Below are 288,358 nucleotides of genomic sequence, written 5' to 3' on the forward strand. Positions count from 1 at the left end.
CGGGTCCACTATTCCTCTGTGTCAGCTGCCACAACCTTGGTTTCAGGCAGATGGCATCAATCTGCCCGCTTTGTTTTTCTTCCTGCTTTAAGTCATGTTTACTCAACTGTCTATTTCTGACACAGCCTCTAGGTGGTGGCATTTCTGTATTAGTTTCCAGGACCAAATGGCTCCTCAACCCAGTCCCCGAGGACTCCCTGGGGATATTTAGAATCTTTGTTTCCCTTGGAGAGCAAGGCTGGGTGTGGCTGCACTGTTAGGAGGGACCTGGTCTTCAGGAAAAAATGGCTGCTCGGGGTTGGAGGAATCAGACTGTCCCAGAGCTGGTTTCCTGATCATCTCTCCCTATTTTGCTCCCCAGCTTCCACAAAACCACCTTCCCCTGCATCTCAGCCACAGTGAGTGCTTATAACTGAAAGATTCTATGCACTGGGTTTAGTGAGTAAAAGCAAGGAAATTATAAAGACAGAGCAACAACGTCACTGCGTGTCTCTCCCCCTGGCACTTGTGGGGCCGGTGCAGAACTTCAGGCTGCCTTTCTGGATGCCGCCTCCCACCGCCAGCAGTGGACCTCCTTCCACAGTGAGTGCTACAGGTGTCCCCAAAGGACATGGATTTGGTGCAGCACAGTCTCCCTCTGACACTCTATTCCTGGCTGCGCACTTTTCTCTCCATCCAACCTCTGACCTTTCCATCCCTGGATTGCCTCACCAGCTGTGTTTAATTCGCCAATTCTGGGTGGATGTTACTCGATCCAGCTGTTTCTTCTATCTGCTCCACGAGAAGGCACAGCACCCGTCCACCTATTTGGCTGCCACCTTGTCTCCCCCAGACAAACTTTTTAGGAGCCTGCAGCCAGGGAGGCTGGAGCCTTGGTGTTTGTGGGTTCACAGCCAAGGCAGCTCTTCCCTGGCAGGCCTGGCTGCAGGATCCCAGCTGGTGTCCGAGGTCTCCCCAGGTGGAGGTGAGGCTGGGCTCCCAGTAAGAGCCGCTCTCCCCTTCAAGATGGCCTGACTTCTGTGGCAGAGCGTCTGCCCTGGGAGAGATTTCAGCAGTAGCAGAGGCTGCCCAGCGAGGGGATCTGGGTCCGCCAGCCCCCAGAAGTTCTGCGAATATAACTGTCACACACACACACACACACACACACACTTGCCCCAACGTCCACGCACTTTCCTTTCGCTCCCTCACTGACTCACACTCTCTCCTCACTGCCATCCTGTCGTCTGCCATCTTGGATCTGTCTCAGTAGTTCCTCTTTATAACTCTTGAGAAGTATGGGGTAATTGAATTCATTCTTTAAAATTTATTTTGCTCAATATATTGATCAACATATAGCATACTGTCCATAGTTTGAGAATCCCATGCTAATTAGTTTTTATTGTAATCAAGAGAGAGATTACATAATATAAAGCATAGCAACATGTTAGTTGGAAATAATTTTACCTTAAAATTATTTTTCATAATACTTAGTACTATAATTAACATGATTTTTTTCAATCACATTAAATTCTGAATAGAATAAAAAAATAGAAAATAACAAAGAAAAAGAAATAACAATCCTTTAAATATATATTTTTAAAAAATAAGTCAAAATTATCCATGTATCTACAGTGATGTCGTAGGGAAAAATTACTAAGAACAGGAAATACAGATATATTTTCACTTTTCTTAACACATTTAGTATATAGCATATGGATGAGAGAAAAAAAAACCTGTCCTTATTCTCAAAAAAAGTAATTTTCTGTCAATCGCCTAAGCAGAAAAGATGCAAATATTCATACTTAAATGCATATTCATATGTTTTAAAATGCTAAATTGATCCTGTTAAAATGATTTTCTGTATTTGTAAAGAGACTTTTAAATTTCTAATTCACAGATATGATTTTCAACAGTAAAAATAGTCAACCCTGATGTAATATATAACCCAAACCTTTTCTTTTTCTTAAAACATGACATTTTTAAAGATCATAAAGAGGAATCACTAAAACCTGGAAAGTGCTATTTTATTCTCTTTATTTTTATTGCATTGAGTAGATATTTTGTAAATATAACAACTAGAATAAACTAATACTTTTGAATTATTCTAAAGAGTACCTAGGTAGGAAAAATTAAACAGCTGATGGCACTTTAATGTTATTTTCTGTAATATAGTTATAAAAATAAAGAATTATATCAAGAGCATAAATATACTCCCTTAAACAGAGCATTTGTTTAATAACACCAGCAATGTTTATTCAAGTATGAGGCAAAAGGTATTTTCAACATCAGGATGTGCAGTATATGTACCCTCTCCACAAGAATGCTATAGTGCATAGGAATTGGGCAGGAAGAGAAAAACTGGGTGGAGACATATTACTATTTTGAAGTAATGTGGAAAATGCTATACATGTATTTTAATAAAAATTAGAGGAGAGTGATAAATGGATTTTTCCTGGGAATGGATGAAATGTCATAAAGAAAATTGACATTTTAGAAAACATTTGGATTTTAAGTATATCTTCTGACTCATGGAGTTTTTCCACAATGAAGAACTATAAACACTAGAAAGACTTTTGCAAATATACTAAGGCTGTAATGACTTTAGAAACAAAATCTTAGAGATAAAATAAATTCATTTAACTAAGCCTTACTTTTACCTTTGCTTATTTTTCTTCCTCTTCCTATAATGCATTTTCCCATTCACAGCTTGGGGTATAAATGTCTTGACAAAAAAAACAGCAGCCTAAAAATTGTAACCAGCTCACTAGACAAGGATGGGAAAATGCTTATATCAAAGCTACTGAGTCATCCAGGATTCAAGATATTAAATCCTTGAGAATAAGAGATCTCAGATAAATGCATTAGAAATTATAAATGTAATTGGTTTTCAAAGCTTGTGCTGAGAACTAAGCTATCAGGTATCAAATTAGAGACAGAAACAATAAAGAAAGCAACTGCTAAGGTGCTAAAAAACTAAGCTAAAATGTTGTTGGTCTCACAATCAAGGAAGTCAAGACATTGAGATAAGGGCATGCCAAAGAGTAGGGTCCTAGTAAAAACACAAGCTTTCCAATGCTACCTCTAAAATTCCATGTCCAAGGAATTAGGGCAAACCAGAAATTATATGACTCTTCCAAACTTTGAAATCCAGTCTTGATCATATCACACTGATTTGCCTGACAGAGAAAAATTAAAGACAAACAATGATACAACCCAAACTCTAAAATTTTTATATGCCAGACTCAACATTTAATCCCTTCAGTCATGATGGGATCTTATTACCAAAATTCAATAGGAGAAAAGATGCAAGAAGAACAGATCTAGATTTATTCATATATTATAATTATACTAGAGGCCCGGTGCACAAAAATTTGTGCACTCGGGGGGGAAGGGGGAGTCCCTCAGCCTGGCCTGTGCCCTCTCATAGTCTGGGACCCCTCGGGAGATAACGACCTGCTGGCTTAGGCCTGCCCCGGGGTGGCAGAGGGCAGGCCCAATCCCTAGGTGCAGCCCCTGGTCACGCTCAGGGTAGGGCCGATTGGGAGTTGGGGCACTGCCCCCTGTCACACTCAAGGCAGGGTTGATGGGGAGGTTGCGGTGCCACCTACTGTCACCCACAGAGCAGGGCCAATCAGGGGGTTGGGGCACTGCCCCCTGTCATGCACAGAGCAGGGCCCATCAGGGGGGTTGGGGCTCCGTACCCTGTCATGCACAGAGCAGGGTCCATCAGGGGGGTTGGGGCTCCGTACCCTGTCATGCACAGAGCAAGGCTCATCAGGGGGTTGGGGAGCTCCCCCCTGTCATGCACAGAGCAGGGCCCATTAGGAGGTTGGGGAGCTCCCCCCTGTCACGCACAGAGCAGGGCCGATCAGGGGGTTGAGGAGCTCCCCCCTGTTACTCACAGAGTAGGGCCGATAGGGGAGTTAGGGCACTGCCCCCTGTCACACACAGAGCAGGGCCGATCAGGGGGTTGGGACGCCGCCCCCTGTCACACACAGAGCCGCAGGGCGATCAGGGGGTTTGGGCACTGCCCCCTGTCATGCTGATCCGGTGCCAGGAGGCCTCCCGGCTCCGCTGATCCCGGTGCTGGGAGGCATATTACCCTTTTACTATATAGGATAGAGGCCTGGGGGCCGGCTGGTTTTCCCTGAAGGGTGTCCTGGATCAGGGTGGGGGTCCCCACTGGGATGCCTGGCCAGTCTGGGTGAGGGGCTGAGGGCTGCCTTCAGGCTGGCGATTGACCGAATCTCCCAACCGCTCCTTTTTTTCTTTTTTTATTCTGGGCCAGCTTTAGCTCTGGCTCTAGCTCTGAGGCCTCCGCTGCTGGTTTGTTTGCGTTCTATAATCGAAACAATGTATAACTTCAGCTCTGAGATCCCGGCTGGCTATATTTGTTACAAAGTTTCAAACTGTCTGCTGAGAGTGGAGTCTGCAGTCCCTGCAGCAAGCAAGCCTCATGTTCGCTTCCAGCTGCCTGGCTGCCGGCCGCCATCTTGGCTGACAGTTAATTTGCATAAGGATACGCTGATTAGCCAATGGGAAGGGTAGCGGTCGTACGCCAATTACCATGTTTCTCTTTTATTAGTGTAGATGACACAAATTTTTAAATAATTTTTTGATGGAGTCTTTAGGGTTTTCTATGTACAGTATCATATCATTTGTGAATAATGACAGTGTTATGTCTTCTTATCCAATTTGTATACCTTTTATTTCTTCTTCTTGTCTGATTGCTATGGCTAGCACTTCCAGTACTATGTCAAACAGGAGTGGTGAATGTGGGCATCCTTGTCCCATTCCTGTTCTTAAGTGAAATGGTTTTAGTTTTTGCCCATTGAGTATGATGTTGGCTATAGGTTTGTCATATAAGGCTTTTATTATGTGGAGGTATGATCCTTCTATTCCCATTTTGCTGAGGGTTTTATCAAGAAAGGGTGTTTGATTTTGTCAAATGCTTTTTCTGCATCAATTGATATGAACAATGTCAAAATCTTGAAAGTGATTTTCAAAAGAGGTATTCTAAATACCAATAAGCACATGGAAAGATATTGATACAATTAAGCACAAGGGGAATAAATATTAAAATAACAGTGAAATTCTAGCACACCTCAATCAGAAATTCTAGCACAAAGAATGAAAATTAACAATAGTAAAAATGAACACTAGGAGTATGATGGAATAGGAACTGTCATACTAAACTGTATAGGACTAGTCGTTTATGATAGCAAGGTCTCATAAAGATTGTCAGGAACAAAATCTTATAAGGCCTTTGCTCTTGCTTGCAAGAGACCCATAGAAAATTGTCTCTCAACAATGATGGAGTTGGAAAAAAAATCTATTCTAATGTGTGTGTTTTTTTTTCTTTTCATATAATTATCTCTGTAATTTATGAAAGTCCACTCTTCCTCCGGACCTGAGAACAGGTTTGCTGTGAATGCTTGTTCTTCCTTTCCATAAAGGACAAAAATACTGATCTCACAAGGCATATTAAGATAAAATGTGATTATTTTGGTGAAAGATTTAGAACAGCACAAGGAGCATAATGGCACTTGGTAAATGGTAGTTTTCCTTCATGCTATTTTCCCACTCAAATACCTGGAACAGCTGATAATAATAAGAAACTGGAGAAATAAACAACATTAAAATTATTTGATAAACAATACTTTATCAGCCACTACCATTATTCTTATAAAGAAACATTGCGTTTTCAGTCTTTGTATGATGAGGTAAATTTATAAAATTTAATGTGGTTATTAAATCTTAAAAGGGCATTATCATATTTAGTTAGCTTCAAATCTTAAATTATAATTCAATAAAGAACATTTCCCTTTAGCAAGGTAGTTTAAATTATTTAACATTTCCAGAGCTAAAGGCTAAAACTAGTGCGCAAATATGGGATATATTTTCTTTTTCTCTAAGCTCAGGTATGATATATGCATGGTGACATGTAGCATTTTTTTTCTTTTATGTGTGCTGTATAAATTTTCAAAGTTCACACAGTGCACCTTGCATAAACAAAAGAGGAAAATGAAGAAGATCCTGTATGGAAAGCTCTATGATATGTTCTTATCATTGGTAAATTTATGGATTAAAAAAACATTAAAGTTTGAATTGTTTAAGATGTTTACTGCTCTAGAGAGTTTTGGGGATTCATTGTAATATTTCAGTGTACAATTTGTATATGTTCTATAACTCAAATTTAATTCAAGATGAAGAAAAACTTTATTTCTCCGAGTCACATTTTACCAACAGAATATTTGTAAGCAATCATGCTTATTCTGTCATTTTTCCCCCTGAAAATCTAAACCATAAACAGCCAACAGCATTAGGCTTGTTCGTGTACCTCCAAAGCCACAGTGTAGTATAAATTTTTCACATTACCAAAAGCAAGGAATATGAATTATTCATCTGATTTAGAACCCTTCATCTTAGTATTTAAAACAACCCTTAACAAATTCCCTGCAGATTCAACATACATAAATTCTCAAGGGTGTCCTGGTTCATTTCTTGAAATTCTTCACTTGGTCTTCTATCAAGAGGGTAAATTGGTTACTAGCTGAATACCCAGAGCTAAAGCAGACATTTCACTGCTGGTGTGCATTGCTTCTGCTAATGGCATGTTACAGAGTTTAACCTTGCCTGGCCAGTTCCCTTTACTTGGGTGACTTTTCCTTTCTAAACTATTTTTAAATAATAATTAGAAAATTAAATCTTCAAAATTCACAACAGAAAGAAATCACTCCAGCTAATTATTATTTGATCTAATTTTTCTCCCATTCTCTACCCTCTTTTATGTGTCTTTTCTATACATCCCCATAACATATGTTGTAAGTATCAGGAATATAAACCAGGGAATAGTTTTCACTCAGTTTCTGGAAGCATATTTTAACTAAGCCCTCTCCATATTGTAATTTCTTTTGCTAGGGTGCTGGCTAGGGAGATACTCTGTGCAGATCCCCTTTTAAGAGAATGCATAATGCCTGACTTGGGTGTTGCAATCAGCACTCAAGCTCCATTTTCAGCCACTCCAAGGTCTAATTTAGCTTTGGAAAGTCATTGCCCCACCTGAAGTCCTTTTCTGAGCAATTGGAGGTTATAAATACCTGGACTTCTCAGTTCAGCATGGAAACCTACTTGTTCCAGAGGATCTTAGACCTTTGTCCAAGATTTCAAAAAGCCTAGATTACAATTAACCATTCCTACCTGTTTTCTTTTCTTACACAGTTGTTGATACATAATAAATAATTGGTATCCAAACTCCATTCCAACTTCTGTTTCTAGAAAACTCTAAGAGTTTGATGCTAGAAGTAGCCTAGGAAAATAAATTATAAGAGAATCCAGTTTGAAATGATAACTCCCATCACTGGCAAGAAGTAGAAAACAGCCCCAGGCTGTCCAACTTCACAAACACTTAATGATGGTGAATTGGCAGGGTGTACTGGTAGAAGGGAGTACAATAGATGGTGCTAGCTATATATCAAATGTTTGAGATATAGAGAAGAAATAGTTATATGAAAAATAGTATCAAATAACATTGCTAAGTGCTATTTATGACCTTCAGGAAGATAATAAACAAGTGGGATAGCAGTCATTTAAAAGCCAGGTGTGAACGGTAGAGGTAATCCTCAATTCCTTACAAAGAAGTTACCACCTAGGAACAATGCTGAGACCAAGTTCAGAACATAGAACTAAGTGGCAAAACATCACTTACGGTTAAATGCCGACAAATGCAGCTCTTTTTGACAAGATCAGTGTTCTAGTTGAAAAAGTCTGGTTCCCCAACAGATGAGATGGTGACATCTGCAAGGTTTTCCTGAAGATACTAATTTCGAACATTTCTTTGAACCTTCTGATTCTGCTCACATCCCTGCCTCTGTTAACAGTTAGCATGTCTCTCTGTACAACGCTGAAGACAATGTAGGAACCTCTACCCTGCAATGAAAAAGCCTCCACTCAGGATTTGCTCCCATCTCTCTGCCTAGCCATTGGGCCTAAAATTAAAGTTAAGTTATAGAAGAGCTTAGCTGGGAACATGCAAATCCCCATAAGGGAGGAAAGGAACTATTCCCCAAAGAAATTGAAAGTTGTAAGATCTAACTTCTTTATAACAGTAATATCTGAGTGAATGTGCAGGAGAATGAAATTTGAGGGTCCTTGATCAATTGTATATATACCGTATACATAAAATTGGATAAGAAAACATTTTGTTTTATTTCAGAGTATACTCCAAATATATAAGATGTAGCACACTAACAATTTTCCAGGAGATGGTGAGAATTGCTGCTAGGGCGTCCTCCACTGAGCAAAGTTGAAACACAAGAAATACATGACAGATACTTCAGATACATAAGCACACTGACATGGGCCTAATATGTATTAATAGAAGACCTATCAAGGGAATATGTTCTATGGGAAATCTTGGAAGGACTATAATTTACCAGAGATATAAAAATATCCTACTGGGAGAGGTACTGGCCTAAATAAAATGTACATTCAAGATATAATGTTGACTAATCAGAATAAGCGAGTGGTACCTAATACACTATGTGTCTAGGAAAGCAAACTGTGAAGATCCAGCAGCCTGCTATGTCCATACAAGATTTAGATTTACAGTGGTCAGTGGCATGTCAGGACCCACTTGAGAGTAAAACACAATTCGGCTTTTTTTTTTTTTTTTACTTTTTATGACATAAAGGTACCTATTCAGGTTCTGTAGCTAAGGGATTCCACTTTTTGAAGCTTCTGTAGGTGATACACGAGGTGATATCAAAGGTTATGAGTAAGAATCATTGCAAGAAAAGGCTTTGTGGCAGCAGGGCCATAAATTTGAATAGGCATTCTGATGTTGGAATTATGAGTGAGGAAAAGTAAGTAATAAAGTTGATAAAAATGTCTTTGATAAATAACTTGCTTTTGGGTCCTTGTAGAAAGACAACACCTAAATACCAAACTCAAACTGACCACTCGATTAAGAACTGCCCATCATGAGCTGAATCCTACTAGACAAAACAAAGTCATGGGTAGGCTGGACTAACCACAATTTTAATGCATCCAAGATATTGCAACAGAATCCTTGAAAACCTAAAAAGAGAGAAAACAAAGTCTGATAAAAACAGAACACATATCAAAGGACTGTGGCACAACTAGAAGTAATGTCATATATACATAAAGAAAATACCAAGGAAGAAGAAAAAGGAAAAAAGGAACAGAAAAAAATATTTGAAATAATGACTAAGAATTTCCTCAAATTAAAGTCAGACACCAAAGCATGGGTCCAACAAGCTCAGAGAACACCAAGAGGGATACAGGCTCCCCAAAGCAACATTTAGCATATCATTTTCAAACTACAGAAAATCAAAGATTAAAAAAAAAGTACCTTGAGAGAACCCAGAGGAAAAGAAACACTTTACTTTTAGATTAACAAAGGTAAGGATTACATTTAACTTCTCCTCAGAAACCAAGAAAATAAGATGAGAGTAGAGTAAAATATTTAGTGTTGAGAGAAAACAAACAAACAAAAACTCCACCAAACTAGAATTCAACAGTGAAGGAGAAATAATGACAATATCAAGGGGAAAATGAGAAAATCAGGTGCTAATGGACTTGCCTTTCAAGAAAGGCTAAAAGAAGTGCTTTAGAGAGAAGGAAAACAATATAGGTCAGAAACTGAGATCTACATAAAGAAAAGAAGAGCATCAAAGAAGAAATAAGTGAAAGTAAAATAAAACTTATTGTTCTTATTCTTAATTGATCTAAAAATTAAAAGTTTATTTAGAAACTAATAACAATGTGTTCAATTGTGTATGTGTATGTATGTTATATTGAATGTATGAAATGAATTATAGCAATGATACAAAGAACAGGATGAAGAAATTAAGATTATTGTGTTATTATATGGAACTCACTACCCATGAAGCAGGATAATATTATTTGAAAGTAGGTTTGAATTAAATAAAAATGTATACTGCAAGTTATAAGGAAACCATGAAAAAATTAAAAAAAGAAATATAGCCAATATGCTAAGAAAGGAGAGAAGATAGAATCATATACTCAATTAAGATCACAAAAAGGCACAAAAAACTTAGAGACAAGAATAGGAGAAAAAACACACAATGAAAACAAATAGAAACAGCAGCAAATATGGTAGATATTAATCCAACTTTATCAATAATCGTTCAAGATGTGAATGTTCTAAATGCACCAATTCAAGACAGATTGTCAGAGGGGGGCTAAAAAACAAGACCCAATTACATATTACCTACAAAAAAAACCCACTTTAAATATTAAGATTCATTTAGATTAAAAGTAAGTTGATGGATGAAAATATACCACACTGACACAAATCAGAAGAAAGCAGAAGGAGTTATATTATTTTCAGACATAAAAGACCTCAAAGTAAGGAAAGTTATCAGTGATAAAGAAAAGCATTGCATAATGATAAAATGGTAAACTCTCAAGAATACAAAATGATGCTTAATATATATGTACCTAATAACAGAGTATCAAATTTATATGAGAGAAAAACTCATAGAAGTACGAGGAGAAATGGATGAAACTATTATCATTGATGGAGATTTCAACACCTCTCTCTCGGACATGAACAGATCCAGAGACAGAAAATCAGTAAGGACATTTTCTAACTCAACCACACCATCAATTAACTGGATATTGTTAACCTCTATAGATTACTTTATCTGCTAACATTGTTCTCACAATCACATGGAACATTCACCAAGATACGCCACATTGTAGACCAAAAGACACACCTTAGAAATTTCAAAGACTAGAAATCACACAATATCTTCTCTTAGACCACAATAGAAATAAAAAAACAGAGATAATTGGAAAATACCATAATATGGGGGTATTAAATAACACTCTTTTGAATAATGTCAAAAATTAAATTTCAAGGGAATTTTTTAAAAGTTTTGAACTGAGTGAACATGAAAATACAACTTACCAAAATTTGTGGGATGCCATGAGAACACTTTTAAGAAGGAAATTTAAAAATCAATACTATACCTTTCCACCATAGGAAACTAAAAAAGAAGAACAAATTAAATTCAAATTAACCAGAAGAAGAGAAATAATAAAAATCAGAACAGAAATCAATGAAATTGAAAATAGAGACTCAATAGAGAAAATCAATAAAATAAAAATATGGTTATCTGAAAAGAACAATAAAGTTAATAAGCCTCTACCCAATCTAAAAAAAATGAAAGAGCAGACCCAAATTGAAAAGCTCCAAAATAAAAGAGGGGACACCACTACAGATCCCATAAAAAAATTAAAAAATAATAAAGAAATACAATAAATATCACTATGCCCACAAATTTGATAACATAGAGAAAATGGACCAATTCCTTGAAAGACACAATCTAACAAAACTTACACAAAAAATAGCCAATCTGAGTAGTTCCATGTCTGTTAAAGTAATTCAATTGATAATTAATAACTTTTCAAAACAGAGAGCACCCGCTCCGAAGGAGTTCACTGGTAAAGTCTACCTAACATTTAAGGAGTAAATTATACCAATATTCTACCATCTCTTTCAGAGGATAGATGCAGAGGAAATACCTTCTAACTCATGCTCTGAGGTCAGCATTACCCTGATACTAAAACTAGACAAAGACATTATAACAAAAGAAAACTACAGGTACTATCTTCCATGAACATTAATACAAAAATCTTCAACAAAATATTACCAAATTGAATTCAAAGTGTATTAAAAGAACGAGACACCACAACCAAGTAATATTTATCTCAGGTATGCAAGACTAGTTCAACATTTGTAAGTCAATTAGTGTAATCCATTACATCAACAGACTAAAAAAGAAAAATCACCTGATCATACCAGTATATGCAGAAAATGCATTTAACAGAAGCCAATGCCCATTCATGATAGACTCTCAGTAAACTAGGAACTGAGTGGAACTTCCTCAACTTGATAAAGACAATATTTTAAAAAGCCCTATGGCTGCCTTGGCCTGGCCTGTGTGGCTCAGTTGATTGGAGCATTGTCCTGTGCACTGAATGGTCTTGGGTTCGATTCCAGATCAGGACATATATGGAAGGCAACAAATCAATCTCTCTCTCTCTTCTATTCCCTCTCTCTTACTCCCTCTGTCTCTCTCTTTTCCTTCCTCTCTCTCTCTAACCAATGAAAAACATATCTTCAGGTGAGGATTACAAATAAACAAATAAAAATTAAAACAGAAAAAACTATGGCTAAGATCATACTTAATGATGAAACACTCAAAGCTTTCCCTCTGAGATTAGCTATAAGGCAAGGATGTCCCCATTCAATATTCCTTTTCAATATTACAATAAAAGTCTTTGCTAATTTAAAATGTAAGCAAAATAAAATATATTCAGATTAGGAATGAAGAAATAAAACAGTTTATGTTTTCAGATGACAAGTTTGTCTATGTATCCTTCATAAATGTCAATAAAAAGTTCCCAATAAAATGCTAGCAAACCAAGATTAGCCACATATATGTAGGGGCATAACCAAGTGGATTTTATTTGAACTATTCAAGGTATAAAATCAACCGATGTGATACACTGTATTGATCAAGTCAATACAAAACCACGTGGTCATTAATATAAATGCAGAAAAGTTATTTGACAAAACTCAATTCCCTTTAATAAAAATGTTTAATGGGTAGGACTAGAAGATAATTTCTTAACCAGAAAAGTAAAATTTGAAAACCTATAGCTAACATCCTACTTAAAGGTGAAAGACTGAAAGTCATCCTTCTAACATCAGGATTAAGACAAGTTTGTGCACTCATGCAACTCCTATTCAACATTGTATTGGAGATTTTAGCCAGGGCAATTAGGAAGGAAAAATAAATTAAAGGCATCTAGATTATAAAAGAAGAAACAAAACTGTCTCCATTTGCAAATATCATGGTTTTGCATATATAAAATTCTAAGGAATCTACTAAAAATCAACCAACAAACTATTTGAGCTACTAAACAAGTTCAGTAGGTTTGTGGAATATAATATCAAATTATAAAAAACAGTTCTGCCCTAACCGGTTTGGCTCAGCGGATAGAGCGTCGGACTGTGGACTCAAGGGTCCTGGGTTTGATTCCGGTCAAGGGCATGTACCTTGGTTGTGGGCACATCCCCAGTGGGGAGTGTGCAGGAGGCAGCTGATCAATGTTTCTCTCTCATCGATGTTTCTAACACTCTATCCCTCTCCCTTCCTCTCTGTAAAAAAATCAAGAAAATATATTTTAAAAAAACAAAAGGAAAAAAGAAAAAGTTCTATTGCTATATATAAGCAATGAAAACCCCCAAAGCTAAATAGAGTTAACATTTTTATTTATCATAGTATCATAAAGAATACAATACTACCACATTAAAATTAGATAGATAAAAGTAAATTTAATATTAGAAGGACAAGGATTTTATAAAGCTATACATTTTTATAAAATATTTAAGACCCCCCAAAATGGAACTTCATCCTATATTAATGGATTTGAGATTTAATATTATTATGAAATTAATAACTCACAAACTGATCCACAGAGTCAATATGGTCTATGTCAAAACCTCACCTGCTCTTATATTTTTTCACATATATGGAAAAGCTAATCCTAAAATTCATATGGACATGCAAGGAACCCAAGGGCCTAAGTAATCTTAAAAAGAAAAAAGAAGTGAGAGTACACACATTTACCGGTTTTATGCTAAATGAAATAAGCCAATCAGAGAAAGATAAATATCAAATGATCTCACTCATTTGTGGAATATAATGAACAACATAAACTGATGAACAAAAACAGATCCAGAGACAGAGAAGCATCAATCAGACCGTCAAACCTCAGAGGGAAGGTAGGGGAGGGTGGGGGTAAGGGGGAGAGATCAACCAAAAGACTTGAATGCATGCATATAAGCCTAACCAATGGACACAGACAATAGTGGGGTGAGGGCATGAGTGGGGGGTTGGGGGTAATGAGAGGATAAGGACACATATGTAATACCTTAATCAATAAAAAAATTTAAAAAAAAAACAATATAATACTACAGTAATTAAGACTATGTAGTACTGTAATGAGGATAGACATATAGCTCAATGGGAATAGAATTAAGAGTCTAGAAATAAATCTATATGTCTGTTATTAAATGATTTTTTGCAAGAGTTCAAAAAAATTTAATGTGGTAAAATAACCTTTTCAACAAATAGTGTTGGCACAACTGGATATTTCTATGCAAAGGAATGAAGTTGAAACTTTCCTCATACCCTACATAAACATTAACTCAAAATGTGTAAGAGGTCTAAATGTAAGAGCTAAAACTATAAAACTTTTGATGTAAGAAAAGAATAAGTCTTCATGACTTTGGATTTAGCACTTTAAGACATGACAAATAAAGCAATAACAACAAACAAAATAAATAAATTACACTTCATTCAAAATTAAAACAATTTGTGCTTCCAAGGATACTAACAATAAAGTGAAAAGAATGAGAAATATATTTGCAAATCCTATATCTCATGAATATTGTATTCAAAATAAAAAAGTCATATAACTCAACCGTTAAAAGAAATCTAACATAATATTTTTAAAATATGAGAGAGCTTGGAATAAAAATTTCTTCAAGGAAGGTATACAAATAACTAATAAGCAAACTAAAAGATCTTCAGCATTATTAGTCAGTAGGTAAATGCAATCAAAGTGATAGTACTTGGAAATGTGGTAAAAATGATTGTGCAATTGATATTCTTTGCCTGTAAAGGAAATGATGTATGGTACATTGATAAACCTTGAAAACAACATGCTAAGTGAAATAAAACAGACATAAAAGACATATGTTGTGTGATTATGTTTATATGAAATGTCTAGAATGTACAAATCTATATGATACTGAAAGTTTAATAGTAGTTGTTAGTGCAAGGGAGATGGGGACAGTGAGGGGTGATATCTGTAGGATGCAGGCTTTCTTTTTGTGGTGATAAAAATATTCTGGAATTAGCGGTGGTGGTGGAGCAGTGGTTTATATACTATTAACCACTAAATTATGCACTTTATTTGTATAAATTTTGTGATATGTTAATTATATCTTATTTTTAAAACATAGTCAAACAACAAGAAAACATGCAAATCAGTAATTAATGGACAAGATATCTGAATACATACTTTACCACAGAAGACTTATACATCATAAATTTGCACATTAGGAATTCATCAATATTATTTAGTAATTAAATAAATGCAAATTATAGCCATGAGTTACTACAACCCACATATATTAGAACTGCATTTTTAAAAATAAAAAATGAAAAAAGAAATACAAAAGCTGGTGAAGATGAGGGAGAAACTGAACTCTCACATTTCTGGAGAAAATGGCAGAGCAACTCTATAAAAGAGTTTTAGATAGTTTCTCATAAAGTTAAATCTACATTTACCTGAACTAAAAAGGAAAATAGAGACAGACTCATAGAGAGCTGGCTGACAGTGTTGTGTGTGTGTGGCGAGGGGTCCGGAGGAGAGGGAGGTTAAGGGGGGGTTGAGTGGGGGAATTCTGCAAAAAAGAGAGAAATGAAAACTCATGGGAACTGACAACAGTGTGGTTATTGCTGTGGGAAAGGGCAGGAGGGATGAGGTGGAAGAAACTATATGGGAAAGAAATGGTGTTGGAAGGACACTTGACTTGGGGCGGTGAACACACAATGCAGTGTACAGAGGATGTGTTGTTGAATTGTGCATCTGAAGCCCATATAATTTTATTAACCAGTGTCACCCAAATAAATTCAATAGAAAGGGGAAAAAATTAATGTGATCAATAGTACTTCTAAATACTCACCCTACAGAAATCAACTGTCATTTTCACAATAAAAACCTTTACACAGCCCTGGCTGGTTTGGCTCAGTGATTAAGAGATTTGGCCTGCGGACTGAAGGGTGCAGATTCGATTCTGTCCAAGGGCACATGCCTAGGTTGTGGGCTCAATCCCAAGCAGGGGGTGTGCAGGAGGCAGCCGATCAATGGTTCTCTCTCATCATTGTTGTTTCTATCTCTCTCTCCCTCTCCCTTCCTCTCTGAAATCAATAAAAATATATTTTGAAAAAACCACCTTTACACAAATATTTATAGCAGTATTATCCATATTTGCAAAATACTAAATGTTTTTTGATGAATGAATGAAGAAACTGTGTTATATCTATACATTGAAACACAACTCATCAAATAAAAGGTTTTAACAGAAGGTAACAATTTGGGTAAATTCCAAATTTATTTTGCTCATTGAAAGAAGCCAGACTCAAAATATTCAATCTATTGAATTCCAATTATATCACCCTCAGGAAAAGGCAAAACCATAAGGATGAAAAACAGATCAGCTATTGCCAGATGTCAGGTGACGTACTAGCATTTGTTAAAAAGAGAAATTATAAAGCATTTTTTGTGTAATTATTTCATAATTGTTTGTGATGATGGTTACACCAACCTATGTGTTGATTCTTGTAGAAAAGTACATAAAAAAGTGAATTTATGTATGTAAACCTTTAATAAATACCAGAAATTATAGATTTTTAACAAAAGGCTATGGGGCAATGTTAACAAACACTATTTTTAACCGTTTTCAAAGTAAATCTAATATATAAAACTTTCTTTGATTTTTATAGTTTCTCATTTTCTCCACTTGCTTCTATTTCACAATAGTCCAGTATATAACAATGTCTACACAGTAAGCATCTTATATTTATAAAAGCAAACTATGATTTATATACCAGAAATACCAATTCAGTTCTCAATTGACATTCAGAGTCAAATGAGAATTTTAATTATTTTAAGCATTTAGTTTTATAAATTCCTTAGCTAACTACACTACTGACTCCACAAAAGATCTTAGTTCAAGATTTTGGCCAAAGTGTTCCCTTATTTATATTCAACTATAATTTAAAGTTTTGAATTTTCTCATAACTACATATTCATGCCAAATGCCTGCTACTGCTAGAGAATCCCCTACGGAAAACCCGTTTCCAGATTTTATAGATATATCTATTTACACTTACAATCAAATTGTGGTACATATCTTAAAAGTTGGTTTCTGTATCTGTTTTGGATTTAATATTCATCCAGGACGTTTTTTACACACATGTTCATTGCTGTCTGAACTACTATATCATAAGACAGCACTGTGATGTCCAAGTGAATATTCGATCATTTCATGCCTTCTAAAAATAAACTACAAGCAGAAGCCATGTCTAGCTGCTTTACATAAATATATTATCCTGAGGCAAATATATATACTTTCGTGATATTGCATTAAGTCTCTACTTATATTTTCTAGGACTAATAATGAAGAATAAAGAAGTAAGGTAATTTCTCTGTGGACTATTGGAATATGTTTCATTGTTGGTATTGCACATGGAGAAAGACCTTTGCACTAGAAAATTGTCCCAAGCTCATTTTAAACCAACCTGACGCTTGTTCTCATTAATTCATTACATATGAATTATATATGCTTTGCTTAAAAACACATATCTGCCTCTATTACTTGGATATTTTGAATAAATGTTATCCTTGGTTCATATAAAAGAATTTTAACTAGTGTCCCTTACACAATATTTCTTGTTTTCTTGAATAATTTTCAAGAAAACAGACACAAAAGTTTTAATCTCGTGATATATGATTTGGTTTTGGTAAATTTGTATTTGGAGTTTATTCTCACATATTTTATATGGCTATAATTAGTGTTTTATAGATCATACTATATGTAAAAAGTATTAGAATGTTTCTAGAATTTGAAATTTGAAGGCATAGAACCAAATAAATTTAGTCTACCATCAAAATAAATAGAAAATATATTAAATGTATATTTTATTATATGCATAATATATATTTTCCACTTTAAAATCTTCAATAGAAGAATATGATTTCCCACTTTGCATACCAGATTATATAATTGCTATAGTGAAAAAAAGATGCAACTAAAATATAAATGTGTTCAGCATAAAATGAATAAAGTATGACACAACAAAGAATGTGATTGAAAATATTCTATTCATTAACTTTGTAAATTAAGTGCAAGATGCAAAGAAAAACAGCATCTATAACAGAGATCAGAGAATAAAATGAAAGAATATATTTTTTAAAACAAACAAAAAAGAATAAAGAAAACTCTATATTTTTTGCCAATCATTTATATATTTATTTTTCAGCAAGTGCTTTATATGGCCATGCACTATTGGAGAAGCTTGACAGAACTTATTCTACATAAGAAGAGGTCAAGGACCATAAGGGTAGTGGCCAGAATGACTGCTCGACCAGTCGCTATGAGGTGGGGGCTGGCAAGGGGAACCAGGTGGCTGGTGGTGGCAGTGGGGTAGTACCTGGGGCTGGCGAGGAGAACCGGTTGGCCTGTGGTGGCAGAAGGGTGGGACCGGGAACTGGCGAGCCGGCGGAAGATCGGCCTGATTGCAGGCTAGGCCTAGGGACCTTACCCGTACACGATTTCATGCACTGGGCCTCTAGTTGAGTAATAAAAAAAAATTAAAAATTTAGTCTGGCTTTATAGATTATGTTTTAACAATTTAATGCTGTAAATAATTTACTCAATGATCTGGAAAACAATTTTAATTCATGGAGTTCTCAAAGAAAAGAATGGAGGAAAGAAATGGTTGTGGGTGAAAATAATAGATACAAAAGACAGATTAAAAATAAATTTACAAATGGCATTTTCTTATGCATAGGCTAGAATAATTGGAACAAAAGCAATGTTAAATGATGTAAAAATAAAACATTTTCTTAAGTCACAGAAAGACATATACACTGAGTGACCAGATTATTATTACCACCCCATCAGTACTTCATTGACACTTCCAAAAATACTGCATAAGCAAATACTCTCAAGGTTTTATTATTATTATTATTTGCATAACTAATTCACTTCATTGTACCAATGGGGTGGTCCTAATAATCTGGCCGGTCCTAATAATCTGGCCACTCAGTATATATTTGAAACACATCTTAGAACTAATGACAAGGATTACTTTTCATCTTTTCATATTTTCATTAAAAAGTAAAAAACCCATATATGTATATACAACATCAGTGGCAATAATAGCAGATGCCATCCGAAGATGAAAAGTTTCAGCACATTATTGAGACATTGCGTCGGATGGAAGAGTGATAATCAGTAACATGAATATGACAAAATATTAGTGAAAACAGGAAATAATATAAGTGTGTGAGTCAGTTACAGGGAATTGGGTAAAATTCTGAATGGTAAGACATCTGACATATGAATATTCTTTCCTCAGAATCTCAGATTTTCTAACAGCCAAGCTTTTATCTCTAAAAACATGGGTGTTTTTGTTTGGCCCAAACAGTGTTACTTTTTGGATACTTCATTTTGGTCCACTACATCTCTTGTTATTCAGTCATCTTCATTGATATGTGAATTTGTTTATGCAGTTATATATTGTATATGGAAGAAAAGCCAAACTGTGTTCCCTGCACCTTTGAATACAAAGACATTATGTCAGAAAAATATTAAAGCATAACATTATTTTGTATATGAATTCAAAAGAAATGCTATGTGTATAAGTCTATAAAGAGGTAATACAACAAGATAACATGACAAAAGTATTTTTTTCTATTTTATTTCCATGTAAATTACCTAACTTCAGATGTCATATTGTTATCAGAAGGATACATTTAGAGGTAAAGTCTATCATAATTAAAATAACCAAAGAGATCTGATCTATCTTTTGTCCACAAATTAATTTACTTTCTCTCTATAAAAATTATATCATTTGTGATCATTTAAATATATATATATTTTTGCTTTGAAATAATGTAAATGTAACAGATGCCCTAGTTATGACACTAGGTACTCAGTAATACACCTAAATATTTTGAAGTAATTTATTAACCTGGCATTTGATTCTGGAGTTTGATTCTGAAATTAATGACTTCAAACATTTGCCTGTTTTAACACATATATATTGTTAGCATTCAGCACCTGTCATGGTTTAAAAGAAAATTAATGCAAATTAGAATTAGATGATAATGAGGAGAGAAATAGGTTGTTTGCCTATTTCGCTACATATTTTTCTCTTTGAAATGCTTTTTCTTCAAAGCTTAAATAACTAAGGTTCATTTTAATTTGAATTTATCTCAAATATTGAGTATATATATATTTATACAATAAATATATCATGAGATGTATTCATCTATCTGTAAAGTGTTAATAGAAATATGCTAAGAATGTGCCAATGGAGTGCTAACAAGGAACTCAGGCATAAGGAGGATTCAGGTATCCAAGGAAAAAGTGATAATGAGGATCTTGTTAAAGAGGCTTCATTAAATAGGTGTTGGAATTCATAAAATATTTTTCTTCATTTTTTAATAAGATAGGACAATATATGAATATATTTTTTAATGGAAGAGGAATATATTTATTTGAGGCAGGCACGATGATAACTCTTCCAAGATGTCTATATCCTAAACCCTGGAACTTGTGAATATGTTATCTTACATAGCAAAAAGGCTTTTTTGGTTTTTTGGTTTATTTTGTTTTGTTTTGTTTTTTGCAAGTGTGATTACATTAATCACCTTGGGATAGGAAGATTATCCTGGATTATCTGGGTTGGCCCAATGTTATTACAAGGATCCTTAAAAGTGTCAGAGGAAGAGATGTGAGCACAGAAGCAGAATCGGAGAAATTTGAAGATGCTACCTTTCTGGCTTTAAAATGGAAGGAGACAGAAGCCAAGAACTGCAGGGAGCCTCTACAATCTGGAAGTGGATTTTCTTCTAGAGCTTCCAGAGGAACACAGTCATGTCACAATCTTGCTTTTAGTCCCATGAACCCATTTTGTACTTCCTACCTCACGAATAGAGTAATAACATTTCTTTATTTAAAGCAACTAAGTTTGTGGCAATTTGTTACAAGAGAAAATTTAATACAGTACTATGAGATTTTGCAAAAATGTGCCAATTCCCAGTTATTATCTCTAATCTACAAACTGAATAAACATAAATGACATTTGTCTTTTTTTTTTACATACAATAAGTAAGTGTAAAGAGACACACCATGGATCCATTAATCCAAGTTATTACTTGTTTTTTCTCCCTTGAGAAACTTCCATGAATTCTCTTAACTAATATTAAAACTAGGTCCCTACTTCTGATAGCCACTTATATCAAATTTTCTAAAATGACTAAATCAGAATTTATAGTTTTCATACATCATATTAATGGATGAACTAGAATATTTTACACCTTTTTATATAAACTTTATATCTAGTTTTGCTTACTGTAACTTCTCTTTGTGCAATGCAATGAATGAAAGTTCCATATTTAGTTTTTCTACAGGTGGAAGAATATAACATGAGATGTAAAAGATTGTTCCTAATCTTCTGATTGCAAGATACCATTTCATTCACATTGACCATACACTAAGTATTCTACCAGAACCCAAAGTATTAAATGTCAAATAGATTTTTACCCCAGAAATACGAGTAAGAACAGTTAGTCCGGAATCCATACTATCAGAATTCTTTATAAACTCCACTTAACCCTAGGTAAATCTCATTAAAGTCTCCAGTGGACCAGGAAGACTAATCAACAATACAAATTATGCTTCTGAGAAGTTTTTATTTTCTTTGTAAATAGAAAATTATTATTTTAGTTCAACTTAGATAATATGGATAGGTTTTTAACTCTGTTCATTTCCCCAACTTTAGTTCCAGTTATGCTACTAAATTCCTGCCATGTGCCTAAGCCAATGTCTCATTTTAACACTATGTAATTCCGAGATGGGAGCGCCTCATAACTCTGAACATTGCCCAATGCTCAGAAACTTGAGTCTCGTTCTTGAAATCTAGCCTGGGGACAAGGCCTCTGCTAACTGCTGAGAGGCAGCAACGGCTTGCCCAGGCTTTGTCACTGTTCTGTCATGGCTCCAACTCATCCCCTTTTTATTGCATTTTCCCTATGCCGTGTATTTTCCTAGATAAACCACATTTAGCATGTTTTATAACCTCCAGATACTATACTTGGTTAGACTTTCTTAGTATTAATAAAATCCAATCAAATGAAATGATCAGTTTGTACGTGTACAGTGTGACAGCTAGCCCAGATTAATTTGTCCCAACAGTCTGTCTCAGACCCAATCTCCTTGCCCTGTATCCTGACTCTCTTGGTCTGCCCTTCCATGTCTTATCATGTCATAAAATATAATATGTATTTTTAAAACTCTGCTTCCATTAATATACATTATTATGCTAAGCTCACTGTTGATTTTCTCCTTAAAATTATTTTCTAACTTGTATTTTAAAAATAAAATAAAAGGATAAATCTTAGTAAAGTTGAAGTAAAATTCAATACCAAAAGAAAATTTTTCACATTTGACTTCAAGGAACTTACTAAAAATAAAACTTGTCCACAAATTATTTTTAAAAAGTTAATGTTTGCCTGGCCAGTGTGACTCAGTGGTTGAGCGCTGACCTATGAACCAGGAGGTCACCATTCCATTCCTGGTCAGGGCACATGCCTGGGTTGCAAGCTTGGTCCCAAGTAGGGGGTGCGCAGGAGGCAGCTGATCAATGGTTCTTTTTTATCATTGATGTTTCTATCCCTTTCTCCCTCTCCCTTCCTCTCTGTAATCAATAAAAATATATATATTTTTAAATATATTTTATTGATTTTTTACAGAGAGAAAGGGAGAGAGATAGATAGTTAGAAACATCGATGGGAGAGAAACATTGATCAGCTGCCTCCTGCACATCTCCCACTGGGGATGTGCCCACAACCCAGGTACATGCCCTTGACTGGAATCAAACCTGGGACCTTTCAGTCCGCAGGCCAACGCTCTATCCACTGAGCCAAACCGATTTTGGGCTAAAAATATATTTTAAAAAGTAATACCTATCATGTGCCTGACAAATAAAGAGATAATAGAAAATACTGTTATTCCTTTTTTTTTTTTAGTGTTTTTTATTTTATTTTATTTTTTAATTAAATCTTTATTGTTCAGATTACATTTGTTCCTCTCCCCCCCCCCATAACTCCCCTCCTTCCAGTTCCCGCCCCACCCTCCGCCCTCACTCCCCACCCACTGTCCTCATCCATAGGTGCATGATTTTTGTCCAGTCACTTCCCGCATCTCCCATTCCCCTTTCCCCCCCAAGAATAGTCAGTCCATTCCCTTTCTATGTCCCTGATTCATTATAATCACCAGTTCATTCTGTACATTAGATTATTTATTCACTTGATTCTTAGATTCACTTGTTGATAGATGCATGTTTGTTGTTCACAATTTGTATCTTTACCTTTTTCTTCTTCCTCTTCTTAAAGGATACCTTTCAGTATTTCGTATAATACTGGTTTGGTGGTGATGAACTCCTTTAGCTTTTCCTTATCTGTGAAGCTCTTTATCTGACCTTCAATTCTGAATGCTAGCTTTGCTAGATAAAGTAATCTTGGTTGTAGGTTCTTGGTATTCATCACTTTGAATATTTCTTGCCACTCCCTTCTGGCCTGCAAAGTTTCTGTTGAGAAATCAGCTGACAGTCGTATGGGTATTCCCTTGTAGGTAATTGAGTCTCTTTCTCTTGCTGCTTTTAAGATTCTCTCTTTATCTTTTGCTCTTGGCATTTTAATGATGATGTGTCTTGGTGTGGTCCTCTTTGGATTCCTTTTGTTTGGGGTTCTCTGCGCTTCTTGGACCTGTAAGTCCATTTCTTTCACCAGGTGGGGGAAGTTTTCTGCCATTATTTCTTCAAATAGGTTTTTAATATCTTGCTGTCTCTCATCTGCTGGCACCCCAATAATTCTGATATTAGTGCGCTTGAAGCTGTCCCAGAGGCTCCTTACACTATCTTCACACTTTCGGATTCTTTTTTCATTTTGCTTTTCCAGTTGGGTGTTTTTTGCTTCTTCACATTTCAATTCTTTGGCTTGATTCTTGTGCTCCTCTGGTCTGCTATTGGGTATAATATTCTTTATTTCAGTCCGTGTATGCTTAATTTCTAGTTTCTTTATCGTAGCATCGAGGGTCTCATTAGTTTTCGTGAGGCTCTGCTCAAGTTTATTGCAAGCCCTCAAAATTGCGATTTTTAGCTCCATATCCTCCATTTCTGTCATGGTTTTTTGTGCATCTTTTATGCTTTCTTGGTGCACCCCCTTGTGGTTTTTGTGCCCAGTCTTGTTCTAGTTAAGCCTTAATTGTTGTAGTTAATACTAGAGGGATTTGACCACCAGGCCGACTGGCTGTGAGAATCAGCTGTGTGGAAAACTTCTGTCCTCTGGGGAGGTGCTAATCTAGCCTTTGCCTGAGGCGATCTGGCAAATGGCTCTGTGCAGGGCTTGGGCGGGGCGGGGCGGGGCGGGATCAACAGGGCGGGCAGAGGGAGCAGTTATGGCTGCTCTCAGTCCTTCCCCAGGGGCTCTGCCTCTCTGTCCCAGCAACCGCTGCAAACCTCGGAGGGACCGTAGCCAGACAGTCCCACTTCTTCCCGTTTGAGTCTGGGTCCCTAGAGACTCGCCCGGATCTGGAGCTCGGAGTCTGAGACTCCCTCCTGATTGAAAACGACAACCGCGCCCTCAGCCACCACCTTGCTTTGTGCGCGCACCTCCGCACCTTTAAATTTTCCACACTGCGCCTCCTCTGAGCCTCGGAATGCTGTTCTCTTTCCTTCTAGTTGAAGAGTCTCTCCTCAGCCAGCCTTCCTGTGGTTCTGGGTGATGTCCGTTCCTTCTTTTAGTTGTATTTTTGAAGTGGTTGTTTGCAGCAGCAGTTTCCGGTGTTCACCTATGCCGCCATCTTCGATTCTCTCCAATACTGTTATTCCTAATAGATATTTCAAAGATGTGTATGCAGGTATATACATACATATTCACATTTGCATAAATGTGTGTACCAACTTTGTAAGTGCCACCTAAAACTCCATATTATAGATATATAATCAACAAATAAGTGATTAAAATAAAAATTCTAAATAAAATCTAGTTAAGTACCCAGAGTTATAATAATGGATCATTTCGGTATTCTGGTATTTTTTAAATTTTCATAAAATGCTAAGTGATTCTCAGAAGTACCATTTTCGCTAGGATCCCCTATTGATATTATAAACTATATTAAGAATGGTACAAGTGGTATTACATTGACTTCTTTAATGTGGCTTGCTAAATCTATTAGTTAAGTGCATATACTGGCAGGGGAAAAAATGTAGGTTGAGCAAAACCTGACAAGTCAAATGTCCTGATCTGAGTTTCTAACCTCTAAAAGTTTCTGTTTCAGAACTTCCTGTATGTGATCTGCAAGACTTGTTTAATGTTTAATGTTTAAAAACTATTAATATTTTTATTTAATACTAGAGGCCCGGTGCATGAAAATGCATGCACTGAGGGGCGGGGGGCGGTGGTTCCTCAGCCCGGCCTGCATCCTCTCGCAATCTGGGACCCCTTGAGTAGGGTCCCTAGGCCTGGCCTGAGATCAGGAACTATCAGGGCTTTTCTTCCCCCGGCTGCAAGCAGCTTGCCCTGCCCCTGCTGATGCCACTGCTTGCCATCTGTGCAGCACTGCCCTCCCCTCCTCTGCTACTGGTAGCCTCCCTCTGCAGGCGACAGGCGTGGGGTGGGATCACTTGACTGACCTGGGCCTCCCTCTGTGGGGCCATTGATGGTGGGGCCCCCACCAGCCTCCCTCTTTTTTTTTTTTAAGTAAGAGTAATGTTTACTGAGCGATACAGAACTGAGTACTATGAAAGGTTTACCAGGATGGAAATGCACCGCACCCCTGCCCCTGCCACCCCAATACCCAGAGGCTACAGTACTTAGAAGTTACATGCAACAGCCATAACTGCTAAATATCTGTTTGTAACAAACAAACCATAGCATATTTATACAGTAGGTTCTCAGGTTACATTGGAGATCCATTCCTAGGGCACAACCTAACGTGATTTTCACCATAAGTCAGAACCCACCTACATAAGCACCTACATCACTCACATGGAGCACATACACAGCAGTAATGAAGTGAAACAGTAAAACAAAATTAAAAGAAAGATAACAATTCCTGACCTTTACTTGTGGTAAATAAATGATAAAAAACATAAAGCACATATGTACATATGTCAAAATGATGAAACTTTTTTTTTTTATAAATAAATGGGAGATGGTGACATAACCACAAAACGATGTACGTCGAGTCCGACGTAACCCGAGGACAGGCTGCACTATATCACATTGAGTGATTATAGAAATTCATTGATATATATTACTTGTATAAAATCGGGGTTTTTTGTAAAAAATAATTTTTTAAAAAAGTATTTAAAAAAATGTGCAGTTGAAAGCCCTTCCAGGACAGCCAGTCTGTAAACATTCAGTATGTTTGGATGGGCACCTGTGCCACATGCCCACAGCAACTCCAGCAGGGCGGCGAGGGTGTGCCCCGGCTGCTACTCCAGGCAGGACTGAGCTGGACCATGGTGGGTGGCTACAGCAGGGCCTGGCACTGTGCCCTTCTCCAGCCTTGCATCAGGATCAGAGTCAGGGTCAGGGCTGGGGGCAGGGAGATTGCAGTTTCACTCTGAATTCCATACTCAGACTAATTTTGGTTGCAACTCATGTCTTTCCCTGGCTGCTCAGAAATCCTTAGGGTGGGTGCCCTGGCGGAGAGGCCAGAGAAGTGCCCATAGCTGCCTGGTTGGGCATCTTACTGGCCTAGAGCCTCTGTCCTGCCTCCTGCAAGCCTGGCCCCAGGCAGAACAGCTGCCCCCCCGCCCTACCCCAGGACTACTTTGGTCTCAGCACTTAGTCCTGGGTTTCATCAGCCTGGATTTCTTCCCCTGGTGTGGCTGATCTGAGTTTCACAAAAACGCCTGGCCGATGCTGGCTGTGCTGAGCCTCACTGAAGAGTTTTTCATGCAGCAAGGAAGATCCCTCTTGGACCCTCCTCCTCCTCCCTCTTCTAATTTCCTTCTCTTCCTCTTCCCCCTCCCAGCCCATGGTCACTCTTCTCCAGCTGCTCCAGCAGTGGGTTGCCTTCTGAGTCGGGGGTCTTAACGCTGTTGGTCCTGATGATGCAGGTGGAGTGATGCCAGTTGAGCATTAGGATGTGCTGCTGCCACTCCTGCTTCAGCTCCTCCATCTGGGATTTCAGCTCTGCATTCATGAGCTCCAGCCACTCAGATTCCCACTGCAGAAACTCCCTCTGCTCCTTCTTCTTGTTTTGTCATGGGGCGGCCTCCACTTTCTTCTTTTCCTGGCACCTTTTTCTTCTCTCCTCTTCCTCATCTAGCTCACTTTTCACAGGTCAAGGCCTCTTGCCCACTTTCACCTCCAGGAAGTGCAAAGGGGTGATCATGGCCCCAGCGTTATGTATGCCAGTGTATTTCAGCTCTTCTGCAGTCAGGCCAACCTGGGGAGTCTGGTCAGGGGGCCAAGCCCTAGCAGAGATCCCGCAGTCATAGAAGGGTCCAGGATCTGTCCAGGCATCATAACAGGAGGAGTGGCAGTCCAGCTTTCAGAAGCATCCGGTAGAGGTGGTGACCCCAGGGCCTGGTCCAGGGTGCAGAAGCCATGCCCACTCAGGAGCCAGCGTGGTGCCAGCCACCACCAGCGCCACCCTGTCGCAGCCACCAAGCTTCCCTCCACAGGCTGTGGCAGGCAGCCTGGGTCTCCTTCTTTGAGGCGGTTGATCCTGGGGCTCTGCCTGCCTGCCTCACCACCCCTAACCACTCACCTGCTTACCTGATCGCCCCTAACCACTTCCCTGCCTGCCTGATTGCCCCTAACCACTCTGCCTGCCTGCATGATTGCCCCTAATTGCTTGCTGGGAGGCAGAACAAGCCCAGGAGAGAGGCCATGGTGGTTCTGGTCTCTGGTCATTCTGGTCGTTCCACCATTTCGGTTACTGGGCTTTTATTATATAGGACTAGAAATTAAGGTAGCATTGTTGAATGGTCTATTGCCTATACTGAACTCCTGGATTTAAACTCTTCTTTTCATTGGACCCTTCTTGGGTGCTTTCTGTTTTATCACCCTCTATTCATTCATCAATCCACTTAGAAATGGCTTACACTCTACCACTTTCTTTTTAAATTTAAATTCTTTACTGTTTAAAGTATTACATGAGTCTCCTTTTTCCCCCATTGACTTCTCCCAGGCTGCTCCCCAGCACATGTCCTCACCCAGCTACTGTCTGTGTCCATTGGTTATGCTCATATGCATGCCTACAAGTCCTTTGGTTGATCTCTTCCCTGCCCTGCACTGCCTCCCCTCTCCCCCCGTGCCTTCCCTCATAGGTTGGACAGTCTGTTCCATGCTTCAATGTCTCTGGTTCTATTTTTGTTCATTAGATTATGTTGTTCATCATATTCCACAAATGAGTGAGAGCATGTGATATTTATACCTCCCTGAACATGTCGAATCTTCTCACTCTATCACTTTCTTAAAAAGCCTCATTCATATAAATGCTTTAGTTCTTTGCCATGTATCTAAAATCAAGGACATTTTCAGGTCTCATTTAATTTATTTTGTAGTAAGGCATTTAAAATGAGATCAACTTCATTAACAAATGTTTAAGTATACAAAGCAGTGTTCTTAAATATAGGCAAAAACTAAGAATTCTAGAATTTATTCATTTTGCATAACTGAAACTTTATATCTATTGAATAACAATTCTCCATTACCCCTTCCTCCAATTCATTCCAAAACCTAGCATTAAATACATGTTCAAGAAACAATAAAAAAACACCATGTTATATGCCTTAAATATATTAAAAAATTTATTCTTCAATTATACTTTAATAAAGCTGGGAAAATTAAAAAATAAAATTAACACATAAAACAAATTCTATTGACCAAAGTCTTTATATTTCCTCATACACTCCACTCCTCATTCATAAAAATAAAAATATAAGATAAATTAATCGCAGGTTTGATATAAAGGTTTATATAATTGACATTCAAATGAAAAAAATTTACATATACATTTTTTTCCGTGTATTAGTAATTAATATAGGAAAGGAGTAGAAAAAAGTAACATGGCAGTTAGATCAAAGTTTGAAAATATGAGTGATATCTAAAAGGATAATAATATAATGTGATTATTGTTAATAATTTCTTGCAATTTAGTATCACCAAGTTCTGGATTCCCACCTGTTCCAGAGAATATACAGATCTTCTCAGGGTATAGCAATATCTAGATTGGAAAGTAAAAGTAATAAGAAGAATATGCTGAATTACTATTTTTCTTACTTCCTAATAGCATTTAAAATTACATGTGCATTGAGCTGACTACTGTTATGTTTTATAATTCTATATAAAATACTTTTATTATTTTTATTTCATTTCCATGTAAAAGAACAAAGAAATTTCTCATCAATTAATTTGAGGTCTAATTGAAATTATAAAGAAGTAAGGGTTGCCCTAACTGGTTTGGCTCAGTGATTAGAGCATCGGCCTGCGGACTGAAAGGTCCCAGGTTCAATTCCTGTCAAGGGCATGTACCTTGGTTGTGGGCACATCTCCAATAGGGGGTGTGCAGGAGGCAGCTGGTCGATGTTTCTCTCTCATTGATGTTTCTAACTCTCTATCCCTCTCCCTTCCTCTCTGTAAAATATCAATAAAATATATTTTTAAAAAAAGAAGTAAGGGTAAATTATATTAATTGCATAGTTGTACAAGATCAGCCTGTCATTTGCCTATTTCTCAATATCACTCAGAGATGCACCACTTATGAATATTTAACAAAAAATACTACTTTAATTGGTACTATTGTAGATAAAAATAAATAACAGAATTTTACTTGCAAATATTTCTCTAAATCACTTTTGAGAATCATCTTCTTTTTAAAAGCAAATCCATAAAAGCTTTTATATGTGCATAAAGTTTAAAATCAATAAACAACATTAATTAGAATCTGAAACTTAATGCACATTTTCCAAGTATTTTTTCATTGATAACTAATTACATAATATGACTATAGAGTTGTATTCTAAAATTGATTATCAAATTCTTATTGTAAGCCATCCTTTTCAATTATACTAAAGAATTCACTGTGCATGCTAGAATTCTAAGCACCAGGGAAACAATGGAGAAGACTTGAAATATTTCTATATTTAGCATATCAATATCAATATCAATGACATATGTTAAGGCTTTTGTTTTGCAGTAAAGTAATACTGAAGTTATATAAACTAATTTTGGTTATGTCTAAAGTATGTATCATTTGTGCTGACATTCCATTTTATAAATGTATATTTTATATTGTTCTATTTTCTTAGAAGAAAGAAGCAAAGAAATAAATTATTTGTTGTGTTTCAAGACATACAATTGAACATATATAATAGGATTGAAATTGAAAGTTGGAATTTTTTGTTTGGTAGGTTGAGTCTCAGGTGAATTAAAAGTTTAACCATGAAATAATTCATTGTTCTAGAAATTTATTGTTCTAGAAATGTAATAGAATAAAATAATTTGAAACAAGTTTTTTTTTAATTTCTCTTATTCTTAAAGAAGGTTTTTCTATCCTCTAGAAAATGCTATCAAGGGCTAGTGTTTAATTAACAATTTTTATTAATTAAATTTAGCATTCTAAGTTGCTTTTATGAATAAGGCTATTAAGCAATAATATAAATGCAAAAAATATATATTACCGCATTTGTAGTATGCTTTACAGCAATTTTCTAAGGGCACTTTGTTGACTTCTGTGGGAGCAAGACCCATTTAGTGGGTCCATAAGACCAAAACTACTCTCATACTAATACACTAATTACTTTTGTTACATGTGTTGATATTTCCAGTGATGATACAAAATAGTGGTGGGTATGACTGGTGATAACTGGTTCCATATAATAACAATGACACAAAACTGCACTAGTAGTCATTGAATTTTTAAACTCCACACCGTGAGGAATGTGAGCCTGGGTCAGGTTTGGTAACTTAGCAGAATTTATTTTTAAATAATTTAATTGATTCTTCCTGCATTTTAAGAAAAACAGCTCAGTATATTTTTAAGTCATGATAAAATTCAAGGTTTCAAGTGAAATGAGAATTTTGAAAAAGCTTTATCTGAAATCATTAGTTTTATAGCTTCTTAATACCTAAAGATATCTCTGATAAAGTTTAATATGAAACTTATTTTTATGATCTATAATGGAAAGTGTCAAAACTAAAAATATCTGGAAAGTGAGTAGTTTCCAAATGAGCAATATATAACGTTACAAATTCGTGCCTGGGTAAAATATCCATTCAGTGGGTAAGACAAACAAATGGATTTGAATGTAAAAAAGTTCAATAAGTTCACATGATTTCAGATGTCACATTGAAATGATATTTAAGAAAATTCTGCTTGTTGAGTTTTGGTACAGTATCAAAGAATATCCACAATTGTATGAAAAGGCCAGCCTTTTTTCAGCTCTTCCTGTTTGAGAATGGGTTCTCATTGCATACAACTACCAAAACATTATATCTCGGCAGTATGATTGAAGAAGTAGATATTAAAAAGAGTGGCTTTCCTCCATTAATCCAGATATAATAAATACAACACACACAAACAAACCTAATTGAAGTCTTCAATGACTTTTAAAAGTATAAAGGTATTGTGAAGTCAAAACTTGAGGTCTATTGATCTATATAAATATCAAGAGAATAGGCTCTTGTGCATGGAGGAAACTTCTACACTTTCATAAGAAAGAAAATAATGATTTGTATAAGAAATGCATATTCATAGTTTCACTTATGGTTAATAATAATTTATCATAATTCAAAAAATATTTGGAGTACATTTTTCATTTTAAGAAATATCTTAACTAATTCTTATTTTCCTCTTTTTCTTTTTAATAAGTACAGGGGTAAGCCCTGGCTGGTTAGTACAGTTGGTTTGGACATAACCCTAATAAGCTAAAGTTGCAGGTTGATCTCTAGCCAGGGCACATACAATAGCAGCATTATTTAACAATAGCTAAGATCTGGAAACAGCCCTAAGTGCCCAACAGTAGATGAGTGAATAAAATAGTTGTGGTACATTTACACAATAGAATACTATGCAGAAGTAAAAAACAAGGATCTCTTACCCTTTGAGATAACTTGGAGGGACCTGGAGAGTATTATGCTAAGCAAAATAAGCCAGTCAGAGAAAGACAAGTCTCACATGAGCTCACTCATAAGTGGAATCTAATGAACAAAATAAAGTGACCAACAAAATAGATACAGTGGCATGGAACAGACTGATGAATCTCAGAGGGAAGGTGGGGTGGGGGAGGTACAGGAACGATTAACCAAAGAACTTATATGTATATATGCATAACCCATAGACACAGACAATGGTGTGGTGAAGGCCTGTGGGTGGGGCAAAAGTGGAATGGAGGAAGATAAAGGGGGGAAAAGGAAATGTCTATAGCACTTTCTGAGCTCATTTAAGCTGAAGTTTGGTCTTCATTTTGGTTCAAATGAAACTAAAGCCTCTTGACTGTAATTGGATCCCTTGCCAACATACATATAAGATATACTAGTGTCCAAACTATGTCTAGATCAAACCATAAGAAGTATATTTTGCATTTATTAAAATATCTGGAGGCAGGTAGACCAGGATTTTCTTCAGTTACTCAAAGACAGAGTCTTGCTCTAGTCTTCTCCATTTAACTTTGATTCTAAGACTTGTGGCCTTATTTTGCATTATGGGTACTTTAGCTCCAGGTATTATCATGATAATTAGCTAGTTTATTAATAATAAGAAGAGAGCAAAGGGAAGGCCAGACATTATAAGTATGGTCATCTGGATGGCTTCCCCAGGAAGCTACAACATCATGCTCCTCAGGGAACCACTAGTCCATCCCCTGCAGATCACTGAGGTAAAGGATCAAAGGGAGAGGTGGGCTCATGCTCACTGAAGTTGGGGTGATATAGAGAAGGTGCTTGCCTGCTAGTTTAGTCTAAGGAACAGTGGATTGGCTAGCGTGGTCCCTATCAGAAACACTCCAAATTTTGTAAAGTTAAACTCTCTAGACAAAGAGTTACCTCCTCCTTGTTCATGCTCTTCTTCCCACTTGTTCTTGCTTGCTCCCTGACCCACCCTCGCCCGAGCTCTCTCCTGTTCTCTCTCCATAGCCATGTGGCCTTAATCAGTAGCATGGCCCACAGCTGTGCAGACAACCGAGGCAATGGACTTCAGCTGGGAACACAAGCTAAGCTATCCAGATACTAGACTGGATTGTACTTTATATGGAACAGAAATTCGGGGCAGTGGCCTTAATTCAGGCCCTGCTGAAGATGAGATTGGGGGTTTTCCATAGCAGAACAGACAGAGATGGGACCTTAAACAAGAACCCCCCTAATTTTACATCATCAATAAAGTTTTCCATAAAACCTTATCCTCCCATGGGTGCCTCAGGAAATTATTTTCCTTGTAGCACCCTAAGAACTCCACTTCCACTGATAGCACGGGTATCATAGCAAACAGCTCTATATCCTTCTCTAAATCAATCATTTGTAAAAATTGGCTTAAATGAATTATGATTAATTCCCAAGCATATTCACATCTAGGGTTCTGTAAATGAATAAGAAAAGGAAATAACAGAGAGTATTCAACTAATATAGTATCTGTTATGCAATTATATTATGCATGTCTATAAACTCACTTTTAATTCTGTTATTTAAATTTTATTAGAGTCAGAAAAAAATGAGAGTTTCTGGATCAATAACCTATTGACTTGTTAAAGTATATAAAATTTTTTCTAGTTATTAGTCAAAGATTTTTCATGCTTTGTGCAAAAGAATTTGTTTTCTCCAAAGGCAACAAAACAAACAAAAGTGGGTACTATGAAAAAAAAAAAACTAGGCTCCTGGAAGTTGAAAAACATCTTATAGAAAAGCTTCGACATTTACCAACTTAATTATCTTGCATTATTTATAACAATGTTTTCCATCTAGTATCGATTGCTAACTGTTTTAAATAAATTAATTTTATAATGCATTTATTTTTCAAATATTTATTCATAAAGGTAGTTAGGAAGCCTAAGGCAAATGTAGACTTCCTAAAATACAGTTATCAAAAGATACAGTCCTGTAAAATCTGCTGGGTCTTGACTCTACTTAAATAGAGAGCAGTTATGACTAGTGGCTGGCTCACTTCTCCAAATGCTTAAATACTCTCAAAATTATTTGGAATTTTTGCCATGGTATTTCAGAAAGTCCATCTGATGTCATGAGACTTTTAATCCATTATACCTTGCACATATACTTCACTGTTTAATAAACACTACAGGAAATGAAATCTTACTTCCCTGACATATTCCTCTTTATTCTAAGTAATTGTGAACTTATTATATCAAATACATAATAATAAAAGGGTAATATGCTAATTAGACTGGATGTCTTCCGGACGTCATTCCAGATGTCCTTCCTGACAAAGCTTGAGCAGGAGGGAAGCCAGCCCGGGTCCTGGGCGCCGGAGGGAAGCCGGTCCTGGCAGCCGGGGGAAGGAAGGTCTACGTTTGCATGAATTTTCATGCATCGGACCTCTAGTTGAGATATAAATAGCTTAATGATCCCTTTGACTATATTCTACTTTGCACCTTGCTTGGTATTAATAGAACCATGTGTATAGGCAGAAGTAGAATTTCCCTGAAAGTTGACACAATGCAGCTGGAAGATGTTATTTTCTAAATTCTAGTAGACAGATGCAAAAGATAGTGCATTAAGATAGTGCAATATTTTAAATTCTTGATGTTTTATTTTTCCAAAGAGAGCCCCAACATGCATACAACTACAAAATAAAGACATCACAGAACATCTGCTTCCTTGGTTCTTGTTAAAACTGGAACTCAGATGTAAAATATCAATATCCTAAATATTAGTATAATTTCTAAATATACTACAACATATTGTGAAGACACGAAATCTCTTGCTTGTTTTCTGATTTTGCATATCAAGTAAGTTTATCACTGTTTTTTTGGATGGATGTACTCTGTGTGTTCTTATCCAGTCTTTATCCTAATGCTGACTGTTTTTAATTCACCCTGTGATTCATGCCATATTGAAGTAAATGCTTCCTGGTAGCAGATACAACTCAGTGAATGCTAGCATTTCTCAATCCTCAACCAGATCATCTCTGGCCTTCACGCAGATAATGATCACATATTCTAGAGTGAGAAAGTGAGCTCTAGGTCTTTCTCTGCCATTCATTAGCTGTGTGATTTTAAGATAAATCACAACCTTACTGGTCTCAATTGTTTAATGAGAAAATTGGCTTTATATCTTCTCATCTGTTATTTCTTTCACATTATAAACTCTTGGTAGTATAAACTACATTTTCCTCTGGAATCCTTATATGAATCGTACCTTGATCCCGGAATGACCTCATCTACACTTCTCTGGGTCAACTACAGACCCCCTCTTCCTGTCTTCTTCTTAACCTTGTTTCTTTGCAAAGTCTTTTTAAAAATATTTTTATTAATTTTTAGAGAGAGAGAAAGGGAGAGGAAGAGAGAGAAACATGGGTTTGAGAGTGAAATGTTTATCAGATGCTTCCTGCCTGACCCCTACTGGGGATCAAGCCTGCAATCCAGGCATGTGCCTTGTCCACGAATCAAATCGGCAACATTTCGGTATATAGGATGACACCCCACCAACTGAGCCACAGTGGCCAGGGCTGCAAACTACTTTTAATGGATAGTTCAATGCTCCATATATGAGCCCTCCAATACAAAAGTAATAAAAGGTACTAAATCATTATCAAAACCATGGAGAATCAGGCTGAGTTTTAACTGCAAAATTTGTTGTGAGAAAAGACATTTCTATTACTTCCATTTCTTCAGTGATTCTATTAGCTTGTAAGTATGTATGTGATTTGGGGTGGGAGGTAGGGATTAAAGTATAAATCTCTATCTATGCAATTCAAATTACATTATCATTGTAGAAAAGCAGTTACACTCAACAATACAGTTTTAAATATATAGACTCCTCATATTTGAAAAGCACTTTAGAGCACTTCAGTATTCTTAAATGGTTTGTTTCTCTCACAACTGAATATTTTAAATTAAAAATATATGTCACATAACCCTTCAATAATGTAGGGTATTTGAATTCTGCTTATAGAGTTTTCTATTTGAGGTAAGCCCCTGTGTGGAAAAACAGATACTGTTAAAGTTAGTTCCTTATCATTCATCTTCTTTTATGCAATTTCACATTCTAATATCAGACCTTTATTTCACTTGGTGGCTTTCCTACAGTGCATATTAAATCAATGAATGATTACATGCATGGGTGGTATAAATGATGTACTCTACCTAATTCAAAATTTAATAACCAAAAGTAGTCTCCATGTGACTTTAAAAAAAACAGTTTTAGATATAACATGGCATTGTTTAGTAACCATTGGGGAATACATGGGTTCCTGAAGCATTGTAAAGATAACTACCTTTGCTAAATCCTAGTAATGCTTCTGTTTTTATATTCTTAAATCAAAGTATTTAAAAAAAAATACTTTGCAAAGAGACAAGTGTAGGAAGTACAATTATCATTTGGAGTAAGAACTTAATTGATAAAATAAATTGGAGAATTGAGACATTAAGTAAATAATTAAGTTGCAAAGTTTTATTTGGTATAAATTGTCTTGACTGCTTTTTATTTTTTGTCAATTCACAATATAATTGTTCAATTGTTTTTCCCTATAAATATCAGCTGTATAAAAATGCAGTTATATATTCGGCAGATGAATTTTTGGATTTGACAATTTACTAAATATATTCACCCCCCACCCACATTCATGAAGGTAATACTAATTGTTATCACAATAGTACCAATAACAACAAAACAACAACATATAATGCATACTGTGTGTCAGATATTCTCCTAGTACTTTCTTTTCCATTATTTTTTTCTTTTTAAAAAAAGTTAGACATTCATTAGAATTATAAATGTGAGGAAATTTTTCTCCTTAAGATGTTTTTATTGATTCTTTGGAAAGAGATGACAGGAGATGGAGAGAAAGAGAAATATCAATCAGTTGCCTCCTGCACACACCCCTACAGGGGATTAAACCTGCAATCTGGGCATGTGCCCTGACTGGGAATCAAACTGGCAAACTTTTGGTGCACAGGATGATGCTCAACCCGCTGTGAAACATTGGCCAGGACTCTCCTGTACCTTTAAATTTATTTATTTAGTCTACCTAAAAGCCCAAATGAGGTAGAAATATTATCTGCAGTATATTATGGAGAAATGGAGGTACAATAATGGTTACACTACCTGTGCATGTTCACATTGCCAATAAGGGTGCAGCAGGGTTTCATTGTTCAAAAGATACATGTAGTAAGAGAGAAAGCACAAGTCAAAAAATAAGGCAAAAAGTATGGATCTATGGCATCTGTTTGTAAAACTAAATATATTGAAACATACATGCAGCCTGTACAGTGTGGGGAAAAAAGTCATTGCAGGAAGAGGTGGAATGTCTTGAATATACATTCAAGAAAGTGGGAATTTGCTCTAAAATGAACTCTCTTTAGATGGAATGGGGCAAAGTGAGATTCCTCTGGGTTCCATATCAGAGGAGTATCAAGCCAGGCTTCAGCCACCACCTTAGGTCACAAAGAGCGAAGTGTCTGCAGAGTGCTTCTATGAAGGTATTTCCATGGGGCCTCTGTCCCATGACCTGCATGGGGCAATGATGAGGTCCAGATCTGAGGGTACCACCTGGAGAAGGACCATGGATGTCTCTATGGTAAATACAGTATGTGGTGACAGAAGACAAAACGTGGAAAAGTGTCACAAATATTCAGTGGGAGTTTCACGCCAACATTTGATAACATTATATTTTTGTTATGTCAACTGATTCTAGGTAAGGTGTCATAAATTGCATAATGAAAAAGAAAGCTATATTTCTTGATATAGGAGGTTCATTTTATGTATATGAAAAGATGCTGAAATGGTGATAGCATTTTGGATTTAATATGACTTGCTAAGGCAGTTGTTGCCAATTGTATGGATCATCTGGAAAATAACTACATAATATTTTAAACAAATTATCAAGGGGAATTTTGAAATGGATGCCCTTAAAAAAGTTGTGCACAAACTCAGTCTGTGTCCAATATTTTCACAAATACTACAACTATACTAGGTATTAATGTAATGTCTCACTTACACACCTATTTTTCAATACTCTCTTTTATGATGCTGGGCTAGAACACTGCAAAAATGTGTGCTACTTTGTAGTCAGGATCTGTATAAGGAGTATGTAGAAGAGGATTTAATGGCTAAAGGCAAAGATTTTGTTCCTTTTTATTGGCTTTCCTTTCATTGCAAATTTCCATTAGCATCTTTCATAAGTACTTATTTTTCAACCTAGCAATGAGTTCCAGAATGAGCAGTTTAATACTTTGTCATTTATTTTGGTAATAGCTAAAAGGGTACCATCATGCCTCCAGAAGTAAGAGCACCAGAAAACTAGTATATCAACTCAGAGTTCTAATTCTCACCTGAGCTTTAAGGGCCCTACTTACTAGTAAACAGCACTCTTCTCAGCAGTCTCAGTTTCTCCACTGGGCCTCGCCTCTATTGTTCTATATTTTATATTCCAAACCTTTTTCTTTGATTCTCCAAGTTCTGTGGGTGGCAGTAGATTCCTGGAATTTCTGTTTCTGTGAAACCTTAGTGACACCAATTTTCTTCAGTTCTTCAAATCATAATTAACAACTGAAACAGGAATTTAAGGGGTAAAATAGGATGGGTTTAGGAAATTTTAGAAATTTTGGAAGTTAAGAGGACCATGGAAAAAGCACAGGGCTGCAGAGCAGCAGAAGGTATATTCCCATAGAATAGGGAAGCTGAAAAGCTGCAACAGGTACATTTCCATAGAATGATGGAGCTGGGAACAGCAAAAGTTCTACATATATTTACAAAATAAAGGGAAGGAAGCCCTTCATCCAGAAGGAGAGGAAGAAAGCCCAAAGGGAATAGGAAAACAATAAGGGAGGAGGGGGGGAGAACCTTACATGTCCCATGTGAGGTTCAACCTTTGAGCCCAGGAGTTAGATAGTAACCAATCTAAGGGAATAGTGACCAATCAGAGGGGATATCAAGGCACCAAGATCTGCAGCCTTTATAAGCCATAGGGAAAAGGAACTCAGTGGGACCCTTTCCTTCTCCCCACGTGGGAGTCTGTACTTGATGTTTTATAAATCTTCACCTTTGCTATACTACCCTCTGTCTATGGATTCATTCTTCAACTCTGGTGGTCAAAGAATCCGGTGCCAGTCCAAAAATTTTGTATCACAATTAAGTTAAAATTTCTCTTTGGCTTCTGTATCTTGATCTGATATAAAAATTAGCATAAGCTATGAAAATTTAATGATTGGATATGAAGATGGGTCGTGTTTTTGGGCTTTCTTTCAAAGCTGATCTCCTTGGACACGGAAAACAGACCATGGATGGTCCATGGCAAGCAATGATAAGGCAGTCAGCTTTCAAGAGTGCCCTCAATGATCCACACCTTCAGGCCTTTGTATGGTCACTTTCCATGTTGAATCGGGAATGGACCTATAGCCAATTGGATATGTTAGAAGACACTAATATTTGTGAAGCTAGGTGAGTAAAGGCATTAAAATTTCTGTGTATGAATTGTGAAATGCTCTTTCTGCAGGCAAGGGGAGCTAGCTTTCATGCCTTGAGGATACTCAAGCAGCCCTGCAGAGAGGCCTGTGTGGAGAGAAATGGATACATTTGCCAAACATTAGCTTGAACCTGCCAGGCATATGTGTGAGGCTACTTCCAGTCTCAGTCAGACCTTCAGGGGAGTGAAGCCATAGCCATCATATGACGCTATGACACCATGTGTGACCTGCTCAGCGAAGTTCCTCTCAAACTCAGGCACCATAAACTTGTGAGATAATAAATGTTTACTGTATCTTTTAAGCCACTACATTTTAGTGCTATTTGTCATGCTCAATAAGATAAGTAAGTAGTTTCACAATTAATGAAGACATCATCTGTAGTTGCCTGTGATGGAGTCTTCATAGAAGCAAAAGCCACATGAGACAAAGTAATGAAGAGCCTTCATTTGGGGAAAAATGAAGAGTCAAGGACTCTCCTTTGAGAGTGTTTCTTCTGAGGGCATCTGTTACAAAAAGAATTGAGCAAGCTCAGCTTTGTTTTTAACTCTCCCTAAGTTGTTATTTAAATCAAGAGAGCACTGCAGTCAGCCTCAAAATAAGCTCCCTTTTTAATCTTATGGCATCTGGGTCAATATTTCTTAAAACAACATTGAAAGTTTAATTGTTTAGATTGCAGAATCACGGCTTCTGTTGAGTTGATACAATCTTCAAGGCTCTCCTGTCAAAGCCAAGGCAGGGATTGTGAAGAAGTGGAAACCTATGGCTTTATTTTGAGAGATATGGGGCATCCACATTAAGCTTAGAATTTTGAATCTCTGAGACTTTCTGATGCTGCCAGTAGAAGCATCCTACCCTACAATGTGAGGAAACCAGATTTTCCCTATTTTACAAGCATCCAATACCCTTAACTGGAGTTGACTGGAGAGATACCTATTCTCCTCAATGCCTGTGCTAATTATTACTTGTTACCACTAAACACTAAACCTGGAATCATTACCATATATCAGCATGTGCAGTGGGACAAGTACAAATTGCTTATAGTTCTACCCGCCTCCGAAAAAGAAGGACAAAATTTAGTTTTTACATCTATAGAAACTGGGATAACCTAACGAGGGGATAAATTACACAAGTTTTGGAACAAGTAAGAGAAAATATAACGTTTGAATTAGGCCAAATTTGTAGACTCTGTATTTAATGTGTTAACTCATATAACTGCAAGTAGTTCTAACAGTTGACTTAATTGCCTGACAAAATTTGGGGTTTAATAGTGGCATATAGTTAATTAGGTTGAAGTGCTACAACTTATCTGCCATAATATAGAGAAAGGAATAAAAAAGCTCAGGGAGATAGAAATATTCAAGTGGTTTTAATATGTTATACCTACAACCAGACTATTTCAAAACTATAGTCTTTGAGACTCTCAGAGAGAACAGTCACTTCACTAATACATGAAGATATACAGTAATGAGGGAGAAAAAAAGCATGCTTAAAAAGCTTTGTAGTCACTGCTCTTGCAGTAAGAGATACCACAGTAGAGATCAGTTCCTAACTTTGATGAGGAAAATAAGACATTTTTTGAGGGGAGGGGGGAGACCAGCAGCCTAACTCTGAACCTAGTTATTTAGTATCACTAACGCACATTCCTGATAGCCTATAGTCTAGTCAATGCCCCTTCCTTAAGTTTCTAGTCTTGCAAGACCTGTTTACATAAATACTCACATTTTACAGAGGCCATAAACCATGAACAATACACAACCCCCAGAGTGGGTTATCAGCACTGGCACCAGGCCAGGTGTTATAGTAAAATGTAGAAATGTTTTAAAAAGTTTTAAAAATGTTGAAAAGTTTTTAAAATGTTTGAGTTAACTTTCCCGAAACCTAACATGTGATATTAAAGATACATTCCCCACTGCCCTGAAGCGTGTGTACCCCAAAGATAAGGATTTGAACATCAGTTACTAACTCAGAGTGACTTACTAAGATAACCATTTGTGCGAGTGATGTATTCTCCCTAAATAACCACATGTAGCCCCTCGCCCTGCTTGAGATTAACATGTGTGCACTGACGTAACTCACTGATAGCCACCTGAACTGCTGCGGGTACAAAACAGGCTTTAAAAATGGATCCTGACCAGCCAACAGTGCTCGCCTGTTGAGACAGCCACAAAGGCGCAACCTTTTGTCAGTCCGGCAAGCAACACTGCTCCACGCTCCTCTCTCTGCCAGACAACAGAAGAACAGCTAGTATCACCTGATCAAAACGCAACCGAGCTCTTGGATGAGGAACCCTGGCCCCCTGCATCCAGACCGGACCAGCCCAGCTGCTGGACCCCAGAGGACAGCACCACCAGGATCCTATCAAGCCTGTACCTGCAGCATCAGGAACTTTTGTGAGTAATAAAGTGCTGTGTAATTTGCAACTGCATATGTTTCATGCGGTGTAATTCCTCCAGCAGTTAATTGAATCATTTTGTGTACACTTAAAACTGAAATTAAAGCTTCCTAGGCTTGCCCTTGGTCCTGCTTGCATAGAGTAGCCTCTTTGCTAGCAACTACTTGAATGTCCCAACACCTGCATGGTTAAAGTTTATCTCAAGGGACACCTTGGATAACACCCCAGATCCTTTCCAGGGATCTACTTGGGACAACAGGCCTTTACATGTAGTCTCATGGCCCCTATCCCAACACACAGGGCTTTTTGCAAAGCCTGCAAAAGGTCCGGATGTCTGATCCATATATGGGGGACAAAAAAACCAAAGAGTATAAAGAGAAAGCTTCCTCCATATTGGTTTGCTCAGGATTTGGAGAACTGACCCCCTGAGTCACTGTACTAGTACATGTGAAACATCTGGAAATAAATAGGTTTTTCTCGTGTCTCCTGGTACTCCTGTGTATTTTTCAGTCGCCTGGTAAATTGTGTTACAATTTCAGTAGAGGATAATGGGTGTCTATTCTAGAGTAATAGAGGGAAAACAAAAGTAATTAATATCTAAAGACAGCAGGGACACCAATAATTAATAAGAAACAGAAACAAATTAGTATTTGAATGTTTTTGTCTACAGAAATGTCAGGAAATGCGTAAATGGTCTCAGTATTGTCAACAACTAAATAGTTGGACAGCCTAGTAAATGGTTACCTGATGTATATAGCAGAAAAGTACCAAGTCTAGTCACTGGAAACATGTCTGGGGTATTTATAATGGAGAGTAAAGTTCTATCAACTGAGCCAGTTCATAGATTAAGAGCCCCTTTAGAAAAGTAGAAACTGTGGACCCTTGAGGAACAATCCTTCAGCTAGGGCAGAAGCATAGTGTTAATGCTTTCACCAAGACATCAGTGACCTGATACTAGAATGACTGTGAATTGGGCAAAAGAAAATGCTGAGATCCTTCAGACATTTTAGACAAAGGCTCTTAATTGAGTCTAATTTCTTGAGACCTAAAATGTCACTGTGTTCTGATACCCAAAATTGGGTATAGTGATGGTCAGATGATTAATGGGGTTTTGAATGGGTCAGTAATCCAATATGTTCACAGGCCCCCATTATATATATATATATATATATGCAAATTGACCGAATGGCAGAACAACTGGTCGCTATGATGTGCACTGACCACCTGACAACCAGGGGGAAGACACTCAACACAGGAGCTGCCTTTTGGTGGTCAGTGTGCTCCCACAGGGGGAGCGCTGCTCAGCCACAAGCTAGGCTGATGGCTGGCAAGCACAGAGACCCACTTCCACGTCAGTGCTAAGGATGTCCAACTGTGGCTTAAGCCCGTGCCCTGCTGGGAACAGAGTGGGCCTAAGCTGTCAGTTGGACATCCCTTGAGGGCTCCCAGGTTGTGAAAGGGTGCAGGACTGGCTGAGGAACCCTCTTCACCCCGAATGCACAAATGTCATGCACCAGGCCTCTAGTATTTATATAATTTAAATTCTTAACAACTGTTAACAACTGGCAGTGTTCTCCCATGAGCACTCTGATCCATGGAATAAGTCTCATTATGGTAGAGAGGATCATGTAGAGGCCTCTGAAATGTGACCTCCTCCCTAGGATAATAAATCATATCTTTCCAAATTACAATCTTGGGATTGTAAAGAATAGTGCCACAAACAAAAATGTGAAAGATTCAAGGGGAAGGTGTGGGGAAATATTATCATAACCTCATCAACTAACCTGATTGGCTTGTGCAGAGGCAGATAGGTATTGGTAAATTATTATGATTTATTGCATACTTATCCAAATGTGGCTCCATTTGCAGTTGCTGCTCCAAATAGAATATATTGCTGGAGTAAAATATCGTAACATCTGGGATCTGGTATGTAGCTATTAACATAGAAAATGTTTTCTTTTTTTTTTTAAATACAAAAGCTACAATAAATTATTTTCTTTACTTGAAAGGGTCAAAAATATATTTTTATAATCTTTTATCTCTTCTACTTTGCTCAACTATAATATAGACCAGTGATGGCAAACCTATGACACTCGTGTCAGAGATGACACGCGAACTCATTTTTTTGGTTGATTTTTCTTTGTTAAATAGCATTTAAATATATAACATAAATATCAAAAATATAAGTCTTTGTTTTACTATGGTTGCAAATATCAAAAAATTTCTATATGTGACACGGCACCAGAGTTAAGTTAGGGTTTTTCACAATGCTGACACGCCAAGCTCAAAAGGTTCACCATCACTAATATAAACCATTAAATTCTTGACTGTCTTATTTCTAAAAATAACACACTTTTTCAACACATTGAGGATAAATTGATTGAACCTATGACAAAAAAGTAGCAAATATTTTATATTTTTAAGTTACAGTTGATCGTATTAGCTTATGGATGTATGTGTGTATCTTTTTTATTTAGTGTTTTGGGTTTCTTCAGGTAAATATTCAGAAATGGAATTACTGATTCCTTCCTTGTCTCTTGCTATAGCTTATGTTTTAAGGTCCATTTTGTCTGTTATAAGTATTACAGCCCAAAGTTTTTTGTTTTGTTTTGTTTCTATTTTCGAGAAATATATTTTCCCAGCCTTTTACTTTTAGTCTCTGGGTGCCTTTCAATCTAAAGTGAGACTCTTGTACACAGTATATGTAAGGGTCTTATTTTATTATCCATTCAGCTACTGTCTTTTGATTAGAACATTTAATCCATTTGCCTTAAAAGTAATTGTTGATATATATGTATTTCTTGCCAATTAATTATTCATATATTTGATCTTTAATTCTTCTTCTTCTTCTTAAAGAAGACCCTTTAATAATTCTTATAATACTGACTTGGTGGTGATAAATTCTTTTAGCTTTTTCTTGTCTGGGAAGCTCCTTATCTGTCCTTTGATTCTAAATGATGTTTTGCTGGGTAGAGTCATCTTGGTTGTAAGTCCTTGCTTTTCATCACTTTGAATATTTCTTGCCAATCCCTCTAGACTGCAAAATATTCTCTGTTGAGAATTCAGCTGACAATCTTATGGGAGTTCCCTTGTAGGTAACTAGGTGCTTCTCTCTTGCTGCCTTCAAAATTCTTCCTTTGTCTTTAACGTTTTTCATTTTAATTATGATATATATTGGAGTGGGCCTCCTTAAGTTCATCTTGTTTGTGACTCTGTTTCCTTGACTTGTATGTCTATTTGCTTCACCAGGTTAGGGAAGTTTTCTGTCATTAATTATGTTTTCAATTTCTTGCTCTTGCTCTTTTTCTTCTGTCACCCCATGATGCAAATGTTTGTATGCTTGAAGTTGTCCCAGAGGCTCCTTACATTATCCTCATATTTTTAGATTCATTTTTTATTTTGCTCTCCTGATTGGGTGTTTTTTTCTTCCTTATATTCCAAATTGCTGATTCAATCCTCTGTTTCATCTACTCTACAATAGATTCCCTGTAATTTTTTTTGCTCTTCAGTTAGTGTATTATTCATTTCTGACTAGTTCTTTTTTTGTTTTCTGTCTTCATTTTTATGTTTCCTATCTGTTCGTTAAAGTTAAAACTAAGTTCCTTTACTCCTATTCTAAGTTCATTGAGCAGCTTTATACCAGTGTTTTGCACTCTGCACTTACTAGATTGCTTGTTTTCATTTTATTAGTTCTTTTTCTGAAGTTTTGCTATGTTCTTTTATTTGAGACATGTTTCTTTGTCCTCATTTTGGCTGCCTTCCTGTGTTTACACTATGTATTAGGCAGAGCTTCTATGTCTCCCCATCTTGGTAGAGTGGTTTAATGTAGTAGGTATCCTGTAGGGTCCATAGTGCAGCCTCTCTAGTCACCAGTGCTGGATGCTCCAGGTGCACCCCTGTGTGGGCTGTGTGCACCCTTCTGTTGCAGTTGAGCCTGATTGCTACTGGCAAGTCAATGGGAGGGATTTCCCCACCTCCCCACCACCACCACCACCGTCCCCCTCCCCCACAAGCTTATCTGTTGCAAGGACTGGTCGTGACCACTGTGGAGGATCTGCTGTGCAGGGGCTGACCCCAGGGAGAAGAACTAATTTCACTGCATCACAGGTACCAGCCAAGTTCACCCCTTCAGTGTATTGCTCATGCAAGTGGCTGTATGGTGTTTCAGCATGATTTGAAGCTGCCCACCAAGTATGTTGGCTCTGTTGCCTCCAAAGAAGTGCAGATCAAAGTTAGATGCTACCTGTGCCCTGCCCAGGGTCACATGACATGAGCTACAAAGTAATCTGCAGATGGCTGCTACTTGTGCTCGGTTTGGAGGTGGTCAGAAGAGGCCATACTGTGAACCAAATGCTGCTGCCATTAGTGCTGGGCCTGGGGCCACTTAACAAGAGGTATGGCATTCATAGAGGCCAGATGCTGCTTGAGAGGTTTTAGGAAAGCTGGCAGTGTGAACCAAGACTGACTATTGTATGCAAAAGTCACTGGAAAGGCTTGGGTTGACCCAAAAGTTGAGTGGGGCATGATCCCGGGGAATCACCAGGAAAGTGATTAGAACAGTGTTAGGTTGTTGGAGATTATATATATATATATATATATATATATATATATATATATAGTACCCACATGGAGGTTTTGCGAGAGAAAACACCACAAAAAAACAATGGACTCTGCCAGCACTTCTGTCTGGATGAAAGCTGTCTCCCCAGTTTGTACTCTAATTCCAGACAATTCAGTTCCTCCCATAGGTCCCTGGATCCTTCTGAGCTGCTGCTCCAGGGCTGGAGCTCAGAGCCAATGTGTCCAAGGAAGTCTGTGCATAGGAACTTTAACAGGAATGCTTGGGACTTCCACAGCCTCCATTCACCCAGTAACAATCTCCACTGGTTTTATAGCCAGAAGTTACAGGGACTTTTCTTCCTGGCAATGGAACCGTGGGATGGGGGATCCGGCATTGGACTGGAACTCTTGACTTCTCAAGAAGGACCTCTGCAGTTAAGATAATACTGTTGATTTTTATCTACCAAAGGTGTGGGTGGGCCCAGCCTGCTCAGCATCTCCACCCCTCCTACCAGTCTCAATGGGACTTCTTTATATCCATAACTAGAGGCTCAGTACAGGGATTCGTGCATGGGGGGAGGGTTGGGGTGGGAGGTCCCTCAGCCTGGCCTGTGCTCTCTCACAATCCAGGACCCCTTGGGGGATGTAGCAGTGTGCAAAAGCAGCAGGTGGCCGGGGAGGAGCCCAAGCTGGGCAAGGCACCTCCCAGCTAGGCGCTTACTGCTCTCACTGCTAGTCTGCTGCTCTCTTGCCACTCTCACCACTCTCTTGATGCTCTCTCGCTGCTCTCTCTCTGTTCTCTTACCACTCTCTCACTGCTCTTGCCTCTGCTTAGCGCTGTGGAGGCAGCAGAGGCTCCTGCCACCACTGCTGCGCTCACCAGCCATGAGCCCGGCTTCTGGCTGAGCAGCGCTTCCCTTGTGGGGGCACACTGATCACCAAGGGGAAGCTCCTGCTTTGAGCTTCTGCCCCCTGGTAGTCAGTGCACACCATAGCGAGCAGTTGAACTCCCTGTCAGACTCCCAGTCGAGGGGACAATTTACAAATTAGGCTTTTATTATATAGGATTATAAGACTTCTGTTTAGATTTCAGGCAGTTCTGAGTGATGGTTGCCTGTAGTTTAGTGTAATTTTGATGTGGTTGTTTTGAGGAGGTTCTGAGTGCTGTATTTACCTATGCTGCAATCTTCACCAGAAGCCTAGCAAACATTTAAAATACTTTAGTAAAATAGAAGTTGATACACAGATACCAAAAATTCAGATACCCATCACCTTAGTAAAATTTATGAACCTCTAATGTTATCAGAATTATGTCAAGATATCAACTACATTGTAAAATATAAAGTTAATATGACGTGGTGCCTCACACAACCTACCACAATGAGAGAGAGAGAGAGAGAGAGAGAGAGAGAGAGAGAGAGAGAGAGATTCATGATATTTATGAAATAGGAAGTTATGGTATGAAATTCAGTTTGGAGAAATAAAAGTTCAGATCATGTAGAACCATGGTAAGTCTTAGTAAAAATTTGGGAATTTATTTCATATAAACTAGGAATTCATAGGAGTGTGGATTTATAAATGAGCAGGACCAGAGGAATTTTTTTTAATCTAGTGAATAGTTTGAATAATTTCTAATTTAAATCAACCTCAAATTTAAATAAAATATGCAACTCATATAATTGTGTTTAAGCACTGGTTTTAAATGTTTTCATTTGTGATATCTGAAAAAAGTAAAGATATATTTAAACTAGTGACTATAAGTTTAACATGACATTAGAATTTATATATATATTTCTAAGAAACTTATGCTATTATGAAAATTTTCACTCATTTTGCTCTAGGTTTATCTCACCTCATGAAGGTATATTGCTTTAATAAGAAAATAAAACAATTTTACTGAATGTACCTATCATGTGCCCTTATGAAAACACATTTATTCATGAACCCATGGAATATTACAACTAAGTAAATTACATTTTTCATAGTATTTTACTGCCTTAGCTAGAATCAATGTTCAATTCAGTGTAGCAGTCAAATAAAATCATTTTCATGCATTTAAGTCAATATTTAATTACAAATAAATTCTTTATATAATTATTTAACTATTTATGTAACAGTATATTGCCTAGAATCTAATACTGAACTGAAAGTCCTGTATTTAAACATTTATCTTGTAATCAAATAAAACAACAGCAACAAAAACAACAAAAATCTACCACCACAAATATATTGGCTGTCATTTTTCAAATAAAAATTCCTCTTGATTGAATGATATTTAGCATGAGATTGGGGAAAATTAGATTTCATAGCTGAAAGCAAGATACAAATGCCTTTTTAAAAATTGAAAGAAAACCTTTTTTTTTCCTTGACTAAAATAAAGAAAATAGAAGGTATCTTGGTGGTACACTCTTGAGTTAGAAATGAATAACCCTCTTTGGCAGGTGATTGTCAAACATCTTATTTGACACTCTAAAACAGTGGTTCTCAACCTGTGGGTCGCGACCACTTTGGGGGTTGAACAACCCTTTCACAGGGGTCGCCTAAGACCATTGGAAAACACATATATAATTACATATTGTTTTTGTGATTAATCACTATGCTTTAATTATGTTCAATTTGTAACAATGAAAACACGTCCTGCATATCAAATATTTACATTACAATTCATAAAAGTAGCAAAATTAGTTATGAAGTAGCAACGAAAATAATTTTATGGTTGGGGGTCACCACAACATGAGGAACTGTATTAAAAGGTCGCGGCATTAGGAAGATTGAGAACCACTGCTCTAAACTAATTACAAACATTGATAAAATGATTTTAATGCAAATAAGACATTTAATATTTAACACTTATTTATTGATGTAAAATGAGGGAAAGAGATAATTTTCTAAGCAACACAGTATCTCTTTTATCAGTAACACCTGTTGTTTTATAAGTTTTAATTCCAAGGCCTATCCAATATTCTCTTCTAAATTCTCCTCTCTGGAGAGTAGACCACTGGATTCTGTAGTTGAACATGTAGGCTATTCATTTTTAAATGGACAGGTGGATGCTAGGATCACAGTTTCAATTTATTTAATATAAAGATATTGGCTTTTATTTTTTTCAAACTCAGTGACAAAATGATGAGGTTATGGTCACTGGAAATGGATGAAAGGTGTTCCTCACCTGGATAAAATGAATATTGAGTTTCCTTCTATAGCCTCTTATAGTTTTAAAACATAAGCCATATTCTAAAATTTAAAATTAGCATAAATACTTTATAATTAAATAATAAATATATCATTAGGAAAGGTTATTAAGATAATTAAATATGTTTTCACTCCATTCAGGAAACAAACTTGCCTGTTTGCTTTTTTAATTTATGGTGAATATTTACAACACTATTAGATTCACAGGGTATGCTTAATAAATGTGCATTATTGTTATTATTATAAAATATGTGATGTATGTACATCAACATAAAAATTGAGTTCCATTCTTTAATAGTTGAAAGCCTATCAGAATATACAAATAAGTGTAAAATTAGGATTAAATGACAAATGGCATATGAAAGATTCAAACAAGGCCAAGGAGATTTCGAGTAATGGGAGGTAATGTTTACAATTCATGCAGACTTTAGTATTTTCAACGATGGTTCTAAATGTACATACTTATAAATACTATAAATTTATGAATACTTATATAATATTTTTTCATTCTTAAAATCTGAAGTGAAGTATATTTATTTAATACATCACAAATTCAGGTTTAGAGACTTAAATTAGTTGATAAAATTCATGCCTTATGTAGAGCAAAAGGGAATCAAAGCTAAATACTTTTTCTCCGTAGTGGATGCACCTAATCAGAATGCAAATAAATTAGACCTTACTCTTTCTTAGAAATATCTTATAAATGTTCTTAGACCTTGACCAATTTAATGTCTCTGTGTTACACACTGAAGAAAGTTGTTCTTAGAAGATAACAAAATTCCTCAGAGTTTTTTACTTACTCTAACAGTTTTCATATTATTTCACGTTAGATACAATGCCAGTCTTAGGATAGGAGACAGTCACATATAAGATATAGTCTGTGGATCCTTAAATGACACTCTTCCTTGTCCCCTTCACATATATCTTTCCATAACACTTGGCTTTATGCTGTATTTTGTTGGTTCCAGGAAGAGAAAACATCATTCAATTTAAGTTTTATATGGACACAATGTAACATGGTGACACATTATAACATATGATTTCATTCTGTGGCTGATCTCTTGCTTTGACTGGTTCTAATAGCATGCTTCTGAAGTCTATTCTTAAAAAAAATATATAATAAATGTTGAGCATCCTAGTAGATTTAATTAAGAGGTATTGTTACCAGACCTTGAATGCAAGGTTCTTGTGTCTCAAAGTCATAAAATGAGCACTGAACTCAGTAAAAGATTAAGCGGATAGAGTTTATTTCAAAGAGTGTGTGCACAAGAGAGTTGAATAGAAAATAGAAATGAAATTGAGTTCCCCAACTGGAGCTTATATAGGGGCCTTGGAGTGGGTGTGAGGCTTGAGAATGAGGATGAGCTCAGTTGTCCCACGATTTCTTCTGTTGGCCATTGACCCTGAGGTGGTCACAAGAAATTCTCCATGGTCAGTGGCCCACTCAAAAGGCCTGTAAAATAATGCATGCACAAAGATTCTACTACCATTTATTTGACAAGACAATTTGCAGAACATGATGTTAAGAGAATACGTCATCATTGTACCTTCTTCCGTTTAAGGTTGTGGTAGTGTTAATTTCAACTACAAAATTGCACTGAAGGCAAGGAGTCATAGTCAAGCCTCTGAGATGGAGTTCTTTAGGTCAAGATGGAGTCCAGATGTTACCCCTACAATATCTCAGTATCATTTAAATAGAATCAGAAATCAAAATGGAGCCCTAACCGGTTTGACTCAGTGGATAGAGCATTAGCGTGCGGACTCAAGGGTCCCAGGTTCGATTCCGGTCAAGGGCATGTACCTTGGTTGTGGGCACATCCCCAATGGGGAGTGTGCGGGAGGCAGCTGATCGATGTTTCTAACTCTCTATCCCTCTCCCTTCTTCTCTGTAAAAAATCAATAAAAAATATATTTAAAAAATAAAAAAGAAATAAAATAAAATAAAATAAAATAAAAAAGAAATCAGAAAGAGAAACCAAGATGGCGGCATAGGTTAACGCCGGAGTTTGCTGCCTCGAACAACCACTTCAAAAATACAACTAAAAGACGGAACGGACATCATCCAGAACCACAGGAAGACTGGCTGAATGGAAGTTCTACAACTAGCAGGAACCGAGAATCAGAGGAGGCGCAGTGCTGAAGGAAAATACTAAGGTGCGGAGTGCGTGCAGCGCGGGCTGGTGGCTGAGGGCGTGGTTGTCTGTTTCAATCCGGAGGGAGCCTCAGACTCAGAGCTCCAGATCTGGGCGAGTCTCTAGGGACCCAGACTCAAACGGGAGAAGCAGGACTGTCTGGCTATGGTCCCTCCGAGGTTTGCAGCTGTTGCTGGGACAGAGAGGCAGAGCCCCTGGAGACGGACTGAGAGCAGCCATAACTGCTCCCTCCTCAGCCCTGTTGATCCCATGGGACCCGCCCCACCCAAGCCCTGCACAGAGGCATTTGCCGGATAGTCTCAGGCAAAGGCTAGATTAGCACCTCCCTAGAGGACACAAGTACTTCCACTGCAGACGCAGCTGATTATCACAGCCAGTCGGCCTGGAGGTCAAATCCCTCTAGTATTAACTATAACAATCAAGGCTTAACTACAACAAGACTTGCGCACAAAGACCACTAGGGGGTGTACCAAGAAAGTGTAAAAAATGGGGAGACAAAGAAACAGGGCAAAACTATCAAGGGAGGATATTGAGTTCAGAATCACACTTTTGAGGTCTCTCAAGAGGCTTCTAGAGTCTGTCGATAAACTTGATGAGATGTATGAGAAATCTAATGAGACCCTCGATGGTGTGATAAAGGACCATCTAGAAAGTAAGCATGCACTGACTGAAATAAAGAATATTATACAGACTCCTAACAGAAAACCAGAGGAACGCAAGAATCAAGTCAAAGATTTGAAATGCGAAGAAGCGAGAAACACCCAACCAGAAAAGCAAAATGAAAAAAGAACCCAAAAATACGAAGATAGTGTAAGGAGCCTCTGGTACAGCTTCAAACGTACCAACATCAGAATTATAGGGGTACCAGAAGATGAGAGAGAGCAAGATATTGAAAACCTATTTGAAGAAATAATGACAGAAAACTTCCCCCACCTGGTGAAAGAAATAGACTTCCAAGTCTAGGAAGCGCAGAGAACCCCAAACAAAAGGAATCCAAAGAGGACCACACCAAGACACATCATAATTAAAATGCCAAGAGCAAAAGACAAAGAGAGAATCTTAAAAGCAGCAAGAGAAAGAAACTCAGTTACCTACAAGGGAATACCCATACGACTGTCAGCTGATTTCTCAACAGAAACTTTGCAGGCCAGAAAGAGCAAAGTAGGTGGGATCTCAATACCAGATATCAAGCTGTATTACAAAGCCACTGTTCTCAAAACTGCCTGGTACTGGCACAAGAACAGACATATAGATCAATGGATAGAATAGAGACCCCAGAAATCGGCCCGAACCAATATGCTCAATTACTATTTGACAAAGGAGGCAAGAACATACAATGGAGCCAAGGTAGTCTCTTCAATAAATGGTGTTGGGAAAATTGGACAGATATATGCAAGAAAATGAAACTAGACCACCAACTTACACCATACACAAAAATAAACTCAAAATGGATAAAGGACTTAAATGTAGGACAGGAAACCATAAAAATTCTAGAAGAATCCAAGGGCAACAAAATCTCAGACATATGCCGAAGCAATTTCTTCACTGATACAGCTCCTAGAGCAGTTGAAACTAAAGAGAAAATGAACAAATGGGACTACATCAAAATAAAAAGCTTCTGCACAACAAAAGAAACCATCAACAAAACAACGAGAAAACCCACTGCGTGGGAAAACATATTTGCCAACGTCATATCTGATAAGGGCCTAATCTCCAACATTTATAGGGAACTCATACAACTTAACAAAAAGAAGATAAACAATCCAATCAAAAAATGGGCAAAGGATCTAAATAGACACCTTTCAAAAGAGGACATTCAGAAAGCCAAGAGACATATGAAAACATGCTCAAATTCACTAATCATCCGAGAAATGCAAATCAAAACAACAATGAGGTGCCATCTCACACCTGTCAGAATGGCTATCATCAACAAATCAACAAACGACAAGTGCTGGAGAGGATGTGGAGAAAATGGAACACTTGTGCACTACTGGTGGGAATGCAGACTGGTGCAGCCACTATGGAAGACAGTATGGAGTTTCCTCAAAAAACTGGAAATGGAACTCCCATTTGACCCTGTGATCCCACTTCTAGGAATATATCCCAAGAAACCAGAAACACCAATAAGAAAGGATATATGCACCCATATGTTCATAGCAGCACAATTCACCTTAGCTAAGATCTGGAAACAGCCTAAATGCCCATCAGTAGATGAATGGATTAGAAAACTGTGGTACATCTACACGATGGAATACTATGCTGCTGTAAGAAAGAAGGAACTCTTTCAATTTGCAACGGCATGGATGGAGCTGGAGAGCATTATGCTAAGTGAAATAAGCCAGTCAATGAAGGAAAAATACCACATGATCTCACTCATTCATGGATAATAGAGACCATTATAAACTTTTGAACAATAATAGTTACAGAGGCAGTGCTGCCTCACACAGATTGTCAAACTGCAGCGGGAAGGCCAGGAAGGGTTGGGGGGCAGGAGGGAGGAGGGTAAGAGATCAACTGAAAGATTTGTATGCATGCATATGAGCATAACCAATGAACATAAGACACTGGGGGGTAGAGGAAGCCGGGGTATTGTCAAGGGTGGGGGAAAAAAAAGGACACATATGTAATACCCTTTGTAATGCTTTAAGCAATAAAAAAATTTAAAAAAAAAGAAATCAAAATGGAGAAAAATATTACAAGCAAAAAGACAAACATACATTAATGGAATAATAAAAACTTAAATAAAATAAAAAGCAAAATAGAATAAATAAAATACTCTTTGTGAAAGGAGTTAAAGCAGAAGTAGGTAGGTAGAATAAGGGCTGAAAGAAGAAGGAATTGTAGAGCTAGCTGAAACAAAAAAAAAAATGTGTTTTTCAGAAAACAGGATGGCAGAAAAACAGGCTGGGTAGCAGAAAAACAGGGTGTTTTGAAATGAGGATTTTTTTCTTGCAGGTGAAAGAAAACAATGTTGCAAAAAGGCCAGGAACCAATAAGAGAGCAGCACAGATAGACGAAGAAGGGGCTTTAGCAGATATAAGGGGAAGAGTAGAATGCTTTGGGGCAACCCATTTGAATCTCCCTCCCGAGAGGGGAGCTGGTGTTTGTTTGCAATAAACTCCTGCCGTGTTTGAACTCCTCTGGTCCAGGGCTTCATTCTTTGGTTCCATGAGACAAGATCCCGGGGAAAAACTCCTTCTCACTGGTTCTGGTATCATTTGGACACAGAAAGGGTAAACATTTTCACTTGGTAGACGGAATTAACTTTGTGAAAGAAAAACTGAAAAATCATCCCTGCGAAGGTATACAAGAACATAGAGATAAATATGATGCTAGATGATAGATATGAGGAACGGAATAAATATTAAGCTTCAGTATTTTAAGTGGTTTAACTCTAACTAGGGTTTTAGCTTCTGATTAGGATGCATACAAATTTAGGTTTAAAACATAGTTATTTAAAAAAAACGAAACTCAATTAAGTAAATTCAAGAAAATAATGAACCTTTATAGGAGAGAATAGACCCATTTTTTTTTTCCTTAAGTGGTAGTAGCAGGAGGTTTCTATATCTATAATAGGGTAATATGCAAATTGGTCAGGACACCATCATGTAATGACCCATCAGCAGGAGGGCGGGGCAGTGAGCTACAAGCAGCAGAGAGCTATGAGTGGCAGTGGGCAGAACGGCCAGCTGAGGCAAGCGGCAGCGAGCTACTTGCTCACGGATTCCTATGCAAGGCCACTAGTCTGATATAGATGGTGTAAGAGAAAGTGGAATACCTTGTAACATGCTGTTTACAACTCCACATTGTCTAGTGTGAGGGATTCAATAAAAAAATATTCCACCACAGTTTCACCTGCCAACATTTCTCTTCATTCATCACATGTGATGAATGTTTATGGATAATGTTGTAGGTTATGACAACAACATTGGAGTAATATAGGAGAATATTCTCATGTTTCAAATACGCATGTGGGATTATTTATGAATTGTGTCATAATGTCTGTAATTTAATTTAAGATTGGTAAAATAGTGCCTGAGTATGCATGGTTAATAGGGGAGGAGTGTTAGAAGGCATTTGGAAAGTATGTTATATGATTTTTTTAAGAGAAAACAAATCTATGTGTGTATACATTTTTTACCGGTGAAAAATGCCTTCTTTAAAACCACTATCATGTATAAAAGTAGTGTACTTCTAAACACAGTATTGTTGAACTTATTTGGGAAACAAAATAATTCTGTTAACAAAAAGAATACCATGCTTACCTGAAAGAGTTGTTCTAATTTTATTTTTCTTAATGCTAATAAATTGCTGAATTTTAATCAATAAGTTTTAAAGAATTCTATTTATTCCACTTGTTTTGAGGAATAAGGATGATGGGAAAAGATGATTATTTATAAGATTCTGTAAATATTTATATACTAGAGGCCCGGTGCATGAAGTTCATGCACGGAGGGGGGTGTCCCTCAATTGGGGCCTGCACCCTGTTCAATCTGGGACCTCTCCGTGGATGTCTGACTGCCGGTTTAGGCCCAATCATGGGATCAGGCCTAAAACGGCAGTCGGACTCCCCTCTTGCAATCCAGGACTGCTGGATCCTAACCACTCACCTGCCTGCCTGCCTGATCGACCCCAAACTGCTCCCCTGCCAGCCTGTTGGACACCTAACTGCTCCTCTGCCAAGTTCCCTCCCCTGCTGGCCTGATCACCCCCAACTGCCCTCCCCTGCTGCGACCCGCCTCCTCCACCAGGACCCACCTCCTCTGCTCGAGGTGGCAGAGATGCCTGGACTGGCCTCCTCTGTGCAACACGAAGCCTTGGGACCCCCAGGCCTCACCATGCGGAGCAGCAGTCAGGCTCTACCTCTGCTGTGCATGCGGCCATCTTGTGGTGGCCATCTTGTGATGACGTCGTACGAGGGCATCGCGTGAGGGCATGATGTCACCTAGGCTTTTATTACAAAGGAATCCTTGAGTAACAGCAAAAACTAAATGAATTATTTTATCTGATTCAATATGCTCTTGTCTTTCTAAAGTGAGAAATATGTCTATTACAAGAGCCTTTGCCATTTTTTAGGAGTCTGCTTTGAGACAGGAAGAATATTAGGCCATCCTAAAATCATAACTAGCTAGGAATGTCTTAGCTTTTCACCAACTTTTAGATAAAGCTGTTTGTGTTTTTTCTTTTCTTTTGTTGTTGTTTGAACTGCTATAACAAAATATAAACTGGGTGGTTTATTTAAAAAATAGAAATTTAGCCCTAACCGGTTTGGCTCAGTGAATAGGGCGTCAGCCTGTGGACTGAAAGGTCCCAGGTTTGATTCTGGTCAAGGACATGTACCCTGGTTGTGGGCGCATTCCCGGTGTGAGGTGTGCAGGAGGCAGTTGATCGATGTTTCTAACTCTCTATCCCACTCCCTTCCTTTCTGTAAAGAAATCAATAAAATATATTTTAAAAAATAGAAATTTATTTTTTACATTTGTGGAAGCTGGAAGTCCAAGATCATGGTGCCAACATGGTCAGTTTCTGGTGGGAAACTGTTTCTTAGCTCTTTTGGTTTGCAAACTAAGAAATTCTCTTTGTATGTGCACATGGTTGAAGGCAGAGAGAAGAAACAATGTTATGACCCTTATAAGATAATTAATCCCATCATGAATTTATCTAATCCTAATAACCTCCCAAAGGTCCCACTTCCCAATACCACCACATGGGAAGCAGGGTTTCAACACATGAATTTTCGGGAGACATAAACATTCAGTTCATAACAGTTGGTCAGAAAAAATTAGACAGTGAAAAATTTTGTTGACAAATAACATGTCTCTTTAATATATTTTGAATAATTTTATGAGTATTTTAATAAAACTCCATAGATAAATGTGATGTGTATCTCCAATTGAAAACGACTGCCTTTAAAAACATATTAGATTCAAATTCAACAGGTAAGGTTAAAGTCAGGTTGATATTTAAAAAAATAACTGAAATTATTATTAATAACACTATACAGTTGTTGCATAATGTCATTAAGAAAAGCACCACTAAGACTTTGTAAACATAAAAATAATCATGTCATAGAGACTGAGGGCATTAACTTTTTCTAGGAATTTCCCAAACAGTATATATATTGGCTTTATATTAACAACACTAGAGGCCTGGTGTATGAAATTTGTGCATGGGGGGGTGGGGTCCCTCAGCCTAGCCTGCACCTCCTCGCAATCTGGGACCCCTCGGGGGATGTCCATGGGGATCGGGCCTAAACTGGCAGTGGGACATCCGTCTCCCAATCTGGCACCACTGGCTCCTAACCGCTCACCTGCCTGCCTGCCTGATCACCCCTAACCACTCACCTGCCTGCCTGATCACCCCTACCCACCTCTGCCTGCCTGATCCCCCCTAACCCCTCTGCCTGCCTGCCTGATTACCCCTAACCACTTGCCTGCCTGCCTGATCGCCCCTAACTGCCTCTGCCTGCCTGCTTGATCACCCCTAACTACTCACCTGCCTGCCTGATCACCCCTAACTGCTCACCTACCTGCCTGATCACCCCTAACTGTCTCTGCCTGCCTGCCTGATTGCCCCTAACCACTCACCTGCCTGCCTAATTGCCCCTAACTGCTCACTTGCCTGCCTGATTGCCCCTAACTGCCTCTGCCTCGGCCCCCACTGCAGTGTCTTAGTCCGGAAGGACATCTGGAATGTTGCCTGGAAGGTGGTTTGGCTGTCCAGTCTAATTAGCATATTACACTTTTATTATTATAGATTGTACACCTGTATATTTGACCTAGGGAAGACAAGTATCCCCTGAGAATTGACAACTGTCCCGTAAAATTTATCAATAGTAACATATTAAATAAGCCTAGTTATTTCTAGTACCTCTCTTTTCATAATGTAAGTGAACAAATATTTGTGATTTTTTTTCCAGATGCCTTCTGAGAAATCTCAAGGAGAAATTTAGATATAAAAGATGTCCTGAAATTTTTACTTTAATTTCTTATAAATTTACAGTTCAGTTTTAGAAAAACAAAATAAAATTTTAAAAGTTGATATTTGTACTTGATTAAATAGGACCATGGCTTACTTAGAAACAATACTTGGTTATATATTTAATCAAATCAACAATAATAAAATATTTCAAATGTAAACAGTGGAAGTAGCATATTGTAAAGAACCTTAGCTCTTTCACAAATGAGAAGACTTTGTTCTCAAATAGAATACAAATATATGTTAATACTGTATATAACGTTTATAGTCAGGGGTAACATTTTATTAAGCAGAGAAAATAACATAAAAATCAACATAAAGCATGAGAATTTTTCCTGGTAAAACACATAATTTATTCTATCTACATAGATAACACATATGTAAAAATGAATTATAATCTTTTAATCAGTGCAGATCAATACCGTAGAAACTAATTTAACATAGAGAAACAAACTCTATTTTTGCATAATGTAATATTTGATAGCAAAGGAATCATAGGCAATTAGTAAAAATCTTATGAATAAACGCACCAATATTTAGCCAGTTTTGGTTATGGCAAATAAAATTCTCTTTTTGCAAGCCTTCTAAAACTTTGTACACCCAATTAGGTCTTGTTTTCCACTTTTTTCATTCTCATTCTGGGTAAGCCAGACATTTTACTCAACTGTAAAACTATATTTACCTTTTCTTTTAACAGAAACACATCTTTTATACCTTTTATACAAAATTATTTCTCTATCCCAGTGTTACACCTGGCAAAGCCTCATTCACATTTATTGATTCAATATGCTCTTGTCTTTCCAAAGTGAGAAATATGTCTTTCTAACCAAAGTAACTCTATTTCACAAAGAAATCTAGAAGGTAGACAATTTTCAACTATTATACACCAGCATTCTTAAGTAGATTAGCAGAGCTCATGGATACATGCCTGAGAATTTTCTACAGCCATATGTAGATATTACTGAAGAGCCACCTGAGTAAGAGGAAGCTCTCCCCTTCTTGGCTCTTGTCACTCTTTAGAAAGAATTCAGAGCAGTGAAAGAAAGCAGTGTTGAAGCAAATTTAGCAAATTTATTAAGAATACACAGCTCCGCCGAAACCGGTTTGGCTCAGTGGATAGAGCGTCGGCCTGCGGACTGAAAGGTCCCAGGTTCGATTCCGGTCAGGGGCATGTACCTGGGTTGCAGACACATCCCCAGTGGGAGATGTGCAGGAGGCAGCTGATCGATGTTTCTCTCTCATCGATGTTTCTAACTCTCTATCCCTCTCCCTTCCTCTCTGTGAGAAATCAATAAAATATATAAAAAAAAAAGAATACACAGCTCCTAGGGCAATGGAAACCAAGGAGAAAATAAACAAATGGGACTACATCAAATAAAAAGCTTCTGTACAGCAAAAGAAACCATCATAAAAACAAGAAAGCCCACTGCATGGGAGAACATATTTGCCAATGTTATCACCAATAAAGGTTTAATCTCCAACATTTACAGGGAACTCATACAACTTAACACAAGGAAGATAAACAACCCAATCAAAAATAAGGCAATGGATCTAAATAGATACTTTTGGAAAGAGGACATAAGGAAGGCCAAGAGACATATGAAAACATGTTCAAAGTCACTAATCATCCCAGAGATGCAAATCAAATCAACAATGTGGTACCATCTCACACCTGTCAGAATGGCTATCATCAACAAATCAACAAATGATAAGTGCTGGAGAGGATGTGGAGAAAAAGGAACCCTCCTTCACTGCTGGTGGGAATGAAGACTGGTGCAACCACTGTGGAGAACAGTATGGAGTTTCCTCAAAAAACTAAAAATGGAATTCCCATTTGACCCAGTGATCCCACGTCTAGGAATATATCCCAAGAAACCAGAAACACCAATCAGAAAGGATATATGCACCCCTATGTTCATAGCAGCACAATTTACCATAGCTAAGATCTGGAAACAGCCTAAGTGCCCATCAGCAGATGAGTGGATCACAAAACTTTGGTACATCTACACAATGGAATACTATGCTGTGGTAAAAAGAAGGAACTCTTACCATTTGCAACAGCATGGATGGAACTGGAGAACATTATGCTAAGCGAAATAAGCCAGTCAGGGAAAGATAAATATCATATGATCTCAGTCATTTGTGGAAGATAATGAACAACATAAACTGATGAACAAAAATAGATCCAGAGACAGAGAAGCATTGATCACAGTGTCCAACCTCAGAGAGAAGGTAGGGGAGGGCGGGGGTAAGGGGGAGAGATCAATCAAAGGACATGTATACATGCATATAAGCCTAACCAATGGACACAGACACCAGGGGGGTGAAGGCATAAGTGGGAGGCCGGGGGGGTGGGGAGCAATGGAAGGATCAGGACACATATGTAATACCTTAATCAATAAAGAAAAAAATAACTGAAATAAATAGTAATGTAAAAATTGGGGGGGAAAAGAATATACTTGACATAATGCACAGGCAGGAAACTCAGCTAGTCTGGTGCCCTGCCTGGTGGAGGTTTAAACTTTTCCCCCTATATGTTTTGAGGTTCCCTTTCCAGGTAAACTAGATTTCAAGGTTTCCCTTTTACATTGTTGTGGCTTTTCCCAGAATTTATGGGAACATCTGATGACTTTATCTTGTCAAGTTCCAAAACTGCTAATTTCTTATTCAGTGGGTGTGATAAAACTCCCTTTTTCCCCTCTTCCCTCCTCCTTCCCTAGCAGCTATTGTTCCTGCCTAACATATATATCTTATAAATTCTCAAAGTGGCAAAAATGAATATGTTTATTTATAGACTCAAATAAATAGCCTCTCTTTACCATAAAAATAAATAGCAAATCATATAAAATTGCACTCAGAAAGTAATGTTTCAGTTTTCTAAGCTACTTAGAAATTATCTTTATATTAATGGGCTCCATTAACCCAATTTAATATTAGCCCGTGATTTTAAGATACTTATAACTCTTGGAAATTATCTTTAAGTTTATATACTAGAAAATATAACCATTGTTGGGTTAGTGTTTGTCAGAATAATTCAATTTGGTTAAATGCAAATATAATTTCCCTGATAATTTTAAGCATTAAATATAATAAGCAGTTGCTGATCAGTAAAAACGTAACCAAATAGAATACAAATATATGTTAGTACTATATATAACATTGATAATCAGGGATAACATTTTATTAAACCAAAACTATAAGCTAATCTCAGTAGCCAAAATTTTATCTAAATTATGTGAATTTGAACTCTTAAAATGTTTGTGAATTGTTTCTACATTAATACTTTTCTAGTATACTGAAAGTATTTGAAATTTAGTTTATAATTTTCTGGGAACTTCAGTAATAGTAAATACACTGTTAATCCTTGAACACTACAGGAGTTAGGGGCACCAATCCTTCATTCAGGCAAAAATCTGAATATAACTTAGTCCCCCAAAACTTAAGTTGTCCCTCAGTATCCAAATGACATTGGTTTCAGGACCACCTTCAGATACTATAGGATACTCCTATATAAAATGGCGTAGATCAAAGAATATAGTTAGTTCTTCACACCTCTTTCTTTCTGCAGATTCCCAAACGAGAGTCAAAAACAGTACAGGTATTTATTAAAATAAATTTGTATATAAATGGACTTGTGCAATTCAAATAGGTGCTGCTCAAGGCTCAACTGTATCTAAGCACATATTTATCCAAGTAAACTTGTCTAATTAGAGCTTATTTAATTTAAGATGTTTTATAATCTAATTTTATAAATTCTATAATCTAATCTATAACTGTTTCCAATAGGTAGGAAAATATTACACACTATAGTTAATAAAGATCTTTTTGAGATACAAAAAGAGACAGCAAAAAATAGAAAGCATATCAATTAATTTACAAAAGATTATCTGGTGGCAGAACTTCTACCCAAATTCCAAATGTAAAATAATTTATTGGATTTTAACAAAACAAAAACAAAATTAGCGAGTGGAAAATTTGAAACCAGATGAAAGGATTTAAAGGCAGTTAGGGTCAGGTCCATGGGAAACAAATGCATACCTGAGGGGCAGAAACAGCTCCAACCCTCCAGATTGTTTATCTTACAAGCAAGAGGACTGGTGGGGGAGGGGGAGACATGAGGTAAGCTTTGAAACTTTAAACTGTGAGAAATGCTCGCCTGTCTGAATTCATGTAACAGAAGTATGGCGAAAACCAAACTTTTAATCAGTCTTGAGAACCAGTGTCCATTCGGTTATACAGACACACCTGGGGCAGTGAACACAGCCCATTTATTCAGTCCCCCCTCCGGTTCCTCATTGGCGAGTACTATGGGGTCACCTGTTTCCTCATATGCCGCCTAGGTCTTGCTGTCTCCCATTGGGCCATTCAAAAAAATTGGGCTGAGGCCCTTTCTATGGCCTGCAACTCCTCCTGTCTAGCTGAGGCAGGTGCAACTTCCGTCCACAGTTCCTTGCTCTTACATCCTTTTCTCTCCTCCCTACATTCTGTTTGCCCTGGGAAAATTCAGCAGCCATTTCCATCAAAAGCCAACCATGCTGGCAATGGATCGCAGGGCCCATTTCCTACAGAAACTGAGCAGGGAAGGGTCCCATTAGAAAGTAACATGTACAAGGGGGGGCGGGGGGAGGACACATATGTAATACCCTTTGTAATACTTTAAGCAAAATAAAAATAAATAAATAAATAAATGAGAATTGCCTTAATATAAAAAAAAAAAAAAAGAAAAGAAAGAAAGAAAGTAACATGTACAAACAAAGAAGCTGCCAGCATTTATAAACCCTTAGACAAGGGGACTCACTGGGGTGGGTTTTTTCCATCTTAGAAATCCCTCCCCAGGGTTTTTTTTCCATTTGGGGGCCCCCTTTCCAGTGGGGAGTTTGAATATACTTGCGAATATTCCATGCTTTTACTTAAAATCTTTTTGTCCACAGGTTTTATTCTTCAAACTTCATAGGACAAGAACCCACAATAGAGTTCCAGCTTGCCATTTGGGGTATCACAGAGACTTGGCAAAATCCTATTTTGCTTTGGATTCACCTTTAGAAACCAAAAAAAAGACACCCCTGGTTTTATACCACCCAGGAAGTGAACTTCCTTGTGACACAATTTACCAGATTCTAATAAGTGAATCCATTGGGCATCCCAATGGAAGACCTCTAAAACTGTTAAAGGACAATTTTCGACAGTCCTATCTATATGGGAATCATGGTGCAAAAGGAACAAGCCAAAAACTAACAATAATGCAGATCTCTCAGCTCACATTTTGAAGAAAGGACTCAAGTATTGTTGCTCACAATTCTTGTTGTGTAATGCTTTCCGGCCTGCCTTCATTTTCAGGGTTGATATATAATTAAACTTTTGTGAGCATAGCACTTCCCAATGGGATGGGTTGTTCAGGAGCTGCTAAAGTTCTTACATGAATTTACAAGCAATGATTTCTAGCTGCAGGACTCAATGTGGTAGTATGTGTGCACAGGCTAAAGCTGGTAGGGTGTGCAAGCAAGTGTAAGGGTGCAGTTTGTGTATGCAGGTACGAGCACTCAGTGGAGTGTTTTCACAGAGTCATGCAACACTTCCTGGGTATGAAAAGGAAGCCTTGAATGGGTAATAGTAGTGGGGGTGAGGCATATACAGGTGTACCTCAGAGATATTGCAACTTCTGGTCCAGACCACCTTCATAAAGCAAGTATCTCAATAAAGCCAGTTCTATTTTTGCTGGTGGAGTTGTAACCGAGTGAAATGCTTGCTCTCACTGATGGCTTTAGGCTAATAACTACTGCTATTGCCATGTTAATTAACTAGAGGAATCTTGCTGGAGGGTTTGAGTTTTCGCAGAGCAGCCCCTGGTCACAAGGCCACCTTTCTTAAGGAGGTGAGGAAATAGGCTCTATCTAAGATTTTACAGGAGTCTCCAGACCGGACTCAGAGCAGTGGCAGTCAAAATCGATTGAGATCTTGAAGGCATTTAGAAATTTTACACTCTTCCTCGGATCGGTTTTTGTTGTCTAGCTGTCTAGCTGCCCAAGATTCACATCCAACTCTTGCTCCGCCCCCCCTTCCCTTGACAATAAAAGATGCCTGAATTTTAGTTTCTCTTAAGATAAATTGGAGAATTAGTTCTCCCATTTTCTGGGTTGGCACCTTTCCTATCAATAAACCTCTCCACATTCCAAACTCTGATGTATTGAAGATTTGCCTTTCTTTTTGAAGCATCCGGCACACAAACCTTGCACCTGTAATAGTGAGTCTTGCCTTCATTTGTAAAAGACACACCGGTGAAGTACAATAAAGCAAAGCACAATAAAACGGAATATACCTGTATACTCTTAATATTTCAGGTTCTCCAGGGAGCCCCTGGCAGCTTCTTAATAGCATCAGGTTCACCATTGATCCAAAATTTAAAATCTTGCTTTCTTTGCACTGGGGAGAAAAAATATTGACTTATATGGCATTGTGTTTTCCTTTCCCATGAAGTATGTATCAGTCTAACTTCACTTTTGTTTACCTTTTTCCAATTGAGTAGCACAACTACTCTCTATCCAGACACATTTATACAGAAATAATGTCTTTTGTACATGGACACATTTATCCTTTCCTTAAGCAGAAAAATAAAGAGATATAGAGACCAGGAGCTTGATGATATCAAAGAAAGAAACAAAGTTCCAGCCTTCAGAGAAGAAACATATTTTTAATCTTGCACTTCTACATTCTGTGAATATATATATATTAGAGGCCTGGTGCACAAAATTCATGCATGGGCGGGGGGGGGGGGTGTCCCCTCAGCCAGCCTGCACACTCTCCAATCCGGGACCCCTTGGGGGATGCCCAACTGCTGGTTTAGACTCGGGCCGAAACCAGCAGTCAGACATCCCTCTCACAATCAGGGACCTCTGGCCCCTAAATGGCCCCCCTGCCAACCTGATCACCCCTAACCACATCTGCCTGCCAGCCTGGTCACCCCAACTGCTCCCCCCCCCCCCCCCCCCGCTGCCAGCCTGGTCGACCCCAACTGCCCCCCTGCTGGCCTAGTTGCCTCAGGCAGCTTTGCTGCTCAGTCATTGGGTCATCCTCACTAACCCCCTGTCGGCCTGTTCACCCCATGCAGCCTGCTGTTCAGTCATTTGGTGGTCCCTCACTAACCCCCCTGCCGGCCTTGTCACCACACAGCCTGCTGTTTGGTTGTCTGTCCAGTTGTTTCGGTCGTGACAGCCCCTGGCTTTTTATATATTAGGATATATATATATATATATAATGTTTAGAGGCCCAATGCACAAAATTCATGCAAGAGTAGGCCTTCCTTCCCCCAGCTGCTGGCATTAGCTTCCCTCCCGCCACCGGCAGGCACCTGGGACCTGGGCTTCCCTCGCAGCTCCGGCTTTGTCTGGAAGGTCATCCAGAAGGACGTCCAATCTAATTAGCATATTATACTATATATATATATATCCAGTTCCTAATATAGCAGAAAGATGTTAACCTTTTAACAAAAAGACCTTCAGGCAACATGTTCATATTTCCTTCCATTAAAACTAATAGTTTTAGTGGAAACTAATAGTTTTTGCCAACAGTGAGAATGACACCAGATGTTAGACCATTGGGATCAGACTAGACCTTGGTTCGGCAACTTTGGTACTTGAGTTCTGGCTAAGAATTTAGAGCCAAGAATCAAATTATAAGAGAATGTTTATTTAGAAAATCACAAAGGTGAAAGAAGTGAGTGGCAGAAGAAATGGGCTCAGGAAACAAGTTACAGAGGCAAGAGAAGGGCCCTTGGAGCTTGGGAGTGAGGAAGGTAAAGGTGTGCCTGTGGGGAAGGGAAAGGAGGGGCAGGCCTGGGCATACTCCCAAGAGGGATAGTGTGCTGGGTCCTCTATCCTAAAAGCTATTAAGGGTGGAGATCTTAGGGGAGTTTCCAACAGAATATTTCAGTGGCATATTCATCAGCTTTCCAGGTTTGTCCTTTCAGGATCATGCTCTCCACTGGTTTGTCATTATTCACTGCAGCTGGTCCTGAAGTCAGCTTTGGTGTGGCTGGTCTTATTTTGCTACTTTTCTGGGCCAAGATATGAAATACAACTAAGGCCTAGATGTTATCTTTAGGGAGGAAAGGTCTGGGGGGTCTAAACTGCATGACCAATATGAAAGGTCAGGGAAACTTGCCTTGGGGTGAAGTCCTTGTTTTCCGAGTTTGGGCCATTGCTGCGCACCTGGGCTTTTCAACTTGGTGACCATTTGTACCTGGGCCATTGTCCTTGTTCTGCTCATGTCTGTCTAACTGCCTACCACAGTAGTGTTGAGCCAGGATTAACATACGTACATAATAATAAAATTTAGAGTTTGGAGAGGGTTTTCCATCTGGATATCTGAATAATTACCTAAAGATTAAAGAGCTAAAAGGGCTATTTTTTATAATTTAGGGTCTCTTATAGACTTTTGTAACAGGAACCCAAGTTTGGCTGCCTGCTGTCATGAAAACCAAACTTGTGAGACAAATGCTGGTGGAAAAGAAAAGATACCTGAGAAAATGGGGAGCTCTTATCACAAAGCCCATCTTAACATCTCAGTGTAGGCCTAGGTTTTTATAAAAAGAAAGACGAAAAGAAGAGCAAAGAAATCAAGGGGAGGGAGTTGAAAAGTTTTCTATGTGCCGACCAGTACAGTCCATTCCATAAGGATTTCAAAACCGGTCAAGTGATGGTTTGGTCTTCATCATCCTGATCTTTGTCATCCTGGTTCTTCAGTCTATAGTTGAAAGTCAGCAAATCTCCCGAAACTGGTCTGACTGAAGGTTGGAGTCTGTATCTTCTGAAGTTAGTTCCTAGGATTCTTATACAAACATGCTGTTTAGCTATAAGCTACATATTAGTAAGATTCAGTATTTACAGAAACAATGTCAAAAGAATAGCAGGATGGGTTACAATTCTCCACTCTTAAACTGTTGAGTGGCCACAGAAAACATTCAGTTAGTCACTCAATCAGGATCTGTCAAGCTACCATTTATTGTCAAAACACTGTTGGAGAAAGAAAGAATCCTGCCAATAAAAAGAATCCTTCATTCCAATTGTTGACATAAGAAACGTCCAAACCTGTAGAGAGTTTTTTATGATTTTATTTGAGTCAAGAAAGGATATACCTAGGAGCAAGATCTCAACAGATTGATAAATATGCTTCAAAAGTGACAGTTTTCAGCTTCTTCTATGGATTTAACATTGAGGAGGGACCCTAAGGAAGATTACAGGAGAGTGGGAGAAATCAGGGGATTGGATTATAGGAGAGTTAATGAGATTATGTGCTCTCGTGAGGGCTGTCACTTTATGGAGAGCAGGGCCTGAAAAGACTTCAAAGAGGCAGGGACCTTGATGCACAGAAACAATGGGTTGGATTTGCTTCAGGCAGTGGTTCTCAACCTTCTGGCCCTTTAAATTCAGTTCCTCATGTTGTGACCCAACCATAAAATTATTTTCCTTGCTACTTCATAACTGCAATGTTGCTACTGTTATGAATCATAATGTAAATATCTGATATGCAGGATGGTCATAGGCGACCCCTGTGAAAGGGTCGTTTGACCACCAAAGGAGTCTTGACCCACAGGTTGAGAACCGCTGGCTTAAGGCAAAGATAATCACTTTACTAAAGAAGTTATATATCTGGAGTGTGACTACCCACCACAATCTGAAAGACTAACTGAAAGACCAAAGTTTAGGAGAAAACACATATGTAAAATAGTAATATAAATGGAGCCACTTGAAAATGGAGTCGGGGTTGCCATCACAAAGGAACTGCCTTGCTGGTCTTACTCTTCAAACTTCTGGAATGTTAAAACTGGTCGAAATAACCTTTGAACTGGGATCAAGGCAGCATTGTTTCTCAAACAGCTGTTTAATATGACTACTGGGCTGATAACGAAGGATGTTCTTTAGAATTAAGATCACTATGTTAGCTTATCTGCACCTATAGAATTTCCTTCCTTAGTTTCTTAATACTGTACCCACAAACATGCCTTCGTTCTACTGAGGTAGTTACTTCCCTCTCCCTTCTTATTAATACTCCATTGGCTTCAACTCCTAATGGGAACACTATTTGGACTTCTACCTGAAGCAGTGCTTCCTCAATAACTATTCTCTTTAAGCATAAACAAACACTTGTTGTTCCTCACTTTGGCCTTTTATTTTTAGGTTAATTCATAAATCACACCACACTCATATGTGAAAATGGTGAGCTCGGACTTTCACTGTGGGTTCTTGTCCTATGAAGTTTGAAGAATAAAATTCGAGGGCTACAAGATTTTAAGCAAAAATCTGGAAGTTTATTGCAAGCATATACAACTGTCCCTGGAGAGGGGCCCCCAAAGGGGAAAAACCTCTCTCTCTAAAATGGGAAAAACCTAGTCTAGTCCTCTGAGCCTCTTTGTGTATGGGTTTATAAATGCTAGTAGCTTCTTTGTTTATCCTACTTTCTAATTGGACCCTTCCTTATTTTATGTACCATTTTCCTAATTGGCCACTTTCCCTGCATAGTATCTGTTTCAAAGTTCCAAAGCTTACCTGGTGTTCCCCTCTTCATCTTCCTCTTATCTTGCAACATTTTTTTTTTTTACTTTAAATTCTTTATTGTTGAAGGTATTACATATGTCTCCGTATTTCCCCCATTGACCTCTTCTGGGCCGCTCCCACCCCCCAGGACAGGCCCTCACATCTCCTACTATCTGTGTCCATTGGTTATGCTTATATGCATGCATATAAGTTCTTTGGTTGATCTCATACCCACCCCCTCATCCTCCCCTGCTTCCCTCTGATGTTTGATGGTCTGTTGTAACATTCTTATAAACAATCTGGCAGCTTGGAGTGTCTCTGCCTGTCACATATGAATTCCTCTCCCATGTTCCCCCTCCCCCCGCCACTTTCCTAAAACTGCCTCTCCTGTCTCTAAAATCCTTTCAACACAATATAGATATTGCCTCATACAAAATTACTTTAGATGCTTTTCACCCTCAATATACCTATTTAACAAGTTTAAACAAAGCAACATATCATTAATCTATTTACCTCTTAATCAGGTAACCCCTGGTTTTTATTTTTTCATTTTCATGAAGAAGTTAAAAATACCACTCCTTGGAAGGAGTCACGTTTAGGGCAGCAAGGATGAAGACAGCCCAGCTTGCTGTGGGACAGCACTCACTGAGCGAGCCCTGGCTAGTACCTCACAGAGACCAGTGATGCTCCTGAGTGACCACGCCATCTTGGGAAACAGAGCTGCTTGAGACTAGGATCCTGGCCTCAGCACCACCCAGTCTGATCTCAGACGCATAACAGGACCCTGCAGGCACTGGGGACAGAGACCTGTGACCACAGCTACAAACCTGCGGACACCAAAAGTTCAGAAATCCCTGCAGCAGATCCATGAGTAACAGAGCCCATTCCCCCTTCCCGTAGGCTCGCAGGCAGCGCCAGAGTAACTAACTGATAGACCCACCCCTTGCCAGGGCCTCAGCGATGCAGGAACATTGGCCTGGAAGTGCGCGAGCACCTTCAAACTGATCCTACGCGCACTGCGGGCTTCGGAGCCCTGGGCTGGGAGCAATCGCGCAAACAGGAATTTGTCCGCCTAGCACAGGCCCAGGGACCCCGTTTCTCGGGGCAGGAGGCAGCACCAAGCATCAGTGACTTGACTGTGTTTCTTATCACCTGCGCCTGAGATCCTGATTCCCTGTGCATTCATACTAAGAGCCAGTGACTCCAATTCCTGGTGCAAGGGCACACAGGGACCCTGATCCTCAAGGCGAGGTCGCGCGAAGCAACAGAGACTCTGATACTGTACTCTTGGGGAACTCTGACTCCTGGTGCAAGCTAGGGGGCTCTGGTTTTCAACATGCTCCAGGGGGGCCTCTATTTCAGCACGGTGCAGGCAGGGTCCCTAATTCTAAGGGCACGTACAAGGCCACATTGAGCGCTGGCAACACTGACACAGAGCGAGCCTGGTTCCCACCAACCAACAACAACCACACATCTTAGTGTCAGAGCTCTTCAGTGACACTAGGGTGGTGGGAACCTCCCACTGCACAAGGCCCAGGCCCACGCAACTCGACCTTTGAACCATCAGGAGATAATCAGAATGAAGAGATGACACAACACCCAGAGGAAAGACAATGAGGAATCACCAAGAAAGGAAATTAATGAAGTTGAAGCGTGCAACATGACAGAAAAAGAATTCAGAATAATGGTTGTACAATTCATTCACCGGATGGATGAGAAAATCAACAACCTATGCAAGAATCAGGAAGAAATGAAAAGTGATATAGCTACAATCAAAAACACCATGGAAAGTTTCAACAGCAGACTAGAAGAAGCAGAGGACCGAATTAGTGAGTTAGAAGATAAGGCAGAGAAACAAGCTCAATCTGAACAGCAATTGGAGAAAAAAATTAAAAAACAGGAGGAGAGCCTAAGGGAGCTTGGAGACAACATGAAACGAAGTAACATACGCATAATAGGGCTGCAAGAAGGACAAGAAGAGCAGCAAGGATTAGAAAATCTATTTGAAGAAATAATGACAGAAAACTTTCCAGATATGGGGAAGAAAAAAGTTACAGAAGTACAGAGAGTCCCAGCCAAGATGAACCCCAAAAGACCCACACCAAGACACGTCATAATAACGATGGCAAATGTACAAGACAAAGAGAGAATCTTAAAGGCTGCAAGAGAGAAACAGAGAGTTACCTACCAAGGATCCCCCATCAGATTATCAAACGATTTCTCAACAGAAACACATCAGGCCAGAAAAGAATGGACAGAAATTTACAAAGTGATGCAAAGCAAAGGACTGAATCCAAGAATACTCTATCCAGCAAGGCTATCATTCAAAATTGAAGGGGAAATAAGAAGCTTCACAGACAAAAAAAGGCTAAGGGAGTTCATCACCACCAAGCCAGCAATGCAAGAAATGCTAAAGGGACTGGTGTAAAAAGAAGAAATAAAAAGCCCAGAAAGAAAACAGCCACAAAAAAATAGAAATGGCTACAAACAAGTACCTTTCAATAATAACTTTAAATGTAAATGGACTAAATGGTCCAATCAAAAGACATCGAGTGGCTGAATGGATAAAAAAACATGACCCATACATTTGCTGTCTACAAGAGACCCACCTCATTAGAAGGGACTCACACAGACTGAAAGTGAAGGGATGGAAAAATATCTTTCAGGCAAATGGAAATGAAAAAAAAGCTGGGGTAGCAATACTTATATCCGACAAAATAGACCTCAAAGTGAAGGCCATAACAAGAGATAAGGAAGGCCACTTCATAATACTAAAGGGATCAATACAACAAGAGGATATAACCCTGATAAACATATATGCACCCAATGCAGGAGTACCCACATACATAAGAAAACTCCTAGAAGATATCAGGGGAGAGATCAACAACAATACAATCATAGTAGGGGACTTTAATACACCACTGACATCACTGGATAAATCCGCTAGACAAAAACTCAGCAAAGAAACAGCAATCCTAAATGACTCACTAGATCAGATGGACTTAATTAACATCTTCAGAACACTTCACCCCAAAGCCACAGAATATACGTTCTTCTCAAGTGCTCATGGGACATATTCAAAAATAGACCACATATTGGGTCACAAACAAAGTCTCCACAAATTCAAGAAGATTGAAATCATACCAAGCATCTTCTCAGACCACAAGGGCATAATATTAGAAATAAACTACAATAAAAACAACCCAAAATACTCAAACACTTGGAAGCTGAATAGCATGTTATTAAATATTGATTGGGTTACCAATGACATCAAAGAAGAAGTTAAAAACATACTGGAAACTAATGACAATGAAAACACAACAATCCAAAACCTATGGGACACAATGAAAGCAGTCCTGAGAGGGAAGTTTATAGCTCTACAGGCCTATCTCAAAAAACAAGAAAAAATGGTAGTTAATCATCTAACTCTTCAACTCAAAGAATTAGAAAGAGAGCAACAAGAAAACCCCAGAGTGAGCAGAAGGAAGGAGATAATAAAGATTAGAGCAGAAATAAATGACATAGAGACCAAAAAAACAATAGAGAAAATCAATGAAACCAAGAGCTGGTTCTTTTTTTTTTTTTTTTTTAAATCTTTATTGTTCAGATTATTACATTTGTTCCTCTTTTTTCCCCCCATAACTCCTCTCCTTCCAGCTCCCACCCCACCCTCCACCCTCACTCCCCACCCACTGAGTTCATCCATAGGTGCATGATTTATGTCCAGTCACTTCCCGCATCTCCCACAACCCTTTCCCCTAAGAATAGTCAGTCCATTCCCTTTCTATGTCCCTGATTCATTATAATCACCAGTTCATTCTGTACATCAGGTTATTTATTCACTTGATTCTTAGATTCATTTGTTGATAGATGCATATTTGTTGTTCCTAATTTGTATCTTTACCTTTTTCTTCTTCTTCCTCTTCTTAAAGGATACTTTTCAGCATTTCATATAATACTGGTTTGGCGGTGATGAACTCCTTTAGTTTTTCCCTATCTGTGAAGCTCTTTATCTGACCTTCAATTCTGAATGATAGCTTTGCTGGATAAAGTAATCTTGGTTGTAGGTTCTTGGTATTCAGCACTTTGAAAATTTCTTGCCATTCCCTTCTGGCCTGCAAAGTTTCTGTTGAGAAATCAGCTGACAGTCGTATGGGTATTCCCTTGTAGGTAATTGAGCCTCTTTCTCTTGCTGCTTTTAAGATTTTCTCTTTGTCTTTTGCTCTTGGCATTTTAATGATGATGTGTCTTGGTGTGGTCCTCTTTGGATTCCTTTTGTTTGGGGTTCTCTGCGCTTCTTGGACCTGTAAGTCCATTTCTTTCTCCAGGTGGGGGAAGTTTTCTGCCATTATTTCTTGAAATAGGTTTTCAATATCTTGCTCTCTCTCATCTTCTGGCACTCCAATAATTCTGATATTAGTGCGCTTGAAGCTGTCCCAGAGGCTCCTTACACTATCTTCACACTTTCGGATTCTTTTTTCATTTTGCTTTTCCAATTGGGTGTTTTTTGTCGAATCTTTGGTTTGATTCTTGTGCTCCTCTGGTCTGCTATTGGGTATAATATTCTTTATTTCAGTTCGTGTATGCTTACTTTCTAATTTCTTTATCGTAGCATCGAGGGTCTCATTAGTTTTCGTGAGGCTCTGCACAAATTTATGGCAAGCCCTCAAAATTGCGATTCTTAGCTCCATATCTTCCATTTCTGTCATGTTTTTTTGTCTCCGCATCTTATATGCTTTCTTGGTGCCCCCCCTTGTGGTCTCTGTGCGCAGTCTTGTTCTAGCCAAGCCTTAATTGTTGTAGTTAACACTAGAGGGATTTGACCACCAGGCCGACTGGCTGTAGGAATCAGCTGTGGAAAACGTCTGTCTTCTGGGGAGGCGTTATTCCAGCCTTTGCCTGAGGCGGTCGGCAAATGGTTGTGCGCAGGGCCTGGGCGGGGCGGGCTCAACAGGGCCGGGGGAGGGAGCCGCCATGGCCGCTCTCAGTCAGTCCCAGGGGCTCTGCCTCTCTGTCCCAACAACCGCTGCAAACCTCGGAGGGGCCGGAGCCAGACAGTCCCGCTTCTCCTGTTTGAGTCTGGGTCCCTAGAGACTCGCCCGGATCTGTAGCCCAGAGTCTGAGACTCGCTCCTGATTGAAAACGACAATCGCGCCCTCAGCCGCCAGCCCGCTTTGGGCGTGCACCCTCACCACCGCACCGCCGTACCTTTAAATTTTCCACACTGCACCTCCGCTGAGCGTCGGAATGCTGTTGTTTTTGCTTCTAGTTGAAGAGACTCTCCTCAGCCAGCCTTCCCGTGGTTCTGGTTGATGTCCGCTCCGACTTTTAGTTGTATTTTTGAAGTGGTTGTCCACGGCGGCAGTCTCCGGTGTTTACCTATGCCGCCATCTTCCCAGTCTCCAAGAGCTGGTTCTTTGAAAGGATAAACAAGATTGACAAACCCCTAGCCAGGCTCACCAAGAAGCAAAGACAGAGGTCCCAAATAAACCAAATCAGAAATGATAGAGGCGAAATAACAACAGACCCCACAGAAATGCAAATGATTGTTAAAAAATACTATGAACAACTCTACTCCAACAAACTAGACAACCTGGAGGAAATGGACATATTTCTAGAAAAATACAACATTCCAAAACTCAATCAGGAAGAATCTAAAAATCTCAACAGGCCAATAACTATGGAAGAAATTGAAGCAGTCATCAAAAAGCTTCCAGCAAACAAAAGCCCAGGACCAGACGGCTTCACAGGGGAGTTTTACCAAACATTCAAGGAAGAACTAAAACCTATCCTCCTCAGACTACTACAAAAAATCCAAGGGGAAGAAACACTTCCAAGCTCATTCTATGAAGCCAGCATCACCCTAATACCAAAACCAGGTAAAGACAACACAAGGAAAGAGAATTACAGGCCAATATCCCCCATGAACATAGATGCCAAAATCCTCAACAAAATCTTAGCAAATCGGATCCAGCAGTACATCAGAAAGATCATACACCATGACCAAGTAGGATTTATCCCAGGGATACAAGGATGGTACAATATCCGCAAATCAATAAACGTGATACATCACATAAACAAATTGAAGGAAAAAAACCACATAGTCATATCAATTGATGCAGAAAAAGCGTTTGACAAAATCCAACACCCATTTTTGATAAAAACTCTCAGCAAGGTGGGAATAGAAGGATCATACCTCAACATAATAAAAGCCATATATGACAAACCCACAGCCAACATCATACTCAATGGACATAAACTAACACCATTTCCCCTAAGAACAGGAACAAGACAGGGATGCCCACTCTCACCACTCCTGTTTGACATAGTACTGGAAGTATTAGCCATTGCAATTAGAGAAGAAGAAGAAATAAAAGGCATCCAAATTGGAAAAGAAGAAGTAAAACTGTCCTTATTTGCAGATGATATGATATTATACTTAAAAAACCCTAAAGACTCCATCAAAAAACTATTAGACTTAATGAAAGAATTCGGCAATGTAGCAGGATACAGAATTAACGCCAAGAAATCTATGGCATTTCTATACACCAATAGTGAACTTGCAGAAAGAGAGACTAAAAAAGCAATCCCATTTACCATCGCACCAAAAAAATTAAGATACCTAGGAATAAACTTAACTAAAGAGGTAAAAGACCTCTACTCAGAAAACTACAGGACGTTGAAAAAAGAGATAGAGGAAGACATAAACAGAAGGAAGAACATACCATGTTCTTGGATTGGTAGAATCAACATCATTAAAATGTCCATACTGCCCAAAGCAATCTATAAATTCAACGTACTTCCCATTAAAATACCAACGGCATATTTCACAGACCTAGAACAAACTCTCCAAAAATTCATCTGGAATAAAAAAAGACCCCGAATAGCTGCAGCAATCCTGAGAAAGAACAAAGTAGGTGAGATCTCAATACCAGATATCAAGCTGTATTACAAAGCCACTGTTCTCAAAACTGCCTGGTACTGGCACAAGAACAGACATATAGATCAATGGAATAGAATAGAGAGCCCAGAAATCAGCCCCAACCAATACGCTCAATTAATATTTGACAAAGGAGGCAAGAACATACAATGGAGTCAAGACAGTCTCTTCAATAAATGATGTTGGGAAAATTGGACAGATACATGCAAGAAAATGAAACTAGACCACCAACTTACACCATACACAAAAATAAACTCAAAATGGATAAAGGACTTAAATATACGACGGGAAACCATAAAAATACTAGAAGAATCCAAAGGCAATAAAATCTCAGACATATGCCGAAGCAATTTCTTCACCGTTATAGATCCTAGGGCATTGGAAACTAAAGAGAAAATAAACAAATGGGACTACATCAAAATAAAACGTTTCTGCACAGCAAAAGAAACCATCAACAAAACAACAAGAAAGCCCACTACCTGGGAGAAGATATTTGCCAACATTATATCTGATAATGGCCTAATCTCCAACATTTATAGGGAACTCATACAACTTAACAAAAGGAAGATAAACAATCCAATCAAAAAATGGGCAAAGGACCTAAATAGACACCTTTTAAAAGAGGACATTCAGAAAGCCAAGAGACATATGAAAACATGCTCAAAGTCGCTAATCATCCGAGAGATGCAAATCAAAACAACAATGAGGTACCATCTCACACCTGTCAGAATGGCTATCATCAACAAATCAACAAACGACAAGTGCTGGAGAGGATGTGGAGAAAAAGGAACACTTGTGCACTGCTGGTGGGAATGCAGACTGGTGCAGCCACTATGGAAGACAGTATGGAGTTTCCTCAAAAAACTGGAAATGGAACTCCCATTTGACCCTGTGATCCCACTTCTAGGAATATATCCCAAGAAACCAAAAACACCAATCAGAAAGGATATATGCACCCCTATGTTCATAGCAGCACAATTCACCATAGCTAAGATTTGGAAACAGCCTAAGTGCCCATCAGTAGATGAATGGATTAGAAAACTGTGGTACATCTACACGATGGAATACTATGCTGCTGTAAAAAAGAAGGAACTCTTACCATTTGCAACAGCATGGATGGAACTGGAGAGCATTATGCTAAGTGAAATAAGCCAGTCAATGAAGGAAAAATACCACATGATCTCACTCATTCATGGATAATAGAGACCATTATAAACTTTTGAGCAATAATAGATACAGAGGCAGAGTTGCCTCGAACAGACTGTCAAACTACAGCAGGAAGCAGTGGAGGGTGGGGGGTCGGGGGGGGGTGGTAAGAGATCAACCGAAGGACTTGTATGCATGCATATAAGCATAACCAATGGACATAAGACACTGGGGGGTAGAGGAGGCCAGGGGATTGTCAAGGGAGGGGGAAAAAAAGGAGAAATATGTAATACTCTTTGTAATAATTTAAGCAATAAAAAATATATATTAAAAAAAAAGTATTAAAAACCCAATACATAGGTGAAAAGAATATTTGTTCAGCTTTATCAATAATTAAAGAAAATAAAAACAATGTATGATTTTTAGCCTGCAAATTAGCAAACACAAAAAGTATATTTAGTGATGGTAAGGTTTCAGGGAAAGTAAGGACAGAGTTATTCCCCAACCTGACCTTTTGAAAAATCATTCAAAATATTATAAATTGCTGAATTTTTTCTGGTAGTTATTTTGTCAATAAGTTATAAAGCAATTCCTCTTTCAGGAATTTATCCAAAGGAAATAAATAATGGTGTGGAAATAAATAATGGTGTGTAAAACATTTAGCTCTAGTTCTGCTAATTATAAAAACCTATTGAAAAAACGTAAGTTTCAATCACTAGGGGTTGGTTAAATAAATTATGATGCATTCACATAATGGAATTATATAAAAAGTCAAGGAGACAGTACTCAAATGCTTCTCTTTGTATGGAAATAAATGATCAAATATAAAATTATATGAGACATATAGTAGTATTATTAAAATAACTATGGATACATGCATATATAGGCATATAAACAATCTTAAGTTAAATAGACCGATGTGTTAGTTTATGGATTTATTTGTATTTTACTTTTTTACCCATTCTAGGGATGAAAATTATTGCTTTGGTATTAGAGAACAAAACTTCATTTAATAAAAACCTTAAAATACTACCATTTTAGAGGAATGCCTGGTTAAATAACTAATTTCTAAACTGGCACTCATCTATGTGATAGTAGTGGAAGATTAATCTGTCTGTAGTAATGATATCAATAAAGGCAGTACATTTTGTTCACATGGATGTAATTGAAGACATAGCTGTAATCGATGTTCATTTAGTAATTTCAAAAATACATAAAGGGATATGAGAACAAGCATTCCCCATGTCAAGTGTGAAGACAAATAGGTTCCCAACAGCTGTAAGTGTTCTCAGATCTCCAAGAACAGTTACATAGGTTGGAGGAGAAAAAATGAAAGACATTTTATTGGATTTGATTCTAAATAAATCTTTGAAAATCAAAAAAAAAAAAATACCACTCCTTTGTCATTTAAGCTTTCAATTCCTAAACTGTACAAAAGATTTTTCTTGCTTTAAAAGTCATGTACACATTGGGAGATGCTTTGGGACTTCTGTTACTATAAAGCTCAAAGTGCTCTAAAAGGGCTTTTGTGTAGAGTGCTGTACCTGACCGAAGGTAATTTATGCTTTTGAGAAGGTGATAGTTATCTTAAGGCCAGAAGCTAAAAACAACAAAACCAGAACAAAAAAATAATATTTTATTTCAAATATGGCAACTTAAGTGATCCTAGAAAACATCATATTTTATTTATATATAAATTAGATGCTAGAGAACTATGCTATCATATGTTTCTTTTCTAATAAAATAGATGTTACAATAAGAAGTTCTGTATATGATATTTCTAATGTCTTGTTAAGTCATAAAATTCTACATGTTAATATCGTATTGAGGTCGAGAGGGAACAAATATTGTAAATATCAATCATATTTTCTACCCAAATTCAGAAACAGTCAAGAGACAGAAAATAAGAGAAGCAGATAGGAAAATATGAATATTATTGATGAAGTATGGGCTGGAGGACATGGCTTCATGTATATTGAACACAAGTATTAGCCTTTGAACACAATCACAGACATTGTGAGACAACCACAAACTTGACTACACAAGGGGAAAAATCTATTGTAAAATCAACAGCATAACGAATGTATGCAGGATTGAGGTCGGAAAGGGAATGTGCGGGTGAGGTGGACATGGGGAAGCCAGGTGAAATACTGTAATTTTGTCTGTATGAAAACAGAAAGAAGTAGGGAATAATATTCTTAATACTCTTTTGTTTCCCGAATTTGCTTATGGTGTCATTCTCGAATTCTAGAGCACAGTTCTAATAAAAGACAGACACCATACACAGATGCAGTCAGCAGGGAGAATGTTGAGTGAACACTTATTTACACACTGTCTCCCATCTGAAGAAAGCTGAGATACAATATAGAGCTTGATAATTCCTTTATACATTATTCTTTTGTCTCCTGCTCCATTAGTACATCCTCAATAGAGTAAAAATAAAACTGCACTCCAAGTTATACAAAAGGGTCCCTCTTTGATTCTCTGTGATATTTATATGTATACTGTATAACAAATTACTCGCTAACTGTATATACATGAATTGAATATTAAAAATATTTATCCGGTTCGGCTTGGTGGATAGAGCATCGGCCTGCAGACGGAAGGTTCCTGGGTTCGATTCTGGTCAAGGGCATGTACCTCGGTTGTGGGCACATCCCTAATAGGGGGAGCGCAGGAGGCAGCTGATCAATGTTTCTCTCTCATCACTGTTTCTAACTCTCAATCCCTCTCCCTTCCTCTCTGTAAAAAAATCAATAAAATATACTTTAAAAATGTATTAATATTTGTGTTTCCTTATCAAATATATTTTTAACATTAAAAAACTGTTCAAGATGATTTGAGTTTTTAGATATACATAAGACTTTATCTATATTTTAAAATATGTTTCAATTAATTTGATTGCATCAATTAATTCACAAAATTTTAATTAACTCTATTTGGATAGAAACTGGAAACTTGGCCAAGCAAATTAAAACAAATCCTACAAATTTCAGTTTGGGCTTGATATTTGTAAATCTTATATTCCAATTCATTTAAATGTAAAAATTTATAATGAAGTAATTGTGATTAATATTGATTAGAAAAATTCTGGCACATCAGTATCAACTTTATATATATTTTGTGTCTATCCATTTGAAAATTAAAGCTGGCTGTTATTTGAGGCAAACAATGCAATATTTCCTTAAGAATAATTTTAGGTTTAAAATGTATAAAAATCAAAAAAATAAAGATATATCAGATTTATTAAATAAAATATGGTTAGAAAATATTATTAAAATATTGTCTAAAATTTAAGCTTTAATTAATAAGCTAAAGTTATTACCTTCTACTAAGTTTCAAGGATATAAAAATTATCTTTACATACTATTAAAGCACTGCATGCACTTCCATTTTCTGCTTTATTTTTCAGACATAATATCTGGATTGATATGCTACTGAACTGCTTCTGTGCCTGGGGCTGGCTCTGCCCTGGGTTGCTCTGGGACCATTTGTATGTCAGGCAATTTCCAGGTTCTAGAAAGTCAGAATAGTGACTTTGTGACAAGGGAAAGGAAGGGCCACTGTAGGCAGGATGAGGGAGTTAGCCCTGGACAAGCTGCTGTAGCTACTGCTCCCTTGGGTGCAGATCTCCTTAAGACCCTTAGAGCTTAGGATAGAAGCAAAGTACACTCCTGAGGAAAAAGGGAAGTGGGCATGCTCAAAGAAGAGCCCATGTTGGTGTTCTTTGTCCTGAGGGTTTTATTGATTGTCTATACCGGTGATGGCGAACCTTTTGAGCTCGGCGTGTCAGCATTTTGAAAAACCCTAACTTAACTCTGGTGCCGTGTCACATATAGAAATTTTTTGATATTTGCAACCATCGTAAAACAAAGACTTATATTTTTGATATTTATTTTATATATTTAAATGCCATTTAACAAAGAAAAATCAACCAAAAAAATGAGTTTGCGTGTCACCTCTGACAGGCATGTCATAGGTTCGCCATCACTAGTCTATACTATACTGTAGGGCAGGAATTGAGGGAAGGTTCAAGAGGAGGACCTCAATAGAATATTAATTAGATTTCTGGGTCTGTTTTTAATATGCTGATGTATTAAAATGAGCATAAAATGGATCTGAGTTATTTTCTGGTTAGTTTTACCTTGATCTTGGATTAGTCTAATTGTTTTTGTTTGTTTGTTTTGTTGTTATCTATCTCCCTGACTCAGGTGATTTAAACCACCTGCTCTTAGTATCTGTGGTTAGGGAGGATAGATTTAGACTATCTGCTCTTAAGGCTCTTTGGTTAGGGAGGATAGAGTCTTGTGATTTATCAGCTGGCTGTTAATTGCTCAGCTGTCTGTTCCGCCATTTGTCTTAGTTTCCTCATTCCATTTGCCAGAGAATTTTTCTAGCTTCTTACTACCCTGCCTCAGACCCACCTGCAGAAATTGATTAAAATCTATTGGTTAAATAACAACAACAAAAAGGGCATTAAATAAATCTTTAGACTGCAAATATGGTAAAGAATGCTCAGCAACAAACCGAGATTGTTTAGCAGGGGTGGGCAAACTTTTTGACTCGAGGGCCACAATGGGTTCTTAAACTGGACCGGAGGGCCAGAACAAAAGCATGGATGGAGTGTTTGTGTGAACTAATATAAATTCAAAGTAAACATCATTACATAAAAGGGTACGGTCTTTTTTTTTTTTTTAGTTTTATTTATTTCAAATGGGCCGGATCCGGCCCGCAGGCCGTAGTTTGCCCACAGCTGGTTTAGGGTCTCTCTCACAAGACTCAGGGGCTAGTAACTAAACCCAAGAAATGCTGATTAAAGCTCATAGGCTACCAAGAATCCTCCTTAATCTATTCCTCAATATTGACTCTCCCACAAGAGTGGATAAGAAATAAAATGTCCTACTAACTTAGCACTCCTAGAGGACTAGTATAAAAACTACTATTCTCAAAAAGTGAAAGTGGGTGAACACAAACCAAATAGTCTTCCCTGATAATTTATATCCACAATCTAGTTCTGATGTGGGCTTGCATCTTAAGTAATCATTGATATTATGCTCCAAAATTCTCAAGATTAGAATTTGTTTTATTGGGGTCCTGGAGCAGTCCACTAGACCGCTGATATAAACACATAAGCCTGTGTGATGGTGCTACCTCTATTCTAAGACTCAAAGAAATCTAACAAGCAAGATTTCAAGAAAAATAAGGACTTAATCATGAAAAAGTACAAAGCATGTAGAGAAAAACACATAAATCATCAATGACAACAGAATCAAGAATGTAATTATTATTCTCCAAATATAAATTAAATATGTTTAACATCCTGAAGATTACAAAGAAGACTTGAAAGTGTGAGTAAACATCAGGAAATATTGAAAAACAAAATTCCTATAATTAAAAACAAAATAATTCAAATTAAACTGTCATATGATATATTCAATGTCATATTTGAACTGAGATAAAGATAGAATTAATACTCTGAAAGAAAGATCTAGTAATATAACTGAGAAGGAAATACAAATATGTAAAATGATGAAAAAATGTCTAAGAGATGAGACATGGAAGATAAAATGAGGTCTATAGTGAAACATACATTTAAATGATTGAATTATAGCTATGCTCAACAATTAGATACATCTAAAGTAAAAATTAACATAGTATTGAGTTAAACATCAAATTTTATAAGACAAAATAACATTCCATTTAAAAAAATTAAACACCATAAAAACAATAAATATAGTATTTATGGATAAAAAGCTATGCAGCAGTAAGATTTCATTGCATCCATCTTGTAATCTTAAAGCCATAAAAATGAAGACAAAAGATATATATAGTGGAGAAAAAGGAGATGAGAAGCTAAGATTCCTAGGGGGTAGAATCTTTGAGCTGTCATACAAGTTCTGAACAGTCTGACCTCAGTCTTTTTATATCTTGAGACATAAATCCCTATCAGGTAGTTAGCCCCTGGTAGTTGAATTTTCTATTAGTCTCAGTTAAAAAAAAAAAAAAAAAAAAAAACCCTGAAGTTTAATCTTTCTAAGAGCTTCCTAAAAGAACTACATTTATGCTATAACCTATGGCTCAGTTTATTGGAGCATCATCCTGTGCACCATAAAGGTTGGGCTCTGTCAGGGTACACACAGAGTTTTGGGTTTGATCCCCAGAGGTAACCAATTGATTTTTCTCTCACACACAGATGTTTCTCTCTCCCTTCCCCCTCCTCTATCTCTAAAATTAGTAAACATATTCTCCGGTGTAGATTTTTTTAAAAAGGACCTCATTTGCTACTCCTTCACCACTGAGAATTATCATCTTTTAAAATATCCACCTTCTCAATAACTGAAAAGCCTCATCTTAATTTTCCATAAATTTATTTGCTGAATATTGAAAATGTTTTATATTCTTATTAAAGTGTTTTCTTTTTGAAGTTTTGGAGTATAACATGTATCCTCTTATGTTTTGAATATTCATGTTATCATTAATTACAAAATGTGTTTTATATGATAAAAATATTTAACCATTTGCTGTTTATTTAAAATGTTATCAATTGATTAAATTTATTTCCCCAGACACCTCAGGCAAAAGATATAAGGTGCTTGTAAGCGATATTGATGATTATCTTTTATGTGGTACAACCTGTTGAGTCTGCTCAAACTCCTAGCGACTCTAAAAATGAGTGACGTTCACAATGTCCTGTCTATGGCTTCTTTTGTAGAGTTGATTCATGTCATATTTGGTCTTTTTTTCTGGTGCCTTCTATTTTTCCATCATTTGTTGTCTTTTCTAAAGAGCCCTGCCTTCTTATGATGGCCTAAAACAGCTTCAGTTTTCGTCATGTTACCTTCCGTGATGTTTCAGGCTTAATTGTTCTAGGACCCATTGTTCATCTTTCTGGATGTCCAGGGTATTAGTACAGCTCTGCTCCAGCACCATATTTCAAATGAATCAACATTTTTCCTCCGCTTTCATCACTGTCCAACTTCCATATCCTTACATAGGCATTGGGAATATGAGGGCGTGGATGATGTTAGCCTTGGTCTCTAATGACACATATTTGCTCTTAATTTTTTTATATAAATTTTTCTACTGCTGATCATCCAAGTCTCAGCCTTGTCTTGATTTCTTCGATGCAGTGTCAATCTGAATTGATGACTGTACCAAGGTAAGCAAAATATTTTAACAATTTTGATATCTTCATTATTTATACATTTTCCCTACCAAAATATAGGATATAAATTTCTCCTCCAACCCTCCCACAGTCAATTGGCTTTCTTCACATATAAAGGTATGCACATTATTTATTGGTTTTCTTAGCTTGCATTGTTATTTAATAAGTAAAATTTAGCCTTATTTCTCATTAAGAAGGTGCTACTTTTACTTCTTTTGAAGTGATCAATAAAATATTAATGCAGTATGTAAGAACAGAAAAAAATATATTAGCATATATTGCTATCAAAGAAGAGAGAGCTAAACTTACAAAAATAATTATCTTTAGTGAAAATAATATCAAAGCATACCTATGGGAAAATATGCTTTTATGTAAATCTGTCTTCTAAGACTTAGTATGTGCTAGAATGCCATTCCTCGTGTTATTGCTCTAAATAAAATGCATTATTTCACATCTCTGAAAATTCCTCTCCATTCTTTACAATAGAAACTAATTCAAAACTTGCTTTCCTATAAAGGTCCTGTAACCAGCCATTTATCTCATCCTTTCTTATTTTTCACAGATGTTTAATTTTTATAGCCTTAGCATGATTATAATGACTATAATATGAGTACCATTTCCCCTCTATATTCCTACAATATTTAATCCAGTGTCATGCATATAGCAGGTGCTCATTATAAACCTGTTGAATATTATTCTGTTTTTAAAAATCTGTCAGAATAACTTGGCAGTCTCTGCATATCCTACCCTTACCCCCTGTGAATCAGCACTAACAGTTTACTCAATTCTTCCTAGGAATAAGTTAAGAAGAATCATATGTAAGATTGTATTACTTTCTCACAGTATAAGGTGTATTTTAATATTAACCTGGCATGGCTAGTGAAATAAATTTAATTAATGTATATGCTTTGAACTAAATAAACAGCAAATATTTTAACATACCTACCATATGAAACACATTTTGAAATTAATAGTAATATCAATATTCTAAAACTTGTTCACACTTTTGGGACATTCTTAGTGAAATATCAAGCCATACCATGAGAAGAATAACTAACAGGACTCTATTTTCTGTGATTGATGTTTAAAGCAGGAAGTTAAATTTTTTTTCAGCATAAATATTTACCCAGGTAGTTTTTATGGATATACTGATGGTTTAGTGCTCTGCCAGATCTAAGAACATGGCAGAGCTAAGTCTCTATGTTTGTAGGTGACAGGCCACTACTGTGACAGGTGCACTGCCTACAAACAAGATTATGAGGTAGAAAGCTCAGCATGGGGGGAGTTTTAATATGGTAGAGCTTATTATGTGTACCTAGCTTAGTATGTGACATTTACTCAATGTCACTACTAACAATCCCAGGGAATGAAGAGGGGCATTCAGTTTATTTGGTGGATGCTGTTGACATAGAGGGATTTTAGGATCTCTTCTAATAGTGACAATCTGAATGAGGAAGATGCAGAAACCAATAAGATATATTAATTGTACAACAAACAGAGAAATGTGAAAAAGATAGAAGTGGATACATGCTTGTGCAAATTGAATGATAATGTTAGTGATGAAGTGACTGCTGTTTGAGAATCTTGTGTTAGACAAGTGTTACACAAAAATACAGAGGGTGGGACAAAGAGTGCACCCAAATTAATGAAATAAACTCACCCACATTGATGGAATGTATAGTCCTCTGATCTGACGTAGTTTCCCTGCGTTGGTGGTTCCTTACCATTCTATGTGTCTCCAAAAACAGGAATAGCACAGATGGTATAGTCCTATGTGCAGTTCTAAGGGTTTTAGTCCATTATCATATAAGTAATACAGAGGTGCAAGTGTAAAGATACACTGAGTTTGCTAGTACACATGAAGAAGACAGGAAGGTATAATTCCTTCTAAGTGCATCGAGGCCATTACATATTTGGTTGACACATTTGAAGAGTTTAAAAATATGAGTCAAAAATTAAATCATAATTGTAAGTATATAATTTTTAATTATGGAAATGCAATCTCCTTCTACCCAGGACCAAAAAAAAGAGAGAAAATATGCTACATCAAATGGATATTTAATACAAATACAAATTGCTATGCTGAGTCTGGTTAATCAGACATACTCCCCATGCCTCAGAACCTCAATTCTGGACACTGAATGAAGAAGTTTGAGGGAGAGGAGTTGTTTTGAAAAAAGGTTGTCTGTATTCTGTAAGACCCATCAAGTGTGGGCCAGAATTTCCTTCCTGTTATAAAAATTCTTTGAGTAAAATAGCTAGTGTACAAATGTGGTTTTAGGCCTTAATGATATGGTGACTTGGCTTTGCTGACATGCTTTCTTAGATTTTAAAAACAAACATTAAAATTTAGCCATTGTGATTCAGTTTCCCAATGTGTAAGATAAGAGAGCTGGAGTAGAAAGTCATTATAGTTTATTTTTTCAATGAGTGAAAAAATAATCATAAAAATAAACTCTTAGATAAAATAAGATTAAAATTTTATTTTAAAGAATACTTCCTCCTGTTTGTAGTAAACTAATATTTAGTAACATATACTTTTACTGAATGCATGGGCATGCCATTATAATTCCTTCAAATACATTATATTTTTATGCACTGGAAATTTTTTTAATGAAATATTTGCTTGTCTACATGTACTATGTAGGACTTCATTAAAATTTATTATATTTTTCAGTTTGCTTTGTATGAATGTTTACTCATATTTACCTTGTCTGCATGTACTGTGTAGAAATGCATTCAAATTTATTGTATATTATGTCTTGCTTTCTGGTTAGCATCATTACTCAAATATATTACAGTATTAGCTTTTACAGGGTTTTGTAGCCTAGTATTTACCAGTATACAAATACATGTATTATTTCTGACTTTATATCCTTAAATTATTTTTCAGTGCCAGTCTGATATTTATGTTTATGCAAACTATATGCTTTAATACAGGATCCCATTGTATACTATACTATATTTATGTCAACAAAATAAATTTTTACAACGAAATAAAATTACTTTCAGAAGCTGTTGAAAAAAGTGCTGAGGGTTTATTTTTTTGTCAAAAGTTTTCCTTTACATATTTTAACAATTCTTTATGCCTACATGCCTCTAATGCCGGGCAATAGAAGGGTTTCTGAGAACATGAAGGAAAGACTCTCCTCAGGGAATGCTAAGAAAGCAGTTTCTTAGGGTGTGTCATCTTGTACCTCTCTCAATGAGATCTATTGTGTAATTGTGAGGCTCCCCCAGATGGAGAGTTTAAAATAAAGCTCGTTCCCTGCAACCCGCTCAGAACAACTGCCTTCACACTACAGTAAATAAGGTCAGAATGACCAAAAGAGAACTCAGCACAGGGATTGAAAAAGAAACACAGAGAACACTGTTCAAAATGCTCCTGGACTTAGGAGCTAAAGTTTTGTTTTATGACAGAAACTGGGGGATATTTATTTATGATATTTATTATTTGTGCTTAAAATCACCGTTAGCTCACATTTATATGATAAACAAAAACACTGAGAGTATTTCACATATGGTGGTATTTGTGATTCCTAGTCATTTGTAATATCACCATTAATCTGTTATTAATCCATAGATTCTGAGTCAACTGTCATACCCTTTCTCTCTTACTTTTATATTAAATTAGCCATCAAAGCATGATGTTTATAATTTGGTTCACTTGTTCTTTTATTTTCTACATAGCAGTCAACTCCAACACCCCTTTTATTCTTAACATTCTAGTTTACAAGGCTATCTTAATCCTGCATTATCGTTACTTAGACCACTGCAGGCGCCTCCTAATTGACCTACTATATCTATATAAACAACGCTATCTCATAAATATCCTCCTCAGAATCAGCTTTATTTATTTGGAGTTTTGGTCATTTCAGAGATTTAAAAGTAGACTCTGGTGGAGATCTCTTTTGGCGATGATTGTCCTTTCTCCTTTTGCACCATTAGCATCACCTAAATATAGTCATTTGAGGAGCTGGAGAGGTGGATAGTTCTTACCGTTTTTCTCATGCTAGTTCTCTTTCCCTCAGACCCTATACACCTACACACTCATCAATGCAAAACAAAATAAAACAACACATATTTAATGTTTTAAAAGAAAACATTTCTTCATTATTTGAGGCATTATCATAATACTAGAGGCCCGGTGCATGAAACTTGTGCACTTCGGGGGGGGGGGGGGGCAGTCCCTCATCCCAGATTGCTAGAGGGCGCAGGCCAGGCTGAGGAATCCCACCAGTGCATGATCAGGGCTGGGGAGGGATGCAGGAGGTTGGCCAGCTGGGGAGGGAACGTGGGAGGGCTCCAGGGCATGTTCAGCCTGTCTTGCTCAATCCCGATCGGCCAGACCTCAGTGGCAAGCTAACCTACCGGTCGAAGTGTCTGTCCCCTGGTGGTCAGTTCACGTCATAGCAAGCAGTTAAGTGGCCTTAGCATATCATTTGCATATTACACTTTGATTGGTTGAACAGATGACCGGAAGACCAGATAATTAGCACATTAGGCTTTTATTATATAGGATTGTCCCTGCTCAGATACCCAATCTTCCCTTCCACTCTGACATTCTCCAGGCTGAATACAATAGTTAGATTAAATTGTTTATTTCTTTATGACCATACTTTTCATTTTGTTATCTTTTTTATTTGGAGTTTCACTTCTTTCCCTTAGTCTTTAAAATTTATTCATTTTAAACCCCAGTTAAAAGTTCAATTTTGTTACAAACAACCATAAAAGTGCTTAAAATTAGAAGTTTTTACCTCCTCTGAATACTACAAAGCCCTCTCTGTTCTATTATGACACATCACCTATTTTGTAACATTATAATTTTAGTATGCCTTATGTCCCCTTCTACAGCACAAGACTAAGAATGGCAGGTGTTTGTGCTATTTTATGTCCCTCACTGTAACTCATTAGGAATCATGTGCAAAGGAATATTCCATAAGTAAGTATTTAATGAATAATATATTGTTACTAAAAAGCAAAGGATTTTGATGAGCTATAAGGGAGAGCAACATAAACTATTATTTAAATATCCAGCTTATTGTCTTTTGATCTGACTGACTAATGATTAAAATACCTGATGTGAGAAACATGTTTTCTGGAAATAATAATATAGTAATATATAGTAATATAGTAATGTCATCCTTAAATATAGCCTCTTAGTTAGCACACAAATCTCCTAGACCCAGATATTTAAAAATAATATCTAATCTTTGTGAAAATTTAAAAATCATTTTTCCATGATAATATTTGTGATGCTATCATAAAAATGCAGGAAAATATTTAAGTTTCTCTAGATCAGCGGTTCTCAACCTGTGGGTCGCGACTCCTTTGGGGGTCGAACGACCCTTTCACGGGGGTCGCCTAAGACTATTGGAAAACACATATACAATTACATATTGTTTTTGTGATTATGTTCAATTTGTAACAATGAAATTGGGGGTCACCACAACATGAGGAACTGTATTAAAGGGTTGAGGCATTAGGAAGGTTGAGAACCACTGCTCTAGATAGACACAAGGTTACCTTTAAAATAGTTTATTCCAGACATCACAATTACAACTAAACTACAGAACAACTATCATTCAGAACCACCTCAAATCTGATTGAATGAAAGTCATATAACTAGGGACTCAAAGAAGAAACTACATAAAGATTGGTGGGAGGGACAGAGATGCAGAATGGGCTGGTCTCACATTCACACAAAAAATTGGGAGGGACATCACGGATGCAGAGGTTCTCCTTGGAAGTGAGGGCTCCCAGCCCCACATCAGCCCTCCATTCCACCCCCCCCCCCCCCCCCCCCCGCCTCATCCCAGGCTCCTAGTACCAGGAAGAGAAGTACCATAACTACTGGCTGCAAAAGCCTGTGGGGATTGAGTTTTAGAGAGATGGAGGGCTGCTGGAGTTTCAGGCAGTTCTTCCTAAAGCAAGCATGTCAAACTCAAAGGCTAACAAGGGCCAAATAAACAAGGTTAAAGTTTATGTGGGCCACAAAAAAACAAAAGCTTCAATTTTCATATAAACGTAGGTTTGTTTTGATAGAGACATGCTGAATACAAAGTAGCAATGAATACATGCTGAAATAAATGAATAATGGCTAAGATAAAATAATAGAACATTTTAATAAAAATTAATATTTTTTCTTGAACATTAACTTACCAGACACTGAATAACTGCACAAATTAGTAAGTGTAATGCAAATAAACCTATTTTTCTTGTTCTCCAAAAGTGAAATATTTCCTGTTGCACACACCAGCACGTCAGTCCAAGACTAATGACTTGGTAATTGGCTGCTAAAATATTTGCTGCTAGTGTTAGTGGACAGAAATGGTGCGCCTGCACGTAAGGCATGTAAGGGAAATGAATGCAACACGATTATAGTAATCAGTCATTAGTGAACATTGTAGTTTGTTATTAATAATTATGTATAAGAGTAAACTGTAAAAATTAAGTTACGAAATTTTTATTAAAACGTTTCTTACATACCGTTATATTGGCTGAGCCACAAAAATATTCCTTGTGGGCCGTGAGTTTGACATGCTTGTCTTAAATGGTTCGTGAATGAACTTACTTGGACTCACTCCCTCTGAGCTCAGTGCTGGGAAAACAACTTGAAAAGAACCAGGGACATATGGGGAGCAACTGAATCATCTGACATAGAGATGAGAGCTGGGGGAAGAGTAGCTTTCTCCCAGACAGAAGTGCTGGCCAAGGCCTTTGTTCCTTTGATGAATCACCCCCCACAAAGCTGGCTGGTGGGCTCCATCTCTGAGACTCCATTGACCTGGCTAAAACTCTTTGCCCTGCCCTGGTGATTCCCTGAAACCTAACACTACCCAAATTTCAGGCCTACCAAGCTGTTTCTGTGGTGGGCTGTTTCTGTTTCCCGCAATCCGCATGGGAAAACGACAGGTTCTTGAGCGGAGGAGCTGGGGATTAAGAAATTAAAGAAAGACCAAGATGCAGAAATAGATTTTAAGCTGGGGCCAGGTGGGTGCCATCCTCTCTGATGGAGAGGCGGCAAAAAGGGGCTGAGCCACACGGCAGGTTTATTTTAAAGGCCTAGATTTAAATATCTAGTTCCGCCCCTGCCTGATTAACATGTCCAGCCTTATTGGGGAAGCATGTTCCCAGGGCGTCGCTGCCTATGCTCTGAGTTCAGCTGACAATAATAAGAAAATGCCTAGGTGCCTCTCTGGCGGCCCTCTAGAGTTTCAAATGTCTTTCCCATAGGAACGACTGTTAAGGACGCATGTTTCAGATTTTCCTAAAATCTCTCGAAGAAGCAGCACCTGGCATCAGCATGTCCCACACCTCTCACAAAGTGTCCCCAGACCTGGTACTAGCAGCAGCCAGCCTTGGTTTGCAGCTCAACCATACTTGGGAACTTCCAAGCCAAGCACAAGTAGCAGCCATCTGCAGATTTATTTGTACCTCATGGCAGGTGACCCTGGGCAGAACACAGGTGGCAGTGGACCTTGGCTAATTCACCCAGTGGACATCTTCAGACTATATCAAAGCTCCATCTAATCACCTCCACAAGGGACATACTCAAGGGGCAAACTCAGTAGCCACCAGAATTCCACTGAAGTAAATCCCACTTTGTAGGGTGGGCTCATGGACAGCTATTCTTCCATGGTGGTTGCAGCCAGTCCTCGAAGCTGGTCACCTGGGAGTAAATCCCTCCCATTGATGTACCAACAGCCATCAAGAATCAATTATAAACAGGAATATGTACATAGCTCAAATGGGGGGTGCAATTTGAGTGCCCAGCTTGGGTGATTGGGGAGGTTGTGTCACTGGACCCTATATAATGCCTACTACATTAGACCACTCTACCAAGTCTGGGAGACATAGCAGCTCTACCTAACACATAGACACAAACACAGGGAGGCTGCCAAAATGAAGAGAAAACAACAACAAAACAAACAAACAAACAAACAAAAATCCACACATCACAAATGAAAGAAAACTCCAGGAAAAACACATGGACACAAGGTAATTACTAGATGCAGATTTTCAAACATTGGTCATTAAGGTGCTCAATGGATTTAATGAAAACCTCAACAGCATAAAAAAGACCAGTCAGAAATGAAGGATACAACTGAAATGAAGAATAATTTACAAGGAATTTACTCTAGATGAGATTAAGCCAAGAATCAAATCAGGAGTTTGGAATATAAAGAAACAAAAATTAATCATTCAGAATAGCAAAAAGAAAAAAGAATCCAAAATGTTAGGATAGTATAAGGAGCCTCTGCAACAACTTCAAGCATACCAACATTTGTATCATGGGGGTGTCAGAAGGAGAAGAGAGAGAACAAGAATTGAAAATATATTTGAAAAAAATGACAGAAACTTCTCTAACTTGGTGAAGGAAATAGTCATATAAGTCCAGGAAGCATAGAAAGTCCCAAACAAGACAAACCCAAAGAGGCCCACACCAAGACACATCATAGTTAAAATACAAAATGTTATCAACATAATAGAAGCCTTATATGACAAGCCTACAGCCAACATCATACTCAATGGGCAAAAACTAAAACCATTTCCCCTAAGAACAGGAACAGGACAGGGATACCCACTTTCACCACTCCTATTCAACATAGTACTGGAAGTGCTAGCCATAGTGATCAGACAAGGAGAAGAAATAAAAGGCATCCTAATTGGAAAAGAAGAAGTAAAACTATCATTATTCTCAGATGACATGATATTGTACATAGAAAACCCTAAAGACTCCATCAAAAAACTAATAGATTTAATAAATGAATTTGGGAATGTAGAAGAATACAAAATTAAAACCCAGAAATCTATGGCTTTTTTGTATATCAACAATGAACTCATAGAAAGAGATTAAAAAAAAAATACCATTTACCATTGGGCAAAAAAAAATTAAGATACCTAGGAATAAACTTAACTAAGGAAGTAAAAGACCTGTACTCAGAAAACTACAGGACATTAAAAAAAGACATGGAAGAGGACATAAACAAATGGAAGAATATACTGTATTCACGGATTAGAATAATCAACATCATTAAAATGTCCATACTACCCAAAGTAATTTATAGATTCAATGCAATCCTCCTTAAGATCCCAACAAAATATTTCACAGACCTAGAACAAACTCTCCAAAAATTCATATAGAATAAAAAAAGGACCTGAATAGCTGCAGCAATACTCAGAAAGAAGAACAAAATAGGTGAGGTCACAATACCAGATATCAAGCTATATTACAAAGCCACTGTTCTCAAAACTGCCTGGTACTGGCACAAGAACAGACATATAGACAAACGGAACAGAACAGAGAATCCAGAAATCGACCCAAGCAATTATGCTCAATTAATATTTGACAAAGGAGGCAAGAACATACAATGGAGTCAAGAGAGTCTCTTCAATAAATGGTGTTGGGAAAATTGGATAGATACATACAAAAAAATGAAACTAGACCACCAACTTACACCATACACAAAAATAAACTCAAAGTGGATAAAGGACTTAAGCATAAGATGGGAAACCATACGAATCTTAGAAGAATCCATAGGCAGCAAAATATCAGACATATGTCATAGCAATATCTTTACTGATACAGCTCCAAGGACAATGGAAACTAAGAAGAAAATAAACAAATGGGACTACATCAAAATAAATAGCTTTTGCACAGAAAAAAACCATCAACAAAACAAGAAAGCCAACTGCATGGGAGAACATATTTGCCACTGTTATATTCGAGAAGGGTTTAATCTCCAAAGTCTAGAGGGAACCCATACAATTTAACAAAAGGAAGATAAACAATCCAATCAAAAAATGGGCAAAGGACCTAAGTAGATACTATTCAAAGGAAGACATACAGAAGGCTAAGATTACTATTTGAGTCCTGGTCTGGACACATGCCTGGGTTGCAGGTTTGATCCCCAGCAGGAGGCAGCCAATCAATGATTCTCTGTCATCATTAATATTTCTATCTTACTCTTTCTCCCTTCCTCTCTCTGAATTCTGGATATGTATATCCAGAATTCAGTATTCTTAAAAAAAAAAAAGAAAAGAAAAAGAAAAGCAGTTTATTACCTACAAGGGAGCTCCCATATGACTGTCAGCTGATTTTTCAATAGAAACTTTGCAGGACAGACGGGATTATCAAGAAATATTTAAAGTGATGAAAAATAAGGGCCTACAACCAAGATTACTCTACCAGCAAGGCTATTATTTAGAATTGAAGTACTGATAAAGAGATCCTCAGATAAGAAAAAGTTAAAGGAGTTCATCACCATCAAACCAGTATTATATGAATTGTTAAGGGGTCTTCTTTAAGAAAAAGAAGAAAAAAATATGAACAATAAAATGGCAACAAATACATATCTATCAATAGTTGAATCTAAAAAATCAAAATAAATGAATAAGCAGAATAGAAAGACTCGTAGATAGAACATTTTGATGGTTGTCAGTTGAAAGGGGGTATTGGTGGGGGGGGGGTGAAAAAATTGAAGGGATTAAGAAGTACAAAAGGTTGTTACAGAAGAGTCATGGGTATGTAAGGTACAACATAGGGAATATAATTAATAATATTTTAATAACTATGTATGGTGTCAGAATGGTGCGAGATTTATTGAGATGATCATTTAGTAAGTTATATAATGTCAAACACTGGGGTGTACACCTAAAACTAAAATAAGAATAATTTAAAAGTGGACAAAAGGGATAAGCCTTGTATTTTATAAATAAATAAATAAATAAAGCCTGGCCAGTGTGGCTCAGTTAGTTGAGCATCGTCCTGTGCACCAAAACGTTGCTGGCTCAATTCCCAGTCAGGGCACATTTCCAGGTTTTGGGCCCAACCCCCAGTTGGGGTGCATGTGGGAGGCAGCCAATCAATGTTGCTCTCTTACATCAATGTTTCTCTCTCTCTCTCAAATCAATAAAGACATACTAAAATACAAATTACTTTAAAATACATACATTAAAAAATATAAATATAAATATATAAAATAGTTTGTTCCACAAGACTATGGAAAGAATAAATCAAGTTCCACATACTCTACTAGTATTTCATCTCTCTTTCAGCCCCCAGATTTTGTCACAAATATTATGTCAGAAGTTCTAACTTGCAAAGATGTTTGTGAGGAATGATTAGAGGAGAGAAGCAGGTCTCCTTGCCATGCTTCATTCATATTCAGTGCAGCAGGGTATGATCTCTGTTTCAAAAATGAAAGCCTATATGAGGGGTTCAAGTTCGTGATTACTTTGTGATTTCCCCCATGGCCTCTGGACATCTCCTCCAGAAGAGGTTGGTGCAAATAATTCACACTAAACCTGCTAGACATTGTGCTAGATGTCCTGGAGTAAAGGATTAGCTTGCAAACTTCTCTGAGGAAAATAGAAAGCGAGACAGTTAACTCCTGTTAACTGGAACTAAACAGAACAAACAAACAAGAAGAACAACAGCCCTGGGGACTGAGGGTAGGGAACTGTAACTGTCTCAGGAGCCGCAAGCTGCATAATATAAACACCATTTAGCAGTTATGGTAATAAGAAGATGTAGCCACAGGTTTGAGTGATGTGACTAAGAAATCAATCCCATGAAGTAGGAGTCCAAGCCTCACTAAAGAATCAGGATGACACGGAAGGAACAGAATCAGAAATTTATAGTCATTCCATAGGCTAGAATGAGCGCTATTTTGGCAGTAAGCCAATGTAGACTGATGAAAACAATCAAGGACCCTGTCTAGTGTTTTGGCAATACGTAGATTTCAGGCCTTCGCACTGCTTTGGTAAGAAATGACTCAGAATTTCTCCCAAAACCAACCACATGAGATTTCTTATCAAAATATACCTGATTTTTTAAAAAATACAGACATTTGATATTTCTTGTGTACCCAAGGAAAAGGCCCAGATTCAACAACTATGAGAGTATTACGTGTTCTATTTGTCCTTTTACTCTGGAGCTCAAAGCACCGGTCAGAGCCTAATGAACATTTCTCCTATGAATAAATGATCATGAGTTTTATTATCCTGGAAAATAATCTAAATTATATCCAATAAAATAATCAGAAAGCAAGTTCAAAAGTGCATTTGCATTATTTTGAGCAGATCATGTATTGTTTAAAAGCTGCCAAATGCAAAGGTAATTTGAAGATCAAATTTCAAAACAATCATATTAACAGGATCTTTTTGTCAGTTTGACTCCAACTGAAAAATAACTTTGATAGTTTGAAATATAATTGCTTTTATCATGAGTGGCAAATTTGCATAATTTTTTCTAGTACTTATAACAAATAATAATGTGGATTTTATTTTAACCAATCTGATGAAAGTCCTTTAAGCTTTTTGATTTCTATGACATTCTTTTTACCAAATGAATACTATTTATGTAATACATATATATATATGTATATAAATATATGTTTCCAAAGTATATATAGCCTTATTACAATCCCCTTCATCATTCCATTATAAAAACCCACAGAATGATAGGTCTTTATACTGGCGGTTATGTCTAATTGGATCTTAAGCAAGCATTTTCTATTTTTCTTTTCACACTTGTCCTAATAAACATTTAATTCATGTGTTACATTTTATAAGGAATACTGATTTACATTATATGCTTCCATTTAATCTTTTCAAATATCATACAATTTTTATAAGCTTTGACTTTGAAAATATAGCTCAGTAGTTAATGAATAGTTTGATTCTGTGTATCAAACACATTGTATTTTTCCCCACATATTACCACTCACTCACTTGTCGCTGACTAAGGTCCTATGTCATAATATGTTTTTAAAACTACTCAGTTATTTTAACACATATTTTTATATATACTTGCAAATCTGACATCTCACTGACCTGAGACAGAATGAAATTTTAACATGTTCAGTTGTTTAAAATAGAAATGAGTAATCATAATCCTAGACCTTTATACAAAGTCCTAAGTATAATAGACACTCACATGGATTTTTCATAGGTGCAATCTAAATTTACTTTGTATCTACACTGTAAATATCATGTTCTGATAAATTTTTTAGTGTTAACGTGATTAATTTTATTACTTACCTATTCTTATAGAGCAATTTCATTTTTTTGGTTACCAAGGCAATTATTACATTTCTTATTTATGATTGCTGGATGAAACTATCGCCCCTCTTATCTGAGTTCAAAAAACCTAACCAGTTCATGACTATTTTGTTCAAAATAGTGAGTCCTACTGACCAAGATGATAGGATGGTTTTAGTCAATAAATATAAGGCAAGAAAACATTTACAGGTCATTTTCTGTTCTTCCTTGTTGATAGCAGTGTGTGATAGACAAGGCTAAATAAGAGGAATCAAGAACAGTGTAGGTAAAGCAATATAAAAACAATGATAAATTAGTAATGAAAGTATCAAAGATGGACATTTGAAGGTATCTTTAAAAAGGGAAGTAGGGGAAACAAAAAATAAACTGTACAATGAGAAAAGAGGGCAAGGAGGCAGCAGAGGAGAAGGAGAGTTATAGAAAATTAGAAAAAGACAAAAATAGATTAGAACAAAAAAAGAGGAGCAAGAATAAACACAAGCTTGAGTTAAATATAAATAAAGGAAGTTATTTTTGTAAAAGTGGAAAAAACAATAGATATGAAGGGCAAACCAAAATAGACATATGAGAAAAAAATAGAGAGAAGGCCAAAAAATATCATAAAAATGAGTTAGTTACAGGACAATGAAAAGAGCACCGGACAAAGAAATGCATGAAGCTCACAAAAGAACAGTCAGCTTGAAGAAAGAAAAGGTGCGGTTGTGCCCGGGGGATGCTTCTACAGGCACTGGTTTCAGTTCGCCCATTAGAGCAGGTTTAACAGGAAGAGAGTCCAAGTCACATAACAAATATTTCTACTTCATGTCTCTCATAATAGACCCCAGCCTTGTCAGAATTCCCTAAGAGGACATTAAGTCAGATGATTTCATCGGAAAGCGATGCCAAGGCAAAAAGCATAGTTTAGAAACTTTAAGAGCCAGGACCTACAACAAATTAGGAAAGATATGAGTTACAGAAAAAGAATGCTATAACAATAGAGTGTTTCCTGACTTTTTAAGTTTTCTTTTTACTTACTCTTCTTTGTAGCTGTATGGGTGAGTCTAATCAACCTGTTCAGACTGCCTCAGAAGCCTCGTGATCACCGGAAGGCCCTCACCTCTGCTGAGTTTCTGAAGCAAGACACTGCTATAAAATGCTTTCTGAGACTGCACTTCTCTTCTACTGCATTATTAACTGTCTGAATACACAAGTTCATCACTATCCTTTTTGCCCCTATTGGTTTCAATTATTGGATAGTAAATCTAAAGCAGGAATGAGTTCATTTTCTATAGTCTTAGATTTTTGTTTAAGTGATTGTTTTTAATATTGGGAGAATCTATATGCTTGACAAATTTGCTTAATTTTTTTTTATCAATGTTTTGTTCTTTTACTTTTTAAGGATAAAAAAAAGTCATTTAACAAAGCATCCCCCCTTCTTTTTTTTTTATAATTCTTTCTTGTTTAAAGTATTACATATGTTCCCTTTTTCCTCCATTGACTCTCTCCAGCCTGCTCCCACCCCCTCACTCCAGGCTTCCAGCACCCTATTGTCTGTGTGTGGAGAATATCAGAGGGAAGGTGGGGGAGGGTGGGTGGGAGGGAGGTAATCAACCAATTTGCTTAATTTTTAAATGACATCAACCTTATTGATAAAATACAGATCTTTTTTTAACAAACCAAAACATGTTTCTGAGGAAGTCAGATTTATATTTTATAAAACAATAAAATCTCTCTCCTCTCTCTCTCTCTCTCTCTCTCTCTCTCTCTTTCTCTTTAGCTAATCAGTTACTAAGATTAAACTAACACTTCTAGTTTTCACTCTTCAGCTTTCAAGCTGTCTGGAAGAAACTTTCCCTATCCTGACATGTAGAATTGATTATTTCTTTGAACTTTGGTAGAATTTTTGCATCATTGATCACATCTCATCATGGTCATTTTCCACTTTATGTGCTGAGTTGTAAACCATAGTACTTACTAGGTTGTACATTCTTTGAGAGCAGGGACTATATACATTGCTAAATTCTGTGTCATTGTGCCATCAGAGGCCTAACCCATTCTTTTAGGCAATCAATACACACTTGTGGATTGATACAAAGGCAGGAAAAAAGGGAAATATAAAATTCAAAGTCTATAATATATGTAGAGTTAAACCATCAGCCCTAAAAAATATTTAAAAATGTAAACACAGAAAAATAGTATATTTGCTGATTTATATTTGCTTTTGTCCATATTAAAATATTCTTCACTTATATACATATGTAAGTTCAAACATACATATATTTGTTGCACATATGCATAAATATATGCAAACATACACACCCCCATATAGGGAAATAATAGATATTTTCAACTTAAGATTTTAAAAGAACATGTTCATATCTTCCAGAAATAAGGCAAGAGGCACATGCAATTTTAGAGACCAAATTAAATATATATTTATATTAACTGACAGGATAGACCAGTGGTCGGCAAACTGCGGCTCCGCAAACCGCGGCTCGCGAGCCACATGCGGCTCTTTGGCCCTTTCAGTGTGGCTCTTCCACAAAATACCGACTTCTGCACATGGGCCATGAAGTTTCAATCGCACTGTACGTTTCACCAGCGGCAAGAAACAACATATACCTAAAACTCCAAGCTGTAACAACCAAACATGTCTTAGGACATTGTCTAAAGTCCTCTGGGGTATACAGTTGCCCCATTTGAGATCACCTGTGTACTTTTATGTGAATCCAAAAAATAGGTTTGTAATGAGTACACTACATGATCTCCTAACCAAAGTTTGCTGACAATCAGAGACAACTTGTTCCAGGGGTGTGGGTAGGGGAGAACATTTACACACCATCTGTAAGGAACGAGGCATAGGCATGTATGGACCAAGTATATGCTATCTGTCAGCAGAACAAATGTGTGTAGTTGTATATTCTATGGACTTTATGCTGTAGTTGGCATTTCCAATAATTTAAATTGTGTAATTTGTACTCACACTACAGAACTGGAAAACAGGAGAATCCAGCGGATGAGAACTTAGACTTCTGCATCAAAGTCAGGGTTCGAGTCTTGGTATTCTTTCCTATAAACTGTGATTTTTGGAAAGCTGATTTGAATCTCAGTTTCCAAATTTGTAAAGTGAGCATAATGGTATTCTGTTCACAAGGTTGATAAGAGAAATATAAAGCAGAATTTATTTAAGGTTTTGGGGAAATAGTGAATGTTCAAAAATTTATAGCATGTATTATAATGATTTGTGAATGATCAAACAGATTTAGCAAAGAGGGAGCAACTCATAACATTCTGGTTATCGTGCTTCATAGTTCTAGAATAATTTTCAAATGCTTGTATATTCAAATTATAAACAATAAATTGAATTGTGTGAAGGCTTAGGTGAGAATTCCCTGTGATTTATTCCCCAATAATTTATATTTTTAAACACCATAAAAACAAATTAGCACAGTACTGTGAACAAAGATACCTGTAAAATAAAACCTCAGGAATGACTGAAATATAGTGGAGAATTGTATAATGAAATTAAATAAGGCCTTAGAAAATGCTGAAAGGAAAAATAAAAACATATTCTTAATATAGTAAATATGATTAACTCTAAAATTATATCAGTAAAATTTATAAGATACTTATATATTCATACATTTTATTTTTTCTTTTCTCTTCTTTCTACTGCTTTCATTTCCATTTCTTTCATTTCCATTTATTTTCTTTTTGGTACTGATTTTAGAAGCTGTGTTCTTTCTGTAGACCTGAATTGCTAGCCAGATCATAGGGCCACACCTGTCAATCAACAATTTTGACAACAATCAATTATCAAACTTAGAATTACATGATAAGTATAAATTATTTCAAGAATAAAGAAGCAGTGCAAAAATATTATCTAACATAGGGTAATAAAATTATACTATCTAACTAGTCAGGTACAGAAAACAAATCTCAGGGTCTATGTATATATGTATGCAACATCTATTTGTCTATCTATTATCTATCTATCTATCTATCTATCTATCATCATCTATCATCACCTATCTATCACCTGCCTATGATTCTGTCTTCCAGTTAGTCAGCTAGCTAGCTTTCTTGCTTCCAGCTCTTTTTTAAGTAAGCTAAATATGGATGGCTGAGCATTAATCTATAATTCCTCAATAGCTTTAAATTAACCATAGATTTTGTAGCTCTTTCTTTTCTGAGCCATTTAAAACAAATGCTCAAAGTAGACATGAACATGTGATACTAAACTGGCTTTTTTTGAGCTAACATCAACCTTAAATATGCCCTTTGCTCAAATAAGTCTATTAATGTTAAACTGCTTAAATAAAATCAACTTTATGAGGAGGCTTGTAACAGCTGGGATAAGCTATGTGGTTTAAAATGGGGACCAATTTTCATGGCTTCAAACACTAGTAATCCCCTATTTTAGAACTTCTTGTCAGTGTAAATAAGTCTGAAATTGAAAGTACTCAATTTGATCTATCATATTAGTCTGAGTGACCTGAATAATGCATTATTTTCTACCATGTAGAGCAGTGATAGTAAGCGTCAAGCGCCCTCAGCAGCCAAGATATGGGTGTTGCTGTGATCTTCCAGTTGACTCCTTCTATATTTCAGTAATTATCTTTCTATAAGTTGAACAATTGCACTTTCTGACCCACCTTTGTAGGACTTATATTACATATTGTCACACAGGGGAAGGGTTACATTTAAAACTGGTATTTAAACTGAGTGATGATCAATATGGCTGCTGTCTCTTTGTGTAAGTAAGGAAAATGGCATGTGTAACTTATGACAGCATCCCGGGATGCATATTGTTTTAGAAATACACACACACACACACACACACAAACACACACACTCAGTGGCCAGATTATTATGACCACCTGAAGTTTGTAGGCAAATTAGCTATAATTTCGTGCTGAAGTTGCTAGAGGGCCAGACCATTATAAATAGGGAAGCAGGTTATTTACCACGACAGTAGAAGTGATTTTTTTCTGAAGATATGGGTAAACAATGCAATTTAACAGCCTTTGGATGTGGGATATATATTATCATGAATAGCCAGATTATTATGCCCACCTGATATTTGTAGGCAAATTAGCCGTACACTGCATCATATGGGATATGGAAGCCAAAGGCCTGTTTGAACACCTTTGCTGTCTGCAGTTACCAAGATAAAACATCTCCAATTCGCACAGGAACACAAGGATTGAACAGTTGAGCATTGGAAAAAAGTCATGTGGTCCAATGAGTCACTTTTCCAGTTGCATCATGCAGATGGCAGAGTGAGAATTTGGCGGAAACAGCATGAAAGCATGCACCCCACATGCATGAGTACAACCCTTCAAGCCGGTGGGGACAGTGTGATGGTTTGGGGCATGTTTTCCTGGCATGATTTGGGCCCTTTAATTAGTGTGGAACAACGTCTGAATAGCACAACATACCTAAGTATCATTGCTGATCAAGTTCATCCTATCATGTTGATAGCATATCCCAATGGAGATGGCTTCTTCCAACAAGCAATGTGCCATGCCACGGTGCTCGTATTGTGCAGTAGTGGTTTCAAGAACATGAGGGAGACTTTACCTTGCTTAGGTGGCCCCCACAATCACCAGATCTCAATCCAATGGAGCATTTGTGGGACGAAGTTAAAAGAGCCATCAGGTAGCTGGTTCCACAACCATCAAATCTCACAGAACTGGACAGTGCTATTCATCAGGCATGGTGTCAGATTCCTCACATCACCTTTCAACATTTCGTGGAGTCAATGCCAAGAAGAATCGCCACAGTATTGAAGGCAAAAGGTGGCCCAACGAAGTATTGATGGGGTGGTCATAATAATCTGGCCACTCAGTGTATATGCCTAAGCAACCGTTAAGACCAGTCAACCAAACAGTCAATCGGTGCCTATGACAAAGCGCTGACCACCAGGGGGCAGACGCTCAATGCAGGAGCTGCCCCCTGGTGGTCATTGCGCTCCCACAGCCAACCTCCCATGACAGGCCAATCCCCTGATTGGCCCCAATCTCTGGCCAGGCCGAGGGCCTCCACCCATTCATGAATTCATGCACTGGGCCTCTAGTATATTATAAAAGTACAGACAGACTAAATGATACAAATCATATCACATTAGAGTTTGAAAATACTCAAGTACGTTGAAGATTTTAAGTTTATTTTCTTTTAAGATCATTTTCTTTGAGTATGAATTATTGTATTAAGGACTGTCTTTCAAGAACACAAATCTGTCAACTAAATCAAGAACAGTGCAAATAAAATTTTAAATTAATGTAATGTTCAGGACAGAGTCTATACAGATATACTAAATTAGTCAGAAGGCTTTATCCATCTAAGCTCTATGTAGGGGAAAGAACAGCTTGCCAGATAGATGGCATCATCTGGTTTGGCTGCCAAGTATAATCTATGCTAGAGACATGTACCTTAGGGTTAAAGAGTCTGACATTATATCTTTGAATTGCATTACTAATGATATTTTTTTTTCTCCAATTCTATCCTCACCACACCAAATCTTGAGGATTTGGCTTTCCATGTAGCTTATCATTGGAAATAGAGTAGACTGGTCATGCTGAAGACTCTTTGAAAAGTTATATCTATCATTGGAAACATTAACATTTTTCTTTTATTTATTAGTTTATTTGCATTTGTTTTGTTTGCTGAATCAGTAATTTACTCTGATAACTTTCAATATGTACTTTTATTTGTTTATTTTATTTTTAATTTTTATTTATTGATTTGAGAAACAGAGACTGATTTGTTGTTCCATTTATTTATGCATTAATTGGTTAATTCTTGTATGTGACCTTACTGGGCATCAAACCTGCAACCTTTGCCTAGCAGGACTGGCCTTTAACCAAATGATCTATGCCAGGGCCAGATATGCATTTTTAGAAGAAGACATTTTGTAAACATTCTTCTAGTAGATTTATTAGTTTAGAAAATTTTAGTAGTGAAGAAGACTGCAATGAATTTCTAGTCTAAACATGATGCTGATTCAGCATATGGATTTCCTTGAATTCTCAGGATATTGAAGAAGTTAATTGTAGTTTATGAGAAAAATTATTGGAGTCCTAAATAAAAAATTGTGCCTGGAAATCTACTTACAATTACATATAGAATATCAAATATTAAATAAGCTAATAAAGAGTTGGTCTTTCACTTAGCATAATGTGTTACATGTTCATCCATGTTGTCACCAATGGAAGGGTTGTCTTCTTTTTAAAGGGTGAATAATATCCCATTATATATATCACATTTTCTTTTAAAAAAAATTATTTTAGAGAAAGAAAAGGTGAGAGAAAGAGAGAAAGAATGAGAGAGAGAGAGATAGCAATGTGTTGTCTTTATCAATTCATCCATAAACATTCAGGATGCTTCCATATCTTGGCTATTGTGAATAATATTGAAACAAACATAAGACTGCAGATATCTTTTCAAGATACTTATTTCATTTCCTTCGACTATATACCCAGAAGTGGGATTGCTGTATTATAATGTGGTTCTAATTTTAATTTTTTAGTAACCTTCATTCTGTTTTCTATAATGGCTGTACCAATTTTACATTTCTACCAACAAAACCTAGAGAATATTATGCTAAGTGAAATAAGCTAGATAGAGAAAGACAAATATTGCATTATGCCATTTATATGCAGAATATAAAATAGCCCAATTTAGAAACAAAGTGATTACCAAGCGGCTGGGGAGGGAAGATGGGGAGATGTTGGTGAATAAATACAGTTTCAGTAATCCTAGATAAGTAAGTTCTGGTGATCCAATGTAGAATAATGTGACTCTAATTAGCAATACTCTATTATAGGCTTGAAATTTGTAAAGATGGTAGTTCTTCACTGTTTTCATTTTCAAAAAAATGCAACTATGTGAGGACATTGATATGTTAAGTAACTTAATTGTGGTGAATATTTCCCAATGTATATATATATAAAATCATTAAATTGTACATTTTATATGCAATTTTGACTATTAACTATACCTCAATAAAACTGAGAAAACAAATACATTTTGGAAGTTTATTGCACTTAGTTATATTTATTGTACAAAAATTATAACTAAGTGCAATGAAAAAAATGATTTAACTATTAACTGTCTAAAAAAGACTCATCCTAGATCCAAAGACATAAATAAGTTAAATTTATAAGTATGGAAAATTTATTGGATAAGATATCAAAAAAGCAGACAACAAAAGAAAATAAAAAAATTACATGTCATGAAAATTTAAAACTTTTGTATATCAAAAGACAACCTATAGAATGGAGAAAATATTTGCAAAAAATTATCTGATAAAGGATAAATATCCAGCATATATAAAAACCTTATGCATTTAGATAAATATCAAGCATATATACAGAACTCTTGAAACTCAACAATGAGAAAATTTTTAAAAAATTAAAAAACGGACAAACTACTTGAATAAACATTATTCCAAGGAAGACATATAAGTGCCATTATAATCTATCCTATATAATAAAAGGCTAATATGCAAATCAACCGAACGGGGGAATGACAAGTTGTTATGATGCACACTGACCACCAGGGGACAGACACTCAGCGTTTCCACATTGGGAACACTGCCCAGCCAGAAGTCAGCTGGAGAGCACAGTGGTGGTTGCGGGGGCCTTTCCCGCCTCCATGACAGCGCTAAGGATGTCTTACTATGGGCCAAAGCCATTAGTTGGACATCCCTCGACGGCTCCTGACTGTGAGAGGACACAGGTCAGGCTGAGGAACGTCCCCCCCAAGTGCACACATTTCGAGCACTGGGCCTCTAGTCTATATATATATAAAACTTTAATATGCAATAGACCGAACAGCAGAACAACCAAACAACCGAACAATCAGTCGCTATGACATGCACTGACCACCAGGCGGCAAAGCACGGAACATGACGGGCATTGGCCATGGCGGGGTGGTGGAGCAGATGTGTGGGGGCGCCAGACCAAGGCAGGGCACCAATGGCTGTCATCAGGGCAAGCCTCTGGTGGTTACTGAAAATTCTTTGCTCCCATGCACCATGGTCCCACCCAGCACTTGCACCTACTGCTGAAACCGGCCCTGCTCATACCTGCTGCCAGCCCCCAGCTCCAGCCCCAATTGCTCAGTGCCATCAGCAGGTGTGAGTGGTGGCTGCCAGCCCTGATTGCCCCTCAGGTCTTCTCCACAACCCATTGCTCCTGAGGGGTGATCGGGCCAGCAGCAGCCACTCGAAACCTACTGCTGGTGCTGGCCCCACTTGCTCCATGCCATCAGTGGGTGCAAGTGGCCCCGCAGTCAGCATGTGGAAGTGGCAGAGGCAGGAGTGGGGCTGCTGGCAGAGAGGGGACTGGGGGCCATGGTGGGAGGGGCGAGGCAGAGGCATGGAGGATGGGACGGGACCAGCCCCATGCGCCTCACAGTTCTTTTCAAGGTGCACAAATGTGTGCACTGAGCCCTTATCTATATTATAAAAGGCCTGTGACCATAACACCATAATGCCGTAACGACCAAACGACCAGTCACCAGGAGGTGCATGGAGAACCTCTCAGTCCCTCCACTTGGCCCCCAAGCCCCTCACCATGTAGGGGGAGGTGGCGGCAGGGTGGAACTGGGTACTGTTGAGTGGCTGAGGAGAGTTTTGCAGAGCAGTCACAGGGGCAGGGCTGGGAGAGTTTTGCGGAGCAGTGGTAGGGTGGGAGGAGCCTCGCGGAGCAGTGGCAGGGTAGCGGGAGCCTCATGGAGCAGTCAAGGGGCAGCGGCTGTGAGCATCACAGAGCATCCTGGGGCGGGGAGCTCCATATAGTGTCACAGGGCAGCAGAGGCCATGCAACAGAGGCCAGGCTAGGCCTAGGGACTCCACTCATGCACAATTTCATGTGCTGGGCCTCTATCTACACTAATAAAAGACAAAGATGCTAATTGACCATACCTGCAGGCTGAGGGACCCCACCAGTGCACGAATCTGTGCACCGGGCCTCTAGTGGCATATAAAAAGATGCTCAACACCACTAATAATTATAGATAGGCAAATGAAAACCAAAATATGATACTTTACATTTACCATCAAAAACAAAGAACTCAGAAAATAAGGTATTATTGTTATAAATAAGCAAAGATATGAAGAAACAATCCCATGTGCACTGTTAGTGAAAATGTAAATTGGTGCAGCCACTGTGGAAAGTAGTATGGTGTTTCCTCAATAAATTAAGAACAGAATTACCATATGATTCATCAATTTTACTTCTGGGTATATACTCAAAAGAATAGAAAGCAAGATTTCTCTCTCCCTCTATATTTATATTTATATTTATTTACATTTATATTTATGTTTATATTATTTATATTTATTTATATTTATATTTATATTGATATATTTATATTTATATTTATACTTATATTTATTTACATTTATATTTATATTTATATTTATATTTATATTTATATTTATATTTATATTTATACACATCCATATGTTTATAGCAACATATTTCCAATAGCAAAAGGTGGAAGCAACCCAAGTATCCATTGGTGGATGAATGGATAAATAAAATGTGGTATACACTGAGTGGCCAGATTATTATGACCACCCCATCAGTACAATGAAGTGAATTAGTTATGCAAATAATAATAATAAAACCTTGAGAGTATTTGCTTAGGAAGTTTTCAATATTCAGTATTTTTGGAAGTGTCAATGAAGTACTGATGGGGTGGTCATAATAATCTGGCTGGCCACTCAGTGTATATACACACACAATGACATACTATTTAGCCTTAAAAAATAAGTCAATTCTGACACATGCTATAGCATGGATGAAGCTAGAGGACATTATACTAAGTGAAATAAGCCAGTCACAAAAAGCAAAATACTGTATGATTTCACTTGCATAATGTAGCGAGAGTAGTCAAATGCATATAGACTGAAAGTAGAACAGTGGTTGCCTCCTCTGGAGGCAGTGGGTAGCAGGAGTTATCATTTGATGGATATAGAGTTTGTTTTGCAAAATAAGAAGAGTTCTGCAGATGGGTGGTGGTGATGGTTGCACAACAATATAAATGCACTTAACTTTATATTTACAAATGGTTACAATGGCAATGCACCATACTTCATCTTGTCTATATTTGCAGAAATAATTTATCATTTTGAGAAACAGAGATTAATGCATACCCAGGACACTTAAAACTTTATTAACTTAAAAAATCTGAAAATAGCAATAAACTATACTTTTATTAGAGAGTAATTTCATAAATATTAACATATTAAAATTATCTTTAATATGAACATTTCCAAATATATTGTGACATGTTTTTGCCAGGACTGCTAAATAATACAGTAGGATGGAATGGGGGAAAAATGGATTGAAAATCAGATTGGCTATGTTCTTCCTCTTGTCCCTAATATAATAATAGCAGAAATAAAGACAACATATGTTCAGTGTTAAATAAGAATCACTTCCTTTACATAGTCTTTAACTCTTTTACTACATATAAGTTATTCATTTTGCTTGGACCTTGATTCCCTCACATGTAAATCAATATAATAATAGTATCTCTATCATAAAATTCTTGAAAGAGTTAAAGAAAAGTATACATGAAATTGCTTAAAAAATGAAGCAGAAAGCTTTCACTAGAGTAAGTGCTTGATGAATTTCACTTTTTTTAATGAAACTTAAACCCATATTGTACTGATTAAGTGCCAGTCATAGATCTAAGTGCTTTGTTTGTGTTAATTCATAATCCTAACTCTTAATCCTATGTTGTATATACTTGCATCATCCCTCGTCCCCGTTTTATACTAGAGGAAAATGAAGCATAGATATTAAATAATGTCATGTTTGGAATTCCAATTGTCATTCATATTATTATCATAATTGTGTTAATCCATAATTCACTGCCTTCAAATGCAGAACTACCTATGCATGATATTTGGGAAAACAATGAGAAATTTAGTACAACAGAAAAATGATATACATGAACTAGAATGATAGACTATGAGCCTAGAAAGTAGATTGTGACAAACTGGTGATGTATGTTGCCTGGCATGATAAGAAACTTGATATTTTTCTTATAGAGTAATATGGAATTAATGTTGGGTCTTTAAGCAATGATGGCAAAATGTAGATATAATTTTTATTTAAAAAATGTAGGGTGTTACAGAATGTTAGATAATAAGAAAAATTATTAGTTCCACTAGGCTAACAAAGCAAATATTTCCTTTTATATGCATGCCATTTCAGTATTTTTTAAGATGCATGTATATTTTTGTAAAATTACCATCATAATACACATTAATATCCTATTAGAACATGTCTTTTCACTTAATATATTATATTCATTTTTCTCAATAATGCTTCATATTTTTTCCTAACTATAATTTCTAATATGCATATAGCTTTTATTAGGAAGATGTACAATAATTTAAAATTTAATTAACCATTCTTCTACATGAACATTTGAATTTTTCCAATAGTACAAAATTTTAAGTAATACTAATGTGTCTTTGTGCATAAAAATCCCACACATTTTTATAAGAATTGCAATGTAGTGATACCAGGTAAAGATATATGAACTATCCTTTGGCATGTGATACAAGCTGCTGCTGATTTTCTCCCTAATATTTTTACTAATTTTCACAGCTACTGATTTCCCCACAACTTTGTCAACAAGTGCAAGTTTGTTTTTCTTTGAGTGTTACTCATAGGGATGTGGAGGAAGAATTCTCTGAAAAAAGGCAAGTGAATGGAACAATTGTTCTTAGCTAATGTTTAAAATATATACAAATTGAAGGAGATATGGTGGTGGAATGCATGGGAATAAGAATAATTTTAGCTTAACACTTAGGTTTTTTTATGTGTCAGATATGTGTCATGTTCTAAATTCCAACTGCTTTACATTAATTATCAAATTTAATTTACAAAACAACCTTAGGAGACAGGTAGTGTTATCCTATCTAATAAAAGAGAAACATGGTAATTAGCCGTACCTCCGCTACCCTTCCCATTGGCTAATCAGGGAGATATGCAAATTAACTGCCAACCAAGATGGCGGCCGGCAGCCAGGCAGGTGACACGAATAGGGAGGCTTGCTTGCTTCAGTGACGGAGGAAGCCAAACGTCCCCGCCTGCCTTGCCGGCCTCTGAGCTGCAACTCTAAGAAACATTGTAACAAATATAGAAGCTAAACCAGGGGTGGGCAAACTTTTTGACTCGAGGGCCACAATGAGTTCTTAAACTGGACCAGAGGGCCGGAACAAAAGCATGGATGGAGTGTTTGTGTGAACTAATATAAATTCAAAGTAAACATCATTACATAAAAGGGTACGGTCTTTTTTTTTTTTTTAGTTTTATTCATTTCAAACAGGCCGGATCCAGCCTGCGGGCTGTAGTTTGCCCATGGCTGAGCTAAACCAAACCCCAGAAACCTGCTTTAGTCAGCCAGGCTTTAGCCAGCAGGACCGCAACATTGTTTCAAATACAGAAGGTAAATAAAGGCCAGAAACCTGCTTTCAGCAGCCGAGGCCTCAGAGCTAAAGCTGGCCCAGAATAAAAAAAGAAAAAAGAATAAAAGGAGCGATTGGGAGCTTCAGTCACCCACCAGCCTGAAAACGGCCCTCAACCCCTCAGCCAGACTGGCCAGGCACCCCAGTGGGGACCCCCACCCTGAAGGGGGTGTGACCAGCTGCAAACAGCCATCATCCTCTCATCCAGACTGGCCAGGCACCCCAGTGGGGACCCCCACCCTGATCCAGGACACCCTTCAGGGCAAACCAGCCGGCCCCCACCCGTGCACCAGGCCTCTATTCTATATAGTAAAAGGGTAATATGCCTCCCGGCACTGGGATTAGCGTGACAGGGGGCAGCACCCAAACCCCCTGATCGCCCTGCGGCTCTGTGTGGGACAGGGGCAGGGCCACAACCTCCCTATCCGCCCTGCTCTGTTCGTGACAGGGTGCAGCACCCTGCTCTGTGCCTGATAGGGGAGAGCTCCCCAACCCCTGATCGCCCTGCAGCTCTGTGGATGACAGGGTGTGGCGCCCTAACCCCCTGATTGGCCCTGTTCTGTGTGTGACAGGGTGCAGCCCCCCAACCCCCTGATCGGCCCTGCTCTGTGGGTGATAGAGGGCCGTGTCCCAACCCCCCCATGGGCCCTGCTCTGTGTGTGATGGGGTAGAGCCATAACCTCCCCATTGGCCCTGCCCTGAGTGTGACAGTGGCGGTGCCCCAACCCCCTCATCGGCCCTGCTCTGTGGGTGATAGAGGGCGGCGCCGAACCCCCTGATCCACCCTGCTCTGTGTGTGACAGGGGGCGGTGCCCCAACTCCCCTATTGGCCCTACTCTGTGAGTGACAGGGGAGAGCTCCTCAACCCCTTGATTGGCCCTGCTCTGTGCGTGACAGGGGGGAGTTCCTCAACCCCCTGATCAGCCCTGCTCTGTCCGTGACAGGAGGGAGCTCCTCAACCCCCTGATCGGCCCTGCTCTGTGCGTGACAGGGGGTGGCACCGCAACTTCCCTATCGACCTTGTCTTGAGTTTGACAGGGGACGGTGCCCCAACCCTCCAATCGGCCCTGCTCTGAGCCCGACCAGGGGCTGCGCCTAGGGATTGGGCCTGCCCTCTGCCACCCGGGAGCAGGCCTAAGCCAGCAGGTCATTATCTCCTGAGGGGTCCCAGACTGCGAGAGGGCACAGGATGGGCTGAGGGACCCCCTCTCCCCCCCGAGTGCACACATTTTTGTGCACCAGGCCTCTAGTATATTATAATTCACAAACATATATTATTTTGCTGCTAATTTTTTGTATTTGTATACATAAATGATACAGCACTGTTCCTGATTAATTTAAGGGGGCAAATGTTACTTGGATTAAAAAAAACATTTTAATCATAGACATCTAATTCTAGATAGAAGTGTGTATTCCCTGGAGAAATGCAAAATTCTAATTAATCTGTGAGTTAGCTGGATTCTAATACTAATGTAACATTCAATATCCACTTTAGCATTAATCATTGATTTAAAGAAATATACACTGACATTTGATTAAATACCAGATTGCCTGAGACAGGCTCTGCCAATTAGATCATTTCAAATAGAAAGGTTGACAATAAAGATTACAAAAGGCTCTAAGAGTAACTAGGCAGGAATGCTGGAACTCAAGGAAGGAATCTCAAATTCTGTTTTTTATTGCATCTCTTACTGAGTTTCCACTCGGATGTAGGCAATTCATTTCAACATATTTCCACAGAGGATATAATGACTAGGTAATAGATACCTGTAATGCTTACCTTTATATTCCTTATATCTCTAATTTATGCATGTGTGTCTCACCGTCTCTATGTTTAAGTTTAATCCTGGAGGAATGTTTACAGTGTGCCAGGAGCTTAGCTCAGCTGGGAGATGAGAGAGAGAGGGAGGGAAGGAGAGAGAGAGAGAGAGAGAGAGAGAGAGAGCTGAACTCTGAGTTACCAGGTGTTTGAGCAACCTATTAGGCAAAACCCAAAAATGAAAGCATTAAGTCTTTATTCACTTACTTTTATGGTCTAAGCAAGGCTGAAACCAGAGCAAATGGAATGGCACACAGGTGGATCAGCACAGACCCGAGTTTCCCCTCACTGCTGAGGAGGCCAGAACAAAAGGATCCTGCAGTTTTATGGTTACAGGAGTAAGAAGCAGTGTGAGGACTGATGACTCGGAGTGGAAAAATACTCAGTGCGTGGGGTAGGGGAAAAATGTGTTCAAGCCCTCTGCCCTCACAAGAAGGCTTCTGCAGAGGCATGTGAAGAGGACCTGGGCCCATGGCCTCAGATAAAGAGACCTGGGAATATAGGCTCTGGGGCTAAGGGCTAGGAATGCAAATATGTATAAGAGCAGGGCCAGCTCAGGGCCTCTGAGTCCTTGATTGCACTTCCTCTTAGCAATTGTAATGTAGTAGCTGTGTACCAAGTCTGGTATGAGGAGGCACCTTCCCCCTTCCCCCATGAGGCCTGCCAGATAAAACCTTTATAATTGCCTAGGCCAGACCTCAAAAGTCACACACAGGCTTTTAATCAGGAGCAGGACTCTGCATTATGATAATAGATGTATTCATTATCCCTTTTAATATTCACAATAGCCCAATGTGATTACTTATGCTTCATTGATTAACTGGGCGTTACACTGTTAAATAATTTACATAAGTTTACAAAAATATTAACTATGAGAGCCAGAGATAACTTGACTCTAAAACTCATATTCATACTCTATATTTGTAGGGGAGGCAAATTTTAACCTCTACCATAGGGTTAAGTTTTTGGAGAGGCCTGAGAATTAAATTAACAGGAGAAATCATACAAAGTTATTTAATACAAGTTTTATATGTCCCAGAAGCCTTCATAAGGAAATGAAGACCTAAGAAAGTGGCAAAACCTAAATCCTAAACAAGATGAACAAAGGCAATTGTGGAAAAGCAACTAACCTATGTGGGGAGGTAAATAAAGATAAGAAATATTTTAATTAGATTTGTTTGAACAGAATCCTCTTGGTCTCAACTTCCTACCCTTGATAAGACTCTTACCTTCCTTCTGCTTTAGGGAAGGCATCTTTCACATGGCGATTTCATCTCCTGCTTTTAAGAAGAAAAAGAAAAGTCAGTGTTTTTCTTTCATCTGTTGTTTTTCAAGTGTCTTTAATTCAAGATAGTCAATATGACAGAGTGGCACATTAGGGATGGAGTGTTCTGACCCCTTTCATATTGTATACTATTTTCTAATTAACTAAATGTCAAGTAACAACTACATCACAAAAGGAGGTTACTCTCTTTTTCTCTCTTTTCCAAAACTTCCTTTTTCCTTGACTGAGTCTTCTCAACTTCATTCTGTCAATTTGCCTAATTTTTTAACTCTTATTGTTTAATCTCCTAATCTGTTTTTCAATAACTTGAGATAAGTGAAATTTTTCTCTTCATAGCCTCTATGTTATACCTATTCTCTTGGTTGAGTACACCAATTTGAGTGCTTAAGTGGAAATCTTTTCTCCCACTTTATTTTAGAAGGCCAGTTTTCTCCAACCCGTTTGAGCCCCTTCCACACTGGCCTTTTACATGTTAGACAACTAAAGCATTATTGCATATTAGCTTCCTATAATCCCAATGAAAGATACACCTTCCAAGTATGAATTTTTCTAATTTTTATTTGTCCTGATACATTATATTTAACTTTTCATAATTCTTGTGTTTTTTTAATCAAAGTGGTAATCTGGGTGGGATAGTGGTGGTGATGTCCAAGCCAGCGTCTGCGTAACCTGCATTTCATACATTCAGGGGTCCTCAAACTTTTTAAACAGGGGCCAGTTCACTGTCCCTCAGACCGTTGGAGGGCTGGACTATAGTTTAAAAAAAAACTATGAACAAATTCCTATGCACACTGCATATATCTTATTTTGAAGTAAAAAAACAAAACGGGAACAAATACAATATTTATATTTGCATGTGGCCCGCGGGCCGTAGTTTGAGGACCCCTGCTTGGGAAAATACTATTCTTCACTGTGGGAAAACAAAAAGCAAAATCTTTACAAATGAAGCAATTAATCCTTCATAATCATGCTTTATAGTGACTAGGGATGGAGCAACAAATGTGGGAGGATGCTGAAAATACCAGGAACCATGGCAATTCTGTTATATGAGGTCATGGCATATTGAAATGTAGGAAGTGAGAGAATTAAGGTTAGTCTATAAGACTTCTTATTACTTCAAGTTCTTAAGAAAACATAATCGTTCCAGGAGACATGCTTTATCTGACTACTTTAATGTGATTATTTTTTCACTTTCCCCTATCACTTCAGAAATAAACTAGAAATATGAGAGGCAACATACACTGTTAAGGATATTTCTGAGCCAATGTCCTCTATCCTCCCCAATTAGTCCTTCTTTTCTGATAAGGCAAATGGCATTTTTGCATTTCTAGTTCACATTCCATTTCCTCCTTTGTGAAGCCTCCCTTTGTCCCAATTCTAAACCAGAGGCACAGCAAATGAGTCCGCCTTCTTGGGCAGACTGTGCAATCTTCTCCAACATTTTCTTCCAGCTACATGATAAGTATAAAATTACATTTCTCTTTTAATATAAATTATGGGCTTTTTGAGGATAAAGATGCTAAATTAATATTTATTGAAATAATGAAACTTTGAAATAAATCTCCTCCAAAATATACATAGAGACCAAGTGCTAGAAGCAAATTCCAGAAGGTCATAATTATGCAAAAAGTTCATGAGAAGGCTGATGGACCTTGGGGCTTCAGCAGGGCTGATAATCTGCATATTATTACCTGTTGCCAAACAGCTGAGGGCAATTCCCCTAACCTGATAATCCTCTATTGTTTACCAAACCTTACCTTTGATGTGTATATCTGCTTTGCTAAAGGGCAAAATGTGTTAATAAAAAGTCCTGGGTCTGGAGATTAGGGGAGCTTAGTCATTAGAGCTAAGTTTCTGTCTGGCTCCCCCAAAATGCCTTCCAAATTGGTCTTTCTTGTCTAGTCTCTCTAGTATATCCATTTACATTGCAGCCCCTTTTCCAGATTCCTGAACCTTTGCTGCCAAAAGACTGCAGCATTTATGGTTCCGAAACAGGGACATCTGGAGAAAAATATTATTCGCCTGAGCAAAGGAAGAGGGCCACCAGTAAAGGTGGGGATCACCAATAAAGGTGGGGGTCAGCGAAAATTCAGTGGGGAGATTCACTGTGCGTAAAGCTCGTACCAACTTTGGAAGTTGCGATCCAAAGAGGGCAAGGATGTCTTTTTCAAGCCAGGCCATAATGGGAAAGAATTTGGTTAAAAAGGCAAAATTACAAAGAAATTGAAATGTCAAAAGGTACTTTTTTAAATCAGGCTCAAGGGAAAAGAGTGCTGTTGCCATATTTAACTATGCGGGGTATTGTTCAAATTGCAAAATGCCTAATTTGTATTGAGGATCAAAAATCTGTAATTACTAAAGCCTATAGTGGGGAAAGACTAGGCAGATAGAGAGAGTGGAGTTATCAGTTCTCTTGCAGGGAGACTCTGATGCTTTGTTTAAAAATTACCATATGACACCTTGGGGCAGGCAGAGTTTAGCTAAAATAATATTAGAGGCCAGTCAATGCTATGGAAAGAAAGATCCAGGAAAATAACTCTGATTTATTAAGACTTGTCTGTGTGTTATGAGTGATTGCTTGTCTGTTGATCTGTCATTTTTGTTTGGTGTAGTGTTTTCATTGTTAGTTTATTAAGCATGCCGTTAATTTAATTTGGTAAGAAAGGAAACCTGGGCGGCCAGACCATTTACTGAATTTCCCCAGAGCAAATAGGATGTGGAGGTGGTGAGACACGTGGTGATCCTATAAAATGGATGCCCACTCCCGAGAGTGCTATTAAAAAGTCTCATTCTCACCATGTTTTTTGTCTCCTGGTCCGTCATTTAAAATTTTGCAGAATTTATGATGCATCAGGGATTTCTGCACTTGTGAAGAGAAAAAGGCTAATTTAAGAGAAAAAGCACGCACCTTCTCATTTTGGATAATTTTTCAACTGAGATCAATCTCTTTACGGATGACATAGAATAAATCCTAAGACTGTTTTTCTCAAAAGAACAATGGTGAAAATGACCCAAAGAAAATAAAATACAGCTCTAACCGGTTTGGCTCAGTGGACAGAGCATCAGCCTGCAGACTCAAGGGTCCCGGGTTCAATTCCGGTCAAGGGCATGTACCTTGGTTGCGGGCACATACCCAGTAGAGAGTGTGCGGGAGGCAGCTGATTGATGTTTCTCTCTCATTGATGTTTCTAACTCTCTATCCCTCTCCCTTCCTCTCTGTAAAAAAATCAATAAAATATTTAAAAAAGAAAAGAAAATACAGGCTGAGTTTGGACAATAAGATTGGTATTTCCATAAAAAAGGGTAGTTTTTGAATAATAATGGACTGCATTCCAAAGTTAACCTAGAGGTCACTGAAAGTCAGTAAGTTATCTCTGTTACAGAATTTGCCAAAGTAAATGCCTTGGATCATAATAATTGGCTTTAAAATATCAAAATTATTAAAACGTGGATAAATAGATATAACTAAGATGAAAGATTTACAGTGAAGCTTTTCAGTTATAATTATAGGTATTATTGATAGTGGGGGTTTGCCCCTTGTTGAAGGAGGGGGCTGGTCACATTTCCTCCATCAGAGAAAATGTGGTAGTTTTACATCAAGCAGCTGGGCCAAACCTGCTTCCCCAGCCAGAAACGTAGTTTTCCAAAGTCTATGGCAACTTAATACTATGGGGTTTGCTAAATTAAATGATAAAAATTTATTAAATATCTAGGTATTTTGAAATGACAAAATACTGAAATATTAATTTGAGTTTGCCTTGTATGAAAAATCTAGAGGATAGAATTGAATCTATTAATTAAATATCTTTTGTATTTTTTAAATATATTCTTTAACATGTAAAGTTATTATTAATCTGAGAAATGTTAAGTATTTAACTTGCCAGCTAAAATTTAAGGCTTCTAAGAGTTTAAAGTTCAAATTAAGTTATGAGAAATTATATAGTTGTGATAACAAAATGCATAAAGTATAGAAATTTATTTTTGAGAAAATAATTTTTGTTTTTTCTCTAGAGAATTTAGTAGTTTAAAATATATTATAGTCTTTATGTGTTGTAAAATTTCAACCTAGGTCTAATTAAAGAGAAAGAGGATTAATTCTGTGGTCTGAACCAAATTTTTAATATAAAAACCAGTTTAAATTTAATTGATATATTTTAGAATAATTATAAAAAGTATATAATATAATCTCTGGGATATATATATTTGATGGTCTTTCCAAGTTAAATTTCAAGTCTTCAACCTAGAGATGATTTGGGACACTCCAAGGGCCCTGGAGTGATTCCAGGATTTATTCTCTCTTCTTAAAAGAAATATTTTAAAACTAAATTAGGCCAATTTATTATACTTTATTAAGTAAAAATTAATAAATGTATTTTATTTATATACACATATTTTTAAAGTTATAAAGGTCTTAATCTCTAAGGGAGGGCAAGGCAAGATTCCTGAATATTTCTTAAGCCGAACCAGGTTATCCAGCAAGGGAATTTTAAAAACAAAAGCCCTAGAGGCCTGCTTTTCAAATAGGTTGGGTGGTAGGGTGGCATCTGTGCTTCATGGGTCAAATGTATAAGTTTGCTTACTTTACTTTTTCAATAGAGATGCCTACTTTAATTACATAATAAATTAGCTTTTAAAAATATAATCAAGGTCTCATATAATTTCAGTTACATGAGAAGCAAATATTTTTATAAACAATTAATTCTAGTACAGTCCTCTGAAATAGTTTCTGAGACCTTTCATAATCCCTCTGTGTATGCAAATGAGCACTAGCCAAAAAGAATACTGTTTAAAAGTAAATTTTAAGTCTAATAAAAAGAGAAATTTAAAAAATCTCTTCTGCTAATATTTACAGGGTAAATTGAAGGTTATTATTCAAGCATTAAATCTAATCATTAATCAGTCACCATAAGTAAAGAGAGTCACTTAAAATGTAGGCATGGCAGTATGAGCCAGCACTTAAAAAGCAACCAAGTGTGTTGCTTAGTTTAAAAAAAAAGAGAAAAAAGGTTTTTTAAAAGCAACTTCCTAAATGTGGCCTAGAAATTACTCTGGGAAGAAATAAAGGGAGGTTTTCTTCAAATATCTAGAAAACTATAATTAAAAATCAATGTATTAGGCCTCAAAAAGAAAAGTAAATAGTTTGCATTTTGCCTCCCTAACAAAGCTTATGTGGGTATACTCAAAGACTGAAAGCAGAAATTTAATTATTACCATTTACTGTCCACACCTAAGGACAGGTAAAGTTAGAAAATAAGCCTTATTTCTGACTGATTTAAATTGGCAAATTGAAATAAGTAAATATTCAGGGGAACTTAGTTATACTGGGCAGGAATCTATTCCTGGAGCATTAACTAATTTTTTACTGATGGTTCACCTCATAGTGAAAGCTGTTTATCCTGCAATGAATCCAGAGCAATCATACTTCTGTGCAAAGAATTAAATTAAAAGCTATCAAGGCTACATTGCAGGATTTCCAAAAGCCTCTTAATATTATTTAAAACAAAAGAGGGGGATAATGGAGTAATCTCCTATAAGTAAACTACATCAAGCCTTAATTACTTCAAATTTTTTCACTTTGAAATTTTTTCACTTGTAATGCTGATGGTAAGACACCATGGTGTCAGAATAAGCCAAAGGAAAATGGCTTGGCAAAATGAAAAGATCCTGAGTCTAGTTTATAGAAAGGTCCCTTTATTAACCTTTGGTCAAGAATATACTTGTATATTTCCAGAAAACTCCTCCGAGCCTGTGTGGATTCCTGCAACAATAGATCTGAGAGAGGAACTGACCAGACTACTCCAGCCACAGATAGCAGTGGCCCCACGCAACACGCTGACGAGACAGAGGAGAAACAGCCCAGAGGTGGGGGATGGTGAACACCTTGTCATGCCAGCAGTCAGCAGCTGTGCATCGCTGCAGGTTGCTCAGGACCAAGTCAAAGAAGGTCAGACTTGCATTGCCATTTCTCACCATTTGTCCACCATCCAGAACTAGAGTATCATTGCTGTCATATCACAGGGGGCAGTGATTGAGAAGGGAAGTCCTAAAAAACTGTCGGACAGTGATTGGAAAGAGGACTCAAAGAACTGTTGGCCCAGAAAGGAGGTTACTGCAGACTGATTCCTTTGGTGCCTGGCAACAATTTAAAAGGACATGAAAGAACTCAATCCTTTCCATTGAATTTAAAAATCTTAAAAGGTCCAAGCTCTGCAAATGACATACATTCTTGTTAAATTTATTAAATCAAAAATGGGGATATGCTGGTAGCAAATTCCAGCAGGTCATAATTATGCAAGAAGTTCATCAGAAGGCTGATGGACCTTGGGGCTTCAGCAGGGCTGATAATCTGCATATTAGTACCTGCTGCCAAACAGCTGAGGGCAATTCCCCTAACCTGATAATCCTTTATTGTTTACCTTTGATGTGTATATCTGCTTTGCTAAAGGGCAAAATGTGTTAATAAAAAGTCCTGGGTCCAGATTCAGGGAGCTTAGTTACTAGAGCTAAGTTTCTGTCTGGCTCCCCCAAAATGCCTTCCAAATTTATTTTTCTTGTCTAGTCTCTAACCATTTACATAGCAGCCCCTTCTCCAGATTCCTGAACCCTTGCTGTGAAAAGACCTCAGCAACCAAGGAACTGAACTGGAAAATAGTAGATGTCCTCACAGGTTTCATGCTTCTGTAAGTCATTCATAGTTTCAAGAAAACCTCTCATTTCTATATATTTAAAGAAATATGTTTTAAATTTTTTTCTTAATTTATAAATTTAATTTCATCAATTCTGTAAGTAGAATTTTGATATGCCAATAAATCACTATCCAGATTAGGGTACTGATGACAGATAGCAAGATGTGTTTAAATAAGGACCTGCAATAAAATAGAAAATGATGATATCCATAAATGTCTCTAAAGCCTCAATAATGATAAAATTGGCATATTGGTATAAGCAGCTAGACAAATAAAAATTATCATGGAAAACAATTGACTTATAAATCTTTTGCATAACAATTTTAAAGAATGCTACAGCCTACATATATCTTGTACCTCCTTGGAGACTCTTGTAACAAGCTTATGATACTAGAACACCATGAATTCCACTTTGCGAAGAGAAAATGCAGTTACAATGTGGTGAACCACAGCAAGCTGTTATATTTAGTGGTCATGCTTCTACAACTTTTGGTTGGCGAATTTTCATAATTTTTGGTTGTCAAAACCTAGCATGAAATTGTAGACCGGATTAAGAAATCTAACAAAGTTATATATCTATTATTGACTCCCATAGTTTTAATTACTTTAATTTGAATGTATTTTTAATATATTTCCCTCAAGTTAAGAAAATCTGCCTGAAAATGGTGATACTATACTAATTTTATAATGTTCATTTAAGAGGCAAATCCGACTGTCAGATTCTAGTGAACGGGATTTTAACATCTCATACCTTTTATTTTTATTTTTTTCTTGTGTTTGACTGTTTTGGGCATCTGGAAAAAGCAGTTTGTTTTTACAACTCCTGCAATCCTAAATTGTAATTTAGGGAAAATCCAGTACTGTTTCTAAAGTCATTAAAACACTAACCCAATAATATATTTGAGGATTCAGCAATATTTATCTTACAAGCATTTTCAACACAGTTGTTTTCATAATTTTAAAATACTTAATGTGGTATTCAAGATTTCCTAGAAAAAGATTGCAAGAGGTATAATTTTTGTCAAATAAGGGATTTGTATGTGAGAGACAGTCATCTTACAAATAGCAATAGTGAATAACAGAGACTAGTTTCAGTTTTCACAAGTTTCCCATTAAAAAATAATTGAAAATTTACTAAGCTATAGTAATTTCATTTGCTATGATGAACAGAGATGTATTTTATTTATTGAAATAAATAAATTGTTGCATCCTTGCCAGTTTGGCTCAGTGGACAGAGTGTTGCCCTGCAGACTGAAGGCTCCCAGGCTTGATTCTAGTCAAGGGCATATATCTCAGTTGCAGGCTCAATCCCTGGCCCTGGTTGGGTTGTGTGTGTGAGGCAAACAATCGATGTGTCTCTCTCACATCGATGTTTCCCTTTTTCTGTCTCTCCCTCTCCCTTCCATTCTTTCAAAAAATCAATGGAAAAATATTCTTGAGTGAGGATTAACAAAAAAAATCTACACTAATAAAAGAGAAAGATGCAAATCGACCGTACCGTCACAACTGCCATCAGCCAATCAGGAGTGAGTATGCAAATTAACCTAACAAAGATGGTGGGTTAATTTGCATACACAGGCTCCAAGTGGCCAGGGTTGGGGCAGAATGCCCCCAGGTGTTCCGCACTGTCCCAGCTGCTCCGGACCTCTGGGCAGCATGGGAAGGCGGAAAGGCAGCTCTGGGCTGGAACGAAGGCAGAAAGGTGGCTCCAGACAGAGCAAAGGCGGTGCCGACAGCCAGGGGAAGGAAGGCTCATTCTTGCACAAATCTTTGTGCATGGGGCCTCTAGTAATAAATAAACAAATTGTAGCATTAGGACTAATTTTATTGGCTCATTGACCACTTCAACCATTTTTGTTAATTATACTAATTTTATTTTTTTTTAAAGACAATCTATGAATTTTTTTCTTTTAGACCAGCAGTTCTCAACCTGTGGGTCGCGAGCCCTTTGTCGGTCGAACGACCCTTTCACAGGGGTCACCTAAGACCATCCTGCATATCAGATATTTACATTACGATTCATAACAGTAGCAACATTACAGTTATGAAGTAGCAAAGAAAATAATTTTATGGTTGGGGGTCACCACAACATGAGGAACTGTATTTAAAGGGCCAGAAGGTTGAGAACCACTGCTTTAGACAGATAAACACTGTATTAATAAAATAAGTGTAAAATTTCAGAAAACAAGTTCTGAGCCATGTCACCTGTAGTTAACTTTGCTGCTGGTGAACTAGACTGTCAATCATTTCTAATAGGTAGTAGGAACTGCCAATAGGGTGATGACATTATGGAAAGAGAAAAGTAGAAAAAAAAACAAAACACCCTCAAATAGTTTCCCATCACTTCTCCCAGAAGTGACAGATTACCCATTTTCGATGCCTCTTTTGAGTCTTAAAAATGTTTAACTTAAAAATTAATATTTCCAAATGCAGTCTGTTTTGTTCACCACTATTTACAATAAAATTGTCTGGCACATTGTCAATGCTTAAGAAGTGTTTGTTGCAATAAACAAACACATATATGTATGTGCACACACTGTAAAAAAAAGAAATGTTTGTTAACAGAATGAATAAATATTATCAAGTTATGCTTCATTTAAGAGAACACGTCTCTGGTAATGGAATCCAGAAGTAAAAATAGCAGGAATTGGGTGAAAGCACACTGAACCTACTTTATATAGTTGCCAAGGGTCTTCCAATAAGTCACCTCAGTCATGCCTGGCCAGTGTTGCTCAGTGGTTGAGTGTTGACCTATGAACCAAGGGGTCATGATTTGATTCCAGTCAGGGCACATGCCTGGGTCATGGGCCCAGTCCCCAATACAGGGCATGCAAGAGGCAGTCAATCAATGATTCTCTCTCATCATTGATGTTAATCTCTCTCCTTCTCCCTTCCTCTCTGAAATCAACAAAAATTTATTTTAAATATATTTTACATCATCTTAGTCAAGCAAAACTAATCATCAGATTAAGTGAACTGAAATAATTAATTTTGAAAAGTTACCTCTCAAATTAGGCTATTTTCTTTCCTTTTTTACTTCTTAGTTTATTCTGTAGAAACACTGTTGTAGTCATTTAGTCATCAAATAACTTTATGAGGAGAAGATGCTTATTATTTTGATTTCAGTAACAGGCATTATCTTTCCCACTTCCCTTCATTTCTTCCTTTCAGCCTTCCTTCTTTCCATCTTTCTTTCTTTCTTTTCAAACATAAGTGATGGAATTGTAATTTACATACTTTTGAATCCCTATTTCTGCCTATAAAACTAAACATTTAAAAAGTTACCAAAAATTAACCCTTTATCAGGTGTTCTCCCATACAGCAGAATCCCTTTTCATTTTGTTGATGGTTTCTTTTGCTGTGCAGAAACTTTTTATTTTGATGTAGTCCCATTTTTTTATTTTTCCTTTGTTTCCCTTGCCCGAGAAGATGTATTGTTTGCAAAATATTGCTATGAGAGAGGTCTCAGATTTTGCTGCCTATGGTTTCTTCTAGGATTTTAATGGTCTCACAACTTACATTAGTCTTTTATCTATTTTGAGTTTATTCTTTTATATGGTGTATATTGGTGGTCCATTTCGTTTTTTTTCTTTTTTTTGGTTTGTTTTTGTTTTTTTGCATGTACCTGTCCAATTCTTCCAACACCATTTATTGAAGACACTGCCATTATTCCATTGTATGCCAACCCTGTGTAAGACCAATCAGAAAGACTATGTGCACCCTTCTGTTCATAGCTGTGCTATTTATAATAGCTAAAATGTAGAAACAGCCTAAATGCCCATTAGTAGATGACTGGGTAAAAAAGATGGGGTATATTTCCACAATGGAATGCTATGCAGCTATAAGAGGAAGGATCTCTTACCCTTTGAGACAGCATGGATGGACCTGGAGAGTATTATGTTAATTGAAATAAGCCAGTCAGAGAAAGACAAGTATTACATGATCTCACTTACATGTGGAATCTAATGAATAAAATAAACTGATGAACAAAATAGATACAGATATGGAAGCATAGAACAGACTAATGAATCTCAGAGAGAAGGAGGTTGGTGGGGGCAGGAAGAGATTAACCAAAAACCCAATATGCATATATACATAACCTTGGACACAGACAATAGTGTGGTGAAGGCCTGGGGCAGGGGAGGGACAATGGTGGGGAAAAAAGGGACATCTGTAATACTTTCAACATAAAGATAAATTTAGAAACAAGTGATCAGAGTGTGATATAGTTTTATTATTAACTTTGTTTTAAAATCTCATACAAAAATAGATCCAGAGACAGAGAAGCATTGATCAGACCTACCTCAGAGGGAAGGTAGGGGAGGGTGTGGGTAAGGGAGAGAGATCAACCAAAGGACTTATATGCATGCATATAAGCCTAACCAATGGACACAGACAACAGGGGGGTGAGGGCATGGGGAGGGAAGGGCAATGGAGGGGATAAGGACACATATGAAATACCTTAATCAATAAAGTGAAAAAATATATAAAAAATAAATAAAATAAAATCTCATTCAATATTAAACACATTTTTATTTCTCTATGGAGTGGTAGGGTAATAAAAATGACCTTTATTCATAAAATAATAAAAATAATTTGAAAAAAATTGTAATCAATGTAGTTATCATTTCTGATAAAAATTATTTGAAACAAACAGAAAAAAGTGAAGGGGTTATGAAGTATAAATTGATAGTTGCAGAATAGTCATGGGGATGTAAAATAAAGAATAGATTACAAAGTCAAAAATATTCTGATAACTATATATGGTGTGAGATTTATTGGGTACAAGATTTATCAGGATGATCACTTAGTAAGTTATATAATGTTTAATCACTGGTGTGTACGCCTGAAAGTAACATAATAATGTATGTCAACTGTAATTGAAAAAACTAAAAAAGAAATAAAAGAATTGGCACTCTACCGGGGTGGAGCAAAGCTGGGAATAAAATCATTTAGGAAGACCACAAATAGTTGTTACTATGACTTTTGTTATTCCTGCTATATACACCAGCCATAATAAAATAGCCTTAGTCTGAACCTGTGAAAAGATGTCCACCCTTTTGTATATGATGGTTCCCTTGTATGGAATGTCCTTTTCCTAAACATGTTTCTTCATTAATTATTGTTGATGCTTTTAATATTTAAATCTGCTGCTGAATACAAATGCCACTGCATTCAATATCATTGAATGAAAGGGAGAAAAAATACCTCTCTTATTTTATTAAAATGTTCTAATTTCTTACCCATGTTTCCTTATGAATATAGCCTTTTGTAAGTTTTTACAGGTAATTCTTTTGTTTTGTAATAATTGATTTATTTTTTCCTTTTTGCTCTCCCCCACCAGCAGCTTTGTGGAGATATAACACATTGTGTAAGTTTAAGATGTAAATTTGTTGATTTGAAGCTTACATATTGCAATAAAATGGTGACCATGGCATTAGCTAACACCTCTATCATGTTATATAATTACTAGAGGCCCAGTGCACAAAATTCATGCACAGGTAGGTCCCTAGGCCTGGCTGGCAATCAGGGCCCATCTGTGGGGCGACCAGCAGTGTGATGGGGGGCCCCACTGGCACCTGCTTTGACGGGCCTGGGGCCTGTGGGCTGGGAGCAACTTCTGCATTGAGTATCTGCCCCCTGGTGGTCAGTGCGCATCATAGTGGCCGGTTGTTCCACCAGTTGTTCTGCTGTTCAGTCTATTTGCATATTAAGCTTTTATTATATAGGATCATTTTGTGTGTGTGTGTGTGTGGTGAGAACATTTAAGATATACTTTTTAAGCAACTTTTAGCTAAGATAGTATTGTTAACTATGATCACAAAGCTATGCATTAGTTTCCCAGAACTTAATAATCAACTACCTGGAAGTTTGTACTCTTTGATCAACATCTCCCCATTTCCAACACCCCCAGCCCCTGGTAATCACCATTCTATTCTGTGGCTTAGAAGTTCAGCTTTTTTTTTATTATTATTATTCCACATATGAGTAATATCATAGAGTATTTCTTTTTTCTCTGTCTGACTTATTTCACTTAGCACAATGCCTTCAAGTTCCATTCATGTCATTGCAAATATCAGGATTTCCTTCTTTTTATGGCTAAATAATAATTTGTTGCATACATGTACAGTATTTTTTTTATTTATTTGTCTGATGGTGGTCACTTAGTTAATTTTTATATTTGTCTCTTGCACATAATGCTGCAGTAACCCTGGGAGTAAAGACATTGCTTCAAGATCCTGTTTTCATTTCTTTATGACATACAGGGAGAAGTATCATATGGTTGATCTATTTTTAATATTTTTGAGGAACCTGCATACTATTTTCCATAGTGGTTGCACCAATTACATTCACACCAACAGTGCAAAAATGTTTTCTTTTCTCCACATCCTCACCAATACTTATTATCTCTTGTCTTTTTGATGATAGCCATTCTAACTATCTCATTGTGGTTTTGATTTGCATTTCCCTGAAGATTAGTGACATTGGAGATCTTTTCATACTGTTGGCCATTTTTCTGTCTTCTTTGGAAAAATGCTAGGCAGTTTCTCTGCCTATTTTAAAATGAGATTATTTGCTATTTTTTTAAGTTGTATTAGTTCTTTATATATTGTAAATATTATCTTCTTGTCAAACATATTGTTTGCAAATATTTTCTTTTACTTCCTAAGTTACCTTTTTATTTTGTTTGTTTTATTATTTCATTTTATCTTATTTTGCTATGAGAATCATTTCCTTTTCTTTATAATAGAGGCTATCTCTGTAAGTTTTTTGTTTGAGGTATAACCACAGTGTTTTAGAGTGTAGAAAGAAAAAAGATCAAGAAAGAAAATTTTATTCAAATTTGATATAACAAACATTTGTGAATGTTTACTGTGTGTCAGGCACTCAGATCAGTTAGAGTAGTGGTCTTCAAAGTATATGCATCTTGCTGTTTTAGTAGTGACATAAATACATGGTTAAATAATATGTTCAAATTATTATGGTAGATATCAGACACAAAAGTATTATTCTGTGAAAGTATTACTCATGTGCTACCTTCAAGATAGAAATTATTGAGGAATATATGAAAGTAAATAAAAAATGAATTTACAATGTTTCCTTATTAAAACTCAATAGACTGGCTCTTTCAGATGAAAAATAAGCTTTCATTGTTAAATAAATATATATTCTTAATTTTAATGATTGTAAATTTAAGAACACATTTTGCTTTCATTTAAAATAGTTAGAACTAATCATAGGACCCAGAAATAGAAGAGAAAGACTAGGTTCACCATGTATATAAAAGAAAGTGTAGGCATATAGATATTTTTTAAAATATATTTTATTGATTTTTTTACAGAGAGAAAGGAAGAGGGATAGAGAGTTAGAAACATCGATGAGAGAGAAACATCGATCAGCTGCCTCCTGCACACTCCCTACTGGGGATGTGCCTGCAACCCAGGTACATGCCCTTGACTGGAACCAAGCCCAGGACCCTTGAGTCCGCAGGCTGACGCTCTATCCACTGAGCCAAACTGGTTAGGGCAGCATATAGATATTTTAAGTGACACATTTCTCTATTCAGACATGTAATCTCAGTTTATGTTCAAATGTTTTTTTTCTGGGGTGAGAACTGCTGTAAATACTACATTACATGCATGATGCTTAAACAGAACCCATTCTTCAATGGTCATAAAAAATGTTGAGCGTTAATCTTTAAACACACATACACACACAACAACAACAACAAAAAGAAAACAACCACCAAACAAATCACAGGATATTTAAAAATAATAATAATTATAAGACTTTTAATTGTCCTCTTCTTGTAAAACCAAGTCAATCAGAGTACAATCTCTCCATGGCCAGTGCATAGAAGAGACAGAAAGAAGCTAACCCAAGCAGATATATAATCCCAGCAGATATTTTTCAGAATACATTGTAGGAGAGAATTTCTCTGTAATTAAACTTTATCTGAAATCCTGTGCTAATGAATTTGCAAGAGTAGTAAAACCCATTATTGGTACATATTTGATAAACATTATCCATAAAATATGAATGTAAAGCAATTCACAGAGTGAAAGAAACTAATATCCGCTGATCATCCATCATGTACGAAGGGTATAATTTAAACTTCATTGACATCCTGTAATTTAGAATTGTTAGCTCTATATTGTAGAGAAGAAAGTAATTCATTCATCCAATAAATATATAATGAGTGCCTACTATGTGTCAAGTGCTATTTTAGGTCTTGAGGATGTAGCAACTAAAGTCCCTGAACACTTAGAGCTTATATTTTTGTGGGGATTGATAGGCAACAGTATATAAACAAATATATATTTATTATATGTCACTTGGTGATAAGCGCTATGGAGAAAAACTAAGAATAATAAAAGGAGATAGAAAGTAACAGAGAATGGAGGGGATTGTATATTTTATACAAAGTGCTCAGAGAGTCCAGAAAGAGTGCCATGTGAGAATTTGAGAACCAAGACATACTAGTAGAGAGGGAGGGAGACAGGGAGGAAGGAAGGGAGGGAGGGAGGGAGGGAGAATTTGCTGAGTAGAAGAAATAATAGGTGCAAAGCATGATAAAAAAACACTAAGAGGAAAGTCAGAGTGCCTTGAGGATAGTAAGCTAGGGAGTCAGATATAAGAGATGAGATCAATAGTAGGGACCAATATAAATAGTTTATCTTTCATTAGGAAAGTAATTGGAAAGCCATTGAGTTTAGATCAAAGAAGTGACATAACTTTGGTAGATATGGATCCTTTGCAAATAAATTTTTGTGCAAGCCAAAGACACATGCTGCCTGAGACTGGCTCTGGACAGTCTGTTTGGAGCGATCAGTGATCCAGGTTTGTGGCTCCTCAGCCGGGCCTGGGTGCAAGTGGAAAGGACCAAACTGCTCACCAAGGTCTGCTTTTACTAGCACTAGGCCCAGGTCAGGTCAGCAAAAGTCTCAACGTACTCAGAGACCCTCCTCTGCTGCAGGCTGTCTTTTAGGCTTAGTCACTTAAAGAGCCTTGGGCTGTACTCCTGAGCAGTGCATAAGCACTAGGGTAGTATTAGAGGAATTCCAATGGGTGGGGTTATTGCTTCCTCTCATACTGACACTACAATGGAGGGGAATGCTCACCTGAAAAAGATGGTCTGCAGTATTGGAAATGACTCAGCACAGAAAACCTGGTCGCTGACCTCTCAGCTCTCTCCCCATACCCACCTACCTCAGACTTGCCTCTTGAAGCTCTAGTACACTCTGCTCTCCTTCTGCAGGACCCCCAGGGTGAGTGGATGCAAACAACATTTTTTGTGTTGGCCCTCTAAGAGGGTGCCTGTGTTTCTAGCCATCTCTCCCAGGCAGAGAAAGCTTGCTGCTGTTCATAGCCAGATGTTACGTGGGCACCTTTCTCGGTTCTGGCACTCTGGGTTAAGGGCCTGGCTTGGGGTGTAGAACCCACACTTCTTACGGAGAATACGCCCCCGCCCCTGGAACCCGCCCCATAGCTGATATCCCTCTGGAACTTCAGCTGCTGCCCAAGAGTGCCCAGTCAGACCTGTTGTGCCTCCACACCTCCAAAGAGTTTCGGTGACCTCCTCAGTAAGTCCTTGGTTGTATGGCTTCTCTCCAGCTAGTTTTCAGTTGGTTATTCAGGATGATTTTTCTGTAATTTAGTTGTAATACCAGTTTAGTCCTAGAAGGAGGTAAGTATAGGTTCCTCCTAATCCGCCGCCATCTTCAGGAAAATCAAAACATGTTTTATAAATAATTAAATCATGCAGAATACTTTAAATAGAATATTATGCGTTTTTTTTTCTTTTTAACACTAATTTACTCTTAACTTGAATGATAGTAATTCATCCTAATAGAGAAAATGAAAATGGTGAACTTCATTGCACAGATGGAAATTCAGCAAATACAAGCAAGCCATCAGTGTCTTGAAACAAAACAAAGAAGTATTAATTAAGCAATATAAATGTGTTGTTTATTCTTTTTATAGAAAAAGCATACAACTTATTAAAATATTATTGCTTTGACTTATAATTATATAAAATAGGTTAATATTATAAGAAATAAAAACATTTCCTGATTATTAAATATTATGTGGAAAAAGAAAAAATCATCAATAGTAGCCTTATTTCATGAAAAGGTTTTTTTTAAAAAACAGCTTTGAAACACAAACTATTCAAACATATGGAAAAATTAAGGCTAATGTAGGTTTTTTTTCCTTACAGATATATGGTTTCTGTACTATCATTTCCTTTTCAAAACCATGTTCTGTGTTACATTACAGGAAGCACCTTTATATCAGGCTATAAACTAAAGAGATTATTTATGACTAACAGCAAAATTAGAACAGCTTTTATTTTCATCACACAGTGATAAAATCATCTTTTCTTTTGTGATTATAATTACAAAGTTTCTTATCCATCACTATGTCATTCTAATTTTTAGATTCATTTTTTTTCTGTTCTGTTTGTTCCATATATTGTTTTTAGATTCAATTATTGATAGATATGTATTTATTATTATTTAATTTCTTCTTCTCCTTCTTTTTCTTCTTCTTCTTCTTCTTCTTCTTCTTCTTCTTCTTCTTCTTCTTCTTCTTCTTCTTCTCCTTCTCCTTCTCCTTCTCCTTCTCCTTCTCCTTCTCCTTCTCCTTCTCCTTCTCCTTCTCCTTCTTCTTCTCCTTCTTCTTCTTCTTGACCCTTTAACATTTCATGTAATACTGGATGGCGGTGATGAACTCCTTTAGCTTTTTGTTTGAGAAGCTATATGTTCTTTGACTCTAGTCTTGGTTGTAGGTCCTGGTTTTTCATCACTTTGAATATTTCTTGCCAATCCCTTCTGGCCGGCAATATTTCTTTGGAAAAATCAGCTGACAGTCTTATGAGAGCTCTCTTGTAGGTAATTAACTTCGTATAAGAATCTCTCTTTGTCTTTAACCTTTGATATTTAGTATGATGTGTCTTGGTGTGGGCCTCTTTGGATTCCTCTTGTTTGTGACTCTTTGTGCTTCCTGAACTTGTATGTCTATTTCCTCCATCAGGTTAGGGAATTGTTCTGTCATTATTTTTTTCAAATTGGTTTTTAGTTTCTTGCTTTTTCTCTTCACCTTCTGGTACCCCCATGATGTGAATGTTGGTACTCTTGAATTTGTCTTAAAGGCTCCTTACACTATCCTAATTTTTTGCTGTTCTGATGTTTATTTATTTATTTTGCTTTCTTATGTTCCAAATCACTGATTTGATTCTCAGCTTCATCTATTCTACTATTTTTATTTTTAATCCTCACCCATGGATATTTTTCCATTGCTTTTAGATAGAGTGTAAAGGAGGGGGAGAAAGAGAGAGGGAAAAACATCAATGTGAGACATATCAACTGGTTGCCACACCTGCCCTAACAGGGGTGGGGGATCCATTCTGCAACTGAGGTATGTGCCCTTGACGGGAAATTGAACCCATAACCCTTAAGTGCTCAGGCCTATGCTCTAGCCACTTAGCAAAACTAGCCAGGACGTCCTCTCTACTATTGATTCTCTGTAAATTATTCTTGATTTCAGTGGTCTTATATAGTAGGTGTTTTGTAGGATCTCGGGGCACAGCTTCCCTGATTACCCTAGTTGGGCACTCCAGGTATCCTTCCCTACCCTGTGTGGGTTTTGTACACTCTCCTGTTGTAGTTGAGCCTTGACTGTTGTTGACACATTAATGGGAGAGTTTTACTCTCAGGTCAATTGATCAGCTGCAATGACTGGCTGATATCCCCTGCCACTGTGGAGGATCAGCTGTGCAGGGGCCTGCCCCACAGAGGAGGACATTCTTCAGCATGACCTTTGAGTGTGTCACTTGTGGAGGTTGAGGTGGTTGGATGATGCTTCCTACTGTATGTGTTTTCTCTGGAGCCTATCCTGAGGTGCCGGCCAAGGTCAAAAGCTACCTGTGTTCTGCCTGGGGCCACCCTGCATGAGCTCCAAAGCAGTATGTAAATGGCTGCTACTTGTGCTGGGTTTGGAGGTGCCCAGGAAAGGCCAAGCTGTGACCCAAGGTAGGCTGCCACTAGTGCCAGGCCTGGGACCACTTAGTGAGAGGTACCAGGCACACTGAGGCCAGAGGCTGCTTGTTTGAGAGATTTTTAGGAGAGTCTGAAGCATGAGCCAAGACAGGCCATTTTATGGGAAAGACACTGGAATCAGCTTGGGTGAGCCTGCAGGTTGGGTGGGTCTGAGTCTCAGGGAATCACCAGAACAGGGCAAACAGTGAGCTAGTTATATTGAGACTCAGATACGGCACCCACCTGCCGGCTCTGAGAGGGGAGAACTCTGAAAAGGGACAATAGCCTCTACCCAGTACTTCTGTCTGGCAGAAAGCTGCCCTCCAGCTCCTCCCTCCCGCCGCTGATGACAGACAATGCAGTTCCTCCTCTGGTATCTTTGGAGCTGCTGCCCCAGCATTTGAGCTTAGAGCCAGTGAATCTAAGTCCATTCACAGGCCCTTTAAATAGAACTGTCTGGGCCTCCAGCAGTTCTGCATCTCTCTCAGCTACAAGCCCCTCCTGTTTTTTATAGCCAGAAGTTATGGAGACTTCTCTTTCTGGCCTTAAAACCCTGGGCTGAGGGCCTGGTGTGGGGCTGGGACTCTTCACTTCTCAGGGGAACCTCTGCAGCCAAGATATCCCTCCTGATTTTTATCCAGCACCAAAGCCTGTTCCATGTATTCGCTCCTCCTACCAGTCTCAATGTGGCTCTTCTTTAAGTTGTTAGTTGTACTTCCACTCAGCTAGATTTCAAGTGATTCTAAACAATAGTTGTTCTGTAGTTTAGTTGAAATTTTGATGTGGATCTGGGAGGATGCAAGTACCACTTTTACCTATGCTACCCTCGTGACCAGAATCCCCTAGATTAATTCTTTCTAATGCATTTGTTCAAAATGGTGATTCTATTTTTGCTTTAAAATGTCTCTCAGCTTTCTGTAACTCCACTGTGGAGACACCCTTGTAATGGTGACCAAATTCCAAGTTATTTCCTTCCTATAACTACAACTGGAACTATCCAATAAGCCTTAGGTTTTATCTCATTTGGGGGCTTGAAAATGGACTTAAACAATAAAACAAAAGAAATGGAAAGATTTTCTCTCTTTTACTTATACAGGGGGCCTTTCAGTCACATTTGGGAAAAGAATGATATAGCTGAATCCCTAATACACCAGCTGGAAAATTACTGTCCTGGTTTGATTTGGCTAAAAAGATGCTTTCTACAAAGACTGCAAATTGCCATAAGTGGATTGAAGAGACAGTGCTGTTCTAATAGTCCTAGTTCTTTCTTTATATATTTTTAATAACTGGCCATCACAGGCATTACAAAAATGTCAGCTCTATTGTCCCATGAGTCATGATTTCCTTAAGCATCCTTCACTGGGAGGTACATAGGCAGCTGTTAATCACAGTGTCGGCATTTTTTCAGAATTGCAGTGTTAGCTGGCAATCATATGCTCTCTTCTTTGGATGGCTATTGTAAGTATAATTTTAGTCCATTATGGCACTATGTGGCAAATGCATACCCTTCCTTCTGGCTCCTTACTGAGCATATAGTTACTTTTTCATTTATGCTATCAGATGAGGTACACTTGTTGTTATTAAATAACACTTCTGCCTTTTAAGGATGTTGCATTCTATAGTGATTACTTGCTCTGAGAGAGTACATTTGAACATTGTCTATGTTATGTTATATATACCTTCACTTTCTTTTATGAAAAGTGAAAATCTGAAAACTTGTCATCACTTATATATTAGAAAAATAAAATTATTTTTGATATCCTACATGACTACATAAAATATTCATATGTATATATACATGCACCTAACAACTTAGATCATAATTTTGCTTGCAAAAATATGAAAGATTGAGAAACATCTGTTGAAGTTTCTATGTTTATTAGAAATTTGGCTTTAAAAATAATCCGGCTCTGGTGTGTGTATATTCAATGAACAACCTTCTCAGGTAGATTCATCAAAATAATGTCCGTATCTTTCCTTTCCCTGAAGCTGTAGAGCTGATCAAGAGGACACATTTTCCTCATGGAGAAATATAATTTTACTTAGTCTATATGAGGGAATATAATTTTCTGAAAAAGTTTCTAAGCAAATATATCAAACTGCTGCTGGTAACTCCACTCTCATTAGGGAATAAATAGCCAAAAGGATTGAGAGATATCTTCAGTAAATGGGAAAGATGCAATAATGATAATTCAACCACTAAACAATAGTAACGTCACAGAAAGATCAGCAATTAATTTTGAAATTACCTACTTAGCTGATTTTGATATTTAGTTTCACCCTGAAAGACAATTTTTCTACAGATTCTAAAGTAAATCAAGTTATTTGTAATCGAGTGTGAATAAATTAATAACATAACCTGGTTATGCTACTCTGGAGAAGCAAAATGAATGTAATTTTCAGATAAAACATTTGTGAGAAACTTAATAATATTAATAGTTATTATATAATAGTTGAGTTTGTTAAAAGTTCTATTTTTTTTTTTTTTTTTTTTTTTTGGCTTTTGATACAAAGTTCTAAAAGCAATGTATCTAGCCCTAGCCAGTTTGTCTCAGTGTCTGAGTGTCGGCAAGTGCACTGAAGGGTCAGGGGTTCAATTCTGATCAAGGGCACGTACCTTGGTTGCAGGCCTGGCCTTAGTTGCCACACGAGTGGGAGGCAACCAATCCATATATCTCTCACATCAATGTTTCTCTCTGTCTCTCCCCCTCCTTTCCACTCTCTAAAAATCAATGGAAAAAAAATATCCTTGAGGGAGGATTAACAAAAAAGAAAAATAAATTTCAATATATGTAGGCATTTTAATGTTTTATTGTATTATAAACAGCATCATACTGATTGGCTTACACCTGTTCCTTATCACACATTTTCATTAATTGCATATTTACTGAAGGGATTTTTAGTTTGCTTACATGACTAGAGGGATGATTTTCAAGTTGTGTGCTATGAAGCCATGAAGAGCTCCACAGATTGATTTGGGGGAGGGTGACGAAATTTTGGAAGATGGCACTCTGCTTTTATCTGTATTTTATAATAAACTTTTTAAAACATAAAAATAAGCACTGACTCAAAGAATAATTTTTAATTTCTAAATAACTCTTCTCTGTAAAAAGTAAATAAGAATTTTTTTTCCTGATACAGGCAAATCTTACTTGAATATAAACACAGTGAGAATTAACTCCCTCCCTACTCCCCCAAAGGAAGTCAGATGCTTTGAATCACATACACTTTTTCTTGTTTTTAATTTTACAGAGAAAAAAAACATTTTTCATGTTATCTATAATTACATGATTTCCTATATAATAAAAGGCTAATATTCAAATCGACCAAATGGCAGAATGACCGGTCGTTATGATGCTCACTGACCACCAGGAGGCAGACGTTCAATGAAGGAGCAGCCCCCTGGTGGTCAGTATGCTCCCACATGGGGAGTGCCACTCAGCCAGAAACCGGGCTCATGACTGGTGAGGACAGTGGCGATGGCGGAGCCTCTCCTGCCTCCACGGCATGCAGGGAGAGGGCCTAAGCTGTCAGTTGGACATGTCCTGAGGGCTCCCAGACTGTGAGAGAGCATAGGCTGGGCTGAGGGACCCCTTCCCACCCCACCCCCCGAGTGCAAGAATTTCATGCACTGAGCCTCTAGTTTTTATATAACTGAACATGATGCATTTTTAAGTATTTCAGATTCATGGAATTTTTGTAAAAGCTAGGCTATTTCTTAACTCCTCATGAATTCCCACATTTACCATTTATAAAACTTTTTATTTCAAGCTAATCATGCAATCAAAGGCAACAAGGAAGTCTAGATAGGTAATATTCCAAAATCATAAAATTTAATTTACAAATAGTTTATATTTCTAGGTGACACAGCTCACTCAGTTTCTTTTTAAATGTTATTGTGTATAACAAGGGTGTATTGTTCTTTAAATGCAGATGACCAAATCTAATGCCCAGAGATAACAATTTAGAAGGACACCTAGGAAATTTCATAGAATACATTTGGAGAAAGAAAAACTGAAGTTATTACTTCTTTATTGCCATGCTTTCAATCACCTCTTTTATTCCAATTCAAACTTTCACTTTTTTTTTAAATAACCTGCAAGAGAGACCACATATGAAAGCACTTAGTTTACTGCCAAACATGTAAGTACATGTAAGTGGCTGTACTTGAATTCTCTCCCTGAAGGTTTATGGTTGAAGGAGAAATGGGAATGGTGCTAATGTTCCAGATTGACCACTTATAAATCTTGATCTCCATTACTATCTTGTACAATCACCTTTAAAAATAAAAAGGAAATAGATTTAAAAAATACTAAATACAAATAATGGTTTGAAAATACTCCATATATTGCTAGAGGAATGAAATATGATATGTAATTTTCACTGGAACATTAAATTTAGGAGATCCTGAAATGTAAAAAGGGACACAATTCAGTTACCTTTTAAAAGTCATTTTTAGAAGGATGTTATTTGAATTTCTGTGAAGCTTTATAATGCTTTTTAAAATAACTTGAAATATGCTCTACAAGTAATTTCACCTATTACTTTCTTTTTATCCATACAGGTACTGGCACATTTCCGATTTTGCCTAATTCATTTCTCCCATTGAAACCTCATTCAATAGATTATACTAATTAATAATATGTTTATATCCATTGTCAAGTGATTTAGGGATCTACCATCATAATGTTTCTTAAGTCAAGGAATACATTTATTGCTGAGATACTATGGGTAAAATTGTTCTGATTTTCTCAAGATTTGAGTTGCTAATCTTCAATAATCTGTACTACAAACAAATTTATGTTTGGTTTCAAGTGTACTTAACCTTCATTAAAAAACTAAAAACAATTCTGCAAAAATAAGCTGTGAATTATTTAAAGCTTTTTTGTGTGCTATATAAATAAAAAATGAAAACATTATATATTCATTAAAGAAGTAAATCCATGAAATCTTTTTCCATATATAATTGCTTTATAAATAATCTTGTGTTATTTTTTCTATTTTCTTCCAAATACAGAACATTCACAAATTTGTTCCCTAATGAAAAATTAATTAAAATAGTTACATAATTCAAAAATTAGTTAAAGTCTTTAAAAAATAAATAAAAATTATACCCTTCTAAGCAGGCATAGTTTAACCCACTCTTCCTAGGCTCATTTCAGCTTCACTGCCTTAAAAAAAGAGATAAACTTTTTTCAATTGTATTGTGCCAAGGATTTTTGATGAAGAAATACTAAATCCAAGTATTTCGGGTCAGAATTCATAAAGGAAGAGACTACTCTTGGATGATGAAAGAATTAGTCCTGTGCATGTTATTTATAAATTTTCATAACATTTGTGTTATAGTTTATCTCATTTTTTAAGGCGGTGAAGCTGAAATGAGCCTAGGAAGAGTGGGTTAAACTATGCCTGCTTAGAAGGGTATAATTTTATTTATTTTTTAAAGACTTTATCTAATTTTTGAATTATGTAACTATTTTAATTAATTTTTCATTAGGGAACAAATTTGTGAATGTTCTGTATTTGGAAGAAAATAGAAAAAATACACAAGATTATACAAATAAACTCCAGAATATGAATATATTATATATTTTGGGGCTTATACACTTTAAAAATACTTTTTTGGTGTTCATATATGTAAATATGAGTGTATTTAAGTAATCTGTATTTGGTTGTTTTTACTAAAAGCAAATCACGAGGCTACTTATCACTTCATTTCAGATTTTGTGTTTATTTTACTTTGAAATATAAAGCTAAAATAGCTATTTGGGTATTTTAGTAGGTATGGAACACATTCTAAGCATTTTTCTGGACATTTTAATATATTAATAAGCAAATAAAAATTGGTTTTGTTACACTTGTTTTCTTCCTCAGTGATAAGCTTTCATTATATACCAGAGGCCAGGTGCACGAAATTTGTGCATGGTAGGGGGAGGGTCCCCTCAGCCCAGCCTGCACCCTCTCCAATCTAGGACCCCTCAGGGGATGTCTGACTGCTGGTTTAGGCCCAATGGATCGGGCCTAAACCGGCAGTCGGACATCCCTCTCACAATCTTGGACCGCTGGCTCCAAATCGCTCTTCTGCCTGCGTGCCTGCCTGATCGCCCCTAATTGCCCCCCCTGCCAGCCTGATCACCCCTAATTGTCTCTGCCTGCTGGTCTGATCACTCCAACATCACCCCTGCCAGCCTGGTCGCCCCATACAACCTGTTGTTCAGTCATTTGGTCACCCCTCTCTGCCCCCCTGCTGTCCTGGTCACCCCATGTGGCCTGCTGCTCGGTCGTTTGATCATCCCTCACTAACCCCCCTGCCAGCCTGGTCGCCCCTCACAGCCTGTTCTGTCATCCATTTGGTTGTTTCGGTTGTGATGGTCGCTTAGGCTTTTATATAGATAGATTCACATTCCTTGTATTTATGGCTTAAATACATTGAGTTCATATTGATACCCTGAATGACAAGCTGGAATTCTCATTGCAGGTTTTTGTTTCAAGAAGTTTGAAGAATAAATTTTGAGAACTAAAAGATTTTAAACAAAAGAGTAAAAGTTTATTGCAAGCATATACAAACCCCCACCCCTGGGAAGGGGTCCCCAAATGGGGAATCCTCTTAGGACGGGTCTCCAAAATGGAAAAAAAAAACAAAATCTTTCTTCTTCACAATGGGAAAAACCTAGTCCAGTTATTCTCTTTGTGTAAGGGTTTATAAATCCTGGCAGCTTCTTTGTTTGTTTATGCCACTTTCTAATTGGACACTTTCCCATTTTAGGCCCCCCTGTGTTTTTTCCGAGATGGACAATTTCCCCCTTCCCTGCTTAGTATCAGTTTCAAAGTTTCAAAGATCACCCAGTGCCACCTCCCCCCCCCACCCCCCCTCCGCCCTCCTCTTGTAAGATAATCATTCTAGAGAGGCTTGGAGCTGTCTCTGTCCATCAGGAATGCATTTCTCTCCCATGGACCCTTCTCTAAAACTGCCTCTCCTATCTCTAAAATCCTCTCAATATTAGTAAACATCATTATAACGATGAAAAGCAAACAATATAAGAGGTTAATGACAGCTTTTAATACACTTGCCCAGTTTGTATTTATTTGTATATGGAGTGAACCATTTATTAATCTTATTCTGACATGTAGTATGGCAGTTAAATATTGGTTCAGTTGAATTAAATAATCAAAATATACTTTTTGGATAATTGTATGATAAAAAGTCACAAATAGATTTGTTCAAGGAAAATTGATATAGACAGCTGGAAAGCCAAAAATCTAGGGCTATTGTCATCTTTACCTTTTTTCATTAGTAGTAGCAAATCTTTTGTTTCACACTCTCCAAACCTATATAGAATTGTTCCATTTCCCAGCACTTTCACTGCTACCACTCTGAACCAAGCTATCTACATTTCCCATCCAGTTCATTCCAGTAGCTAAAAGGCCTTCTTGTTTACTGTGTCTAACTTCTTTTTTTTTTTTTTAATATATTTTATTGATTTTTTACAGAGAGGAAGGGAGAGAGATAGAGAGTTAGAAACATCGATGAGAGAGAAACATCAATCAGCTGCCTCCTGCACATCTCCTACCGGGGACGTGCCCGCAACCCAGGTACATGCCCTTGACTGGAATCGAACCTGGGACCCTTCAGTCCGCAGGCCAACGCTCCATCCACTGAGCCAAACCGGTTTCGGCTACTGTGTCTAACTTCTTATGGATTTTTTTTTTTACCTAGTATCTACAGATATTCCTAAATGCACAGCATGATAAGCTTCTAAATAAGAAAATCCAAAAGGCTATATAACCTTACTCTCAATCAAATTAAAAAAAAATAACTCCCAACTCTAAATGAATTTTGATTTCCTTTTGACCCCATTTACTACCATTTTGCTTTAGAACATGCGAAATACATGCCTCCCTTAAGATCTGTATTAGTTATCTACTGCAGCATAACAGTATCACCATAGATATAGCCGTTTAATATAATATTCATTTAAACTCTCAGTCTCTGTAGGTCAGAGGAGTTCAGGGATGACCTAACTGGGTCATCGTTTTTGAGGATCCACAGGGTTGCAATCAATATGTCAGCTGTAGGGACAGTCTCATGTGAGGATTGACTTGGATGGATCTGTTTCAAAAAGTCAAGTGCTGCTGGCAGAAATTGGTTCCTCTCAGCCTATTGGCCTGAGGGGCTCATTTTCTTGCCTCCTGTCAGCCAGAGGCTACCCTCATTTCCTAGCTGGTTGTTAGCTGGAGGCAGTCCTCAGTTTCTGCCACTTGAGTCTCTTCAATGGCTGCTTGTTTCATCAAAGCCAGCAAGAGAATTGTATTCTAGCAAGATAGATATTATAAAATTCTGCAACATAATTGGACAAGTGACATCCAGTCACTTTTGTGTTACTCTATTGATTAAAAGCAAATCAACTTTTCTGCCCATACTCAAGATTATGTAAGGGTGTAGATTTCAGGGGTTGGGGGTCATTGGACCTTCCTTAAAGTGTGTCAGTCACAGGGTCTCTGGATGTATCAATGCTGTATCTTCCCTGAAAGATTTTTCTTCAAATATCAACCTGGCTTCCTCTTCTCTTGCTGAATTTTGTATTCAAATGTCAATTTATCATAAAAGCCTTACTTGTCCCATATATAAAGAGTACCCTGTGGACAGTTTTTATTACTGTACCTTGCTTGAGCCGTTTTGCTTATAGCAGTTATAGCCACCAGACATAGTATATATTTATTTTGTTTCACTCTCTTATAGACTTTCTTATTCTCTATATTTTATTTTCAGATATATCTGCAATCTTCTTAAAAAGTGTAAATTTTAAGAAAGGATGATGTTGAAAAATCAATAATTAAAAAAAATGTATAATGTATGCTTACACTGCAATAGACAATAACATGTAAAATGTCATATATATTTGAACTGTCCAATATGATACTGGTAGACATATTGGGATGTTTATTTTTGATTAGTTAAAATCAAATGAATTTTAAATATCAGTTTATCTGTTATACTAGCCGCATTTCAAACAGTCAATAGTTACATGTACCTAGTGGCTATTACAATGCACAGCAAGGATATTGAATAATTATATCATTGCAGAAAGCTCTATTGATCAGCTCTTCTTTATATATTTACCAGGTGTATTTTTTTCCCTCCATGTCAGAATTTGACACAGAAAATAAACTGTAACTAAATCACCTTTATATCTGTTGTGTCTATTCCAATATAAAAAGCCCAGTGAATTTTAGAGAAAGGTTGGTTGAATGAAGTGATTTCTAAGTGAATGGTTAAAAACACACTTTGGGACCAATATGGGGTTTATATAAATAATGCATCAAATTGTTTATTCAAGAGATATAACTGTTGTTCTGTTTTCTACATTGCTTCCTTGTATTAGTTTTAAAAGTGGGTTACATTACTTTAAAAATGTACAAGCCATAATGAAGTTTGTATCAGGAACAAAAAAGTCACTCATGAAAAATATCACTGTTAGTATAAGCTGAGGGAAATGCATAGTATTTATTATCCAAACACTATATAATATTGTTCTCTTTTAAAAGACCACAGTGATAAACCAAATCATGCCTGCGGCCTGGCAGATCTCACTAGCACTCAGCTTGTTTCATCTTGCTCTGCGCCCCTTAAAGCTCATCATAAAATCAGTAGGATTTCTCTGTTCAAAGGTAGCTCAAGACAGAAAACATTCCCTTCAATTCTGTGAAGAATAAAATTTTTCTGGTAAACAACAACCTGTCAATTTTTTAAAATAAGCTATTATTTTGGGGAAGTACATTGAACATGGAAAGAAAAGGTGATAGATAAGATTTTAAAAAGTGATAGAAAGATACAGATATATAATCTCTCTCTATAAAAGCCTAATATGCAAATTGCCCCTCCGGGAGTTCGACCAGGAGACCGATCACTTGCTATGGTGTGCACTGACCACCAGGGGGCAGCATTGAATGAGGAAGGCCCTGGCCGGCAGCCAGCAGCTGGGGAAGGGAGACCCTGACTGGCAATCGGGAGGCCCCGATCGGCCCTGATTGCTGGCCAGGCCTAGGGACCCTACCCATGCATGAATTTTGTGCACCAGGCTTCTAGTATGTATATATCTATGACACTATAGTTGTGTAAATTAAATCCTATTTGTATTTCTTATAATTCTAAATTATAAGTAAATAATTCTAATTTTTATTATTTAAATTAGCAACTATATATTTAGATCATATCTATGAATTCCTAGACATTGTTTTATTCCTCTATGTGATGAGTAAACAGTTTATAATAGCAATGTTTCTGATATCCCAGGTCCCAAACAATATGTGTACTTATTGTGATAAGTTCTCTTAAGGCCCATTTATAAACCAAATAAGACAATGAGCATATAGAAACATAAGTGCAATTTAAAACTAGTAGAATTTATGGAAACAAATATAGAATATGGTTGTAATTATGGCTGAAGGGAAGATAAAGCACCTGGTACAGCATTTTTGAAACTTGCCATCTAAGAAAATTCTACCCCTTTCACAGAAGATATTGGAACATTTCATTTATATATGTCTATATATCTTTAACTCTACAACATTTCTTTAAGAAAGGCCTCTGCAGTGAGGTAAAGAATACCTAAAGATGGAGACTAAATTTCAACCTTAATTTATTTTAAATAAAGGACATATGCTGAGATTTTGTAGTCTTTGATGATAAAATTGAAATTTCATATATTTGTGTAATCTGATTCATAAAATTTCTTTAGTCAGATATCTATCACTATCAGTATATTCACATAAACACAGACACAAATAAAGAATTTCTGAATTATATCTATCAACATGGACTTTTTTTTTATACTGCACAATAATATAAAAGGCCTCCAATTATATCTTTTAGACTTACAAATCAGTGCTTTCTTTTCTGAGTAGAACAATTTTTTTTCAAGTTATGTGATGCTGAGTTTTTCTATTTTTCATGAAAGGATTCAGTAAAACTTTATTAGAATAATAATAAAATTATTTAGTTATTTATAAGAAAATTCATTTTGGGGAATACTTGTAATAATAACTTTAAGTTCAATAGAGTTATAAAGAAAATTCTCCATTTTTTTAACCCCAGAAAATGCTATCTTCATCTGAGTTAGAAAAACTGAAGCATATTGGATGTCAAGTATTTCTCAGTCAATTTCTCATTTTGCTCTGCATCTCTGCAGAGCTGATCTAAGGATAGAGATCCTTTGCAATCAATGAAAGGTTGGTAGTTGGAATAGCTTAGTGACATCATGGAGCGTGATTAAGTTTGGTCCTTTGTGTCATTTGCAATATGTTTACTCCCTTGTGATCTAATAATGCCAGGAAACAACAGTTGCATTTAATCTTCAAATCTTTTTATTTGAATTCATGTACAAAGTTCATGCTATCAGTGACTTTCTTGATCACCTGATTTTACTATCTTTCTTGCACACAAGAATAGTTATTCACTTATATGCTATGTTCTCTATGACATATATATATATATATATATATATGATTTTTTTACAGAGAGGAAGGGAGAGGAATAGAGAGTTAGAAACATCGATGAGAGAAACATCGATCAGCTGCCTCCTGCACAACCCCCACAGGGGATGTGCCTGAAACCAAGGTACATGTCCTTGACCGGAATCGAACCTGGGACCCCTCAGTCCGCAGGCTGACGCTCTATCCACTGAGCCAAACTGGCCAGGGCATGTTCTCTATGACATTTAGTGCTACTTGATTTTATATTTGGGGGGGACACTTTTCTCATTTTCTTTATGGTTTATGGTACTTAGAACATTTGTATCATAGAGTGAGAAGTCTCTAATTTATTTAAATGTACTTAATTTCTACAAGCAATAAGATATTTTGGCCCAGCCAGTGTGGCTCAGAGATTGAGCATCAACCTATGAACAGGAGGTCATGGTTCGATTACTGGTCAGAACCTGGGTTGCAGGAAGCAGCCAATCAATGATTCTCACTCATTGTTGATGTTTCTATCTCTCTCCTCCTCACCCTTTCTCTCTGAAATAAATAAAAATATATTTAAAGATATATATATTTTGAAGTACTCAATTTAATGTGTTTACTAGTGGTGGGATAAGCTGGTGATATTTTCATTTTTTTAGAAAGTCTCATCAAGCAATAAATGAAGCAACAGCAAAAAAACAACAAGAAAACTGTTCAGGTTTTTTTTTAGGCAACAGCTGTTATTGATACAGGAATTAATGATCTTGACATCCAATTCCAACTTCGATATACCCCAGAAAGTGCCTAATAAAGAACTGTCCATCTTTTTAATTTTTTTTCTTATATTCTCAATGAATGCAGATCACACCCTTATTTAATATTTATAGTTAGTGAAAATGCTTAAGTTGATTTCTGCCAGCAGTTGGAGAGGGGGGAGTGTGAAGAAGCAGCTAAGTTTTATGACTAACTCTTTGTTTATGAGACTGAAGAAAGAAACAGCTTTCATTATGGGCACCACGATGCATTGAGAATGTCTCTACTTCTTATTTCATGCAGAATTACTATTGTGAAGATAATTTTCAGAAAAAAAAATGATAACCATGGCTTTCATGAATATATAAAAATAATGTTAGCATCCAAGATGGCAGCCAATAGGACAGCAGTCAGCAAGATAGTGTGAGTGAGTGAGAGAGGGGAAGGAGAGTATGTGGACGTGCAGGGAGTGTGCGTATTTGTGAGTGACAGTCATATTCCACAGGACTGTCAGGGGCTGGTGGAACAGGCTCCCCTGGCCAGGAAGCCTCTACTACTGCTGAAATCTCTCCCGGGGCAGCCGGCCCTGCCACAGAGACTGTGCCGTCTTGAAGGGGAGAGCGGCTGTGATCAGAAACTCAGCCTTACCTTCACCCAGGGAGACCTAGGATACCTCTTGGGACCATACAGCCACAGCGCCCAGGGACCAGCTGCCTTGGCTGCGAACCCACGAACACTGAGATTCTAGCTTTCCCGGCCGCAGGCACCTAAAAAGTTTGTCCAGGGGGAGACAAGGTGGCAGCTGAATACGCATACAAGTCCTATGCCTTCTCACAGAGCAGATAGAAGAAACAGCTGAATCAAATAACATCCACCGGAATTGGCGAATTAAACACAGCTGGTGAGGCAATCCAGGGATGGAAAGGTCAGAGATCGTCTTAAGAGAGGTGGGATCTGGGAGCTGGGCTGGAGGGAGAAACGCATGCAGTGGGAGACTGTGCTGCACCGAATCTGTGGCCTTCGGGGACAGTGCAGCCCTCGAATGTGGAAGGGGGTCCACAGGGCTGCTGGCAGTGCGGGACACTAGATCTAAGCCCACAGCCATGAGAAACTGCACCCAGAAATGCAAACTGAAGTCCTATACTGGCCGCGCAATGCCAGGGGAAAGAGACGCAAGTTGGCGCCGTTCCGTTTTCTTTATAACTTCCTTACTTTTACTTGGTAAACCCACTGCATAGAATCTCTCAATTAAAAACACTCACTGAAACTGCAGGGAAGGTGGTTTTTGTGGAAACTGGGGAACAGAAGAGGGAGAGACCACCAGGAAACTGTTCTGGGACAGTCCGTCCCCCCAACCCTGAACAAACATTTTTCTCCTGAAGACCAGGCTCCTCCTAGCAGGGCAGCCAACACCAAGTCTTGAGCGCAGCTGAGGAAGGAAGATTCTAAATACCCACAGGGAGCCCTGGGGGACTGGGTTGAGGGGCCCTTTGATCCGGGAAACTAATACAGAAACACCGCTACCCAGGGCCCATGTCAGAAATAGACACTTGTGTAAATACAACTGAAAGCAGGCAGAAAAACAAAGGGGACAGAAGGATCCCACCTGCTTGCAACCAAGATTGTGGTTTATGGCACAGAGGAGTGGAGGGTCACTGGGAACTTCAACACGGTGCTGACTAGCTGACAGGAAACTGGAGCTTGCCAGGCAGAACAGTAGAGAGGGGTCGTAAACCAGCCCGCGTGGGTCATTGGAACTCTGCTGAAGCGAGTGAACTTCACTACTTCACTTTTTTATTTTTTATCTTTTGCTTAAGAAACTAAATTTCTTTTCTCACTTTATTTTTTTATTATTGTATTTTATTTATTTATTATTGTTACTATTATTTTACCATTTTTAGTTTTATTTTATTATTTTTTAGATTAGTGTTCTACATTCTATTTTTACTTTTTTATCATTATTTTACTCTACTCAATTTTTTCTTTATGCCAACACTTCCTTCCTTACTTTTCCCCTTTTTTCATCCGGTTTCTCTTTCGCTGTTCCTGCTTTAGTTTTTCTCTGTCCTTTCTTTTTACTCCCTGTTAAAAATTAATCTTACTCATATATCTAATTTCCTCTGCCCTGCTCCAAGTCCATGCACACTCCTCTTTTCTCTTTCTTCACTACCCAAATTTTCTTTTCTTTTTTTCTGTCTACAGGAGACCTACCTCAGAACAAAGGACTCACACAGACTGAGAGTGAAGGGGTGGAAAAAATTTTTCAGGTGAATGGAAATGAAAACAAAGCTGGGGTAGCAATACTTATATCTGACAAATTAGACCTCAAAGTGAAGGCCATAACAAGAGATAAGAAAGGCCACTTCATAATACTAAAGAGAGCAATTCAACAAGAAGATATAACTCTGGTAAACATATATGCGCCCAATATAGGAGCACACAAATACATAAAATAGCTACTGGAAGATATTAAGGGAGAGATTGACAGCAAATGTATTGTTTTTTTGGTCTCTATGTCATTTATTTCCACTTTGATCTTTATTATTTCCTTCCTTCTGCTTATGCTGGGCTTTTCTTGTTGCTCTTTCTAACTCTTTGAGTTGTAAGGTTAGTTAATTTATTACCATTTTTTCTTGTGTTTTGGGGTAGGTCTGTAGATCTATGAACTTCCCTCTCAAGACTGCTTTCCCTGTGTCCCATAGATTTGGATTATTGTGTTTTTATTGTCGTTTGTTGCCACAATGCTTTTTATTTCTTCTTTGATCTTTTTGGTAACCCAAATTATTGTTTAATAGCATGCTATTTAGCCTCCAAGTGTTTTATTTTTTTATTGCTTTTATTGCAGTTGATTTCTAATTTTATGCCATTGTGATCTGAAAAGATGCTTAATATCATTTCTATCTTCTTGAATTTGAAGAGACTTTGCCTGTGTCCTAACATGTGGTCTATCTTTGAAAATGTCCCATGTGCACTTGAGAAGAATGTATATTCTGTGGCTTTGGGGTGAAATGTTCTGAAGATGTCAACTAATTCCATCTGATCTAGTGAGTCATTTAGGATTGATATTTCTCTGCTGATTTTTTGTTTAGAGGATTTGTCCAATGATGATAGTGGGATATTAAAGTCCCCTACTATGATTGTATTGCTGTCAATCTCTCCCTAGATATCCTCCAGAAGTTTTTTTTTATGTATTTGGGTGCTCCTATATTGGGTACATATATGTTTACCAGAGTTATTTCTTCTTGTTGGATTGCTAACTTTAGTATTTTGAAGTGGCCTTCCTTATCTGTTGTTATGTCCTTCACTTTGAGATCTAATTTGTCAGATATAAGTATTGCTACCCCAGCTTTTTTCTCAATTCCATTCTCCTAAAAAACCTTTCCCATCCCGTCACCATCAGTCTGTGTGAGTCCTTTTTTTTCTGAGGTGGGTTTCCTGTAGACAGCAGATATATGGGTCATGTTTTCTTATCCACTTGCTACCTACCCTATGTCTTTTGATTGGGTCATTTAATCCATTTACATTTAAAGTTATTATTGATAGGTACTTGTTTGTCGCTATTTTTATTCTTTATGCCTCTGTTCCTTTTTGGCTTCCTATTTCTTCTTTTTTTAAAAAAAATATATCTTATTGATTTTTCACAGAGAGGAAGGGAGAGGGACAGAGAGTTAGGAACTTCGATGAGAGAGAAACATCAGTCAGCTGCCTCTTGCATACACCCAACTGGGGATGTGCCCGAAACCAAGGTACATGCCCTTGGCCGGAATCAAACCCAGGACTCTTCAGTCCGCAGGCCGACGCTCCATCCACTGAGCCAAACAGGTCAGGGCCTATTTATTCTTTTTACAGCAGACCCTTTAGCATTTCTTGCATTAGTGATTTGGTGGTAATAAACTCCCTTAGTCTTTTTTTGTCTGTGAAGCTCCTGATTTCCCCCTCAATTTTGATTGATAGCCTTGCTGGGTACAGTATTCTTGGATTCAGACCCTTCCTTTGCATGACTTTGTATATTTTATTCCATTCCCTTCTGGCCAGATGTGTTTCTGTTGAGAAATCAGTCATTAGTCTGATGGCGGAATCCCTTGTAGGTAACTTTCTGTCTCTCTCTGGCCACTTTTAATATTCTTAATTTGTCATTGGTATTTGCCAATCTACACTAATAAAAGAAAAACATGGTAATTGGCGTACGACCGCTACCCTTCCCATTGGCTAATCAGCATATCCTTATGCAAATTAACTGTCAGCCAAGATGGCGGGCGGCAGCCATGTACTGAAGCGAGCAGGGAGGCTTGCTTGCTCCAGTGACTGCGGACTCCAACGTTCCCCGCCTAACTTGCTGGCCTCTCAGCTGCAACTCTAAGCAACTATGTACTATGTTGCAAATAAGAAGTTAAACAAAACCCCAGAAACCAGCTGGACTGAAAGCTAGCCGGACTGCAACATTGTATCAATGTTTTCAGCAGCGAGGCCTCAGAGCTAAAGCTGGCTTAGAATAAAAAAAAAAAAAAGAAAACAAGTAGCGGTTGGGAGCTTCAGTCACTCGCCACCCGGAAAACAGCCCTCAGCCCCTCACCAAGACTGGCCAGGCACCCCAGTGAGGACCCCCACCCTGATCCAGGACACCCTTCAGGGCAAACCAGCCAGCCCCCACCTGTGCACCAGGCCTCTATCCTATATAGTAAAAGGGTAATATGCCTCCCAGCCCCGGATCAGCGGAGCAGCGGGGCTCCCGGCACCAGGATCAGCATGATAGGGGGCAGCGCCCAAACCACCTGATCGCCCTGCGGCTCTGTGTGTGACAGGGGGTGGGGCCACAACCTCCCGATCCACCCTGCTCTGTGCATGACGGGGCGGTGCCCCAACTCCCCAATCGGCCCTGCTCTGAGCCTGACCAGGGGCTGCACTTAGGGATTGGGCCTGCCCTCTGCCACCTGGGAGCAGGCCTAAGCCAGCAGGTCGTTATCTCCCGAGGTGTCCCAGACTGCGAGAGGGCACAGGCCGGGCTGGGGGACCACCATCCCCACCCCCCCCCCCCCCGAGTGCACAAATTTTTGTGCAATGGGCCTCTAGTTTAATTATAATGTGCCTTGGCATCAGTCTTTTGGGGTCCATTTTGTTTGGGATTCTGTGAACTTTTTGGATTTGTGTGAGTTTTTTTATTCCCTATATCAGGGAAGTTTCCTGTCATTATTTCTTCAAACAGATTTTCTATTCCGTGCTTAGTTTCCTCTCCTTCTGGCACCACTATTATGCGGATGTTTTTTCATTTCTTGTTGTCCCAAAGTTCCCTTAGGCTCTCCTCCTGTTTTTTCAGTTTTTTTTCTAGATGCTGTTTGGGTTGGGTATTTTATTCTATCTTTTATTCTAGCTTACTGATGTGGTCCTCTCCTTCTTCTAGTCTACCGTTGATGCTTTCTATTATGTTCTTTATAGCAGCAATGTCATTTTTCATTTCTTCTTGATTCTTCATTTCCTCTTGGTTCTCACACATATTGTTGAATTTGTTTTCCATTCTTTTCAGTGACCTTATGACTGTTTCTCTGAATTCTTTCTCTAATATATTGCTTGCCTCCGCTTCATTTCGTTTAATTCCTTTTCTGGTGATGCCTCCTTTTCTTTCATATGTGGGCTGTTTCTTTGTCTCCCCATGATCTCTCTTCTCCAGGTATCTGGTTTATGTAGCTCTCTCTCTCCTGCATTTTTTAAAGGCAAAAAATACAACACAAAAAGGTACAATGACCAAGGCATTGAACACAAATGTATTCAGGATACTAATAACCCCAAATAAAGGTTACCACCAGAGAAAAGAGAACTAGGGGATTAGAAAAAAAAAATGAGTTCAAAAATGATATTGAGAAAGGGAAAAAAATAAGAGAGAAAATAAAGAGAATAAAAAAGAAGGGGAGGGACCATGTATATGGGGAGAAAACTTCAATAGAACAACCACTAATCCCAAAAATTCAAACAACCAATACCCAGAGATGAATGAAAACTACAAACAACAACTAATAATAAGTGAGGAGAGGAAAAACAGAAGCAAAAAAACAAACAAAAAAAAGAGAGAAACAATCTCACAAACAAGCACAAAAAAACCCAATCTAATCAACAATCAAGCAAACAACAAAAGGATAGAGAGAAAGCAAGACAAAACAAAATAAAACAAAAAACTAGAACAAAACAAAAAAATAAGAACAACAACAAAAACAAAAACAAAAAGAAAAGAATGGAAGAGAGAAAAAAAATTTTGATAGTGAAGAAAGAGAAGAGAGAGGTATGTATGGACTTAGAGCAGGGGATAAGTCCTCTCTTGCCAGTATTTAGATTTTGTTTTCCCTGTTGCACTTAATACTGGTTTGGGAGAATGGACTGCCCCAGAGCTGGTTCTCTGATCATTACTCCCCTCTCTGATCCCCAGGTTCCACAAAAACAACTTTCCCCTGCAGTCTTTTAGAGTGTCCCCAATTGGGTGATCCTATGTACTGGGCTTTGTAATCAAAAGCAAGGATTTAAAGAGAAAAAAGAGGCAGAGCAAGTGCATGAACTCGCAAATTTTACCCTCCTGCACTGCGCGCAACTCTATTAACGTCTCTGTGCACATCTTTTTTCCCCTGGCACTAGGCAGCCAGCACACTGGTAAAATTTCAGGCTGCCTTTTTGAGCCCAGTCCAGCTATGGGTTGATTTTTAGAGTTCCCTTCTGCCAGCAGCCCTGCAGATCCCCTTACACATTTGTGGATCATGTTAGCCCCAACGGCCACGGGTTTTGTGGTGTACAGACTTTTCCTGAACCTCTAGATCCCATTGTGTGCATTTCTCTCTCCAGCCTGGATCACAGGCCTCATCTTTCCCTAGGAAAAATCTGACCTTTCCACGAGAAGGTGCAGAGCTCATCCGAGTTTGCGTATTCACACTGCTTGAGATCCATTGTTCCTGGGTTCGCAGCTGGTTCCTGGGTGTTATGGTTGTAGAGTCCCATGATGTATAGGCTTCTGAAAACAGCCACTCTTCCCTTCAAGATGGTGCGATCTCTGCGGCAGAGCCGGTCGCTCTGGGAGAGATTTCAACAGCAGTGGAGGCTGCCCGGTCAGGGGAGCCCAGTCCAGCAGTCTTCAACAGTCCCTTGGAGAATAGCTGTCCCTCACCCACAAATATACACTCCCTGTACATCCACACACTCTCTTTTCATTCTCTCACTCACACACTATCTTGCAGTCTGCCTTCCCATTGGCAGCTATCTTCCCAACTGGAAAAGTCCTCTCTTAATAATAAAAGAGTAGATATTAGATTGATTTGTGTAAGTCTATTATTTCTACTATAAAAACAAGATCATATATGTACTAGGTGAAAGATATATCAGCAGCATATACAAAAAGACATTTAACTTTTTTGCCTTTTAGAGGAAATTAATATACAAATAGTTTTGAGTTATTTAAAATTATATTTGTATATGGTTTATATTGTATATTTGGTGACACTGATGGTATTTTGAATTTCCTTTATTCATTGAAAGCAGAATATATATTAAACTTTAATAATGACTGAGTTAAATATAATCCTATATAATAAAAGCATAATATACTAAGTGTCTGACCGATCTGTTGACTATTCAGTCAACCTCTCGACCAGTCGCTACGACGTGCACTGCCCACCAGGGGGTAGATGCTCCAACCAGTAGGTTAGCTTGCTGCTGGGTCCAGTTGATTGGGACTGGGCAAGAGGGCCAGACAACCTCCCACGGTTCCTCCCTGGCCAGCCAACCCTGATCAGCCCCAATTGGGGTGGCTGCCCAACTTCCTGCTGTCCCTCCCTGGTCAGCTGGCCCCCATTGGCCCTGATCAGGACTGGGTGAGATAGCCCTAATTGCCGGCCAGGCTGAGGGACCCCATCCATGCACAAATTCGTGCACCGGGCCTCTAGTAATATAAATAATGAAGTGGTGGTAAAAAATATTGTATCTATTTTAGTTCCACTAATTCTATAAAACTAAGCAGTTATATTAAATGAATGTACTAATTAAAACTTTATAGATAGTGTTATAACCAGGTATCTCATGACAAATATATGAAAAGGGAATATCAAAATAAATTTAGTTCAGAAACAATTCATTAGTAAGAAAACGATTTTCTTATGCTTTACCAGTGGTTCTCAACCTTCCTAATGCCATGACCCTTTAATACAGTTCCTCATGTTGTGGTGACCCCCAACCATAAAATTATTTTCGTTGCTACTTCATAACTGTAATTTTGCTACTGTTATGAATTGTAACGTAAATATCTGATATGCTATATGTGTTTTCGGATGGTCGCGACCCACAGGTTGGGAACTGCTGCATGTCTACCTGGCTCTAATCTATTAATGTGAATTTTAATGCTATAGTGAATTGTTCATTCATATGCAATTGGATGGTTTTATAGAGGATTTTTTAGTAAAATTGGGTTGCTTTACACAAATTTGTTTATCTAAGGCAGAGGCTGTTCCCTTTAGGGCTTATTTGTCATGTCATTAATCTAAATGCTTTATGAATTTTAAAGTAAAAAGGCTCAAGATACTATGCCATGTAAAAGCAGTAATTGCCAATCACAGTTTCATTGATTCCCATGATAAAAATAGTGCCTATACTAGAGGAAGTACTACTTATAACAGGAATGGTTATGTTAAGAAATTTGTAAAGGGAGGAAAGAATTTAGATAAACTGGAAAACCTTGTAAGATGTACAAATACATTTTTAATTTATTTTTTAACTGTCTTCTACTGGTTTTCACAATCAAGTTTTGTTCTGTTTATTTATCTGATGTCTACTAAGCCCCATACATACTGTCTGTGCTAAATTTTGTAGTACTGGAACTGAAAAATCTATGAACTACATTTCTCAGACTCCATTTCATGATGCATTTATATTAGGTAAGGGAAGTGTCTTAATTCTAACTCCAGCAACAGAAGTGGTGGCAGGAAGTTGATGGAGATGCTAAGAATAATAGCAGGAACAGCATCACTTCTTCAGTGGTTCCAGTCCTGAAAAGGTCAGTGCTCCTAGTTAAGTAGTCAGTATGGACTGATGAGCTCCAGCTGAAAGGTACAAGCAACCTCCTGATAAAATATTATATTCTTTTGTCTACTCCTTCAGCATCCACCATAAAACATTTTGATTCTTTTAGCTCGTCAAAACATTTTGACCAATACCCTTTATAAAACACATGTCTAAAATACTTTTTCTGTTTCCTTACATTATCTGGCCTAACACATATATCAACTTTATCATGTACTTCTCAACAAAATAGTCTCTCCCAATCTGCTCATAATCACGTGAACATCACATGTTATAAATCTCTGTCTTCCTTGATTTTGTTTCTCCCATTCTTTTATGTAAAACTTAAATATGTGTTTGCATATTAGGTCCATGATATTTAGACCTTTTATAAGCATAAGAAGTGTTTGGATACTTACTGGCATATATGAGTGAAAAAATGGAGGCTTTGAGAAGGTTAAAGAACAGTTGTTTTCAGATTGTCAAGAAAAAAACCATTAAAAGATAAGAAATTATATTAAATGTTTAGCTAATAGATGTTAGTATTTTCAAAGTTCTATAGTTGTTTGAGTTGAAACAGTATTGGGTGTGATCAGTGCTATGGAGTATAAGTGAAAAGAACTATATTTAATGAAGCCCAGGAACTTCTGCCTTTACACTTAATTAGTATATTGGATTTTAAAATGATCTTTGGTTACATATACTTAGTAATAAGAAATAAAAGTTTAATCCTTTTTACCTATCTTCTCAAAGAATGTAAAAGAAATGACCTCGGGAGTTAAAAGATGTCAAGGACAACACATAGTGAAAGGGATGGAATAAGATTGCATAAAATCTCCAAAGGGCTAGAGTTTATTCTATGTGAATTGAGAGGTAGTGGTATGCAAATAATAGTGATCTAATTCTATCTCTTTGCCCTTTATTACATAGAATATGGGAAAAAGAGCAGCTCCTCTTTGACATGTCTAAAGAAAATCAATGGGAGAGAGCCCAGTAAGCAAGGAAGGGAAGTGACTTTTCTATGAAGAGAATGAGAATGGGATTTTTGTTTATATAATGGAGTGGAAATAATTCTAGATGATTCAGAGGGAAAGAGGATATAGTGAAAAGATAGACCAGAATCTAAAAGGACATGACCAAGAAAATTAGTGAAAATCCTGAAGCAGAGAAAAAAGAGATTGAAGAGGCTGAGTATCACCAAACCCATAAAAATGCTATTTCAGTCCAAGAACAGTTAGGTTTAGGATTGCAGGCTAAATACACATTATAGAAATAGAGATATCCAGACATAACATTGCCACTCCAATGAGCATTTTTCAAGGAGAATGAGAGTGACACAAAACTGAGTCAGAAAGTAGACTTGATAATAATGTTCAGTGAAAATTTCCATGAGATGTATTCCCTTGGAATAAGGTAGTGATACCAGAGACTTAAGTGTTATAAACTGTTTTTCTCTAATCTATATTATGAATTCTTCATGTGATTGGTGCTCAATAAACATTTCATATTGATGATTCTATTATTTTATAACTCATAAAGACTTCAATGCATTGGATTTTATAAAATTGAGCGTGGAATTTAATTGAAGATACATATTTCTATAAATAATCCAATGAAGATATATTGTTTCACATATCAAAAGTAATAATGTAATATTTAATGAACAACAACAGCAGAAATTATTGTGAATGTTCCTTAAACCTGAAAGTAATTGTCTGTGGATCTGACATCCTATCACCAGATAATGGGCTCTGATTCTCTGAAAATGCTCAATCACAGCCAAACAGTAGTTCCAAAGATATTGATCTTGTGACAACATTCTTTTCAAATGACTTTATTTTAGTTTAAACAAATGACTCAAGCAGATTTAAAAAATGAGGTTGAAGCCACATAAAGAAATTTACTTTAGTGTTAAAAGTTCTCATTTTGACTAGCTGAAAGAAGTAGTTTAGTGTACAATTTCCCTAGTAGGAATTTGCCACAAAAATTCTAATGCTATACATGCTTTATGAATTAAGCAGTTCATAATTAGCAATCTAGTTTGTGAACTATTTTCTTCTGATAATTCCTGGCTGAATTTTCATTTCACAAGAATTGAATAGCTTCCAGTAAAGCTACAATGAGTTCTTATTATGGACACTGTTGATTGTAGCTTTTATGTAAATCATAATTTACAAAAAAATTTCTATAGGGACTGTAATTTTTTATGTAAACTTACATATATTGTAAGACAGCATATAATCAACCTTCTTTGGAAGGATAATCTAACTATAAATAATTCTAATGTGTAATATTTGAATATAACCTAATATGACTATTAAAAGGATGAATATTTTAGATATTCATTTCTATCTATGTTTGCCCCATCAAAGCAGGAGATACACATCACAGTGCATATGAAAAATTGGGTATGGAAATAAAGCAAAGAAATATGGTGATGATAAAGGTAGTTAACAAATAACTGTCTGAATTTTTTGAAATATAATAGTGTTGTCGTCTTCATTCCCTTCACTTTTGTTTGTGATACATATTGGTTTTTGCTTATAACACAGCCCGTAATAGCTGTATTTGATCTTAAAACACTTTCAACCAGATTATAAAATAACACTTACTGCACAGTACTATGTAGATGGGTGATAGAAAAAGTAAAGGCAGTGCTTCATAACTTCATCTGTAAATCTAAAATACAATAACCTCTACAGGAAGTACATAATAACAGAGAGAGTGTGTACGTTTGAAGCCTGTGTGTTGCAGTATATGTTGGGAATGTGCTTCAGAGAGCCACCCAGATATCTCAACTGTGTGAAGACGTGCTATGTACACTGTTGGCAAAACATTTACTAATTAGTAATCTAACAGTAGATAGAAAATTTATCAAGTGCAAGGGAATGCTTAAAGAAAGAATGTAGAAAATTGGAATTGATGCATGGCCTCCTCAACACAGAATAAACATTGAATTGACCTTAATGTTATGAGCATCTGGTAATTTTCCAGAAACAAATCTAATCATTATAAATACAGCAAAATATCATTTGTAGTGCCACCTAAAGGCAAAATGGTTTTTGTTTATATTTTCATAAATATTTCTATATTTCTTAAATGACCAAAATTTTTTTATTTAAATTTGGTATAGCCAAAACCGGTTTGGCTCAGTGGATAGAGCATCGGCCTGCAGACTGAAAGGTCCCAGGTTCGATTCCGGTCGGGGGCATGTGCCTTGGTTGCGGGCACATCCCCAGTGGGGGGGGTGTGCAGGAGGCAGCTGATCAATGTTTCTCTCTCATCGATGTTTCTGACTCTCTATCTCTCTCCCTTCCTCTCTGTAAAAAATCAATAAAATATATTTTTTAAAAAAATTTGGTATCAGGCCCTCTATTTGGGTAGTGTTCTACCCCTCACCTTAGTTTTTCACCATTTAATAAACTAATTGAATCAGAAGTACTCAGTTTTAATTTTCCTTATGGGTAATTCTAAGTAGTCATTTAGTTCTTGTTGTTACTGTTGTTTTGTTTTTGTTTCTAAATGCAATTTAAAATGACATTTTGGTGTAAAACAAAATGGGAAAAAACATATTTGTCTTGCAATTTATATTAGTTAGTAACCAAATTGTGGGGAAATGATTATTCATCTTTCCTATTTACCCATCCTACTATTCACCTATCTATTCCAAAATGAATGTATGGAGCATCAGCTATGTGATAAGTATATGGAATAAAGTGATCAACATGGCAGTTTTGTTTAGTGAAGTTAAGAGTGTAGAAGTGAGAAAAGATATAAAACAATATAATATTTATATTACACTCTAGGATACATGTATACTCTACAAAGTATTTCACATATGCTTTCTTATTTACCTTAAAATATATACATATATATTTATTGATTTCAGGAAGGAAGGGAAAGGGCTAGAGAGATACAAAACATCAATGATGAGATGAAATCATTGATCGGCTGCCTCCTGCATGCCCCACACTGGGGATCTTGCCGCAACTCAGGCATACGTCCTGACTGGGAATCGAACCATGACTTTCTGGTTCATAGGTCAATCCTCAACCACTGACCCACACCAGCCAGGCTTTATTTACTTTTAAATGATAATTTTATGAGCTATGGATTAGTATCTCCATTGTACAAGAGAGGAAACTAACCTGCCCCAGTTGCAAAGATAGGTTGTGTTGGAATTGAAAAATATCTGATATATTTCAAGGTGTCTGCTCTTAAATGCTTAAATATTACCTTAATGCCATAATTGCCATAGAGATTGTGAACATTGTTTCTGAGTAAGCAGTTAAATAACGCCACTTTGGTATTAGGTTGTTAAGATGACTTTAAGAAATTAACACACACAGTAGCTTACACATTAGACACTTATTCTCACAGTCTGGACACCATAAGACCAAAATAAGTTTTACTGTGCCATAATCAAGATGTCACCAGGCCTATGGTCTCTTTAGAGATGCTAGGGGAGAATCATTCCTTGCTTCTTCTGGATACTAGAGGTTAATGGAACTTCTTGGTTTGTAAACGCCTCTCCATCCTCTGCCTCTGTGATCACCTTGCCTCTTCTCTTCTTACTGTGAAATTTCCTCCTACCTCTCTCTTATAACGACATTTTTTATTGCCTTTCGGGTCCACTCAGATAGATTCAGGATAATCTCCATATATGAAGATCCTTAACCATTTGCAAATTTTTATTAGTATCTTTAAAAATTTTAACTCTTGTTTGTTTGTTATATGAGGTAACATTTATGGGTTTCAGAAATTAGGTTGAGGATGTATGTTTAGGTGGCAGTTATAAGTTTACCACATTATTCTAGACCTTAATAATCTTTACCTTGATTGTAGCAGTAGTTATGTCTTTAATAAGATTCTCAGTCTATAATTTCCTCTTCCAAACCACTGTGCTTACCACCAGACTATCTTTCTTAGATCACTTTTTCTATTCTAAAATATTTTATAGCTCTAATATCAACCGATTCATCTGGAAAAATTCACCAAATATTACCCTTCCCATCCAATAATTTCCTTCTCTATCAATGTACACTCATTTTGTTTGTTTGTTTAAAAACAAAACAAAACATCTATTTAGTCAACTTATTTGTGAAATAAATAAATGGCAAATGACTGAACCCCAGCTACCCACAACAAAACAACTATACCTCCATACAATTAACATTTCATTGCTATGAAATATCTTTGTAAAACATGATTCACTTTTTATGTATAGCTTGTATAAACTTGCAAACTTAAGCAATATTATTCATATTGAACTTTACTATGAATTTACTATGAATTCCCATGTTCATAATTTTTAATATGAATAGATTATGGAAGCAATTACATATAGTCTTTTTATTTATTCTCTAATGTAAATTTTTAGTTATTTTCCTATTCTTATGATGAATTCTCTGTAAAAATTATCTGCACATATCTTTGGGAAAATGGTTAGATATTTGAATTGTTTCATTGTGGACTATCCTTTTTTTTAACTAGTAAGTTTAGTTTTATAGTTTTGTGCCATGTAGCCATTCTTTTTCTGAAAAGAAACTCAATAATTTGAAGTTTCTGAGAGAAATGTTTGAATATACCTGTTAACCTCCTTCATCAGACCAATGCCATCAGTATCCAATTAGTACATGATGCCCATTTTGAATGCTATTTTTTGCTTATGTAGATTATCCTCATTTGAAATCTCCATTTTTTCCTAAACTGACTACCTAAATTACCTATTTTCAAAGAAGGTAATAAAAATACCAATATTTCCTAAGGAAAAGGCAAAGAATCTGAAGAGAAAAAGCTTAAAATGGTTCATTAACATGTAAAACTCCTCCATAACCAGAATAAAAATTTTAAAAAAACATAAAATCCATTTCTATAATCATTTTCATATACCTAAGTAGTTGCATGTAGAGTGAAATAGTCATTCGTATACATTGGCACTCATATTCTCCATTTAATTTTCTCTAGGAGCTAAATACCCGCCGTAAGTAATTCCTTACTTGCCCCAATTTATTATACTCATCCAGTTTAATTAATATCCCAATCTTAGCTTCTTTGGGCTTTTCCATTATTTAAATTACTTATATCTATATTTTCCTATATCAATACAATCCTCCACTTCCCCCAGTTATTAAGAAAAAGCTATCTGTATTATGTCCAGACAGGAAAGCTGGATATAAGAAATAAACTTCTCATTTGGTGTTAAAGGCCATTAGATGTCCAATAAATATAAATCTATTTTAGTCCAAAAGCGAAAATATATACTACGACTTTATCCTACACAGTATTTAAATTATGCTGGGAGACTATTTAATGTTACAAAATACTTATAAACTACACTAAAGGTATAGCTTTTTCCCTTCCAAAGCAAAGTATAATTAAAATGACAGATTATTTGCCACAAGTATAAACAGACATATTTTCACATGAGATAGTTACATATTTCATTGGCAGAATATGTATAATTTTGCACTATGAACACTAACAACAGAATAAAGCCAAATGTGTGGAGAATTAGACCATTTAGAATAGAAACAAATTTCAATATCTAACAGTGAGTGTTCTAGGTAAAATTAAAGGGGATAAGGAGAAGCCTTTGATTCATGCGCTGGTTGGTGCCAAATAAGCATACAAATTTCAAGCCCTTTAATGGTGCAACTCCTTTTCCAAATCAGAGAAAATTATTTTGTAACATTGTGTACACTTTCATTCTCCCCTACAAATAGAGGAGCTAAAGTTGTATAAATATAGCTTTGTCTTTTTCTGGTAGTTCATCCTGAAAATATTTTTTATGTCATTATCTTAAAACAATGAAATTGATTCTTATTAAATATATCTACACTAATAAAAGACAAAGATGCTAATTGACCGTACCTTCACTACGCCCATTAGCCAATCAGAAGAATATGCACATTAACCCAACTAAGATGGCCGTTGAATTTGCATACTGCAGGCGGGACAGGATAGCATAATCTGCCCCCCTCCTGCCACCATCCGGGCCTCCCGTGTGTGACCTGGGGCGGCAGGGAGGAGCAGCGCCATTGGCCGCCTGCCCTGCCACCATTCGGGCCTACCATCTGCGATCCAGCGCGGGATCCGGGCTTGCCATCTTCGACCTAGGGAGCAGGACAGGCACCGTGGGATCGGGCCTGCCATCTGCCACCTGGGGAGCGGGCCTAAGCCAGCAGGTGGTTATCTCCCGAGGGGTCACAGACTATGAGAGGACAAAGGTCGGGCTGAGAGACACCCCCCCACACCAGTGCACAAATTTTTGTGCACCGGGGCCTCTAGTATATTTTATATATATATATATATATGAAGAGGTAATATGCAAATTGTCTGGGATGCTGTAATGGTCACGACATCTCAGGAGAAGGCTTCCCACACAGGTGGGTGGGAGGGGACTGTGTGCACTGTGCAGCAAGCCACAGATGGTGCAGGCCCACAGAGAGCAGGGCCTGCCAGCCACGGTGCATCAGTAGTCCCACCTCTGTGCATGAGCTGCAGAGGAAACACCTTTTCTGACCAATCATTGGCTAAGCTCCCCATACGCCACTCGCTATGTTCTTGGTAACTTGGGTAATAAGAATCCAAGAAGGTGATCTAGGGTTATTCTACCTCACTCCTGGAGGAAAAAAACAAAGGTACGCTGCTGGAGGGGCTAAGAAATGTCACATCCTGCCCTAGCCGGTTTGGCTCTGAATAGAGCCTTGGCCTGCTGACCACAGTACTGGGTTCAATTCTGGTCAAGGGCATGTACCTAGGTTGCAGCAGCTCCCTGGCTGGGATCCAGGTCAGGGCTCATGCAGGAGGCAACAAATCGAAGTGTCCCTCTCACATTGATGGTTCTCTCTGTCTTTCCCTCTTTCTTCTATGCTCTCTAAAAATCAATAGAAAAATATCCTCAGATGAGTATTAAAAAAAAGAAAGAAATGCCATATCTTGTTAAAGAGACATCTTGAAAATGCCTAAAGAAATTTGTCCTGGGACTCCTGGATTGGAGAGGGTGCAGGTTGGGCTGAGGGACCCTGCCCTCATGCACACATTTTATGCACCAGGCCTCTAGTATAGCATAAAAAGTCACATTCAAGTATTCCTTACTGTAACATTATGTTTATACTGAAATATTTCTAGATTTCTCAGAGATGCACTTGTATCAATTCTACCTAATTAAATATAAATATTCAAAAGTAAGTCTTTTATGACTTGTGATGTATACCTGAAATATTTGTAATTTATATTCTTTGATTGTATTTATCTGCTTTTAAAAAGCTAACTCAACATTAAAACAACACATTTATTTTTATACACTACCTAAATATTCACTGAAGCTGTTTATGACTTCCTCCCATTTATTTTTGAGGATGCTATTAACCAGTACTATTCTTCTTACAAGGAATACATTTTAAAATTTAATAACGTCACTAATAGAATCTAAATATTATAAATTAAGCATTTCAATGCTGTAAAAATCATCTTGGGATTCTTGGAAAAAATATCCCCATATGCAATTGTGGTTACTTCTGCACCTGAAATCTCATCAACATGTCTAGAGACAGAGATATGAGTACTAGAGGCCCAGTGCATGAAATCATGTACCAGTGGGGTCCCTCAGCCCGGCCTGCGGGATCGGCCTGGAACTGGCTCTCCAATATCCCCTGAGGGGTTCCAGATTGCGAGAGGGTGCAGGACAGGCCAAGAGACCCCAGCGGTGCACGGTCGGAGCCAGGGAGAGATGCAGGAGGTTGGCCAACCAGGGAGGGACTGTGGGAGGGCTCCAGGGCATGTCAGGTCCATCTCATTCAGTCCCTATCAGCCAGACCCCAGCAGCAAGCTAACCTACTGGTCGGAGTGTCTGTCCCCTGGTGGTTAGTGCAGGTCATAGCAACTGGTCTACCAGTCAATTGTCTGCCACCTGGTGGTCACTGCACATCATACTGAGCGGTTGAGCAGCCTTAGCATATCATTAGCATATTACGCTTTGATTGGTTGAATGGCCGACTGGTTGACTGGACACTTAGCATATTAGACTTTTATTATATAGGGTAACACTTTTTAAATTACACTTCTATTAGAAAGGTTTTTTAAAAGAGTCATATTTAACAACATTTACATAATTTCTTCTTGGTCTCTGGCAGACTCTCTTCACCTTTGGTTCTTTTGTCATTTCTTTGAATTCAACTGTCTCATACTTAACTATTTTTGCCTTTTCAGTCACCTTTCAGATTTTTTTCCCCTCTGTACTACAGTTTCAATGTTTTCACCCCATTTACTCCCCCCTCCCTGCAAATTCATATGTTGAAACCTATTTCCTAAAATAATGTATTTGGAGGTGGGGCTGTTATAAGACAGGGACAGACCCAGACTGGTTTTGCCTCAGTCTGGCCTGTAATAACGTGTGGGTTCTTTGACTTTGTGTAGGGAAGATTTCTCAATATGGATCCAGTTGATTTTGAGAGTACATTTATATTAAGCTGGGGACCGTGAAACAAAGGAAGGACTTAGAGTATAAGAAGCAACAGGAGAGAACCTAGCTGTTACTCAGCTTTCCTCTCTAGAAAAGTTACAGGAACGAAGTAAGTCAAGGCAGGGTTGCTTTTAGCTCACTGGGAAGTGAGAGAAAAGGATTATCAACCTATGAATGTCAATGTGGCAACACTGCTGTCATTTGAGATATTATAAATTTCTAACTCAAATGTTATGAACATGGGATGAATATATTACATCCCTCCTGGAGGCTCTAGAAAGTTTTACTTCAGTGTACCCAACACTGAACACATGAATAGACACCACATGCTTTTGTACAATTTTAGAATCAAATTTGTGAGTATTATGCCAACTATGTTGTCTTATACCCTAATTTTATACACACAAACAAGTATTAAGTCTTCCTAATAATAACTCTCTAATTGTTTCTAGTATTCCATCCTCCCCTCTATCCCCAAGTCACTCTCTTGTTATTTATTTTTATTTTACTTTATTTTTATTGTTTGCACTATTAAAGTTGTCCTGATTTCTTGTTTAAAGGAATATTATCTCTTTCTAGAATATTTCAAAAGCCTCATTTCTAGTCTCCCAGTCTATTTTCACAATTTTACAATCCCTGACAGTAAGATGCTATTTTGTATGTGCAATATTTCAAGATAAATGCCATGAGTTTTTTGTCTACAGGCCTACATATAATGTCATAGATGTCTGGCTTTAATTTCTGCCACTTCTTTGATACATTCTTTGATCCAGAAATACTAACTAATTATAAATATATAGTTTTTGTCAAATATTTTTTATATTGGCAAGTAGTATTATCTCTGCCCTTTCTCATCCCCTTAGCAAAAACATATGCATCCTTTAAGATTTGGACAAAATACTACCTTCTCAACTTCCCACTAAATAGATATGGTTGAATTATCCTTACCCTCCCTCCCCCTGCTCTCAATACATATCTTCATTTTGGTAATTATTATATTACTAGAGGCCTGTTGCACAAAATTCATGCACTCGGGGTGGGGGGGGAGGGGGTGGGGTGTCCCATCAGCCTGGCCTGAGCCTTCTCACAGTGCAGGAAACCTCGGGGAATGTCCAACTGATGTCTTAGGCCTGCAGGCCTTAGACATCAGTTGGACATCCTTAGTGCTGCTGAGGAGGTGAGAGAGGCTCCCACCACTGCTGCACTCGCCAGCCATGAGCCTGGCTCAGGGCTTCTGGTTGAGCGGTGCTCTCCCTGTGGGAGTGCACTGACCACTAGGGGGAAGCTCCTGCATTGAGTGTCTGCCCCCTAGTGGTCAGTGTGCATCACAGTGACTGACTGGTTGGTCCACTGTTTGGTTGATTTGCATATTAGCCTTTTATTATATAGGATGTCCACACCTCTAAACTAATCTCTGCTTTCATTTATTTTAGATTTGATTTTGAGTACATGTCAAAAAGTAATTTTCAACCACTCTTGAATTATATACTGCATAAGGACACTGAAAAAGGTACTATAGACCCGCTATTTCAAAAATGCAAGTACAACAAATGAATGCCCCAACTCTCTCATAAAATGCTTATCCCTGGACTAATCAACTTAAGTCACAGGATAAATTTTGCATGTAAAGCCATTAGCTAGTGAGACAATATATCGAAGGAATGGGCAAATTGAAGTGAAAGAAAGTATGTTGTTGGAAGAAAAATCCCTAAATATCTACTTTAATAGTTTCTGCAGGCACAAGACGTTTAGTTTTAAAATTAGAATTTCCTGGGAGACCAAGATGGCGGCGTAGGTAAACACTGGAGACCGCTGCCGCAAACAACCATTTCAAAAATACAACTAAAAGACTGAACGGACATCACCCAGAACCACAGGAAGGCTGGCTGAAGAGAGACTCTACAACTAGAAGGAAAGAGAACAGCAAATCGAGGCTCAGAGGCGGCGCAGTGTGGAAAATACAAAGGTACCGAGGTGCGCGCGCAAAGCGGGCTGGTGGCTGAGGGCGCGGTTGTCGTTTTCTGTCGGGAGTGAGTCTCAGACTCTGGGCTCCAGATCCGGGCGAGTCTCTAGGGACCCAGACTCAAACGGGAGAAGCGGGATTATCCGGCATCAGTTGGAACCTGAGGGCAGCTTTCTCTCCGAAGTTTGCAGCGGCTGCTGGGGTTCTGAGAAGCAGAGCCTCTGGGAACGGGACTGAGCGTGGCCATAACTGCTCCCTCCGCCAGCCCTGTTGATCCCGCCCCGCCCAAACCCTGCGCACAGCCATTTGCCGATCGCCTCAGGCAAAGGCTGGATTAGCGCCTCCCCAGAAGGCAGACGTTTTCCATACAGCTGATTCCTATAGCCAGTCGGCCTGGTGGTCAAACCCCTCTAGTGTTAACTACAACAATTAAGGCTTGGCTAGAACAAGACTGTGCACAGAGACCACAAGGGGGTGCACCAAGAAAGCATAAAAGATGCGGAGACAAAAAAACATGACAGAAATGGAGGATATGGAGCTAAGAATCACAATTTTGAGGGCTTGCCATAAATTTGTGCAGAGCCTCACGAAAACTAATGAGACCCTCGATGCTACGATAAAGAAATTAGAAAGTAAGCATACACGGACTGAAATAAAGAATATTATACCCAATAGCAGACCAGAGGAGCACAATAATCAAACCAAAGATTCGACAAAAAACACCCAATTGGAAAAGCAAAATGAAAAAAGTGTGAAGATAGTGTAAGGAGCCTCTGGGACAGCTTTAAGCGGACTAATATCAGAATTATTGGAGTGCCAGAAGATGAGAGACAGCAAGATATTGAAAAACTATTTCAAGAAATAATGGCAGAAAACTTCCCCCACCTGGAGAAAGAAATGGACTTACAGGTCCAAGAAGCGCAGAGAACCCCAAACAAAAGGAATCCAAAGAGGACCACACCAAGACACATCATCATTAAAATGCCAAGAGCAAAAGACAAAGAGAAAATCTTAAAAGCAGCAAGAGAAAGAGGCTCAATTACCTACAAGGGAATACCCATACGACTGTCAGCTGATTTCTCAACAGAAACTTTGCAGGCCAGAAGGGAATGGCAAGAAATATTCAAAGTGCTGAATACCAAGAACCTACAACCAAGATTACTTTATCCAGCAAAGCTATCATTCAGAATTGAAGGTCAGATAAAGAGCTTCACAGATAAGGAAAAGCTAAAGGAGTTCATCACCGCCAAACCAGTATTATATGAAATGCTGAAAGGTATCCTTTAAGAAGAGGAAGAAGAAGAAAAAGGTAAAGATACAAATTATGAACAACAAACATGCATCTATCAACAAATGAATCTAAGAATCAAGTGAATAAATAACCTGATGTACAGAATGAACTGGTGATTATAATAGAATCAGGGACATAGAAAGGGAATAGACTGACTATTCTTGGGGGGAAAAGGGGTGTGGGAGATGCGGGAAGTGACTGGACAAAAATCATGCACCTATGGATGAACACAGTGGGTGGGGAGTGAGGGTGGAGGGTGGGGTGGGAGCTGGAGGGAGGGGAGTTATGGGGGGAAAAAAGAGGAACAAATGTAATAATCTGAACAATAAAGATTTAATTAAAAAAAAATTAGAATTTCCTAAATTTTCCCATTTAAAGTGGTTCTCTATCAATAAAAAAGAAAATTGAGAACAGTAAAAACATTGGTTCTGTCCTCATCTCTTTCTATAAATTATGTTCTTAAAACCATCCTTTCCCATTATAGTAAAAAATCTAACAAGTTATGAAAATATACATTAGGTTTGACATTAGGTCCTTTTCACCTGATATATCTTTTTTTAAAAAAATATATTTTATTGATATTTTACAGAGAGGAAGGTAGAGGGATAGAGAGTTAGAAACATCGATGAGAGAGAAACATCGATCAGCTCCCTCCTGCACACCCCCCCCCCCCCCACTGGGGATATGCCTGCAACCAAGGTACATGCCCTTGAATGGAGTCGAACCTGGAACCTTTCAGTCCGCAGGCCGACGCTCTATCCACTGAGCCAAACTGGCTACGGCCACCTGATATATCTTTTAGAGCTTCTCTTTAGGTGGATTGGAGTGAAATGGAAAGGATGAGTGAGGTGCCTTCCATTTGGCATATATGATACTGAGGATTTTCCTGTTGTGATTCTGATTACTAAATAATTGATCTGCAGTAGGCTGATCTGATACATTGGTTGACGGAACCCAACACCATCTCAATAACCTTGACCAGTGTTCTTCTCTCCAATCTCAAATAGCCATGCAATCTACTTATAAATTGAGGCTTTTCCCTCCTCTGCTATCCTTTCACAGCTTTCAAACAGAATAATGTCCTGAAATCCCCTTTATTAGAAAACCATAAGTCTTCACTGGCTTATTTTAGTCTCTTCCATGTCTAGTCCATTACTCTTTTCCCTGAGCACAGGGACCGATAGCATTCAATGACACCTGTTCCTACTACAAACATTATTGGTGTTACTTCTCTCATACTAATTAAAGACAATTCAGAGAAAAGTTAATAGAAAAGCTTTAGAATTAATATCAGTAACAATACAGTATCCAAAATAAAGGTATTTCTTTGATGTTTTTTCTCCCTGAAATAGGTATGAATATATGAGTTATGAAAGAAGTATGTCTAAGAAATGTAACCTCATTAAAATAAGAGTATGCTATAATTATCTGAGTGTGTCTTTTGAGAGTTTTAACTAATTTAACAGTTAATGTAATTATAAATAATTTCTTCAGATTCATTAAAATTATAATAGTTTTTATGGGTTTATAAAAATAACAATTCCACAATCCAAATTTTGACAGCCTAATTAAGGGGGATTTTATAAAGCTGTGCTACATATAATATATTTTGAACATTAAAAAAGAAAAAAGTAATGATTAAAAAATGAATCCTGATATCTTGTATAACATTTATGTTTTTATGTTTTCTTTATTGCACTGCCCAGAATATATGTTTGGCGTATAATGAAGAATCAGAAACATCCCTGTGAATACCATCAAGTAAGGCGATTTTTTATCCTATGAGAAGGTCGATGAAAGACATGAAAAGACAGGAAAAATAATTTTAGGTTGAAGAGAAAATGGTATTACCATCTGTTTTGAAAGGAAGCCACATAGATAAGAGTGAAAATCCATTTGATGGTGATAACCTGTAAAAACTGGAATAATGCAATTTTATTTCTTAAAGACAGAATTCAGAGATGCTTAAGAAAATTGGAAAATGCCAAGAAAACTGGCAGTGAACAAGACAGACATATTGTCTATGTTAAAAAGAGTCTTACAGTGATAGACAGTTTTTTTTTTTACTAAATTTGCTTAAAATACGAGGCATGGAATCCATAAAGTATCCTATATTACTCATTATAAAGAGTATATAGTTATTTTGAATAAATAACTCTTAGATAATGTTCTTTGTAGTTAAATAAAAATGAGCTTTCTGTTTTTGGTCAATTATACTTTACTGCAGATCGTTTATTTATATCACATTACAATAGGCTGACTGCATTTATGATGTTTGACTGCTTACAGACTTCAAACACCAACCTATCTCTTACCCCCACTTCCACATCTAAGTAAGCAGATAAGAGAGCAGGGTATACCTCCTTTGGCATCAGTGGGAAGTTAAAACTATGTAAACCCCTATCCATGCTCTAACTCTCAGATTAGCTGGCCTTCTGTAATAAAAACCAAAGCCAGTTGTCCCTCTCCGATCTCTCTAATCATTTTCAGACCAGCTTGAGTGCCTGCCCTACTCTTCCCAAGAGACCTCATGTGTCAATAAAATTTCCTCTTCATCCCTTCCTGGTACATGTATGGCATCATCAGTTCTGACATTTGAACCTGATTTTGCATGTGGTGTTTCATCCCACCCTTGTGGGGTGACTACAACATACTTCAATACATGAAGGTACAAAGGTACGTGTAAGGTAATTCATATCAAATATACACAGTAGAAGTTACATATAGATTACAGAAAATATCCTAATGTAATTTAGCTCAGCATAGTTTTATTTCAATATTTGGATATAGGTGCTAAAGCAGGAATTTAATGCTTAAATGAAATTGTTAGCTAGGAAAGTCTGTAGTCACAATGATTTGTAGAAGATAAATTATGAATGCCTCCCGAAGACACAAAATCTTCATATTAGAAAGTGCACTTAGGGAAGAGAAAAATATAATCATTAATTTTGTACCTTGATTATTCTACTCAATCTTAACCTTGACAAATGCACATTGCAGGTTTGTAATACAAAAGAAAAAATATTATTTTTGTTCTTAACTGAATTTAATTCTTATGTTTCTGTATAACCAGATATAGTCTTGTAGCTGATGGGTAAGAATTAACATACAGAGTTCATATTTCATTCACTACAAAATTTAAATTTAAATTAATTCAATACCATGGGAGAATTAATTATATATATATGGCATTGATAGATACATATATGTATATATAGATACATTATTACATGTAATACATAGATTATATATAATACAACACAGAACTCTATATTTATGTAACATACTAGAGACCCAGTGCACAAAATTTGTGCACTCGAGGGGGGGGAAGGCCCTCAGCCAGGCCTGTGCCCTCCTGCAGTCCAGGAGCCCTTGGGGGATGTCTGACTGATGGCTTAGGTCTGATGGCCTAAGCCGGCAGTTGGACATCCTTAGCACTGCCGCGGAGGCTTGGAAAGGCTCCCGACACTGCAGCTGCGCTTGCCAGCCGTGAGCCCAGCTTCTGGCTGAGCGGCGCTCCCCCTGTGGGAGCACACTGACCACCAGGGGGCAGCTCTTGCTTTGAGCATCTGCCCCCTTGTGGTCAGTGCACATCATAATGACCAGTTGTTCCGCCGTTGGGCCAAAACCGGCTCTCCGACATTCCCTGAGGGTCCTGGATTACTAGAGGGCACAGGCCAGGCCAATGGACCCTACCTGTGCATGATCGGGCCCAGGGAGGGACGCAAGAGGTTGGCCTGCCAGGGAGAGACCGCAGAAGGGCTCCAGGGCTTGTCCGGCCCATCTCGCTCAGTCCCGATCGACCTGACCCCAGCAGCAAGCTAACCTACTGGTTGGAGTATCTGCCCCCTGGTGGTCAGTGCACGTCATAGCGAGCAGTTGAGTGGCCTTAGCATACCATTAGCATATTATGCTTTGATTGGTTAAATGGACAACTGGACAATGGGACATTTAGCATATTAGGCTTTTATTATATAGGATTGAATTTAAAATGGTCAGGGATACACACACACACACACACACACACACTTAAATAGTATCTATAATAATGTATTGCTTGAACATTCTCACTTCCAACTAAAAACATGTTAATAAAAATAAAAGGATAACCCTGGCTGGGTTATTCAGTTGGTTAGGGGGTCTTCCCAATACTCCAAGTTGTGGATTTTTTCCCAGTCAAGGCACATACAAGAAGCAACCAATTAATGCATAAATAAGTGGAACCTTAAGTCGATGTCTCTCTCTCTCTCTTCCTTCCTCTCTCTCTAAAATCAATCAATAAAGCAAATGCTTTAAAAAAATAAAGATAAATGGTCAATAATACTGTAAAATGTCTCCTGAATTATACAAATTCTTAATATGTTTTATCTCCGTTAGTTAAAATCTAAATATATAAAAACCAAGTCTTCATAGCAGCAGCAATGAATCAAGCCTATTACTGAGACTTTAAGCCACTCCAGCTGCATGTGAAGGAGGTGTGAAAAAATGAAAGTTCAATAATCTAAAAAAAATGTGCCTTTTCACACTTTGCGGGTTGGTGGTGATTGTGGAGCACACAGAGTAGTATTCCCTCAGTGGGTGATTTTTGCAGTAACAGTCTGATCTAAGTCTAAATCCTAACCCAAAATTAAAACTCAAGATGTGCTTCATCATATCTGAGCCAACAATTTTTTTCTGAAATATGTTCTCTAAGCAAGCTCCCCTGAGTCTTTGATTGTCTTAAGATTTTACCTTATTTCAATGTATATCTTCAGAACATCTCTTTTGCAAAAGTGGTGTTGTTTTAAAATACATCTGCTTGGATAATTGCTTCTTATTCTCATTATCTCACTTGGGAAATTGTAAGTATTCTCTTATGTATGTGGAATAATAAAGTAGTATTGAAACATCTACAGGATTTCATCTTTCTTACTGTGATAATCTGGAAGACATTCAATTTACAGAACATAACTGCACAGATTTTCAGTCTTTCAATTTAGACTCCTAAAATGTGATAATAAATTACGATAAACATTAATTATTAAAGTAGCTGTACTTTCTTCTGGTGGGAATACAAATATTGATTAATTGCTATTTTCACTTGCTTATATGGTTCTGTCATTTTAAAAAGTTAAGGTAATAACATGTTGATGCTTTTAAAAAATGAACTCTTTGATGATAAATCTTAGTTTTTAATACAATAAAAAAGCTCTTAGTAATTGCTAATGTATGAGTACATGGTGAAATTAAATATGTGATATGAGCCAAGACTGTTCTACTTAAAACCCCACCTAATAGAATTTTTCTTCAAAAAGGCAATATCAGATATCCAGGCTTATGAGGCACATTTTTCATAATGTGCAGCCACATAACAAAAGGATGAAATTGTATAGCAAAGAAAAATAGGTTGTGAATATGTAATTGACAACTCAGATCACAATAAGTGTGAAATAAAATTTAAAAAGTGTAAAACCAATATTTGATATATACTAATGATTTTCAATAGCCAAGATATGAAAAAAATTTAAGTGCCCATCAACAGATGCATGAATGAGGAATATATTTACTTATATATTGATATATGATGTAGATATAGACATACAGATATATATGCATATGCATATGTCATATACAAAATATATGAAAACATACACACAATAGAATATTATCTATTTGTGACAAAGAAGAAAATTCTTCCCTGAGCAACAGCATAAATGGCCTCTGAGAGCAGGCCATATGTTAAAGTGAAACCTTAAAAAAAAAAAAAAAAAAAAAAAAAGAGTAGAATCATAGTTACCAGGAGCTGGACTGAGGGAATTGTGCAGATATTTATGGGTACAAATTTGCAACTAGTAGATAAATGTCTTTGGAGATCTAATACACAGCATAGTGATTACAGTCAACAACTTTGTATTATAAACTTCAAAGTTCCTAACAAACTAGATAGATCTGAGTTATTCTCACCACACACAAAAAATAATTATGTAATATGATAAAGCTATTAGATAATGCTTCAGTGGTAATGATATTAAAATATATACAAATATGTCAAATCAACCTATTGTACACCTTAAAGTTACACAATGTTATAGGTCAATTACATTCAAATTAAAAGATTCTATCAGAAGGACATCTTTTGTGTTGCTTGTCGGTGCATGGATTCCAAATCTTACTAATATTTTATTTAAGGGAGCAATAAAACTTAGTTATTAAATTCAGTGACAACACACCAAAATTTTATTTAACATATAGATGAAAAGAAATTATGTGATAGAGAAAAATCTTGATAGAATGCGAAGAACTCTGGTTTTTGGCATCAAGAGAATGTGAGATTTTAGTCTGTCACCTACTTGCAAAGTGATCTATTAACTAAAATTCTACTGAGCCACTAATACTATATTCCTTTAATATTTCAATAAAACCTAGGCATATAATGCATGCATGGCATCTGCCACAAAATAGTCACAAGATAATATTTCCCAAATGACTGGAAATATGGGCAAAATTAAATCATGTAAGAACGTACAACACAAGCTTAAGACAGAAGTACAAAGTTAGCATACTTACACATCCTGACTTCATACCTATTGCAAAATTATAATAACCAAGTATGTGTGACACTGACATAAGAATAAACATATACATAAGTGGTATAAATGGATACCTAAGAAACCAACCCATAGATTTATGGTTATTGATTTTCCACCAGGGGCCAATATTATTCAATGGGGAAAGAATGTAAAATAGTATCATCCACAAATGTTACTCTGACAACTGACAAATAATTCATAAATAAATAAAAGGAAAAAATCAAAAGATAAACTGGACACTCATCTCACACCCTATACAATCAAATCAAAATGGATCAATGATCTAAAGTAAGAGCTAAACTCATTAGTCGAAGAAAAGATAAGTTTAAGTTTTTGTAATCTTGGTTACTAAACATTTTCTTATATATGACACATAAGGCACAATAATTAAAGATAAAATAAAGTGGATTTTCTCAATAGTCTTCAAAGAGCATTATCAAGAAAATGAAAAGACATAAAGAGCCCTGGCAAGGTGCTTCTTTTGGGTGGACCATTCTTCCATACACCAAAAGGTTGCAGGTTCGATTCCCAGTCCAGGAGCAACCTAGGTGGAAGGTTCAATGCTGGGCCAGGAAACATACAAGAGGTAGATGATCTATGTTTCTCACATTCAAGGCTTGCTGTTCTCTTTCAAGCTCAAAAATTGTTTGCTGACTTTAACTTTTTGTGGTTGTAGCTCCGAGGTCTTCAAATCCAAGAGGCTGCCTATTATTCTCTGTAGCCCTTGCCACAGCATGATAGTTTGCCTCTTAAAGTCCAACATAAAAGCATCTACTAATATACTGTTTCAAATGTCTCTGAATTTTCCATCTCAAACCTATAGACCTTCTTTCAAAAAGCTCACATGAGCCTCATCTTCTATATCCAATCAGTTATACTATGGATTATCATTGGTCTCTTTATCGCTGCAACCAGTAACATTAGCAGTGGTTCTCAACCTTCCTAATGCTGCAACCCTTTAATACAGTTCCTCATGTTGTGGTGATGCCCAACCACAAAATTATTTTTGTTGCTACTTCATAACTGTAATTTTGTTACTGTTATGAATCATAATGTAAATATCTGATATGCAGGATTATTTTCATTGTTATAAATTGAACATAATTAAAGCATAGTGATTAATCACAAAAAACAATATGTAATTATATGTGTTTTCCGATGGTCTTAGGCGACCCCTGTGAAAGGGTCGTTTGACCCTCAAAGGGGTCGTGACCCACAGGTTGGTGACCCACAGGTTGAGAACCACTGCATTAGTGTCTTTAAATCAAATCCGATTAGAAATCCAATTCAACAAAATCCAGAATATTTAAAATAACACATCATTAAGAATCTGTTTTTCTGGAATCACTTTTGGTATCAAAATCTGTATCTGCCAGGGTTCAATACATATGTGTGTGTGTGTGTGTGTGTGTGTGTGTGTAAATGAATAGATAGATGGTAGCTAGATGATAGATAGATAGATAGATAGATAGACAGATAGATGATAGATTGAACAGTAATCACAACCCACTCCTTGTCAATTTGACACACATCTCTTTAAATAGTACTTAATCTCCAAACATAGACAATAACAAAATAATATTTCCTCTTAAAATATGTAAGCTTTTTCCCATAAAATGATAGAATCTTTGGATGATATTTCCTTTTTCTTTTCATATCCAAACCCCTGGCTATTCAGCCAATAAACCAAAGTCCATAAATCAGTATAAAGTTGTATTTGACTGTCCCTTTCTCCAGGCAAATGTGTGTGTGTGTGTGTGTGTGTGTGTGTATATATACCCTAATTATTAATTTGCCCAGTTAATTAATTACCTAATTGGGAATCTGTCCAATTAGAAATTTAGAATAATACTTTTTTATTTTAAATTTTATAGAATAACGTTTTAAAGTGCACTCCCTGATACAGCAATAAACTTGCAGAGTTGTAAGGAGTGTTTCAAGAGATATACCTCATTTCTTAAGTAACTTAAATTCTAGTGTGGCCCTAAAGGATAGTAGTGATGGGAAATCCTCCTGGTGACAGAATTTGAACTGTGCTCTTTAAGCAGAGATTAAAATATATATATATTTGACATTATTATAAATGTCCCCCATTTTTCCCCACTTTTGCCTTCACAACATTGTTGTCTGAACACATGGGCTCTGCATGTATGTTCTCTGACTTTTTTTTCCCACCTTATTTCATCCCATCCACCCCACCCACTTCTCTTCTGACATCTGTCAGTGTGTACCATGTATTCATGACTCTGGTTCCATTTTGTTCATCAGTTTATTTTGTTCATTAGATTCCATATATAAGTGAGATCACATGTTATTTGTTTTTCTCTGAGATTTGATTTTACCCTACCTACAAACTAGCCTGTTATGGTTTCACAGGCCCCAGCAGGTCATTAGATTCTCAGGGAAGAAACAAATGTCTTTGTTATTCACTAGAGGCCTGGTGCACGAATTTGTGCACAGGTGGGGTTGCTCGGCCTGGCTGGCAATCAGGGCCAATTGGGGCCAACTTGCCCAGTTCCCATTGGGAACATAAGTGTTAGCATATTTGCATTGGTTCTCCTTGTCCCCAAGTATCTGGAGCAACATGGTAAATGCTACATGACCAGCAGGCTTCCATCACAGCTGAGGAGCCCTGAATTTAAGGAATCACTACCTTTATAGCTATCAGTTACCAAACCTGTTCTTTATCCAAGGCAGGGAGACAAATTACCTCATCTCACCCTTGGGAAACAAACATGAGAAACAACTTAGTGGTCAGGGGTTTGCTGCCTGGCACAACAGCAAGACTGCAAGACACCCAAAGAGCACTGTTCCTCCAAACACTATATTACACAAATCACTTTCATTTATTTTTTATTCATTCATTTTTTTTGTCCTTTAGAGTCTGTTTTGGTTTTTTTTTCATAACACTTCTCACCAATAGTTCTTTTGTCTGTCTCTTTCACCACAATAGATCTAACAAAAGATACTTTAATTTTATTTTATTCACTGTTACATCCCTAGAGTTATGCCTTGCTATAGATATTTTAATGTTTGGGGCTATTAGTACTAATTAGTTTTAATTAGTTTTCTAAAATCTGGCTGTGTTTTTTAGATGACAGAGATACAGCAGTTAACAAGATAGAGAAGCCCCTAAGCTAACTCAAAATTCTTATCAGTTAAAAGTAGACAGTAATACCTACTTCATATGATTATTAATAAATAATACAAATAAAATATTTAGTAAAATACCTGTCACATAGTAAGTGCTCAAACATTTGTTAAAATATAATGCTCTTACTATTGATAATTCTTGCATTATACGCAGTTTATAGTTTGAAAAATTTTACTAAAATATTACATTAAAAAATAAAAATGTTTAGACACAGACTTGCATAGAAAACAACACAATACAAACTTAATTGATGTAAATATTTCACTTCTTTTCTCTAAATATTATTAATTTGTTAAGTTACAAATAAAACTAATGCACCATCCAATCCCTTCACTTTTCTCCCTCTCCAGAATTAATTATATAATTTCTATTCCTGTTCTTGAATGAGCTGGAGGATTTTTTGTTTATTTGCTTTTTTAAATTTTTACATAGCTATAAGTATGTTGGAAGTAATATTTTGCAATTTTTTTCTTTGTTTTTTCTAAATATATTTTTATTGATTTCAGAGAGGAAGGAAGAGGGAGAGAGCGAGAAACATCAATGATGAGAGAGAATTATTGATCAGCTGCCTCCTGCACTCCCCCTACTGGGGATTGAGCCCACAACCAAGGCATGTGCCCTTAACCAGAATCAAACCCGGGACCCTTTAGTCCATAGGCTGATGCTCTATCCACTGAGCCAAAGCAGCTAGGACTGTTTTGCAATTTTCAAAAACTTAAATACAAAAGTATTTTCATTAAGATATTTATCAAATTTTATCATTCCCAAATCACCCCAAGGACCTATTTGTGAGAAGTGAGTGTGAAATGGCACCTGAATTTGTTATAATAGAATTTCTTCACACACACACGCACACACACACAAACACACATAATCAAATGGGAAATATTGATCCTACATGTCCTTCAAGTAGTCACAGGTTCTCTCTTTTTTAAGAGTTTTAAATTTTATTATTTAAAAATGAAATGTACAATTTTTAAGTATTTGGCAGATTGTAACAATAAGCAATGGTCAGGCTGAGTAGATCTCAGCATTGGCAAATGTCTGTTTAAGTTAATATTAAAGAAAAAGCATTTTAAAAGAGAGAATTATCTTATTTCTTGGTTTCTATTAGTAGGAAGTTATCATTAACCACTATTATTATATTTTTATTATTACAGCCAGCAAACTATATAGTTGAGAAAACTGATTTAGTGCCCACAGAATAAAAGCATTCTATTAAAAACTTTTCATAGATATATTAAGAAAAAAAATATAGTCTTTCATCCTACTAGTTTTGACAGCTTGTTGTATTGCCTTAAAATATATATCTTTGCAAAATGTCACATTATAGCTAACACATCAAATTGTTTATATTCAGTCTGGAGAAAAATAGGAAAACATTAGTGTGATTCAAATCGGATGCTATCGATCACTGAAAAATATATTATTGTGATCTGAACAAACTATAGTAACTCTTTTTTTTAATCTTTATTGTTGAAAGTATTACATAGGTCCTCTTTCCCCCCCATTAACCTCTTCCAGTCTTCTCTTACGAAAATAAATTTTCTGCTGACTAGAAAATTTATTAGATTTTATATCTTACTTATTTCTAATACCTTAATCTTATCTCTAATATATTTCCTTTACGTGTGAATTTGAGACAATAATTAATCTATCCTATTCAATGTGATACAAACATATATTTTTAAAATATATCTTTATTGATTTCAGAGAGGAAGGGAGAAGGAGAGAGAGATAGAAATATCAATGACGAGAGAGAATCATTGATTGGCTGCCTCCTTTATGCCCCAAACTGGAGATTGAGCCCGCAACCTGGGCATGTACCCTGACTGGGAAACAAAACATCACCTCCTGGTTCATAGATTGATGGTCAGCCACTGAGTCATGCCATCCAGGCTAGAAACATTTTTTTAGTAAGATTATTTGTCATTTGTATTTTCTTTGAAATAGGGTATTACACTTTGTTTTGTGTCATATTAATTGGAGTCAAATATTAGAGGAATAATAAGATAATGATTGTGGCTATAAGTGCATATTAACCAACATATCTTTTATTTAATTGTCACATACATTTGTCTTAGAGTTAGAAATACCAGTATTGTTTAATGGGAACATAGCATCAATAATAGATGTTGTTAGCAGTGTAAATTAGTGAACATTTCAGACACACACAAAATTAAAAAACAAAAAGAAAAAAAAAACTCACACAAAACAATTGTCCTTAACAGTATAATTTTTTCCCTCACTGTGCAGTAAAAAATAAAATCTTAAATTCAGGAGTTCTTTTCATTGTCTAGGGCAGTGGTTCCCACTATGGGGCACATAGACCCACATGGGGGTAATTTGACTTTTAAGGAAGGGCATTTGAGAATGAGTTATTAACAGTGAAATTTTTGCATTTATTAAGGTTGTAGGGGCCTACTATACAATATATAAATATATATTGTGATATATTTATGCATTTTAGTTCTCTATTATGTTTTGAAACTTTATTTGCTATTTTTTATATCACTTAATATTATTATTTTTTTTAAACAATTTCTTAGTGATTTCTTCCTCAGTACTTCAACTGTCCTTTTGTCCTTTTATTTTACTCTTTCATGGATGCCATGTTCTTTGGAAGCTTGTTTGGACCAAGTTGATGGTCTTTTGGACTTCCTCCTTGTGAATAGGAGTTCACTTTTTGAATAATAAAAATTATATGTCACGGGGGCATCTGGATTTTAGAGATGTTTCGGTGGGGCATGGCCAAAAAAATCTTGGGAACCACTGGTCTAGGGGCTCCCTATATTTAACATAGTTATCAAAATTGCATCTCAATCCTAGCTACTTCCATTACACACACACACACACACACACACACACACACACACTAAAATAAAAACACAGAAAGGTAGGAAATGGGCATTCCAATGACTACTGAGATTTAAATATCTTGGCATCACTCTATTTGCAATTTTAATAGAAAATAAAACAAAGAATATGTGTGTATACTTAGCCCTATTATAAAATAACTAGAGGCCCGGTGCACGAAATTCATGCACGGAAGGGGGGGGTCACCTCAGCCCAACCTGCACCCTCTCCAATCCGGGACCCTTTGGGGGATGTTCGACTGCTGGACTGCTGGATCCTAATCACTCACTTGCCTGCCTGCCTGGTTGTCCCTAACATCCCCCCCCACTGCTGGCCAGGTCACCTCTAACAGCCCCCTCCCTGCCTGGCTGGTTGGCCCTCACTGCCCTCCTGCTGACCTGGTTGCCCCCAACACCCCCCACAGCAGCCTAGTTGCCCCAACCACCCCCCTGCCGGCCTGGTCACCTCTAACTGCCCCCCCCCCCCCACCGGCCTGGTTGCCCCATGCAGCCTGCTGTTTAGTTGTTTGGTCATCCCTCACTAACCCCCCAGCCGGCCTGGTCGCCTCTCACTGCCTCTGCATGTTGGCCTGATCTTGCTGGCCTGGTCTCCCCTAACTGCCACCCTCTGCTGGCCTGGTTGCCCCTAACTGCCCCCGCTGCTGGCATGATTTTCCCCAACTGCTCCCCCTGCCGGTCTGATCACCCTTTATGGCCCCCCCACCAGCCTGGTCACCTCATGCAGCCTGCTTGTTCAGTTGTTTGGTCATCTCTTACAAACCCCCCAGCCAGCCTGGTCGCCCACGCAGCCTGCTTGTTCAGTCATTTGGTTGTCCGTCACTAACCCCCCTGCTAACCTGGTCACCCCACGCAGCCTGCTTGTTCAGTCTTTTGGTCGTCCCTCACTAACCCCCCTTGCCAGCCTGGTCATAGGCAGCCATTTGTGAGGGCATGATGGTCAATTTGCATATTACCTCTTTATTATATACGCTATTTTCCATATAGAGTTTCAGGTAGATATGAAACTTAAAAAAAGCAATTTAAAATTAAAAAGTGGTAAAAAAAAGCATAACTTTTAGTGTGAAGAATTATTTAGTAAATCTTACAATAGAGTAATGGTACTGTTTGCAGTGACTAATATTAACTCAAGTAGATATTCTCTATTAGGACTAAAATAATAAACAAAATACCTAAATCAGATGTGAAAAACAGGGGACATATTCATTGTAGACACTGAAAGATTTACTCTTTCTGATTTTAGTGACATATAATCATGGCTATAACATGACAATTTTTTTTATGAATTCAATGGATATGTGAATAAACAGCATCAAATTAAAATGTCATGTGCTTGTAAGTATGAATAAATAACTATAAATAATTATAAATGTTACACATTTTTATCCTTATTTTATATTCCTTGATATTTTGTCTCATGTTGTTAGATTTTTTGAGCAAAATTTCCAAAGACAATTTTTTTACTTCTTTTAAGAATTTATATTGTAGCCTCTTTGCTCTTTTTTTGTGTTACTTGACAAATGAAAACATGTCTTCTTTATTTTTAATCACTGTCATATCACTGCCTTGCTTCATTAGTTTTTTTTAATTTTCTAAAAAATAAATGAATATAGTAAACATTAATGCTACATATTCAATTTAACATAAAATAATGTCATTTTTTACGTGAAAATGTTAATTTTAGAAAAGTACTAGTGTTTATAAAAGCAAATAAAACTTATGTTAAATAATAAACAAAATACCTAATATTTTATTTAAATCTTAAATTTTATTTAATTTTTATTAAATTTTATTTCAATATTAAGTTTATTAAAATATTTTATTTAAAACTAGAGGCCCAGTGCATGAAATTCGTGCATGGGGGGGTGTCCCTCAGTCCAGTCTGCACCCTCTCCAATCTGGGAGCCCTCAAAGGATCTGGCCTAAACGGGCAGTCAGACATCCCTCTCACAATTCAGGACTGCTGGTTGCCAACCACTCACCTGCCTGCCTGCCTGATTGCCCCTAACCACTTCTACCTGCCAGCCTGATCACCCCCTAACCAGCCTGATCAACACCTAACTGCTCCCCTGCTGGCCTGATTGCCCTTAACTGCCCTCCCTTGCAGGCCTGGTCCCTCCCAACTGCCCTCCTCTGCTGGCGATCTTGTGTCCACATGGGTGTGACCATCTTTGACCACATGGAGGTGGCCATCTTGTGTGTTGGAGTCATGGTCAATTTGCATATCACCTCTTTATTATATAGGATATTTAAGTATATTTGGTAAACAATATTATATTCTTTATATTGATCTCAAGCACACAATATAGTAATCTAACATTTTCATACCTTACATTGTGAAAACCCCTCTAATTCAAGTAAACATCTGTCATTTTGAAACATATCAAAATATTCACTGTATTCCCCTTACACTTTCCAATCATTCAGCCACCCACTCCTTTCTGGTAATACCCATTTGGTTTCTGTTCCTATGAGTCTGTTTTTGTTGAGGAACCACATGGTATTTATCTTTCTCTGCCTGAGTTATTTCACTTAGCATAATGCCATCTAGATAGATTCATGTCACAAATTTCAAGGTTTCATTATTTTTATTGCTGTGTACTATTCCATTTCATACTATATATTCCACATATTCTTTATCCATTTGTCTATCAATGGACACCTTATCAAGGTTGCTTCCATATCAAGGTTATTGTAAATAATGATGCAATGAACATAGGTGGTGAATATATATTTTTGATTAGAGTTCTCATCTTCTTTTCTTATAAATATCCAGTAGTAGAACTGCTGGGTTATATGGTACATCCATCTTCAGTTTTTTGAGGCATCTCCTTACTATTTCCCAAAGGGGCTTCACCAGTTTATAGTCCCACCAAAGTGCAAAAGGTTTCCCTTTTCTCTAAATTGCTGCCAACACATTATTGATTGACTTGTTTTATAATTGCTGTTATAACTGGTGTGAAGTGGTATCTCAGAAAAATTTGCATTTCCCTGATGATTAGTGATGTTGAGCATCTTTCATATGTCTGTTGACCATCTGTGTGTCTTCTTTGGAGAAATGTCTTTTGGATAAAAATGGAAGTAAATAAAATAGGATCATATTTTCTCTTTAAAATTATTTTCCAAATGATTACTTGGAGCATAATAATCATGATGGGCTTACTGTATCATAATTAGTAAAACTGTGTGTATAAAGGCATATACCATTATTTTAAATACATTGAGGAAAAGATCTTCAAGTCAACTTCTTTACTTACTATAGTAAATGTTTACCTTCTCAGAAAAAATAATGGGGTGTTATTAACACATAAAAATTAAAAATAATAATTTAATAATAAATGTATCATATAATATATATTTTATTATATATAACATTCTATTATTCATATTATGTAGATATATCATGTTATAATATAATCAATTATATATATAAAAATCAATATGTGAGCTATTGATTTCTGTGAGGTTGATGTCATCTCTATTTTAGAAAAAAGCATACAGCAGCACAAAGGGACTGTGATTATGTGCTAAAAATATGAATATTTTATTTTATTATTAAATACTCAAATCAGAAGTTTACTCCCTCAAATGATCTATACCTGTTTCATAATAAACTTCATTATTATAAATAGTGTTTCTTTATTTTCCACAAGATAATGTCCAAATTAAGAGAAATTGAGGTTACTGATTTCAATTTTTATAACAGAATAACTTAATTGTGAACTATGTTGCCCTATCTAATGAAATAACATCTTAAATAGAAAAGCCGAATTTAAGTTAAAGAAACATTATTGAAAACCCATTAGGTATTGGCCTTAGGTGATGCTCAAATGAAAAATATAGTCTCTCCGGCCCTGGTGAGGTTGAGACTTCTCCAGTGAGGTTGGAACAAATAAAGGGGACCAGTATGGACTGATGAACAGGGGTAGATACAGAAGCAGAGCAACATTGAACAGAATGTTAAACTACAGTGGGAAGCCTGGGGAGGGTTGGGGGGGGGGGGGATTAAGAGACCAACTGAAGGACTTATATGCAGGCATATAAGATTAACCAATGGACACAAGACACGGGGCGGGGGGGGAGGGGCGGGGGGGGTGGGGGCCGGGGGAATGTCAAGGGGGGGAAAAAAAGGAGACATATGTAATACTCTTTGTAATACTTTAAGAAATAAAAATTATTAAAATATTTAAAAATAAAATAAAATAAAATAAAATCAACCACTTAATATAAAAAAAAAAAAAAAGAAAAATATAGTCTCTCACTACAAGTTAGTTAAAATACAATGGAAAGAAGAACATGTAAAAAATGGTTATTAAAAGATGTATTAAGTATTAAATTATAATTATCAGTCTTTAGGGATAGTGTGAACGAATTATTCTATCAATACTAGAGAGCTGGTGCATGAATTCATGCATGGGTGGGGTCCGGCAGGCCTGCCCCATAGGGGCCAATGTGGTCGGGGCCTGCTCGGAGGAGTGGCTGCAGTCAGTTGGCCAGCCAGCCCCGGCCTTGTTTGAACTCCCAGTGGAACTCCTGGTAGGGGACAATTTGCATGTTAACCTTTATTATATAGGGTTATTATATAGGATAATAACATTTTTCATAAAGGAATTGGCATTTTTTCTGGATGCAAATAATTTTTATAAGCTTTGTGAGTACACAATAACACTTATTGAAGGTAGATTAAGAGTGAGTACAAACAGAATGCCAACACTTCGGCTTCAGGCCAAAGAGAAATTGCCAAAGGATACATGGCATGGTAAAACTTTTAAAACAGAGGGTATGGCCTGGCCAGCGTGGCTAAGTGATTGAGCATTGACCTATGAACCAGGAGGTCACGGTTCAATTCCTAGTCAGGGCACATGCCCGGGTTTGAGGTCAATTGCCAGTATGGAGCATGCAGGAGGCAGCTGATCAATGATTCTCTCTCATCATTGATGTTTCTATCTCTCTCTCCTTCTCTCTCCCTCTCCCTTCCTCTCTGAAACCAATAAAAATATATTTTAAAAAATAAACAAAAAAGTGTATGATCAGGGATTTATTCTAAAAATATTGTTTGAAATTACATTTACTGAGGTGACATTGGATAATAAAATTGTATAGGTTTCAAGTGCACAATTCTATGATACATCATCTGTACTATGTATTGTATGCCCACCACCCAAAGTCAAATCTCCTTCTATCACCATATATTTATATTTGACTCCTTTATCTTTTATAACCTCCCACCTCCCTTCCCTCTGCTAATCACCATATGTTGTCTGTGTCTATAAGGTTTTGTTTGTTTTTCCTGTTTGTTCATTTATTTTTTTCAGTTTAATATTCTACATATGGGTTAAGTAATATGGTTCTTGACTTTTTCTTTCTGACTTTTTTACTTAGCATGGTATTCTCAAGATCCATCCATGTTGTGGCAAATGACAATATTTTATCTTTTCTTATGGACGAGTAATATTCCATTTTATATATGTACAATATGCTATTTTTAAAAAAAATTATCTCTATTGTTCAAAGTATTACAGATACCCTCTTTGTTTTCCCCCATTAATTCCCTCCATCCTGTTCCCACACCCTTCCCAGACCTTCACTGCACTATTGTCTGTGTTCACGTGTTATGCATATATGCATATGAGCTCTTTAGTTAATATCTCCAATCATCTATCAAAGGACACTTTGGTTGTTTCGATTTCTTGGCAAAGCTCTATCAGATATAATGTAAAACATGGTTTTAATTTGGATACACACCAGAGCAAACTGTGCATGAATGTATGTACTAAGGGGATAACAAAGTAGTTATTCTAGAAAATCTGGAGAAAGAAGATTAAAAAGTAATATAGTGCCCATCAGCAGATGAGTGGATTAAAAAACTGTTGTACATCTACACAATAGAATACTACACTGGTGTAAAAAGAAAGGAACTCCTATCATTTGCAACAGTGCAACAGCATGGATGGACCTGTAAAGCATTATGCTAAGCGAAATAAGCCAGTCAAAGAAAGATAAATATCACATGATCTCACTCATTTGTGGAATATAGTGAACAATACAAACTGATGAACAAAAACAGATCCAGAAACAGAGAAGCATCCATCAGACTGTCAAACCTCAGAGGGAAGGTAGGGGAGGGTGGGGGTAGGAGGAGAGATCAACTAAAGTACTTACATGCATGCATATAAGCCTAACCAATGGACACAGACACCAGGGAGGTGAGGGCATGAGCTGGGGAATGGGGGGCAATGGGGGGGATAAAGACCCATATGTAATACCTTAATAATAAAGAAAATAAAAAAATTACTTTCAGATAGTTTACACCATTTTTTGGATGTTATTTTTTTAGCTGCATTTGACAAAATTATATATATTTAAGGTGTGCAATTTTATGATTTGATATATGTATACATTGTGAGATTACCCAAATAAAGTTCATGTGGTCTCAAATAAATAAATAAAAAGTGATACAGTGTTTGTGGGAGAACATTTAAATAGATGCGAACACAAAAGAGAAGAGCTTATACATTTTGCTTTGTCAATAATCTGTAAAGAATTCTTACACAAAATTTTCTCCAAAGTTCCTTGAAAAACTCATTAAAGGTACATTACAGATTCATATTTTATTAATATCCTAAGACTGAGAAGTAAAGACATCTATATGAAGTTTATTAATAAAAAGCTATTTTAAATTTTTGATAGAGTATCTTGAAAGATTTTAAATTTGACGTAAATTGGGGCTATAGTTTGAGGAGTATATATTGAAGTTTGAGTTTATTCATGGAAATTCGGCCCCAAGTAATAAATAAATCAGTAAAAACATTGAATATAGAATTGCAGAGTTTTTGTTGTCACAATGATTCAAGTAAGTATCTTAATTTATTTTCTAGATGTGGTTAAAATGTTTTCATTCTTCGTATCAATAGCACATATTGATATGAAGAATGCAAACAATATAACAAAAGTTCGTGTAATACTCATTAAACACTTTAATCCTTGTCTACTTCTCTTTCTCCTTTTGATCATTTTTTTTCTGACAATTATGATCATGTGTAGTTATAGATATACCAAAGGATTAATTGAGAATTAAAGGATGGTTTATTTAGGATGCATAACATCATCTAAATGGAACGGAATAAATTAGAAAATGTTCTCATCATATATATAAAAATTTGTAAATGTAGCAATTATTTATGTAAATTAAGTAGTATAGTTTTGTGGTTATAAAATTTTTATAAGTATAGCATTATAACTAATTTTAGAGAAATAGTTTATGTTATTAGCAGTTTTGTGATACAGTGATTTGAAATAATATATGTAGTTTTGGAAATAAATATTCATAGTCAAAGATATTTTGGCTGAAGCTTACATCTCAATGGAAAAAAAACAACATAGATTGAAAAATCAGAAATTTTGACTTAAGTCCTGGTTCCACAGCTTACATATTTTAAAATCTTAGGCTTTTGATTTAGTGTCTCTCAGACTCTGTTTCATCTCAGAACATGAATAAGATAGGTGGGGAAAGAGTATGGAACAACCAACACATAATTTTACAGTGAAGATCTTTTCTAACAGGTAATATGGGTTAACATAATTTGCAACAATAAAACAGAGGTCATAAATTTGATGTCATTACATATGAGGGTCTTGACAATCATGTTTTGTGGCAGATAGAATGTTAGTAAGCATAGTGTTTAGTGATTAAGTAAAGGGTTACAACCTTAAATTTAGGTATTTCTAATAAGAATCCAGATTTACAGCTTCTTTTGAAAAATTGGAATATTTGACATTAGTCTAAGATTTTTTTTAAAGGTAACAATTGGCAGAAACTCAATCACTTTTTCTCTCTTAAGCAGTTTATCACATTTCTGTACCTCTTTGGTTTCTGTGCCATGGTGATAAACTCAGTTGCCAGTTGTTATTATATTTGATATATTTTGTCTTAATAGATTTTAAAGCAAAGTGAAATATTTTTGTACCTTTACTTTGCCAAAAGTTTGAAGCCAAGATTTAGACTGAGTGCTATAGAATTTTATAAAAAGAAGCACAATATTTTCCTGAGAATAGTAGAATACTCAGACATGTTTACTTTGTGTAAGAAATATATCTGTGTTAAAGTAACAAAAGCTAGACATAATTGTTAACCAACCTTCATTGCTCCATTCAATAGATTACTTACCTACTTTCATTAGTCATTTGAGTTACAAATTTTGTTCTCAGAAAATGCAAGTATTTGCTGAAATCTCACTGATTTATGAATGAAAGGATGGAGCAATAGATTTGGTTAATATGCCAAGAGAAGGTAGAGAAATAAATGTTCGTACTTTCAGTAATCATGACTAACTTTGGAATGTCATTTCCACAGTTGTTCATAACACCTCTAAATATTATGAGATTTCCTTAAATTCAAAATTTCCCTTTTTGTATTAAATGGAAATATATATATGCAAAAATATATCTTAATATGCAAAAATAAAAATCCTATGTTAGTGTATTGTTTCTGTTATTAGCCTTAACTAATTAGATATCTCTCACATAAGCTAGATTTTACATACTCAGATATATATTTCATATCCAAACTTCTACCTCAAAATTATCTCTGTGGTTTTTATGAAGGGAACAGATTATGAAAACCAAAAAATCCTAATTCTCTTGGCTAAATTTTGAAATAAAAGTCACTTCTTCATGCATTTCTTAAAATGTGAGTCTTCTCTGGTCAGCTAGATAAAATTACATTTATTTTTATACAAATTACTTGGTAAACTATTCCAACTATAAATTGCTATCCTTTGCTTCACTCTGTGATTCATATTATTTTAAAAAAATGTTGATTTACTCATATTTTCCACCACTCCTTCAGCAACCAGGATATTTTAGATAATGGTTCATTAATGATATGCAAGAGTTATTAATTCATACCCTCTCTATATAAAATATTATATTGTTCAAAAAGATAAGCAAAAATAAAGAAATGCATACCACATATTGATATGAAGAATGCAAACAATATAACAAAAGTTAGTGTAATACTCAGCATTCATTAAAATTGTATATGTTTCATCATCATGACATCAAAAAATAAATTGGTATCATTATTTAAAACAAATAATACATTCTTAAACATTTATTTAAAACTAGAGGCCCAGTGCACAAAAATTCGTTTACTGGGGGGGTCCCTCAGCCCAGCTTATGCCCTCTTGCAGTCTGGGACCCCTCGGAGGATGTTCACCTGCTGGCTTAGGCCCGCTCCCTGGGGGATCGGGCCCAAGCTGGCAGTCAAACATCCCTCTGGCCACCCTGCAGCCTGCAGGGGATGTCCACTTGCCAGCAGGGAGCAGGCCTAAGCTGCAGTCGGACATCCTTAGTGCTGCTGAGGAGGCAGGAGAGACTCCCACAACCACTGCTGTACTGGCAGCTGTCAGCCTGGCTTGTGGCTGAGCAGAGGTCCCCCATGTGGGAGCACACTGACCACCAGGGGGCATCTCCTGCATTGAGCGTCTGCCCCTAGTGGTCAGTGTGTGTCATAGTGACCAGTCATTCCCAGTCGTTCTGCTGTTAGGGTCAGTTTGCATATTACCCTTTTATTATATAGGATAGAGGCCTGGTGCATGGGTGGCCGGCTGGTTTGCCATGAAGGGTGTCCCGGATCAGGGTGGGGGTCCCATTGGGGGGCCTGGCCAGCCTGGGTGAGGGGCTGATGGGTGTTTGCAGGCTGGTCACACCCTCTTCAGGGTGGGGGTCCCCACTGGGGTGCCTGGCCAGCCTGGGTAAGGGGCTGATGGCTGCTTTCAGGCTGGCCAAGCCTCCCAGCAAAATGGAAGCTCCCAGCCTCTCCTTTTTTTTTTTTTCTGGGATTTATTTACCTTCTATAATTGAAACTTTGTAGTCTTGAGAGGAGCTCAGAGTCGGCCAGGGCGGGCGGGAGGGAAGCCTCTTGCTCGCTCCAGCTCCATGGCCATGGTCAGCTGAAAGCAGGTATCTGGGTTTTATTTACCTTCTATAATTGAAACTTTGATGCTTTGAGTGGAGCTCAGAGCCGGCTGCAGTAGGCTGGAAGCTTGGCTTCCTCCATCATTGGGGCAACCAAGCCTCCTGCTTGCTCCAGCTCCGTGGTTGCTGGCCGCCATCTTGGATTGGGTTAATTTGCATATAGTCGCTCTGATTGGCTGGTGGGCATGGCTTAAGGCTTAGCGAAGGTACGGTCAATTTGCATGTTTGTCTTTTATTAGTGTAGATGATTTCCTATACCAGTGATTCTCAACCTTCCTAATGCCACAACCCTTTAACACAGTTCATGTTGTGGTGACATCCAACCATAAAATTATTTTCGTTGCTACTTCATAACTGTAATTTTGCTACTGTTATGAATTGTAATGTAAATACCTGATATGCAGGATGTATTTTCATTGTTACAAATTGAACATAATTAAAGCATAGTGATTAATCACAAAATCAATATGTAATTATATATGTGTTTTCTGATGGCCTTAGGTGACCCCTGTGAAAGGGTCATTCAACCCCCAAAGGGGTCATGACCCACAGGTTGAGAACCGCTGTCCTATACTGAGACTCAAAAACTGCAATTCATAAAATCAAAGTATAATTATTGAATAAATGTATTTATTTAATGCTGGTAATGGTGTAGTCTAGACATAGCCGCAATCTTCAAATAAAAAGTTTTAAAAATGCTATATAATAAAAGGCCAGAAACCATAAGCATATGACCAGAATGACCGCTTGATCAGTCTCCATGAGGTGCATTGACCACCTCTCAGTCCCTCCCCCCCTCTCGGCCCACAGGCTCTGATCACAACATGGTGAACAAGGAACCATAGCGAATGGGGAAAGGGGGGATTGGCAGTAGGGCAGGACTGGGGACTGGCTAGCGGCAGCAGGCAGCAGTGGGCAGCAGGTGGCAGGCGGTGGGTGTCGAGTGGTGAGCTGCAGAGAGCAGTGAGCGTCACGGGGTGGCAGCGAGCATCGCAGAGCGTTGTGAGTTGTGGGCGAGGGTCAGCAGACATGGCCCTGATCGCAGGCTAGGTCTAGGGACTCTACCTACACATGATTTTGTCTGCTGGGCCTCTAGTGTAATTATAATAAAATAGTGCTTACAATATAATCCTTTTTTTTTGGAACAATAGATTTTACCAATGTAGTACATTTACACCATAGACTATTATTTAGAAGAAAAAGAAGAATCGCTTACCCTTTGAGACAATATAGAAGAACCTGGAGAGCGTTATGCTAAGTAAAATATGCTAGACAGGGAAAGACAAGTATCACATGATCTCACTCATATGTGGAATCTAATGGACAAAATAAACTGTTGAACAAAACAGATCCAGAGACGTAAAAGCATGGAACAGACTGTCAAATCTCAGAGGGAAGGCAGGGGTAGGTGGGTAGGTAGGAAGAGACCAACCAAAGAACTTGTATGTATATATGCATGACCCATGGACACAGACTAGGGTGGTGAAAACCTAGGGCAGGGGTGGAGGTGGGATATAAGGGATCAATGGCAGAAAAAGGGGATATATGTAATTCTTTAAACAATAAAGATTAAAAATAAAAGAAGAGTCTTAGTTTTTTAAGAAAAAAAGTGAATGGGCCTCACTGAATAAAATATATTTATTTTGCCTTAAAAATAATTTCTTAAACTTGATTGTGATACAATCATTTTCTCATTTTATTTTATTAATATGAAATCAGTTTGATTTTTTTCAACTCTGATTGATAGAACAATTTTTGGCTCCAACTTCTACCCATTTAATAATGAAATAGTCTGTTATTACTGTAGTTTTTATTCTTTAAATGATGATAATCTGAACAGTCTTATCTTCTTAAAAACCTAAGGATAAAAAGATCAAGTAAATTTAAAAATATAATGCAACAACTGTATGTGGTGTGTATAAATTAACTGTATGTAGTGTGTATGTATGTATGTGAGTGAGGGAGAGAATTCAATTAAACTTTATACCACAAAGTGTAAGCAATAATTTTTAAAAATAAATTTCTTCCTCCAAAACATCCTACATAATAAAGCGGTAATATGCAAATTAAACCTTAAGCCCTCACATGATGGCTGCTTATGACCAGGCCAACAGGGAGTTTAGTGAGGGATAACCAAACCAAACAACTGAACAAGCAGGTTGCGTGGGGCGACCAGGCTGGCGGGGGGGGGGGGGGGCATAGGGGACTACCAGGCTAGCAGGGGGGCAGTTGGGGGCAAACAGGCTATGGGGGGGGGCAGTTAGGGACAACTAGGCTGGCAGAGGGTGGCAGTTAGGAGTGATCAGGCTGGCAGGGTGGGGGCAGTTGGGAGCAACCTGGTCAGCAGAGGGTGCAGTTAGGGGTGATCAGGCCAGCACCCAGAGGCAGTGAGGGGCGATTAGGCTGGCAGGGGGGGAGGGGCAGTTATGGGCGACCAGGCAGTCAGGCATGTGAGCAATTAGGAGCCAGCAGTCCAGGATTGTGAGAGGGATCGGTCCTAAACCAGCAGTCAGACATCCCCCAAGGGGTCCTGGATTGGAGAGGGTGCAGGCTGGGCTGAGGGGACCCACTCCTCATGCATGAATTTTGTACACTGAGCATCTACTATAACTATAAAAATAAACTCAAATTGTAGGTAGTCTAGTGGTAGTATAGTGATTTCACTAACTATTCAAGGAATCTGATTCCTTTTAACAGTGCCTGTGTCCACAGCATGTCACAATTACATATATATTATACTAGAGGGCCAGTGCACAAAAATTTGTGCACTCGGGGGCAGGGGAGTCCCTCAGCCTGGCCTGCGCCCATTCACAGTCCAGGACCCCTTGGAGGATGTCCACCTGTCGACTTAGGCCAACTCCCCGGGGGATCAGGCCCAAGTTTGCAGTCAGGCATCCTTCTGGCAGCCAGGGAGCCCTCGGAGAATGTCCTACTAAAGGCTTAGGCCCCCAAGGGATCAAGTCTAAACCGTTAGTTGGACATTCTTAGTGCTGCCACGAAGGTTGGAGAGGCTCCTGCCACCACCTCAGTGCTGGCCAGCCATGAGCCAGCTTCTGGCTGAGTGGCACTCCCCATATGGAAGTGCACTGACCACCAGGGGGAAGCTCCTGCATTGAGCATCTGCCCCTGGTGACCAGTGTGCATCATAGCAACCGGTCATTCTGCCATTCAGTCAATGTGCATATTAGCCTTTTATTATTATATAGAATGTCCCTATTTTCCCACTTTTGCTCCCTCTATCCAGCTCTTGCCCCCCACTTCTCTCTGGCCATCACCATACTGTTGTCTGTGTCCATGGGTTGTGCATATATTTTCTTTGGCTAATCCCTTCTTTAAATTCACTTCTTTAAATCTTTATTTTCAGATAAGTGCTTATAACTGCACTATTATATAATTTCTATTACATCATTTAGAATTAAGATATTTTTTAATTGAGCCCTTGTAAATTTTAGCACAATTTAATAAATTATGCTAGAAGAAATTAGGAGTTTTTCATGTAATGCAGATACATTTCAATTAATATTTTATTAATTTTTAATTTTTTAATATTTTAATTTGAAATAATCTCATACATGTAAAAAAAACTATAAAATACTACAGCATATTATATGTACCTTTCACCCAATTTCTTAGGTGTTAATAATTTAAACATAACCATTATACAACTAAAAAAATTTGGAATATATTTTTTTATAATCTCTTTAATGTTAATTAATCCATTTACTTTTTTTTGTTAATCTTCATCCAAAGATATTTTTCCATTGATTTTTAGAGAGAGTGAAGGGAAAGGGAGAGACACATTGATTGGTTGCCTCCTGCACATGCTTTGATAGGGACTGGGGATCAAGCCAGCAACTGAGGTACATGCCCTTGATTGGAATCGAACCTGGGACCCTTCAGTCCACGGGCTAATGCTCTATCCATTGAGCAAAACAGGCTGCAGCTTAATTCATTTACTTTTAATCTATATGTGTCTTTATATTTAAAATGGGTTTTGTTTTTGATTCACCCTCATAATCTGTCTTTTAATTGGTGCACTTATGCCACTGACTTTCAGAGTGCTTGCTGATAGAGTTACTGCCATATCAGGCAGTTTCTGGGGCTTCTGGGGCCGGGCTGCCTTGCCGTCCTGGACCGGATTGGGTCCTGGGCGGCAAGGCAGGCCAGCTTCTGGCGCTTCTGGGGCAGCCTTCTGGGGCCGGCCTGCTGGGCTGGCCTGCCCTGGATGGTGGTGCGCTGGAGGCTCACGCTGTCCCGCCCTGCCTGCAGTATGCAAATTAGCTGCCATCTTTGTTTTTGGTTAATTTGCATATCACGCTGATTAGCCAATGGGAGGCATAGCGAAGGTACAGTCAATTACAATGTTTGTCTATTATTAGATAGGATTACTAGAGGCTCAGTGCATGAATTTGTGCACCTGTGGTGTCCCTTGGCCTGACCTGTGGGATTGGGCCAAAACTGGCTCTCCAACATCCCCCTTGGGGTCCCAGATTGTGAGAGGGCATAGGCCAGGCCAAGGAACCCCACCAGTGCATGACCAAGGCCAGGGAGGGACGCAGGAGGTTGGCCAGTGGGGGAGGGATTGCAGGAGGGCTCCAGGGCACGTCTGGCCCATCTTGCTCAGTCCAGATTGACCGGACCCCAGCAGCAAGCTAACTGGTCAGAGCATCTGCCCCCTGGTGGTCAGTGCACATCATAACGACTGGTCGAGCGGTTAACTGTATGCCCCCTAGTGGTCAGGGCATGTCATGGTGCGCAGTTGAGAGGCCTTAGCATGTCATTAGCATATTACGCTTTGATTGGTTGAACAACCGACTGGTCGAGCGGACACTTAGCATATTAGGCTTTTATTATATTGGATGGTGACTCAAGTTTAGCCTACAGCCATCAAATCTACATTCTTTTATGTAAAAGAAAAAAGTCAAAGAAAGGGGCCATGACTTCTCTCTTTCTCCCTCTCTCTCTCTTTCTTTTTAATCCTCACAGAAGATATGCTTTTATTGGTATTTAGTGAGAGAGGAAGGTAGAGATGGAGAGAGAGAGATAGACCAACATTAGAGAGAAACATCCATGAGGTGCCTCCAGTATGCAGGCCCCAGTATATTGCACACAATACTTTTGTTTTACCAGATAGTGCTCCAACCAACTGACCCACCCAGCCAGAGCAACCATGAATTCTTTCTTTTTAAGGACTTCTATGAAGTTAGTAACAAGAGAGAATGGGGAACATTAACTGTCTCTGCCACATGTACTTTCATTAATGTGTATGTTTATGAGCTAATTTAAAAATACATACATATTTTCTAAACTTTAAACATAATTAAGTGTATTTATTTTATCATTTTCTAAAATAAATGATAATATGGAAAATTACAGTTAAAATTTTCATTGAATTATTTTGTTGACCATTTGTTATTTTTAATCTGTAAAATTATCACTGAACTGCTTTGGTAAGACAAATTCTGGATTCAACAATACCTTTCAAAAGATGTTTTGGAATCTTTTAAAGAAATAAATTGTCAAGAGCTGAATTAAATTAGAGAGACCTCTGCTACCAAGTATTGAATAGTTGTTTAAAACAACAAGCCAAAGTGAAAGAAGCAGTCAAGTTTAAATCACTTACTGCAATAGTATTTTTTACATTAAATATATTTTTATTGATTTCAGAGAGGAAGGGAGAAAGAGATAGAAGCATCAATGATGAGGAAAAATCATTGATCAGCTGCATCCTGCACACCCCCTACTTGGGATTGAACTCGAAACCTGGGCATGTACTCTAACTGGGTACCAAACCATGACCTCCTGGTTCATAGGTCATTGCTGAAACACTGAGCCACACAAGCTTGGCACTTACTGCAATAGTATTGATATTGGACCTAACCAGATCCATTTACTCAGTAGTTGGCAGCCAAAAGACAATTCCAAGAAGATTAATGAGAAGGAACATTTTATATTGCTGGCCAGAAGACAATGACATGGGGGATCAGGATGGGGAGGTGTATCACTCTACTAAAGGATGGGATTCTGCTTTTTTTCTCAGGTAAATCATGCATAAATACGGAGTTGAGCTTCATCATCCTATATAATAAAGAGGCAAAATGCAAATTGACCATCACTCCAACATACAAGATGTCCACCCCTATGTGGTCAAAGATGGCTGCCCCCATGTAGACACAAGATGGCCAGCAAGGGAAGGCACTTAGGGGTGACCAGGCCTGCAGGGCAGGGCAGTTAGGGGTGACCAGGCCTGCAGGGGAGGGCAGTTAGGGGCAACTGGGCCAGCAGGGGAGCAGTTAGACATTGATCAGGCTGGAAGGGAAGTGGTTAGGGGGTGATCAGGCAAGCAGGCAGGTGAACAGTTGGGAGCCAGCAGTCCTGGATTGTGAGAGGGATGTCCAACTGCCCGTTTAGGCCAGGGATCGGGCCTAAACAGGCAGTCGGACATCCCTCGAGGGGTCCCAGATTGGAGACGGTGCAGGCTGGGCTGAGGGATACACCACCCATGCATGAATTTCATGTACTGTGCCTCTAGTAACATGTATAATTGGGGACATTTCTGCACATGCACAGTTAGAAAATATGCCTATACATATGTTGTCTGTTCAAAATGGTGGAAACTCTGCTCCCAATATTTTAGTAAGCTAATTAGGTTATAATGAAAAAAGTTCAGGAATAGGTGAGGAGGGTTCCTTTAGGCTGCTTAGCCTAGTCTAGGCTACTTGAACCAGACTAGTCCTCTGGTTCAGCAAATCATCCTGGGTGTCTTCCTGAAAAACCAGGTTTAGTAATTGTCAATATCAAGGATGTCAAGACATAGGTATGGACAAAAGTTTATTAGGTCTCAGCCCTTCTGTTAAACTTTTAGCAAATTATAAGATATGATTATGCAAACCTTTTAATGTAAGGATGATCTAAGTGTGTTTTCTGGTTATTCTAATGAAAGTTTTGGATTCTAAATAAAAGTTAGTTTATGCTAGTCTACCAGCAAGGCTGTATACAGTATTAGCAAAAGCAAAAGCAAAAAAATAAAAATAAAAAAAGACAAACTCCATCTGTGTTCAAGAAGGGTGCCAAGTAGAGATCAGATTTACCATTGCAGGAGGAGGTGGGATGGGGCATAATCTCATTGCGAGCAGCTCCAGACAAAAGGCTCCTACCATTTTCTGTACTTGATAAAGAGGCGTCTGGATGGAGGTATCTGACTTCTGAATGTCGATATACAGAGTATGCCTTTCAGAAGGTTCTGAGTCATTGATGTTGGTGCATTTGCAGGGCACCAAGTCGGTGTGGGGAGTGTAGTTTTCCTAGAGTGCACATTCTCTGTACTTCTGTTGTAGTCTACTCAGGCTTCCATATCAAAGTATCATGGACTGGATGGCTTACAAAGCAGAAGTTTATTTTGCACAGTTCTGGAAGCTGCAAAATCCAAGATCAAGGTGCCATCCTGGTAGGCTTCATTCTGTGGAGTATTCTCAGTTTGCAGTCAGCTTCTATCTGCTGTATTCACATTATCTCTTTGTGTGCACTGAGAGGGCAAGAGAGTTCTCTGGTGTCTCTTCTTATAAGGACACCAGTCCTATGATATCAGAGTCTGAACTATAACCTCATTTGACCTAATCATGTCCACTAAAGCTCTGTCTGAAAACATAGTCATTTGGGGCTTAAGGCTTCAATCTATTAAATTGGTGGTGGGGGGACATTCAGTCAGAACAAAACAACCTCCTTGGAATTTAACTAATTAGTCTCTCCACAAAACCAGTTGTGAGAAATAAATAATATAATTTAAAACTACGTCATATTCATAGTATAAAATAAGCATTTTCAGATTACAAAAACACTGTAGCTAATCCATTAATCTTTTTAACTTATAGAATAACTAACAGTGAGTATAATAATCAATACCTTGGTTTAGCTATAAATGCTAACTGAAAATAAAAAAGATTTTATTGTAGTAGCTATTTGTTTAAAGGTTGAGAAAAGTATAATATAGGTCAATAGAACTAGAAATATTGTGAACCAAATCTGTAAAATGTATTTGTGAATGTACATGCATTTATGTACATCTGTATATACATAACTAAATAGATGTAGGTACAGATAAAATGAAGTTATAAATGTATAAATAACTAAATAGATATTAATGTATTCCATGGTATTTTCAATTCAAAATTGTTGTAGCATTTTGTTTTCCTTTCCCTACTAATGCTTTGAATACTTTTGCCTACATATGCAAACTCCTACAGATACCATTTTTGGAAGTATTGTTAAGAAGTATGTGCATATCTTTATATAATTTTTAATAATCAGTATATTTAACTCTAGACTACTTTTTAAAGTCATAAAATGGTATAATTCTAATAAGAGCATCTGTATTGATTTTATTAAAATTATTTTATTCTAGTGTTCATATCCTACTATAACTTAGTGTACTTCATTGTGATATGTGCTACAACTTGTGATGCCACAGACTGTTTTTATTTTTAAGGTGAAATTTATATCCATAATAGTTGTTTCCAAGTCCCTTCTAACAGAAAATGTAAATCAAATAGTTCTTAAATATTTAAGACCAGAACGCACATATTTGGGTTACTCTGATTTTAATCCTCTTTAAAGATACAACTTGGCCAAGTTAAGAAGTGTATGTAAGCATTCGGTTTTCATCTGACTAAATAAGTAAAAAATATGGTTTAAAATAGAATCATATCACAAGCAACTATGTAAAGTATAGATTTTGAAAAAAGATATTAAATTTTTTATTCAGCTCTATGATTCAAACTAAGTGGATTTTATTTATTTTATATTAAAGTCTTTGTATGCAATGTTAGTTCCCACATAAAATTTTTATATGAAAATATTTCTTCTATACTCAGGAGATATATGTCTAGCTTTATTTCACATTGACATTGTTATTCATTCCATTTCAGCTCTAATATGTTTCCCATAGATAATTGATGCATGTGTGCAATATTATACCAAAAACTACATATTTAATTGTATTCTACTTTAAAAGTAGGCAAGTGTTGATACATATGACTATTTCAAAATCAGAAGCTAAATTGAGATTATGCAGGGTTGCTCATGCTAAAATTCATTTTCAATTATGTTTAATTCCACAAATACATTATTGCAATTTAATTTAGCTTTCTAATAGCTACTACTTAAAACTGATTCATACAAATCTACTTACCTATTTTTTAGTTACTGAAATAACAACAAAATTAAAGTGATTAATAGATAAAAACAAGCCAAAATGCCAGCTTAAGTAAAGGATTCCAAGTTATTAGAATTCAGTCTTTCATTTGTCTGAGAAAAATTGACATCTAAGCTTTTTTATCCTCCAGAATGAGAATGCATGAAAGAAAGAATTGCAAACCAATGAAGCTTCAGCAATGTTAAAATTTTTACTCAGGAATTAAACTACCTGTATTATTTAGTTCAAAGATAATAAATTAAAACAACATGATCTAAAAAAGTATTAATAACCTGAATCACATTCTATATAGTGTTTACTTAACACTTGATATAACTCTCTATATTACATTAATCAGCATGTACCTTTCCTAGTGGACATCTTCTCAGCTGTCAGATTTTCCTCCAGCCTCTTTCCTGAGGATGGCATATCCCCACAGCTGCTGAGGAAATAGTGATTCTAGCAAGTTTATTAGTACCATGTGCCCTTTGAGTTTGTTTGCTTTGAATAAAATAACCAATGACTTCATGCATTCTTCAAAGGCACAACCAAAGAAGCTTCAAAAAAAAGAGGAATATTTCTCTCAAATGAAAACAAAAGAACAAAAAAGACAAAAAAAAAGGGGACAAGGAAGAAAATTAAAAGTGGAATTAACTAGTATGAAAGAATAAGGGTTTCTGCATAATGCCCATGTATTTAATAGGCAGAAAAGTATATATTAGTACAATTTCTTGCCTAGGTTATTAATGATTCTATGAATGGAAGTGTTGAAGAGAAAGTTGTATGGGTTAGGTGAAGGTGTCATTTCCATTGAGTCAGAATGATTAGTTCTCACTGAGTGGAATGAACCAAATATAAGAAGCTATTTTCTCAAACCACTTTTCCCCTCATGTAATTGGCTCTAAACAAGTCATTTTAATGCAAACAAGTTTGAGTCAAATTCTTAGTAATGAAAACTTTATTTTTACTCTTCTTAAATATCATTTGAAATTCTTGGCATGCATTTTTCAGTTCAAGAATTTATAAAATAATCCATAATAATCAAAGTGTAATATCCTAATTAGACTGGACAGCCAAATGACCTTCTGAACATCATTCCAGACAAAGCCGCGGTGGCGGGGACTGAGGCAGAGGCAGTTAGGGGTGATTAGGCAGGCAGGCAGGCAAGCGGTTAGGAGCAAGTAGTCCTGGCTTGTGAGAGGGATGTCCCCCTAGGGGTTCCGGAATTGAAAGCGGGTGCAGGCCAGGCTGAGGGACCCCTGTGCACAAATTTTGTGCATTGAGCCTCTAGTTGGATATAAAAAACAAAGGAAAATTTTACATCAAATATTTTATTTTTGTTCTGCTTGCAGAGATCTGAGCATTATAGGAGCAAGTGAAATTTTATATAATTAAGTAATCGATGCAACACTATCCCACAAATAGAGGGTGAGCCAATCGATATAAATGAAAAGTTTCTCATGTTTTCTGGTTGCAACTGAGATTCATTTCTCAACTCTATTCTTGGCCAGTGGATTCTCTTCACAGCTTCATATTCTGAGAGAGAGGCAGTTTCCTTTTATAGAACGGGCAAAATACAGCCCCTCTGTTGTTATTAAAGATCCTCTGTTCATTATCCAAAAATTTAGTTTTGTCCTTTGGTACTGTTATACAATTTACACTTAATTTGCTATTTATGGACTACATAATAGTAAATAAAATGCAATCTGGTAGATGAGAATGCTCTCAAACTAGGACACTTGTACATTTAAGTTCTTAAAGTTGTGCCAGAGACTGTGTGAATCCAAAAGATAAATGTTACTTATGTTACTTGAATGTTAGTTTCATCAATAGTATGCAATGTCAACATTTTTTTTGCATTAAAATTCAAGGATATTATTTAATAAAAACAATAAAATGAGAATTATGGTAAAAGAAGGGAATTTACATATATATTGACCCTTTTAGCAGAACATCTTAGATGTTTTCCCAAGCTTTTAGCACATGATACTCACAACCATAAATAACCATACCATACACCATGCAACAACCATACTACAGCCATACGCACACCATACAAACGCCAGCATAGCTTCCATTACAAATTGTATCAAACTTGTCATTTCACTATAATAAAATTAGCCAAATTATTAGGGAAACTTTCTCACAAGCACCATGTCTAGAAGGGAAGTTCAGCTTGTAACAAAGTCTAAGCCATTTGCAAGCCCTACCTAATTTATGGGTAAAGGAAGGATCAAGAAGGGGGTGCAAAGATTCAATTTCTTGCCACGTATCAAACAAGAGGGAGCCAAGAAGCTAACAAAATGTAATGACTTGATAAGGTCATTTAAAAATGAGACATGATTGAAATTGAGACAAATTTGAAGTATCTGTCAAAAAAGTCAGAATCTATATATACAAAAAGCCCGTGGCCCTAATGCCGTAATGGCCAAAAGACTGGTCGCCTCCCCCCTGCCCCAACCAGTGGCTCAGCAGAGTTCGTGCCAGGCGGAGGCAAGAGAGGTGCATCCTGCACCCCGCCTGCGGTTCTCAGACTCCGTGTGCCAGCATCGAGGCCATGGATGCCAGTGCTTTGTTATCTGCCACAACTCTGCAGCCCTGGTGTTGCACACCTGTGCGCCTCACCTATCCAGCCCAGGGCCAGTTTCTTCACCTACTCTCACCTGCGGAGCCAGGGACTCACTGCGGGGCAGGCCCAGATGCTGCTTCCCTCCCCCAAGGGTCCAGGGGCCTCGGCAGCACCTTCAGGTGCTGAGAGGGTGGGTCTGGGTTAGGGATCCACAGCCCCTCCCCGACAACGTCCCACCCAGCAGTGGGGGAGGAGGCAGCCTTCCTCCTTTGCAGGCCCTGTCCCAGTGCAGAAGCTGGGGTGCATCCCCATCCCCAACACCCTCCAAAAGCCGGGGAAGATGTGCCCACCTGCCTGGTCAGGATGGCGCCTCAGGCTCCCCACCCTCATGAGCGGGCACCCAGCCTCGCCAGCGCTGCCGCTTCCCTCAGCTGTCTGGCTGCCGTCAGGGAGGAGAGGAGAGGAGGAGGGGTGCACGTGAGTGGGCGGGGCAGTGCAATTTTGTGCACTGGATTACTAGTTTAATATAAATGCATATGATGATATTATGTATATACTCTGTTCTGACACCAGAAAAATGTGAGACAAATTTCAGTAGGATAAACTTTTAGTTTATTCCTGACAAGGTGAGTTTTGATCAGTGGGGCTATAAGAATAACACTTATTATTAACAGGAAAACCACTTTCTTAGTTCAAAAAAACAGTTTTAGTAGATTTTAAAACCTTGCTGTAGGCAAATGAAATTTGAAACAACCCTGTGTCAATGTAACTTCTGCTCCTTTGCAGAGTCACAACTATTCCTGACTTCATTAAAGAAAGCAAGCATTAGAGAGCAAAAAATCTCCAAATGATTTAACAAGCATTGTTTCAATGCATGCTGTCTTTCTTTTATCTTCTTCCTGCATACTTCTTTGTTTATGAGGTTTCTGCTGGTAGGAAGATATCATTGAATGCTAATGTGTCAGTGTTTGCCTATTAAAGTTACTGCTTTCATATCCCAAGTAACCTACTAGTTGATTAATCAGAATATTCAGGGCATTTATATACAGTTGGCTTTCTTAGGTATAAGTGTAAAAGGTGTATATGATTGGGCAGGTCAGGGCTATGATTTTTTATATCTTTTTGTGTTTAATATTACACTTTTGGTTCCTTTTCATTGTAAAATTAACAAGTTTTCCCACCAGAATGCAACTGCAATAATACAATTTTTTTTACTTAGTATGATATTTCTAAAATAAGAAGTGGGAATATTAATGGTTGTCTAGGAATAATGTGATTGAGAGCTGAGTGATCTTGGAGCTATAACAGGTTTAAATTGATCACTATGGAACCAGTATCAAACCCCTGTTGCTGTCAAGTGCCTTTGATCTAAGCCTCTTATTGGTAAATTTATAAATTACAAAAAAATAATGAAACAGATGATTGTGTTTTCAAGGAGAGGATATGAACACACAACCCAATTCATTTCTGGGGGAAAAAAAGTAGAATATATAATCTAAAACCAAATAAAAACATTCTCAAGAAAAGCTACCTCCAAGAATACAATCTTGCACCCAGCTCCTCCCTGCTATTTTCATAACTCAGGGATAATTTGCACCAAGGAGTTAGTAGAAAGTTCCCTTCCTCCCTCCCCTTCCAAAAAGCCTCTTTGAACTCTTCATAACTTTTGTATAACCATGTTTTACAGGCTTGGGGAAAATAGTGGCAAGAGAACTCCCTAGGACCGTGGTCGGCAAACCATGGCTCTCGAGCCACATGCGGCTCTTTGGCCCCTTGAGTGTGGCTCTTCTACAAAATACCACGTGCGGGCGTGCACATACAGTGCGATTGAAACTTCATGGCCCATGCGCAGAAGTTGGTATTTTGTGGAAGAGCCAGTATTTTGTGGAAGAGTCACACTCAAGGGGCCAAAGAGCCACATGTGGCTCACGAGCCATGGTTTGCCGAGTCGCAGTTTGCTGACCACTGCCCTAGGACATCATTTGCTCTCCTGGAAAGCAAATAAAGGATAACTTTTCAAGATAACTCCTAATATCTACTCAACTTCAACAGAATCCTCCTCCCTTCCTTGTCACCTAGCAACTGAAATTGTTTGCTCTTTAAAAGCAGAAACCACCTTTTTCCCCCTGCCTTGTATTGACTAGCAATACTTGGTTCTTTCCTCTCTTGGAAAATAAATTAAACTTCCTCTCTTCATCTAGTTGTGAATTATTTCACAGCCTACATCTCTGACCAAACCCTAACATTTCCCAAGCTTTGTTTTATCACCATACAGTGCTCTCCCACAAAAGAAAAAAAAAGTGCTGAAACCACACAATCTATATATATAAAAGTCTAAGCAAATTGTTCTACCAGTTGACCATTTGACCGGTAGCTATGATGCGCACTGACCACCAACACACAGGCATGGAAGCATGGAACAAACTGTGAACTTAGAGGGAAGGGGAGAGGGGAAAGGGTGGGAAGAGATTAACCAAAGGTCTTACATGCGTACTAGAGGCCCCGAGCACGAATTCATGCACCAGTGGGGTCCCTCTGCCTGGCCTGAAGGGATCGGGCTGAAACCAGCAGTCCAAAATCCCCTGAGGGGTCCCAGATTGCGAGAGGGTGCAGGCCAGGCCGAGTGACCCCACCGGTGCATGAATACGTGCACCGGGCCTCTAGTAAAGTAAATAATAGAAAACAAAACAACAAAAACCAAAACCTCTTGGCTTAATTAGGTGATTTCTGTTATGTCAATATTGCTACATTTCTGTTTAAAGCCTTTGGCATACTTAAGAAAGGCAAGTAACAATTAAGATTATAGTTAAATTTATATATCATAAATGTTCAACATTAAAACTTTTGCTTAATATGAAATAAGAAATGTGAATCTCTCATAGATTTAAAAATATGAAGTCATGTACAGAAATGACCCTGTGGTACTATTTTTTAAAGCAGAAATTAATAATCCAGGGAATATAAGGTAACAAAAAGGTATTACTATTGAATAATATTTTCTTTGTTTTCACTTTTTTCCCTGACAAATATAATCTGAGACATTGCTGTAGAGAGATAAAAAGGAAAAAAAAAACAAACAACAGAATATAAAATCAATAGAGATGAAAAAGTTTCTCTTGAAGCCTCGAGGATTGAAAACATTTATTGCAAATCACTATATTTTATTAGCTTTTTTTTGAAATTCATTTTAACTCTTTCAAGATGTATGCATACTATTGCTTAAGCTATTTTTTCAGCTTATTAAAAATTCCTATGAGTGTTTGAAGCTTTTCTCTAAGAACTAATTTAATTAATTCTAATCATATTGTATACTCTTTCTGTCCATTAACTAAGGTATTGGGACTATCCTTAAGAAAAGGCTTAAGGATTATTTATTTTCTCTGTCATATTACTTTTATATGTATTTCTGCATTATATATATATAATCTTTCTTGGTGCAAGGAATATACTTTTTTTTTTTAGCAATGTTTGAAGGAATTTGACTGAGGAGACAGAGGGAAGCTAGGTAGGCAGAGACAGGGACCACTGGGGTGGAGGGGGGCGGGGGAATAAAACCAAGAACCCAACTAGATGAAGTTACTAAGGCACCCCAACTGGGTGGGGAAGAAAGGGGGGTAGAGGGAGACATGAGCTTTAAAATGTATGAATGTTGCTAAGACAGGCAGCTTGCAGTAAGGCATATAAACCAATCCCCAGGATGTTGCTAAGACAAAATTCTTTGAAAAGACCAATCAGGAACTAACAAACATACATAGAAAAAAGTGCATGTACTTTCTCTTCTCTCTCCCCTGAAATTTGTGGGTTGATAGCAGGAGACACACTCCCCTGCACTCACGTGGCTTATGGCCATGTGGGGCTCTACACATGGACTAAATAGACTTTAACACCCGACTGTCACATGGAGAGGAAGCCCTGGACATGGGCCTGCTCCTGGAACCCCAGCTGCACCTTTTCCAGGATGGCTTCTCTCAATAAACTTCAGTTCTGCTAACAGTTCTTGTCCGAGATTCCATTCTTTGATTTCACAAGACAACAAACTCAGACTCCAACCATCACATTTTAGTTTCATGACCATGTATGTAAGCATTTTATATGTTCAAGTTAGCTCATTTCTTTACCTTAAATATAATGTCTTCTTAGGTTATACTTAAAATTCTAACTATAATATTGAGGTGTGGGGAAGAAATGACATTTTAAAAGGCAAAACCAAAAGAAAAACTGGAAAAGAATGCCAGGGTCTAGTGTTTCAGAAAGTTGTATTCTTTTGAGGGGGCATTTTAATGTTTTCTTGGTCTTCATTGATTTGCAAATTTTCAAAAATTTATTGAATGTTTTTCTCCCTTCACTACAACTGTAAAAGGATAACTAAGTAATGCCTAGTTACTGACCCTGTCATTGGATCTAAATGCTTGTTGCCATTAATTTATTTTCCTACAAAAAGTAATTGCCTTTCAGAGTGTAGATCACTTAACATTCTATTCAAATAGCTTACTGGATAAAGTCACTTTAAAGGAGTATGCCTTCTTTAAACAATCACTAGTTATGTTTTCCTTTTTTAAAAATTGAGTTATAATACACAACCATAATATTGACCCTTTTTAAAGTGTACGATTCAGTGGTGTTTTGTTTTTTTAATTTTTGCAGTTTTGCAATTATCACTGCTATCCATTCCAGAATATTTTCATCATCTCATACTCACCAGTAGTTACCTCCTTTATGCCTTCTGCAAAATTTACTAATCTACTTTCCATCTATATAGAGTTGTCTATTCTGCACATTTAATATTAATGAAAATATATAGGATATGGCATTTTTTAATCTGATTTTTCTTCATTTAGCATGCTATTTATTTTCATTCTCAATTTGGCTAATGCTGTGGCACAAGAGGCCTAGCTTTTGGTCTATCTCAGCTTTTAACATCCTTCCTCAATAAGCTTAATTAATGCTAAATTTCAATATAATGTGATACATTTGGGATTCTTTCTTTCACTTGAGCACTTAGAGGCCATTGTAGGGTTATTAAGTGGCCCAATCTCAATATTGTTATCTCTAAATATTGTTATCTCAATAATAGAAACAGGGAGTTCCCAGGAGAAGGAGAGCTGGGATAAAAATAGCTAGTTGGTGGAGCAGTCAGAACACCTACAGCATTTATTAAGTTTGCTGTTTCATGTGGGTGTAGTTCTTGCACCCCTAAGCAATTACAACAGAAACATCAAATATCACTAATCACAGACCATCATAACAAAATAATAGTAATGGAAAAGTCCGAAATATTCCAAGAAATACTGAAATGTGACAGGCACGAAGTTAGTGATGCTGTTGGAAAAATTGTGCTGATAGATTCTCTCGACTCAGGATTGCCACAAACCTTCAATTTGTAAGAAAAACACAGTATCTGCAAAGTACAATAAAATGAAGTGTAATAAAACTAGGTACGCTTGTTTATTTTTGATCAGTGGTCTGCTGAGACTAACTTTCCCAGCTAATTTTATGCAATCATAAATTGTCCTCAGTGAAAAACAAAGTTTTCCAATGCACCTCTCCAACCTGATTACCAACTGTCACACTCAGAGTAAAGAGAAAAGCTTGATTTGTGTTCTAAAGTTGCATTGATTTAGTGATATAAATGTGACTGAGTGAAAGTAGCCCACACCTTGTAAATGGAAAAGAAAACTGTTATTTCTGTCTACTGAGTCTAACCTCAGTAATAGGAATAGGTAGAATAATTTTTTGTATATTTCCCTAATCTTTCATCACTTATCATCTTTTTAAGTGCATTTGTGAAGCCTATGTCTCCATATATTTTAAGTTGATTTAAATTGTGTGTTAATATAATTATATCATTCTCTTTAATAAGCATCACTTGTTCCAAGAAATAGAATTTATTGTTATTAGAAGTGCCCCTGTATGTAGGAGCATACTTTCTCATTCTTTAGTAGAAATCCTATCCCATAATTGTGTTTACCATACCATTGATTTTATCCATCATATTACCACTTACATTTATGTGTCTAAACAATATATGATTTAGCTTGTATGTTTTTTGAAATAAAATTATTTTAAATGTATTCTCTTGCAACTTGTTTTCTATTCTCCCTATTGTGTAAGTGAGACTTATCTCTGCTGTTGAGTGTAGTGTTTATTTTTCATTTATTTTTGCAGCTTTATCATTTTCAATTGCATGAATGAAATGAGATGTATCTATGTAATCTATCATTTGGAGTCTTCCTTGTGATTTGCTATTGGGAAGAATATTAATAAAACCATCATTTTACAGTCTTTCTAGTGAATATGTGCAAGCTTATTTAGGCCATACATCAGCTGAGAAATTGCTGGATCAAACTGTGTGCATTTGTAACTTTAGTAGGCAATTCCAATTGTTTTTTCATATATATATCTACACTAATAAAAGAGAAACATGGTAATTAGCGTACGACCACTACCCTTCCCATTGGCTAATCAGCATTCCCTTATGCAAATCAACTGCCAACAAAGATGGCGGCTAATTTGCATACGCCCAATGATGGGAGGCGAAAGGGGAAGTACTGAAGAATGGTGATGGGCAACCCAGGCGGCACTCAAGAGCTAGGGGGTGGGCAAAGGCCGCCTTTCCCCACCCCCCAGCCGGTGATCCCATTGGAAAGCCGGCAGCAAACCCGACCCTAGGTGCTGGGGTTGCCGGCTGGCCTGCACAGAGCGATCCCCATGGCATCAGAAGGCAAGAGGGCCCGGGCGCAGGCCAGGCGGAAACCCTGGATGCCACTGGGGCCGGGGTTGCTGGCTGGCCTGCGCCCAGGATCGCCATGGCATTGGAGGGCGGGAGGGCCTGGGCGCAGGCCAGGCAGCAACCCTGGACCCCACTGGGGCCGGGGTTGCTGGCTGGCCTGTGCGAAGTGATGCCATGGCAATCGGAGGGTGGGAGCGCCCAGGATCACCATGGCATCTGAGGGCGGGAGGGCACGGGCGCAGGCCAGGCAGCAACCGGGGACCCCACTGGGGCTGGGGTTGCCGGCTGGCCTGTGCCCAGGATCGCCATGGCATCAGAGGGCAGGAGGGCCCAGGCGCAGGCCAGGCAGCAACCCTGGACCCCACTGGGGCCGGGGTTGCCGGCTGGCCTGTGCAAAGTGATGCCATGGCATCGGAGGGTGGAAGGGCCTGGGCTCACACCCAACTACATGGTCTGAGTTTGCTGCTGCCTATAAACCAAGAAAAAGTTGTAAAATGAAGTACTAATCTCTAGGGTTTAGGTCAGACCAAGGAGCAGTGCCACTCAGCCAGAAGCTGGCTCATGGCTGGCCAGTGGGGAGGTGGTGGCATAAGCCTCTCCCACCTCCCCGGCAGCACTAAGAATGTCTAACAGTTTAGGCCCGATCCCTTGGGGGCTTAAGCCTTTAGTCGGACATCCCCCGAGGGCTCCCTGGCTACCAGAAGGATGTCTGACTGCAAGCTTAAGCCTGATCTCCTGGGGAGTGGGCCTAAGTCAACAGGTGGACATCCCCCAAGGGGTCCTGGACTGCAAATGGGCGCAGGCTGGGCTGAGGGACACACCCCCTCCCCCCCCACCGAGTGCACAAATTTTGTGCACCGGGCCTCTAGTATATATATACTAGAGGTCTATCCAGTGCATAAAATTCGTGCACTTGGTGGAGTGGGGTGGGAGGACCCTCGGCCCGGATTGTGCAGGCCAGGCCGAGGGACTCCCACTGGTGCACAATCGGGGCCAGGGAGAGACGCGGGAGGTTGGCCAGCCGGGGAGGGGCCACGGGAAGGCTCCAGGGCATGTCCAGCCTGTCTTGTTCAGTCCTGATTGGCCAGACCCCAGGAGCAAGCTAACCTATCAGTCGGAGCATCTGCTCCCGGTGGTCAGTGCATGTCAAAGTGACTGGTTGACTGGTCCACTGTCTGTCCCCTGGTGATCAATGCACTTCATAGTGAGTGGTTGAGTGGCCTTAGCATAACATTAGCATATTACGCTTTGATTGGTTGAATGGACAACCAGACGACAGGGCACTTAGCATATTAAGCTCAAGGGTCAAAAGAGCCACACTTGGCTCACGAGCCACAGTTTGCTGACCACTTATCTAGAACTTTCTTCCTAATTTCTCCAGGTCTAACTGCTTCAAATCCCAGCCGTTCACCCTCATCTGCACACTATTTAAATCCCTCCTCAACCTCAGTTACTTCATCCAGTTTAACTACATATGTTCACCCTTCCTTTATTGAGGTGTAACTTCTCTGCCTCTGTGATTGATGCTCTCCTTGTTCATCTCCTAAGGACTTTATGTTCTGAGCCCCATATTAAATTAGCAAGCTTTTTTTCCCTTGACAAATGACCTAGAATAGTAAATCTAAAAATATGTAGCCTCCAAAAATCCAAAGAGGCTCACAAAGCATGGTGCTTCTTTTTTGGTCGTATTAGGACACAAATATCACAACTTCACCAAAGAAGGGGTATCATTGAACTTTTAGAAATTTCACTGAAGTTGACAGTCTTTTTTATTTTTGTCAGATTTATTGTCCACCCTCTGACGTATGCATATTTTACCAATTATGCCAGAATAGCGGCTATTATGTGTATGTATTCTGTTTCTTTGGAGAACCCTGACTGATTCAGATTTTGGTAGCAGGCATGGCTCTAAAGAAACAGAATTTTAAGGGTGAGTTTTTGAAATAGTTTCTAAAATTCTAGGGTTTTCTAGAATTCTAGAATTGGTTCTCAAATCTGATTGGATATAAAAGCACTAATAATATTATTTTCAGTGGTAAAGAAGTCACTGACAGGAATGTGGCAATAGAGATATGCAAAATATCACTATTGGATGTTTCTAATTAAATACTTATAAGAGCCAATATTTTGAGGCATATTTGAAAACTTAAATATTTTAACTAAAATCTACACTAATAAAAGAGAAACATGGTATGACCGCTACCCTTCCCATGGGCTAATCAGCATATCCTTATGCAAATTAACTGTCAGCCAAGATGGCGGTTGGCAGCCATGCACTGAAGCGAGCAGGGAGGCTTGCTTGCTCCAGTGACAGCGGACTCCAACGTTCCCCGCCTAACTTGCCGGCCTCTCAGCTGCAACTCTAAGGAACTATGTACTATGTTGCAAATAAGACGCTAAACAAAACCCCAGAAACCAGCCGGACTGAAAGCCAGCCAGACCACAACATTGTATCGATGTTTTCAGCAGCGAGGCCTCAGAGCTAAAGCTGGCCCAGAATAAAAAAAAAAAAAAAAGAAAACAAGGAGCAGTTGGGAGCTTCAGTCACTTGCCAACAGGAAAACAGCCCTCAGCCCCTAACCCAGACTGGCCAGGCACCCCAGTAGGGACCCCCACCCTGATCCAGGACACACTTCAGGGCAAACCAGCCAGCCCCTACCCATGCACCAGGCCTCTATCCTATATGGTAAAAGGGTAATATGCCTCCCGGCACTGGGATCAGCGGAGCAGCGAGGCTCCCGGCACCGGGATCAGCGTGACAGGGGGCAGCGCCCAAACCCCCTGATCGCCCTGCGGCTCTGTGTGTGACAGGGGGCGGGGCCACAACCTCCCTATCTGCCCTGCTCTGTTCCTGACAGGGGAAGGCGCCCCAATCCCCTGACCAGTCCTGCTCTGTGCCTGATAGGGGGGAGCTCCCCAATCCCCTGATAGCCCTGTGGCTCTGTGTGTGACAGGGGGGAGCTCCCCAATCCCCTGATTGCCCTGCGGCTCTGTGTTTGACAGGGTGCAGCGCAGCAACCCCCTAATCGGCCCTGCTCTGTGTGTGATAGAGGGTGGCACCCTAACCCCCTGGGGCCTTGCTCTGTGTGTGACGGGTTAGAGCCATAACCTCCCCATTGGCCCTGCCCAGAGTGTGACAGGGTGCAGCGCCCCAACCCCCTGATCCGCCCTGCTCTGTGTGTGACAGGGGGCGGTGCCCCAACTCCCCTCTCGGCCCTGCTCTGTGTGTGACAGGGTATGGAGCCCCAACCCCCCTAATGGGCCCTGCTCTGTGAGTGACAGGGGGCAGTGCCCCAACCCCCTGATCGGCCCTGCTCTGTGCGTGACAGGGGGCGGTGCCCCAACCCCCCAATCGGCCCTACCCTGAGCGTGACTGAGGGTGGCATCGCAACCTCCCGATCCGCCCTGCTCTGTGCATGACAGGGGGTGGTGCCCCAACTCCTCAATCAGCCCTGCTCTGAGCCTGACCAGGGGCTGTACTTAGAGATTGTGCCTGCCCTCTGCCACCTGGGAGCAGGCCTAAGGCAGCAGGTCGTTATCTCCCGAGGGGTCTCAGACTGCGAGAGGGCACAGGCTAGGCTGGGGGACCCCCCCTACCCCCCGCCTCGAGTGCACAAATTTTTGTGCACCTGGCCTCTAGTTATAAATAAAAATAAATTGGCTGGTCATTGCTAATTACTCAAATTCCCTCATTAAAGCTATACGTGTTGTCAGGGTTATATACTGACATTTAACTATTATGTCTCCTAAATATGGGCTGGCACTCTGTTTCTGACACAGTTGCTCCTCAACCCCTAAATCCAAAATTCTTCTTTACTTTTAAAAACCTGTCATGTCTTTGGCATATAGTAGGAAATATACAGAGAGAATGACAGGTTGATAAACAGAGAGATGGATACTCACATATTTGTATGTATATATGCATGTATGTTATATATACTGTATATCATATAATATACATATATTATTTATTATATATATATATATATATATATATATATATATATGTTGTTGTTTAGCAGATTATAGTTGTTCTAGAAAAAGTATCTCGCCCTAACCAGTTTGGCTCAGTGGATAGCGCATCTGCCTGCAGACTGAAGGGTCCCAGGTTCGATTCTGGTCAAGGGCATGTACCTTGGTTGTGGGTACATCCCCATTAGTGGGTGTGCTGGGGGCAGCTGAGCAATATTTCTCTCTCCTCGATGTTTCTAACTCTCTATTCCTCTCCCTTCCTCACTGTAAAAAATTAATAAAGTATATTTTAAAAAATTTTAAAAAAGAAAAAGCATCTCCATTAATTGTTTCTCTTGTGTGTCTTTTCTAAGAAGACTACATATCTATTTATACATGCCGTCCTAAGCTTTTACTTGTCTCATTATATATGTTTTGTATTGTTTTGTTTGTTGTTTATTTTTAAGACTACATTTTTAGAGTTGTTTTAGGGATACAACAAAACTGAGAAGACATAATATAAAGATTTCCTCTATTTCCCTGGCTCAATTGTGAATCATTTACCAGATTTTACATTGTTTTATTTAGTTTCATTAATGTAAAATTGAAATATAAAATTATAATATATTTAAAGTGTAAAATATAATGATTTTATATATGTCTGCATTGCTAAAGCATCCCCATTGAGTTAATAAACAGTTTCATTACCTAACATATTTACTTATTTTAGTGGTGAAAACAATTAAATTGTACTCTATTAGCAAATTTCAATTATAGAATATGGTATTATCAACTATGTTATACATTAAATGCTCAGATTTATTCATCTTATAGGTTAACATTTGCATTCTTCTATCAGGCTCTTTATATTTTCTCCCTGGAACCACCATTCTACTATGTTTCTATGATTTTTTAAAATGATTCCACATATTAGTAATACCATGCAGTATTTGTATTTCTCTGTCTGGCTTATGTCACTTCACAAAATGCCTTTCAGTTTTATCCATGTTTTTTGTTTGTTTGTATTTCAAATTATATCACTTCCTTCTTTATATGGCTGAATAATTATAAATATCTCACATATTCTTTATCTGTTCATCTGTAAAAAGACACCATTTAGGTTATTTTCATACTTGCCTATTGTGAATAATGCTGTAATGAACATGGCTAGAGTACAGATATTTATTTGAGATAGACTTTTTTTGGATATGTACTTAGAAGTGGGATTGCTGCATCATATGGCAATTCCACTTCTAATTTCAATTTCTTATTTTAAATTGATTTTAGAAAGAGAGAGAAACATCAGAGACAATCTGCTACCTCCTGCATGTCATCTACTGGGGATCGAACCCAAAATTCGGGCCTGTTTCCAGATCAGGAATCGAACCAGCAACCTTTTGGAGAATGGGGCAATACTCAATCAACTGAGCCACATTGGCCAGGGCTATTTTTAACTTCTAGAAGAAACTCCCTATCATTTTTCATATTTACTGTACCATTTGACAATCACTAATTATGTTTAAGTGTTCTCTTTTCTCCACATCCCCATTAGCATTCTTTATCTTTTGTCCTTTAATAACAAATGTCCCAACAGGTATGAGGTGATATCTCATTGTGGTTTTGATTTGTATTTCCTTAATGATTAGTAACCTTGAGCAATTTTTCATTTACCTGTTGACCATTTATGTTTTCTTCAGAAAATGTTTATTGACTCTTCTGCCCATTCTTTAAGTGGATTATTTGTGTTTTTGCTATTGAGTTATATGAATTCTTTATATATTTTGGAGAGTAACCTCTTATTGCATAGGCTGTTTTCAAATATGTTCTCCTATTTTATAGATTGCCTTTTATTTTGTTAATTATTTACTTTTTTGTACAGAATTTATTTTTGTTTTTTTACTTTAGTTTTATGTAGTTCTACTTGTTTATTTTTGCTTTGGATGTTAAATGAAATTTTTTAAAAAAATCTCCAACACTGACATCAAGAAGCTTACCACCTATATTTACTTCTGGAAGTTTTAGGGGTTCAGGCTTTATATTTAAGTTTTGGATTAGGTTTGAGTTAATTTTTCTGTATGGTGCAAGATAGTAGTCCAGTTTCATTTTCCAATGTAGCTGGTATCTAGGTGATCTTTTGGTCAGGCCTGTATCTTAGTCATTGCATAAATAAGAGCTAGTTTGGATATAGTCTATTTTTTCTAAATTTAATATTAATAAGCTCAGTATCTAGGCTTGTAAAAAAAAAAAGTCCTTGATTTATCTCATTAAGGTGGGTGATTTTTTAATTATGTATGCTTATATAACCTCATTTCAACTATGAGTACTCTTTGGAGAATTTTACTACTATATCAAATGTTTCTATTTCTCTAGAAATGGCAGAAGGATGTGAAGCATTTAATAATTCTTACATGAACCACACATTCACAGTGAAAACCAAGACAATGGTTCTCTCAATTCTACTCTAGGGATGGCCTCAGGGCCAATTTTGATTAGAGTTTTTCTAACTAGGGCAGGGATTACTGATTTTTTTATTTGTTTCCAAATTTTTGAATAAATAGTAGGCACATTCCTTTGGGCTTTCTTAACTCAATTATGTAACGTATTTTCTATTCTTCTAACATGCTTGAAAATCTTCACAAAAACATTATAGCCATTCCAAAAAAGTGATGCTCATTCATGATCCCATGGAAATACCAAATAATCATGTTTATTTAGCAAAGGCACTTTGATCTCTTCCCCAAAAATGAAGAAATATGCTTTTTAAAAAGATATTATAAGTGCTTATATTCTTCATATGAACTCTGTCTCAAATTAAAAGTCACTCAGCCTTACTTGTTTTAGTGAAGTTCCATGGCAAACAATCCAGATATTCTGGTAACAGTTTAAAATTCTTTTGGTTGATTTGTAGTTACCTGGCCTCTCTAATTGCAAATGATTGAGTCAATAGTCCCTGTTTGTCACAAGAAATAAACTTCATAGTCATTATTTTACCTTCACACATTTTATTTAACCCAATATTCTCTTCAGGACTGCCACAGGGCTGCTTGGGACGGATACCAACTGTCTTGGTAATGTGACTGCCTGTGCATTGCCACCAATCTTTCTTATCTACTTCCCCTCTGCTAGCAATACTTTCTCCAGTTGAAAATATTGTCCCAGTATCTCTTTCTGGAATGAAAGTACTCTAAGTCACCTGCTCTAATTCTTAATCTGGTTCTTAAAAAAATCAATATGTACTAACTTGAATAGTCATTGACTTCTATAGACCTCTTCTATAAGAAGTGACTAATTTTCTCTGAAAGTAAATGAAAAACATTTAGGGCCAGAAATTAACTACAATATAGCTCTAAGTATTTATTTTAGGTCTACTGGACCTACAATAAGTATCTGCCCATATCACTACAAAATGGCAGGGGACGCTCCATACATTATACGGCTGGCTGACTGCTGCTGCTGCTGTTGAAGACATAAACTTTTGCAGAAGGTTTGTAATTTCTACAGACTTCATAAAAGAGTCAACTTCAATCTTTTGGTATCAATGCTCACCTTATAATATCACCCTGGAAGCCAACTGGACTAAAGACCAAGACAGGAATACCTGGCTAGAAAACCTAGGAAAATACTTAAGCCTTGGACTTCAATTACTATCATGCATAGATTTTTCTGTTTGAGCTCCCATGACACATGACTCTTAGTTGGCTATCTCCACATCTGGGAATAGCACTAAGAGCTAGCTGTGTTGGGTGAACCACTGGATTATAGTAAAAAATAGATAGTTAACTCAAAATATTAATATTTGATTTACATTTATTTTATGTATTGTTTATATTTATGCTTTGCATATATTTTTCAATGTAAAAGTTTATAATAAAACCATAAAGTATATAAATAATTTATATATAAAAATGTGTATATTAGGTACACTCAAAAAATTTACTTGTTCATAGTAGCACAATTTATAATAGGTAATATTTGGAAATAGCCTAAGTACCCATCAGCAGATGAGTGGATTAAAAAACTGTGGTACATCTACACAATGGAATACTACACTGCTATAAAAAAGAAATAACTCTTACTATTCCCAACAGCATGAATGGATGTAGAGAGCATTATGCTAAGTGAAATAATCCCGTCGGAGAAAAGATGAATATCACATGATCTCACTCATTTGTGGAATATAATGAACAACATAAACTGATGAATAAAAATAGATCCAGAGACAGAGAAGCATCAAACAAACCATCAAACCTCAGAGGGAAGTCGGGGGTGGGAAGGTAAGAGATCAACCAAAGGACTTGTTTGCATGCATATAAGCATAACCAATGGGCACAGACACCAGGGGGGAGAGGGCATGTGCTGGAGGGTGGAAGTGGCCGGGGAGAGGTCAACAGGGGGAAAAGGAGACATATGTAATACTTTAAACAATAAATAATTTAAATTAAAATAATAATTATAAATAAATAAACCTAAAAAAATTACTAGTGTTATACTTCAAAGCAACAATAATCAAAACAGCATTGTATTGTCAGGAAAACAGACACACAGAACAATAGAGCAGAACTGAGGGCCCAGCAAGAAACCCATATGTATATGGGCAAACAATTTTTGATAAAAGAGTCATAAACACAAAATGGAGAAAAGAAAGCCTCTTCAATAAATGGTGCAGGAAAAATTGAAAAAAACACATGGAAAAGAATGAAACTATACTACATTTTGTCCCATGTGCAAAAATCAATTCAAAATGGATCAAAGACCTATACATGAAATACAAAATGATAAGTTGCATATAAGAAAACATAGGTACAAGTTTATGAACCTTGGTCAGAGAGAATATTTTTTTAATTTGACCTCAGAGGCAAGGGGATTAAAGGCAAAAGTAAATGAATGGGACTGTATCAAACTGAAATGCTTCTACACAGCAAAAGAAATCACCAACAAAACAAAAAGGCAACCAACAAAATGGGAGATGTTTTCAAACAACAGCTCCAAAAAGAGGTAATATCCAAAATACATAAAGAACTCATGCAACTCAACAACAAACAAACAAAGAAAATGTCCAATTAAAAAATGGGCAGAGCCCTGACATGCTTGAAAATCTTCAGAAAAACATTATAACCATTTCAGTGTTGATCAATGGGTATAGCATTGGCCTACCCACCGAAGGGCCACAGGTTCTATTGTGATAAGGGCATGTACTTGGTTGCAGGTTCAATCCCCAGGCCGCATCCAGGCACATGCAGGAGGCAACCAATTGATGTGTCTCTCTCACATAGATGTTTCTCTCTTTCTCTTTATTTCTATCTTTCTCTCCCTTCCTCTCCCTTACACTCTTTCTAAAAAAAAAAAAAAAAATCAATGGAAAAAAATATCTTTGAGTGAGGATTAACAAAACAAAATGGGCAGAAGACTTGAACAGACACTTCTCCCAAGAAGACATACAAATGACCAACAGATGTATGAAAAGATGCAAAACTACACTAGCTATTAGAGAAGCGGAAATAAAAACTACAATGAGATACCACCACACACCTGTTAGAATAGCTATTATCAATAAGCATATGACCCAACAATTGCACTCCAGGAAATTTATCACAGCGAACTGAAGAATCAAGTCTATCCAAAAGGTTGTACACAGATGTTATAGCAATTTAATTTTCAGTAGCCAAAACTTTGAAACAACCTATTAGTAGGCAAATGGTTAAACAAACTGGTACCTACAGACCTTGCACTACTGCTCATCAATAAAAACTATAAAGCTAGTGAAACACGCAACAACTTGTTTGAATCTCCAAAAAATTGTACTGAGAAAAAAAATTCCCCCAAGATTATATTGCATGATTGTTTAATATTGAAATGATGAAATTATAAAAAACAGATTAATATTTTATAGAAAATTAAATTGAATCTACAGAAAACAGAGTAATGCATCTGAGAGGCTGTGGAGTGGGAGGTATAGGTAGGAGAGAAGTGAATGTGACTATATAAGGCATCATGAGGGATTACTGCAGTGATGGAAATGTTTTGTATTCTGAATGAATCAATGACAATATCCTGATTGTGATATTGGAGTAAAGATTTGCAAGATGTTAGCATCATGAGAAACTATGTAATTAGTAGTTAGACCTCTATGTATTGTTGCTTAAAAGTATATGTGAATCTACAGTTATTCCAAAATAAGAAGTTAAAATAACTCTAGTTAGTATATAAAATCATGTGTTAAAGATGGAGTTACATAATTGCAAACATTCCTCAATTTTGTTCATATAAATAAATGAAGCGTTTATATAATCACATACATAAGGATTCTTAAGAAAGTAATTGATAACAATTTCACTAAAGTTAAATAATAATAATGAACATATTTGATAGATAATTGGATAAAGAAGATGTGTATATATGTATATATAATGGAAAACTATTATTTAGGCATAAGAAAATATAAAATACTGCCATTTATGACAACATGGATGGACCTTGAGAATATCATCTTAAGCAAAATAAGTCAGAAAAAATTAAGAACTATATGATTTCACTCATATGCGGGATATAAAACTGAAAGCAAAGAAAAAAAAAGAACAACTAATAAAACAAAAACTCATATACACTAGTATGGTGGTTACTAGAAGAAAGGGGGGTGGAGGTTAGTAAAGCATAAAGGGGGTCAAATATATGGTGATGGAAGATGACTTTGGGTGGTGGGCACACAATACAATATACAGATAATGTATCACAGGAATGTATACTTGATAACCACATAAACTTATTAATCAATCCCACGACAATAAATTTAATTAAAAAGTAATGTCATAATATTAACTTAACTGATATGCATTATTCTTAAAATTATTTCATGTGTTAAGAGAAAAAATATTTATAGTAAAATAAGACATATCTGGTCAATGAAATGTCATACCAATATAATTGAAATATAATATCTATATCAACAATCCCCTTTGGAAAAAAATTCTTAGAAATAAAATTACATGATTAGAACTCTGGGCAATTATGAAAAATAATATATTTAAGTAAATATAAAAACTGAGAAACACTTCATTCACTATCTCAATGAAACTTAAAATTTATAATATTCTTTAATATAGTATCAGATTTAAAAATACAGTGTCATTAAGCGTTTTCTATTCTAATAATAGATTACTATAATGTGTTGGGCCACTGAGGAACATACTATTGTAATGAATTCAAACTAGATTAATCAGAATCATAAAAATATAATGATAATAATATAATAATAATGATGATAAAGTGACTTATACTAGGTAACTACAATGAGTAAATTTAGTTAGAAAATGTAAGTGCTCATCCTATCTACTAAATCATGCTGCCTTTCTAATTTTAAACACTCAATAATAATGCATATTCATTAAACATGTAACAGCAAAAATTAAAAAGCAATACATCCTGGCTGCCTAAAGGGGAATAAATGGTTTCCACATCTGGTCATTTTCCTTCTTCACCTATGGTACTATCTAAGATATTAATCTCCTTTATTAGTTCTGAAAATTTTTGGCTTTAAGTGACTGCCTATTGCCAGCTATATCTTTTACTATGCTTAGAGGAACAGAGAAAATTCAGTTCAATGGCCATATTAAATAAGAAAGCTATTGTATAAGTTGACTATGGCTTCCAGAACAAATATTATAGACTAGAGGCCTGGTGCATGAAATTCCTGCACTGGGGAAAAGCCCGGCCTGCGCCCTCTGGCAATCCAAGACCCCTCGGGGGATGTCCGTCTGCCAGCTTAGGCCCGCTCTCCCTGGCAGGAGGGGTCCATAGCGCTCCCGCCACCACCACTGCACTTGCTAGCCATGAGCCAGACTTCTGGCTGAGCGGCGCTCCCCCTGTGGGAATGCACTGACCACCAGCTCCTGCGTTGAGAATCTGACCCCTGGTGGTCAGTGTGTGTCATAGTGACTGGTTGTTCTGACATTCAGTCTATTTGCATATTAGTCTTTTATTATATACATTTGGTGGCTCAAACAACAGAAATTTATTTTCTCATCATACTGTGGGCTAGAAGTTCAATATCATCATGTCTGCAGGGTTGGCTCCTTCAGAAAGTCATAGGGAAAGTTCTATTCCAGGTCTCTCTCCTTGGCTTGTAGATGGCTGTTTTCCCCCTACGAATTCAGAGAGCCTTTCCTCTGTGTATGCCTGTGTCTGAAGTTCTTATAAGAACCCCAATCATACTGGTTTAGGGATCACTCTAATGACCTCATTTTAACTTAATTGCTTGTATAAAGATCCTGTTTCCATATACGATCACATTCTGGGGTATTAGGGGTAAGGAATTCAACATATGAATGTAACCCATAACAAACATAGTGGTTCAATTTTGTTTGAGTAAAGGAATGAGAGTGACAAGAAGAAATTGAATGCAAGAATTTATAACTTTCTTTTAAAAATACTACCGAGTATCATATTAAATGACCATCTTTGCAAAGGCAAGAAGTTAGGTATTTATTTATTTATTTATTTTAAATTTTTTCTTTATTGATTAGCAGCTGTTCTCAACCTGTGGTTTGCGACCCCTTTGGTGGTTGAACAACCCTTTCACAGGGGTCACCTAAGACCATCCTGTATATCAGATATTTACATTACGATTTGTAACAGTAGCAACATTACAGTTATAAAGTAGCAACAAAAATAATTTTATGGTTGGGTCACAACATGAGGAACTGTATTTAAAGTGGCAGAAGGTTGAGAACCACTGTAAGGTATTACATATGTGTCCTTATCACCTCATAGCTCCCCCATGCCCTCCCCCCTGCCACTCATGCCCTCACTCCCCCGGTATCTGTGTCCATTGGTTAGGCTTATATGAATGTATACAAGTCCTTTGGTTGATCTCTCCCCTTTTCCCCACCCTCCCCTATCTTCCCTCTAAGGTTTTATGGTCTGATCAATGCTTCTCTGTCTCTGGATCTGTTTTTGTTCATCAGTTTATGTTGTTCATTATATTCCACAAATGAGTGAGATTATGTATTTATCTTTCTCTGTCTGACTTATTTCACTTAGCATAGTGCTCTCCAGTTCCATCCATGTTGTTGCAAATAGTAAGAATTCCTTCTTTTTTACCACCCCGTAGCATTCCATTGTGTAGATGTACTACAGGTTTCTAATCCACTCATCTGCTGATGGGCACGTAGGCTGTTTCCAAATCTTAGCTATGGTGAATTGTGCTGCTATGAACATAGGGGTGCATATATCCTTTCTGATTGGTGTTTCTGGTTTCTTGGGATATATTCCTAGAAGTAGGAACACTGGGTCAAATGGGAGTTTCATTTTTAGTTTTTTGAGGAAACTCCATACTGTTCTCCACCATGGATGCACCAGTCTGCATTCCCACCAGCAGTGCAGGAGGGTTCCTTTTTCTTCGTATCCTCCCCAGCACTTGTCATTTGTTGATTTGTTGATGATAGCCAGTGTGACAGGTGTGAGATGGTACCTCATTGTTGTTTTGATTTGCATCTCTTGGATGATTAGTGACTTGGAGCATGTTTTTATATGTCTCTTGGCCTTCTTTATGTCCTCTTTTGAAAAGTATCTATTTAGGTCCATTGCCCATTTTTTTAATTGGGTTGTTAATCTCTCTTATGTTAAGTTGTATCTATTTAACTTTTTTAGTTACTAAGTATCTTATAGAACTTCAAAGGAACATTAGGAAATATATTCCTGATTAAGGATTATTCTGTAGTATGATGAAAATCAGTAATTGAATTATTTGATTTGACCAAGAATGGTGAGGCAAAAGTGAACAACATTTTGAGCAATTGATTATTATCCTTAAAATATAATTAAGAGTTATAGTTGGCTTTGTATACAGAATTACAAAAAATTAAATATCCATGAATATTTTCTGATATATCAGTACTTTGGAGATAAAATAGTCTTGGAAGTATTTCACTCATATATTTCCAGTGTCAAGAATTATTTTTAGAATTTTCAGCATCAGTTGGGTATTAATTACATCTTCATAAATTATTAACTACATCCAGTACAAAATATTTGAAATAACATTTTATTATCTCTTTATTATCATTTGCTAGCTTCATACAGGAAGGGCATGACACTCTTTAGTATTGCAGGGACATCCAATTTTCTTCTGAAAACTAATATATTCAAATAGTTAACACTGATTAATTTGAGGGAGTCTTAGAATTGAGGGATTGGATGGGAAAGGAATATGGCGAAGATATCAGGTGACTTGGCTAATCTTGCCAGGGAGGCTGATGCCCTTTTTGCTTTGCCACGGGAGCTCGTTTGGGAGCATATTTGTTAGATGATTAGAATAACTCAAAGGTAAAAAAGAAGAAATAGTTATTTATTTATTTATTTTTATTTAAGGCACACACGTACACACATAGGAGGGAGAAGAAATAGAGGATTAATCTTACAAAAAGAAAAACTGGCGGTGAATGCTCAGTATCATTACACTTTGAAGTTCTGTTTTAGTGTTAAATACATGGTACTGTGGAATGGGTGTACTTTACATACAAAATACTTTAAAGGTCACAAAATCAATCAGCTGTGTTTTACTTGTCATGCCTGCTGGGCTTAGCCAATATGATATAATGAATACTGTACTGTATTTTAGCTTTGTCTCAGCCTGATTGATTCTCTATAAACCCATTATAAAGGTCAGTATATTATAGGTCAAAGGCTGCTGTGAAGCTTTTTTAAAAGTTGAAAATAACACGTACAACCTGTGGAGATATAGATTTAATCAACCTTATAAGTAAAAAAAAAATGTGGTAGCAGTACTTCCCAAGAGCCTTGTAAAATGTTTATGTGGCATAGAATTCTATAATATGAAGAAAACTTTCCCTCTATCAACTTTTTTGTTGCCTGAGGACTGAAACCATTATTTACAAGTTCAGTTTCAGGGGCAGAAAAATACAGTGAACTGAAGAGCAAGCGAAAAGAGGAAGTTCTGATATAATGTGCCAATCATGACCATCTTCCAGTATCATAATGCTGTATTAAAATCAGAAAAAAGCTAAATGGCAGTTGTTATATACAATATAAAAGGACAAGAGTTAGTCACTGCTTATTTGTGCTGTTTACAAAGATATAAAATAGGATCTAAATACATCATATGTATTAATCATTTTTTTCTAGAGTATAAAAAATGCATGAATACAATTTGTATTAACTATTTTGTAGAATTGTACTTTAAATTGTACTATGGTACAACTTTCTAGGCAGGAAAACTGGCTGAATCAGCATGGGGAAACTTATAGGCTGGTTTGAAAATCTATCCAATTCACTATGAGATAGAGAGGTATGTTTGCTGCTGCAGACCATGCTGGGCTGTTTTATACACTTAAAACACAGCAACATAAAATTGAATTCTGAAATATATGTAGCCCCGAGCATTTGGGATAAAAGATCATCTACCTGTTTTCCACAGAAGTATGAGGACACTGAGACTGGTAAACTTTGAGCTGCTGAAGGTCATTTAATTCACCTCAGTAATATCATTCCCATTGATCCATTGTGAGAAAATTAAGTCCAGAGTTTAAGTAATTTGTCAAATGTCCCGCAACTAAAATTGTCTTTGTTGACAATAGAATTTCTCTGTCACAATCATCTCACACTCTTAATAATATGCCATGCTGCCTCCAAATGCTTTTGGTTTTATTGTTTGCTTATTTTTGGTTACCTTTATTGATCATTAGGTAACCCTGGTGCAATTGATATTCAATGTCATACCTGATGTGGTTAAAATGTATTTTTTAACATTTAGCTGATGCTAAAGTAAGTCTGCTAATTAATTGACCACATAAAATGTTATCTCATCAGAGAGGGCTCCCATAAACATTCTACTTAAATTAGCCTTTCCTTCATCATCACTCTCTCTCCTTTTTCTTCATTCTTTCCCTTAATAGTAATTTGCTAATTTTATTGCAATGATATTGGTTGATTATGTTTTCTCCTACTAAAATGAAAGTCCCATAAAGGATTTTTTCCCATGCACTTCTCTATGTCCACATTTAAAAAGAATCTTATCTAATAAAAGAGAAACATGAAAATAGACCGTACCTCTGCTAGACTCACCAGCCATGCCCACCAGCCAATCAGAGGGACTATATGCAAATTAACCCTACCAAGATGGTGGCCGGCAGCCATGGAGCTGGAGCAAGCAGGAGGCTTGGTTGCCCTGGTGATGGAGGAAGCCAAGCTTCCTGCCTGCCCTGGCCGGCTGTGGGCTCCACTCAAGGCAACAAAGTTTCAATTATAGAAGATAAATAAATCCCAGATACCTGCTTCCAGCCAGACTCCACTGTGAACTTGGGTGGCTGGGGCCTGTGGCCAGCCTGCAAACAGCTATCAGCCCCTCACCCATGCTGGCCAGGCACCCCAGCAGGACCCCCCACCCTGAAGAAGGTGTGGCCAGCCTGAAAACGGCCCTCAGCCCCTCACCCAGGCTGGCCAGGCACCCTAGGGAGACCCCCACCCTGATCAGGGACACCCTTCAGGGTAAACCAGCTGGCCCCCACCCATGCACCAGGCCTCTATCCTATATAATAAAAGGGTAATATGCAAATTAACCCTAATAGCAGAACAACTGGGAATGACTGGTCACTATGACACACACAGTGACCACCAGGGAGCAGACACTCAATGCAGGAGCTGCCCCCTGGTGGTCAGTGTGTTCCCACAGGGGGAGCTCTGCTCAGCCACAAGCCAGGCTGATGGCTGCCAGAACAGCGGTGGTGGTGGGAGCCTCTCCTGCCTTCTTAGCAGTGCTAAGGATGTCCGAATGCAGCTTAGGCCTGCTCCCAGCTGGCAAGTGGACATCACCCGAGGGCTCCCAGGCTGCCAGAGGGATTTATGACTGCCAGCTTAGGCCCAATTTCCCAGAAAGCGGGCCTAAGCCAGCAGGTAGGCATCCCCCATGGGGTCCCAGACTGGGAGAGGGCACAGGCCGGGCTGAGGGACTCCTCCCAAATGCACAAATTTTTGTGCACTGGGCCTCTAGTTTTTAAAATAAATGTATTTAAAAATAAATTTGATCATTTCCAATCCCATATTTCATCCCCATGAAGAGTTTAAAGCACTTGAGTAACTTCTTATTTCTCTGAGTCCTTAAATGTTCCAGTTGGATCTGCACAATTTGGGCCCTGTCTACATCAATCCATTTGTGTTCATTCTTTATTTTTATATATTTATTTGCTTCAAACCCAGTAATCTTTTTTCAGCTCCTATAATAGTATTCCTCATCTTCCTCCACATATGTCTTCTGTCACAGTGAACCTCCTGCTCTGGAAAAACATACATCTCTTTTGTAGATACCTATCTTTGCTTTATATCTAAAATTTCAGATCAGTCTCATTAAGGCATATTTCTGTGACACCATAACATTTCAAGTCTGTTTAAATATGTTTTCAGAGCATTAACAATTCTCCTCTTTTGTGCACTTACCATAGTTGTATTTTCACATGGGTGTGCATACATATATGTGAGGTAATTTGATAAATGCCTGTCTTATTCTTTATAATCTGTAAATTTCACAAGGTGGGTGCTTGGGTTTTCCTTATCTGTTGCTATGGACTGAATGCTTGAGCCCCTGACCCCTATCCCAGTTCATACATTGAAGCCCGAATTTCTAATGTGTAAAGAGGCATGAGATATATCTACCAGGTGAGGATACAGCAAGAAGTTAGCCATATGTAAACCAGGAAAAGGGCCCTCACCAAGAACCCAAGCTTGCTGACAACCAGCTTCTACAACTGTGAGAAAAAAAAATGTTTGTGTTTAAGCCAACCATGCTACTGTATTGTTGTAGCAGCTTGAACTGACAGATACCTATGTATTCCACAAATGATAACATATAATAGGAACACAAATGATATTGTAAAATGAAGAAATTACTGATTGAATGAATGAATGATATCCTTGTCCTTAAGACATCTATTCTACTGCAAAGGAAGAAACTGCTATACTAATATAAGGCTCCAACTTCTCTTTTATGTGAAAGAAGAAAAAAATGTGAATGAAAGATGAATTTACAATATAGTTTAATGATCTATCCATATATCTTTTCTTTTATCTGCTATATATTTTTCAATCAATTCAATGTTTTAAACAGATAATCTTTAAAATATATTTCCCTGATGGTGGGAGGCATTTTGTGAATAGTCGGGCGTGGCTAACTCTTGCTATTAATGATAAGCATCTAAGGAAATAACTTCAAGATAAATAATAAACAAACACATAAATATATTGATAGACAGGGAAGCATAATTAGTACAAATTCTAGTTTTTATAATTAGTGTTTTAGTGTATGCAATTATAGATGTGTTCCAATAAAATCCTATGGGGGAAACCTAATTAGCTTTTCTATTCGATGGACAGAACAGAGACATAATTTGCAAATGTCAAAAACACACACTCACAAAACAAAGCAAAGCACACAAACAAGAAAAAAAAAAGCAGTTGAACACTAATATCTCAGAAGGTAGAACACATCTATGCTTCTTCTTCATTCATACACATGATACATACACATGTGCATTTCTGTGTATAAAATTAAAGGATATAAGTAGTTGTCTTTATGGAAATGCTCAGTTGTAGCAATATTCTTTCATATCTTGAATATCGTGGCTTTGGACATATTTAGAAATAGAGAACATTTCATAAAAAAAGAGCGCAAAAATTGCTTATTAGTCATTCTCATGAATTGTATATTTTTAAATAAATAGGCTATTGAATGATTTAGTTATTTTAACTTAGTAGAAATTAAATAATTATTATTTGTAGGGTTACCTGCCTTTAGCCAACAATTTTGAGTCAGGAGAATATAAAATACTACAAAATGAATAAAAAATATCTAAATCCTCCCAGGCAACTGATCTTTAATATGACCTGTAGCAAATAAGGAAAAATACAATAAAATCAACAAAATTATATGATTGGTGGATTATTTTAAAACAATGTGAAACTCTTATTTTCTTTCATTTTTATAATTCAGACTCAAGATATTTAGTTTAACATACTCAAACTTAGCATTATATAGAATGAATTATATACACACATAAATCAACATACATATTTATGTGTATCTGATAATTCAAGTCACAAAATAAGCACAACCTTAATTTCTATAAACTATACCTAAACACAGCGAAGCTAAACATAAATTATAGTATTTTATTATAATATTTTATTTAAACTCTACAATGTATATCTAGAAAAGACAAATTAGATTTGAAGGTAGTGATTGAGGCAAAAGAAATACACAGACATTTTTAATGTGCACAAGGTTCTATCAATGCCCACCAAGATTTCAGATTTTTAAAAAATTCCCAATTTAGTTTTAATTTTATATGTTTTTGTTAGGTAACATATTTATAGGACAAGACATATAAATTAGAGGAAAGAAGAGGATAAAGAGTAGAAGCACAATGCATGGGCCTTGGTATCAAGTATACTTGTGTTATAATTATGGCCCCTAGCACTTACCAACTGCTATTTTAAGGAGGGAAATATAAAGTGGCGAAAATAATAATAATAACATTTACTTTAGATGATTGCTAGCATTAAATGAGATATTGCATGTAAAACACATAATGCAATAATTAAGGGAAATAATGTTAGCTCACATTGCTAAACATTTTTAAATAAAATGTGTAATTAATCACAACTTTAATTCAATTGACTGAACCACATATTGCATTACTTTGCACTAAATTGCTTAGCTTGACTTTTTTTTCATTGATCCCACAGACAGACACTGATTCAATCCCGATGTGATCTACCGTTGGACAGGGAGGAGGTTTATGTTGTACAGTTCACTCAGTAAGGCTTACCCTGGCCATTTGAAGTGAACTTTTGATGATTGCTTATAGAACAGAAACTATTAACAAATACACCTATGTACCTCACACCTTCCCAGATGTACGTTTACAATCAAGTTTATGTGCTTGGAAGATGACTTGAAATTCATTTTACACAGGTGGTTCTAATGGCAGCAGACAATTATGTGGAAAAGTAGAATTTCTTTATAGTTTAATTTTGGAGACTTTCGGGAATTTCACTAGAGTCCTTCATTTCCTATTTGCTGCTGCCTGACGTTATTTTTTAGCAGTAGGAAAGAATTCTATAACTAGACACAATGTTACAATATTACAGATATATATCTGTATTATAAAACAATTTGGATTATTGTATTTTGATCTGGTGCCTTATTACTCTAATACATTGGTCTCTCCTGAGTCATTATCATCAGTTTCCTCTGGGGAATTGTAGGAAATTCAGAATTTCAGACCCTGATTCATACTTATTGATTTAGAATCTGTATTATAATAAGCTTTTGAGTTGATCTGTGTGCATATTAAAATGTAAGAAGCAGGGATCTTCAAGGTAAATGACAAATAGCAAGACTTCTACTTAAAATCCAAGTTTATGAGGATAAGAAATAAGAGGTCAGAAATACTTTGGAGTTATGAAGAAGAAGGAGGAGGGGCACTACAAAGAAACTAAAGGAAAGATAAGCTCCAAAGGATGCTGGGTTGATGTGATTTGTAATATACCAGCATCCCATTTCTCTTCCTCTCGGGAAATACTAATATCATCTTCCCAGATAATTGAACCACAATCTAGAACTTAATGTTAATCATCCCTTTTCCTTCACATTCTAAATCTAACCATCAAGGGCTGCTAACTCTATCCTTAATTTTCATACTTCTCTTTATCTCCACTCTAGCACTGAGTTCACATTGGTCAAGACATATCTGACATTTATCTTCCATTTTATTCAGATTCAAAAAGACCCAATTACCTAGAATATTCCGCTGCACAAAGTATCACCTTCAATGTTTTCCTACAAATAAAATGTGAAGGAATATGTGGGGCAAAATCTAGTTAATAAAAAAAATTGGAGATTATCTAATAGAAGAAAAGAACATGATTTTTATGCCAAAGCATTAGTGGGGTGAGGGTAGAGACAGAAAATAATTCATTGAAGGCATTTAGATTAACATACTTGCTAGTCAATCTGATAATTGAACTGTTTTAGAAAATGAACATATTTTAATAGATATGTACTAAATGAAGACATACAACTACTAGTGGAGGAAAGTTGTAGATCTCCAAGCATCCTAGGCTCAGAGAATTGCATGCTTATTTCCTGAAAAAAAATAAGAAAAGGGATTTATGGGACACACATATTAAAAGTTTGGATTTTATCCTGGAGACAAAAGTCATCACAGTTACCCTATTATAAATGATTCTACCACACATAATTGCCTTTTTTTCAAACTAATTTCATTGTAGTAATCATTTTGCAATGTATACTGTTTGCATCAAGTCATCATATGGCATGTCCAATACTATATTAAGCACTTTATATGTATTATCTCATTTAAATCTTTAAACAACCTTTGAGGATGCTCTACCATAATTTCCATCTCATAGATGAGAAAATGAAATTCAGAATGATTAAATAATTTTCTCAGCTACACAGCTGGTTTTTAAGACCAGAGCTAGCTAAGATCTGCATTTCACTTGTATCAGTAAGAATTCCTTTTGAAAACAGATGGTGCAATTAAATGTGTAAATTGTAGAAGTTAATTGAAAGGATTGATCAAAGACATGTGAGAAGGACTAGGGAGAAGTAGCAAGAGATGATTGTGGAATATGTATTTACTAGTTCAGAGGGGCAAGAGGAGAGGGGTGACTGAAGCTCAGAAACGGCTTTAAGACCTGCTGTAACGGTAAGAAAGGGGGCTTCTTAAAGGATTTGTGGCTTTCAGTAGAGGAACCCAGAACTTGAAGCCTATAATCAAACAGGAAAAGAGCCAGTAAAACACTGTACCAGTACTTGTTTAGAAAATGGGTACTTGTTCCAATGCAAATGATATAACAGGGAATATTTGTATTTTCTATGTGAGAATTTACTTTCAAGAAACACTAGGTGAACACAGATAACTATACCTAGATCAACAGGATAGTGTAAGGATACACAAACAAATGTATACACATCTCAAATATCTACCAGGTACTTTGGTTCATCATGTGTGATATGAGCTATGCCACATACATCTATGGTATAACTCTCTTCTATTTCACAAAAACTCCCAATCTGGCCCTAACTGGTTTGGCTCAGTTGATAGAGTGTAAACCTGCAGACTGAAAGATCCCAGGTTCGATTCCGGTCAAGGGCATGTACCTTGGTTGCGGGCACATCCCCAGTAGGAGGTGTGCAGGAAGCAGCTGATTGATGTTTCTCTCTCATTGATGTTTCTAACTCTCTATCCCGCTCTTTTCCTCTCTGTAAAAAATCAATAAAATATATTTTTTAAAAAAACACCCTCCCAATCTGCATCTCTTCCACAAGCAAATTCAGGTCTTTTTCAAGAGTAAGGGCCATGGTTAATATTGTATTTATTCATTTCTTAATCATTTAACATGTGAAAAACTGTTCTACCATTTTTATTAGTGTTGTATCTCTATTTTTTAATTATCACCAGTGAAGCTTTTTTTAAAATATATTTTTATTGATTTCAAAGAGTAAGGGAGAGGGAGAGGGTGATAGAAGCATCAATGATGAAAGAGAATCATTGATTGGCTGCTTCCTGTACACCCCCTACTGGGGATCAAGCTCGTAACCTGGGCATGTGTCCTTGACCAGAATCGAATCCAGAACCTTTCAGTCCACAGGCAGATGCTCTATCCACTGAGCCAAACTGGCTAGGGCACTGGTGAAGCTTTTGAGTGTTCTATCGCCAAAACCCAGTTCCTAATAGCACCATCGTTCCAACCATATAATTTTGCAAAGAATTGTAGACATTCGGAACATATATATTAAGTTTAATAGAACTGACTGTAAATCCTCTCTTCAAACTCAAGTGTAAGTCACAGAACAAAGGAACCAACTGATAAACCATGAAGTTCGGCTGTCTGCTACACAAATAGGGATATGAAAGATTGAAAATATTCAAATAAATAATAAATATACTCTCAAAGTTAAAAATGGACTAGAGCATATAATTCAAAAGTCTTCCTTGAATTTCTGCAAAAAAATATTTTAAATAAATATGTAAGCATGTAGGATAAACAAAATAAAGTTAATGTAATAAAAGAATAAGTTAAATGTGTTAGTTGGAAAGGAAGTCAACACTCAGGTTCTTCTGCATAATTTTAAATGATATATGTTCATGTTGACTAATGTCACCCCAATAAAATTTAATTTAAAAAAATGAAGTCAGCCAAAACCGGTTTGGCTCAGTGGATAGAGCGTCTGCTTGCGGACTGAAAGGTCCCAGGTTCGATTCCGGTCAAGGGCATGTACCTGGGTTGCGGGCACATCCCCAGTAGGAGATGTGCAGGAGGCAGCTGGTCGATGTTTCTCTCTCATCGATGTTTCTAGCTCTCTGACTCTCTCCCTTCCTCTCTGTGAAAAATCAATAAAATATATTTGAAAAAAAAAATGAAGTCAATGTCAAATATTTCAGATAAAAACAGTACAGCCAAAAAATTCTATACCAAGTTACAGCATTGTCATGGACAATGGTAACAGAATAATACCATGAAGATATTAATATTCTTCACAAGTGACATATTATTCTTTAAACTATTACTCAAAAATATTGCATATGAATGAGAAATTAACCAAAAGGGAATATTCAAATGTATTTGGCATTTCTAAAATATAGGAAGAAGTCTAATAACCACAATTTCTCCTACTGCCTGCTGCATCCATCGTCTCATACCATCATTTATGTGCCACTAAATTAACCCAAATTTTATCAGCATAAATAAAAACAAAATATAAAAACTAGTAACATATATGGAAATAAGATAAATGTATCATATAAATCTAGAGAAGGAAATGGATTTATGATAGTGTTAATTTGACCTGATTGAAAAGACACACATATAGAATCTTTCAAAAATATGTGGGAGGTAAAACAAACAAACAAACAAATAAAACGAAACAACTGTATGAGAAAATGTTAGTGTTTTGCTAGGTAAAATCTCCAGGAGATCTCTACTCCAATGCTTTTTTTTTCCTTTTGGTGGGACAATTTTTTTTTTTAATTTATCTTAGGTAAGCAACTAAGATAAAATAGATTACAATGTAGCTAGATGGATGTTTTGTTTTCTAAGAAACTGCTAGACCTTTTCCCAAAGTAACCATATAATTTTACAATTCTACCAACAATGTTTGAAAATTTGGTTGTTCAAATCCTTGCTAACTTTTGGTGTTGTCAGAGTTCTTAATTTTAGCCATTCTGGTAGTTACGTAGTGGTTTTTCATTGAGCCCTCTTTCCTGGCCCTCCCCACACTATTGTCTGTGTCCATGAGCTATGCATATAAATGTTATTTATCTAATAAAAACATATCCACAAATTCTTTGACACTTCCAGCACAAGGTGGAATCTGACTTCCTTTTCTTTGAATGTAAACCAGCTTTAATGACTATCTTCTGAAAAATAAAATATGGAGAGCTTGATGTTGTATAATTCTGAGGTTAGATTATAGGATATTATAAACCCCCCATATGGTGCTCTATCTCTGGGGCTGCTCAACCTGGGAATTAATTTACTATGTTGTTAGGAAGTCCAGGAAAATATAAAGAGGTCATGTGTAAGTGCTCTAGATGACATTCCATCTAACATACTAAAGACACACAACATCAACCATTGTACATGTGAAGGAGCTAGAATTCAAATGATTCTAACTCAGTTTTGGGTCAACCTGCTGCGGCCAAATGGAGCAGTGATGATCAGTCACCACTGATTGTACTTAAATCACATATTCATTATCCAGAGATATTTAGCTGTTTAGGGGACTAAGAATTTTGTGGCTTAAGAAGCATTAGATAAGTAGAACATACTTTATGATTTTTAAGGGTAAACAAGTGGTAAGTGTTGGCTATTTTATATATTTGTAGCAGTCATTTTTAAAGGATAAATCAGACCTATTAATAATAAATAAACAGTTCAAGAGGCCCCAGAATGAGGACAGACATGCCTAATAATAATGGAGTCATTGCATTATCCCAGAAAGAGCTGTTTCCAAATTCTAACAAGAAATTGCTCCAGGATGGAAGCCTAAAACCAGCCTATATTTTTGAGAAACACAGAGAGAGAGTATTTAAGATATTTTATTTTTAAATTTATCTTTATTGTTGAAAGTATTACAGATGTCTCTCCCTCCTCTTTTTCCATTGACCTCTCCCTCCTGCATCCACCCCTCCCAGGCTTTCACCACACTATTGTCTGTGTCCATGGGCTATGCACATATGCATATAAATTGCCCAGTTAGTCTCTCACCACCCAACCTGATTTTAAGTCTCTGAACCTATTTTGTTCATCAGTTTATTTTGTTCATTAGATTCCACATATGAGTGAAATAAATTTTATGGAAATCTGCCACTATCAAAGTTACTTTAACATTAGAAAAAAATTATTTTATAGACTTCTGGGTAAGTCTAGAATCATAACATGCTGGAAAACAAGCAATAAAAGTTTCAAAATAGTTTCTGCTTACTTTTACAGATGACTGGATCTTCATGTTAGGATATATAAAGTGTTTATATCTATTGGAGAAATCTGATATGCATTCTATTTTAGAAGCTTAACTATATAACCATATTGTGTTTAGATATACACTTCAATTATATATCTAATTATTGTCTTATATCACATTGCATATAAACTAGAATAACTAGTGACTTTTCTGTTCCTTTTGAAGAATGCTATATAAATATAACAAACACCATTTAACATAATTTTGAAAAATCTGGAAAGAACCATAAAATATAAATGTAATTATTAGAAGACTAGAGGCCAAGTGCACGAAAATTTGTGCACTTGGGGGGGGAGTCCCTCAGGCCGGCCTGTGCCCTCTCACAGTCCAGGACCCCTCGGGGGATGTCCACCTGCTGGCTTAGGCCTACTCCCCGGGAGATCGGGCCTAATCTGGCAGTCAGACATCCCTCTGGCAGCCCAGGGTAATGGGCCTACGCTGTTAGTTAAACATTCTTAGGGCTGCTGTGGAGGCAGGAGAGGCTCCTGCCACTGCCACTGCACTGGCCAGCCATGATCCAGCTTCTGGCTGAGCAGCGCTCCCCCTATGGAAGTGTACTGACCACCAGGGGGCAGTTCCTGCATTGAACATCTGCCCCCTGGTGGCCAGTGAGCATCATAGTGACCGGTCATTCTGGTTATTCTTCTGTTAGGGTCAATTTACATATTACCCTTTTATTATATAGGATAAGATTTCTCCTAGCCCTAGCCTGTTTGGCTCAGTGGATAGAGCATCAGCTTGTGGACTGAAATGTCCGAGGTTCAATTCCGGTTGCAGACTCAATCCCTAGTGGGGGGCATGCAGGAGGCATTCAATCAATGGTTCTCGCTCATCATTGATGTTTCTATCTCTCTCTCCCTCTCCCTCTCTGAAATCAATAAAAAAAAAAAAATAAGATTTCTCCTAGATGACTTTATAATATAACCAATAATAATATATTAAAAATCACAAGAAAGTTCAACATATATGTCAAATATAAGTCTGTTTTACAAAATGGAAAAGCTTTCTTTTACATCAACAATAATCAAACAAAAAATATTAAAGAAAGTATTATCTATATATATAAAGAGCCAGGGGCCATCACAACTGAACGGACGACCGAATGGATGACTGAACAGGCTGAGTGGGGCGACAAGGCTGGCAGGGGGGTTAGTGAGGGATGACCAAATGACTGAGCAGCAGGCTATGAGGGGTGACCAGGCTGGCAGAGGGAGACAGTGAGGGGCAACAAGGCTGGCAGAAGGGAGCAGAGGGGCAACCAGGCTGGCAGAGGGGGACAGTGAGGGGCAACCAGGCCAGCGGGGGGGGATGCAGTTGGAGGCAACAAGGTCAGCAGGGGGACAGTTGGACATGACCAGACCTGCATAGGGGGTAATAAGGGGTGACCAGGCTGGTGGGGGGGAAGTTAGGGGCGACCAAGATGGCAAAGGAGGGCTGTTGGAGGTGACCAGGCTGGCAGGGGGGGTTTTAAGGGACGACCATGCTGGTGGGGGGCAGTTAGGGGTGACCAGGCTGGTGGGGGGGGCAGTTGGGGGCAACCAGGTCAGCAGGAGAGTGCAGTTGGGGGTGACCAGGTTGTCAGGCAGAGGTGGTTAGGGGTGATCAGGCTGGTAGTGAGGCCAGTAGGGGTGATCAGGCAGGCAGGCAGGTGAGCCGTTAGGAGCCAGTGGTCTCAGATTGTGAAAGGGATGTCCAACTGCCGGTTTGTCCTGAGGATCAGGCCCAAACCGGCAGTCAGACATACCCCAAGGGGTCCCAGATTGGAGAGGGTGCAGGCTGGGCTGAGGGGAACCCCTGTGCACGAATTTTATGCACCGGGCCTCTAGTATTATAATAACAATTAAAAGTATACTTCACTGTTATTTACTTTTACCAAATTTCTGTGAAAGCCTGAAGCATAATTTTAAGTATGTAATTTCTGATTTAAAAAATATATACACAAATTGTATATACCTCTTTATTACTAAATATTGCAATTTATATTAAGTTAAATAATATGTTGTATGTTTATTATATATCTTATATTTACTCTAATTAAATATTATATTAATTTAAAAGGATTTTTAAAATGTAGATTAATTTATTTTAGAGAAGTAAGACACCTAAAAGCCAACTTCTGTAATATTTATGTAAATGTGTGCAGAAATGGAATGAAATTATAGGGAAAGTTACAATTTTGGCTAGAAAAATACAGCATTTCAGCCACTGAAAATTATGGTGTCTTCAATTTCTAACATTGACAGGTTAGAAATTATCTTTAAACTGTGAAGGGAAAAGTAAGGAAAAAATAATCTTAGACATTTCAGATACTGGTGAACATCAGCATAAGAACGTAAGAAGGAGTCATTTGAAATACACTTTAATAAAACTGTTCCATGAACTTAATTTTCAAAAATATATATTTTAATAGAATATGGATCAAAGCAAGGGAAAGATGAAGATTCTAGAAAATATTTTTCACATAATGGCCCACATTTTTAAAAAAATGTTTTAGAAAACATTTCTAGCAATGAGTTGATTAATTTATTTTAAGAAACCCTTGTGTTTATTTCCCCAGATATATTTTTTTAGCAATAATACAACAGCATTAAATATTTCTAATTCAATATAAGTTTTCAAAGATTGGAAGTAATTAAACAGATTATCTGATTTCAAAAATCAAAATTTTCATTACTATGCTTTTCTAAATTGGAAGTGTTTTTAAAAATGTTCAAACTAATATTTTAATAAATGATGCCTTATTGAAGTTGATAACATAATAAAAATGGCAGAATATCTTTAGATATTGCTGGTTTATACAAAAATTAATTTACATATTACAAGAATTTAAGTGCAAATACTAGAATGACTCTAAATTTAGTTGAACTTATGGGTTATTTTCATGTTAATAGAGCTAATTATGAAACAGAATCTGTGACTTATTTATCAAATAAAGGTAAAAGGGAAATTAAAATGCCAGCAGAATGCCATTTTAGATATTAAATACTATGAAGTATACTGAAATAAAATACTTTCCTTGCACTAAAATGTAAAGAAACACTGAGCTGCATAACTATTACAGTTTATTTTGCCATGTGGTTATGTTTCCAAATTGAAACAAATGTCAATATTTTATCATGATATCAAGGTTGGATCTAAACCACACTTAAGTGGAACCTCTGAACATGGAAATGGAAAAGTTTCTGAATGACAAGATAATTAAGAACATTTCCAAATTTTACAATGTGTCCCCAAAACATATATACATATCTTAACAGCTGATAGCTCAATTGATGTTTTTTTCTTTCATCCAGACTAAGCTTTGAACAAAGGCTATTCATCCTGAAACACTACTGGAAGTTTGAAAACACAGTTGAAGAACAAACACTGTCTTTATGATTATTCAATGTGTGTATACCTTTTTGGGGGGACCCAAATTTTACAGGGTGTCCCAAAAAACATGTATATACACATTAACAGCTGATAACACACTTGATTTTCACTCTTTTTCATGTTTAATTGATTTGTAATAGTGGGCGAAGCTAGACTAAGCTTTGAACAAAGAATATTTATCCACTACACTTTTTAATGGGGATATATAACATATAAAATTTACAGTACAGCCCTAACTGGTTTGGCTCAGCGGATAGAGCATCAGCCTGCGGACTGAAGGGTCCCAAGTTCGAGTCCGGTAAAGGGCATGTACTTTGGTTGCAGGCATATCTCCAGTAGGAGGTGTGCAGGAGGCAGCTGATGTTTCTCTCTCATTAATATTTCTAACTCTCTATCCCTCTCCCTTCCTCTCTGTAAAAAATCAATGAAATATATCTTTTTAAAAAATTACAGTACAAAACCGGCAATAATTGAAGAATTCAGGGCTCACAAATACCTAATAAAATGATTCTTGAGGTTTGCAATTCCATTGCTTCTCATTATCAGTAGTGCCTGGACCAGAATGGCCTTTAGTTTGAAAACAGGCTTTGACAAAACAAAACAAAATATTCATTTCTGTAGATGCTTTTAAATTTTGAAAATGAACTGTATGTTAATAAACACTGATTTTACAATCATTCTAAATGTGCATACATTTTTGGGACAGCCTATATTTTCATACATAATCTCATCAATTAACAAATAACTGAAAAATACATGACAGTCATTATCTTGATACATTTGTAAATGGAAAAACTTGTACCAGGATCCAAGTTTTCAGTTTTTAAATTCTTTACTCTCTCTTACATAGCAAGAGTTTAGAATATAACTTTGGTAGATTCATAAATACTATATTAGATATCTACTCATAACACTGAACCAAATTATTCATGATCTCAAGTGTATTCAGGAATAGAGAATATAAGAAAGAACGTTTTACTTTGAGTCCACTCATAATTAGATAGTAAGTAAGCCACAAATTCTTTAAAAATTAGCAAAGCATTATCTCCCATATTGTGTTTTAATTTCTGTTTATATTATCTAATTATTGTTACACAGTTAACTGCCTTAAAAAAAGGGTGTAGCTTAATACCAGAATGGTCTGTTTTTCTTTCCTGATTCTGTGTGTTGGGTGGATGGTTTTCCTACTGTTTTGTCAGCCTGCACTCATGTGGTTGAGTTTATTAGTTGTTCAAGATGATCGGCTGTCCAAGAAGGCTTCACCCTTTTGGGGGAGATAATGCTGGTTTATAACTGAGTCCCTTCACTTCTTCATGTTGCTTTCTTTCTCTACTTGGTAGGTAATATCAGCCCCTCTTATTGCAATTTCAAAGCAGCCTTCTAAGAGATTAAAGATGGAGGATTCAAATTCTCTTGAGAATAAGCTCCATAAATCTCCCATTACTTCCAACATGTTCTCTTGGTCAAAGTACAAGGGCAGCCCACATTCAAGTGATGGGAATAGTTACACTCTGGATGGGAGGAGGTACAGAAAATAATTTGGCTATGTTTAATCTGGTGAAGGGTTTTTAATTCTGGTTTTATAAATGTGGAATCAGATCATTTATTTAGAATAACAGGTGTCAGAGAATATTTTTAAAACAACTAATAGTAAAGCCTCTTCTATAATAAGCCATATGAATGGTAGGGCATGGGACTGGAAAAATAATAGTTGAAAGCGTGTGTGTGAGTGGTGTTTTTTCATGTGTGCACAGGTGATATACCGAGAGGGTGGTAGAGTATTTCCTTGATATTTTCTTCCACTTCATTTCTATTTCTCTATATATTTTTTTTAATTTTGTTTTATTGGTTAACATATTACAAAGAGTGGTACATATGTCTCTCTCTTTTTTCCCTTGACCTTCCCCCAGCCTCCCCTAACCCCCAGTGTCTTATGTCCATTGGTTATGCTTATATGCATGCATACAAGTCCTTTGGACGCCCCCCTGCCCCCCCCGCCCCCGGCAAACCTCCCCGGCCTTCCTGCTGTAGTTTGACAGTCTGTTGGATGCTGCTCTGCCTCTGAATCTGTTTTTGTTCATCAGTTTATAATGGTCTTTATTATCCATAAATGAGTGAGATGATGTGGTATTTTTCTTTCATTGACTGGCTTATTTCACTTAGCATAATGCTCTCCAGTTGCATCTACGCTGCTGCAAATGGTAAGAATTCCTTCTTTTTTATAGCAGCGTAGTATTCCATTATGTAGATGTACCACAATTTTCTAATCCATTCATCTGTTGATGGGCACTTAGGCTGTTTCCAAATCTTAGCTATGGTGAATTGTGCTGCTATGAACATAGGGATGCATATATCCTTTCTGATTGGTGTTTCTGGTTTCTTGGGATATATTCCTAGAAGTGGGATCACTGGGTCAAATGGGAGTTCCATTTTTAACTTTTTGAGGAAGCTCCACACTGTTCTCTGCAGTGGCTGCACTGGTCTGCATTCCCACCTGTGTTCCTTTTTCTCCGCATCCTCTCCAGCACTTGTCGTTTTTTGATTTGTTGATGATAGCCATTCTGACAGGTGTGAGATGGTACCTCATTGTTGTTTTGATTTGCATCTCTTGGATGATTAGTGACGTTGAGCATGTTTTCATATGTCTCTTGGCTTTCTGTATGTCCTCTTTTAAAAGGTGTCTATTTAGGTCCTTTGCCCATTTTTTGATTGAATTGTTTATCTTCCTTTTGTTAAGTTGTATGAGTTCCCTATAAATGTTGGAGATTAAACTCTTATCAGTAATAACATTGGCAAATATGTTCTCCCTTGCAGTGGGCTTTCTTGTTGTTTTGTTGATGGTTTCTTTTGCTGTGCAGAAGCTTTTTATTTTGATGTAGTCCCATTTGTTTATTTTCTCTTTAATTTTCAGTGCCCTAGGAGCTGTATGGGTGAAGAAATTGCTTCGGCATATGTCTGAGATTTTGTTGCCTTTGTATTCTTCTAGAATTTTTATGGTTTCCTGTCGTACATTTAAGTCCTTTATCCATTTTGAGTTTATTTTTGTGTATGGTGTAAGTTGGTGGTCTAGTTTCATTTTCTTGCATATATCTGTCCAATTTTCCCAACACCATTTATTGAAGAGACTGTCTTGACTCCATTGTATGTTCTTGCTTCCTTTGTCAAATATTAATTGAGCATATTGGTTCAGGTCGATTTCTGGGCTCTCTATTCTATTTCATTGATCTATATGTATGTTCTTGTGCCAGTACCAGGCAGTTTTGAGAACAGTGGCTTTGTAATACAGCTTGATATCTGGTATTGAGATCCCACCTACTTTGTTCTTCTTTCTCAGGATTGCTGCAGCTATTCGGGGTCTTTTTTTATTCCAGATGAATTTTTGGAGAGTTCATTCTAGGTCTGTAAAACATGCTGTTGGTATTTTAATGAGGAGCGTGTTGAATTTATAGATTGCTTTGGGTAGTATGGACATTTTAATGATGTTGATCCTACCAATCCAGAGACTAGAAAAGCAATCCCATTTACCATCACACCAAAAAAAAAAAAATTAAGATACCTAGGAATAAACTTAACTAAAGAGGTAAAAGACCTCTACTCAGAAAACTACAGGACTTTGAAAAAAGAGATAGAGGAAGACATTTCTACATTTTTAGCCAATGTTTATCAGTACAATATCTTTTGATGTTGAGTATTCATTCAGGATTACAGAGTTTTGGGGGGTTGTTTGCTTCCAATAAGATCATTTAACAAAGCTACATAGCAGCTGTTTGAGTGTTCTATTGTCTTCTGTGAAAGATATCATATTAAAGCCAAATAAGGCATGTAGCTATAAAAGTGTTTGTCACCAGTAAATGGTAGGAGGCCTTTATGAAAGCTAGGTCATCTGAAATATATTTGTTATCATTTCACAAACAAACTACATTTAATTTGCAGAACAATGACTACAGGTGGAGAAATTTATGAAAAGGGAAAGATAAATGCTGATTGAAAATTAGTAGACAAGAATCACAAATTGCTTACATCTAGTGTCTTAGCAAATATTTTATATTGGCAGATATCTTGAAGCATTGCTAAACTGGGACCATATGTCTGATAATTTCAGGGTGATGACATCTGAGAGAAGTGAACATGACTTGATTGTGTTTTAGAACCTGTGAATATCAAAATCTCTGTCAAAAACTTAAGAATCACAGATACATGCTTTACAAAACCAGCCACAGGCAGACTACAGCTTTCAGTTGGAAAGCTCACGTGACAACTCCATGACACCCTAAATCTTTTACAAGTCTTCTTGTTTTATGACCAGACAGAATCACCCACTCTACCATCTGATCACAAGGAATAATACTTTCTTTATTATCACTTTGAATTGACATGCCTAAATCAGAATTTAAAAATACAATTGGAAAATGAAGAAAACTATTTTGTATTTTCTTCAATGCTTTGTAAATGGTGCTTATAGTCAAACTAGAGGCCCAGTGCATGAAATTCATGCACGTCTCCAATCTGGGACCCCGCAGGCGATGTCCAACTGCCAGTTTAGGCCCGATCCCACAGGACATCTCTCTCACAATTTGGGATTGCTGGCTCCCAACAGCTCGCCTGCCTGCCTGCCTGCCTGATAGCCACTAACCACTTCTGCCTGCCAGCCTGGTCACCCCCTAACCACTACCCTGCCAGCCTGGTCACCCCTAACTGCCCTCTCCTGCCAGCCTGATCACTCCTAACTGCCCTCCCCTGCCGGCCTGATCACCCACAACTGCCCTCCCCTGCTGGCCATCTTGTGACCACATGGGGTGGCCAACTTGTGATGACATGGGCATGTCCATTTTGTGACCACATGGGGGTGGCCATCTTGTGTGAGGGCATGATGGTCAGTTTGCATATTATCTCTTTATTATGTAGGAAGTTAATAACAATTTTATCTGTAGTGAATAATTTAAAAGCTTATGGTATTGTACAAATATAGGGAAACAAAGTAAAACTACTGAATTCCTTATAAGCTAACGATGCATTAATATAAACAAGCTTGAAAAGATAAATCTCTAACTACCTTCATCTCCAGTAGAGATAACGCTGATAAAACAATTTCAGATAATTAATTCAATGCAAGATTTTTATGAAAAACATACTAGAAATATTTTAAGCAGAAATGTTTTCTATGTCATTAGGAGAGTGTCAGGGCACAGTTCATTTAGTCTTGTACGTTAAACCCAGAAACTACTAAAGTATTAAAAATTGGAGCAAAAATGTTACTAATATTCCCATAAATAGAAAATCTATAATAATAAAAGCATAATATGCTAATTAGACTGGATGACCTATAGGATTACCTTCCAGATGAAGCTGCAGCAGCTGAGTCCAAGGCAGAGGCAGCCACAGGCTGCAGGGGCCAATCCCCTTGCACGAATTTCATGCATTGAGCCTCTAGTATAAGATAAAAATCATTTTGGAATGAAATAATTTGGATGTGTTTTTTTTTGTAGCCATATTTAAGATATCTATAGTCTTATATACATGGAAGTCAGTTTGAAATGTGAAACTAGATATCAGGTTAAAATGCACAATAGTTTGGGTGGGTGGAGAGAGAAAGAGAGAGAGAGAGGCTTAGAAAAGAGTTATAAATCTCACACTCACCCATCAATAATAAGGAACTCCTGCCTTTGAGTGTTAACAGAGGCCAAGTGGGGAATGTGGACACCTATTCCCATACAGGAGTAACTAGGTGTCCTATATCCTTCCCTGATTCAGTACTCTAATGGAAGCTAGAAAAAGCAGAGGTTTAGTAATATTCAGAGATTCAAAACATAATATCCAAAATATGAACTCTTCAAATGAAAATCATTCCTTATACCAGGACCAGAAGATCACAGTTTACATGAAAATGTCAATAAATAACAACATTGAGATGACTGATATCTTAAACTCATTTCTGAAGAATTTAAAGCAGTCAATATAAGAATCCTTCAACATGAAATCATGGAAACCCTTAAAATAAGTGAAAAAGTAGAAAGTCTCAGAAAATAAATAGAGGATATAAACATTAAAACAGAAAAAATAAAGTGACTAAAATAAGATATCAGCAGATGGTTTCAATGACAGATTGATAGGACAGAGAATATAAATAAGTGAACATAAAGGTAATAGTAAAAATTGCAGAATCTGAACAGAGAAAAAAATAAACTTGAAACAAAAAGGAACAGATCATCCATGACTTGTGGGCTATTTTAAAAGGCCTAATATTTGTGTCATCTGAGTACTGGAAGGTGAAGATAATCTGAGTATTAGCTCAGAAAAATTACTGAATTAAATAATCAATAAAACTTTCAAAATTAGACAAAATATAGAATTGTTTACATTCAAAAAGTTAAGTGAATTTCAAGGAAAATAATCACATTATAGTCAAACTTCTGAAAACTAAAGAGAAAGAAAATATCTTAAAACTAGCAAGGAAGAAATCACACCTTACTCGATAAGAAAAAATACTTTCAATGACAGTGAATTTCTCATCCTAAAATATGGAGGCCAAAGAAATTATCATAACATTATTCAAGGGTTGAAAGAAAAGAACTCTCTTCTGGAATTTTATATCCAGCAAAAATGTCATACAGCAAAGTAAGGGGAAATCAAGAAATTCTTAGATGAAGAGAAACTAGGAGAAATTGGCACCAACAGGTCTTCCCTAAACATGGCTAAAGGAATTTCTTTAAACAGAAAGTATGTGCTATACAAAGAAATTCTGGAACACTGGAAAGAAAATGAACAAGGGAAAAAGTAAAAATATGGATAAATACAATACATTTTTTATTATCTTCTTGATGCACAGAACAACCTAGTAAATTTCCAAATATTTATGTTGTTTGAAAATGCTAATTCCAAACTATTACAGACAATATGACTCCGTATATATATAATTTTTGAAATGGTAATATTGTTGAAATGGAGAACAAATGAATGGCTTCTGGAAGTGGAGGATGGGGGAGATGAGTGTCTATAAATGGTACCATCAGGCATTCTTGTTATGGTAAGAGTGGTCTGTGTCTTGATGTATCATTTTCAATATCTTGGTTTTCTATGATGAACTATATTTTTGCATGGTATTAAACTTGGGGGAAAGTAGGTAAATTGTACATAAGATATCTTTATAACTTTATACATCTGTATGTAAATCTGCAATTAATCTCAGAATTAAAAAGCTTAATTAAAATGTTTAATGGTTAATAATAATATTAGAGGCCCGGTGCACAAATTTGTGCATGGGTTGGGTTTCTCAGCCTGGCCGGCAATCAGGGCCGGGGCTGTATCACCCAGTCCCAATGGGAATGGGGCCAGTGGGCTGGGGGAGGGATCGCGGGAGGTTGGCCATCTGGGGGGGAGGGACTGCGGGAGGTTGGCTGGCCACAGGAGGTTGGCTATGGGAGTGCACAGACCACTTGGGGGCAGCTCCTGTGTTGAGCGTCTGCCCCCTGGTGGACAGTGCACATCATAGCGACCAGTTGAGCGGTTGTTTGGTTGACCAGTCATAATGGTCACTTAGCCTTTTATATATAAAGATGTGTGAAAAGTCTCTAAGTTCTCCTATAAGAAATTGATAAAGTATTTTCTAGACTATTTAAATAATGGATTTCATTGTAAACATATCTCAGCCATATTTGTGCTGTCACATGTATGGTAGAAATTGTCATATTAGTTTTTATTTTCAACCAAGTGTGTAGGACTTTGAACCTTACAGGCAACATTCTATAGCAAAGCAAAGTAAGCATAGAAAGAAGCAGAGTGAAGCAGGTAGCTCTTCAATGCCTTTATGACTAGAAAGTCTAACTAAGGTTAGACAACTTATGTACATGAATAATGTTTTCATTTCCTAATTCATGAAGTCTTTCCTTTAATATTTTTACTGTTCCTAATTACAGAAGTTATTAAAGCAATTGTGTACTATATAGGTGGGGCACAGGACATAATTCTTCTAAAAGTCAGTTTTATCAACTGAAATAGAGCAACATTACTTTGAAAACATAAATATATAAATAATATTATGCATATATATGTCATTCTTGAAATGTCATAATTGTAGAAATGGATAAAAGATTATCAGTTTCCAGTGGTTATGGATGGGAATAGGGATGTTATAAAGGGGCAATATTAGAACTTTATTTTATACATATATTTATGCACACATGTAAATTAATTGTATATTTGTGTACATACACAAACACACAAAAAACAACGTAGTTAGCCTACATCTTGAAATGTATTAAATGGTTAATATATAGTAGTCATTGTTTTCAATAGCTAATATAATTCTCAATAAAATTGGCTTGAAATGAATAATGATAATATTAATAAAAGAATATTGGAGGAATAAAAAGCAGTGGTAACACAGTCATGCCTTGAAGAATGAGCATCATTTTCAGAAGCAGAGAAAAGAGTGAAAAATAATTTCAATCCAGATCAATTTACTGTCATCTAGTGCAGTTCCATAGACATTAGTAATACCCAGGAATCAGAACAAAGGGATCAGTGATCACACAGAGCCCCACAGGGCATTGCTACAGCAGAGTTCCAGCACGACATCAACGCATAGCTCTATATCTCTGGTATTGAATTTGCTTCATATTGAAAAAGTCATCCACCACATTCTCAGTCACATTGATTCAGGAAAGATAGTAAACAGGCTTTTAACTAAAATAACTTATTATCCTAAATTGTCAGCCTTGAAAACCACTAAAAACAGAGAGACACAGAAATGAAATGAAATGTGTTAGAGATATGAGCAAATAATACAGTGTGATTCATTTTTAAAATAAAGAGGCTATTACCAGCGACAGTGTGTCTATGACAGATATACTTAATATAAGGGAAATCTTAAAAGAAAAGTAAAAAATGCACTGAAATATCAAAGAGCTATGAATCAGATTTAAATTTATAATTCAGTAATGAGAGGTTAAAAGGTCAGTACAATATCAGTGCAAAAATGCAAGGTCGCATATTCAGAGATGCAGTTGCACCAAACCACAAAATGTTCATGTTCCAATAACCATGTTATTATTTTCCAAATTCTGAATTAATTAAATAAAAGCATTTTGCTACAATTTTTATTTATGTATGTTATGTAACATTAATTCTATGTTATGTAACATTAATTCTATATTATGTAATCTATATCATTTATATTTATATCATGTATAGCTATAATGTAATATTTGCTAAAATCCACTTTATTTTCCTGTAATTTAGGTGTTATTTGAGGCTTTTTAAATTTATAGTCTTCTCATCTCAACCTTTGCATTTTGGAATTTCCATTCCCATTTTAAATCAAGCAGAATATCTGTAACAGGGGCTAATTATCTTGTTCCAAGTTCAACTAGTTGTTTTCCACTATTAAATGAGGTAGATTAATAAAGAAAAAGAATTTTACATATCTCAACAATAAATAGGTGTGTATTTATATACTATATTTCAAATTGACACAACTTTATCCTCCAAATGCAAGCTTCTTTATATTCCTATATCATTCATTCATTCATTTATTCATCTACAAAGCCATTTTCTAAATATTTTCTATATGCTATGTATTTCACTAGATAGCATCATTTCCTCTAGTTTCAAGAGTCTTCTTAAAGTTATTATCCACTCTTGGATTCATTTATATATTAAATAGGAGTAGGAACATAATTCATACCTACTGCTGAGTGATCCTATATAATAAAGAGGTAATATGCAAATTGACCATCACACCCTCATAAGATGGCTTCCTACAACCAGGCCGGCAGGGGGGTTAGTGAGGGATGACCAGGCTGACAGAGAGGGGCAGTTGGGGGTGACCAGGCCGGCAGGGAGGGCAGTTAGGGGCAATCAGGCTGGCACACAGAGGCAGTGAGGGGTGATCAGGCTGGCAGGGGGGAGCAGTTAGGGGTGACCAGGCAGGCAAGCAGGTAAGTGATTAGGAGCCAGCAGTCCAGGATTGTGAGAGGGAGGTCCGACTGCCAGTTTAGGCCTGATCCTGGGGGACATCCCCCAGCAGTCGGACATCCCCCAAGGTGTCCTGGATTGGAGAAGGTGCAGGCTGGGCTGAGGAGACCCCCCCCACCCCCCTGCTGTGCATGAATTTCATGCACCATGCCTCTAATAAAAACATAAAGTGGGAGGGGGATAAGAGATCAACTGAAGGACTTGTATGCATGCATATGAGCATAACCAATGAACATAAGACACTGGGGGGTAGGAGAAGCCAGGGTATTGCCAAGGGTGGGGAAAAAAAAAGGACACATATGTAATACCCTTTGTAATGCTTTAAGCAACAAAAAAAATTAAAAAAAATAAAATCATTAATAAAAATAAATAAATAAAAAATAAAAACATAAAGTGAGAAAAGTGCCTAACAAGGGTGATGCTTGGAAAATATTTATTTTGTAAACTATTATAATAAAAATACATGCAATCTATATATATAAAAGCCAAGCAATTAGAAGTACTGAAGGACCAGAATGACCAGTGACCAGTCATTATGACATGCACTGTGGCCTGCCAACCAGCCTGATGGGGGTGGGGCCGGCTGGCCAACCACCAGAGGCCCCTCCCCCTGGCCAGCCCTCATGGGTCCAGATTGGGGCAGGCCTCCCGGACCCCACCCATGCAAGAATTCATGCACTGGGCCTCTAGTATATTTATAACTTGGTGATTACTAAATGACATGAACTAAAAATAAGTTTCTCCTTTCTATATACTGATTCAATTATTACATCAGTTTTTAATATATTGTAAAACTGCCCTGTACAAGACAGTAGCCACTAAGCCAAATATGACTCCTTGAATTCACAATAATTAATACAAAATGGCTGTCATTAAAATTTAGCTCCTCAACCACAATAGCCATACTTTAAGTGCTCGCCAGCAACATGTGGCATGTGGCTATCCAATTGGACAGCTAGAAAGAAAACATTTCAATCGTTGAGTAATGCTTTAAACAATACACTTAGTAGTATTGTTAAAATCTTAAAAAAAATGTTAAGTCATCTGAGATAAAATGTTCTTGTAGTCAAGATTACCATTGCACATTTCTAGAGTAACTAACATCTAGGAGATGAAAATGAATTTTCTTAGATACTTCATAATAGCATTTCATCCTCCTCCACTTTGGAATATACTGGTTACCATGCTTAGACTACCATATAAAGTAGGTGGTTTGTGTCTAGGTTCATTTGTTTAAATTAAAAACACATCCTCTTTAAATACTGCACTCAAAAATGGTACAGAGATGCTCCACTCAGAAAGTCACAAAGGAACTAAACTACATGATTGAGAGAAAAGCAATTTTCCTTCTTCAAATTGTCACTTGGAGAAAATACACTTTAGGGCTGTGCACTATCTATGGATTTGTAGTAAATTCTCTCCCTTTTCTCTCTGTTTCATCTTTCTCCCTCTCTCTTTCTCCTAATTACTTAGAAGTAATTTCTATTAAGTTAAATGCATTACTGAAGTGAATCAAGCCTTTAATAATTGATTTAGCTATTTTTGACAATATATAGGGTGTCCCCAAAATGTATACATATTTTGAATAATTATTAATTCCAATTAATAATCTGAAAAGGAAGAAACATCAGTTCAGCTATCAAAACCTGTATGTTTATACATTTATGGGGGACACCCTATATATATGAACTCTCCAGATTAGAAATTGGAAATTTAACTCACGCACACATTCCCCCTTTCTCTTAGATATTTCCACCTTACTTTTAGACTTTGCCCTTCTAAGACAAATTATGCAATCTATTTTTAAAAGTATGGTTCTTTTTTTTCTTTCCACTCCTCCCTTTGCCTCTATCTCCTCCCTTCCCCGGCCCCTGCTCTTTCTTTCTCCCTTCCTTCCTTCCTTCCTTCCTTCCTTCCTTCCTTCCTTCCTTCCTTCCTTCCTTCCTTCCTTTCTTTCTTTCTTTCTTTCTTTCTTTCTTCTTTCTTCTTTTGCTAAAATGCAAATAGCCTTGTAAATGGCCTCAGGCTGTAGGTAGGGTAGCCAAGTGGTTTCATGGGGCTTATTCAAACAAGTTTTGCATGAAATGTCCTTCATTAATCATTCTCCCCAAACTTGCCTACAACTTCTAAGCTTAAAGAATTCCCATATGCCCACCGGGCAGAATAAATTCCATATTTATTGTTGTTTTCTCCAGTACATATTTGGAGTTCAACTCATTATATATATATATATATATATATATATATATATATATATATATACACACACAAATATATCAGCTTGCTGTATTCCATAAAATCATAAAAAAATTCTGATTAACTGATTTGGCTTCCTCTTAAGCTTTGTATCCTTATACATTTGTGTCACATGAACTCATTTACTATTCTAGCAATTGAAATATATGAATAAAAATACAAATATCTATGGATAGTCCGCTACCTGGACCTGGAAACTGAATACAACTTTGAAGTCATTTTTTTTCTATATGGAATTATATTACAGTGGGGCCTTGACTTACGAGTGTCCCGACTAATGAGTTTTTCAAGATATGAGCCTTCTCTCGGCCGATTTTTTGCTTTGAGTTATGAGCTAAAATTCGGGTTATGAGCCAGCTTCAGATACCCCACTGTTAGTTGGCACAGCGAATGTCACAGTGAATGCCACAACATCAGCCCAGCATCACGTGTCTCACTCGTTCACTGTTGATTTGACATACGAGTAATTTGAGTTAGGAGCTCCATTAAGAAACAAATTAAACTTGTAAGTCAAGGCCCCACTGTATATGAAAACTAGAGGCCCAATGCATGAAATTCGTGTACAGGGGGAGGTCGCTCAGCCCAGCCTGCATCCTCTCCAATCCAGGACCCCGGGGGGATGTCTGACTGCCTCTCGCAATCCGGGACCACTGGCTCCTAACTACTCGCCTGCCTGCCTGCCTGCCTGATTGCTTCTAACCCCTCTGCCTTCCTGATAACCTCTAACAACCTCTGCCTGCCTGCCTGATTGCACCTACCTGCTCCCCTACTGGCCTGATTGCCCCTAACTGCCCCCCTGCTGACCTGATCACCCCTAACTGTCTCTGCCTTGCCCCGCACCTGGGACCCAGGATTCTCTCCTCCAGCTGGTTGTAGGCACCCAGGACCCTTGCTTCCCTCTTTCTGGCTGGCTACTTCACCCAGGCTGGCCGCAGCCACAGGGGACCATGGGCATGCAGCTTCGCCCGGGCCACAGATGCAGGGCCCCGAGATCAATGGGTGGGTGGCTTGTCCCTCTCCCAGACCGCAGGCGCCTTGGCCAGCGGGGTGGGCAGCTTGTCCTTCTCCTGGGCCGCAGGTGCAGATGCAGCCACTTGTGCCCAGGACTGCGGGGACTCTGGGGTATGTGGATTGTCCCTCTCCTGGACTATAGGCACAGGTGCAGCTGCTGACACCCCGGACCGCAGGGCAGGCGGCTTGTCCTTCTCCTGGGCTGCAGCCAGGCTGGTCCCCATTACTCTCTTGCAAGCTCATTTGTGCCTGGCTTGTCTCCATTCCTCTCTTGTGAGCTCATTTGTGCTTAGCTGGTCCTCATTCCTCTTTCTCTAGTGTTGAGTGTCTGAGCCGTTACGGCGTGATGGTGTGAGGGCGTGATGACCATTTGCATATTAGCTCTTTATTATATAGGATAACACCTGGGCCAGCAACTTGTATCCAGTGCTAGATTTTACCCTGAAGTGGTGTTCATTCTCTTACAAGTATAAATAAAAGTGCTAAAGGTTGGATGTTAACCCCACCCTGGACAGGAGAATATAAAGCCCAGTTCTTTACCTTCATTCATGAGGTAAAACATATTCTCCATGGGTCCACTCAGGCTCAAGCTGATTCCTGGATCTAACCTGAAATTATAGGCTTATTCCATTTATTGTCCTTCCCTATTTTGTTTTCCCCAGCCCCCAGTTGGTTTCCCCTGAGAATATTTCCTTGATATATGACTTAAATCTGAAAATTTAACTCAATGTCTGCTCTATAAGAAATTAGCCTAAGATGATATTTGGTACTGAAATTGGTCCCGGGAGGCAAGCTCTATAATAGTCATTGGATCACTTGCCATCCAGATGACAACGAGGATCTATCTCTGGTATTAGGTGAAGTGGTGAAAAACCTGGTATGCTGATGGAGAAAGATTCTCTCTCTCTCTCTCTCTCTCTCTCTCTCTTTATATATATATATTTTTATAAGTGTAGTGAGGGTAGTAACTATAACTCTGGAACTAGAAATTTGTTGCTGAGTGTTATTCATATATTGAAGAGAGAAAACACATGATGTTCATGTAGGTCAATTACCAACTTAAGGCAAAGTGTAAAAATAGGGTGCATCCAAGTCGTCATGTAAAAATATTCAGGTGACTGAGAGCTGAAAAGCAGATCAAGCTGAACATCTGACAGACCTCAGGCCTATGAGGTCTGTTAGATGCATGGGTACTGCATGTGGAGTATGCATACTTCATTTTGTAGTACAACTTTTAAAACTCAGATTCCCCTGAACCTTCTAGGTGAGGATTCTGAAGATGGATTTTGGGGAAGAAGATGGAAAAAATAAATACTACTGCATAATGGAGAGTTTTTTATATTGAAACATTCTCCCACGTCTTAGGATTTTGTTCCTTGGCAAGAAGCCCTGGTGCCAATTGTGATGTTCTGGTGGATGCCCTGGGAGATCCAGGAGAAAAGCAGTAGCACATTACATTAAATGAAGAAACCAAAAATGCTATGAAAAGAATGTGGTTTTGGAAGAGGAGATGAAGACAGCAAGAATATGATCATTCTTGACTCATTTATAGGTTGATTTGTCCTATCCTTCTTTAAGTCAAATGGGACTTTTAGGTATTTAAATATTATATAAATGTAGGATGTTGATGTTCCTTTAAAACTTAGGTTAGCATAAGTTAGTTATCTTCTGATGAGTCATCATGTCCAAAGACCTCTTTCCAAATTTGTCAGACAGGAAAAAAATTCAGTATGTGGAACAGCTTATTACTAATTTAGGGTATGTCCTGTAGCTGAGGTTTCCAGAAATTCATTTGGAGAACATACAAGCAGATTTTTCCTTTTATTTAATTTATCATCAAAACATACACTAACTTTTCTATTCAAATAACTGTGACTTTTAAATTAGTGCAGGATGCTATGAAACCTTTCTAAAACATTTTAAATTGATGCTACAGTATTTTTTCTTACATTGTAAACCAGTGTTTACAGAGAGTGTAGTATATACTCCTCTTATTATAAACTAGAGGCCCAATGCACAAAATTTGTGCAAGAGTAGGCCTTCCTTCCCCCAGCTGCAGGCACTGGCTTCCCTCTGGCATCTGGGACCTGGACTTCCTTTGCAGCCCCAGCTTCATCCGGAAGGTCGTCCAGAAAGACTTCTGGCCTAAGTAGCATATTATGCTTTTATTATTATAGATGCCTTCTGAATGATAACCTCAATATGGATTATAATATAATATATAGGTTCAACATGCTTAATTATAAAAATAATGAATTTGAAATATTGCTAGAATAAAAACATTTTCTCAGAAAATGAAAAAGGAAAACTTTACATGAAATTGTACAGCTTAACTTATTCTTGATGTAATCTCTGTTCCTGCTTCTTTTTCTATTTGTAAAAACTGATTCTTTTGTCATGTTCCTATAAGGTGTAAAGAGGGAGAGAAAGAATCATCTTAGATACATGCAAATGTATGTTTTTGACAACTTCCACACATGTGCCCGCTCGCTTCTGTCCTAAGTCCAAGGTGGCTTTGAGGGAATTTTTCACTGTAGAGTAACTATTTTAGTTATTCTTTATTTTAATAACAAATATTAAACTGTTTTTCCTTGCTCTTATTCCTTTTTTAGTATATTTTTCCTGAAATAGTGACCATTAAATAGCCTTCTGTCTTAAGACACACACAAGAAGTAGATAGAACTGTTGGTATGCATTTATAATTTTTTTAAATGTAAATAATTAGAATTTTTTAATCATGGATCATATCTACATTTGTCTCTTGATTTACCATATGTTGCTTATATGCATATTAAATTAATCATGTTTTCTTTTTATCTAGTTTAGTACTTGTGCCAATCTAGTCTACTGGCCTGAGATTAATAATTCTAAAAATGTCATCCTTAGTCATTTCTGGGAACTATTTGTAGAATCATCTCAAATGACTTTAAGAATAGTTTTCTCAGATCCATCTGCTCAAGGCTTTTCACTCTCCTCTATATTACTATTCCTGAAACTAAACACCCCATGGAATAGATGTGGACTGGACATAGGTTTAATTTTTACTGGAACAATTACAAAAAAACCTCAACCTTAACTTAGAGTTAAGAAGTCACATTCACTCATTCCACACAGCATTGTACTAATTTATTAAAAAACAACAATTAACTGACAGCTGCAAATAAAAGTGACCCTTGGGGTCTATTTATTAACAAACAACATCCAGGATCAAAGAAGATGCCAACGACTCCCTTGGTTGGAGCCACCTCAAACTTCTTCAAACAGCTGTCTTTAGTTATCTCCAGTTGCTTGAGTATGGACCACAACTAAAGGTTTCCCCACATTGAAGAAATATTTTCTTCCTCTAGTTCCAGTTTATCTTAAAAGCAGGCAGTAAAAAGAGTATCAGGTAAGATCACACCACTTTTCTTAAGTTGGGCTCTTGCTTTCTGGTGAACAATACTTATTAAAAATATATATATATTATAAACCCAGATTTCAGAGGAAAACATTATTTAAATCTCTATGAACACATCCAATTTTAATTGTAAAATCATGTTCATCATGTATTCTGAAATATATTTTATTTTTATTTTTCTCTTAAAACAATGGTTATGCATTTACTTTGTATCTGGTGACTAAAAAACTCACTTCTCAGATTTCTTCCAGAATAAACAAAAGTGTAGCCTAAAGAGTAGTGCAGAACACAGAAAGGAGTCACAATGTCCCACTGGCAGAATGCCAGCTCTAGAAAGCATGAGATCATACCCCCACTGAGAACTTTATTATACTTTTCTTCTGACTTCTCTGCTTATGACACTTCTGTGTCCTGAGTGTCACCAACTATCACCCTCCTCTGCCTGAAAAAGCTGTTAAAGGCCATCACCAATGTCGTAGAGGCAGTGAATCTCTACTCCTCCTTACAAAAGGAGAATTCTCATGAATCTTAATTTGTACAGTTTTATTGCAAGTTCATACTGTAAAGTGCCAAATCACTTGATCTGTAAGACCCCGAATAAGCAATGCACTACCTAATTCTCTGGCCTCATCTCAAGGCAGAAATGAGGCTTATATATCTCAACTTCACCAGCCTTTCTTCAATTCCTATAATTCCCCTTGCTAATTTTCCCCCAAGACCTTTGCTCATGTTTTTTTCTTACTAAATTTACTCTGGCACATCTGTCAATGCTCTGAGAAGCTCTTTTTGATTCCTCAGAGTAGATAGTTACTCTAGTTATATAGTCCTGTATTAGGCTCTATTTTCATTTTTTTCTTTATGCCATAAGTACAATTGAATAATTTTTGCACCTGTGATAAACATTGCAGTCTGAGCAACCAACCTAGTTTCTAGGCCATCTGTCATATATGTTCAATAAATATTTATAGACAAGTCAGTGAATTAATAAATACCTCATCCTATTTATCATATGCTATTTTATTGTTATTATAGCTATATATATATATGCATATATATACATATATATATATATATTGATATCTTTAAACCCAAGAGCAGAAATCTTTTCAATAACATATTTTAACTCTTCAAAATACTTCAGTAGATGAACTTCTTTAAGTCTCTAGTCCCTCTTGCTACGGAAAACAGAAATGTGTTTGTGAGGACAGAGCTATACAAGTTATATATATATATATATATATATATATATATATATATATATATAAAGAGCCTGGCCAGTGAGCTCAGTGGTTGAGTGTCGACCAATGAACCAGGGGATAGATGTTCAACTCCTGGTCAGGGCACATGCCTGATTTGCAGGCTTGATTTCCAGTAGGGGCTATGTAGGAGACATCTGATTGATGATTCTTTTTTATTATTGATGTTACTAACCTCTCTCCCTCTCCTTTCCTCTCTCTGAAATCAATAAAAACATATTTTAATGTTCTCCCATGCAGTGGGCTTTCTTGTTGTTTTATTAATGGTTTCTTTTGCTGTGCAGAAGCTTTTCATTTTGATGTAGTCCTATTTGTTTATTTTCTCCTTAGCCTCCATTGCCTTAGGAGCTGTGTCGGTAAAGATATTGCTATGACATATGTCTGCTATTTTGCAGCCTATGGAGTCTTCTAGGATTTTTATGGTTTCCGTCTTACATTTAAGTCCTTTAACCATTTTGAGTTTGTTTTTGTGTATGGTGTAAGTTGGTGATCTAGTTTCATTTTTTTGCATGTATATGACCAAATTTCCCAGCACCATTTATTGAAGAGACTGTCTTGACTCCTTTGTATGCTCTTGCCTCATTTGTCAAATATTAATTGAGTGTAATGGCTTTGCCAATGCTATTTCAGATAAGGGTTTAATCTCCAAAGTTTACAGAGAACTCATATAACTTAACAAAAGAAAGATAAATGACCCAATCAAAAAATGGGCAAACTACCTAAATAGACACTTATCGAAAAAGGACATACAGAAGGCCAAGAGACATATGAAAACATGCTCAAAGTCACTAATCATCTGAGAGATGCAAATGAAAACAACAATGAGGTACCATCTCACACCTGTCAGACTGGCTATCATCAACAAATCAACAAACGACAAGTGCTGGAGAGGATGTGGAGAAAAAGGAACCCTTGTGCACTGCTGGTGGGAATGCAGACTGGTGCAACTATTATGGAAAACAGTATGGCATTTCCTCAAAAAATTAAAAATGGAACTCCCATTTGAGCCAGTAATCCCACTTTTAGGAATATATCCCAAGAAACCAGAAACACCAATCAGAAAGGATATATGCACCCCTATGTTCAAAGCAGCACAATTTACAATAGCTAAGATTTGGAAACAGCCTAAGTGCCCATCAGCTGATGAGTGGATTAAAAAATGGTGGTACATGTACACAATGGAATACTACACTGCTATAAAGAAGAAGGAACTTTTACCATTTTCAACTGCATGAATGGAACTGGAGAGCATTATGCTAAGCGAAATAAGCCAGTCAGAGAAAGATAACTATCACATGATCTCACTCATATGTGGGATATAATGATCAACATAATTTGATGAACAAAAATAGATCCAGAGACAAATGGCAGGGGAGATTGGGGGGGTGGTGGTAAAGAGCAACCAAAGGCCTGTATGCATGCATATTAGCATAACCAATGAACACAGACGCGGGGGCTTGCCTGGGGTGGGAATGGCCGGTGGCAGGAGGATCAATTGGGGAAAAAGGAGACATATGTGAAACTTTAGACAATAAAAAAAAACAAGTTAAATTTGAGTTCCTAAAAGAGAAAAGGAACATTAGGTAAATGCTGAGGAAATGTGAATGAACTATGTATGGCTTGTAGTTAATACTAATGAATCAATATGGATTCATTAACTGTAACATAGGTGTGATACTAATGTAAAATGTTAATAGGGGAAACTAGGGGGAGAATATATGGAAACTGTTCTCTCTTCACAATTTTTCTGTAAATCTAAACTTTTAAAAATAAAGTTTATTTTAAGAAGTATAAAAATAGTTTAAAATTTTTTTAAAAGAAAAGAAATTAACCCTTTTGGAAATTATGACTTTTTGGAGAAATTCTGAGAATTTTTATTTTTCTTGTTTGTTTTGTGGCCTAAGATTAGTTGAGTTATTGCATTCTAAAGTCATCATTAAGAGTATAGCCACCATTAATAATGAAAGTAGCCAATACTTATTAAATACAGATCATTGACTGGCCATTTTGCTGGCTCCATGTAGATTATCTTTACTAAAACTGGGGGCTCAGTTGTAGATTTTTGTATCAACATTTGATAGGGAAATACAGAAAAAGCTTCAGAACTTATTCCCCAAAGTCACAGTTAATAAGTATCAGAGAGGGATTCAAATTCAGGGTGTGATCTATTCCATAGCTTACACTGTGTTCAGGAAGCTGTACAATCACATCTCTACATTCCTGAGTGGTGTCTTTGCCAGGTGAGGCAGACTTCATTACTGGGCTCCTGTGTGTGAGTGAGAAATGACTCCCTACGTGTGGTTTCCAGACCAGCAGCAGTGGCATCACCTGGGCATTGGTTAGGGGTGCAAGTTGTCAGGTTATCACCCCAGACCAACTGAATCAGGAAAGCTCAGTTTGCTAGTTGGGTCAATCTAGCATAATTCTGACACTCACCCTATCTGAGAACTACCGGTGTAGAGCATGGTCACAGTTCCTGAAGTCATGTGATTTGTTCCCCTGATTATCCACAAGAGGGTTATTCACATTAAAGACGCTGGATTCTGTCTTGGACATTTTTACTTCCCAAACAGGAACCTTCGTAGGGAAACACATGATGATCAATATTTTAATTGATCTAATCCCATTTTCATTGAATCTTTTAGAAATTCTTAAAATTTTATGAACTGTTTCTTAAAATTATCTGATACTGATGTTAAAACTTGCCTGGCTCTAAAAAAGTGGCTTTTGTTGTTTTGATGGAAACATATGTTAAGTGACAATTTCTCTGGTAACTCAAAATTATTTTTCTCTCCCTTTTCCATGACACTATAATTATTCTACAACATCTCTCTGATGTTCTTCTTTATAACATGGATCTTTTACAAAAAATTTAACTCTATTTTGTCTAAAAAAATTTAGAGGTTGGACTACACTCTAAGCTTTGTGAATAACTCAAGTTGATCTGTAATACACTAGGATTACTATTTCAAGAGAGTTATTAGAAAGTTTTAATTCCACACTGTACAAACATTCTCTTTCTTTCAGACATTTCTATGGGCTAAACTGCACACTTAAGATATATTCAGATTCTTAACTATTAAGAATATTTGCATTTTAGAAGACTAAGTGTTAAAAAGTTAAAGATTATTTCCTCTCCCAGCATTTTCTTTTAATAGATTTTTAATTTTTCAAAGAGAAAGGAAGAGGGAGAGAGAGAAACATCAATAATGAGAGAAAATCACTGATCAGCTGCCTCCCACATGCCCCACACCGGGAAACGAGCACACAACCCAGGCATGTATCCAGACCAGGAATCAAACTGTGACCTCCTGGTTTATAGGTCAACGCTCAACCACTAAGCCACACTGGCTGGGCCGGAACAATTTTTTTTTCTTCAACATTCTACCTATTATTTGTAATTAGTTGAAAAATTAGAAACACATATCATTAAAATATTATTCTACATTATAATACATCCGTTCTTCTTATACCCTCATTTTCATGTTATGTGTCTTTTCTAATTTTTTACATTTGGTTTTTATTAAAATATTCTTGACATAAAACTTCATATTAGCTTTAGGTGTACAATAGAATAATTCAACATTTGTATATATTGTGAAATGATCACCACAATAAGTCTAATTAACACCTGTTATTATAAGTAGTTGCAGAATTTTGTTTCTTGTGTTGATAACTTTTGTGCTCTACTCTTAGCAACTTTCTTATGTAATATAGTATTATTAGCTATAGTAGCCAAGCTGGACATTACATCCTCATCATTTTTTTCTATCTTTACTATTCTTGTTCTTTAAAAAAATCAGCAGTTCATGTTAGGAAAATGAGTTAATGAAAATTGTTTCAAAATAGCTTATTTTGGGTTTCAACATGAGTACATTATAATATTTTATCTGCTTGTATCTGCTTGTAACCCATACAGAAGTTGCCTTTAGTAGACTGCCATGAATTTATTGACAAAATGAAAACACCAAATTCATATGTATACTAGTATTCTTTTAAGTCTACATTTTAGCAAATTTCCCTCCTGTCCACATTAGTAGTGCTTTCAAACATTTTAAAGCCATCATGTGACCATATAATGAATGATATCTGTATTCTAGTGTCTAAAAATATTTATAAAGATGGACGTAATGTTGCTGGTCGGGAAATATGTGCTTACAGAGTAAATCACAGACATCAGTAACAGGCCGACTTGGCTTTGATATGACAGGAAATCATTCTCAGAGCTCTTTCATACTATAAATAAATAAATCATTAATAAATCATTTCGAGGAGAGACCAAGATGGCGGCGTAGGTAAACACCGGAGACCGCTGCCGCAAACAACCATTTCAAAAATACAACTAAAAGACTGAACGGACATCACCCAGAACCACAGGAAGGCTGGCTGAAGAGAGACTCTACAACTAGAAGGAAAGAGAACAGCAAATCGAGGCTCAGAGGCGGCGCAGTGTGGAAAATACAAAGGTACCGAGGTGCGCGCGCAAAGCGGGCTGGTGGCTGAGGGCGCGGTTGTCGTTTTCTGCCGGGAGTGAGTCTCAGACTCTGGGCTCCAGATCCGGGCGAGTCTCTAGGGACCCAGACTCAAACAGGAGAAGCGGGATTATCCGGCATCAGTTGGGACCTGAGGGCAGCTTTCTCTCCCAGGTTTGCAGCGGCTGCCAGGGTTCTGAGAAGCAGAGCCTCTGGGAACGGGACTGAGCGTGGCCATAACTGCTCCCTCCGCCCGCCCTGTTGATCCCGCCCCGCCCAAAACCTGCGCACAGCCATTTGCCGATTGCCTCAGGCAAAGGCTGGATTAGCACCTCCCCAGAAGGCAGACGTTTTCCACACAGCTGATTTCCACAGCCAGCCGGCCTGGTGGTCAAACCCCTCTAGTGTTAACTACAACAATTAAGGCTTGGCTAGAACAAGACTGCGCACAGAGACCACAAGGGGGTGCACCAAGAAAGCATAAAAGATGCGGAGACAAAAAAACATGACAGAAATGGAGGATATGGAGCTAAGAATCGCAATTTTGAGGGCTTGCCATAAATTTGTGCAGAGCCTCACGAAAACTAATGAGACCCTCGATGCTATGATAAAGAAATTAGAAAGTAAGCATACACGGACTGAAATAAAGAATATTATACCCAATAGCAGACCAGAGGAGTACAATAATCAAACCAAAGATTCGACAAAAAACACCCAATTGGAAAAGCAAAATGAAAAAAGAATCCGAAAGTGTGAAGATAGTGTAAGGAGCCTCTGGGACAGCTTTAAGCGGTCTAATATCAGAGTCATTGGAGTGCCAGAAGATGAGAGACAGCAAGATATTGAAAACCTATTTCAAGAAATAATGGCAGAAAACTTCCCCCACCTGGTGAAAGAAATGGACTTACAGGTCCAAGAAGCGCAGAGAACCCCAAACAAAAGGAATCCAAAGAGGACCACACCAAGACACATCATCATTAAAATGCCAAGAGCAAAAGACAAAGAGAAAATCTTAAAAGCAGCAAGAGAAAGAGGCTCAATTACCTACAAGGGAATACCCATACGACTGTCAGCTGATTTCTCAACAGAAACTTTGCAGGCCAGAAGGGAATGGCAAGAAATATTCAAAGTGCTGAATACCAAGAACCTACAACCAAGATTACTTTATCCAGCAAAGCTATCATTCAGAATTGAAGGTCAGATAAAGAGCTTCACAGATAAGGAAAAGCTAAAGGAGTTCATCACCGCCAAACCAGTATTATATGAAATGCTGAAAGGTATCCTTTAAGAAGAGGAAGAAGAAGAAAAAGGTAAAGATACAAATTATGAACAACAAACATGCATCTATCAACAAATGAATCTAAGAATCAAGTGAATAAATAACCTGATGTACAGAATGAACTGGTGATTATAATAGAATCAGGGACATAGAAAGGGAATAGACTGACTATTCTTGGGGGAAAAAGGGGTGTGGGAGATGCGGGAAGTGACTGGACAAAAATCATGCACCTATGGATGAACACAGTGGGTGGGGAGTGAGGGTGGAGGGTGGGGTGGGAGCTGGAAGGAGGGGAGTTATGGGGGGAAAAAAGAGGAACAAATGTAATAATCTGAACAATAAAGATTTAATTTAAAAATAAATAAATAAATAAATCATTTCAAATAAGATGGACCTTCTTCCTTAGCAACGTAATTGTTTACTTAAAAGAAATGTGCAATTCTTTTGTTCCTGCTGTGGCTAGTGACAAAGGAACTTGTGTTCTATGCTATAATTACATAATAATAAGTGAGAGTTTTAATGTAGAAGAAAAACTGATTAGGTGTGAATTATAACTTTATGTATTAATCCAACAGCATAATCCAATTAAATACAGACTGTTGGAATGAAAAAGATTTCAGTGATCCTTGTGGAACATGACTCTCATTTATACTTAGTATCATATTAAATACACTTAGTATCATATTAAATATATCTTTTGTTTAATACATTGAAACACCTGCAGGCTTTGGTACCCTTGTACATTCTTTTTTCATTTCTATAAATGAGTGAGGTGATAAATACAATTTACTTTGTGATGTTCTGTTCATACACTGAATTATCTGAGTGTTAGGTGTTTCCATTTAAGAGTTATTGCAACAAACTGGAACTAGTATATAAGAGATGATGTTTGGTAGACAGTCTTTAGGACAAGACTCAGGTCAGGGACTTGAACATCATAGACTTCTAGAGAGTCTGTCTAAAATTAATTCCTCCATCCAGTCCTAACTTATTTGGAATCAATTGACCCAGCATAAACATTTACCCAGGAAGTGACATATTCTCTTCTAGATCATATAGAAATAAAATGAAAATATAAAAGAAGATTATTAATATTTAATTTATATTTCTAATTGTCTGTTTTTCTCAACCTAATTTGTGCCCATATTATAAAATAGGTGTAAATATTATCTTATGGAGTCATTGTAACTGACTTTGTACAGTATTAGGATAATTTACATTTTAAAATTAAGCTTTACTTCCATTAATAGACCCATTGCATTAATAAACAAGACTGATATTAAAGAAGCATAAAAAAATAGAGAGACTCAATGATGTTGCCAAACTAGTATTATTAGAATCCAATTCGACAGAAAAAAATCTTCATATAAATAGTAGTAATTCATGAAAAATACCTTAAAGCACATATTTTACTTTTTATTCTTATTCTTCACTTTTTTGTTGTTGTTGTTAATCCTCACCAGAAGATATTTTTCCATTGCTTTTTACAGAGAGTGGTTTTTTACAGAAAGTGGGAGAGAGAGGGAGAGAGAAACATTGATGTGAGAGAGACACATTGATTTGTTGCTTCCCTCACATGACCAGGGCCAAGGATTGAAGAACCTGCAACTAAGTGAGGTACATGCCCTTGACCTTGACCAGAATCAAACCCAGGACCCTTCAGTCCATGAACTGACACTCTATCCACTGAGCCAATAACCAGCTGGGGTTTATTCCTCACTTTTAATGATCTGTTTCCTCATCAGTAAGATCCCAAAGAGGTACTTGCTACTCTACTCATCTGTCATAGCTTTCCTAATGTTATTTCCCAATACTTCCCCTATGATCCCAAAATATAAAAATCTGAGGTTATTTTAAGATTCCACATATTTCAGCTCTTTGCCTCTGTTAATACTGTCTATTTAAGAGGCATCATAATGTTCATGTAGTGCTATTGCATTAAGTATCTATCCTTTCATTTCTAACCGATATAATAATCTATAACTCCCCTTTATTTATTATTATAGAGTTTCTTCTAATGCTCTACATCCTGTGCATATATTACTCTTTGGTAGCTACATTTACAATTTGTCTCAAAGAGAATTTCCTTTTCCTTCAGGTTGGGACACTATAAAATTTTGACAGATAAATAACATGACTTCCAATACTTTTGCATTCATAGTTCCTAAGCTAGTGTTCTATTTTGTTTTTTTGTAATTTAAAACTCCTATCTGTAAAAGAAAAAAAAATAGATATAGCAATAACATTTGAGAAATCATTCCTGCCATGCTACCTTTCTCTTTTTCTTTGCTACTAGCTACAACAGGCTCATTCTTACTTTTCTACAAAGTTTTACACATTATGACCCCAAGAATTCACATCAAGTCAAGTGAGGAAGACAGCTGAATGATAAACTGGAAAAGAACGCATCAGTGTAGCACTGCAGTTATGTACTTGTTACTTCTTAATAAAATGTCTTTAAGAAAACCACCATTCCCCTAGTAACCTGGACAAATGCAACCTTTACTCGCTTCCCTGAACCAATTTCATTTTAAAGTGATGATATATCAAAACAATTTTTCATTGTAATGAAATCACTGTGAAACAAACAGCATTTGAAAAACTAGGCTACTAGGCCCTTTTCTCTATATTTTTCTCCAGCCAAACACAAAGAAATGCACATACGATTGCATAACTGGACAGTTTCTTACTTTTCTGAAGTGAGATTCCCCTTTCAAAAATATCAATCCAGGGTCAGAGATAGTGAATCATTCAAGATTGCTCTTAAAAAGTAACACACCATCCATCTCACAGCTCAGGTTCTGGGGCTGGTGCCCCTTAGGTTTGCTCCTCGCCTTTCCTGTTTACTCTGGAGCATAGGAAAGCTTATCATTGTCTATAAATTGTCTAGGATCCAGTAAAAGATACAAATGGGACTACATCAAAATAAAAAGCTCTGAACAGCAAAAGAAACCATCAACAGAACAACAAGAAAGCCAACTGCATGGGAAAGCATATTTACCAATGTTATCTCCGATACTGGTTTAATCTCCAACATTTACAGGGAACTCATACAACTTAACAAAAGGAAGATAAACAACCCAATCAAAAAATAGGCAAAGGACCTCAACAGACACTTTTTGAAAGAGGGCATACAGAAGGCCAAGAGACATATGAAAACATGCTCAAAGTCACTAATCATCTGAGAGATGCAAATCAGAACGACAGTGAGGTACCATCTCATATCTGTCAGAATGGCTATCATCAACAAATCAAGTAACAACAAGTGCTGGTGAGGATGTGGAGAAAAGGGAACCCTTGTGCACTGCTGGTGGGAATGCAGACTGATGCAGCCACTGTGGAAGACAGTATGGAGTTTCCTCAAAAAATTAAAAATTGAACTCCTCTTTGATGCAGTGATCCCACTTCTAGAAACATATCCCAAGAAACCAGAAACACCAATCAGAAAGGACATATACACCCCTATGTTCATAGCAGCACAATTTACAATAGCTAAGATTTGGAAACAGCCTAAGTGCCCATCAGTAGATGAGTGGATTAAAAAACAGTGGTACATCTACACAATGAAATACCATGCTGCTGTAAAAAAGACAGAACTCTTATCATTTGCAACAGCATGAACAGACCTGGAGAGCATTATGCTAAGCAAAATAAGCCAGTCAGAGAAAGATAAATATCACGTGATCTCACTCATTTGTGGAGTATAATGAACAACATAAATTGATGAATAAAAATAGAGCCAGAGACTTAGAGACTTAGAAGCATCAAACAGACCATCCAACCTAAGAGGGAAGGCAGCGGGGGGTTGGGGGGAGAGTAAGAGATCAACGGAGGGACTTGTATGCATGCATATGAGCATAACTAATGAACACAGGCACGAGGGGGGAGAGGGCATGTGCTGAGGTGTGGGAGCTGCTGGGGAAAAGTCAAGGGAGGGAAAAGGAGACCCATGTAATACCTTAAACAATAAAGAATTTAAATAAAAAAATTTTTTTCTAGGCTGAGTACAGTTGTGTATTTGCCAATGAGAGGCACACAAACACTAGAGGGTTGGAGGGAGAAGGAAGCAGCCTAGTTTTTCATTTTAATCTTTCTCTCTCACTGTCTCCACTTCCTCTTTCCTTTCTTTTTGGATAGAATCTTTAGTAATAAATTGAATCTTCTGTCAGTGACTCTTATCCTTGGTCTCAAATAATACCACTTCTTCTGGGTTAGGACATTTTTTATTTTCTTTTCATTGCTATTTTCTAGGCTAGTTTATCAGATACAGTCTGAATGTTCAGCCCCTTCATTAATTATTATACTAATTTCTTGCATAAAAGTCCTTAAAATTAAGTACTTATGTGTATTTCCAATTTCTCCATTGTGCCATGACTGATACAGTGCCTATAAAATCAAGGCTTATAACAAAAATCTCTATTATATAATCTCTACTATATACCATACTAGAGGCCCAGTGCATGAATTTGTGCACGGGTGGGGTCCAGCGGGCCTGCCCAGATGGGGGCCGACCAGGAGCAGGGCTGGCCATGGAGTCTAATGCTGAAAGCTATAGCTTTCCCCCAGCTGGATCTAATTGTACTTTAAGGATGGTCAAAAGAAAACCCACAACAAAACTGTTTTGCATTTCACGTGCCATGAGATGAAGTTGTTTATGTGTTGTTTGCAAACGTATATCAAGATGGATGATGACCCTTTAACGATTTTGTGTTCTTTCCAGGGCTCTGCCCTCAGTTTCCCAATATGATCTTCATGTCTGTTTGTTTAAAAGTTTTTCTGTTTTTGAACATGCCTACCCTTCACTGGCAGCCTGTGGGTCCTCTCCGTCACCCCTTTTAAAGAGAGATTGAAAGCTCACCTAATCTGCAAGGCACCATAATTTCACAAAATCCCCACCCAGCCTCTCTACATTCCTCAGCAAAGGTCACCATCCCATTAACGCTTAGGTCGCCTTTTTGGCTAACTTGGAAGGTCTCCTGGGGCAGTGGGACATGGAGGGAGAATTCCACACCTTGGCTGTTAGTATTAGCAGAGCCTTCTGGAGACTCTGGTCCGGGACAGAAGGGACTGATAATTATTTTCTTGTGCTTTCACTAAATGTACATGCACCAGGGAGCCAGGCAGTGATTTTGGGGTGCTGAAGGCCACTCAGGGGTGGGACCAGCTGGGGCAAGGGCCCATGGGTGGTTTGCCAACTGGCCCACCCCCAATCGGGTTGGGGGCGAGGGGCCGTGGTCATTCCAGTTGTTCAGCTGTTCTGCCGTTTGGTCACTGAGCTTTTATTACATAGGACGGTATTCAATCAGTAAATATATTTCCAAAAATCTCAAAATCTAAGAGTACCAATGATTCTAAAATCAGATTTTATATGACTATGATCCTGAATATAGTTCTTAAAAAGGAATCTAAAATCTTTGGTAGATTTTATCATGTACTTCACCTGTTACCTCTATGACAAATTCTTCCTTCATGTCAAATTAGAATTTGACCTATTTGGGTTATGTTCATTACTCTTTGAGGCCATAGACTGTAAGTTTAAAGGGCCTATATGCTATATTATATAGCCTTATTTCCTTCATCTGAACTTTGGAGAAAACACTGCCTCAGATTTTTTGCTAAAATAAGTAAATGAGATGAGAAATATTAAGCCATCTGATTTTTAAGAGAAATATCAATTATCTTCCTCTCTTCACTCTCCAGTCCCCCATTTTTCATAAACTAGCTTGTTGGATTTGAGGAATATCTCTTAAGTTTTTATAATCTAGGTAAAACATCCCAGACTATACAAACATTCCTTGTAGCATATAAAACAGTTTTTCTTTTAGACTATTGTTCATTGATTTTATATGTAATGGTTTCAGTTTGTTGTAATAACTCTTCAATGAAAACACTTAGAATTCAGACAATTACGTGGATGACCAGAAGAGAGCAAAGGAAGTTGTATTTATCGACTATTTCATTTATAGAAATGAAAAAATAATGTACAAGAGTATATGACAGAGTATAATAAAACAGCCTGCTGCTTGTATTTAACTCCCAGATTTCACTGATTATCAAAAGCACTATGATTCCAGATATGCTAAAATATGAAAAAAGAGACCATGATCATTGTAAGGTATCAACATTAGGATTCATTGTAATTTCAGAAATAATTAAATATAAAAACATGGGTAATTGTGTCATGCCACAGATGGGTCATATTTCAAAAAATTTATTCAAGTAATGATAGTGAGTTTTAAATTTATCAAACCTGTTCTGCTATGATGGTTTAAGTCATATGGTAGAATCTACACTAATAAAAGAGAAACATGGTAATTGGCATACGACCGATACTCTTCCCATTGGCTAATCAGCGTATCGTTATGCAAATTAACTGTCAGCCAAGATGGCGGCCAGCAGCCATGCACTGAAGCGAGCAGGGAGGCTTGCTTCCTCCAGGAACTGCAGGCTCCAACGTTCCCCGCCTCACTTGCCGGCCTCTCAACTGCAACTCTAAGCAATTATTACTATGTTGCAAATAAGCAGCTAAACAAAACCGGCTTTCAGTCAGCCCCGGACCGCAACATTGTATCCATGTTTTCAGCAGCGAGGCCTCAGAGCTAAAGCTGGCCCAGAATAAAAAAAAAAAAAGAAAACAAGGAGCAGTTGGAAGCTTTTAGTCAACTGCCAGCGGGAAAACAGCCCTCAGCCCCTCAGCCAGCCTGGCCAGGCACCCCAGTGGGGACCCCCACCCTGATCCAGGACACCCTTCAGGGCAAACCAGCCGGCCCCCACCCATGCACCAGGCCTCTATCCTATATAGTAAAAGGGTAATATGCCTCCTGGCACTGGGATCAGTGGAGCAGTGAGGCTCCTGGCACCAGGATCAGCGTGACAGGGGGCAGCGCCCAAACCCCCTGATCAGCCCTGCTCTGTGCCTGATGGGGGGGAGCTCCCCAATCCCCCGATTGCCCTGCGGCTCTGTGTTTGACAGGGTGCGGCGCACCAACCCCCTGATCGGCCCTGTTCTGTGTGTGACAGAGGAAGGCGCCCAACTCCCCGCCCCCACGGGCCCTGCTCTGTGTATGACAGGGTAGAACCATAACCTCTCCATCAGCCGTGCCCTGAGTGTGACAGTGGCGGTGCCCCAACCCCCTGATCGGCCCTGCTCTGTGGGTAATAGAGGGTGGTGCCCCAACCCTCCTCCACGGGCCTTGCTGTGTGTGTGACAGGGTAGAGCCATAACCTCCCCTTTGGCTCTACCCTGAGAGTGACAGGGTGCAGCGCCCCAACCCCTGATCCACCCTGCTCTGTGTGTGACAGGGGGCAGTGCCCCAGCTCCCCTACTGGCCCTACTCTGTGAGTGACAGGGGGCAGCGCCCCAACCCCCTGATTGGCCCTGCTCTGTGCGTGACAGGGGGTGTCGCTGCAACTTCCCCATTGACCCTGCCTTGAGTATAACAGAAGGCGGTGCCCCAATCCCCCAATCAGTCTACCCTGAGCTTGACTGAGGGTGGCATTGCAACCTCCCGATCTGCCCTGCTCTGTGCATGATGGGGCGGCGCCCCAACTCCCCAATCAGCCTTGCTCTGAGCCTGACCAGGGGCTGCACCTAGGGATTGGGCGTGCCCTCTGCCACCCGAGAGCAGGCCTAAGCCAGCAGGTCGTTGTCTCCCAAGGGGTCCCAGACTGTGAGAGGGCACAGGCCGGGCTGGGGGACCCCCCCGCCTCCGAGTGCACAAATTTTTGTGCACCAGGCCTCTAGTCATATATATAATTATCCACTGTTTAGATGAAGGCAATAAGGCTATATAATATAGTATATAGGCTCTTTAAACTTACAGTCTATAATATATATATATATATATATATATATATATATATATATATTTGTTGCTGTTGTTATGAATGGTATTTTAATATATATATACTTTTTAATACTCACCCAAGGATATATTTATTAATTTTAAAGAGATGAAGGGAGAGAAAGAGAAAATCCTTGATGTGAGAGAGAAATATTGATCAGCTATCTCCCTTATGCACCCGACTAGGGATCAAACCCACCTAGGTATGTGCCCTGATCAGGAATGGAACTTGCAACCTTTTTTTTTTGTGTGTGTGTGTGTGTGTGTGTGTGTGTGTGTGTGTGTGTTTGGGATGATGCTCCAGCCAACTGAGTCACTCAGCCAGGGCATGAATGGTATTTTAAAATTTATATTTCCTGTTATCCATTGTAACTAAAAAGAAATAGTAGCTATATCTTGTTTCTCCTGATGGATCAGCATGATACCATCAATATAATGGATCAATGTTTTGATCTGTGGGATAATGTAATAGTCTAGATCTCTTCTGACTAAATTATGAAAATTTGTGGAACAAATATTATCCATCACAGTTGTACCACAGTTGAGCTGAAATGGCCGGGCCTTTATATTTCTACCTTGTTCAGTCATTGACTGCAGAAGGGTGTGAGCTAGGCAGCTGATGTACATCCTAGGAGTGCTGACAGCACTCCTTGGAAGAGGACAGCAGGTCTTGAAGAAGGGTCATGGCAGGCTCTCTTTGTCTATCACAATCTGAAAAATAGTTTTGGAGCTTCATTCCTTCTCATCTGGGTTTCATCTTAGAAAAGACTTGCAAAGACTCTACTCCCAACCTAGCATAGGCTAAGTAAGTAAAAACAACTATGGTAACCTTAAATATTTATTTTAGAAACACAAATAAAAGGAGATTTCATTTTGATATAGTCTTCATAATTTAAAATAAAAACACAAATTATTTCCTTGATATTTATTTCAATGTCTGTTTTAGAAACTAATGGCATGCATTTGATTTTACCTTTAGAATTAAGCTTCCTTTTCATGTGAGCTTATTATTGAAAAATAGAAGGTTATTATAGATTTCCAAATTGTGTAGACAAAATTAAATAAATAAGTGATGAAATTGAAATAAATAGAATAATCCTTTGCATTCAAAACATGCTTTTATAGTTTATTGTAACCAAGGAAATAGGTTTTCAAAATAGAAACATGCACAGACATTACACCAAAAACAATTAACTACAACTATAATGGATTTTCTATGGGTTACTAAGAAGCTCTGTTTCATATCCACCCTTTTATTCATTGCTTTGTAATCAATTTGAATTTGAAATCAACTGCAGAGTTCAATTAGTAAACGTTTTACTGGAAACAGCATCTTTCTCTCTTATGATCATCTCTGAATTTACCCTAACTAATTATTTTATTTGAAAAAAAAAGATTATTGATGTAACCCCTTGGGTCCCTTTCCATTCAAGCTCTGATCAGCTACCCAATATATTTGATGTGTTGCTTTAAGCATTTTCTTTTTAAGAAGACCGTGATTTAACTCATTTTATGTCTTTAAATGGATTTTTAAATTTATTTCTCACAATAATGATGGATAATTAAATTATAGTTGAAAATGGATGGTGAACGGAAAATCAATCAAAGCACATTAAATGTTAATTGAATGGGGAAAAGGGAGAAGCCAAAGAAAAGAGTAACAACAAAGCAACATTAAAGCAACACAACTAAAAGTTCTAACTACAAGAAATCATGCAATTTTGGTATGATGAGCAAAGATAAAATAACCTATATTATTTTTTATTTTTCTCCAACAGAGAGCTATTTAAGGAAAAACTAATCAAGTAAATATTATATAACTACTACAAGACTTCTAGTGGTCCCCAGAGTTCATTTCAAATCGGGCCAAATGTGTAGGGTACCTTATATGTCTCCACAGTTCTTAGATATGCTTAATTAATTTTTTATGATTTAAATGAGATCACTGCTTTGTGTCTAAGATCACTTGTTCTTCTCCTTCAGTTGTAACTTAGAAGGTAAGTGCCATTCTATTGTACTCTTTCTAGTCACTTCCATCTGTCTCTTTGACTTGCCTCTTGACCAGTGTCAAATGGTTGCCAGTCTGAGAATAATCTAACAAAAGAACTTTAGATCTTTGCAGTGAGCAAGTTTTCCCAGCATTCGTAATGTGTTGCCTTGGGAATATAGCTCACCAACTTCGTTTTACTTACCAGAAACCTGTTTTTAAATCTCTTAGTAGTTCACATTTTTACCATCACAACAGATGGCATTACTAGAATTTGAGGCATTTGTAGTTCTGAGTATCAGTGTGTTTATGGATGGGTGTATATAAATTTTAACAACATACAATTTAAGATATAATGGCTACATAAAGAAGAAGTGCACATTCATTTACTAAAATAGATTCACGTTTGTAATCTAATTTTATTAAGTTAAAGTGAAAAAGATTCTTGAGGATAACATTTCAATAAAATTACATGCTATTATGCCAAAGGTAAAAAGACAGTTTATTATACTAATGTGATTATTTCCATGAACAATCCCCCTTAATATTGTTTTTAAAAAGTAAATGAATGCATATATATATATATATATTAAAGGCCCGTTGCACAAAGAGATTCATGCAATAGGCCTTTCTTCCCCTGGCTGCTGGCACTGGTTTTCCTCCGGCACCTGGGACCCAGGCCTTTGCTCCAGCCACAGCAGAGAAGCCAAGCCTCTTCTGTGCCTGCATATGCAAATTAACCACCATCTTTGTTGGGTTAATTTGCATGCTCATCCTAATTGGCTGGTGGGTGTAGCAGAGTGACACCAATTTGCATGTTTCTCTTTTATTAGTGTAGATAATAAGGGCATCTGACTAAAAGTTTTAGATATTCTAAAAAGGAAAAAAAAAGATTTTTCACATCCCCATATAGAATAAATATTGTAGCAAGGCAATATTGAATGTCTCATAAAACAGATTTAAAGTAAGGATAATTTCACTATTGTATTCACTTGATTTTTAACTTTAATGATTAAGTATAGGATTTTGGAGTTATCCAAACACTAATTGAAATTTTTTTCTTTGGAGATATTGAGTAAATTACCATTCATGTGTTTTCTAAATGTTTTCAAGATTTTTAGGCCTCCAGAATCACACTTTCTTTTAAGACCCAAGTGTAATTCTTGAACCTAAATTCCCTCTGACTCTGAAAAATACAACCTCTTTCCTGGTACCTCCAGTGAGTCCGGAGGTTATGTAAAGTGGGGAATATTTGTTCTGACCTGGTAGTTGTTGGTTTTACTCTTGCTTGCTGATGCATTGATGTTGGGAGAGGTCATCAGGAAGATGTAACTACCAGTTTGACTTGTGAACTGGACACCAGCAATTGGAGACTTTCTACTCCTCCCCGCTGTCTTTAGAATGTTCATTCAGCTTACCATCCCTGCTCACAAAAGCTGCTCCAGTGATACAAACTTGAGATAGCAATGTGGTGATGAGACTATTTGGACTGAGTACGTGTCTGAAACTAGTTAAGGACTCTTCTATGTGACCGAACCAAGTTAAGGACTCCTATGTATGTGACTGAACCCTGAAAAAGCTTCCACATACACTTTAAGCTTCAGGAAGGTAGGTGTCAAAACTATTCATCTTGCAGCCACCTAAAACAAGCTTCATAAGAAGTTTCCTTGCTTATTAAACCTACCACCTACCAATCTGGAGTGGTCATCCCTTTTCTTAGATGTCTCACTGACCTCTGCATATGGGTCTGGGAAAGGTGCTTCCAGATTTCACCCAGAAATCTCCTGAAGAGGTTACAACTCCATTAATGATATAACTTGTTTGTTTGTTTTTAAATGTGAGTTCTTGAGGGCAGGAATTTCATTAGAGTAGAATGACATTCATTACAATAGGAAAATATTTTTACTTAAAAAAAGAATTTTAACTGGATACAATTTTCAAAAATAGGGGTCTTGAAAATAAACCAAAGAAACAGCAAATTGAGAATTTATTCTTAAGAAGCAACTGAACTTTGAGTAGGAACAGCGAGAGTCAGTAAATTTATTGTATGGAGTTGTTCCTATGCCATATCACCACCAGCTCAGTCAGCACTGACTGAGGCCAGACAAGCTGTGAAAACAAGAAATTTTGCTGTCTGAAGGGGCTCACTTAATTTGGTGTGGAGCTCAAAAAATTCCATGCCTGCAAAATTTTTAGTATCAATGGTGATTTTGGTAGGAAATGACAGAGAAGACCAGAATCTCAGAGATCCCGAACATGCAGTTCTAGTCAGAACAAGCAAAAGACCAAATGAGTAGTCAGAAATATAATATAAGATCTGGACAATGTAACAGATATAGGAGCATTGAGAAACTCCCACGTGGCTAGCTGACTAAAAGGCTACTTGCATGCCCTAAAATAAAATATTAAAATGAGCCATAATAATAGGGTTCATATTTAGAGCTTAAATTAAGGGAATAGAAAACACCTTTATAATAGTGAATTTAAATAAATATAAAGATTGGTTCTTTGAAATAATACTTACATTTATCATTCTAGGTAAGACTAATTAAAATAAGAGCCACCAATGTCATAAAAGAAAAAAAGTAATTCACTATAGATCATAGTTAAAAAGATAAAAAGAACCATAGCATTTTATGTGAATGTATTTAAAAATCCTAAGTTGCAATTTATAAAATGAACAAGTTCTAGATGTGTGCCATAAAACATAGTGTCTATAGTTAATAATATGGATTACTGTACTAAAATTGTATTAAGAGGATAAATTTCATATTAAGTATTCTCACTATACATGCATATAAAATAAACCAAAGATATACAATAAAACTTTTGGAAGTAATCAGTATGTTTATTAATTTGATATAGTGATAATATAACCGGTATACAGATATGTCCAAACTCATAAAATTGTATACATTAAATATGTTCAGTTTTTTGGTATATCAATTATACCTCCATAAAGTTGTAAAAAGAAAATAAAAAGAAAAATATACATAAAATGGCAAATTCTTTAAAAACTACTACTTAAAACTGACACAAGAAGAAATAGAAAGACCTAATAGCCCTAACCAGTTTGGCTCAGTGGATGGAGCATTGGCCTGCGGACTGAAGGGTCCCAGGTTCGATTCTGGTCAAGGGCATGTACCTTAGTTGCGGGGACATCCCCAGTAGGGGATGTGCAGGAGGCAGCTGATCGATGTTTCTCTCTCATCCATGTTTCTAACTCTCTATCCCTCTCCCTTCCTCTCTGTAAAAAATCAATAAAATATATTTTTTTTTAAAAAGAAAGACCTAATAATTATATATCTTTTTCAAAATTATATTCCTAAATAAAAACTTTTCATAAAGGAACTCCAGTCCCACATTTTTAATGCTTAATTTTGTAAATAAATACTAATGGAAATAGAAAGCAAACTGTGTTTTTGAGTCCCAAATATAATTTACTGGAGATAACTTTTTAAATTGTTATAATATTTACTCAGAATTTATGATTTATAGAGTTGATGGAAGTTATTATCTGATATTTTATATAATACATAATTTTTTACTTTATCTAAGAAAGAATTTCTTAAAATCTCCTTCTGCAGGTAGTTACTGTTAGGTGTCTTTGTAGTACAATTTTTTAAAATATATTTTTATTGATTTCAGAGAGGAAGGATGGGAGAGAGAAACATTAATGATGAGAGAAAATCATTGATCGGCTGCCTCCTGCACGCCCCCTACTGGGGATTGAGCCCACAACCTGAGCATGTGACATTGACAGGAATTGAACCTGGGACCCTACAGTCCACAGGCCAATGCTCTAACCACTGAGCAAAACCAGCTATGGCTGCATGTACAAATTTTTAACACGTATTAATGCATACTAGTAGACACAAAAAGACTAATTAAATGTTTCTAATTGTTATCAATATTAATGTTTTATTATATTTAAGAAAATAAATTCTGAATTTGTATTAAGTTTCTACTGCCATTACACCGTGAAGAGTGCTCTCATGCAGTTCAACAGTGACCTCCAGGTTTTTAGATGCAATGGTCACTTTACAGGCCTTCTCTTCTTTGATCTATCAGTAGCATTTCACACAGTCAGTTACTCCCTCTTTTCGACACCATCTCCAGGTTACATTTCTATGTCACCAGTACCATCTTCTTAGAACCTTTAGCAGGCTGTTTTTCTTCGCTTTTTTTTTTTTAATGTTGGAGTATCTCTTGAGCCTCAATCTTGTTACTTTTCATTCTCTATCTTTACTTATGCCTTTGTGATGTCTTATGAATCCTGGCTTTAAAACAATTTATATACCCACTAGAGGCCCAGTGCATGAAATTCGTGCATGGGGGTGTGTGTCCCTCAGCCGGCCTTCACCCTTTCCAATCTGGGACCCCTTGGGGTATGTCCGACCGCTGGTTTAGGCCCGATCCCTAAACGGGAGGTCGGACATCCCTCCCACAATCCGGAACTGCTGGCACCTAACCGATCCCCTGACTGCTTGCCTCATTGCCCCTAATCGCTTCTGCCTGCCAGCCTGATTGCCCCCTAACCACTCCCCTACTGGATTGATTGATGCCTAACTGCTCCCCTGCTGCCCTGATTGCCCCAAATACACTCCCCTGCTGGCTCAATCACCCCGAACTGCCCTCACCTGCCAGCCTGGTCCCCCCAGCTGCCCTCCCCTACAGGCCTCGTTGCCCCCAACTGCCCTCTCCTGCCAACCTGTTCACTCCCAACTGCCCTCCCCTGCCAGCCCAATCACCCCCAACTGCCCTACCCTCCTGGTCTGGTCGCCCCCAACTGCCCCCCCCTGCCAGCCCAATCACCCCCAACTGCCCCCCCTGCTGGCCTTCTTGTGGTGGCCATTTTGTGACGATGTCAGGCGGAGCCACCTAGGCTTTTATTATAGAGGATGATTTCCAAGCGGGGTCTCCCCTAACATTTGTCTGTTATGGTACAAAAGTACACACAGAGGCTCATATAACATTTCCCTATATCAATTCACTATCTTATAAAATGTATTAAGAAAATAAACACTTAAAATAAAAGTTGTTATAATCACAAATTTTGTGATATATACAAAAAAATGGATGGCCAAAATTAAGTTTAAAATTCTTGAAGTGATTAATTGTAGCAATAGGGGTGTTTTGTGCTAGTCTTAGTTTATCAATAACCAAAGCTGTGACTGAACTAACCTTTATAGTTCCTATTATAATTGCATTATAACCTTTAACAGTAATCATCACGGAACTTTGAAGATACATGTTTATTGCATACAAGATCTGAAATTACACAGCACACTTGGGCCACACAGTGAGGTTATGGGGAGGGGAAGCGAGAAAAAGAGAGAAAGTTGAGGTGAGGTCCAGGGGTCCTGCTTATATTGGTATCCATGGTGGAGGCCTATGGGTTCTTGGGCTCATTCTTTTTGGTGAATTTAAAATATCAGAGTGAGAATTCAAAACCTCAGAAAGAAAAAAACGAACAAATAGTCCAAAGTGTCAGTTATCAAAATCAACTACAATCTCTAAAACAAAAGAGCCTCCTTGGGGGGAGGCAACTTGACTCTATTTAGTAGTGTGATTGGCAATGGTTTTATTTAACATAATCCTATTGAAGTGAATGTCTTTTTGATAGATTATGGATGACTAAGTAATCAAAGCTTAAGTCACTTGTATTACAAAATCAGAGAGAGAAAAAAGTAACTGTCGGGTCTTATACTGCAAGGGGGATTTAAGGCATGGCCCTTAGACTACAGCAGACCACCTCTCTTCCCACTACAGGCTTCTCCCTGCTTAAAAAAAATGTGCTTCACATACATGTGTTTAGATATCCCTGGAAAAGAAGTACAAATTCTACCCATATTCCCTGCAAAGATTCATCATTTGATTATCTTCTGGAGATTCTACTGAGGCAAAGGCCTACACAGGAGTTGTAATGATTCTTGGGATAGTTTGGCAGAACATGCTGGAATTCTAAATACCTGAAACAGCATTTGCAGGGGGTTGCAGGGGTTACATTTGGACATGTTTCCTTGGCTGCACAAACTACATGCACTAAGGGGAATTGAATAGGCAGACAAGGAATAAATTATGGCCTCAAAGCCATGAAGTCCAGGACAGAGGCCATCTTTTTTGTATTTAAGAACAGTAGTGCCTCAAATTGAAATCTTCATGGCTGTCCTCTCTCCCATAATTAAGGCTTGCATATCCAAAGAATTGCTTGGCTTCTGTACCTGGATGCCCAATACGCAGCTAGAACTCAGAACTCATCAAAGCCTTCCCTCATGTATTGGATAGTAAAAGTCAGGGTTCTGAAAATGGCTCACAAAACTCTAAATGGTCTGGCTCCCCTCATATTTTTTATATTGAATTTCTCTCTTCTCACTCACTTTCATGCATACTCGTGGTCTTAATACTCCTGAACACAGTGGGCATATTTTTGACATAGTACCCTTGCTCTACCTGCTTACTATGTTTAAATTATTAGAAACACAAAAAGTAAGGAAAAGGACCTCAATCCATTATAAAAAGATAAAGTGTTAGCAGAATCAAATTCAGAAATGACCAAGAAGTTGGAGTTATCATATGGGAATGTAAAATCTATAATGAAAGCATAATATGCTAATTAGACCGGACATCCAAACGACTTTCCAGACGTCCTTCCGGATGACCTTATGGACAAAGCCAGGCCTGCCAGGGCTGAGGCAAGCCACCGCAGCTGTGAGGGGCCAAGCCCCTCGCACAAATTTTTTGCAACAGGCCTCTAGTTAACTATATTTACTAGTATATATTTCAGGGATCTGTGGAAAAGATGGGTAACATGCAATAATGCCTGGGGATTTTAGCATAATGAAAGATATATTTTAAAATGCTAGAATTAAAAACAATACATGATATTAAACATTATAAATTATTTCCTTGGACATAATAGAATTTTACACTCAGGTGAGGAAGATAGTGAGTGAACTGATAAAACAGGCCCATAAAAATTATCTGAACTAAAATGCAGAAAAGAGAGTGAGAAAAATTGCCACCTAACCACTAACAAGTGGTTGTATGGTTTGCATACCATACAAGAGCTATTGGATGACACCAAATGATCTAGCACACATATAATTAAAAATTGAGAAGACAGGGCAAAATTTTCACTTCATTAAAAAAATAAATAAGAATGTTTCAATTTTATTGAAAGACAAAAAGGACATATTCAAAAGCTCTGAAATCTGAAAACATAATAATAAAAAAAAAACGGACAATCTAGTCAAAATAACTTTTGAAACTCTGAGCTATTTTTTTTAAGTTTCTCATTTGACCTAAGATTCATATCAGTTAGTTATTCTGTTTGCTTCAGAATATATTTATTGACCAAGATTGGTAAAATACCAGGTGTACTGGTTAATAATGTGGATTTTTTTCAATAGATGGAGTTACACATATGTTGATATATATGCGATTTGATATGTATGTTATTTTTTTGTATTGACAGCAAGCTTCAAAACTTCATATGTCAAATTTGCTGAATGTGTTAACATCACAGGTATTTTTACACTTAAAAATGTCAAATTTCATGCCAAAAAAAGAGCTTTTGCGGGAAGTTTTAATTCATTACTTTATTTTGAAGAAAAGTGCTGCTGAAAGTTGTCGTATACTTAGGGAAGCTTATGGTGAACATGCTCCATTTCAAGATACATGTGATTGCTGGTTTAAACTCTTTAAAAGTGATGATTTTGATGTGAAAGACAAAGAACGTCCAGGTCAACCAAAAATGTTTGAAGACCAACAATTGGATGAAGATGCGTGTCAAACTCAAAAACAACTTGCATAAAGATTAAATGTTGTTCAGCAAACAATTTCCAATCATTTACAAGCAATGGGAAAGATTTTAAATGAAGGAAAATGGGTGCCATATCAACTGAACAAAAGACAAATGGAAAACCGATAAGTCATCAGTAAAATGTTGCTTCAATGGCATGAAAGAAAGTCTTTTTTTTTGCATCGAATTGTGACTGGTGATGAAAAGTGGATTTATTTTGAGAATCCCAAATGCACAAAATCATGGGTTGATCCAGGTCAACCATCAACATCAACTGCAAGGCCAAATCACTTAAGAAAGAAAACAATCCTCTGCGTTTGGTGGGATCAGGAGGGTGTGGTGTATTATGAGCTTCTAAAACCAGGTGAAACTGTTAATACTGATCGCTACCAATAACAAATAATCAATCTGAGCCATGTTTTGATCATAAAACAACCAGAATGTGTCAGAAGACACGACAAAGTAATTTTGCTTCATGATGACACACCATCACACACTTCAAAACCAGTTAAAGACACATTAAAAGATCTTGCCTGGGAAGTATTAATCCACCCACCATATTCATCAGACCTTGCTCCTTCAGATTACCACTTGTTCTGATCGATGGCACATGCACTTTCTGAGCAGCACTTCAAAACGTACAAAGAAGTGGAAAATCGGGTCTCTGAATGGTTTGCCTCAAAACAAGAAAAGTTCTATTGGGATGGTGTCTACAAGTTACCTGAAAGATGGGGAAATGTGTAGCTAGTGATGAACATTACTTTGAATAAAGAACTTTTGATGTTTCTTTTGAAATTATCATGTTTTCTTTGATTACAAAATCTGCATTATTAACCGAGATACCTTATATACATGCAGGCTAGAATGACATCATTATCTTTTAATTATTGACTAGGCAATAGATAAGTGCAAATTATCAAAGCAATATTTGCAGTCATTCTTCTAAAAATTATTTTTTAATGTCATAATGTTGATGGAATCAAATAAAACTAAGGAAAGACAAAGCCACATTTAGCAAGGTGATAATATTTAATTATGAAAAAATTTTGAATCATTCATTTGTGGCTCATTTATTTGGTGATAACATTGGGATGTACTTTTTTTTTTTTTAAATATATTTTATTGATTTTTTACAGAGAGGAAGGGGGAGAGACAGAGAGCTAGAAACATCGATGAGAGAGAAACATCGATCAGCTGCCTCCCGCACATCCCCTACTGGGGATGTGCCCGCAACCAAGGCACATGCCCTTGACCGGAATCGAACCCGGACCTTTCAGTCTGCAGGCCAACGCTCCATCCACTGAGCCAAACCGGTTTCGGCGGGATGTACTTTTTATATATGGCCTTTTATTAGTCACAATTATTCTCAGCCATATTGTCAACTATAAGAAAAGAAAAATGCATGCAGGATAAAGTTACCATCAGAAAAGAATCTCTGTATTGAGTTTCTTTCAGAAGAGTATATGTCATTCATTTTTATTTCAATATGCACTAATTGGTAGGTGACATAACATTGACATTGAGTGCTTTCAAATTAACTACCATATTTAGATGTTCTGTAGTAACATGATGGACAGTATAATATTAAATACATTTTCAAAACAAAATTAGACGTGAAAGTAGCAGTTTTCTGTTAATGTGCACTTCTAGATTGACAGTTTTAATCTTTTCAGTGTCTGCCCATAATCAATGTTCAGAGATCCTGCCACAGAAAGTGACCTCCACAAGTCAGTTTTCTAAAGCAGTAAAGACTTTAAGAGCTGAAATACTTATCAAAGATGAGAGGACAATAAGAAAAATTAAATAATTAGGTCTATCAATGGTTTAAGTAAAGATATTTTTTCTCCACCAACTTCAATGGAACAATGTTTTGATGGACATATAAATTTTTAAAAATGATTATTAAATTATATTTTAATAAATGAAAGTTTTGAATAGTTTTATTTAAATAATGAACATTTTGAAACAAATAAATTTCTTGATATAAATTGATATGTTTAAAATTTCTTATAAAATGTTGTTATTGATTGAAAAGGTTAATTGTTTATAACAATATTTTAAACATCCCGATATGAGAGACAAATTTGTTGTTTTCAAGTCATATCTACTTAGTTTTATGTCTGCATTTTGTAAAATCTTTATTAATATTTTAGTCAATCTTAGTAAGTTATCAAATACTCCTGAATTATACAAAAATTTACCTCTCTAACTAGAGTGTCTAATCTAAAGGGAAGCTTAAGTTTTTAAAAACTATAGGTTAACAATAGCAGTCATAGTCTTATTTATAATTTACATTTTATTTTCAACCATGCTTGGACTGATGGCTCTCTAAGCTATCACTAAGGCATGACCCTTAGTTTAGGGTGTGCCCTTTTATTTTTAAAGTATGCATTTTCCTTAGACTCAAATGCTTGAAATACTTAGCAAGATCTCCACTCTGGCTGGCCTGTAATATCATGTCTCTCAGCATTGCATGACTCTGGTATAGTCTTTGACCTCTCAGCTGATCTCTTTGTGCAGTCTTATATGTTCATCCCTGGCCTTAACCAATGATCCATGATAAAGTCTTGCTCAGATTTCTGAGCCTCCTTTTTTAACATAGCAGCCATTTCTGATTTCCTGCCTAGAAAATTCTAGCCACTTTACCAGCTCCTACTGTAATCTTTGCCTTCACACTTACTAGTAGTGAGAGAAATACCTTGTGCACCATTCCTATACTGACATTGGGAAAGAATTCCAGAAGTAAAGTTGGTCAGATTGTTAAAGTAAATTCATGTGTTTTTTAATTTTCTCAAGGATCATGATTTGTTCAAGGCCTGAAAATACTTAACCCAATATATGGTTTTTATGGTAGGTATCTTTTATATTTAAGTTTGATACCCTATATTCACATAGTAGAAATAGAACTAAACTATATTATTTTTAGATAATTTTGATTAAATTTCTTATAAAATGTTAGCTAAAATATTAAAATATATATGATACACACCATATGTAAGGTATAGAATATCTTAATACCATCATTAATATAAATATAGATAACTATGTTTTGTTAGAGTTTGCATGATAGAAAAATTAAAAATTTCTCCAATTTGTTAAATTAATTCATAGGCACTTTAAGGTAAAATATAATTTTCTTTAAAAATACCTTCTCTCAAACAAAGAACACTAAAAAATATGTATATGAATACAGCTATGTCTATGTTTGTGTATGCTTTGCAATAATAGTGTTTTCTCTAAGGGACCAGAACTTGCCTTATTTTCCTTTAATTACCTGACTTTTAGTTTCATCACATGTAAATTGAAAATTGAAATGATACTCTTTACTTCAATATTAAATAATTTGCTAAATAAATCAAAATTAATAGCGTTTTTTTTAGAAAAATTTATGTGCCTTGTTATTATCAAAGCAATTGTAGCTTTACAATGTTTTTGAGATTTTTTAAGTGTGCCAGTAAAGGTTAGATTTGGATTAATGTAAACACTTTAATTTAGACAATTTCAAAAGGCACCCAATGGAAATATATATATATATATATATATACACACACACACTCACACACACACACACACACACACACACACACACACACTGAGTGGCCAGATTATAATGACCACCCCATCAGTACTTCGTTGGGCCATCTTTTGCCTTCAATACAGCGGCGATTCTTCTTGGCATTGACTCCATGAGATGTTGAAAGGTGATGCGAAGAATCTGACACCATGCCTGATGAATATCACTGTCCAGTTCTGTGAGAATTGATGGTTGTGGAACCAGTTGCCTGATGGCTCCTTCAACTTCGTTCCACAAATGCTCAATTGGATTGAGATCTGGTGATTGTGGGGGCCACCTAAGCAAGGTAAAATCCCCTCATGTTCTTGAAAGCACTCCTGCACAATACGAGCACCATGGCATGGCACATTGTCTTGTTGGAAGAAGCCATCTACATTGGGATATGCCATCAACATGATAGGATGAACTTGATCAGAAAGGATACTTAGGTATGTTGGGCTATTCAGATGTTTATAATAATCTGGCCCTCTAGCAACTTCAGCGTGAAATTATATCTAATTTGCCTAAAAATGTCAGGTGGTCATAATAATCTGGCCACTCAGTATGTGTGTGTGTGTGTGTGTGTGTATATACATATATATATATATATCTACACTAATAAAAGAGAAACATGGTGGTTAGCGTACGACCGCTACCCTTCCCATTAGCTAATCAGCATATCCTTATGGAAATTAACTGTCAGCCAAGATGGCGGCCGGCAGCCATCCACTGAAGCAGGCAGGGAGGCTTGCTTGCTCCAGTGACTGTGGACTCCAACGTTCCCCGCCTCACTTGCCGGCCTCTCAGCTGCAACTCTAAGCAACTATGTACTATGTTGCAAATATAGAAGCTAAACAAAACCCCAGAAACTGGCTTTCATTCAGCTGGGCTTCAGCCAGCCGGACCACAACATTGCATCGATGTTTTCAGCAGCGAGGCCTCAGAGCTAAAGCTGGCCCAGAATAAAAAGAAAAAAAAGAGAAAAAGGAGCGGCTGGGAGCTTCAGTCACCCGCTTCGGGAAAACAGCCCTCAGCTTCTCACCCAGACTGGCCAGGCACCCCAGTGGGGACCCCCACCCTGATCCAGGACACCCTTCAGGGCAAACCAGCCAGCCCCTACCCATGCACTAGGCCTCTATTCTATATAGTAAAAGGGTAATATGCCTCCCAGCACCGGGATCAGCGGAGCAGCGAGGCTCCCGGCACCGGGATCAGCGTGACAGGGGACAATGCCCAAACCCCCTGATCAGCCCTGCTCTGTGCCTGATAGGGTGGAGCTCCCCAACCCCCTGATCGCCCTGAGGCTCTGTGTGTGACAGGGAGCGGGGCCACAACCTCTCTATCCGCCCTGCTCTGTTAGTGACAGGGGAAGGCGCCCCAACCCCCTGATCAGCCCAGCTCTGTGCCTGATAGGGGGGAGCTCCCCAATCCCCTGATTGCCCTGCGGCTCTGTCTTTGACAGGGTGCAGCGCCCCAAGCCCCCCCTCCCCCCACGGGCCCTGCTCTGTGTGTGACAGGGTAGAGCCATAACCTCTCCATCGGCCCTGCCCTGAGTGACAGTGGCGGCGCCCCAACCCCCTTATCGGCCCTGCTCCGTGGGTGATAGAAGGTGGTGCCCCAACCCCCCCCCATGGGCCCTGCTCTGTGTGTGATGGGGTAGAGCCATAACCTCCCCATTGGCCCTGCCCTGAGTGTGACAGGGTGCAGCGCCCCAACCCCCTGATCCGCCCTGCTCTGTGTGTGACAGGGGGCGGTGCCCCAACTCCCCTATCGGCCCTACTCTATGAGTGACAGGGGGGAGCTCCTCAACCCCCTGATGGGCCCTGCTCTGTGCATGACAGGGGGGAGCTCCCTAACCCCTTGATTGACCCTGCTCTGTGTATGACAGGGTACGGAGCCCCAACCCCCCTAATGGGCCCTCCTCTGTGAGTGACAGGGGGCAGCTCCCCAACCCCCTGATCGGCCCTGCTCTGTGAGTGACAGGGGGCAGGGCCCCAACCCCCTGATCGGCCCTGCTCTGTGCGTGACAGGGGGTGGCGCTGCAACCTCCTCATCGACCCTGCTTTGATTGTGACAGGGGGCGGTGCCCCAACCCCCCAATCGGCCCTACCCTGAGCGTGACTGAGGGTGGCATTGCAACCTCCTGATCCGCCCTGCTCTGTCCATGACGGGGCGGCGCCCCATCTTCCCAATCGGCCCTGCTCTGAGCCTGACCAGGGGCTGCACCTAGGGATTGGGCCTGCCCTCTGCCACCCGGGAGCAGGCCTAAGCCAGCAGGTCGTTATCTCCCGAGGGGTCCCAGACTGCGAGAGGGCACAGGCCGGGCTGGGGGATCCCCCCGCCCCGTGCACAAATTTTTGTGCACCGGGCCTCTAGTATATATATATTCTTTGGTAAAAATGATTAAATGTTTATTTATTTATTTAAAATATGCAAAGAAATAAAATGACAAAGTCATTGATTACCGAGAAATATTTACAAAGATCAATTAAGAACATCTTGTAATAATCCAGTTTGAGAAAAGATATAAAAATATAGTAAAGGGAATGTTAAATGTACATGAAAATATATTTTTAGCCCAAAATCGGTTTGGCTCAGTGGATAGAGCGTTGGCCTGCGGACTGAAAGGTCCCGGGTTCGATTCTGGTCAAGGGCATGTACGTTGGTTGCGGGCACACCCCCAGTAGGAGATGTGCAGGAGGCAGCTGGTCGATGTTTCTCTCTCATCGATGTTTCTAACTCTCTATCCCTCTCTCTTCCTCTCTGTAAAAAATCAATAAAATATATTTAAAAAAAAAAAAATATATATATATATATATTTATTTTTTAAAAATATCTCATCAATTAGAATTTTATTTACATACTAGGGTCCCTAGGCCTTGCCGGAGATCAGGGCCGATCAGGAACTTCCAGCTGCTGGCCAGAACCTTCCTTTGTTCCGTGCAGGTCCCTGGTGGTCAGCACACATCATAGCAAGCAATCAAACTATCCTGAGGGGACACTTTGCATGCTAGCCTTTTATATATATAGATAACAACTGTATGATATACTAGTACCTAATAAACTTAAGTATATCATTGAATTACTTGAAACTCAATCCACTCAATATCAAGAATCAAACACAGAGTTGAACAATACTGAGGTCCATACTATAAAATCTTTGAATATCACATATTTACATTTCTATATGCACAATTTTAGTCATTATTTGACAATGTGATATATTATAGTACAAAGTAAAAAATAATGCTCCATTTATGATTAATTTTTTATATATTCAAAACACTTTCCTAATACATTTATTATAGAACTTATCACATTAGGTTCTAAAGAATGAAATAAAATGTATGTATCATCTCCTCTCAGATGCTGAACACCATGGAAACTATATGTTTACATTTTTCTATCCTCAGAAGCAAGGTTACACTCATATAGAATGGATATCAATGGTGGTTTTAAAACAAATGAATAGCCATGAAAAAAGATTAGATAACAGATTCAAGCATGGGTTTTATGAATTTTTTTGGTATAGAGGTGAAATAAATATCTAAACTAAGAGATTTAAAGTTTTAGTATAGTGAGCAAAAGAAAGGAAACATCTTGCTACAAGTAGGTTGATGTCAGAGTTTCCAATTAATTTTATCTACTGGATTCTTCTATATCAGGTAAAGCAAATTGACTCTTGGTTTTGGGTGATTAATATTATACAACGTTGAGAAAAATACAAATAAACAAAGAAAAAAACAAACAAACACAAAATACCTAAGAAATCATGTACCCAGAAAATGTTTAGAATCATTTTTAAGCAAGCTGCTATGTTAATATCCAAAATATAAAATGATTCTACAAAGCTACCGAGTATAAGATAGATGCGGAAATTGAGCACACAGTTTGCTTGATGTTTGATATATTTTTTCACCTCCAAGGTGACCTAGTGTCCTAAGGAAATAAGTTTGAATATCATTGAAATTCCAGCTCCTAATATTAAAAGTATATATGAAAAACTAGTGGGGACATTTTTTTTTTTTTCTAAATTAGCTCCCTAGAGCTCATTATTGAGTCAATGTTGCCAAAAAGGTGAAATATAAGAAAAGTAAATCATAGATAGTAAATAGTAATCTAGGAAGAATGTGTGTAATAATAAAAACAACAACTTCACAATACAACATTTTCCTCATGATTATATTTGAGAGGTAATAAATACAGGATGGGTAAAAGTAGGTTTACAGTTGTGAGTATGTGAAACAGTTTATTCTTGTATTATTTTCCATACTACAGTTGTAAACCTACCTTGGCCCATGCTGTATATAAGACTATATTAATGGGTAATCTTAATGTTACTTAGGATATTTGGAAATTCTAAAATTTTCATAAATCATGTCAAAATGGAATGCAGATGTACTCAACATTCTTATTAAAAGCTTGTTTGACTAAAAGTAACAGACTCTAGGCCACAGAGCTTTATTTACTTGTTTGGTTGAAAGCCAGCTGAATTTCCAAAAGTAATATTTTTATATTTCCAACCAAGCTTGTACAATGAAGTTGATTTGGGGGTTATCCCTTACGTTTTTTTTTTTTTAATGGGAGTGGAACTTGAGCTCTGCCACTAAAACTGAGTTATTGAGAACTATACATTTTAGCTGGAGGGTAACATCTTCAGACCGGGGTTTCAAGTTCTAAGAATCATTAACAATTATAATTTTACCCACTTATTAAAATAAAATACTTAAAAATACTTTAGAGATAAAATATTAGTTCATCTTAGCTTAGTGTTAAATATTTGAAAAGTAAAGAAAATCTATTGTGTAAAAAAACAACCATTATTTAAAGTTAACTACTTTTGGACATTCAGTTGCTCAAAGCAACATTTTTGTCAATTTTATATCTGATTTGACAGAACATTTTGTGCTGTAATCATTAGCTACAAAAACATAACAACTTAGACATTTGGATAAGCCATGATTTGGCTAAAGATATGGAAGTTTTCATTTCCATGCTTTGCTTAATTTTAGCTACAACTTGTCACTAACATTTTTAAAATGGCCAAATAGTTTTTGTAACTACATTTGCAAAACAGTTTTTGTGACACTAACTGTTCAAAAACAGAAAGTCATTTTTGCTCCAAAACAAAAATATTTTTAAATTTTTTAGTTTTGTAAAACTCTGTTCTCTCCCTGTCTCCCTCCCTTTCTCTTTTTTCCTTCCTTCCATCCTTCTTTCCTTCCTTCTGTTTTGCCTTTGTATTATTTTATTTGTATCTTTTCTTCCTTCTTTTATATGTATCTTTTTTATGATTTAATCTATTTTCAAAAAGTAATGTCCCTTTTTTATGTTGGCTAGTCCTTTTGTTTCTAGGATATTAATTGCCACTTTTTATACAAGTACTCATATAATCATTATGAGTTTGAGTTTAAGCTCTTTCAGATTATTCTAGGCCTACATCTAACTTGATACTTCTCAAAATAAATTATTATTGATTTTTATTGCCCATAAGCCCAAAATTTTGAACATTTAGGGCAGAAATAGTTCATGTATTGGTAGAATCAACATTGTTAAAATGTCCATACTATCCAAAGCAATCTATAGATTTAATGCAATCCCCATTAATATACCAATGGCATATTTCACTGACCTAGACAAATACTCCAAACATTTATATGGAACCAAAAAAGATCCCAAATAGCTGCAGCAATCTTGAGAAAGAAGAACAAAATTAGAGGAATTACAATACCAGATACCAAGTTATACTACAAAGCCATTATTCTCAAACAACCTGGTACTGGCACAAGAACAGGCATATAGATCAATGGAATAGGACAGAGAACCCAGAAATCGACCAAGCCCATTAAGCTCAATTAATATTTGACAAAGGAGGCAAGAGCTTACAATGGAGTCAAGATAATCTCTTCAAAAACTGATGTTGGGAAATTTGGACAGGTACATGCAAACAAATGAAACTCGACCAACAACTTAAATCTTACACAAGAATAAACTCAAAATGGATAAAAGACTTAAATGTAAGTCATGAAACCATAAAAATCTTAGAAGAAGCCATAGGCAGCAAAATCTCAGACCACTCTTGTAGCAATATGTCTATGGATACATCTCCCAGGACAAAGGAACAATAAAGAAATGGGACTGCATCAAAATAAAAAGCTGCTGCATAGCAAAAGAAACCATCAATAAAATGAAAAGGGAGACTACTGCATGGGAGAACATCTTTTGTCAATGATATATCCAATAAGGTCTTAATTTCAAAAATGTATAAGGAACTCATACAACTTAATAAAATGAAGTCTAAAAACACAATTAAAAAATGGGCAAAGACCTAAATAGACACTTCTCCAAATTGGACATGAAGATGGCCAAGGTACATGAAAAAAAACTCAAAGTCACTAATTATTTAAGAGATGCAAATTAAAATGACAATGAGGTATTACCTTACACCTGTTAGAATGACTACCATCAACAAATCAACCAAAGACAAGTGCTGGTGAGTATGTGGATAAAGGGAACCCTAATGCACTGCTGATAAGAATGCAGACTGGTGCAGCCACTGTGGAAACTTTTTTAAAGTATGGAGTTTAAAAAAAAAAAAAGGAACTCCCATTTGACCCAGTGATCCCACTTCTAGGAATAAACC

The 288,358-nt window shown here is 37.4% G+C and overlaps 1 pseudogene; it reads right to left on the reverse strand.

Annotated features, from left to right (window-relative positions):
• Positions 1-26,911: 26,911 nt before the first annotated feature.
• LOC139006211 (jun dimerization protein 2 pseudogene) lies at positions 26,912-27,441 on the reverse strand (annotated as a pseudogene).
• Positions 27,442-288,358: the final 260,917 nt, after the last annotated feature.

This window comes from Myotis yumanensis, unplaced genomic scaffold, assembly GCF_028538775.1.
Source record: "Myotis yumanensis isolate MYYU_CA2020_CCGP unplaced genomic scaffold, mMyoYum1.0.hap1 SCAF_3, whole genome shotgun sequence".
Lineage (NCBI taxonomy): Eukaryota > Metazoa > Chordata > Mammalia > Chiroptera > Vespertilionidae > Myotis > Myotis yumanensis.